This window comes from Antechinus flavipes, chromosome 3 (genome assembly GCF_016432865.1).
Source record: "Antechinus flavipes isolate AdamAnt ecotype Samford, QLD, Australia chromosome 3, AdamAnt_v2, whole genome shotgun sequence".
NCBI classification, from domain to species: Eukaryota; Metazoa; Chordata; class Mammalia; order Dasyuromorphia; family Dasyuridae; genus Antechinus; species Antechinus flavipes.
Window position 1 is genome coordinate 583,117,070 of NC_067400.1, and position 286,696 is coordinate 583,403,765.

Genomic DNA, 286,696 nt, shown 5'->3' on the forward strand with positions numbered 1-286,696 from the left:
ACTTTAGACCCAATCCCTTGCAGTTGCTGCTGCCTCCACCCCTCCCCCTTCCTCTCTTTTTTCTCTCCCCTTTTGATCTTACTGGGAATGGGAAAGAAGGGGACAGAAATGCAATTCAGGTGGAATGTGCCTGACCCCAGTGGAGAAGCCTGAGGCCCTGGATTGCCAGGTCCAGGACTGGAACAGGACAGGAAGATGAAGTTGATAAAGGGGGGGGGGGTACTCCCTCAACCTTGGGCTCCCAGGGTTTGCTGGGGAAGAGGACTCATATTCATAGAAATTATCCATGTCTTTGTGTTTGTGTGTGTTTGTGTGTGTATGTGTAAGGACACTGAGGTTTAGAGAACTTGGAATCAGCTTTGGACTTAGACCTGAATTGGAAACTGAGCCCTGACACTGAAGCTCTGTAACCAATGTGACAATGGGCAGATCGTTTAATTTCTTTAAACCGTAGTTCTATAATCTATCAAATACAAGAAAGACCATTCTTGTACTGCTGTTATAAGAAGCTAATAAAATCATCTATAAGAAAATAGTTCCTGGGACAGCTAGGTGGTGCAGTGGATAGAGCACCACCCCTAAAGTCAAGACACCTGAGTTCAAATCTGCCCTCAGACACTTAACACTTCCTGGGCAAATGACCTTAGGTAAGTCACATGACCCCAATCGCCTCAGCAAAAAAGAAAATAGTTCCACTCTTGAACACACTAGTCAGGGTGATTCTCATATTCATTCACTCTGTTTATTATATATATACATTTATTACCTTTATGCTCTGCATTTTATATATGTTTATTTTAACATATAATCATTAGATTAATGATAAATTTTGTATTTATAATTATTCGATTTTTTATATTTTCATACTTATATTTACTTGTTGATTCCCCCATTAGAATGTAAGCTCAGTTTGAATAGAAATTGTTTTATTCTTTTTTCTTGTCTCCCCAGGGCTTTGCATAGAGCCTAGTATGCAGTAAATGCTTAATAAATACTTGTTAAATAATATTTTCACTTTTTTGTTGTTGTTGTAGTTTGCTTTTTCTTTCTCATTTTTTTTTCCTTTTTTCATTTGACTTTTCTTGTGCAGCATGATAAATGGGGAAAGATAATTAGAAGAATCACATAAGTTTAACCTATAGTGGATTATTTGCTATCTAGGGAGAGCAGAAGTAGGAGGGGTGGGAGAAAATTTTGTAACACAAGGTTTTGCAGGGGTGAATGTTGAAAACTATCTTTGCATGGATTTTGAAAATAAAAATTTACTATTAAACATTAATGAAAAAAAAATTTGTTGATTGTTTGCCATTCTATATCCAAACACCTTGATAAGAGGGAAAGAGGTCGGCAGCTTTGGGGACAGTTACCTGGACATCTTTGTTATGTTCCTGGGAAAATCTCCTGCATGGGGTTGTGCTGTTAGGGAGGCCCTCCCCCTTAGCCAGAATGCCCCTGTTCGGCTCTATGGGAGGTGCCCTTGTCCGGCAGATCAGGTTGCTGGTCACCCTGTTAAACAGACGCCTGGATCCTTATTACTAAGAGATGTGTGTGGATGGATTGTTGTAGAGGGCACAGCCATGGCTAAGGAGCTAAGCGGGCTTCCTAGGAACTGAACCTCTGACCTTTGGCACTGGGTTGAGGCTCCACTCCCCTGACATTCCCGCCGGCAGCCTTGTGGCCGCCAGCCATGCCAAGGGTGTGGTTGAATTCAGAGCAAAGTGTAGATATTTGCCAAAGGAAGTCAGTGGGGGAGACTTGCAGAAGGAAGATGAGGTGTGAAGCTTCAGGACTAAGCCGTCCAGGAATGACCTCGTGAGTGACAGGATTTTGAATCCAAAGAAGCTTTGTTCAGTCCCGACCTCTGTGTGGGATTTTATCAGCAAACGTACTTGGAGTGGTTTTCCATTTCCTTTTCCCACCCATTTGACAGATGAGGAAACTGAGGCAAGCAGTGTTAAGAGATATTAGCAGGTTCACACAGCTAATACGTGTCTGAGGCTAGATTTGAACTCGTGAAGATGAATTTTCCTGACTTCAGGTCCCGCGCTCTATCAACCTGCTCAATTATGATGGCACACAGGAGCCTCCCCTGTCATAATAACATACTTACATAATAACAACAACATAATAACAACTTGCATTTCTGTAAGATACTGTAGCATTTCTGTTAACCCAACAACCCTGTGGGGGAAAGGAGCATTAGTATGACCATTTCACAGATAATAAGGCTCCAAGAGCCTGTTGGTGAGCCCAAGAGCACCTATAGTTAGTGTTTGATCTGGGGGGCTCTTCTGACTCCACATTTGGAGGGAAAATAGTGTCCTTTCTGTTGCAGAGACAGCTGTGTGTGTGTGTGTGTGTGTGTGTGTGTGTGTGTATGTGTGTGAGAGAGAGGGGAAGAGAGAGAGAGAGAGAGAGAGAGAGAGAGAGAGAGAGAGAGACAGAGAGACAGAGAGACACAGAGAGAGAGAGAAAGAGACAGAGACAGAGACAGAGACAGAGAGAGGGACAGAGAGACAGAGACAGAGAGAGACAGAGAGACAGAGACTGAGACAGAGAGACAGAGAGAGACAGAGAGACAGAGACTGAGACAGAGAGACAGAGAGAGAGAGACAGAGACAGAGAGAGAGAGACAGACAGAAAGAGGGACAGAGACAGAGACAGAGAGACAGAGACTGAGACAGAGAGAGACAGAGACAGAGACAGAGAAAGAGGGAGAGAGGGGAGAGAGAGAGAGACGGAGACAGAGAGAGACAGAGAGAGAGAAAGAGAGAGAGAGACAGAGAGAGACAGAGAGACAGAAAGAGAGAGACAGAGATAGAGAGACAGAGAGACTCTGTGTGTGTGTGTGTGTGTGTGTGTATGTGTGTGTTTGTGTGTGTGTATGAGAAAGGGGAGTATGTCACTTTAGAAAGGAACTCTCCAGGGTCTGTTTTCCTGGCACAGACCTCATAGGAAGTCCCCTACTCAGCCCCTGCAAGCGAAACACACACCCAGGGATAGCGGCATAAACAGGAAGGCACTGGAGGAATGATGGTGAACAATAGTCCAGGCATGTGGTCTGTTTGTATTTGTAGAAGAAAGCCAGGTGTCCGTCTAATCTGAGCTCTGGAAAAATCATGCAATCATAAAAGCTTCATAACTACATTACTGTATATTCAGGGATCTCCTTTATCCCCAGAAATCTAAAAGCCACCAAGAAAAGGGGACAAACATGAATGCTGGGATATCCTCCAGCAGGACCTCTAGAAAGTCAGCACTGTGCTCTTTACAGTGAAAACAAAACAATAAAATGAATAAATGAACGAATGAAACAATGATGAAGACAACAATAAACTAATAAATCAATCCAGGTAGAGGCTATATATTTCCCATCCTCCCCAACCCCTCTTCCCGGTCTCCCTATAATGGCCCTCTGAGGGGCTTTTGCTTGTCTTACCATGAGCCAGCCAAAGTCAAAGGCAGATGTCAAATGTAGAATTCATAGTGAGACCTGCCATCTAGGAGAGAGGGTGGGGGGAAGGTGGGGAAAATTGGAACAGAAGGTTTTGTCAGTGTTGAAAAACTACCCATGCATATATTTTGTCAATAAAAAGCTATGATAATATTTTATAGCCAGTTCCCATCAGCCTCTCTCCTTTTTTTGTTGGTTGATCAGACTGCGGGCACTTTGATCACCCCCTAAAGTGGGAGCCCAGCAGTTGAACTGTGGAAACAACACAGCTGTCAGTAACCAAAAGGTGGGACACGGTCCTCAGGTCATAGCTTTAGAGCTAAGAAAGAACTGAAGGTCACCTAAGTCCACCCTAAAATTTTTCTCTCTTTTTTTTTTTTGAGGCAATTGGGATCAATTGATTTGCCAAGGGTCACATAACTAGTAGTCTGAGCCCACATTTGAACTCAGGTCCTCCTAACTCCAAAGTTAATGCTCTGTGCACTGCACACCTTGCTGCCCCTCACCCTCATCATTTTATAGACAAGGAGCCTGAGGTTCAGAATGGCTAAGATCTCACAAGATTTGAATTCAGGTCTTCAGACTCCCAGTCCAGCATGCTTTGCACCATTACGCATTTTAAGCCAGGGAGAGAATAGGCTTTTGGCCGGTGTTCCCTAAACTAATCTTTATATGGCAGCAAAAAGTCCAATCAGTCCAAATGCTAGTGCGCTTTTTTCTGAACTACTTTGTATTCATCCACTTTGTTTACATGCATTAGCTTTTTGCTGTGCGTTATATATATTTTAACATATGATTATTAAATTAATAATGTAATAATTTTGTATTTATATTTATATTTTTACACTTACTCATTTATGTTAACTTGTTGCCTTCCCATTAGAATGTAAGCTCAGTTTGAATAGAGATTATTTTATTCTTTCTTCTATCCCCATTGCCTCACACAGAGCTTAGAATCCAGTAAATGCTCAATGAGTGTTTGCTGATGGTTTGCAGTTCTACATCTGAACACCTTGATAAGAGGGAAAGTAACAGAGTCAGGTAGGCAGTTTGGGGGAAATGAGTCACCTGGACATGCTTGTGTTATATCCCTGGGAAAATTCCAATGCGTGGGGCTTATGTTACAATGGAAGGCTGGACAGTAAATCCCCTGTGTCACAAGTTAGTTGTATATCTTCAATAATTCTTTTGAGTCCTTTCTTATTTATCATCTTGGATAATTCCTTGTCAAATTTCAGATATCCTCCCCTTTGTCCTGGCAAGGTCAGCTCCTGCTCAGCCCGTTTTCATATCCATTTCTAACCATTCAATTCCCCAGCATGTCCTCTAATGAAATATGGGATAATTCTGTATATAATTTTTCCCTATGCATTCTGGGCATCCCCAAAGTCCCCAAAGCAAAGCTCTGAAAGTTTAGAGGGGGCATCCTGTATATATTTCTTCCTTTCAGGGAGATTTCATTTTAGGGAAATGCCTGTTATTCAGAACATTATATATATGGAAATTTCAAGAATTTATCTGAGAAGATCATCTGTGACTTCCTGTTGCAAAGGGGAAATCAAGGCTTTGGCAGCAGCAGGATGTGAGAAACAAGGCCGTCCAGACTTCAGGTCTGGCCCTCTATCTACAGTCACCTCATCTCAATCCTTCTCCCCCCAAAACATGTGGATTGAAAACCCAGTCTGGCAGGGATTAAACATAATTCTAATTGGGATCTCAATAGCTTTTAGATATGCTAATATTACTCAGAGATCACTCTGCTGGGGGAGACAGGGTAGAGAAAAATTCCTGAGGCTGGATTTGGTGATTGAAAATTGGATTATGTGGGGAAACCCTTAGCTTAAAAATGTGCCAAGGTCTCCCATTGAATCCAGGCCCATGTCCAGTTGTCTTAATGTATATCTTTTTTATCTTTTATAATATTATTTTATTTTCCCAAATACATGTAAAGAGAGTTGTCAATATTTATTTTTGTAAAACTTGATGTTCCAAATTTTTCTCCCTCTCACCCTTACCGCCCCCTCCCCAAGACAGCAAGAAGTTTGGTATAGGTTAAATATGTGCAATTCCTTTAACCCTATCTCCTCATATGTCATGTTGTGCAAAAAAAATCAGACCAAAAGTGGGGGAAAGAGAACAAGAAAAAAAGCAAGCAAAAAAGTGAAAATCCAATGCTCCGTTAGAGCCATATTCAGTCTCCATAGTTCTCTCTCTGGAGATGACTAGAATTTTCCATCCCAAGTTTACTGGAATTGTCTTGAATCACCACATTGTTGAGAAGAGCCACGTGTGTCCGAAATTGATCATCATATAATCTTCTTGTTGCCATGTACAATGATCTCCTGGTTCTGCTCATTTCACTCAGCATCAGTTCATGTAAGTCTCTCCAGGCAGCTCTGAAATCATCCTGCTGGTCATTTCTTATAGAACAATAATATTCCATAGCATTCATATATCATAATTTATTCAATCATTCCCAAACTAATGGGCATCCACTCAGTTTCCAGTTCTTTGCCACTATATAAAAAAAGAGCTTCTAAAACATTTTTGCACATGTGGATATTTTTCTCTATTTTAAAAATTATCATTTGGCAATTGGGGTTAAGTGACTTGCCCAGGGTCACACAGCTAGGACGTGTTAAGTGTCTGAGATCACATTTGAACTCAAGTCCTCCTGAATTCAGGGCAGGTACTCTATCCACTGCACCAACTAGCTACCCCTTTTTTTCTCTTTTTTATTACCTGGTCTATATCTTGCCACTGGACCCAGATGGCTCTGGAGGAGGAAGTGAGGCTGGAAACTTTGCATACCTCTCCCTAACTCGAATCCAACTCACATCTCATGGTATCGCCTTCCTGATGCCATTGGTCCTCCTCTAGAACAAAGGAAGGGATGAAGGTGAAACAAGCAAATGATAATAGACAAAATGATGAGAATTTTCAAATCTATTTTTAATCTAGATTTTTTTAATTTTTAAATTTAAATGTTTAAATCTAGTTTTTTAAAACTATTTTTTTATTCTTATGAATACACTTGGCACACATGAAGAATAGCTGGTGTTCATATTGTCATTGCTGTTTATTAGTCCAGTTGTGTTGATTCTTCCTGACACCATTTAGGAAAGTTTTCTTGGCAAAGTGATTTACCATTTCCCTTCAGTTTACAGATGGAGAAACTGAGACAGATAATGACTCACCCAAGGTCACTTAGCTAGAAAGTGTCTAAGGCCAAATTTGAACTAAAATAGATGAATCTCCCTAACTTTAGGTCCAGGGCACTATCCAGTGCAATACTTAGCTGCCCAAGCATTTGTTAAGGATTTATCATGTGCCAAGCATTGTGCACAGTGCTTCACAAATGTCATCCCATTTGATCCTCACAGCAACCCCGGGAGAGTGGGTGCTTTTATTATCCCCATTTCACAGTTAAGGAAAGTGAGACAGGTAGAGGGAAAAAAAACTGAAACTGTAAGGAGGAGAGGGGGTCACAAAAGGGAGTTGGTTGCAGAATAGGAGACTCTCCCTTGAGCCTTATATGGGGACTATAAAATTGGAAGTGGACGGCAGCACAGCAAACCACGCAGAAGCTAAACGTTGGAGCCAATCCCAGGCCAGCCACATTAGGTAGGAGTATCGGGCTAGTTCCGTATTGGGCTCTGGCTGATACGACCATGTTTGGTGTACAGCCTGACATGGGGCCTCATCTCTCCCATCAAGGCAGGAACTTCTCAGGAACAACCGAACAATGAGGGGAACTCCAAGCCTTGTGAAGTGAGACGTTCCAAAGACTTGCTCCCCAGCATCCAAGGTCAATTACAGCATCTTGGATTTTTGACCCAGTCACCGGCTCCAGTTTTCCCTTTTGGGACTTGCTGATAACAATGAGGGTAATTCACTAAAAAAAGAAGTTTATACAAATTCTTCCAGGCCTTTAGTGGGACTTGGCTCGTCATCTCTCATTTTAAGGAGGTAGCCAAAATCATCTAGCCAGTTAGGTTTGGAACTGACATTCCATCCCACGGGTCTTAAGTCATGAAATTTAATTTAATATTCTGCTGGGATCCTGTTGTTCATCTCCTTTTCTTCCTCACTGTTGCTCAATACCCCTTAGGCCCAAGACCCAACCATGGACCCCAGCCCATGGGGCTTAGACAATATCATCCATTCTTTAAAAGAAAGAAGGGGCAGCTAGATGGTGCAGTGGATAGAGCATCAGCCTTGGAGTCAGGAGGACCTGAGTTCAAATTTGACCTCAGACACTTAACTACTTCCTAGCTGTGTGACCCTGGGCAAGTCATTTAACCTCTAAAAGAAAGGAAATATTTAGCATATGAAAAAATAATTATGCAAAACTACTATATTAAAGAAAATCAAAAGGAAAGGCCACTGGATTTGATGATTTTCTGGGATACGAATTTTTAAATTTTAGATTCTGATTAACAGGCACATCATTAAAATGAAATCTCTCTGAAGGGAAGAAAAAGTACATGCAGAAAATAAGATAAAGAAAATGTTTGTATAGCTAGATACTGAAAAATTATTGAGAAAATTACAACCTGTATATGTTTACATTAAGGAACTGAAATCTTAAGATGGATGGTTAGATAATTGAAGAGAGGAGTCTGGGAACCGCACAGATAGTTAAGTAGTCTAGTCAAGGTCGAAGGGAGAATAGCTAAAACCTGTCATCAAAGTCCCAGGACCCTGACAAAAATAATAGCTTACATTTACATAGTGCTTTTTTAGAATTTGCAAAGCACTTAAAAATATTACTTCATCTGATCCTCACAACTCTGAAAAGTAAGGTACTATTATTAACCCCTTTTACAAATGGGGAAACTGAGGCAGACAGCCATCAAGTGATTTGCCCACAGCCACACATCTAGTAAGCGCCTGAGGCCAAATCTGAACTCAGATCTTTTGGACTCTATTCACTTTGTCACCTATAAAGGGACACCAAAAAAAATACTTTTTTTTAACTTTTATATTACTCCTTTCAACAACCCTGAGGCAGGTTGTAAAGTATTTTTATGGCCATTTTACATATGAGGAAACTGCCGTTTTATGGTGAGGGACAGTGATTTTATACAAAGCCTTGAAAGGCATTGTGAAAAAAAAATTTTCATTTTAGGGACAGCTAGATGGCACAGTGGATAAAGCACTGACCCTGAACTCAGGAGAATTTCAAATCCAGCCTCAGACACTTAATACTTCCTAGCTCAGTGACACTGAGCAAGTCACTTAACCCCAACTGCCTCAGCCAAAAAAACCAATCACTTTAATTTCCACACAATCTTTGCTGCCCAGCCCTTTGTGATCCTGTATGCCCAAGAAAACTCTCCTGGTAGCTCTGCTTTTTTCATTTCTTCATCTTAGAGGCTCTAGATCCCTTCAACACTCACTTCAAGGACTATTTGTAAAAGAAGCCTGATTCCACTAGTTATTTATGCCCCCATGTCATTCACATCATAAAAATACATGTTTCTTCTATATTTTCTTATTTGTGAATGTATTGTTCATTTCTTCTACAGCCGGGTGGCACCGTGGATAGGGTACTGGGCCTGGAGTCAGGAAGACCAGAATTCAAGTCTGGTCTCAGATACGAGTGACTCTGGGCAAGCCACTTCATCCTGTTTGCCTCAGTTTCCCCATCTGTCAAATGAGCTGGAAAAGGAAACGGCAAACCACTCCAGTATCTTTACCACGAAAATCCCAAATGGGGTCACTGAAGAGCTGGACAGTTCTGAATAAATGAACAAGTACCAGTGTAAATTCATTAACAGCAGACTATTTCATTTTGTATTTCTATTTTTAAGCATGATAACCTAGTGCTTACTTATTGCTTCTAGATTCATTTGTGCATTAATTCATTCAACAACCATTTCTTACTAATAGTTTACAATTGTATACCACTTTAATACTTTTTTTTTACTTTTATATTACTCCTTTCAACAACCCTGAGGCAGGTTATAAAGTATTTTTATGGCCATTTTACATATGAGGAAACTGCCGTTTTATGGTGAGGGACAGTGATTTTATACAAAGCCTTGAAAGGCACTGTGAAAAAAAAATTTTCATTTTAGGGACAGCTAGATGGCACAGTGGATAAAGCACTGACCCTGAACTCAGGAGAATTTCAAATCCAGCCTCAGACACTTAATACTTCCTAGCTCAGTGACACTGAGCAAGTCACTTAACCCCAACTGCCTCAGCCAAAAAAAACAATCACTTTAATTTCCACACAATCTTTGCTGCCCAGCCCTTTGTGATCCTGTATATCCAAGAAAACTCTCCTGGTAGCTCTGCTTTTTTCATTTCTTCATCTTAGAGGCTCTAGATCCCTTCAACACTCACTTCAAGGACTATTTGTAAAAGAAGCCTGATTCCACTAGTTATTTATGCCCCCATGTCATTCACATCATAAAAATACATGTTTCTTCTATATTTTCTTATTTGTGAATGTATTGTTCATTTCTTCTACAGCCGGGTGGCACCGTGGATAGGGTACTGGGCCTGGAGTCAGGAAGACCAGAATTCAAGTCTGGTCTCAGATACGAGTGACTCTGGGCAAGCCACTTCATCCTGTTTGCCTCAGTTTCCCCATCTGTCAAATGAGCTGGAAAAGGAAACGGCAAACCACTCCAGTATCTTTACCACGAAAATCCCAAATGGGGTCATTGAAGAGCTGGACAGTTCTGAATAAATGAACAAGTACCAGTGTACTTGTAAATTCATTAACAGCAAACTATTTCATTTTGTATTTCTATTTTTAAGCATGATAACCTAGTGCTTACTTATTGCTTCTAGATTCATTTGTGCATTAATTCATTCAACAACCATTTCTTACTAATAGTTTACAATTGTATACCACTTTAATACTTTTTTTTACTTTTACATTACTCCTTTCAATAACCCTGAGATAGGTAGTAAAGTATTTTTATGGCCATTTTACAGATGAGGAAACATGTTTTATGTTGAGGGACAGTGATTTTATACAAGTTCACTCGGAGAATTAGTGGCAGAGCCTGGCGCCCTACCCTTGGATTTAGAGCTATTTCTACTATATAATGTTAAAATCACTAATTTTGGAGGAATACTAGGCACTTAGGAAGGAGATATGTATGGGATATTTGGGGCGGGGGTCCTTCCTGGGGGCTTCCAAAACTCTGAAAAAGCCCAGCAGCCAATCAAAAAGGACGACTTGGCATATCTCTTCTCCCAAGTCTCACTTTAGCTTCTTGCCCTGTGTGTGAAGAGATTCCCTTTGTCTTTTCTCCTCTTCCTCCCTCCCAGTGGTCCAGGAAGGCAGGAGCTTATCTCCACAGTTCTAGAGTGCATTAGGTCAGTGTTATTGCTACTCGACTTATCTGTATCAACTTGTGTCTACTTGTATCTGGGTCTCTTCCCCAGACTGTCCTGAATATCCCGTCAGAATGGACAATCAAGTCTTTTCTCCCTCCGATGGATGTTAATTTCCTCATCTATAAAATGAGGTGCTGAACAGGCAAATCTCTGATTCTTCCAGCCCTTAATCTCTTAGTCCATATTTTCTAAGGGCTGAGTTTATGTCTCCGTCCACAGATGGTGGTCTCCCTAAGAACGGGGCCTGTGACAACCCCCTCAGCCTAGTGACTCTTTAAGCACAGGCAGAGCTGTGGCCCCATCCCCACTTTAAGGCAGGAGTTCTCTTCCTTCTCAGGATTGGGGTTCCTAAAAGGCAAGACCCGGCCTCTCCTTCAGATTTCTGGCCTTCTAAAGGTAGGATCTGGCCTCTCCTTCAGATTGGAGACCTCCTAAAGGCAGGAGTTGTGTCTTCTCCACCTGAAGGGGAGTTCTCCTAGAGTATGAATCTAGACTTTTCCTCTATTTCCATGGAGTCCAGCGTTTGTTTCCCACTGGTGACTCTCCAAGCAAGGGCAGAGCTGTTGCCCCCATCCCCACTTTCCAGACCGGGTACAGGGCAGGAGTTCTCTTCCTTCTCGGGGTTGGGGTTCCTAAAGGGCAAGATCCGGCCTCTCCTTCAGATTTCTGTCCTCCTAACGGCAAGAGTTGTCTTCTCCACCTGAATGGGAGTTCTCCTGGAATATAAATCCAGGCTTTTCCTCTATTTGCATGGAGTCCAGCCAAGCTCCCCACTGAAATGATGTTTTTTAAATACCAATGTCTGAGGGGCTTGGGTATGAACGTTACTGCTAGGAGTCAAGGGGCTGGCTGTGGGCAGAGGGCAGAAACTGCTCTATTGCACAGCATTCAGAGTGGGGTAGGTTACTTGCTTATATGGGATTGAGATGCCCAAGTTTTCTCCCTTGACCCTGACCCTGACCTAAATGTCCCTTCTCTCTGGGTCTGAGTGTCCTTACTGGCCCTGGGGTGGGGAGTGTGAACCTTTTAAATGCTAAGAAGCCTGCTCCCTCTGTGCCTCTTGGGAAGCTAGGGTAGGAATAGAGAGGGCTTTCATTGCCAGCTGGGAAGCTGAAATGCCCTCAAGGGCTAAGAGGCAGTGGGGCATATAGTAGAGCATTGACTGGGGCTTAGAGGACATGGCTTCCAAACTCAGCTTTGTGACTTGGGATGCGTTACTTAATTTTGATTGACCTCAGTTTTCTTACCTGTAAAATTGGGAAGTGGATTAGATTGTCTCCAAAGTCCATCAAGGATCTTAGTTTGAGGTTGGGGTGAAGGAGAAGGAGGGAATAGAGCATTAATTACTTTTGGAGAAAGAGGTGAGTCCAAGATAGAGGAAAACCATTCCTAGTTGCAATGGTGTCATGTGGGGCTCCTCAGGAGGCTGGGAGATAGGAGTGGAGGCATTTCAGTACTGGACCTCACTGGGCACTCGGGCTGAGAGCCGGGCTTGGAATGCACTGGACCAAGTCACACCCAGATGGGCACTTCCCCTGGTTCACTATTCATCTTGCCTGCCCGCCAGTCTGGCCAGAGAGCCCAGCCGGAGTCTATGGAAACCTAGCAACTCTTTGTTGAAACAATGGAAAACTTCGTTTTTCTTTCCCCCCACCCCACCGTTTCATCACTCCAAAGGTTTCTCTCAAGGTTAAGGAAAAAAAAAAAAGCAAACCCCCACCCAAAAAAAAAAAAAAAAAAAAGTGTTTTCTTTCTGTCACTGAACCTGGTGCAGCCCTGGAAAATTTCAGGCGGAAAGGGGAATTTCAGCATGAGTCCAAACTGGAAAGAAGGGCTGTCTGTTTGAAGTCATACGCCTAAAAATTTCTTGGGAAATTCGCATGAACTTATGGACCAAGTGTGTTCTGTGTGTGAGTGTGTGTGTGTGAGAGAGAGAGAGAGAGATTTCTATGATTGGTGGATGTGTCTGGAATCATAAATTTGGAACCCCAAAAATCTAGAGATCATCTGGTATAATCTCATTTTTCAGAGAAGTTAAGTGATGGCAGAATCAGGGAAGACTTCCTGGAGGAGGTGGCATTTGAATTCAACAGAACTCTGATTTATGTGAATGAGTGGAGTGAACTGAGCTGTTCTTTCTCTCTAGGAGGATAGAGATAGGAACTCCTGCCTCAGACAGTTTTGCACGTCGATACAAGTTCATAGGAGCATAAGTTCTAGACCGGGAAAGAAGCCATCTGGTCTAAAGCCCTCGTTTTACAGAAGAGGGAACTGAGGCATAAAGCGTTTAAGTGAAGTGACGTCGGCCAGAAAGTAAACCATCCCAGCCGGCTCTTGGAGCCATGGGATTCCTGGGATTCCAAGTTCTTGGGGGTGGATATTGTCACAGTGTAGGAACCCCAACGTGTAAGGAGCCTTGATTCCTGTCTCTAACTTAGTGTATGAGTGGCCCGTGGGTTTGCGCCAGCGGGATGGGGAGACGGGACCTTAGAGCATTGCAAGTCCAGCCCCCTGCTTTCTCAGAGGGGGACTTAAGCGCCCCCCCCAGAAGTTCACTTGTCCAAGGTGACACAGCAGGGGATGGTCCAGTCGAACCCACAATCGGGCGCGCTTTCCTCTGGCGCTCGGAGCTTACCCTTTCCCCGGACCGGGCTGTGCTCCTGCCTTCTGGGCAGCTTTCTACAAACCCAGCCCTGATCCGGTCCCTTCCCGCAGCGGCTCGCTGGGTCGGTCCACCCTGTCCCCTTAAGGTCTCCCCGCGCCCCCGCGCCCCCGCCCCCTGGTCCCATCCCGGACTCCAGGCCGGGTTTGGCGGGGAGCCGGCCCTGGGCCGCTGCCCCGCTGGGGAGGCGGGGGGGATCGGGGGCCCAGACAAAGGGCCAAGTTGGCTGCGCGGCCCGGGCTCCAGCCGCCTGGGCCGGGCCGGAGGCGTGGCCGGGGCCGGAGGCGGGGCCGCGGCCGGTGGGAGGCGGGGGCTGGGAGTGGGGGGCAGAGAGCCGGGGCACCGCGCCGATCGCGAGCCCAGCCGAGCCGAGGCGAGCGGGCCGCAGACATGGGGCCGCGGGCTGTGCGGACCGGGCGGCGGCTACCGCCGCCGCTGTTGCTGTTGCTGCTGCTGCAGGGCCCCCTCCTCAGCGTGAGTGTGCTCCTGCCATCCCTCCCCTTCATTCCTTCCTTCCTCCCTCCTCCTCTCCTGCTTCGGCAACTTTGGAAACTTTGTGTGCCCGGAGGGCAAGTTGGCTCCCGGGGCCAGCGGGCTGGGGCTGCCCGGGGACTGGGAGGGAAGGACTGAGGAGGGCGAATCCGGGGCTCCCGCGGTTCCGGCGGCCGCGCTCCTAACTCGGCACCTTTGCCACGCGCCTCCTCCCCGGGGCAGATGTCCTCGCAGGCCCCACGAAGCCCCCCGGATCCCTGGGCCACCAGAGGGCTGGGCTGAGGGGAGAGGGCACTTGGGCTGCGGAGAGAGGGAGAGGCCGGAGCCCGCGCCCTCCAAGAACTCGGGAAACTTGGAGCGCCCGGAGAAAAGTTGGCTTCTCGGTCGATCGACCCCGGAGGCTGTGCCCCTGTCGGAGTCCATCAGGGCAGAGGGCAAGGCTGGGGGGCCCCGAGGAGAGTGCACCGCCCTCCCGCCCCAGAGGGCCAGATCCCTAGAGGGGAAGGGCGGTCCTGGGGAGCCGCTCAGGCCCGTGAATGAGAGGCCCAAGCCCCGGTCCCTGCCGTCCGGGAGATCCTAGGAATCTGGCTACGCCGGGGTGACCTGCCCATGCCACGCACGGAGCCGGTCTCAGGGGAGTGAGGAGGGGAGAACTTCGAGAGGGACTGGGCGGGGTCAGGCCCCGCGCGTGGAGCAGTGGGCGGGGTCGTCGCCTTTAGTGGGGAGAGTGGGTGGGGTCATCGTCTCGGGTGGGAGGCCTGACCGGCTACGGGGCCTCGTGGATGAAGTGGAGAGACATTAAGCATTTCCCTCCAAGTGGAACGAATAGACAGGTGGGGGGCTTTTATGAAGGGGGAGACGCAGAGATAATCCCTTCCCCGGGGTCAATCACATCACCTCTTATTGCCTCAGTTTACCCAATGATCGCCAAGGTATCAGGAAAATTGTCCTGAGGATCCCATATTCTCCTAACTTCTATTACTCAGAGACTGGGCCAGGATAACCCTCAGAATTCTTTTTTGGGGGGATAAGGTCTGTGGAAAGTCTTAAGGCTACTTTTTGGAGAGCACTGTCTAGAACTGGCTTTCCCAGACCTATCCTCATGGCATACCCTGAAGGGCGTTGGATTATAGATCTCTGTGGTCCCTTCTATCATGTGGTCCCCTTACGGTCTGTGACAACTCTGTTAAAAAGAGGAAAATAGAGATCTGGGACAGGGGGTGGGGTGGGGACTTGTCCACAGTAAGCTCTTCCATTCCTGGCCACTGCCTGCTGGGAATCTCAGCCCTGGGGAGGGCCCTGGGCAGCTACCCTCTGTGAAAGGCCCTAGAGAACAGCTGCTTTTCCAATAATGAGTATATATTTGACTCATCCAATCTGACCCTGCTCTTAACGACCTTATATCTCAGAACAAGATTTACCCCGTATAAGATCACACCACACACTAAGGGACTGATCCCAAGTAGTCACACTAGAAATGGACCTTAGAGACCAAACTGCCTCAATCCCTCATTGTATAGATGGGCAAATTGGGCAAATATAGGTCCAGAAAGATTAAAGTTAGAAAAGAAAATCCCTGTCCTGGGACGTGAAAGAAATGTTTAGGGGGGGAAATGTGTCCTGAAATCTCGGCAGATAACCAATAGCTCTAACAGATGTTTGTGTCCTGCTTGGAGGTTGCCTAGGTAATTTCCTCAAAACATTCCTTAAAGGTAGATTTCTGAGCATTCGTGAGATTATAGCCTTAATGCTGGAAGGTACCTTAGGTACTTTTTAAGCCCATCCTCCCTCGTTTTAACAGATGAGAAAACCAAGATGTGGCTTGCCCAGGTTCACACAGCTGGTTTCCGAGGCAGGAGGCAATCTGTATCTTCTTGGCTCTGTGCTTTAAACATTACACCATGCGGCCTTATCTTTGTGAAAATGATCGTACTGGCTTTGGAGTAGGAAACCCTAAAGTCTCTTTAGCCTCAGTTTCTTCATCTGTAAAATGAAGAAAAAGATGGGATGGTCTTAGAGCAGTCAAAGTAAACCCAAATAAGAAGAAATCCCTGCAGGTTGCAGATTGATCTAGAAAAGCACAATTTAACATTATCTGTGTTGCGCTGTAGTTTGATTTATTTTGTTAAACATTTTCCAGTTCCATTTTAATGCACTCATTTTAACACCTCTGGACTAGAAGAGCTGAAAGGTTCAGGTCTTTCCCCCCATCCCTCCACATAAGACCAGCTCTACTAAAACTCTGATTCCTCAACTGAGGAAGTGAACCTGGTTTCTAGAAGGTTATGGACAAGTTCTATCAAGAGAGACGATCCTAGAAAGGCAATGGGACCGTGAGTGTGGCTGTCAGTGGTGGTGGATCAGTCTAGCTGAACGTGTATAGAGAGGTTCCTTATCAGGTTGGCTCCTGCCTCCATGGATGGATCTTTAAATTACATTCTCTCTTAACCAAGCATTTTGAGAAGAACCTGCAATCTGGGTGGACCCAGGATTTTGATGGAAGATCATAGGATTTAAAGCTAAAGGGACCTTAGAGATCCATCTAGTCCAACAGATGAGGAAGCTGAGTCTTACCTTGGGAATAACTTGCCCAAAGTCACACAGATAGGAATTGGGCTTTGGGCGCAGGCTCTCTGGATGCAAACGTGCACTTTTAGCAGACCTAGTATCTTAAATTCTTCTTTCTCTGCCTGGGTAGCCTGAGAAGCTGCTGAGGGTGGGAGGATGAAAGCAGCTTCCCCAGCTCCTGGGCCCTAATTCCAGTTGCTTCTCTGGACACAGGAGCTATTGGTCCCATTCATAGGAAAATAGAAGGGAGTGTCTCTAATCCCGAAGCCTGGAAAGTAGTTGGTGGTAAGAGGCCTAGAGAGTTGGAATGAACTCCAGGGGAAGAGGGGAGGCTGGGGCGGGGTCAGTGGGCAGGGAGTTGGTGGCCCGAGGTTGGGTGGGCGGAATCTGGGGAGATGTGCCAGGCCTGTTCCAGTGAGCCGTGCATCCAGCCCTGTAGCTCTCCTGGCCAGAAGGGAGATTTTTCAAACCCAGCAGATGTTTACCTAGTGACTGATCTATCTCCCAATGACTTCATCTCCTCCCACCATTACTGGGCCTTAGTCATTCTGTAACTAGCCCCTTCCCCCGGCAGACCCCCTTATCCTGCTAGAGCTCATTGGATTGGCCAGATCCCTTTCTTCTTAATCATCTCCTCCCCCAATTCGGTTCCCTGGGCTGTAGACCTCCCTGGGTCGGAGAGCTGGGTTTGAACCAGATCTCCTCCTCTTACTAGTTGGATGACTCACCTCACTTCTCCAAGACTGTAAAATGGGAATGTGAAAATGCTCAGGCTGCCTTTTTTAATAATCCAATCTCTACCATAGACATGTGAATTACTATTATGTTGATGGAATGTCTCTGGCTGCCTCCCTACACCCCCTGTGCCTTTCATGCCCTGTGGACACCCTCTTCCCACAACACACCTACACTTAGCCCTTCTGGCTCCCCTCCAGCACCTTATTGGAATGGTTAAAAATAACTAGGTGAGGGCTGGGGGAGGAGTGAAATGTTTAGAAATGAAAGTGATGAAAAAAATGAGATGTCAATAAATTTACTCCCCCCAAAACATTAGATTTTGCATTCAAGAACCAGGGTTTGAAAGCCAAGAATTTTTGCTTCTTATTCCTTGTTTAATCTTGGTGAAGGCATTGAGCCTCAGTTTCCTAATCTGTAAATGAGGGGCTTTAGTCTCGATGGCTTCTGAAAGTCCCTTCTAGCTTGAGATTAATGGTCCTGAGTCCCTTTCAGCTTTGACATTGTATAGCCCAAGGTCCCTCCTACCTTTAAAGTCCTGGGTTCAACCAGGGTTTGAATGCCAAGAATTTTTGCCTCTTATTCCTTGTTTAGTCTTGGTTAAATCATTGAGTCTCAGTTTCCTCATCTGTAAATGAGAGGCTTCGGTCTCGATGGCATCTGAAAGTCCCTTCCAGTTGAGATTTAATGGTCCTGAGTCCCTTTCAGCTTTGACATTGTATAGCCCAAGATCCCTCCTACCTTTAAATTCCTGGGTTCAAAAGTTACTTCCTTCTCCATTATTCTGTATTCCCAGAGCTCTCCCAGCTTTGCCATTCTCTGTTCTATGATCAATCACCTTCCTCCTCTGGCTGGAAGTCCTAGCCTTTGAAATCTCTCTAGCCTCTGTACTATTATTTAGTTTCTTTTCGTTTCCCTCCCGTGAGCCTTCAGTGTGTTGAGGAACAAAAGCTTAAAGTTATATCTGGAGTGTGTGTATGAGGGAGGGATAGGAGTGGTACTTAAGGGAATTCCAAGTGGAAATGTCGAAGCAGAGGGGCTTAGTGAGAGTCCCCCAGATTTGGTCCTGAGTGGGAGTATCTAGATGTCACATGATCTCTGTGATCTTGGACAATTCCCATCGCTTTGCAGAATATCTGGGGCCTATAAAATGAGCCTGTTGGACTAAATGATCCCCAAATGTTTTTTCCAGCTTTCAGCCAGACTCACATCCCACCTGGAGTCTTTAGGTCACATCCTCTCCGCTCCAGTCACATCCTCTCCACTCCTTCCGACGACTTTTTATTACCACTATCCCCCCAACTTGACTGGGGTCTTATTTCCTCCCAGGAAGGAAAAGGGAGTGGGTGGGCTCCCTACTATGGCAAACTCTGTTCCTGAGAAGGCAGAGGAGGAGTTTTCCAAAGTGGAGGAGGGGAGCTGGTTCTCAGCCTTGGATCCTTCCTCTCTGGGAACCAAGTATTTAGGAGACAGTCATTGTTCTGGCAGTCTGAACACCTGACCAAGTCCTGACTTCAGCCTTTCTAGAATCCTAGGGTTTATGACTGAAAGGTCATTAAAAAGGTCAACCCCTTTATTTGACCAATGAGGAAACTGAAGTCCACTAAGAAGGAATAATTTGCCTTAAGGTCATCAATGTCATAGCTAGGGGAAAAAAAATAATTTCACTTTTCTGAGCCTCAGTGTCTACCTCTGTAAAGTGGGTATAATGTTGCATGTACCACCTACCTCACAGGGTTATTAGGAGACTAGAATATGATCTTTAAAAGTGCTACCTGTGAGTATCTCCTGCCTTACTCTGGTCCTTATTGTGCATCGTTTTTTCCTTTGTCACTTTTTATCTTGGTATATTCATTTCTGGATACCGAGTCACACACTGAAGGTTTAGAGTTTAGAGAAATGATTTGAATTTTTTTTTCAGCCTGTGAAAGTCCACCATGGGTCAGGTCCCTGAACCAGAAATAGAACGTTTCACAGGCTGTGAAGAGTAAGAGTAACTCAGATAGATGTGGTGGGAGTTGAGAGTGGGGAGAGAGATCCCGGTGGGCTTCTTGGAAGTGGCAGGATAAGAGTGAGAGATTGAGAGTTTGATGTGACTCACTGGGCTTTCCTTCCTGCCAAGGGGGAGCTTTCCTGAGCTTGTGGGTTTCTGGGCTGGGGTCTTGACCCCTCGATTCTTGTGGCCAGCCTGACCGGGAGATTGGTGGTAAGGAGATGTGATTGTAACATTTCCAAACATAAGGAGGGAAGTGGCTGAGATAGCCTATTTCCTGCTTTGGAGAGGGGGCCTCCTGTCTCCTTGTAGGTTGGACTGCTGGGAAGAAGTGGGCCTTCGACCTCCCTCTTCCCTCCCTGATATAGTTAGTGGTTAAACACTCCCTCTTCCATTTCGAGGAAAGACAGCTTGGTGTGGTGGAGAGTCCTGAGTTTTAAGTAAATCTGAGATTTAAGTTAAAACTCTGTCTCTCTTACCTTGGATGAATTATGGACTCAGCTTCTTCCTTGGTAAAAGGAGATTATTGAATTATTGAATCACAGAATTTGAGATTATAAAGGAACGTCAGTGACCTTCTAGGCTAATCTATCTCTAAATGGGAAGTCCATTTCTTCTAGCTCTGTCACCTCTGAACCATTGGAGCCACCATATTGTTTCTCTTCCTTTTGGATGTGGTTCAGAATATTTTCTGATTATGAGCAGTGAAATGGACTTATTGGTTTCCTAGTAAGACAACAGGAATAGGAGTCAGGGAAACTGGATTTCACCTGCCATTAAATATTAATTTTCTTGGCTGAGTCACCCTTTGGGGCCTCAGTTTTCTCATCTGTAGAGCTCCCAGATTTACAAAGTAATTAGAGAGGTATTGTAATAACAGTTGAAAAAGCATTGTCTCTACAGTCAAAAGACCTGGGTTTGAATCCTATCTCAGGCATTTATGAGACTGAGTCACTTAAGCTCTCTATGTCTCAGTTTCCTCCTCTGTAAAATGAGTAGGATGGACTAGATGATCTCTAAGGGCCTTTCCAGTCTTAGATCCAGCTTTCTCAGCTTCTTTCACAAAAGCCTTGGGTGATAAGTAATGGAAGTATTGTTTCCATTTTAGGGATGGGTATGGGGTCTAGATCTATCATTTTATTGATGTGAAGAATTTCCAGATGAAGAAACCCCTTTTACCAATGCAGGTCACGGCTTATAGATTTGGTGACTTGACCTGAGTTTCTCAGACAGAGTGTATTAAAGGCAGGCCTTGAACCCAAGTTTAGCCACTTTTCCACTCAGCCCCATTTCCTTTTTTTTTTTTTTAAGGAAAATTTCATTTATTTTTTAATGTACCGATTAGTTTTTCTCATTTTTTTAATTAAAGCTTTTTATTTACAAAACATATGCATGGGTAATTTTTCAACATTGACCCTTTCAAAAGTTTCTGTCCAAATTTTCCCCTCCCCTAGAAGGCAGATTGTCCAATACATGTTAAATATGTTAAAATATATGTTAAATCCAATATATGTATACATATTTATACAGTTATCTCTCAGCCCTATTTCCCAGAGGATATCAGGGAAATGCAGTCTAGTTCTCTCCCCAGTCTAGAGCTTTTCTCCATAGCCCCTAATCATGTGGTGCTATCTCCCTCTCAGGGATAGTAGAAGAATGGGGTTTTGCAAGCTGGGAAGGGCCACAGAAGCGTTGACTGATGGGGGTGCTTACTTATTATTTGGCCCCAGGGCCCCAGGTCCCTTAGATGCTACTTGGGCAGAACTGGCAGGAGGCAGAGAACCCATCACTTTACAGCAGGCAGAGACAGGACCATCCTCCCGCTTGTCCTTGGTGGCCCGCTCCCCTGAGCAAGGCTGGCTGTAGGTATTGGGGAGCTGCCTCCCCCCTGCCTGCCCTGGCCCGGGCTTGTTCTCTGCCTGTGCCCGAACAAGTTGGGATCGGAGCTCCCTGTGCAAGGACGGGCCCCTCGGGGGAGGAGGTTTAGAAGGAGGGACAAGGAGGCTGGGCTCGGGGTTGGGAAGCTGGAAAGGGGCAGTGTGTGGGGTTGAGGGAAGAGCCCTCTGGCTGAGAGTCACACAGCTGGCTTTTCATTCTAGCCTTTCCAGCTGTTGGGTGTGACTTGGAGAAGGTCATCAATCTGAGTCTTGGTTTCTTCATCTGGAAATGAAGGGCTTAGCCTAGGTGGCTATAGGAACGTGGATGTAGGCGTGGAGACCCTTAAGTCTGAAGCCAGAGAGGATGAGTTGTTCCGTCTCACCCAAATAAGAACCAGGAGAGCTGCATTTGAACCCAGATCATAGCTAGAAGTGACCTTAAAGATCATGGAGATCATTCATTTTACAGATGAGAAAACTGAGGCACAGAGAGCTTAAGGAATTGGTCACATCACCTTAATAAATGTCCAAGTAGGATTTGAAATCTAGGTCCTCTGATTTCAAAGCCAATGTTCTTTTCACTCTACACATTCTCCCTTTCTGGCTTCCTCCCAGGTCTGACATTCTGTTTTCTACAATCTCACCTAGCTCTAAATCCTCCGATTTTAGAGATAATCTCAGTCCTTTCAGTTTGTAAAAGAGGAAATGAAGTTTGAAGTGCCTTTGGCTGGACGGCATGATAGCGAGTCTCCTGTGTGCCGGGCCAGTGGTGTTTCTACTGTTCTTGGTTGCCTGAGGGTGAGCCCCCATCGGTGGGGTCACAGGAGGTGAGCGGCTATAGTCATTAGCTATTCCTAGAGACTGGTGGAAAGGGTCCAATAAGATGGGGATTGGAAGGGAGAGAAGCGTCAGGAGGCCCTGACAGAGATGTCTAAAGCTCCAACCCCATGGCATTCATTCATTCATTTGTTCATTCAATCAGTAAATATTGATTAAGCTCCAACTAAGTGCCAGGCTCTAGTCCAACCCAAATCAAAAAAAGGAAGGCTGATTTTCCCAGGTCTGACTCCTCTGAACCAATGGAGCCACCATATTGTTCCTCTTTGTTTTTAATGTGGCGCAGTGTTGTATTCTGGGTATAAGTCAGGAAGTGACCTGGTCTTTGTTGATTAAGAGAATGGGGTAAAAATGGAACACATTCCTATACTTAAGGAGGTTATCGTCTCTCTGGGAGAAAATGTATGGCCACAGATAAGGAAATGCAAAGATCATTCTGGGGGAAGCACATCAGCAGCTAGGAAGAAAGGCCTCCTGTAGCAACTGGCCCTTGGGCTTTGAAGGGAACTAGAGAATCAGAGCAGAGGTGAGGAGGGAGGGAGATCCGGGCCTAAGGGACGGCCTATGAAAAGGCACATTGACAAGATATAATGCCATGGATGTGGTACAGCAGATAGAAATAGGAAACATGTATGCAGTATAGCACGTAGGGCCCTTTGGCCAGAATGTGAGTGCCTGGAAGAGAGCAACGTGGAAAGGTAGTTTGGAGCCAGCCTGGGAAGGGCTTTGTACAGCCAACAGGAGGGCGTGGGATTTTAGCTTAAAGCAGTGGCTCGGCTCTGAACAGAGTGGGACATGGTCAGGTCTGCCCTTTGGGAACAGCCGAGTAGAGCACAAATTGGAGAAATGGGAGACACTGGATGGAAGAAGACCATTTGGGAGGCCATTGGTTATAGTAGACCAGGTGAGACATGATAAGGGCCTCAGCCTGGGGTGAAAACCTGGTGAGTGGAGAGAAAGGGATGAGCCTAAAAATCTGGTGAAGGTTGAATTGACCATCGTGTGGAAGAAGGATTGTGGTTAGGGATGAAGAGAAGGGAAAGATTATGAATTCTGTTTTGGACAAAGCAGGTACTTAGTTAATACGGATTCAATTAAGTTGAAAAGGAATTGTCTAATAACACTATCTTACTTATCTGTAGCCCTGGGACCCATTTTCCAGATGAGGAAAATGAGTTTTAAATGGCAGAGGACCAAGACAACTCATGACTTCCTTAGTCCTTTGGAAGGATAACCTTCCCATCTGTTATTTCACATGTCCTCCCAACATTTCATTTCTACTCCTGTTTCTTTTTCCAATATTTCTTTTTTTTTCCTTATTATAGACTTGATATTAACAGATATGAACATTTACTTTTACAAAGAACAGAAAGAGAGGATTGTATTTGACATCATGAATCTCTGTTCTGTGTCCAGCTTGGGTTGGATTTTTTTTTTTTTAGCATATATTAAATTTAACACAGTAGATTCAACACTGCCTTGTTTGTCTGTGTCCCTTTCTGAACTTGAGTTTCCTCTCTTCTGTGTATATTTTTCATTGACACCCCCTTCTTCTTCTTCTTCTTCTTTTTTTTTTTTTACTACGCACAAGGTTCTGTAGTTATTGCCAAGTCTACAAAGGTGAAAAATTATCTCTGCTCTCACAGCATGATATAAGACACATCCCACAGAAAGGAGTGATGCAAAAGATAGCGTAATGGGGAACGTCAACATTTGCTAAGAAAATGTAGAGAGAGAATTCTTTCAGCCGAGAAAATCAAGGAAGGCTTCATGGGGGAGACACACCAGGGGTGATGCAAAAGATAGCGTAATGGGGAGCACCAACATTTGCTAAGAAAATGTGGAAAGAGAATTCTTTCAGTTGAGGAATCAAGGAAGGCTTCATGGGGGAGACATCCCAGAGCTTGACCTTGAAGGAAGGGATGAAGGATGACCTCAGGAGAAGAGGAAAGTATGTTTGGGCACTGGGAAAAGAGACAGCTCAGCCTGGGCAAATGCTTGGAGGTGGTAGAAGGCAGGAGGAATGGCCAATAGTCCAATTTGGTTGGAACAAGACTATGGGAAGCAAGAGTGGAGTGGTAAGGCTAGGGAGGAAGGTAGGAGCCTTATTGCATGGATCCTTTGTTGCTCAGCTGTTTATGAAAAACATTCTAGGGGCAGTAGAGGGTCCTGGAGCTTGCAGATGTGGGGGGGGGGGGATGAGTGGGTGTGTGAATCAGGGTTAAGTGACTTGCCTAGGACCACACAGCTGCTAAGCTTCTGAAGTTGGATGAACTTCCTAACTCTAGGGCCTGTGCTCTATCCACCACCTAGCTGCCCCCTAGAAAGTTTTTGAGATAGGGCCTTTAGCTGCCTCAGAGTCATGGGGTCTGACTGTGGTTTCTGGATCCTACGGTCACTTGGATTTTAGGCTGAAAAAAACAAAACACTGGGAGAATGGAAGGAATTTCTAGAGCCAGGATTCTCCCTTCCCAGCCTAGCTCTGAGCTGTGAAAACTGCCGGGCAAAAAGTCAAATAATAACTCCTATCTCTAGGGCCCTTTAAAGCTTAACAAAGGATTCCTCCCCACCTCCCCAGGAAGGAGGTCGTGGAAGTACCGCTGTCGCCATTTTGCAGACTTACAAACTGAGATTCGGAGAGATGAATTTCCTCACCCGGGATCACACTTGGTAAACTCTTCACACTGGAGCTGACGCTCAGCTCTCCCGAACTCAGACAGAGCTGGTGCGTTTGCCTGTTCTTGTTTCTTGGGATAGGCTCAGGGCCACCCTGACCTCTTCCTCCTTTCTCTCATCGCCCTCGGGAGCAGAGATATGGGGGAGAGGGGGCTGGATTGGCGAGCGTAGTGGGTGGAAAGGGGTCAAAGCCATTTGCCGAGGGGCCATCCCAGGAATGCGCCGGGCAGCGGGCCGGCGAGCCGCAGGCCTCGTCCCTTTGGCCCTGACGCCATCTCTCTGGCTCTTGTCCCCCACTCTCATCCCCCCGAGGGGCACCCGCCTTGGAGCTGGGATCTTCTGGGGCCAGAGTGGAGCTGACAGAAACCCAGAAATATGTGTGGAACTCACAGGGCTGGGATCGGAGCTGCCGGCTCAACCTTTGTCAATAGCCGTGTTGAGAGGGGAGCAGGGAGCGGCCCATGGGCTGCTGGGGGCGGGATCCATAAAAGCAGTGGAAACAAGGAGATTCTTTCAGCTCCAAGCACGCCGGGCTTTTCAAGTCCCTCGGCCCCCGGCATCCCACTCCCGTTCCCCCACTCTTGACCGCCCGTCCAATGAAGAGCCTCTTCAGGAGTTCTAGGGCCGGGCCCTGGTAACTTCCTGTGGGGGGGGCAGTGGAATGTGGGGGAGAGCAGTCCAGGCTAGGAGACTGAGGTTCTGGGTCCTGGTCTCAGTGCTGCTCCCTTTTCTCATTAACCACATCACCTTGCCCTGCTTATCCTCCGCCACTGTGCCTCAGCCACCAAATAAGAGGGTTAGACCAAATGATTTCATACACATTCAACGTCCTAAATCAATAAAAGATTCAGCTCTGATATTTGGTGTTCTAAATTATTATTATTTTTACTGAGGCAGTTGGGATTAAATGACTTGCCCAAGGTCGCACAGCCAGGAAGTGTAACCTGAGGCTAGATTTGAACTGAGGTTCTCCTGATTTCAGGGCTGTCGCTCTCTCCACTGTACCACCCAGCTGCCCCTTGGTGTTCTAAATTCTAAGGCCCCTTTCAGTTCTACCATCCTGTGTTCTAAGGCAGCATTGACTTAGAAAGCCATAAATTATCTACGTTCTACTGTATTTCTATTTTGTTAAATATTACCCAATTACATTTTAATTTGGCTTGGGCCACTTGGGAGTGTTATGGACCTCACTTTATTCTAAGTCTCCTTTCAATCTGAACATTGTCTGTTCTAAAGGCCCTTCCAACTCTGAAGTTTGATGTCCAAAGATCCCTGCCAAATCTGATGATGTATGTCTTAAGACCCCTGCCCACTCACGTTCTGTGAGAACATGAGACTTTTAGCTCTTCATGATATCAGAGGAAAAACCAGTGAGGTCATTCTCAGGGACCCTCATTCTAAGGCAAGTGGGGCATAGCCTTAACTAAGGTTGGGTAGTAGGGGATTTGACTCAGGGCAACAAAATTTGACCACAGTGTAGCATGTACAGCTCTTCTCCGGTAACATTCGGTAATGAAACAAATGAACTTGAGTAGCTGCTGTTAATAACATCTATCCGTTGAGCCACTAGAGTAATTAATTACCCACTTCCACTCAACTGGATTGGGTCTCTATTACTTTTTGTATTAATTGCAATATTTATATTATTATATTCAATAGTTTTTCTTTTATTTGCATTGGTTTGAGGTACAAAGTTGATAGGAGGGTATGGGGTTCTCTTACATATCGAGGGGACTTCCTGATGCTTTCGTACACAGCCTTCCAAAAGGGAGGGGTCTAATAGTTGATCTCCATTTCCTGGCTTGCCAAGTGTGATCACGTGGGGAGTCTCAAAAGGGTCCTTGTTTATGATGGATGCTACCACAGGCCCAAGGATCAAGAAGCTGTTTGTGGTCTAAAGTGATTTAATAATAATACCAATAATAGCATTTCTGAAGCATTAGACGTTTAGAGCTGGATTTGATTCTCACAACAACTCTGGGGCTATTATTATCCTTATCTTATAGATGAGGAAACTGAGGCCAGGAGAGGATAAGTGTCCTGTGTAGGGTCACCTAGCTGGTAAGTACCTGAGGTGGGATTCAAATTAATCCAGGTCTCCCTGACTTCCAGTCTAGGAAACACTGTCAGCTGGATCACTTAGCTGTTTGTGGAAAACAGCTATGGACTTAAAGTCAGAATACAGCTGGTACCTGATATCAGCCTCAGACACTTAAAGCACTGAGTGATCCTGGCCAAGTCACTTTACATCATCTGTAAAACGGGGACAATCATAGCACTTTCCAGTGTTACTGTGAAGATCAAATGAGTTAACATATTGCAAAATGTTTTGTTAACTTTTAAATGCCAATCATCAGGGGATTGAGGATTGAGTCCTAAAGGACGTCACTTACTAAATAGGACTTGGGGAGTTACATTTGACCTTTAGAAGTCTCAGTTTCCCTATCTGTAAAGTGGGGATGTTGCTTGTACTACTATTCACAAAGGATCATTGGGAGGAAAATGCTCATAAAACCAGATATTAGTGATCGTAAAAGCTTTTTCAGTTTGATTTTTTTAACACTTATTAAGCACCTACTGCCTTCTAGACACTGCTAAAGACTTAAATAAGAAAAAGAAATACAGATCCTGACCTCAAGGAGTTTACAGTTTAACGGGGGAAAGATTATACCCAAAATGGTAATAGCTAGAATGTGCTTTGACTTTTACAGAGTGTATTACATGTAAGTTATCTTGTTTGAGGGTGTTAGGGCTCTTGGGGAGACAGTGGATATGCATATAGTACGGTCAGCTTTAGACTCAAAGGCAGAGACTTAGGAACCCAGCTGGACTCCTCATTAACTTTTGTGAACCGGGGCCAGATGCTTTAACCCTCAGTAAGCCTGTTTTCTCATCTGTAAAAGGGACGGTTCTGAATTAAATTTTGGCCTTGAAGCTCCCTTCTAACTTTCACTCTGAGATCCCATGATCCAAGGCTTCAAGTATTTTATGAAGGTCCCTTTATTTTTTATAGGAGTGCTAAGGTTGTGAAGCCCCACCCTAGGGCCCCTCCTTTGGAATCGGGTTAATGCAGGTGCCGCTCTGAACAGAGGGCCTTCTGGGATGAATTTCAGGCACTAATCAGACACAGTGATATTATTAGCTTTTGGCTCCCAGGGGGGCCAGATAGGTGGAAGAAAGTGACTAGTGTCCTCTGGGTACAGAAAAAAATAAGTGTCTCTTCTCCCCCCCACAAAAAAAGAGAGTTTATGAAATAAAAAGTACATTTAAACTTTCAGACTCCAAATAATTATTTGGAATAATACCTGTTTGGCGATTGTCAATGCTGTAAAATTACCCATGCATATAATGTAAATAAAAAGCTATTAAAATAAAAATAAAATTTTAAAAAAAAGAAAAAAAAAGGAATAATACCCTGGAGATGATAGGTTTATAGTATTCCTAGGTAGTATAGGATTCAGAATCATGTCATCTCTGATTGCCTCAGTTTCCTAAACTGTAAAATAGGGATAATAGTTGTACCTACCTCATAGAGTTGTCCAATGAGATATCTGTAAAGCATTTAGCACAGTGCTTGGCACATAGTAGGTGTTATATAAATGCTTATTTCCTTCCCTCCTTGTTCCCTTTTCTTCCTCCCATGGGGATTTATCGAATCCTAAAATTTGGAGATCCGATGGTCCTTAGAGGTCATAGACCTATAGTGTCACAAAACTTAGAGTTGAAGATCCTCTCCCATCATTTTAACGGTGGGGAATGTGAACCAAAGTTTTTAGAGCCTCTCCAGATGTCTGGATGGGCAGATGGTCTCAGAACCTGTGCTGGCTCCTTACTTCTTCTTACTTTGTTTCTCAGCCTGGATTTTCAAGCCAGGAGACAGGGTCATGTCAGGTAATAATGATGCAAAGCAGAGGTGTCAAAATCAAATATGAGATAGGGGAGGGGTCTCCATAAGGATCCATGCTGTGCTGCAAAGTGACTTAAAAAACCAGAGATTACTATTATCTCTGTTCTTTTGATTTTTTTATTTGCTTCATTAAATATTTCCCAATTATAGTAGATAGAGCACCAGCCCCGAAGTCAAGAGGATCTGAATTCAAATCTAGTCTCAGACACTTAATATGTCCTGGCTGTGTGACTCTGGGCAAGTCATTTAACCCCAATTCCTTTAGCAAAAAACTAAAATAAAATAAATTTCCCGATTATATCTGAATCCTGATAGGGGTTGAATATTGGCATTTGTGATATAGGGAAAGAGATGCTAGCTAAAATCCTATTTGCCTTAGTTTCCTCAGCTGTAATGCGAGAATACCAATAGTTGCAAATTGTTGCTTTTAGTCATTTAATCACGTCCAACTCTTCATGACCCTATTTGGTGTTTTCTTGGGCAGAGATACTGAAGTGGTTTGTCATTTCCTTCTCCAGCTCATTTTACAGATGGGGAAACCGAGGCAAACAGGGTCTAGCTAGTGAGCGTGTGAGCCTGGATTTGAACTGTGGTGCTCCTGGCTCCAGGCTTAGTGCTCTATCCACAGAGCCACCCCGCTGCATATTGCTCTCTAAAGGTTAGTATGAGAATCAAATGAGAAAAATGGATACTTTGCTAACTAAAGGGCCGTGCGTACATGGCTGGGAGGGCTGAGTATTTCCAGGCTCCCATGCCCTTTCCTCACCATGGCCTTATTAGAGATTCCGAGAATTAAAGGCGTTTGTCCACAGCCGCTCGGCTAATAAGCATCTGAGCTTCCAGCCCCCGTGCTCTTTGCCGCAGATGGGGCTGTTCTTCCTCTTATCAGCATCGTTGTCTGCCAAGGCCTGACCTCTCCAGCTGTTCCCCAGCAGGAGGACAGAGCTCCCCCTGATCTCTTCCTCCCCAGGGTCTGGAGGGGGAAAGGAGGCTGCCCCGGGGTGTGGTTTGAGAATGGCCTGAGCTTTGAGACTTAGGTCTTCTCCCAGCTGCACGCAGCTGGGAAGTTTGGGCCACACTCGGTAGAGCCAGCCAAGAGCATCCCTTGGGTGAGAAGAGGATGTTCCTCCCTCCAGGCGGGGGTGCTGCCCAGGATCCCCGCCCCACCCTTTCCAGACTCCCCCGATGATGGCGTTGGCCAGGACCGGGACCAGCCTCAGGGGGCAGCGCCCCATCCGCCTTCGAGCCCGCCGGAGGGGTTCACGGATGAGCGGAGGCAGAGCCTGGCACCCAGCCCTGGCTGCAACCCTGGGACAGAAATGTGGTGGGGTGGCAAGGGAACAGAGGAGAGGAAGCCACCGTGTCTTCCTTCTCACCCTCTTATCAGCCCCCCTGCCCTGCCCCGGGGCAAGGGGCAAGGATCGGTTGGACGCCCTCCCTTCTTTCCCCAGCAAGCTGCCCAGAGTGCCATGCAGCTGTTGCAGCTGCAGCCTCTGGCTCCCTGCCCATCTGCTTCCCGCCCCCGCCCCTGCCTTGTTCCAGTCTAGAGCAGGGGAGGAGGGTCAGGGTAGCCTGGGACAGAGGTGCTGAGAACTCTATGGGACTCTGGAGACCCAAGTTCCAATCCAGGCTTTACTATTTATTGGCTGTCATTTTGGATATGCATTTTCCCTCTTCCCCCTTCCCCCCACCAGGCCTCAATTTTCTCACTTGTGAAATGGGTGTAATAAAATCTGCATTCTCTAACTCAAAGGAAAGTAGTGAAACTCTGAAGAGATCATATGAATGAATGCACCCCCAGGTTCCCACTTGCCCTTCCAGACTCCTTTCTTGTTCTTTCCTATCTTGCCTTCTGTAGTCCACCATGTTTTCCTGAGCTGGACACTGCATGGTGAATCTGCCCTCTCCAAACTTTGCAGGGAAGGTGCTCCCTTTCCATCTCCATCTATTAGGATCCTGAGTTTTCTACAACGCTTAGAACTTCCAGCTCCTCTAAGGAAGCCTTCTTTGATTTCCCCTTCCTTTGGGGTTCTCTCTCCCTCCTCAAATTAATCTTCTGTTTATTTCTCTGAATACAAGGTGGATTCTCCCAGTAGACAGTAACAACTTTAAGGCTCAGGGGCATTATGCTTTTTATCTTTGCATCCTGGCCAGGTTTCTCCCCAAAAAGGGGACTACTCAGTGCCTTGCACATAATGGGTGCTTTATAGATATTTGTGGAATTCAATTCAATTCAATTCTGGGTCTAGGAAGTCCTGAAACAGCTGATGTAGCGGAAAGAACTCTGGTTCGAGTTGCTATGACTTTGGGTAAAAATAATTTTCTCTTTCTGAGTTGTATAACTTTGGATAAATCACTTTCCCTCCCTGATCTGTGTGACTCTGGATAAGACACTTTTTCCTTCCTGGTCCGTGTGACTTTGCATAGATCACTTTCTCTGGGCTGTATGACTTTGGGTAAACCACTTTCCCACTTCTAGGATATATGACCCTGGATAATTCTCTTTCCCTCTCTGGGTCTCCAATACAATTAGGACTGAATCAGTGGTTCTCAAACTTTTTGTTGCCTAAGGCACGGTATTATTTTTTGCTGTTAGGAATCAGTATATATGCCAGGGAGCATTAGAAAAGTGTCATGGGACTAGTCAAGTGAGAGTTCTGCAATTCTCAACACACTTCTTTGAGATACATTTCACTGGGACTCAGTTCCTATTGGAGAACCACTGGACTCAGTGATCGCCTGCTTGCTTCCCTTCAGCTGCACACCTCGGAACTGATAGAGAGCACATGGTCCCCTTTTGTCCTCCCATCAGAGCTAGGAGGAAACATTTTGTCCCTTCTACCATTTTATAGATTCAGAGAGGTCCCATAACTCTCCTGAGGTCACACAGTTCCTACATATGAAGGCGGACTGGAGAGGAGGTCTCTTGAGTCCTACACTGCCCACTAAGGCCAAGCTGGAGCTCGCCTCCCCCTCCCCTCCCTCCGCCCCGGTCCTCCATCCCTGACCTCCTGACTGGATGGGACCAATGAGGTCATCTCCCCAGGACCGGGGGCTTTCCCCGCTGCCAGCCTCTGCTGAGTCATTGCTCTCATTCTTTGGTATCTCCACTTTGCAAATAGTTGGGAAGTGGGCTCATGTCTCCACTTAGCCGCCGCCGAGCTGAGCTGGACGGATTTTGCATCTTTCCTCTTTTTTTCCCCAGTGACCCTGTGGCCTTTATCACTTTAACAGCTCTTCTCTGCCTCCTCCTTCTTTCCTTCCTCTGGTCCCCACATCTGGAAGGAATGTTTCCTTCTAGAAGAATGGGGAAAGAGACCCAGCCAGAATGTGACCAAAAAACCCCAACACCACTCAATTTGAAGTCAGAGAAGCTGGCTCCAGTGCTAGTTAGGAGAGATCCCCAGGGACAGTTCATTTGGCTAATGATTTTCTCATAAGTAGGGAGGACCACTTTTATTATTCCCATTTTATAGTTGGGAAATTGAATCTAGGGAAGGGAGGCTCCACGTAACTGGCCATAACCCCATAGCGAGTAGCTAGCAGAATTAGGCTCCCATTTCTGGCCTTCTCATACCCAAGTTCGATGTTCTTTGCCCAAATATTTATTAGACACCTTCTAGTCAATTCAACAAACATTCATTATATTCCAAGAACTCTGGAGGCAAAGACATCTCCAAAACTCCAGTCCCTGCTCACTAGAACTTTGCAGTGTGCCAGGGGATAACCAGCACATAGACAGATAAGCCAGTAGTAGCCAGGGGAAGGGAGCTCCAATAGCTGGCCTTCGGAGGTGGAATCAGGAAGACTGAATTGAGCCCTGAAGGAGGCTGGGAATCCAGACATGAGAATGCCCTGCCTCTTAGCAGTTTTCAGTGGGTTTTAAAAATATTCTCTTGATGCTTTGGGGTATTTTTATACCCCTGCCTCATCACAAAGAAAAACAGTTGTACTCAACTCAAGTTAAACCAACTATCGCTATTGCCCCAGCTGATAGCTTTTGTAACATTCTGCATTTGAGGGAAAGAAAATTAATTTTATCATCAGACTTCTGGGACTGAGATTGGTCTTTGCATGATTTTGATTTTGGATGCCTTGTGTTATGTCTTAAACTCCAGCAGAAGCAGTCATGTTAAAAACAGAAGGAAGGAGGGCCAGCCAGATGGTGTAATGAATAGAGTGCTGGCCCTGAAGTCAGGAGGACCTGATTTCAAAACCAGCCTCAGACACTTAATATTTCCTAGCTGTATGACCTTAGGCAAGTCATTTAATCCCAATTGCCTCAGCAAAAAAAAAAAAAAAAAGAAAAAGAAAAAGAAAAAAAAACAGAAGGAAGGATAGCATGAGATGGCCACTTAACTGGTATAGACTGTAAGATTGGTATAGACTGGCAGTGCAGTTAATCAACAAGCACTTATCAAGCACTTATATACCAGGCATTGTGCTAAGTGATGTCAATTCAAAAGCAAAAGGGCAAGGAGTTTATGTTCTTTGGGGCATTCACATATACTCTTTTTTTTTCAGTTAAATATATTTTTCTATTTTTTTTATTTTAGTTTTTTAGTTTTTATTTTTTTATTATAGCTTTTTATTTATAAGTTACATGCATGGGTAATTTTACAGCATTGACAATTGCCAAACCTTTTGTTCCAATTTTTCCCCTCCTTCCCCCCACCCCCTCCCCGCCAATGGCAGGTTGACCAATACATGTTAAATATGTTAAAGTATCACATATACTCTTATAAGTATATATAATATATGACATTTCGAGAACAGAGAATGAGTACCTGGAGAAATGAGTAAAGGCTTCATTTAAGGGTTGATATTTGAGCTGGGCCTTAAAGGAACCAGGGAATTTAAATCCCTTAATCTAAGATGGAAAAAGGCATGCAGGATACAGCCAGGACAAAAGCAAATAGTTGGGAGATGAAGCACCAAGAGAGTGTGTGTTTGTGTGTGTGTGTGTGTGTAAAAGAGAAAAAAGAAAAAGAAGAGAAAGTGAAAGAGAAGAGAAAAAGAAGACGGGAAAGAGAGAAAAGAGAAAGAAAGAGAGAAGAGGGGGAGGGAGAAAGAGAGAGAAGAAAAAGTGAAGAGAAAGAGGAAGGGAGATGTGAACAGAGAGAAGTCTGGCTTGGTTGGACTAAAGAGGGCAGAGTTGTGGATAATAAGACTGAATAGGTAGAGTGAGACCAGATTGTGAAGATTTTGAAATGCCAAACAAAGGCATAGCTATTCCATCCTTAGGGTGACAGTAGTCACTGGAGACTGACCACTTACTGTGTATGATGGAAGTGCTGGAGTTAGATCGCCAGTAATTTAGAAAAACCACTTTGGCAGCTGTAAGGAGGATGGATTGTAATGGTAAAGCTAAAGCACTGATCCCCTTCAGGAGGCCATTGTTTCCTGTGAGAGGTGGGAAGGGTCTGAAGCAGGAACTTGTCTGTCCACGGAGAGAAGGGGACCAATGTGCAGATGTTGTGGAGAAAAGACAAGACTTATGGCATGAGGGAGAGTGAGCAATCTGAGGAGAACTGGGCTTGAGATCCCCGGGGGCCTGGAAGGATGGTGGTACCCTTGACCAAATTGAGGAAGTCTGGAAGAGCATGGGATTTGAGGGGCCATAGGGGAGAATGGGTGTGAAGTTTGATTGTGGAGTGGAGATGCCTTCATGCAACAGGAATTCTGAAGAGAGGGAGCCTGGGGATTCTGGAGGAGACAGGACGTTAGCTGGGCCATAGAGCATGACTAGACCCTGAACAGGTGGAAGGAGGACCCTACTGGGAGAATGGCGTGCTAGAGGACCTGGTCCTCTCGACTGTCTGGGGGCTGCCTTAAATTGCATGTCTGGCCCCACTTTTTTCTGGCTATTCCTCTACCCTCTTGCCCCAATCCCAGCCTATCCCATCTCAGATTTCTCCTGCGGGATTTTGTTTCCCCTGGGTGATAAATTGTATTCCTTCTTGGGTTTAGTTACAAGCTTTCTTTAGGAGTTAAGAAGTATCAGCTTATTTTAAGTTCGATCTGTATTTAGTCAGCATTCTACTAGGTTAAATTCAGACACGTAAGCTCTTAAAGAATGTCCGAGCTGGAACGGACCCTAGGGCAGAAGATGTCAGAGCTGGGTGGGACCTTCAAATATGTATTTTAATTCAGAAGTCACTTTCTCTGTGGGTCTCAAGGAAAGTAAGTTCTTTATAAACTATAGTCTCAAATGGAATTGGAACCCAAGTCTCGACAATGCCAGACCAGAGCCATTTCTATTGTTCCAAGCTGTCTCATCAAAGGGGCCTTGAAGCTGAGTCAGGATCTGATGGGAGTACCACCCACGCCCATCCATCCATAAATGATGTGATCTTGGGCAAAATATTTGCACTTTGTGACCCTCAGTTTCCTCATCTGTAAAATCAGAAGGATGGACTCACTAATCTGTAAGGACATTACTAGGTCTAATTTCTCTGATTCTAAGTTAGTTTGAATAGATAGAGTAATGAGGAGTGTGTTCCTGGTGGGGAGGACCTTAGGGACATCCTCCATTGTCTGGGGCCTGGCTATAGGGAAGGGGTCGTTCCTTTCTATATTGTTGTCTTGTTTGTAAGCAGGAAGCCTTTAGGCCTGCTGCCGAAGTCATTAACGTCTGGGAAAGAATCAGAGGAAACTATCAGGCATCCACAGGTGCCGTCCCGTCCTGCTTAGTCCCAGGCTCTTTGTACCAAGCTCGGAGCTAGAGAACATAAACCAAGAGTGGACCAGTCCCTTCCCTCAATTCCACAAAGTTTGCAATATATGATCTCATTTTATTGCAATATCCAATCTCATTTCATCCTCACCACCCTCCTGGGGAAGAGATGTCATTATCATCTTCATTTTCCAGATAAGGAAACTTATCTGTTTCATTGATCATTGTTTTTAAGTCTTTCAGAATTGTTTTAGACAGCTTTTTCAAAGGATGTAGCTGAGATGGGAGAAGTATTGCAGAGTGATGGGATTTTGTTTGTTTTTACACATGGGGAGGCTTGTGTCTGTAGACAGTAGGAAAGGTACCATAAATAAACCAGGCAATTGTCACTTGTGCAGGGTAGGACTGATAGTGTCTGAGAGAGGATTCAAATTTGGGTCCTCCAGCCGTCAGATCACAACACCCACCTACTTTAGTAAAAGCCACAGGAACTGGCAGCTGATGAGATCCGAGGGGCAGAGTAGTAGGAAGAGGAAGGGATGAGACTACACTTATATTTTTCTTTTTCTTTTCAAAATATATGCACATGATAATTGTGGAATTATGTATGGAAGTGTTGCACGTGTTTAACACATATTGGATTAGTTGCCATCTAGAGGAGGGGATAGAGAAAAGGGAGGGAGGAAAAAAGTTGGAACACAAGATTTTACAAAGATGAATGTTTAAAATTATGTATATGTTTTGGGGGTTTTTGTTATTTTTGAATATGAAGGGAAAGATTTTGCAAGAGTGAATGCTGGAAATTATCTGTGTATATGTTTTGAAAATAAAAAGCTTTAGTAAAAATGATATCCCTTCATATTAAAAAAATACACAACATATATGCATACTTTTCTTTTTTTTAAATAACTTTTTATTGACAGGGGTAATTTTTTACAGCATTATCCCTTGCACTCACTTCTGTTCCGATTTTTCCCCTCCCTCCCTCCACCCCCTCCCCCAGATGGCAAGCAGTCCTTTACATGTTAAATAGGTTACAGTATATCTTAGATACAATATATGTGTGCAGAACTGAACAGTTCTCTTGTTGCACAGGGAGAATTGGATTCAGAAGGTATAAATAACCCGAGAAGAAAAACAGAAATGCAAGCAGTTTATATTCATTTCCCAGTGTTCTTTCTTTGGGTGTAGCTGCTTCTGTCCATCCTTGATCAATTGAAACTGAATTAGTTCTCTTTATCGAAGAGATCCACTTCCATCAGAATACATCCTCAAACAGTATCATTGTTGAGGTATATAATGATCTCCTGGTTCTGCTCATTTCACTTAGCATCAGTTCATGTAAGTCTCGCCAGTCCTCTCTGTATTCATCCTGTTGATCATTTCATATATGCATACTTTTCAACATTCACCCTTGCAAAATCTTGAGTTCCAATTTTTTTCTCCCTCTCTTCCCTCACCCCTTCATTTAGATAGCAAGTAATCCAATATATGTTAAATACATGCAATTCTTCTATACATATTTCCAAAATTATCATGCTGCCCAAGAAAAATCAGATTAAAAAGGAAAAAAATGAGAAAGAAAACAAAAATCAAGTAAATAACAAAAAATAAAGTGAAAATAGTACATTGTGATCCACATTCAGTCCCCATAGTCTTCTCCATTCCAAGTCTATTGGAAATGGCCTGAATCACCTTATTGTTGAAAAGACCCATGTCCATCAGAGTTGATCATCGCATAATCTTGTTGCTGTGTTGTTGTCCTGGTTCTAGAGACCTCACTTATAAACCTGAGTGACTGGAAGGAACATAGTGCCCCTAAGAGGAAAAAGAAAGTTTAGAAAAGGGAAAGAATCTGCTTTCTGTTTTAACAAAAGAATATGAATGGGCAGAAGTTTGGCTAGGAAGCTCTCTTAGCCACTAATCACCAGGATTTTTACCTTCATTTCTATTTCTACTTGCTCCATTGTGGTTCTTTCTTCCTAACATGTGATAGGTAGGTGAGTATGGTGAGTGGTTGGGGTTAGAATTAAAGTTAAGATTAGTAATTTCAAGATCTCAGGGAGAGAGGAAAGAATCAAACAAAATAAACATATTGGCCTTGTCTGAAAATGTCTCAGTATGTACCCTGACTATGTCCCGTCTCGGGCAGGAGGTGGAGTATGCTTTATCACAGGTCTTCTGAAGTCTTGCTGGTCTTTGTGTTGATCAGAATTCTTGTGTGTAAGTTGTCTAAACTTTGCTGTTCTTGTTCTATAAATGATCTTCCTGGTTCTTCTCAATTTCCTTTTGCATCAGTTCATATAAATTTTCTCCGGCTTCTGGGAAACCATCCTTTTTTTCATTTTGTGTGGCACAATAGTATTCCACTTACATTAACATATCCTAGGGGCAGCTAGATGATGCAGTGAATGGAGCAAGGCCCTGGAGTCAGGAAAATCTGAGTTTAAATCTGGTCTCAAGTAATTATTTGTTGCGTGATGCTAGGCAAGTCACAACCCCATTTGCCTCCTCCCCCCCTCAAAAATCACCACATTAATATACCCTGATATTATCCAGCTGACAAGAGCCCCTTTAGTTTCCAGTTCTTTGCTACTATAAAAAGAACTGCTATAAATATTTTTGTATATATGGGTCATTTTCCTTAAGGATTTTTTTTCAATGAACAAAAGTCTTTTTCACTCCTTCCCATTAAAAAAAAAAAAAAAAAAAAGGAAAATCCAAACTCTTTCGCAACCTATGCAGAGTCAAGCAGAATAAATTTCTCCATTGGCTGTGTCCAAAAAGTATATTTTTCATTCTGGCCCCTGAATTTGTCATCTTTCTCAAGAGGTAAATATCAGTTTTCATCACAGCTCTTCTGTTTGTTTCATTGATCATTGTTTTTAAGTCTTTCAGAATTGTTTTACACAGCTTTTTCAAAGGATGTAGCTGAAATGGGAGAAGTATTGCAGGGTGATGGGATTTTGTTTGTTTTTACACACGGGGAGGCTTGTGTCTGTAGATAGTAGGAAAGGAAAGACCTTAAATAAGAAGAGACTGGAGATGGGAGATAATGGGTGAGGATGATGGTAGGGGCAGTTTTCTTGAGAAGTGGAAAGGGAATTTGAAAAAGGTGACATACATGCAAAGGACTTTGTTTTGACAAAGCAGAAGGGCCGCCTCTCCATCCAATAGAAGAGAGGAGGACATAGTGGGGAGAGGATTCCCAGGGGTCTCCAGGTCACATTTCCACCTTGGGACTTTTTTCCAACACAGTCACATCTAAACTTCACACATTACTTCACTCTCACGTTCCTCCATCACTTTGCAAGTTCTTCATCTTCCCCCTTAAATAGGTTCCATCTGGGTACTGGTATCAACTAACCTTGATTCGAGAGTTCACCCAGCTGCTACTATTCAGGTGCTATTGGGGCATTCCCAAAACCCTTTCCCCTCTTCACTTCCCCATCCAGGATGTATACTCATCAAGGAAAAAAGAATTACAGATAGCGCTGTGGGATCTAAAAACGTGGACTTAGATCTGACTTAAAACCCAACTGCTACTGATCAGGTGCCATTGGGGCATTCCCAGAGCCCTTCCTTCTCCTCACTTCCCCATCCAGGATATATACCCATCAAAGGAAAAAAGAATTGCAGATAGCGCTGTGGGATCTAAAAGCGTGGACTTAGATCTGACTTAAAGCAGAGTCTTTCCCACATTAAATCTTGGATAAGCTACTTATTGGGCTCCTACAGTATGCAAGGCCCTTTATTAGGTACCCACTTTAAAAGTAAGAGATTCTATAAGCATCTTCAAGTACTTATGGAGCATCCAAGCAAATACTGGTGATGTGGATGGGCGGTCTGAGTTTCATAGAAGTGGAGGGGACTTTGAGTTCATGTCATTCATGCTGCCTCCCCCATTTTATAGATGATAAAATTAAGGTCCAGAGAAGGGAGACAGTTTACCCAAAATCACACAGATATCGTAGAGTGGCAAGTATCTAGGAGATGGTCTCCGAATCCTGGGACCCTTCACACTGGTTCCACTCAGCTTTTCTTTATTAAGATGGAGGGAATAATGTCAATCCCATCTCACCACAGAGTTATTGGGAGGATCCTATGACCTCATGGCTATGAAAAGGCTTGGAAATCCTCCTTTGGCTTTAGTAACAGTCAAGGCAAGGCCAGTATTTGGAGAATGTTGGCACCTGAAGGGTTAAGGAAGGGGTGGAGGGTGGGGGCATTGGAGGAAAGACTGTGATTAGCTTGAACTGACTTTTGGTGCCTTGTAATTACTCATTTCTCCTGTTCTCCCCTTTGTCCTGACTCACCCTATTTCCTCTTCCATCCCCTCTACTGAGGCTGCTGGAAGGTTAGAAAGGGTTAAGAGGGTCTCCCTTCCCCCTCCCCGGAGGAGGAGAGGTGAGGGAAGGAATGTTGATAAGATCAAAACCCCAAGCCTTGGATTCACCTCAGTGACTGAGGGGAATTTCTGCAGGGAGGGAAGGGAGGCCACAACCCCAGAGACCTCCCTCCCTGGGAATGGTTCAGGTGCAGCCTGGAGAAAGCACTGGGTGCCATATTTACCCCGGTCATGTTTCACTCCCTCACGGCTACACCCGGCCCCCCTATCTTCACCCAACTGATAGATTTCCCCCCTTAAAACTAGAATTTGGGGCCAGGAAAGTTAGTACATTAGTTCAGTGTGATGGGAAAAATGACAGGACTGAGTCGCTGGAAAAATCTGGCTCCAAATTATGCCCTAGACTCTTACTTTGTGACCCACTGAGCCTCTGTATCCTCATCTGTAAAATGGGGATGATCATGATACCTAACTCTCCCAAGTTGTAAGGATCGATTCACTAATGTACATAAAGTGCTTTCAGACCTTCAAGCTGCACTTCTTATTGTTAGATGATTTTTAAAAATTGGGATGGAGTGGGCCAGGGCTCTATGCTGGCGCTGAGCTGTGTGATCTGAACACTCCTATTCCGTCATGCTGGCGTGTTCGGGAACTCTGAGGCTTGACTTGTCTTTGGTGGGAGGGGAAGGGAAAGGTGTTGTCCATTCAGCCAGATATTGACAGTGTGAAGTTTGGGGCAGCCATGGTACAGTGGTGAGTGCCCCAGCTCTAGGTCTAGCCCTGGGCTCAAATCTCAGCTCTTCAGCTTGGTCAAGACTTTTTTTTTCAGTCTCAGTTTCTCCCACCTATAAAATAAGGGAGCAGACTCTGCTGGGTGACTCTAAATTCTTAGATCAGACTGCGTCGGACTTGGGGTCCCGCTCCCTGAAGAAGCCTGGGCCCAGGGCTCGGCCCGGGAGGGAGCGGTATTTCAGGCACGGCCAGGTGGAAGGATGGACAACACCCACTTCCTCTGCATCCCCTACTCACCTCTCTAGGCCAGGTGTCCGAGGGGCAGAGAGGCCCCCCGATGTGGGTGGGGGAAGGCCCTGTTGTGGGCTCTGCCCCGGGGTTAATGATTGCTGAGGTCACTGGGTGAGAAGGGGATACTGGAGGGATTCCAGCTCCCCTGGCTGGAGCGTGTGTGTGACATTCCTGTCCTGCTGACATTCCTGCGGCAGCTGAATGAGGGGGATGGGATGAGGTGGGAGGCAGGGCTGGGGAGGGGCCCACTCCGGCCCAGCAACTTTGGGTCCCAGGGATAGCCAGGTGGGAGGCCTCATGATTTTAGGTGAAGTATGAATAGCCCTACAGTCAAGAGCCTGTGTCCCTCCCCCCACATCCCAACTCCGCCAGACTCCAGACCTGGGAGAAGCTCGCAGTAAGCCGGCCCACAGCCCTTCTTCCTGCTCTGTGGGCCTGATCGCTCCATCAGTCTGAGAGTTTAAGGAACTCCCCTTTTAACGGGCTTTAGCTTCCTCCTCTGTAAAAAGAGGAGGTTGGAATAAAGTCCTCTGTGAAACGGTCACGGTTAACATTTATTTTACTCCTTAAGGTCCCCAAAGCACTTTCCATGTGTTATGTGATCTGCCATTGCAACTTTACGCCACAGGCCCCAAATCCTGGAATCCAGATCACTAAAGCCTCAGAGCTTTGGGTCACCTAAAGGGCAGTGAGAGAGAGAGAGAGAGAGAGAGAGAGAGAGAGAGAGAGAGAGAGAGAGAGAGAGAGAGAGAGAGAGAGAGAGACAGACACAGAGACAGAGAGAGAGAGAGAGAGAGAGAGACGGAGAGAGAGAGACAGAGAAAGAGACAGAGACAGAGAGAGACAGAGAGACAGAGAGAGACATAGAGAGAAAAAAGAGACAGAGAGAAAAGCGACAGACAGAGAGAGAGAGAGACAGACAGAGAGAGAGAGAGAGACAAAGAGAGAGAGAGACAGAGAGAGAAACAGAGAGAGGAAACAGAGAGACAGAGAGAGAGGAAGGAAGGAAACAGAGAGGGGGAGAGAGAGAGAGAGAGAGAGAGAGAGAGAGAGAGAGAGAGAGAGAGAGAGAGAGAAAGGAGAGAGAGAGAGAGAGAGAGAGAGAGAGAGAGAGAGAGAGAGAGACGAGACAGAGAGAGGAAACAGAGAGACAGAGAGAGAGATATGAAGGAAACAGAGAGGGAGAAAGAGAGGGAGAGAGGAGAAGAAGAAGAAGAAGAAGAAGAAAAGAAGAAGAAGAAGAAGAAGAAGAAGAAGAAGAAGAAGAGAAGAAGAGAAGAAGAAGAAGAAACAGAGACACAGAAAGAGAGAGAGAGAGAGAGAGAGAGAGAAACAGAGAGAGAGGAAACAGAGACAGAGAGAGAGCGAGAAAGGAAACAGAGAGATAGACAGAGACAGAGACTCAGAGACAGAGAGAGAGGAAGAGGGGGAGGGACAGAGAGGGAAGAAAGGGATGGAAGGTGTGAGCAGAATACGTGCAAATATTACCAGAAGATTGATAAGAGATGCCAAAGAGATGGATGACTGGTTAGGGAAATGGGCCTGTCATGTAGGAACAGCCCTGCCTGGATCATCCCAGTGGAGAATTTTCCAGAGGGACTCAGGTTTCAGGAGGAGCGACTGAGTTTCAGTGAGATCTCTGATTACTGAAGGATTAATGTGATCTTGGATGAGCTATTTGCTCTCACTGGGCCTCAGTTTCCTTAGAAGCAAAATGCAGGAGTTGAATTTGATGGTGTGTAAGGTTTCTCTTAGTTCTAATGTCCTGAGATTCCAATTCTCTGATGAATTAAATTCTGACATTCTCTGTGCTAAGATCCCTCTAAGCTCTCATAGGCAATGTCTTAAGGACTCTTCCAGCTCTGATTAATCAATGAACAAGGCAACAAACATTTATTAAGCGCTAAGTATATACCAGTACTGTGCTAAATGTCGGAATGACCAACCCAAGCAAAAAAAAAAGAAAGACAATCCCTGCTTTTGAATATCTTACCAGCTTATGAGCATAAAGTCAGTAAACATTTATTAATCTCCAACTATGTGCTAGTTACTGTGTTAAACCTTTGGTATACAGAAGAAAAGGGGCTTGTGGGGAATGGTGTGGAGACATAGAAGTGGGTACGGTCCGAAAGTCAGAAGGAAAGCCAGGAGGGAAAAAAGGTTAGTTGTTCTCCAAAGTGGAGGCCCTGGAAAGAGATGGAAAAGGGGGACCAGTATGCCAGTGGGAAGTTCCATGGTGAAGCTGATGCATGGTGGTGAAGTTTGGCAAGTCAGAAGCAGAGCCAGAAGGAAAGCAAGCATTTATTAAGCACCTGCCATACGTTAGGCATTGTGATAGGTGCCAGGAATACAAAGGAAAAAAACTATCCCTGTCTCCAATGAGCTCCTCTATCAGAGGAGACAATGATATACTCTTCTGACACACAAATGTGTAAGTGAAAGATAATTTTTAGGATCGAAGGGACTAGCAGTGGGCGGCGATCCTGCTTCCCGCCATGACACTCTGTGCTCTGAGGCAGGAATTCCGAACCTTTGTTATGTCATGGACTCACTCCTTTGGTGGTTTGGGGCCACTTAGGGACCCCTTCTCTGAGTAATGTTATCAGATGCGTATAATAAAAATTCGCAGGAGGATTGCAAAGAACATCAGTTGTATTCCAGTCAACGTGTCCTTTTTCTTCTCCATCCATGCTCATAGACTCCCTTGAAATCTATCCATGAGTACCCCTACTCCAGGACCCCCGTTTGGCTTTGACATTCTATATCCTAAGGATCCTCCTTAGAGCAAACAAGATAATATTTGAAAAGCATATAGCTCAGAGCCAGGTACATAGTAGGTGCTTAATAAATGCTTGTTCTTATGCCCAGAGGGCTATCAAACTGTATACTCTGATCCAGCCTGTATCCCAAAGAGATCACAAGAGAGGGAAAGGGACCCACATGGGCAAGAATGTTTGCAGCAGCCCTCTTTGTAGTGGCTAGAAACTGGAAACTGAGTGGATGCCCATCAGTTGGAGAATGGTTGGGTAAATTGTGATATATGAATGTGATGGAATAAGAAATGATCAGGACGATGATTTCAAAAAGGTCTGGAGAGACTTACATGAATTGATGCTAAGGAAGTGAGTAGAATTAAAAGAACAATGACATAGCAACAGCAAGATTATGTGATGATCAAATAATAATAATAATAATAAATGTTTTCCTATCCCTTCGTCTCCCGGCTCTGATATTTTGTGATTCTCTAGGACTGGCCTTGGCTGAAGAGTTAGTATCAAGGCTTGGGTGAAGGGCCATGTTTGTAGCGATCAGGATTAGATGGATTACCCCCCCCAGAAGATGGATGAGGCAAGTAGAAGGGAAGGAAGGCAGAGGAAGTTATGGAAAGGGGTCCTGAGCTGATGGAGCTCTCTGCTTACCAGGAATGGCGGCAGAAGAACGAGGAAAGATGTAGGAAACAGGACTTGAGTTTTCTTCTTGGTTCCCCTCAAATTAGGGCCCTGGGGCCTCCTCCCAAGCCAGGCCAGGCAGACTAAGGGCAGGCCAGGGAGTGGGGAGATTGTTTATTTTGATAACATTAGGGTATTTTCCCCCCTTGGCAGCTGCTATTTTGAGAGAGCCCAGGGCTCGGGGACCATGGTTAAATTAGGTAATGTTGATCTGGGAGGAATGTATTCAGCGGGGCAGGGTGAGGCAGAAGGGACTGAAGAGTGCCTTTGCTCTGTATAAAATTAAACTGTGCTAAGAGAAAAAAGCACCAGGGCAGCTGCTTTATAAGGAGATGGAAGGCCAAAAGCGGCCGAGCCCAGCAGGGAGGCTGTTGCCAGGCCGGTTTGGTGTGACTGTCAGAGCTTCCAGGACTGGCCCTGGGGAAGGGGGGGAATAATTCTTCATCCTACTCATCCCTTCCCAGTTGGGTCCCTCCCTTCCCTACCCCAGGAGATAAAGGAAAGAGGTCCTGAATACTCACTGACAGGAGGGGGGCCCTCAATCTCCCATTAAGGAAGGGATGTAGACTTCCAAATGATGATTAGTGTCCTGTAACCCTGTCCTGACAGGGAAGTGTGAGGTTGGATGACGAGGTCTGAGAGGGGCTTCTTCCTTGACCCCAAAAAAGACTCCTGGGAGTCCGGCAGGGGCAGAGGAAAGAATGAGGCGGGCTTGCCTTAGCCCAAGGCAGAATCCAGCCCTCTCCCCTTCCCTCCCCTCTTCCCTCCCCTCATAAATATCACAGAGTTGTCTGGGCTTTTGAGAAGTTGTTATTAGCCTGTGGTTACCCAGCCGGATCTATCTGATATTCACTTGACTCTGTCCACTAGATCACACTATCCCTTGTACTGTCCCAAACTGGAACAAGCTTGGTCAGTAGAGGATGGTTGCCACTTGGTGGTACTCCCTAGAACGATAGGGACAGATGGGACATAGCTCAGATTGAGCTGTGGCTCATAAGAAATGCCAAGGATACCCAAAAAGGATTTTGGTGGTTTGTTTTTTTAATTCTATTTTGGAGAAAAGAGGAAGATAAAGAAGAGATAAGACTTCCAGGGGTGGGAGGATGGGGTGGACTCTGGATGGGAGAGGGAGAATAAAAATGGCCATGAAGCAACTGGAAGCTAAAATAAATAGAGTGCAAGAGAGCGCCCAGCTGCCCTCAAGAAATTCAGGTCACAGACCCAAAAAACTATACTGAGAAAATTGGCAGGTATAGTGGAGCCGCTATCAGTGCCCTTTGAAAGACCTTGGAGAGTTGTCACGGGATGGAAGAAGGACAAATGCTGTCTTCAGTTTCAAAAAAGGCAAAGGAGCAGGCAGTGAGCTGGACTTTGATTCTTGACAAAATTCCAGAACAGACTATTAAAGGGACGGTTACTGAACATCTAGAAAAGGAAGCAGTGATAATAGAGTGTCAGCTTGGCTTTATTAAGCATGGGTCATGCCCAGATTAACCTCATTTCCTTTTTTGGCATAGTAGACTAGGATAATGGGGAGAGTGCCATTAACTGAGAGGAGTTATGCCATCTTTGTAGAAAAGATGGAGCCGTTTGAACCCAATACTGCACATCTCGAATTAGAACCCGATGGAGTGGGGAGGAAGTGATGGCAAGGGAGTTAAGAGTCATCATCCAAGGAGGCGTCTTCCTTGGCCAATTGTCATTTCACCTTTTGATCATGATTTGAATAAAGGTACAGATATTTCATTTGCAAATGGGAGACCCCATTTGGTTTTCTCAGCCAAGATACTGGAGTGATTTATTTATTACTTCTTTCTCTAGATCATTTTACGGATTAGGAAAGTAAGGCAAACATTTAAGTGAACAAAACAGAAAGGGAAGGTAATGCACTAGATGATTGATGGAACAGTAGATTTGAGTTGTTGTTTAGTCATTTTTCAACTTTCTGGGACCCCATTTGGTTTTCTTAGCCAAGATATTGGAGTGATTTATTTTTTCTTTCTCTAGATCATTTTATGGATTAAGAAAGTAAGGCAAACATTTAAGTGAACAAAACAGAAAGGGAAGGTAATGCACTAGATGATTGACAACAGGATGGAACAGTGGATTTTGGTTGTTGTTTAGTCATTTTTCAACTCTCTGGGACCTTATTTGGTTTTCTTAGCCAAGATATTGGAGTGATTTATCGTAGCTTTCTTTAGATCATTTTACAGATTAGGAAAGTAAGGCAAACAGAGTTAAGTGATTCTCCCAGGGTAGCACAGCTACTAAATGGCTGAGGCTGGATTTGAACTCAGGAAAATAAGTCTGAATGCAGGCCTGGCACTCTATCTTTCATGCTGCCAGACTAGTGGTAAATGACATGAATTGGAATTGGGAAGACCTGAGTGCAAATCTTACCTCAGATATACCCTTCACTGTGTGACTCTATACAAGTCACTTAAACTCAGCCTCAGTTTCTTCATCTGTAAAATGGGGATAATAGTAACACCTATTTCATAAAATTATTGTGAAGCTCAAATGAGATAACATATGTAAAGCCTCTTCAAATGTAGAGCACTACATAAATTTGAGATAATATTATAGTTATTAAAGTAGATTATTTTATTCTGATATCAGAAAGGTCTATTATTATAGAGTCAAATTAAAAATTTACTTGAAAATAAATTTTATTTATCAAATTTATTCATTGAAATAAAAAATTAAATTAAAAAAAATTTTAATTTAGAAAAAATTCTAAATGTTAGAATTTAAAGGGTTGACATTGTGCATGGCAAATTAAATTTATTTAGTCTTAAAGGATAGGCCTTGGGGCACTGAATAGTCAGGAAGACAAATTCAAATCCACTCTCTCAGAGTCGACTCAATTTGATATATGACTCTAGACAAGTCAATTAATCTCTGCCTCTAGATTTAGAGTTAGATTTGTTTCCAAATCTAAAAAATGGGGATAGTAATGGAAATAGGAACACCTGCTTTCAGAGTTGTGAGAATTAAATGAGAGAATGTGTTTGTAAAGAGCTTTGCAAATTTTGAAGTCTTTTCTAAATTCTGGCTGCTATGGTTGGTAGTAACTGTTATTATTTTGCAAAATAAGTTTGATATCACTAAATCCTTCCTAATAATTACAGCTACCCCAAAATGATAAGTCCTGGAAGGTCCTGGTTGCTGATTCCCGACTTTTGTTTTGTTTAGTTGTTTTTCAATCGTGTCTGGCTCTTTGTGACCCCGTTTAGGTTTTCTTGGCAGAGACAATGGAGTGATTTGCCATTTCCTTCTCCAGCTCATTTTACAGATGAGGAAACTGAGGCAGACAGGGCTAAGTGACCTGCTCAGGGTCCTACTGCTAGTAAGTAACTCAGGAAGAGGAGTTTTCCTGACTCCAGGCCCAGCACTCTGTGCACTTCCATACCTACACTCTGGAGGCCGTCAGATAAAGGCTGAATGACTGCTTTGGGGAGATGTGTAGGAGAATTTTCGGGTCAGGTCAGTAATGGACCAGCTGCCCTCCTCAGCCGTTCCCACTCTAAGACTGCTTCTGTCCCTTCCCTCTCTGGTGTTCTGAGGTACCACAGGCTAAGAACCTGCCCCGCTTTAACATGGAACGGGGTCCAGGGATTCTGCTTTGTTCTTCTCCCCCTAACAGCTGAAGCCGGGCGGCAGCTGGTGTGGAATTCCTTCCCCCACCTTCTCCCCTGCTTTGGCCATAGCTTTTCAAACCCTGTGACCGGCCACCCCCTAAGGCAGGCAGGCAGGCAGGCAGGCCTCTCCTGGAATTCGGAGCCATCCCCACCCAGCCAGCCAGCCCCTCCCCGGGCTCTGCTGCACCACAGCTGGGGTACGCAGGAATTCCCCCAACCTCCCACTCCCAGTTTCCTGGAAGGGGCTGGGGGCAAGGGAGGAGGCTTGCCCCATGAGGAGGCCCCATTCCCACAGCCCTCCCGAGCCCTAACATGACATGCCTTGGCCCTGGGCAGAGTGGAGATTAGGGATTGTTGTGACGGGGGTCAGTGGGCAGCCTGCCCGCCCCACAGCATTAGTATCTGGGCGCCAAGCAAGCTGTCTGCACTTGGCTCAAGTCCCCAGCCCTGGCACATCGCCCGTGTGAGCAGGCCCTGTCTGGAACCTCTGATAACAAAGGAGACGATGTTTCACCTCCACCACCTTGGACCATTCCCTTTCCCCCTCCCCTAGTCTTGGGCCTGAGATGCCTGGACATTGATGGGCCAGACCAGGGAAGAGGGGCCTTGGGCACTGCCCCTGAAACTCATGATGGGGCTACCTGTGCTCGGAGATCTTCCGGAGGAGGAGGGGGATGCTTCTAACCGGGACAAGATTAATCAATCTGCGCATATTAATCACTTAATGGATATTTTATCTTTTCATCTATGTTTAAAAGTTTGTATTGCTCTCTTTTATTTTTACATTACCGTCTTTTTCCAAATGTATTCTTCCTCCCTCCCTGCTTCCTACTGAGCCAATCCATGTAACAGATTGTCGTTTTTAAATGGGAAAAAATCAGTTCAAGAAAACTAACTCAACATGTATACAAAGTTCTACACCCATAATTCTCTACTTCTTCAGAGAAGGGAGGGAGGAGCATTTGCCCATCTCTTCTCTGGGGCCATGTTTGATCATTATAATTACATATCTTTCAGTTGCATGATTTTTTTTGTTCTTTCCATTTTTTAAAAACAGTGAGCGTAAAGCAGCTACCATATTCTAGGTGCTTGAAGATATGAATTTCATATGAATATGAAATTGAAACAGGATGCCCCCCCACAGCCTCCATTCTGCTGAGAAATAAATTACATCCATACAAGTATATGAAAATATGTAGCGTTAAGACCAGGTAAGGTGAAAGGAAGGCACAAGAGGAGGAGGGGGGATAAGGAGAGGCATCTGGCAGGAGGTGGCGCTTGAGATAAACTGTGAAGGAGGCTAGAGATTCCGAGAGGCAGATAAGGGGACTCCTCTCCGGAGGTTTTCTGAGGCACAGAGTGGCTAGGAGATGTTAGTGGGAGAAAGCAGAGCCCAGAGCTGGTGTGCTGGACTCGCAGGTAACCCTTCCCTCTCCTTTTTTTCTTCACAATCTAAACTGGTTCTATAACCTCAGTAACTAGTACTGAACCCAATGAATCATTTTTATTGTTTTATGATATATAAAATGATAGGATATAGAGCATACTATAGGTTTCCTAAGGCCCTCCCAGCTCTGACATCTTGTGTTCTAAAGGCCCTCCCAGCTCTGACATCCCAGGTTCTATGGGCCCTCCCAGCTCTGACATCCTGGGTTCTAAGGGCCCTCCCAGCTCTGGCTCTTGGGTTCTAAGGGTCCTCCCAGTTCTAACATCCTAGATTCTAAGGACTCTCCCAGCTCTGACATCCTGGGTCCTAAGGCCCTTCCCAGCTCTGACCTTCTGTGTTCTAAGGTCCCTTCCAGGACAATGAATGACTCTTTGGTTCATTAACTATTTCAGGACACTTCAGTCTACTGTAGATTGTCCCTGGGCAGGAGCCAGCCAGTGGCATCAGGTCCTTGGCAGGGCTTTGTCACCCTCCTCAATCAGATCAAGCTCCAACCTTTGTTTGCAAACTCCCCCTTACTCACTGGTCTCGGGAGCTTGGAATCAGACTCCTAGAGTTAGGTTGTGAGGGTCAGTGAGCTATCAGAACAGGATGTTCCTCCAGGGAGGGAGGCATTTCTAGTGGAAGTGACAGGGGGATTTGCTGTTTCCGGTAACCTGAATCCCTGAGCTTGAGTTTTCTCTCTCCAGACCCTCCTCTGCCCTCCCATGCCCAGGCTCCTGCTGGGCCTGTCTGTCTCTACTCTAAGGACAGGTGGGCACCAACCCAGGGCAAGAAGTTGGAAACTAGAAGTGCTGTGAGCCAAGGTGGTGTTTCCCAGACAGAAAGAGACACTGTGGGGCAGCCCATTGAGTCTAAGTCTCCCTTCTTCATGGCTCATGTTTTTTTAAAAATTTTCAGTGGAAAAAAAACCTATTTTCTTTCATTTCTTCTTTTGAAGAAGAAATATGGACATATGAAATATGGACAATAAAGCAAAAAATATTCCTTCATTTACTGCGTTCTGAACCCTGAGGCTGTTCTTTCTCTTAGGAGGTGAATTATTACTCATCTATCTTATGCTAAATAACACAGACCATGCAACTTATAAGTTAGAAAGAGAAAAAGAAAGGTCATTTGGGCCAACTTCCTTAATTTATAACCTCAGAGAGAGTAAGTTACTTGCCCATGGATCCCAGCTAAGCTAGGTTTTGAACCTTAATTACTTTGAAAGGCAATATATTATGATGGTTGAAGCACTCGCCTTGGAGTTATCAGGAAGATTCGGATTCAGCCTCAAGTTCTTATTGAGCCTAGGCAAATCATTTAATCACTCTGTGCCTCAGTTTCTCCCTCTCTAAAAAGAAAGGATTGGTGAGTGCAAAGGATAATGTTGTAAAAAATTACCCTGGCATGGGTTCTGTCAATAAAAAGTTATTTAAAAAAAAAAAAAGAAATGGCTTTTAAGGGCTCCCCCTCAGGTTCCTTTGAAGCTACGATTTGCTTATGATCAGGGCTCTTTCTATATATCAAATTGTAAATTGTAAACAGGAGGGACCCGTTCTTCTTTCTTCCCGGGATAATTCACTATGGTCTCAAATGTGGCTGCCATCATGATGTGGGGGAAAAGTTCTGGATTTGCAGTCAGAAGGCCTAGGTTGAAATTTCAGGTCTTCCTCTTCTTTCCTATGTGACTGTAGATAGGTCACCTATTTGCTCCAATCTACTTCTCTATAAAATGAGGGGATTGTATTAGAAAGCCTCTGAGATACCTTTTACACTTAAGATAAATCTATCATCCTATGATTGGCAAAGTCTTCTTGGAGAAGATAGGATGAGAGCCAAGCTTTGAAATGTGAACAGAATTAGGATCCAGGACAAGGAAACAGGAAACAATAGCTTGGGGTGGGGAGAGTGTACTGGATTCGAGGAAGTCTGGCTGAAGCACAGGATGAATTCTTGGAAGCTGGAAGTCAGTTAGGGTGACTAATAAACACAGCAATTCTATACCTTCAGTGTTATAAGGGGACCACAGCAGACTGACATGGTTCCTTGCTGGCAGCAGACTTAGAAAACTACACATCAACATTATCTATGTTGAATTGTATTTTTTTGTATTAAACAATTCCCAGTTACATTGTAGTTTTGCTGCTACTGTGAGTATGATACTATGTTTAAACAATCCTTGGAGTATTGAGAAAAGAGGAAGAAGGTACTGAAATATGGAGAAGAGACTTGAATCAGGAAGACCTGGATCAGGTGTTTTTAGCTATATTATTTAGGGCAAGTCTCTGACTTTTCTCAGCCTTAATTTCCTTCTCTGTAATAGTCTCTGCCTCAGTCTTATAATGCTCAATTGAAATATTATGTGTATAGCTCTTCACGTATCTTAAAAGACTACAGAAATGGGAGCTGTTATTGCTTATTATTTTTATTCACCTCAGTTTCCTCATCTGTAAAATGAGCTGGAGAAGAAAATGCAAACTGCTTCATTATTTTTGTCCCCCAAAGGGATCAGAAAGAGTCAGACATGACTAAAATGACTGAACAATCACAGATCTTATTGCTAATATACCTAGAATCTTCTCCCTTTTACTGTGTTGTGTATTCAGTGATCCTGGCTTTTCTCTGAAAACTAACAGAGCAGAACTTCTTCTTCCTCAAGATCTCACCAAAGCCACTTCAAGCAGGGATGGATCTCTCCTGAAATGTCCATCTCTACCAGTAAAGATAGTCCCTTACAAATGGATTTGGAATTATGGTTTAAATGACCATATGATGAATTAAGCATCTATTAAGTGCCTCCCATGTGCCTGGCAGGGTGCTAAACACCGGGGCTACAAAGAAAGTCAAAAAAAAAAAAATCCCCTCCCCTAATGAGGGAGACAATGTGTAAACAGCTATGTGCGAACAAGGTGTATACAGGAAAATATACGGGAGATAATCAACAGAGGGAAGGTACCAGCATTGCATGGGTCAGCAACGGCTTCCTGTAGAAGGTGAGACTTTGGCTGGGATTTGAAAGAAGCCGGTGGGCTGATGAGGGAGGGCATTCTAGTCAGAGACCATGCCCCAAGCTGAGAGATGAAGTGTCTTGCGCTCAAAGAAACACAGGGAATTTAGTGTGTTGGGACCGGGAGTCCTAGAAGGGAGAAATGTCAGAAGAGGGTGTCGTGTCTCATTTGAGCCTTAGAACAATGTTTTGAGACAAATAATGCAGATAGCTTTGATTCCTTTTTATAGGGAGACTCATGATCACTGTGAGGTCCAGAAATTCGGCCAGAGCACACAGCTACGTTGGTTCAGAAGCCAGAATTCATGTGTAACCAGGAAAAAAATAAAGGGAACAATAAAAAAAAAAAAGACTTCAGAATCTGAACTCATGTCTTTTAGAACATTTCTCTGTTCTGGAAAACTTGGAAGTTCAGAAACCTGGCCAGAGTACACAGCTACCTTGATTCAGAAGCCAGAATTCATGTGTAATTGGGAAAAAAAGAAAACAGTGGGAAAAGACCTCAGAATTCAACCTCATACTTTTTAGAACATCTCTATGTTCTGGAAAACTTGGAAGTCCAGAAACCTGGCCAGAGCACACAGCTACCTTGGTTCAGAAGCCAGAATTCATGTGTAATTGAGAAAAAAAAAAAAGAAAACAACAAAAGAAAAAGACCTCAGAATTCAAACCCATGTCTTTTAGCACATTTCCCTGTTATGGCACACTTGGAAGAGAAGCCAAGGCCAAAGATTGAGGACTTCTCAAGCCAGCTCCTAAGAAACCTCTTGTTCATCCCCTCCCTTCCTCCGCTTGTCGGCCTTCATGGCAGCTATTTTGGGCAGTGCAGGTCGTAAGCATGGCTCCTTGGGTTATTTTGGGGATGTCCAGGGTAGATCTGTTTCAGATGGAGCCCAGAACCCAGCCCCACCCTTCTCCTCTGTCCATCTTGTTCAAACTTCTCAGTGTCTCTCTGGGGTGCAGAGAACTGGATGAAGAGTGAACTGATAGGAGGAGGGGGCAGCTGCCAGCCAAGCCCTTCTATGGGCTCCCAAGGGCCCCAGCTACAGCCTAGTTTGGCAGCCTGCTGAGTGCGATGGCTCTGGCAGGCTCCTTACCTCCTCTAAAGGCCTGTCGGATAGAGGCTGTGTTTTCTAGGGTTGTGCTGCCACAGACAGTTGGGAGAAAAATAACATGGCAGGAAAAGAGCTGAAAACCCGGTGTTCTCCTCCTCCCTTTAGAACCCAGGAGGTCAGAGCTGGGAGGGCCCTTAGAACCCGGGAGGTCAGAGCTGGGAGGGCCCTTAGAACCCAGGAGGTCAGAGCTGGGAAGGCTCAAACTTTTTAAATAGGGGTCCAATTCACTGTCCCTCCATCTGTTGGAGGGCTGGACTATAGTAAAAACAAAAAGTTTGTTTTGTGGGCCTTTAAATAAAGAAACTTCATAGCCCTGGGTGAGGGGGATAAATGTCCTCAGCTGCCGCATCTGGCCCATGGCCACAGTTTGAGGACCCCTGCTTTAGAATAATGTCAGAGCTGGGAAGGCCCTTAGAACCCGGGAGTCAGAGGTGGGAGGGGACTTTAGAACAGAGAATGTTAGAGCTAGAAGGGGTCTTATAACATTGAGTTTTAGAACATGGCATGTTAAAACTAGAAGGGACCTTAAAGAACTCTTTCTTTCATTTTATGAATGAGGGAATTCATCTCAGAGTGAAAAATGTTTTGCGCAGGGTTTCCTAGTGACTTAGCATTGGGGTTTCTACTAAAATAGAGTTCACTTAACTCCAGACAGGGCCTTGCCCACTACTCAATTTTTAAAATACTTTCAGCACTAAGCACAAGGTGCTATTCAGAAAAATAAAGAAGAGCATCACACATAAGAAAAAATAACTCCAAACAAGCTGAGAGTAATTAAGCATGCAAAAGAGGATGAGGAGTATGGAAATATGCATTTTTAAGCACCTACTATGTGCTAGGTATGTTACAAATAGTATCTTATTTGATCCCCACAACAAGCTTAGGAATTAAGTGCTATTATTAGTCCCATTTTACAGTTGGGGAAATTGGGGTAAACAGATTAAGTGACTTGCCCAGTGTCACACATTAAGTGACTGGATTTAGATTTGAACTCAGGTTTTCCTGAGCCCTATCCACTCCCTCATCTAGTTCAATGAAGTTGGAAATATTGCATGATAAAGCTGGAGTCTTGTTTGTAAGATTTTTCAATGAAAAACAGAAGTTTTAATTTAATCTTAGAGGTAATAAAAACCCACTGGTGTTTGTTGAAGAGATGGACATGTCCCAGTTCCTCTTTATTCTGGTTCAGTAATACTCCCAGTTCTGACATCCCGGATTCTGAGGGCCCTCCTGGCTCTGACCTCCTGGGTTCTAAGGGCCCTCCCAGCTCTGACCTCCTGGGTTCTAAGGGCCTTCCCGGCTCTGACCTCCTGGGTTCTAAGGGCCCTCCCAGCTCTGACCTTCTGGGTTCTAAGGGCCCTCCCGGCTCTGACCTCCTGGTTTAAGGGCCTCCCAGCTCTGACATCCCAGGTTCTGAGGGCCCTCTCAGTTCTGATATCCCAGGTTCTGAGGGCCCTCCCAGCTCTGACATCCCGGGTTCTGAGGGCCCTCCCAGCTCTGACATCCCGGGTTCTGAGGGCCCTCCCAGCTCTGACATCCCAGGTTCTGAGGGCCCTCCCAGCTCTGACATCCCGGGTTCTGAGGGCCCTCCCAGCTCTGACATCCCGGGTTCTAAGGGCCCTCCCAGTTCTGACATCCTGGGTTCTGAGGGCCCTCCCAGCTCTGACATCCCGGGTTCTGAGGGCCCTCCCAGCTCTGACATCCTGGGTTCTGAGGGCCCTCCCAGCTCTGACATCCCAGGTTCTAACGGCCCTCCCAGCTCTGACAGTCTAGGTCCACCACCTCTTGTACTTTTCCCCCTCTGGTGCACCGTTTGCCCTGGCTGACCATCCTTTGCCAAGATCCTCCCCAGCTCTGCTTTGCTTTCTGTCCCATTCACTTCTTACACAGCTCTGTTGGAAGCTCAGCTCCGATGCCATCTTCTAGAAGAGGCCTTTCTTATTCTCTCTAGAACTTCCCCCACTACCTCCTATTTATTTTCCATATCCGTATCGGATATTCTTGTGTCAGTCCATGTTTTCACCCTTAAGAGAATGTCTGTTCCTTGAATTCAGGGGCTGTTTAATTTCTGTGCCTTCTCTCCTCCCCTGACACTATGCCTGGCATCTGATAGGTGTGTCAAATGTGCTTATTGATTGATTGATTGGCCCCCTTCTGACCCTGACTTTCTGTGTCACAAGGTCCTTTCTGGGTCAGAAGTTCTGTGCTCTGAGGCCCTTTCCTCTCTTTACCACCGTAGGATTCTAGGAACCAGTGACTGAGTTGGATGTATATGCTAAGCCTGGCAGCGTGCCCCCGGGGCTACCCTGAGGAGGGGAAGGGCACGGCTGGGCCAGGCTTAGAGTAGTGGGGAGCTGACAGATGTCTGGGAGAGTCAGAAGTGGGACGCAGCAGCATGGGGGCATCCTGGGCAGTGGGTGTGCCAGCAGGCATGAGGGTCCTGCCTCTGCCAAGGGCCAGTGGTCTTATCTAAACACTGCTCCGGGCTTGGGGGGGTTAGAGGGGGGTTAGAGTTGGGGGAGGATATGGATTGAAGCCTCATCAGTTCAGGTAGCAACAATGCCAGGAAGCTTTGTGCTGGGCCCAAGGCTGCCTGTTCCCCAAGGGACCAGACCTTGCCAGGACTTTAAATACACCCTCCCGGTCCTGTGTTCCCCAGAATAGCCTCCATTGTCCTAGCCTGCAGCTGGGGACTTGGGGATGCTGGGAGGGGCTGACCATAGAAGGGGAGTCCTGGGAGGGGATTGCCCCGTAGCGAAGGGGAGGGGACAGAACCCGGGACAAGCTGGCCCCAAAGACCTTTTCTGGACTTTTAAGTGACATGAACCTTTCACTGAGGCTGTTCTCATCGGGCCCAGCTCTGAAGTCAGGGAAATGGGAGTATTCAGTTTTAGGGAGGAGGTTCTGGAAAGGTAGTCTTAGAAGGGGGATTGTAGATAAGGTAGTCTTAGAACAGGGGCTTCTCAATAGGAGATACACTCTCAGGGGATATATGTTTGTCAAGGAGTTATTGAGACTATTTCATAATGACCATATTCTTTTTTTTCTTATCTTTTTTCTTTATTAAAGCTTTTTATTTAGGGTTAGGGGAACACATTTCTGTCAAGGAGTTATTGAAACTTTCATAATGACTATATTCTGTTTTTCTTATTTTTTCTTTATGAAAACTTTTTATTTTTCAAAACATATGCATGGATAATTCTTCAACATTAATCCTTACAAAACCTTGTGTTCCAATTTCCCCCCCTTCCCCCACCCCTCCCCTAGCTGGCAAGAAGTCCAATATACTATATTCTTTTGAAATTTATCTCTTTATTTATTGTTTTTGGTAAGGGCCTATGCGTGGTATATTCTAGAAATGATTCTAATTCACACTGGATAACAGTTTCCTGAAAACCAAGTGATACAGGGATGGGAAAAGTTGGGAAACACAGATTTATAAGGGAGGAATTCGTCTTGAATGGGAGGTTCTGAAAAGAACCAGGATTGGAGTGAGAGAACATTGGAAAGACTGATCCTTCTATGGGGGAGTCCCCGAAGGATTTGGAGTGGGGGTGCCTGGGGGGCCATCCTTGTAGGGAATCTGGACAGCTTTGGTGCTTGTGGGGGGTGGGCTTCTGGCCTCTGGCTGCAAGGGAGAGGGGTGTTCTGGAAGGGGCTGCTCTGAAGCTCTCCCCGAGGGGCGCTTTGGGAGGACTTTCCTTTGGCTGATGGGAAGGAAAGGCCGGCAGACAAAAACCCAAGGAGGGAGGGAGGATGAGGGGAACCTGCCGTCCGTGAGCAACGTGCTGGCCCTCAGAGAGCCGAGGCCCGGGGACAGACAGGGAGTGTTGGGAGGTGAAGGTGCCTCTGTGTGAGTGTGAGTGCTCCCTGTCCTCAGGTCAGCCCATGGGCGGGCCCCTGGCTCCAGGGCCACCCGCATCCCCATCCAGGACCTTCTCCCCTCCCAGCGCTCTAGTCAGGGAAGCTATTTTTGGATTCCCGGCTGTTTGGGGGAGGGGCAGAGGAAAGGTGGGGTAGGAGACCTTCAATTATAGACCGTCAGAGCCTGGGGAACCTGGGGGATGCCGTTAGAGCTGAAGTGGGGCTCAGAAAGTAGCACACGAGAGCCGGGGGTGCCCTTTGAGCAAAGAGGGTCACTAAAAGGGCCCTTAGAACCTAGAATGTTAAAAAAATAAAGTGATAGAGAATACAGATGAGATAAGGGTGGGGACCCTTCCTGAGCCCCAATGCAGAGAATGGACAGGAACCTGAATTCTAATGGTCACACAGAACAGAGAACAAGAGTGAGACAAACATTCAGTGGTACAGGTCTCCTAGTGCCCCAGCTCCCCTGGGAGCGTGTTCTCCAGATGTTTGTTTCCATGGGGTGGTGATGGAGTGGAGGGATTGAATGTTAGTCAAGAGAAGACTGGTGTCTGAAAGCCCACTTGGACCTAGAATGGCAAGGCTGAGGGGAACCTTTAAAAAGCCTTCCCTCCTCTCCCCCGAAATGAAATGAAATTAAAATTTTTTCTTTTATTATTATTATTAAAGTTTTTTATTTTCAAAATATATGCATAGATAATTTTCAACGTTTATTCTTGCAAAACCTTCTGTTCCAAATTTTTCTCCCTCCCTTTCCCTTCCCCCCCACCCTAGACAGTAAGTAATCCAATATGTTAAGCATGTGCATAAATTAAAATTTTTCATAAATAAATAAAAAACCTCCCCTCCTCCCCAAATAATTTAAAATGAATAAATAAAAAGCCTTTCCCTCAAAAGAATTTAAAATAAATTAAAGTCCCCCAAAATAAAATAAATTAAGAGAAATAAAAAGTCTCCCCTCCAAAAAATAAACTAATTTAAAATAAATAGCCTTCCCTCCCCTTCCAGACTTCTGTCATGCCCTCTACCAGAAGCCCCTGCTTTAGCCAGCCCCCTCATCTCTAAATATTCCTTGTACTGTCTCCCTCACAGATCGGGGCTTATTTCTACCCCATGTTATTCTCTGGGCCTGGAATGCCCACTGTCCTCTGCTCTTCTCTACCCCTCCCCATTTTCTTCTTATCAGACCTTTGCTTATTCATCCTTCAAATCTCCCCCAAAACCTTTCTTGCACACTTGTATGCGGGGACTCTGCTGCCGGAAGTGTTTTTGTTAAATCCCTCCCTGCAAAGAGCATGAAGCTGCCCTAGTTAGACCCCAGGAAGTGCTTGAATGAATGAGGGAGAGAGGGAAGGGATGAAGGATGTCTTTTCCAAGAAGAGAGAATCTTGGTATTGTGAAAAAAACAAAACAAAACGTGGAGCTTGGAGTCAGAGTAGCTGGCAAGAAAGGCACATTAGTCTCATTTGTTCAAGGGCTGGATTGGATGAGACCCTGAATCTCTAAGGTCCTTCCCAGATCCAACATCCTCAGCTCCAAGATTCTTTCCCTCTTTGACATCCCAGGTTCTAAGGGCCCTCCCGGCTCTGACCTCCTGGGTTCTAAGGGTCCTCCCAGCTCTGACATCCCGGGTTCTAAGGGCCCTCCCAGCTCTGACATCCCGGGTTCTAAGGGCCCTCCCAGCTCTGACATCCTGGGTTCTAAGGGCCCTCCCAGCTCTGACATCCTGTGTTCTAAGGGCCCTCCCAGCTCTGACCTCGTGGGTTCTAAGGGCCCTCCCAGCTCTGACATCCCGGGTTCTAAGGGCCCTCCCAGCTCTGACATCCCGGGTTCTAAGGGCCCTCCCAGCTCTGACATCCCAGGTTCTAAGGGCCCTCCCAGCTCTGACACTCTCTGTTCTAAGAAGTTACCACTTTCACATTCTGTTTCCTAAGTTTCCTCCCAGGTCTGTTACTCTCCTGTGCCCAGCTTCCCCCAGCTCTCCTTCTGCCCCCCACCTTGTCTTGCCCACTCCACCTCAAGTGGACCTTCAGCCTGGCTCAGGCTCCAGTTCAGCGCTACTCACAGGTGCCACCAGCTGAGGGTGCCCCTTGGTGCCCGGGGGCAGCAGACAGCCAAAGGGGCAGGAATCTGTCAGGGCAGCATTTTGCTGTGCAAACTGTCTGGGGGAGGGGCAGGTAGTGACAAAGGGAGTAGCTGGAGGCATGAAAGGCCCTTAATCCTCCCGGCTGCCCTACAGGGGAGTCCAGGCCGGAAAGGAGGTGACTGCTGGACTCTGGCAAGCCGGTGGCTGCCCGTGCCAGACTGGCACCGCGCCATCTTCCCACAGCCCAGCCCCCAAGGTGGCAGGAGAGTCCCAAGTCTACGCCTAGCACCTCCAGAGCCATGGGTTGGCCGGGCCTCCTGGCAGGGGCTCTTTGCCAACTTGGGCCAAGGAATGAGGTTAAGGAACTAAGGCTGGGGGCAGAGAAGAACTGCAGATGGCAGGTCTCCCAGGGGTCTGAGGATCCTCCAGATGAGCGGAACTAATCCCTAAACTCACAAAGCTTTACTCTCACCACTCCCGTTAATGCAGTGCATGCAAATGTTAGGCCCATTTCACAGATGAAAAAACCCAAGAATTTGAGAACCAAAAGTTACAAGAAGCTTCTGGGTTCATTGAACACTATGCTCCATTGCAAGCACTAAGATAGTGATTCTCCAAGTGTGGCCAAGGGACCTCTGGGAATCCCCAAGCCCTTTGGGGGGGTCTACAAGGTCAAATTCTAAGACATGAAACCAAATTAAGCAAGAACTCTTCAAGGAGTCCTCCATCCATTTTTTGAGGCTGAGGCAATTGGGGTTAAGTGACTTGCTAGGAAGTGTTAAGTGTCTGAGATTAGATTTGAACTCGGGTCCTCCTGACTTCAGGGCTGATGCTCAAACCACTTTGCCACTTAGCCGACCCTCCCCGATAATTTTTAAGGGTGTAAAGGGGTCCAAAGAACCAAGAGTTTGAGAACTGTGCACCCAAGGTAGGTGTGGGGTGGAAACTTTGGGCCTGGGGGTTTTGAACATAAGGCCAGTGTTCCGTCTGCTTCAATACCACCCTGGGCCGGGCTGGCACACAAAAGCTTGGGCTCTGTTACTAATTTCCTGAGATATTCAGGACTTTCTGGGCAGTGCAGTCTAATGGAGGGACCTGAAGCATCAGTCTTTCTAAGAGATGCTCTGTTCTGACTCCTTGTCTAAGACCTTTCCCATTACCCTCGGCTGCTTCTCTCAAAATCTCAGGTGAGAGTGAATGGGACCCCCTCAAGGGGCTGCCGCCACGTGGCTTAGCGCTGCCACAGTGCCAGGCAGATAAGCCCAGTGCTACCTGGCAGCTCTGCCCACCCCAGGGAATACGGGAAACTAAAAGCATGGGCCTCCAGACTGCTGGCAGACACCTGAGAGGCTGCAGAGACTCGTTGGCTTGGGAGCAACCCGAGGATAATGTCTGGTGATGGCTGGGCTGCTCCGGGTCTGCTGCTCTGGCTGATCCTGGTGGCAGGGACTGGCATAGGCCCTTGGGAAACATGGCTTCACTGCCGGGAGGGCTTAGAACCCAGGAGGTCAGAGCTGGGAGGGCCCTTAGAACCCAGGTCAGAGCTGGGAGGACCCTTAGAACCCGGGAGGTCAGAGCTGGGAGGACCCTTAGAACCCGGGAGGTCAGAGCTGGGAGGGCCCTTAGAACCCGGGAGGTCAGAGCTGGGAGGGCCTTTAGAACCCGGGAAGTCAGAGCAGGGAGGGCCCTTAGAACACAGGAGGTCAGAGCTAGAGGGCCCTTAGAACCCAGGAAGTCAGAGCAGGGAGGGCCTTTAGAACCCAGGAGGTCAGAGCAGGGAGGGCCTTTAGAACCCAGGAGGTCAGAGCAGGGAGGGCCTTTAGAACCCAGGAGGTCAGAGCAGGGAGGGCCCTTAGAACACAGGAGGTCAGAGATGGGAGGGGAGCATTTGGAGGCTGCCCTGATTTTGGAATCCGAGCGCTTGGGTCTTACCACAATGCCGCTGCTACCTGTATGCCCTCCCAGACTCAGTTTCCTCATGAGTAAAACAAGCCTTTGAACTAGATGACATCAAAGACTCTCCAGCTTTCACAGCTAGGACCCTGTGATCTTCTAAATAAAATAGGTCGGGCCTGGAAGTTCTCCTCCCCTGGGTTCCCACACCAGGAGGGCTCCTCATGCTGAGGCTTGTACCCAGGGCAGGTTGACAAGAGCCAGGGCAGGGTGATGGAGACAGTCTGAGATGAGTTTGGAGGGGCCCAGAGGCGGCCTGCGGGGGCTGACCCCTCTCCTCCGGGCATCCGGCCACGTTCCCTAGTTCCTTTCTCTGAAATTCCAAAGGATGAGCTCATGAAGGCCCAGATGCTGGGAACAGACTCTGACCCTTAGGGCTGTGGGGGCGTTCTGTGGGCCGTGTGGGTTGTGAGGAGGGGGGGTGAGATGATGAGGGTAGGACTTAGCCCCGCAGCCCAGCCTGGCCAGTGATGACAAAGACCTTTGGCTACCGGGGAGGCTGGCGTGCCCGCTTCAGAAGGCGTCTGAGGAATGTCAACGTGCCAGGGGCTGGGGGTGAACCAAAGCCCTGAGGCTGGGCAGCCACCGGGGCCGAGGACTTGAGCTTTGGCCCAGTGCCCCAGATAGCCTTGGAGTGCTGGAGGGGTTGAGCTCCTCCTCCAACTGCAGCCCGGGGTCCCGAGCTCAAGGGCCTGCTCCAGAGGGATGGCGGGTGACCTCAGCCCTGGAGAATGGAGCCCACCTCTCTGGTGCTTTATGCCTATGAAGCCCTTTTCTCACAACATCCTTTTCACGTTGTAAGCACAAAATTGGATTTATGGAGAGGGAAATTGAGGCTTCCAGTGGATGCTTAACTTTCCCAAATTCTCAGAAACTGCTAGAAATCAGAGCTGAGATTTGCATCTAAAATCTCCCAAAGCATTGAATTTGGCTTCAGAGGCCCAGGATTTGAATCCCTTTTCTACCTGTATCACCCACTCATTGGGAGCATTTTAATCTCTGAATTTTCCTTTTGTTCATCTGTAAAATGGGCTCGATGGCCTTCTGTGTGTCTTGCAGTTCTAAATCTATAATCCTGGGACGCTTTCCATCTGCTCACCCCTCACAGCTTCCTCTGCCCCAGCAGGCACTCGATCAAGGCCTTTATAGCTCTGTTACCTCATGGTGGCCGTGGCAGTGTGAGCCAGAAAACTGGGGCACGGCGTCTTGGAAAGATCCCTGGTTCTGCACTCTGAGGACCTGGGTCCAGAACTTGCTTCCGTTATTATTTATTTTTATTAAGTAACTTTCTTCCACTTGATTCCTAATGTTTCTTCCTCTGAAAAAGGAGGGAGTTTAATGAGATCCTCTATAAACTTCTTGCCTGAAGTAATGATCCCTTGGGGGAGGAGGGTGCAGGGAGAACCCCAGCAGGGTTAATCTCTTGCCTTTCTTCCTCCTCCTCTTGCCACCTAGGCCTAAAATCAAAGGGTCTAAACCAGGGGTCCTCAAACTACGGCCGCGGGTCAGATGCGGCCACTAAGGATGTTTATCCCCCTCATCCAGGGCTATGAAGTTTATTTAAAGGCCACAAAACAAAGTTTTTGCTTTTACTATAGTCCGGCCCTCCAACAGTCTGAGGGACAGGGAACTGGCCCCTAATTTAAAAGTTTGAGGACCCCTTGAACGCTTCTTCTCCAGTTAAACCCGAGAGGGAGGTCAGAGTCTCTGGTCCAGCCTCTCATGCATGTTGCCGGCAGGATGTCCGCTCATGCTCATTCCCAACACTCAGGTTGAGTCAGATGCCCCATTGCTCCCCCAGGAGCCCAAAGAATCCCCTACTCCCTCCCCTTTTCTTCCTTCCTGGTTTCCCCCAGCTCCTGGCGGCCGTCTGTCCCTTTCAGAGTCCCCCATTACTGCTCCATTCCCCCCCAGCTACCAAGGCAGCCAGCTGACCAACCATCGTTTCTAAGTAGCTAGTTCCTTTGGGAGGAAGCAGACGCCATTACCAGCTGGAGACAGGCCAGGAGTCAGGAAGCCGAGGTTCTATTTCTGCTTCTGACCTTGGAGCCAGTTCCTGGCCTTCTTGCACCTAGAACGTGACCCCGTAAGTCCAGGCTAAGCCGAGGTGGGAACTGGGGCTGGACCCCCCAGTGAAAGGGAAGGGCACTGTCTTAAGGCTCAAAGACCCGAGGGCCAGTCTGGCTTTTTTCCCTCCGTTTCTTCATCCGTACAATGGGGAAATTGAACTAGATCATCCTCAAGACCCTGTCCAACTCCAGATCTAGGGTTCAGTGACCGTCTCTAGGGATTTAGTAAAAAAGCCTCCCCTCCTTGGGTGACACTGGAAAAATCGCCTCTGAGTCTCAGTAGAAGTTTCTGTGGCCAAAAAGCTGGGTTGGGCGGTCCAGCTCTGGCCTGGGACACTGGCTGTGTTACTCTGGCCACGTCAATTAACCTTCCTGTTTCCTCGTCTCTTACCCGGGGATAACGGCGTTACCTCCCTCCCAGGTTGTTGCAATGGTAAAGTGCCGTGTGAACCTCTAACTGCTGGCGGCGGCTGCTTGTTTTTATTATCCCAGTTCCATCCAGAGAGATTCAGAAATCCCCGTCCCGGAGCCTCACCTCTCCTCTCTTTTCCCCATCCGCGGCCCTCTTCCCCCTCCCTTGGGTCTCTGGGCTCCCTCTGGCCCCACCTTCCAGCCTCGGACTCGCTTTTTCCTCCACCCTGCCCGCCCCCCAGATGTGCACCGCTTTGGTCTTTTGATCTTTTGCTTCTGAGCTCCTGGGCCAAATCTCCAGGACCGCCTGTTTGTGTTCCGGCTCGCAGCCTCCCCTGAGCTGACCCTGGATCTGGGGAGGGCATTCGGGTGGCTCCCCGCTCCGATCCAGTTCTCCTGGCTTTCTCCCCGCGTCCACCCTCGTAGCCTCTGCAAGACGGGCCCTCTGCCTCCCTCTTAGTCCCTCCCTCCCAGATGTGTGAATGTTGCTTTGCTATTTCCTGCCTTGTCCCCGTTCTCTCTCTGTCCCCCAATGCAATCCAAGTTAGGCTCCGAGCCAGGAAAGCAAAGGGTAACTAGGGATTTCCTCACCTGGGACAGAGCCCAAGAATTGTGTGAGCCTGTGGATCCGCTGCCAGCCTGATGTGGCGCAGAAGCAGCCGTGCTGACTAAGAAACCTGGACATTTGCACCCCGGTTTCCAAACCAGCTCGAAGTGACTGCCGGCCTTCGAGTTCCCCTCTGACTTTGCACTGACTTGGCCACCTCTGATGAGTTCGGTTACGTATTCCCCAGGAGCAGGTTCATCCATCCCCCCACCTCTTCCTCCTCCTGACTCCCACTCCTTCTTTCCCTAAAACAAGGACTCTCTCTTCTCCAGAAACTCCGAGATGGGGCCCTGCTAGGGTCTGGGCACCGAGACAGGGCTTCTACCTTCCTCTGGGTGCAGAGATGCAGGGTGTATCCATGCAAGCCGGGGCCTGAGTCCAGAAAAGGGGCCCATGCCCAAAGGTTTCCTCAGGGTACCCAGAAAAGCTGCCCGAGCCTCGGAGCCAAATCTGGCCCTCAGGTGACTCACGCAGCAGCTGGATTCACCCCCCTCCCCAAGCTGGGGTGGGGGCGGGCGCAGGGGGACTCACAGATGCTGTTGTCAGTATTTCTGTGAATTTTCAACTGATTCACTTAAGTGTCTGGAATGCGTTTCCCTTGGGCTCCTGATTTGGATGTACAATAATAACCAAAAAAAAAAAAAAAAAGCGATCAAGACAGATCCGCTTCTGTGAATGTCATCCACAGCTGGGAAACATTCTAGTCCTAGTGCTCCCATCCCAATCCCATTATCTTCTGATTCCTCCTATGATTCCCATTCCAGGTGCTGCTAGACGGCGCCATTGTGCACAGAGCCTTGGGCCTGGAGACAGGAAAACCTGAATTCAAATGTAGCTGCAGACATTTACTAGCTGGGCAAGTCATTTATCCCAGTTTGCCTCAGTTTCCTAATTTGTAAAATGGGAGACAGAATAGTGCCTCCCTCCAGGGCTGTTGTGAGGATCCAATGAGCAAATAATTCTAATTATAAAAGGGGTGGGTGGGGTGCTAAGGGAGGGGCTGAGCCCTCACTCACCTTTGGGGTCTCCCTTTCACTTAACTCTCCCCTGTGACTACAAGAAGCTATAGCTTGCTCAGGGGACATGCCCCAGTTTTGTTTGTCCCTCACTTGCAAAGAGGATCTTCACATCAGGGAGAGGATGCTATGACATGCAAGTGAATTGGCTTTAAATGAGGGAGAGCTGAGGAAGGTCACCTGCCTCACTTTCCCCTCCACAGCCATCGGGGTCCAATATAGGTCAGGATGACTAGAGATGGTCCTGTGGGAGACCTTTAATAGGTCTCGGTTTGACTGAGGCAAAGCCCATTCAGTATCTTTTTTTGTTCTCGGCAGAAGGGCTAACCCGGGTTGAGGGTAGCCAGGGGGGCTTCAACAACCCTTCACTGAGTCAGCAGGATTTTTTTCCAAGTATGTGGAGACTTCCCCCGGTAGAAAGGACTTATGAGAACAGTTTGCTCCAATGGCCATAAAAGCAGCCGAAGCGAGCGCTCTGGAGCACTCAGAGCTTGGTCGGACCTCAGAGACGCCACGGTCACCCTTTGCATGCTGGGGTATCAGCAGCCATCTTACTTTTGTCTTGCCACTGAACTTGGACGACTCTAGGAGAGAGAGACAGGCTGATGACTTTGCGCAACTCTTCCTCACTTAAAATCCAATTCACTTGAAAGTCAAGACATCCCTTGAGATGTCATGTGTCCTCTTCAATCATGAAAGATGAGCTTCAGGGCAGTGAACCTCTGAGGCCTCTTTAAAAATCTCTGTGGCTCTAAGACAGTCTCCCAGAAACCCAGGAAGCCAAACCAAAAAAAACTTCCTTTCACCCCTCACCAATTATAAACAACAATTATAAAGCTCTTGACACTGTGTCTGGCACAGGAAGTGTATATAAATCTTAGCTATTGATCTTATTCTGACTGGCACTGCCTGCCCATCCCTACCTTCACTGCCAAGTGGAACCAAGAAAATAAAATGGAAATGAAGTTTCCTGATTTCTTTCAGGACCCTGGGCAAGAATGCCCAGGTCAGAGATAAACTTATTCCATTGCCATTCATGGGGAAACCAAGGCAGGAATGAGGGTGGGGAATAGAAGGGCCTATGGAATAATACTGACCAAGTTACTTAAATTTGAGATCCATCCTTTCCAATTCAGTTCAACTAAGATTTGCTCTACACTCAATGCTGAAGGCTATTTCGGTGACTAATTGTGTGGCCGCGGGGAAGTGTCCAGTAACTTCTCTAAGGGTGAGTTTAGTCAGCTGTAAAATGAGGCTAATAATTGATGCCCCAAGCTCCATGTTGTGAGACGTTAATGAGATAACTGTTTGGAAAGGGACAGCTTGGTATGGTGGAAACAAGAGGGGCTCTGGAGTAGGAAGACCTGGATTCAAATTTTGTTAAATGAGAGGGTTGAATTAAATAGCTTCTGAAGTGTCTTCCAACCTTAGATCTATAGCCCTAAAAGGTTCTATAAGAATTTATAATAACAATTAGTATAATAATTATTAATATTACTTCTATGAAAGTTCTTGTACCAGAAGATGTAATAAGTCTTTTCCAATAGGATAATCAGGCATCAAACATTTATTAAGCACCTACTGTATGCCAGGCATTGTGCTTAGCACTTTACAGATACGATCTCATTTGATTCTCATAACCCTGGGAGATAGGTGCTATTGAAGAAACAAACAGCTGTTAAGTGGCTTGCCTAGTATCCCACAACTACTAAGTGTCTGAGACTGGATTTGAACTCAGATCTTTTTGACCCAGTGTTCTATCAGCCTAACTGATTCAAATTGAGGAATTATTTAATCAAGTAATTAATAAACCATCCGGCATTAATTAAGCCCTTAATATGTGCCAGTCATTGTGCTAGGTATTGGGAATTCTAAGACAATCCTTGCACTCAAGAAACTTATTAGAAAACACAACTAATATAAATATATAAAAGATTAATAGAAGTTAAATTTGGGGGGAGGGAATGCTGCAGTAAATGAGAAGGGAAATCAGGAAAGGCTTCATATAGAAAGTTATTTCTGAGTTAATTTTGACAGAAAATGAAGAATTCTAGGAGGCAAAAATAGGGCATAAATGTGTAGAGATAGGAAATGGAGACCTATATGAGAGGAGAACAGTGAGAGAAAGTCTGTTTGGCTGGATTGCAGTAGGGGGGAAGGGAATTACATGTTTAAAAAAAAAAAAGTCTGAAAGGGTAAACTGGGACCAGGCTGTATTTCACTATTATAAGGTCTTGTTGCCAGCAGGTTGGATCTTAGGTGATGGATTTTTCAGCTGCTGTGATAAGCACATGACTCTCTGTACTGTGTAGTCCCTTCCAATTCCACAGCGATGGTGGCAATGTGGCAAAGCAGAATGGGAAAAGGGATCAAATAATCTTGAGATATTCATTTAAGTAGAGAAATACTTGTCCAGTGACCAGTGAAATGAGACCAGTGGTACCCAGGTGGACATTCTAGCTATGAATGAAATCCAGTTGCTATAAATAAGCCCCATTTTAGTGTCTTGGAAAAACAAAGGGTAGAGTTGGCAGAGTTCGTTTCATTGTGTGCCTACGGGTCACCTCATTTCATTTCACTTATTTGGTCATCTTACCGTGCTCATTTGTTTATACAAACAGACCATAGTAACTTTAGCTAAGGGCACCAATGATAGGTGAAGAAATATAGGACTCAATTTAGCATTAGTGGATAGAACACTGGACCTGGAGTCGAGAAGAACAGAGTTCAGATTCATCTTAGACACTCTCATTATGTGACCCTGGACAAGCCTCTGTCCTCTGTCTGCCTCAGTTTCCTCATCTGTAAAATGGGGATAATAATAACCTCCCAGGGTTATTGTGAGGACCAAGTGAGATCAAAGTGTACAGTGTTTAGCAAAGTGCCTGGCACATACATATATATACATACACACACATATATGTGTGTACACATGCATTGTAGATATAATAGGTATTTTTTTTATTATTGTCTTCTACAATGTACATAATAACATAGATTTAGAGCAATAGGGGACCTAGTCTAGCTTTTAAAAAGGAAAAAACAAGCTTGGAAAAGAGTATTGGCCCTAGTTCAAATTCTGCTTCTGAGACCCACTCCTGTAAGACCTCAGAGAAATTACTTACCCTTAGTTGGCCTCAGTTTCCTATGAATTGAATAAATGGCCAATAGATTAAAAAAAAATCCCTTCAAGATCGAGGTCTGTGATTCTAATTCCAAATTACTTTCTCTGCAAAAATAAGGAAATGTTAGAGCTGAGGTTTGTACTCAGGTTCCCCGTGGCTAAAGCCTGTGCTCTCTTCCCCACGCCAGAGCAAGAACACAATGAGAGGCTTGAAGCCAGCTCATCACTTACGCTTCTAGACAGTGACTTCAGGGTGAACATGGGTCCAGGGGAGGATATTGAACACTTATGTTGGAAAATATGCTTGGAGATTCAGGAGTGAAAGGGACTGTAGGCTTGGAGACACTTCAGACACCTCACACCCCTGCACGATGAATACTTTCTTCCAGAAGAGAGTTGGAAGGAAATCCATGTGGCAAGGACTGAAAGAAAGACATCAGGAAAAAATGCATTTACTTTGCCTTAACCAATTGGAAATGCCCAGATGGAGGAGTCATTTCAGAATCATCTGTCAGTATGTGGTCAGTATATATGTAGTCAGTCTCGGTATGTAGCGAGATCATCAACAGATTAGAGAAAAGGTCAAAAATAAATACCCAATCATAAGAAAGGGACAGATTGTGATGACAGTTTGCTATGACAACAGTTCCATCTTCACCAGGGTAACCTATCAAGCTGTTGTTTCCAATGGATGGGAAATGGGAAAGAAGTAAAGGCTTTCAACTTTCGCCCCTTTGCTTAGAGGAATAAAACTGATGGCAAAATGATTGAAAAAGTCAAAAGAAACAACCCTCAGGTGGCAAATACTAAGTGCACAGACTGTAGGGCCTGGAGTCAGCCGGCCTCCTGAGTAAGTCACTGAAGCCTAAATTAAATCAAAGTTTGCCTCAGATTTGTCATCTGTGAAATGAGCTGGAGAAAGAACGGCAAACCATTTTTGGCCAACAAAATCCCAAATGGGGTCATGAAGAGTTGGACGTAACTGAATGACTGAACAACAACCAAAAAGACTCAAGAATTATTTACATGTATGTCTGCTTTCTCAACTCTATAAAATTGTTATGGAAATGTCTAGATATGTATCCTTGATGAAAATGTTAGAAAAGAAAGGCAAGTTACAGATAGTTTTTATTTTTACGGCCACAGAACTGCTTGAGGTACTTATTTTTTAAAAATAATTTCACTTTCAATTTAAAAATTAAAAAAAAACTTTAAACGATGCAATACAAGAAAATAAAGACTTAACATCTCTTCTCAAAAAAGGGCATAACACACAAAACAGTTAAACAAGACCATATGATATACATCATGGCAATTTGTTCAGTGCTCTGCTAAGTATTAGCATCAAGCAGTGTGCGAAACAAGGAGACATACATTCACCTAAAGTGTTCATCAGAATCATAGAAGATGTTCTGTACAAATCCCAAATAAAAGAACAGTTTCTCATGGATGGTGAGGTTCTCCAAATGCTTTTTTCCACCAATAATACCATACTAATTTTATAAAGCTCAAGAATACTACAAATTTTCCTTAGAGAAAAGAAAGCGAGTGAGAAAGAAACTGAACTAAATATCCATGTTGGAGAAACAAAGTGGATGAAAAATGCCTGTTGTCCCAACTGTAACATGCAACTAGATGGGGAGTTTGCTGAATTAGTCCGGAAATATGTTTATCTTGGATAGGAGCGTTCATTGATTCCCAAGCTGCTCATTACTCCGAAAGCCTGTCTTTTAAACTTCTATATTTCCCAGATGTTGCTTTGTGGTCTGATATCCTGAAATGCCATGATCTTGGAAGAATCCAAACTACAAGTGATCCAAGGACAATTGAAAGATGCACAATGGATATGAACATTAGTATTAAAAGAGTACAGAATGGTCACCTGGAAGGGGTTCTGAGACTTAGATTTCTTTGGGCCTTTGAATAAGTGTCAACACATCTCTGGTCCTATGTTTCCTCATCTGTAAAATGAGTTGGCAGAGACGAGCTAAAAAAAAAAAATCTTCCTTTCTCTCTTTGTAAGAAGAATATGTGAGAAATTTATTCAGAAATGAAGGTAATATGGCAATAAAATATGATTAACATAAAATAAAAGGGTTAGACTCACTGCTCTTAGATCCTTCCCAGCTGAAAGTTAGTAGGTCCTAAGTCACTCAATAGACTTCATTGAGGACACGTGAACAGAAATGCATCTGGACCAGCCAAAGGGGACAGAGAGACTATTACATGATACATTGGCAACATCTGCCTGAAGTATTCAAAGAACCACACCTGGAATGTGTTGGGGGGATCCTCCCTGAAGGATTTTTGGAAAGACACTGATGAGAATTCCCAAGACTAAAATTGATCCTGATGAGTTTAAAGAACTATCAGAATGTCCTTCTAATTTAAATTTGTAATTTCCCTATGATTTCACCAGTGTGAGTACTCCTCTCCTTCACCCCACCCCTACCCCATCCCAATGCCTCCATCAAGGCACACAACAATCCCACAAGGGCTTAATATATGATCTATATAAACGCCTAATGGTTCCTCCATATTCATTCCCTGGTGAGCCATCTTGTGGTGAGGAGGCTACCTGCAATTCATTAGATTGTAAATGAGGGCAGGGGTCTAGTTTTCACTTTTGTGTTTGCAGCCTCCATCACGCCTTGCACATAGTGGGGGGTTGATAAACGCTTGCTTAGTTGGATTATGGAATAATGAGTTTCATTGGTCCTGGGATGGCAAGTACCCGCTCTGCTGATTTCTAAAGCCTGCCCATCTTCGCGTGGGATCTCACAGAATCCAGGTGCTCGTGGTTTACTGCAGAGCTGACACTCTGATGAGGCATCCAGTGAAGAATTTGGCAGAGTATTCACCTACTATTATTTTCAGCCTTATTATCTAGAAAAAAAATCTCTTTGATATTTTGCAGTCTATTGTGCAAAGGTAGATAAAATAACTTTTTAGAATTGGGGGGAAGGGGGAAGTATTAAGGTATAAAGACAGCTAAGTGGTACAGTGGACAGAGCACCAGGCCTGGAGTCAGGAAAGACTTATCTTCCTGAATTCAGATCCATTCTCAGAAACTTGCTATGACCCTGGGCAAGTCACTTTACTGTCTCAGTTTCTTCATCTTTAAAATGGGGATAATAGAAGGACCTAACTCATAGGTTTATCATAATGATCAAATGAGTCAATATTTGTAAAAAGTGTCTTTGTGAGATGGCACAGTACATAGAGCACTGACCCTGAAATCAAGAGGATCTGAGTTTAAATTCAGTCTTAGATGCTTTCTAGCTGTGTGACCCTAGGTAAGTCACTTAGCCCCAGTTGTCTCTCCAAAAAAAAAAAAAATTTAGAAATGCAATCAGTGATGATATACTGTTCTCCTGTGATCTAGGTTTTTTTCTTCTATGGTTTGAAAGTTTTATGTTCCATGCCAACTAGTGATTCTGAGTGTGTGTTATGGTAACATGTATTAAAAATGTTCTTACTTTTTTGGATTAGTGTTATGTTGGGAAGACTGTGGGCTACAATTTGGCTCATAGCAATGCTTTGCTTCCAGCCTAATTTGTCGGTTGAATTCTCAAGGATGATTTGGAGGTCTGCTTTTGTGTCTTCTCAAACAGCAGCTCTCAAAGCCAGGTCAGGTCCAGCCTCTGATACAGTCTGGTTTTTTGACATCATGTCTTCATGGCAGATCTCAGTGCCCTGGGCCAGGAATATCAGACATTGGACTTGGGCATCACTCGGAGTACCCAAAACATTTAAAAAGTAATTGGGAAATATTTAACAAAATAAATAGAAATACAATAATAGGACATAGATCATGGTAATATATAGTTTTCAATAAGTCAGTCTACAGGACCTTCTATGTAGTTGTTTAATGGCTTCAGTTCTATTTGAGTTTGACGCCATTGCTCTAGGATTGTTGTGGTTTTATTTAGGGAAAGAGGGGGAGTGTCTGATTTTGTAATGCAAGAATTTCTTACTGTTTAATTCCTAAGAAATAACTACCCTCCTGTATATAATTATGGCTATTTGATTGTGATGGTGTAGGTATTCAGTCGGGGCAACATTTTTGCCCCCCATTGTGATATGTCAAACAGTTTCTGCCATTTTCTATACAATCTACAACTGACAAAGAGTTCCCGGGCCCCTTAAGTATCAATAACTTTTCTATAATTTTTAGTCCCAATGACCTGGTCTGGTATTTTCCTCATAAACCCATTCATTTATCAGTGTTATTATTAATAGGGTATGCTGTATGGTGGATAGGAAGTCAGTGTTAGAGTCAAGAAGTCTTCGATTTCGGGTTCTGTTCCTGACACATAATAATTGGCTGGATGACCCTGGGCAAAAACTGAACCTCTCCATGAACTAGATAGCTAAGACTATAAATCACAGTGGGGACGCCAGCCTGTGGTAGGAGGCATTTTTTCTCCAAGGTCCAGTCATTTTTATTGTTGTTATTTCTTCCCCTTTCTTTGCCCATGGTGCCCACGGGCATCCCGCCCTCCTCCAAAACTTACTCATATGGATCCCTTGGATGGATTTCAGTTGGGTCAGAGACATGAGGAAAAAGAGCCCCCACTCAGACTGTCTCTGGGTCCAGAAGGCGAAGCCCCAAGATTTACACTTTGGTATCCTACAGGTGGTCGACAGTCGGACCGCGTACGATGGATTATCACTACCTGAAGATGCAGAACGGGAGACGGCGGTGGTTCGGCCTCTGTGGAACTATTCTGACCTCTCTGATGATGAAGACCTCCTGGCTGATGAGGCCTCTGGAGGTGAGTGACTGGGGCCAGGAGGGAGGGGCTGGAGACAAGGGCTAAGAAGGTTTCCACTGAACCAGCCCTCCTAGAAGGCTGGGGAAGGGGGCAGTCAGCAAAGGTCCTCTCCACTCCAGGCTGTGGCTGGAGCTCAGACCTTAGTCCCCCTTCCTGTCCAAGTGTAGGGTCGGGTAGGGTAATGAGCACTGCGTTCAGAGTCAGAGGAAGCATGGATCAGATCCTGGCTCTGGGGGCATTTTGCTGCCTAGGTCACTTTAGAAAGATCAATGGCTTTTTTAGGGGCTCAGTGCTTATCTCAGTGAAATGAGGAGTTTGGACTAGATGAGCTTGAGCGATAATAACTAGTATTTATATGGTACTTTACAAATGTGACCTCCTTTGATCCTCAAAAGATAGGAGCTATTATTATTCCCATTTTACAGATAAGGATACTTAGGCAGGATTAGTTGCCGAGGATCACACAATTAGTTAGAGAAGCTCTGTTTGAACTCTGATCTTCCCAATATCAGGCCCAGTGCTCTCACCCTGTGTGATCTCAATCCCTCAGAACATTTATCCTCTCTGGACCTCAATTTCTTGTCTGATGATATTTTCCAGTCATGTATAAGTCTCTGTGAGCCCATTTGGGGTTTTCTTGGCAGAGATGCTGGAACAGTTTGCAGTTTCCTTCTCCACATCATTTTACCGATGAGAAAATGGAGGCAAAGAGAGTTAAGTGACTTGTCCAGAGTCACACATCTAGGAGGTCATCTGAGGCTGGCTTTGAATTCCAGACTTCAGACCCAGTGGCGATGGGCCTCCCGGCCATTCCTTGAACAAGAAACTCCAAGTATTTTCTCTCATAGTCTCCAATGCCTGGAATACTCTGACTTCCTTCAGGCCTCAGCTAAAATCCCAGCTTCACCAAGAACCCTTTTTAGTCCCTCTTAATTCTAATGCCTTCACTCTGTGGATTATCTCCGAATTTATTATGTCTACATCTTATTTGTACATAATTGTTTTCAACTTGGCTCCCCCTTAGACCAGGAGCTCCTTGAAAGGGGGGACTTTTACCTTTCTTTTTAACTCCAACTCTTGACATAGTGCCTGGCATCTAGTAGGCACTTAATAAATGCTTATAGGCTGATTGTATGACTTTGTAACCTATTAAGAATTTAAGCCTTTTCAAAAAATCTATTTTTTTTTCCATTTCTCTTTTTGGCCTGTGCTACCTCTTAAGGGTAACAAATCCCACTAAAGAAATGTCCCATTTGGTCAAGTTCTTCCTCAAATGTGGGATGCACATTTCCTCATGGTGAGAACTCCTTCCATCCATGTACAATGCAACCTGTCCCTGACTTATAAGTCCCAGGGAATTGCATGTATAAGTCACTTGTCCAGGGTCATTCAGCAGAGCCGGGATTTAAACCACTTCTTCCTTGGTGAGGTGTCTAGGACCTGGCCAAAGAATACCGGCCCCAATTCTGGTTATGGGGAAGTACCAGTCCCTTTTTAGCCTTGTCTTGCTCCATCCAGCTGAGGAAGGCCCAAATTCTTCTATCTAGTCCTTTATAACCACACCCCCTCCGCCATCATCCCGACCCCACTGGTTCAGTGATATCCCAGGCCTGTTTCCTGGAGGGCCAACCCTCAGCTCTGCACACGAGCTTCAGTCTGCCATCCTTTGCTCTTTATCCCTCCTCACCCCAGGCTGTCCTGGTTTTTTTTAAGTATTTAAAGACCTTCTGATTAGGGCTTTGAAGTTGACCTTTCAGGAAACTCCCAGGACCTCCTCCGAGGCTGTTTTCTGGTCCGTTAGATGTCTGTCCTGCCCCAACCCTGCTCTGCTCTGGAAGCCTCCCGGGTCTCGTCCCTTGGGCGTTTAGAGATATTTGTGAGATATCTTCTCAGAAGACCTCGGCCTTGCTGCCCTGCTTAGTGCTCTGGCAGGAACTATTTACCAAGCGCCAAGTAATAAATACTTGAATCGAGGAGAAAGTGTTAGATTTGGAGGAGATGTTCTGTTCACTTCTTTTTTCTGGTTTTTTTTTTCTCTTCCGTGGTTTTTCCCTTCTGCTCTGATTTTTCTCTTCCAACATGATTCTTAAAGCAATGTGTATTAAAAATATATATTTTTTTAAAAACCATTTGGAGGTGAGAAAGAAGGGCATTTGAATCCTGCCTCAGACTCTTACTTGTGAAATCACTTGCCTCTCTGAGACTCAGTTTCCCCAACTGTAAACTGGCGATATTAATACCCATCTCACAGGGTTGTTGTGTGGATGTCCCTGCCAATCTTCAAATGCCATAGAAAGGTAAATGCTGGACAGGTCCAAAGATAGAGGGGGATAGTGGAAAGAGAATCTGGGTTCAAATCCTGCTCTGATGCTTATGTAACAGGGGTTTGAGTACCGATTGACATCCTGGAATTTGAAGTCCAGAGGGATTCTCTCTCGGTGTTACTTACTGCCTTTGACTTGCCCAGGTTTAATTTCTCTAGAAATTTAAATTTAATTTAATTTCTTTAGATCTCCATTTTTTCATCAGTAGGATAAGAACCTCTGAGGTTCCTTCCAGCTCTGAAATGTAGGAAGCAGAGGCAGCTGGGAAGGAATGGATAAAGAGCTGACTTCAGGATCAAAGAAGATCTGGGTTCCAGGCCCACCTCTGACCTGGCTGGCGGCCCCTCCAGGCAGCTCTCTGAGACTGTAAGAAGCAAGAGCAGGTGCTGACTTGCATTTGTAGAGAGCTTTTCTTCACCTGGTATTCTTTATACCAGTGAAATTTAAAGATGTGGTTCAGAAATCTCCAGCAGAACAACAACGTGGCAAGATGCAGGGTTAGAGCCTTACACAGCTAAAAGGTGATCCATTTTACAAATCAGACAACTGAGGGCCAGACTTACCTCAGTGACTTCCCTGAGGGCTAAAAGGTAACTAGGATCTAAGGCTCCTCCCAACTCTATCTTCTGTGTTCTAAGGGCCCTTTCAGCTCTGACATGCCATGTTCTAAGGCAGGATTCGAATCAAGGTTTTCCTGATCTTACGGCTAACAACTTGAGGCTCTCTGTCCATTTAGGGTTTACAGAGCACTTTCCTTAAAACCGCCCTGGAGGAGGAGACTGCAGAAATCACCGCGGCTGTTTCACAGTTCTCAGGTTTTAAATCCATGTGCTCTCTGACTGGTGATTTGGAGTAATGAAATATTCATTCCTCCCCTTTTAAAGAGGGGCGAGGTCCCTGTGGCTGCGATGTTGCCTTCATCTCTTCCTAACTGATGCCATTTTTCGTTCTAGATGACCTTGGCAGTGGGGACCTGGGAAGTGGAAGTTTCCAGATGGGTAAGTCACCAAGAAAATAATTTAAGAGCTCACCTCCCCCAACCCAGGCCAGCCCATCCTTGCTTTCCCTTTTCTCCCTCCTTTTCTCCCAAGGGATGTCCAAGAGGCCAAAACTTATCTAGGTCACTCTAGCCCTTTTCTCCAGGTGGCTCTTGGAGTCAGGACCTTCCCCTGAGTCATAAGGAAGGATTGGCTTGAGATGGAACTGACTAGAAGGATGTTTTCCCCAAAAAGGGGCTGGTGAATGGGGCCTCACTTTAAGTTGGATCCAGGGAGGCTGAGCTTCTAACCCATGGCCTAGACCTTGAGATGAGATGGGAGCAATGGCTCAAGATGGCTCTCCCTGTCAAGCAGAGGACACAGGTCTGGTACTTTCCCACATGGGGAAATGTGGGAAATTTCAGGGTTGAGTACACAAAGTCAGGCTGCTCTTCTTTCCCCACTGGATTTAGGGGAGCAAGAGGCATGATAAATGAGACAAGAGTAGACTGCTTTCAATCTCTCCTTGCATAAGATTCCCTTTCCAGAGAACTGAAATAGATTCTGACGGCCCTCCTGGCTCTCACATTCCTGTGATCTAAGGGCCCCTCCAGCTCTGACATCCTGTGTTCTAAGGGCCCCCCAGCTCTGACCTCCTGGGTTCTAAGGGCCCCCCTCAGCTCTGACCTCCTGGGTTCTAAGGGCCCTCCCAGCTCTGACCTCCTGGGTTCTAAGGACCCTCCCAGCTCTGACATCCTGTGTTCTAAGGGCCCTCCCAGCTCTGACAGCCCGTGTTCTAAGGGCCCTCCCAGTTCTGACCTCCTGGGTTCTAAGGTCCCTCCCAGCTCTGACATCCTGTGTTCTAAGGGCCCTCCCAGCTCTGACATCCTGAATTCTAAGGGCCCTCCCAGCTCTGACCTCCTGTGTTCTAAGGTCCCTCCCAGCTCTGACCTCCTGGGTTCTAAGGGCCCTCCCAGCTCTGACAGCCCGTGTTCTAAGGGCCCCCCAGCTCTGACATCCTGGGTTCTAAGGGCCCTCCCAGCTCTGACATCCTGTGATCTAAGGGCCCTCCCAGCTCTGACCTCCTGGGTTCTAAGGGCCCCCCAGCTCTGACATCCTGGGTTCTAAGGGCCCTCCCAGCTCTGACATCCTGTGATCTAAGGGCCCTCCCAGCTCTGACCTCCTGGGTTCTAAGGGCCCTCCCAGCTCTGACATTCTGGGTTCTAAGGGCCCTCCCAGCTCTGACAACCTGTGATCTAAGGGCCCTCCCAGTTCTGACCTCCTGGGTTCTAAGGGCCCTCCCAGCTCTGACATCCCGGGTTCTAAGGGTCCTCCCAGCTCTGACCTCCTGGGTTCTAAGGACCCTCCCAGCTCTGACCTCCTGGGTTCTAAGGGCCCTCCCAGTTCTGACCTCCTGGGTTCTAAGGGCCCTTCCAGCTCTGACCTCCTGGGTTCTAAGGGCCCCCCCAGCTCTGACCTCCTGGGTTCTAAGGCCCCTCCCAGCTCTGACATTCAGTTTTCTTAGGCCCTTGCCAGTCTTAAATCCTAACATGCTAAAAAGTCTTGATGAGCAACCAGCTGCATTCAGCCTCTGGGCTTGGGTACAAAAGGGGGTGTATTTTTCTCAGCCCATCTTCCCTAGGGGAGATGGATACAGGCCAAGCCGTCCATCTGTCTGTTCCCCTCTCCCTGGCTCCACTCCCAAGGACTAAGCCTTGAATTCCAGGCAATCGGGACAACTAAGATCCTGGATTAGGACAGTAGAGGACAGGAAAAAGCCCAGCTGGGAGCTCTGGAGCACAGACCCTGTATCACTCGGGGTCTTCACCATATTCCTTTCCCCCAAACCAGTCCAGGGCTCCAGGTAGGGAACAACCCTGTGAACAAGACCCAAAGAGCCACAGACATTTCCTGCGAGTCCTGGGATGGGAGCTGTCTGACTGAAGGCTATCCTGTGGTCAGGGTGCTGGGCACCTAGGCACCCAGCCAGGCAGTGATGACAGAGTTGGGCCTGTTCACAGTGGAGGGAACTCCCTTGACGGGGTTAGGCTGGCTAGGAGCTCTGGACTCAGCCTCCTGGCTGTCCTGGGGCCCCGAAGCAGGCAAGGGACTTGGGGCTCCCCACTGGTCCCCTCCCAGCAGCACTGTCTCAGGCGAGGATTTGGGTGTAAAGGCTGACTCCCGGTGGGAGGACCGTGTTTCACAGATGTCAGAATAGTCAGAAAGGCCAGAATTCGGGCCTAGGACCTCGGAGGGCTGGGCCAGCTCCTTCAGGGCATCAGGGCCAAAGTCCTGGAGAGAGGAGACATGACAGAACCAGGAAGCCCCGTGACAGGATTCTCCAAGGGCTCTGGGGCAAAAGCGCCCTGGGGGAAGAGCAGGAGAGGAAAAGCTGGCCTTCCATAGTGTCCAGTCTGTTTGGTCTTTGTTCTCTGTGCTCTGAAACCTCTGCCACTTACCAAGAACCCAGGGAAGCATTCTTCCCAGGAAGGCTTCTTCCTCCCCCCCTCCCAGACCCGGCCCAACTCTCTCTCTCAGGCCTTCTTCCCTCTGCTTTAGTCTTTTCCTTGCTTTCCCCCCAGCAATCTTCCTGGGAAAACAGCTGCAAAGGGCAGGAGCCAGGCCAGGGGCGGAGGCGGTTTGGGGTGTGAGGGGAGGGGGTGGGAACCTCAGGTCCAGCTGGGGAGCAGCCAGGGGCTGGAGCCAGCCATTGTGGGTGATTGTTTATAGGAGGGAGTGATCCCTCTCCCCCCCACCCGCCATCTTCCACGCACCTGACAACTGCCGTTGAGTGGCAGCTCTCTTGGAGGTGGGCCTGCCTCCCCCCACCCCCAGCTGCTGCCCAGCTAGGGCCAAATAGTTGTTCCTTGCCTCTGCTGCCTCCACTTCCTTGTCTCTGCTGCATCTCAGGAGGATTACCCATCCTTCACCCCCACTCTGCACGTTCCCAGCCTCCCCTGGCAAGCTCTCCTGTCAGAGTCAGGATGTTCCCTCCATTTCTCTCAATAAGTATATTGGAGAAGCTCCTGGCTGTGTGGCCCAGTGGATACAGAAGTGGCCTTCAGGTCCCCGCCATGACCCACCCTGGCTGGGTGAACCCGGACAAGTTCAATTCTCTTGTCAGTAGAGAAAGTTTCCTCCCCACAATCTGCTTATTCCAGGTCCAGTTTCAAAGAAAAATTGTTCTCAGGAATGTCCTAGGCCCAACATCTGCTTTCTATTTGTCTTCTCCCTATCTCTCTTTTTGGTGAAGATAGTCCTTTCATTAGAGATCTCTAAGCCCCTGCTGCGGCTCTGGATTTGTTGAAAAGACAAACACAGACACAGAAAGAGAAGGGGGGGAAGAGAGACAAACTGGGAGAGAGGAAGAGAAAGAGAAACAAAGACAGAGAAAGGAGGGAGAGGGGGGGAAAGAGAGAGGGTGGGAGGGAGGGAGAGAGACAGAGAGAAAGAGAAACAGACAGAGAGAGACAGAGGGAGGAAGGGAGAGACAGAGAGAGAGAGAGATGAAGAGAGAGAGGAAGAGAGAAAGAGAGACGAAGAAAGAGAGGGAGAGAGAGAGAGAGAGAGAGAGAGAGAGAGAGAGAGAGAGAGAGAGAGAGAGAAGAGAGACAGAGGGGGAGAAAAGGGAGGAGAGGGAGAGACAGAGGCACAGAGGGAGACAGAAATAGAGACACAGAGAAACAAAGAGCAATATAAACAGACAGAGACAGAGACAAAGAGCAATACAGAGACAGAGACACTCCTTTGTTTTTCCCACCTCCCCCAGTTTCTCCCTTCTCTTTTCACTTCTCCCTGTTCTTTGAACTTTCTGAGCCTTGAAGATCCTGGGTAATGCAGACAATTGTTCCTGTCCCCTCCCATTTGTCCCTTGGGCAGATCCCAGTCCTGATTCCCCTATCCCACCTGAGGAATCCCTAGCCTGGGCAGTTGAGTCTAACACTGTCATTTGACGAAGGAGCCTGAGTTGAGAGGGGCTAAGATTAGGGACTTGAACCCCAGTCAGCCTCCCAGTCGGGTTGTTTCCATATCACCGCTTCCTCCTGTCCCAAGCCCAGGAGTCAGGGGAGTCCATTTCCACACTCCGTGCTCTCCTTCCCCAGCCTCCCACTCTCAGGACTGAGATCACCCAGCGGAGGGTCCAGCCTTCCGTGCCCAGCTGTCATCATCTGTCAGGCCTGGGACAAGGAGGTTGGCGGTTCCCCGGGCGCCTCGGCCATCAACTCCACCTGTTTGGGTGGGGTGGCTCTCCCCGGAGCCTGCCGGCCCCAGCCTGGATGTCACTGGATGTCCCTTCAGCCCATCCCTTTTTCAGCCCCACCCCAGGTGGCCTGGGTCACACTCTGCCGAAATCTCAGAGTAAGAAATAAGAGGGCCTCCTCTTCCCCATGATGATCAGTCACTTTTGCTGGCACTCCATGCCCCGGGCATCCCCACTGGTCCCCGGATGAAGGAGCAGGTCTTAGTGAGGGGAAGGAAAAGAGCACTTTGATGAGTGCTGAAGGGCACGGTGGCTACAACACCAGCCCTGGAGTCAGGAGGATGGCCTCAGACACTTAACACAACCCCAACTGCCAAAAAAAGATACAAAGACAGGAGAAAGGTGGTTCTGGGCAGCTTGGGGGTGCAGGGGATAGAACGCTAGGTCTGGGATTGGGAGGATTCATCTTTCTGAGTTCAGATCCTGCCTCTGTGGGACCCTGGGCAAGACACCTAATGCTGCCTCAGTTTCCCCTTCTGTAAAAAAAAAAAAGCTGGAAGTAGGAAATGTCAAACCTCTCCATTATCTTTGCCAAGGAGACCCTAAATGGGCCATGGACACAACTGAACAACAACCAGGCTCTGCCATTCAGCAATGGCAGCTCTTCCTGAGCCTCAGTTTCCCTCTTTATCAGAGGGTTGGACTGGCCTTAAATCTCCCTCCCTGCTTTAGATCCATGAGTCAGTGACTCCTAGGGAGCGGCCGTCCTTGTCCCAGAAGGGGAACTGATGAAGTAACCTCATCCTGGAGATTTTCCTTCCCCACCCCCTTGCCCACTGCCCTTCTCAGCCCATGGTAAGAAAGGGGCTTTGTGGGGCTTGGATCCTCCCCTCCTCCCTGGGGGAGTGGGCACATTCCTGGGCAGGCAGACCAGGCAGTTGTAGGGAGGGCCGGTTGGGCGGACGGGGGGAACGGCCAATGGCCTGAATGGGCCTTTGTGCAGCCCGACAAGGGGGCCTCTGTGGCCTGGGCCTGGGGGCGCTCTGCCCACCGTGGCCTCCCCAGTGGCCCAGTCCGGGCACGGGGGAGTCGGAACCCTAGCCACACTGGTTTGGAAGTCAGAGAAGCGAATACCGGCTGTGCTGCCCACTCACTGCATGATCTTGGACCAGTCACTCTCCCACGAGTCCCATTTCTGGTTCTGATGGGCCTTTCCTCAGCTCTCCCCCCACCCTCCACCCTGTCAGGCTTATCTCTGTCGGGGGTCCAGGAATAAGCCTCAGGCTTCCTTGACCCCCTCTTACTCACTCTATTTCCCTCTCTCTAGCCCAAAGGATCCTCAGCCCAGGGTCTGCACGTGGGTCTTTTTCCCCAAAAAAATTTTGAAAAATGTATCTCACTATGTCATTTCACTATGTGATCTCCATTCTATATATTTCCTTCATTTTAAAATGTTATTCTGAGCTTTCACCAGAACACCTAAAATGTTAAGAAGCCTTCATTGGTCTACACTGGCGCTAAGTCCCGGGCAGATGCAGGGGAGAGCCGCTGTGTCTCTGGCTGCCCCATCCCTTCCCCAGCAGCACTCTGAGGTTCCCTAAGGGAACTTGTTACCCTGGGGCTGAAGGCGGCGGCTCTGGTGCTTGGGGACCAAGGAGACGATATTAAATCCTCCTCCTCCTTATTATTACTGCATTTAGGTAGCTGACACTTTCCATTTTGTCTGGGCTTATGATGAATGTGCTTTAGAGCACATCTCATTTGAGCCTCAGGACAAGTTTGTGAGGATGTTACTATCCCCATTTTGCAAAAAAAAAGGAAACTGAGGCTAAGGGGTAAGTGATTTGCTTAAGGTCACACAGATATAGAAACAGGAGGGTTTTTTTGAGGCAATCTGGGTTAACTGACTTGCCCAGAGTCACACAGCTATTCGTCTGAAGCCAGATTTGAATTAAGGTCCTCCTGACTCTGGAGCTGGGGCTCTGTCCGCGGCAGCCCCCAGAGACAGGATTTGACCTCGGGTCCGTTGTTCTATCCATTGTGTCACCTAGTTACTTCCCATGGACTGCTACTTTGGGGTCCCCCGGCCTCTTCTATTCTGGGAGCCCTTTGCCCAGAGCACGCCTGGCTGGGAAAAGTGACCCCTTTCTGTCTGGTGAGAGATACTGAGTCTGCTTCCGGTCTCAGACCCGGCTCAGAGTTTGGACCTTCCCTTCCCCATCTGTCACTGGACCATCTCTAAGGACCGCTAGATCCAGGCTCCATCATTGCTCCATTCCTTTCCTCTCCCTAGTCTACTTCCGGGCCATGGTGAACTTCACGCGGTCCATCGACTACAGCTCCCAGCTGGAAGATGCCAGCTCTCAGGAGTTTCGGGATGTGTCTGAGGCCGTCGTGGATACGGTAAGGGCTTGGGGAGGCTGGGGGCGGAGGCTGGGGTCATAGGGATGGTCCTGGAGGCTGAGAGGAGGGCAGCGCAAGAAGGAAGGGGGACAGTCACCTGTGTCTTGATGCCCTTCCTGGCATCAGAGAGCTTTGGGTGGGAGTGCAGAGGATGATGTGAGGAGAGAGGGTCTCAAGCTGAGACCAATGGTTCTGTGTGTCTCACCAGCTGGAGTCTGAATACCTGAAGATCCCTGGAGACCAAGTTGTCAGCGTGGTGTTCATCAAGTGAGAAGGGTCACTCTGGGCATGGGTGGGCTATGGGAGGGCCCTTAGAAAATGGAATGTCAGAGCTGGGAGGGCCCTTAGAGCTGAGAGGGCCCTTAGAACCCAGGAGATCAGAGCTGGGAGGGTTCTTAGAACCGAGGAGATCAGAGCTGGGAGGGCCCTTAGAACCCAGGAGGTCAGAGCTGGGAGGATCCTTAGAACCCAGGAAGTCAGAGCTAGGAGGGCCCTTAGAACCCAGGAGGTCAGAGCTGGGAGGATTTCAAGTCCTAGGAGCCCCTTGGAGAAGGAAATTGTATTAACTTGCTTAGAAGCTAAGAAGGGAAGGAGATGAAGATCCTTTTTTCTGCCCAGGACCTTTGTCCCTTCTATTGCCTCTTGAGTTACCAGGTTATTCATCTCCAAGATAATGGGATCAGAAAGTCTTTTCCACCCTTGAGGACCTAAATCCTATAATCCTGGGAAATGAGGACTCCTGTTGCTCCCATGCTGTTACAGTGGAAAGAACGTGGACTCGAGTTCAGAGACTGCTTTGCCACATGTAGTTTCTGGGACATAGAGACTCAATGTCCTCATCTGTAAAATGGGGAGGTTAGACTAGATGACCCCTAAGAGTTCAGAAAGTTCTGGGCTTGCAATCAGGAAGTCCTGCCCCAGATTCTTTACAAACTGTGTGTAACTCTGGGCAAATAAATGATTGAATTTCTTCTAGTTTCTGTCTTTTCTCCTTTTAAAATGAAAGTTTTGGATCAGGTGACCTTTATGGGCCTTTGTAGCTCTGATTTTCTGATCCTTGTTAGCTCTAAAGCAATGCTGGTGGGTTAGCTGGGTGGTGCAGTCAATAGAGCACCAGCCCTGGAGCCAGGAGGACCTGAGTTCAAATTGTATAATCCTGAGCAAAATCTTTAGCCCTGATTGCCTCCAAGAAAAAAAAAAGTCAATGATCTTCTCACCCTCTAGAGCCCAGCTTGAAACCGGGGTCTTGTAGCTGAATGTGGTAGTTGTGAAACTAGGATTTATTATCAGTAAATGTTTGGTCTGTATACCTATTTTCAATACCTATGTGGCCAGGGTCACTTAAAAATCCCCCTGCTGTTGCAAATGGAAAGCTGAAGAAGCTCTGACCTAGAGGAAAACCCACACTGAAGCATGAGCCCCTGAGTGCACCTTTAGGGGCTTTTTGTATCCCCCATTTTCATTGTTAAAAGGCCAGGTTTCAGCTCACAAAGTGGAATTTCAGGCCCCGCTGAATGTGGATGAGGTCCCTCTCTCTGTTAGAGCTCCCCACATCTGGGGGGTGCTTGCTGCCCACCCTGGGGGGCTCATAGCTAGGCAGAACCCCCCAAGCTGGGGACAGAGAGCAGAGAAGGGCTCTCCTCACCTCCCACCCCTTCCCCAGGGAGGTAGAAGGCTGGGTGTTTGTGGAGCTCGATGTAGGCTCGGAGGGGAACTCGGATGCCAGCCAGATCCAAGACGTCCTCTACTCAGTCGTTTCCAGCGGCGCCATCGCTTCCTATGTCACCTCCACGGCTGGCTTCCAGTTCAGGCGGCTGGGAACAGGTACGAGGGTGGGTGCTGGGCACCACGGGCCCAGGTAACGGGGAGGAGGAGGCCTGGGTGGGGGGCAGCCCTCCGAGACATCCACTCTCCTCTGCTTGCTGGTATACTCCAGAGGAAGATGGGTGCCAGGGGTTAGGTCCCCGGATATCCCAGCAGGACTGCACAAGGAGGGCTCCTGGCGCCCTGCCGTGGGCTCTCAGCCCCACACGTGCCCGGGTGGGAGGAACACCCTCTGCCCCCCGAGGGCCAGTCACTGACCAACTCTTCCATTGCAGCAGAAACCCCGCCCCCTCCTGTTGCCATGGCATCACCAGGTGAGAGGGGCACCAGCTCCTATGGGCAGAGAGCAGGGGCCCCAGGGAGCTCACTTCTTCGGCCCGTCCACCCAGCTGGGCGTCAGAAGTGCATGACATCCCCCCTCTCTCTCCCTCCGTGTGGCCCCCAGGCTGTCGTTCTGTCCAGGGGGCTCTAGCCCTTGTTGCAGGGAACGGGGAGGGGGCTTGTGTGCCGTGTTTCGTGTCTATGTTGAGGGGTCTCGTGTGCTGTGTGGCGCATGGGCCTGGCATGGGCATTGCCGGGGAGTGGTGACAGGCTGGGGCATGTGCTCTCTGTGTGCCTTACGTGCCCTGTGTGTTGTGTGGGCTGCCATTGAGAGGTTCTCAGCCTCCCTGGGGCGTTTCTTTTGGAAACTCCCACTTTCAGTTGAGCTCAGCTGCATCATTAATCTCAAGAAGCTGTTCTGGACCATTCTGACACTACCATGGTGCCTCCCTGCTGGTTTGGACCAGAGAGGAGATTGGGAACTGGAGAATGTTGAAATCCTTCCCCCTGCTATCTCTTGGAGCCAAGATGTGCCCTGGCCCAGCGTTCATCCCTTTTATATTTATTATTTTTTAAATTTTTATATTTATGTAAACATTTTATATTTATATTTATATATCCTCCACCTTCCCTTCCTGTATCTCTCCCATCAAAACCATCTCCTCATGCAGTCTTTCAGCCCCTAAAACTTTATAGTCAAGTGTGCACTAAAAAGACAAGACTCACCCCAAGTTACTAAGTGGCATTTCAGATCCCAGCAGACAGAAGAGAGGTCTTTTTAAGTTGAAAAAGGGGAATACTCATGGCCAACAGTTAAGCTAAGAAAAGAGGGTACCTCATGGTCAATGGCTAAGCTAAGAGAGGAGGATACTTATGACCAACAGTTAAGCTAAGAAAGGAGGGTATCTCATGGGCAATGGTAAGCTGAGAGAGGGGGATACTCATGGCCAATGGCTAAGCTAAGAGAGAAGGATACCTCACGGCCAATGATTAAGCTAAGAGAGGGGGATACTCATGGCCAATGGCTAAGCTAAGAAAGAAGGGTACCTCATGGCCAATGGCTAAGCTAAGAAAGAAGGGTATCTCATGGCCAATGGCTAAGCTAAGAAAGAAGGGTATCTCATGGCCAATGGCTAAGCTAAGAGAGGAGGATACCTCATGGCCAATGGCTAAGCTAAGAGAGGGGGATACCTCATGGCCAATGGCTAAGCTAAGAGAGGGGGATACTTATGACCAACAGCTAAGCTAAGAAAGGAGGGTACCTCATGGGCAATGATTAAGCTAAGAGAGGGGATACTCATGGCCAATGGCTAAGCTAAGAGGATACTCATGGCCAATAGCTAAGCTAAGAGAGGAGGATACCTCATAGCCAATGATTGAGCTAAGCGAGGGGGATACTCATGGCCAATGGCTAAGCTAAGAGAGGGGGATACTGGCCAATGGCTAAGCTAAGAGAGGGGGATACCTCATGGCCAATGATTAAGCTAAGAGAGGGGGATACTCATGGCCAACAGCTAAGCTAAGAGAGAAGGATACCTCATGGCCAATGATTAAGCTAAGAGAGGGGGATACTCATGGCCAATGGCTAAGCTAAGAAAGAAGGGTACCTCATGGCCAATGGCTAAGCTAAGAAAGAAGGGTACCTCATGGCCAATGGCTAAGCTAAGAAAGAAGGGTATCTCATGGCCAATGGCTAAGCTAAGACAGGAGGATACCTCATGGTCAATGGCTAAGCTAGGAGAGGGGGAATACCTCATGGCCAATGGCTAAGCTAAGAGAGGGGGATACTTATGACCAACGGCTAAGCTAAGAAAGGAGGGTACCTCATGGGCAATGATTAAGCTAAGAGAGGGGATACTCATGGCCAATGGCTAAGCTAAGAGGATACTCATGGCCAATAGCTAAGCTAAGAGAGGAGGATACCTCATAGCCAATGATTGAGCTAAGCGAGGGGGATACTCATGGCCAATGGCTAAGCTAAGAGAGGGGGATACTGGCCAATGGCTAAGCTAAGAGAGGGGGATACCTCATGGCCAATGGCTAAGCTAAGAGAGGGGGATACTTATGACCAATGGCTAAGCTAAGAAAGGAGGATACCTCATGGGCAATGAGTAAGCTAAGAGAGGGGATACTCATGGCCAATGGCTAAGCTAAGAGGATACTCATGGCCAACAGCTAAGCTAAGAAAGGATACCTCACAGCCAATGATTAAGCTAAGCGAGGGGGATACTCATGGCCAATGGCTAAGCTAAGAGAGGGGGATACTGGCCAATGGCTAAGCTAAGAGAGGAGATACCTCATGGCCAATGGCTAAGCTAAGAGAGGGGGATACCTCACAGCCAATGGCTAAGCTAAGAGAGGAGATACCTCATGGCCAATGGCTAAGCTAAGAGAGGGGGATACTGGCCAATGGCTAAGCTAAGAGAGGAGATACTTCATGGCCAATGGCTAAGCTAAGAGAGGAGATACCTCATGGCCAATGGCAAAGCTAAGAGAGGAGGATACCTCATGGCCAATGGCTAAGCTAAAAGAGGGGGATACTCATGGCCAATGGCTAAGCTAAGAGAGGAGATACCTCATGGCCAATGGCTAAGCTGAGAGAGGAGGATACTTCATGGCCAATGGCTAAGCTAAGAGAGATAGGGATACCTCATGGCCAGCAGCTGTTCACCTAACGTGAGGAAGAAACAGAAACTGAAGGCATAGTATGGCAGAAAGAGAACTAGATTTAGCATCAAAGGTCATAAGTTCAGATCTCTGTCCTTCTGCTTTGTGACATTGGGCAAGCACCTTAAATTCAGTTTCCTCCGATCTTTTGCTGCTTTTATATTCTGTGCTCCAAGAGCCTGTTCATCTCTGACATTCCATATTTGAGTAGTCTTGTCTTCTCCAGAGTTCCTCCCTGCTCTAATCCTGCCATCCCATGGTCCTTGCTGTCTGTCCTCTCTGGGACCAGGGCCTGGCACTATAATGCCCAATGCAGCTTACCTGGCCAAGGGCAAGCCCAGTGCTTTGCCTTCACATTCATTTATTCCTTCATGAGGCTCCTTTATGCCTCATTATTCCCATGTGCCACATCAAGATAATCTTTCTCTTCCTTCTTCAAAATATTATAAACATGGAAGTTTTAATCATATTTTTGTTTTGCCCATGGGCTCAACTCTCTGGGATGGCATACGGGATGAATAAACCAGAGCTTCCATCCTTAAGGACCACCTAGTATTTCTTGAAAACACCTATTGTGTGGGATTTTTTGGAATCATCTTTGTCTGCAACAGGTTTCTATTTTACTATTGGGCCACTGATAAACAGAAGAATTTTTCCTAGAACTGTAAGAAACTCCCCTATTGGAGGGAGTGGAGGGAAGGAGGGGAAAAGTTGGAACAGAAGGCTTTGCAAGGGTCAATGGTGAAAAATTACCTATATGTATGTTTTGTCAATAAAAAGCTATTTTTTAAAAAAAAGAAAGAAACTCCCCTATTAAAGCACTGGGAACCTTCTCCACCACTTAAAATCTAGAAGGTTGACTGGGAGCATTGAGAGATTGGGACTTGCCTTGGGTCCCACAACTATGATAAGTCAGTGGTGGGATTTGAACTCAGGTTTTTCTGGCCCCAAGGCCAGCTTTCTCTTCATCTAGTATGCCATTATATATAACAAATACATAATTTTATTGTGAGGGCAATAACAATTGGAGGGATGAGAGAGATCTTGAAAGAGACACTAAAACTGAGCCTTAAAGGGAACTGGAAGGTTCAAGAGGCAGGGGTAAGGATGGGACAGGTATAGACTTAGGAGACAAGTCTATGCAAGGGCAAAAGGTGGAGTCTTACTTGGGCGCTGAAGTTGGAAGGAGTAATGTGTAACCATTGGGAAAGGGAAGCCAGAGCCAAATAGTGCCAGGCTTTAAATCCCAAGGGGAGAGATGTTGAGTTTGTCTTCAAGGCAATAGGGAGAAGTATATTGAGCAGAGAAGTGACGTGGTCAGATCTGAGATTTAAGATTTTCTGGCAGCTTGTGTGGAGCACAGGCTGAAGAGGAGAGACTTAGGCGGGCTGACCCACTGGCAGACTCCTGCAGTAGAGTGATGGGGGTTTCCATGGAGGAAGAGGAAAAGAGATATATGGGAGGGCCGTTGCATAGGGAAGATGGACAAGAATTGGCTATTGATTTCTATATGGAGGGAGGTTGAAGATGACTCTTAAGTTGGGTCAACTGGCAGGACTGAGGTGCCCTACAGCTAGGTTTAAGGGGGAATTTTAAACATGTTGGGTTTGAGATACCTACATGTCATCCAAAAGATGCTGGTGATTCAGCCTCAAGAGGGAAGTGAGAGTTGGGTGCCTATGAGACCCACTGAGATAGAGAAAATAGAGAGCAGCACTCAGGACAGAGCCATGGGGGCTTACCCACACATAGGATGGTTGTTCTGCAATGAGACTGAAAAAATGGGGTGAGACAGCAGGGGGAGAATCAGTGTTGTGACATGAAAACCCGAGAAGGATTACGCAGGAGGTGGTCAGCAGTGATCCTACCTTGACATCAGAGGGTGTTTGGACAAAAGCACAGATTGCTGCAGCCCAACCAGGCCACCCTGGTGCCCATAGACAAGGAAGTCTTGGTCTGTCCCCACGGGGCCAGGACTTCTCCCCAAGTCCTCCCCTTAACCAGGGCAGAGCACTGCCTCTGAGACCTCTCTGATCCCCAGTTTTCTCAGCTGCCTGACCCTGACTCTCCATCCCTCCTTCCCCAACCATCCTTGTCTTTCCGTAGTGACACCCCCCTCCCGGCTCTGCACGGACCGAGAATTTGCCTGCCGGACCTACAACGAGTGTATAGCCCTTGAGTATCGCTGCGATCGGCGGCCGGACTGCAGGGACATGTCTGATGAGCTTGATTGTGATGAGGATCGAGGAGGTAGTAGGCAGGGTAGGTCCGGAGCAGAGACAGGTGGGAATGAGATTGCGCCTGGAGAGCTCTTCAGGTGTGGAGCGCTCAAGGCAGCGGGCGTGAGGAATGGGCTGGAGGTGCCCAGGGATGAGGGCTAGGCTGGTGGAAATGAGAAATAGGGCAGGAAGGGTTGACTAGCCAGGGACCAGCAAATGGACATCAGGAGCAGGGACCCCTCTCTCTAGCCAACTCACTGATGTTTCTTCCCTTTATTATACTCTTACAGAGGAGTCCGTTCCCCCAGAACCCACAATACCACCTCCAAGGACCCCAGCCCCAACCGTGGCACAGATACCATGGACAGCAACTGCTCTGGCCCAGCTCCCAGCCGGCCTACCCCAGCTCTGTGGACAACATGAAGCCTCATGTACCAATGGGCAATGTATCCCCAAAAATTATTTCTGTGATGGGCAAGAGGATTGTAAAGATGGCAGCGATGAGGAGAACTGTGGTGAGTGAGACTGAGGGGCGAGGAGGAGAGGAGCAGGCAGCCCCAGGTCTGGCCCTCCTCGTCCTCCCAGTCCAAATAGAAAGCCTTTGGGGGTTGGGGAGATCACTGGCAGAAGCCCTCGGTTTTTGCCCTTCCAGAGCCCTCCTTGCCCTGTGAGCCCAACGAATTCCAGTGCAGGGATGGCCGCTGTGCCCTCAAGCTCTGGAGATGCGATGGAGACTTTGATTGTGAAGACCGGACCGACGAAGAGAATTGCCGTGAGTCTTCCACCGTCCATTTGTCTCCTTCCCCTCCCCTAAGCTGGGCCGGGAAGAGTCGTTACAAACCATCTCCTAAATTGGGGGAGGAAGAGAGCTCCCTCTTCGCCCCACTAAGTCTAATCCAACATCATCATTTACAATGCCCAAATGTTGTCTACTTAGCTAGTATTGCCTGGGCACAGGATTGTCAGGAGCCCCCACAGGACCTGGAGAGCTGGGAGTGGGGAGAGAAGGAAATGCGTTGGCCCCAGAGAGCTTCCCTGGGAATCCCCTCCCTGGCCAGAGGCCATAAGGGCCATGCCCCTTCTGTAGTGTAGCAAGGAGGAGATAAGGTCAGGGAGGCCCTGAATGGAGAATAAAACCAGAGTGTATCATCAGCTTTTTTCCTACTCCCCAACTTACCTAAAGGAGCTGCCTCTGTAGGATTTCTATATGTACCTCATTTATAGTATTTCTATATATTTTATAGGATTTCTATATAAATGCCCCAGGGGCATTTGTGGGGAGAACAATAGGTTGTGGGACATTGTCGTGCTTGTGTGTCTGACTGAGAGACAAACACAGAGACAGAAGAGAGACGGAGACAGAGACAGAGGGACACACAGAGAGACAGAGACAGAGGGACACACAGACAGAAACAGAGACAGAGGGAGATTCAGGGACACACAGACAGAGACAGAGGGACACACAGAGAGACAGAGACAGAGGGAGAGACAGGGACACACAGAGAGACAGAGACAGAGACAGAGGGACACACAGACAGAAACAGAGACAGGGACACACAGAGACAGAGGCAGAGACACACAGAGAGACAGAGGCAGAGACACATCCAGAGAGACAGAGGCAGAGACACACACCGAGAGACAGAAGGATACACGGACACACGGAGGCAGAGACTTGTGTCACAGATCCTTTTCACCCAGGTCAGATGGAGTGTCTGTGCTTCTTGTGTGAAACTGTGACTGTGTGTGTGCAGGAGACGTGTGCTGGGATGTGTGACCTCGTTGACATGAGACACGAGGTGATACGATGGGGAGGGGGGTGAGCCCGTGCCGGTGGACAGCTCCCGTGACCACGCTATTCCTTCTGGGCCATCATAGCCCCCAAGCTGCCTGAGGAAGTCTGCGGACCGACCGAATTCCGCTGCGTCTCCAACAACACCTGCATCCCCTCGAGCTTCCACTGCGACGACGAGAGTGACTGCCCAGACCGTTCGGACGAGTTTGGCTGCAGTGAGCATGGCAGGGAGGGAGGGCACAAGGGAGAGGGCCCCAACTGCTGGGCTGAGGGCGGATGTCAGGGTGCTTCCACTCGTGGCCCTTTTCTGGTTCCCATTCCTCCTCCTGGGCCGCATTTCTCCCCAGTTTGTAGTCCCCCTCCCCCTTTGCCACAGCATCCTCTCCCTCTGTGTCCACAGTGCACCCCCAGGTGGTGACCCCACCCCAAGAGTCTATTCAAGTGTCCCGAGGCCAGACCGTGACCTTCACCTGCGTGGCCATCGGCGTACCCACCCCCATCATTAACTGGAGACTCAACTGGGGTCACATCCCCTCCCACCCCAGGTACGGTGGGATATTCGCCAAGGGCAGGGGCTCTAGGGGCCGAGGGCTGGTGGGCAGCATGAAGAGGGTCTCAGAAGGCTCCAGGCTGAGCTCCACGCTCCTCTGTGCCTTGGTCCAGAGTGAAAGTGACCAGTGAAGGCGGCCGGGGCACCCTGACCATTCACGACGTGAAGGAGGCTGACCAAGGAGCTTACACCTGCGAGGCCATGAACTCCCGCGGCATGGTGTTTGGCATCCCAGATGGCGTACTGGAGCTCATCCCCCAGCGAGGTATGAGGCGGGCAGGGGCCGACTGGCTGATCAATGTCCAAGGGTTCCGGTGGCGGAGGGCCTCCGATAGTTCGTGTCCCTGAGGGAGGGGGCAGGGCTTGCCAGAGACCGCCGGGGCATCTGGGGACCACGAGCACCTCCCCAAGAACTGTTCAGGATGGAAGTTAGCAGAGGGCACGGAGAAGGCCTACAGCCCTGCTCTTGCAATTGAAAATGCCCTGGCAGGAAGGGGGGAATAATCTCACTGCTCAGAGCTCTTGTGAGGGAATAATCTTGTGGGGCCTCAGCTTTCTCATCTGTAAAATGGAAATCATCACGCCGTACTTGCATTAACTCCCTCCAACAGTTACTGAAGAAGGTGCTTTGCAAACCTTAATAGGCCATCAGACTGCCCCTCCCCAGACCAGAAAAATGTTCCTGAGAAAGAGGCCCTCAGATTTCCAGCATCCCATATAGAACCTCGATAGAATTCCCATTAGAAGCAACTGGTGGTACAGGGAATTCAAATCCCACCTCAGACATTTAGTTGTTATGTGATCCTGAGAAAGTTATATAACTTCTGTCTGCCTCAGTTTCCTCATCTGTAAAAAGGGGATAACAGCACTTACTTCCCAAGGCTGTTGAGGATCAGATAAGATAATATTTGTAAAATACTTAGCCTGCTATATAGCAGGGAATTCTTAAACTTTTTCTACTTGCAACCCCATTTAACCCGAGAAATTTTTATGTGACCCCTGGCATATAGGTGTACAAACCAGACATTTGCTGATAATAAATCTTAATTTCACGACCCCCACATTCAATTACAAGACTCCATATGGGATTACAATCCATAGTTTAAAAAGCTTTGGTATACAGTAGGTGATTAAATAAGTGCTTTTGTTTCCTCTTCTTCCTTCTGTTAGCGTTAACCATAACAGCAATTCATTTCCATTCCTATAAAGCTTTTTAAATTATAGAGTACTTCCTTTAGGGCTGCTCTGTGAGATTGGTAGTACAGTATTGCTTATTATCATTCCCATTTTACAGATGAGGAAGCTGAGGCTCAGAGAGGTCATAGGATCATACATAGGGACCTTACAGGCCTTCTAGTCCAACCCTCTCCTTTTTGTAAATAAGGGAAGTAAAGAAGCCCAGTAGGATCCCAAGCTCCTTGATTCAAAAGCCAGTGTTCTTTCCACAGCCTTGCTCTGTTCCTACCAGAAAGGTCTCCCTACCGTTCCTATCATGCCGAGTTTGCTCATGCTGGGACCCCCACAGATGGGGAAACTGAGGCAAGCATCCTCTCCACCCGGCTAATTCTCAAAATCCTTCCCTTTCTTTAAGGCCTGTCGTGGAATGGTGCACCATAGACCCCCCAGCTAGTAGTGATAGCAAACATTTTACATAAATCTTCTTTAAGATTTATAAAGTACTTTCTATATATACATATGTGTGTGTGTGTGTGTGTGTGTATCATTTGACAGTTCAGAGATGGAACTTTTGATCAGTCTCTGCCTCTTTCTCAGGATTGGGGAAAGGGGCTGTTCTTTACTGCCTACCTGGCAAAAATAGGTCATAACGAAAAGAAACCGGGCTCTGGAGGTGTTGGATTTGAACCCTAATCTTGCCCCTTCCTCCCTTGGTGCCCTGGCACTGGTCCCATTCATTTCTCTCCCCCAGGGATGAGGCTGGCCCAGAACGAGGGGTCAGACATTAAGGCTTCCGGCCCGCAGGTCTGCCCTGACACGGGTGCCCTCTGTCCACAGGTCCCTGCCCTGACGGGCACTTCTACCAGGAGGACAGCGCCGTATGCCTGCCGTGCTTTTGCTTCGGCATCACCAGCCTGTGCCAGAGCAGCAGCCGCTACCGAGATGTGATCCAGCTGCGGTTTGACAGACCCAATGACTTCAAAGGTAGCTGGAGGGTGGGCCTGGGGCCGCACAGGAGCCTGAGCTCTCAGAACCCCAGCCAAGACCGCCTCAGGGTGGGAGCCGGAGGGGGGGAAATAAGGGAGGGAGAAGGGGGGGAGGGAGATGGGAAGAGACATCATCTGTTCCACAGGCATAAAGTGGATCCAGAGGCTGGTGAGCAGCCGTGGGGAGGGTACGGGCTAGGAGGAGCAGGGGACGTGCTGTGCTCTATCACTGCTCTCAGTGAACTGAGAGTCTGGCAGCTACGCCAGCCAGCACTGGGTCTGGAGTCAGAAAGTCTCCCCTTTGTGAGCCGCAGATACTTACTAGCTGTGTGACCCTGGGCAAGTCACTTCACTCTGTTTGCCTCCATTTCCTTATTTGTAAAATGAGCTGGAGAAGGAAATGGCAAACCTTCTAGCTGTGTGATTCTGGCAAGTCACTTCACTCTGTTTGCCTCAGTTTCCCCATCTGTAAAATGAGCTGGAGAAGGAAATGGCAGACCAGGCTAGTATCTCTGTCAAGAAAATCCCCACTGGGGTCACGAAGAATCAGACATGACTGAAAAGGTCCTTTCCAGCTCTAAACCCAGGATTTTATGATCCATAGCTATATGTCTTTAGAATTCTTTATGGGTCTGAGATCACTTGGCTAAACTCCTAATGCTCTAAAATTGGAGGGACCTCAGAGACTGTCTGGTCTATCCCCGCTCAAAGAAGGGATCGTTCCCCCAAATGGACGTCTAGCCTTGCCTCAAGAACACCAGAGACAGAACCCTTGAGCCACAGAACCACGGCAGCTTGGGGTCGTTGGCCTTCTGCCTCTTCCTGGACCACAGCTTGCTTCCTGGGCATTCCCTTTATCCTCGCTGCTCCTCGTTCAGGCCTCTGTGGCCAAGCAGGGGAAAAAATGTAATCTTGCTTCCATATGGCAGCTTTTTATATAATTGAAAACAGAATCCCTGTGTTCCCCCAAGTCTGCAAAGACTAGACATGTTTAGCTTAGTCGCTCTCAAAATTACTGTTTAGAAATAGAAAAACTGGAAATATTAAGGAGGGGGGAAATTTCCTCCCATTTTTTAATGATGGAGGTGGAGAAATTCTACCTCCGAGAATGAGTTTTTGTCTTGGTTATTCTGCCCTTGGGCCATTGCTTCTTTGGGTATAGATTTCAGGCCCCAGCTAGAATCCTGGTCTGAGAGCTAGAGAGACAGCAACAGTTAGCAATTATTTATTAAGTGCTTGCTGTATACTGAATCCTGAGTTGAGAATTCAAGAAAGACAAAAGCAAGGTCTCTGTCTTTATGAAGCTTTCCTTCTAATGGTCAAGACAGCAGCTAAACAGCTACATACAATGGAGATATGGACAGGATAAATGGGAACTAATCTCAGAAAGGGAAACAGAAGTTATAAGGAAGGAGACGGGACACCTGGAAAGGCTTTCTGCGGAATAGGATTGAGCTTAAAGGAAGCTGAGGCAGAAAAGGGGGAGACAGAGAGAGAGAAAAAAAAAAAGAGATAGAGAAAGACATTGAGAGATAGAGACAGAAAGAAAGAGACAGAGAGAAAGAGAGAAACAGAGACAGATAGAAAGGCAGAGAGGTAAGGGGGACAGCTGAGACAAGGTCCAGCATTGGCTAGTGTGGGTAGGTCCCATAGTGTGTGGGGGGGAGCCTAATATAAGAAGGTGGGGTGTTGTAAGGAGTTTTAAAGGCCAGAGGATCTTTTATTTGATCTGAGAGGAAATGAGGTGCCTGGAGATTGAGTAGGGGAATGCTATGGGCAGACCAAAGCTGGGGGACATCCCTTTGGCATGCCATGTGGCTTTCTGGCCTCAGCCAGCCAAGGGCCTGAGCATCCAGAGGAGGAGGCCTTGGAGCCCAGCGCCCTCAGTGCATCTCCTCTCCTTACCAGGTGTGAACGTGACGATGCCCTCCCAGCCTGGCATGCCACCCCTGTCCTCCACCCAGCTCCAAGTAGACCCCCAGCAGCAGGAGTTTCAGCTGGTCGATCTGTCCCGCCGATTCCTCATCCTCGACTCCTTCTGGGCACTGCCCCAGCAGTTCCTGGGGAACAAGGTGAGGGGGCCAGGCTCCGGGGAGAGGGCAAAGAATCTATGCCCCTTAATCAGCTTGCCCGTTAAGTGCAGCCTCCATGTACCCTTACAACTAGGGAGGAATAGGGTGGTCCCAGGGCTGAACGAATTGGCTCTGGCCAATTAGAGGAATATGAAATAGTGGGACTGGATTTCGGAGTTAGAAGGCTTGGATTCGAGTGTGACTGATTCATATTGTGACTTTTGCAATGGTCCCTTTCTTTTGTACAATAAAGGGGCTCAGCAGAGAGGAACTCCCCCTTTCCTTAATAGAGTGCGGGGCCCCAAGGTTTGGAATAGTGTGTGTACTGTTAAGACATAATGGATAAATGGTTGGCTTTGGTAAAGCAAAACCTCTCCCCTTCCCCACTTCTTTCCTTTTAAATTTTGCTTTATTTGTTGGGCAGGGGGAGATGTATTTGGAAAAGAAAGTCACAGAAACAAAAGATATCAACAAAAATAAGATGAAGTTGAACCTGTATCAGATTGCATGCTGTCTTGGGGAAGGGAGAAGTAAAGGAGGGAGGGAGAAAAATTTAGAACACTAAAGTTTTACAAAAATGAATGTTGAAAATTATATTTATATTTGGAAAATAAAATACTATTGAAAAAGATAAATAAAACTAAAGGGAGGAAGGAAAATAAAACGAATAACAGCAAAAAATATCTTCCAGTTCACATTGAATTCTATAAGCATTTATTAAGTGCCTGCTGTGTGCCAGGCACTTGTGTGATTCAAAGACAAAAGTATAAACAGCCTCAGTCCTCAAGGAGCTTACATTCTGTTAAATGAATGCAATTCTGCTGTCCTCTCCATTGTGCTCACAATGGGATGTAGCGTATGGCTGTCCAATGCCCATAGGTCTCTGAAGACAAAGCATGGATGGGTAAATCCTGGGGCTCAGCAGGAGAGCTGGGTAGAGCCTCAGGGTCGGGGTGAAGAGGCACAGGAAGGTGAGACTGGGCACTGCCCCAGAGGCACACTTTGGAGGGATGAGAAGTTGGTACTCCTAAGAGCCCTATTGCAGTGTGGTCCAGAATACTGTGGACAAGGACCTGGTCATGGGAAAGAGAGCAAGACCCATGGCCAATTCTGTTTCTTATGTGGGGTAGGTGGACTCCTACGGAGGCTCCCTCCGCTACAAAATTCGCTATGAAGTGTCCCGAGGGTTCCTGGAGCCTGTGCAGAAAGCTGACGTGGTGCTGGTGGGAGGTGGACATCGCCTCTTCTCAAGGGGCCACACACCCACCCATCCTGGTGTTCTGAACCAGCGCCAGATCCGGTTCACTGAGGTGAGTGATGGCTTGGGGGGTTCGTGGGCGATCTAGAGTTTAAGAGCTGATAGATAAGAACATTGTACACAGCAACAACAAGATTATGCGAAGATCAGCTCTAATGGCTCTTTTCAATGAGAGGATTCAGTCCAGTTCCAGTGTCTTGTGATGGAGAGAGCCATCTGTATCCAGGGAGAGCAGACTGAATGTGGATCACACCATAGTATTTTCATCTTTTTTGGTGTGTGTTTTTTTCCTTTTTTTCCATTTGAGCTGATTTTTCTTGCACAACATGATAATTGTGGAAATATATATATAGAAGAATTACACGTGTTTAACATATATCGGATTATTTGCGATCTAAGGGAGGGAAGGGGGAAGGCAGAAAAAACTTTGGAACACAGGTTCTGCAAGGGCAAATGTTACAAACTATCTTTACATTTATTTTGAAAAATGAAAAGCTATTATTAAGAAGAAAAAAAAAGAACTGAAAAAGAGAGCACAAGCTTTGGAGTCTGAGAAGGAGTTCTTGGTTCTAGTCCTGACTGTATCAGTAAGGAGTTCGGTAACCTGAGCTTCAGGCTCCCTGTCTATAAAATATGGATAATAAGACACACACTGAAATGTCAGATGGAAGTGAACAAATCCTTAAGTTCCTGCAATGAGCAAGCCTTCACATTCCACACCATCCTATGGGGAGGACAAACACAAAAATAGTTGTTACTGGGGAGGAGGGAACCACTGTCCAGGAAGGCTTCCCAGAAGAGGTGGGCTCCTGTCATGGGCCTCGAAGGAAAGAAAGAATCTGGGAGGGAATCTAGTTCAGGCCCAAAGGAAAAGATAAGCAAGGGCAGGAGGGGAAGAGGAAACAGAGAGGAGTCTAGATTGATGGGAGCGAAAGTAGTATAAGTTGAGTAAAACAAGCAAAACAAGGAATACATTGTACACAGTAGCAGCAAAACGAGGGATACATTGTACACAATAACAGCAAGAATGTGCAATGCTCAACGGCAAAAGACTTGGTTCTTCTCAGTGTTCATTGGTCCAAGGCAATCCCCATAAACTTTGGACGAAAAACGCCATCTGCATCCAGAAAAAGGAAAAAAAGGGGGGGAGAGTAACATGAGATGAGTGAAACAAGCAAAACGAGGGATACATTGTGCACAATAACAGAAAGAACATGCACTGCTCAATGGCAAAAGACTTGGTGGTTCTCAGTGGTTCAGTGATCATGACAATCCCCATGAACTTTGGATGGAAAACGCCATCTGCATCAAGAAAAAGGAATAAAAGGGGGGAAGCAACATCACATGAGTGAAACAAGCAGAACCAGATATACATCCTATACAGTAACAGCAAAATGAGAAATACATTGTACACAATAGGAAGAACATGCAATGCTCAGTGGCAAAAGACTTGGTTCTTCTCAGTGTTCATTGGTCCAAGGCAATCTCCACAAACTTTGGATGGAAAACACCATCTGCATCCAGAAAAGAAAAAAATAGGGGGGAGAGTAAGATCAGATGAGTGAAACAAGCAAAACGAGGGATACATTGTACACAATAACAGCAAGAACGTGCAATGCTCAACGGCAAAAGACTTGGTTCTTCTTAGTGGTTCAGTTCTCAAGACAATCCCCATGAACTTTGGATGGAAAATGCCATCTGCATCGAGAAAAAGGAATAAAGCAGGGAAAGTAACATCAGATGAGTGAAACAAGCAGAACCAGGAATACATTGTATACAATAACAGCAAAACGAGGAATACACTGTACACAATAACAAGAAGAACATGCAATGCTCAATGGCAAAAGAATTGGTTCTCAGTGTTCAGTGGTCCAAGGCAATCCCCATGAGCTTTGGATGGAAAATGCCATCTGCATCGAGAAAAAGGGAAAAAGGGGGGAAAGTAACATCACATGAGTGAAACAAGCAGAACCAGGAATACATCGTATACAGTAACAGCAAAATGAGAACTACATTGTACACAATAGAAAGAACTTGCAATGTTCAATGGCAAAAGACTTGGTTCTTCTTAGTGTTCATTGGTCCAAGGCATCCCCATAAACTTTGGATGGAAAACGCCATCTGCATCCAGAAAAAGGAAAAAGGTGGGGGAGGAGAGTAAGATCAGATGAGTGAAACAAGCAAAACGAGGGATACATTGTACACAATAACAGCAAGAACGTGCAATGCTCAACGGCAAAAGACTTGGTTCTTCTTAGTGGTTCAGTTCTCAAGACAATCCCCATGAACTTTGGATGGAAAATGCCATCTGCATCGAGAAAAAGGAATAAAGCGGGGAAAGTAACATCAGATGAGTGAAACAAGCAGAACCAGGAATACATTGTATACAATAACAGCAAAAACGAGGAATACACTGTACACAATAACAAGAAGAACATGCAATGCTCAATGGCAAAAGAATTGGTTCTCAGTGTTCAGTGGTCCAAGGCAATCCCCATGAGCTTTGGATGGAAAATGCCATCTGCATCGAGAAAAAGGGAAAAAGGGGGGAAAGTAACATCACATGAGTGAAACAAGCAGAACCAGGAATACATCGTATACAGTAACAGCAAAATGAGAACTACATTGTACACAATAGGAAGAACGTGCAATGTTCAATGGCAAAAGACTTGGTTCTTCTCAGTGTTCATTGGTCCAAGGCATCCCCATAAACTTTGGATGGAAAACGCCATCTGCATCCAGAAAAAGGAAAAAGGTGGGGGAGGAGAGTAACATGAGATGAGTGAAATAAGCAAAACGAGGGATACATTGTACACAATAACAGAAAGAACACGCACTGCTCAATGGCAAAAGACTTGGTTCTTCTCCGTGGTTCGGTGGTCAAGACAATACCTATGAACTTTGGATGGAAAACACCATCTGCATCGAGAAAAAGAAAAAAGGGAAAGTAGCAACAATCGATCCATCGGCAGATGGACTAAGGTCCTGTGATGTGCCACCAACTGCCAGCCCCAGAGATGCAAAGACAAACAGGACAATTCCTGCCCTTGGATAGTTTGCATCCTAATGGGGGGACAAGCAGAGAGGCAGCCCCAATTTCTTCTTTTGTGAGAGGAGCGGGCTGGGCCTGTTGGCCTCAGGTCCCTTCCAGCTCCTAAATCTAAACGTATGTGAGTATTTATGCAAACTACTTATAAGGAGATCAGAGCCAGACTGTGAGGAGAGCCTTGAGTGTCAGGATCAGACGCTCCTTGTTTATACTATAGGCAGCTTGTTTCAAACAGGAGGAATCCCCAACTACTCTCACTTAGACATGGGCAAGGCCCTTGGAGAGGGTGGAAGGAGGAAAAGCATGGGGGAGAGGGGAGAGAAGGGTTCCTGAGGGAGCTGACCGGTCTTCCCCCTGCCATCCCCGTTCTGCAGGAGCACTGGGTCCATGAGTCGAGTCAGCCAGTATCAAGGGCCGAGTTGCTGCAAACCCTGCAGAGCCTGGAAGGCCTACTCATCCAGACCGTGTACAATAACAAGATGGCCAGCGTGGGGCTGAGTGACATCTCCATGGACACCACAGCCATCGGCCCCACTTCCCACGGGCGAGTCCACAGTGTTGAGGAGTGCAGGTGACACTCTCGGACGGGGTGGCGGAGGGCACTGGGAGCCTCCATGGGCAGGGAATTTGTGCGGCTTCCCTGAATTTAGATTGAGGAGGTCTTCGTATCTAGATTTCAAAGTTCTTTTAGTTGCAAATCCTACAATTGTACTTCATGGGGCTCTTGTGAGAAATGTGCTTTTTGTACATTGAGTAATTACAGAGGGGAAGCTAGAAGGCAGTGGAGATAAAGCACTGGCCATGGAGGCAGGAGGACCTGTATTCAGATCCAGCCCTGTGATCCTCCACTTCCTAGCTCTGTGATTCTGGGCAAGTCACTTAACCCCAATAGGCTCCCAAGGAAAGTTATAGAAATATGAATTGATATGACTGTACCATGGGAAGGGCCTGAGATTTCTTTTATGTCAGGAAGTCTTGGTGTGGGAACTCTCCTCCAGCATACAGATCTCAGCCTTCCCTGTCTGTGATTTAATAAGTCATTGGCCCAGGCTCATGCAGCTGGAATTATCAGAGGGGATTCGAAGCCAGGTCTTCCTAACTTGAAGCCGTCATGCCATGCTGTCTTGGGTCCTTCAATGGGCTGAAGAGATCGGATGAGATCTCCAAGTGGATGATTCTTTGTTTTGTCCCTCACCCCCAGGTGTCCCATTGGCTACTCAGGCCTGTCCTGCGAGAGCTGTGATGCCCACTTCACCCGGGTGCCCAACGGGCCTTACCTGGGTACCTGCTCCGGCTGCAACTGCCATGGCCACGCCAGCTCCTGCGATCCTGTGTACGGCCACTGTCTGGTGAGTGGTTGCAGAGACTGTTGCCCCATGGGGATGGGACTGGGGGCAAAGGTCTGGCCCTGTCCTGCTGTGGTGAGCTTGGTTCAGCTTGGATGCCATGTTTTAGGAAAGCTTGAGGGACAGAGGAAGGAAACTAGATCCATGTAGCTCCAGTGGGAAGCTAGCGCTAGAGCTCACAGAACTTATCTCCCAAGAGCGAGAGATTCTGACTCAGGACCCAGAATTCCATGGCAACAGCAATAGCTGTTCCATAATAATTAGGCAGTAATAAGCTCCCCATCCCTGGAAGTTCCTGAGCAGGTTCAGGATGGCCTTGTACAGTAGGAAGTGGTTGGACTGGCTCCTTTCCAGCCTGGGGAGTCTGTTTGGGGGCCTGAATCCTGAGCCTCTCTCTCCACTGCCCTCTCAGAACTGCCAGCACAACACAGAGGGACCACAGTGTAACAAGTGCAAACCGGGTTTCTTTGGCGATGCTACGCGTGGCACCCCTACTGCCTGCCGGCCTTGCCCCTGTCCCTACATCGACGCCTCTCGAAGGTCAGTGTCCCGGGGATGGTGAGTGTGTCTGTCCCAGTCAATGCTTGCATCAGCACCTTCTGGAGCTGGATCCATTGTCGTGTAGCTCTGCCACACTGTGCCAGTGCCCAGTGCCCGCCACACTCCCACATCTGCCCACCCTTAACACTTCCCAGTATACTTAGTACCCAGTATACTTAGTACTAACTCCCTCTGGTTGGTTCTGACAGATTCTCAGACACTTGTTTCCTGGACACGGATGGTCAAGCCACATGTGATGCCTGTGCCCCTGGCTATACCGGGCGCCGCTGTGAGAGGTGAGGGCAGGGGACAGCTGGTAGGGGCCAAGTGGGGGTCATTCAGCACCCCAAGAATGGCATGAGGGGCTCAGAGTGCTGCTGACACCAGCTTCTCTCTCCTCAGCTGTGCCCCTGGCTACGAAGGCAACCCCATCCAACCTAATGGCAAATGCAAGCCAATCACCAGTGAGTAATGCCAGCCTGGGATTCTCCCCCACCTCCTTTTTCTGATCCTCACATCATGGATCCTGTGAGGGCTGCTGAACACCCTCACGGGGCAGCCCCTGGTGTCTCTCAAGCTCAGCTTTCCACTGTGCCCCTCCTTATTTTGTCTTCTAATAAAAACCCTTGGGCTTTTTGTCCATGTCTGCCCCCCATACCCACCACTCCTAACTGCCCTGTGATCTTCCAAGTGCAGCTGACACCCTGCCCACAGGGATCCTTCTTACTCCTTTACTGTATACACTGTCCCTGCCCGGGTCCTACCAACATGTTTTCCTCCCCATACCTTATTCCCCAGACCAGGCAATTGTGCGCTGTGATGAGCGGGGGAGCACTGGCACCTCTGGAGAATCCTGCCGCTGCAAGGTACGTCAGCACCAGGCAGGGCTCGAGGCTCTACCTGCTGCTAGGTGGGCATTGCCCAAGATATCCCTGCCAGGGGCATTTAAAATGTTACCAAGTGTTTTTTCCACAACCAGTGCGAGAAAACAGCAGTGTATTATCCCCACTTGATAGATTATGAAACTGAGGCTTCAAAATGAGAAGGAACTTCTTACACATACAGATAATTGGCCTTGAAGTCCGGATTTGACTCTTGACTGCCAAATTTAGTGTTTCTTCTAGTTGTAACCCCTTTCTGTTAAAAAAAAAAATGGGGGGGGGCAGTTAGATGGCACAGTGGATAAAACACCAGCAAAGTCAGGAGGGCCTGAGTTCAAATCCTGCCTCAGACAGTTAATACTTCTTAGCTTTGTAACTGTGGGCAAATCACTTAATCCCAATAGCCTTGTCCAAAAAAGAGGTCTTTTTAATTGTTGCTAGATCTGATATTCATCAGTCTATTGATCAACAAACATTTAATAAGTGCTTATTGTATGCTAAAAGCTATGGCTACAAAGAAAGACAAGAGCAGTAGCCCTCCAGAAGCACAACCTCACCAAAAAATAATAATAATAAAATTGTTGCTAGAGCTGATATTCATCATTGACCAGTCAACAAACATTTATTAAGTGCTTACTGTATGCTATGTGGGATAGATACAAAGGCAAGAGCAATCCTGGCCCTCTAAGAACAAACATTGTAATGAAGGAAATAGCACATGAATTATTCAGTATATACGTGACAGAGAAGAGATGAAAGATCATCTATCTGAAAGGGGAAGATGTTTATAGAATTCATACTGCTATTAACTTTGGGCAAGCCTCCCTTTTCTTGGTCTCAGTTTCTCCATATGTAAAACAAGCCTTAAGATTCCTTCAGGCTCTGAATCCCATCCCCCATGAGCCTCAGAATTCCTTTCCCCTCCTTACCCTTCCTCCCACCACCCAGCTCTAGGTCCCCCTAGAACTAAAAAAGTCAAGAACCAGCCTCCTTTCCAAGAGGATGGTACTTGTCACTTGTGTGCCCTCTGGAGGCCTCAGTGGAGCTGAGGGCCCTCCTGAACTGACACTATGCTCCCTTCTTTGTAGTCAAACGTGGTGGGCCGCCTATGCAATGAGTGCTCAGATGGCACCTTCCACCTGAGCTCCGAGAATCCAGACGGCTGCCTCAAGTGCTTCTGCATGGGCGTGAGCCGCTACTGCACCAGCTCCTCCTGGAGCCGGGACCAGGTACTAGAAAGCAGGATGTGGGAGAGGCAGGGGCAGGGAAGGGGTGGGACAGAGTGGACCAGAAGGACAGAGGATGGACACTCGTTCACAGGAAGTACCAACCCTTGTGGGCATTCACTTACCAGAATAAACCTTGCTCCCTGGGAGAATCCAGGCTTCTGGCAAAATCTGACAGCTTATCATGGCACCCAGGGCCTCCTAAATCAGCAAACACCAGCTGACAACTAGCAGTCCTAGGACTACCCAACTGAGGGCTAGCAGGCCCTAGCAGGACTTAGCAGGACTACCCAACTGAGGGCTAGCAGGCCCTAAAAGTTATTATCCCGCTGAGGGTTAGCAGGCCCTAGTAGGACTTCCCAGCTGGGAACTAGCAGGCCCTAGTAGGACTTCCCAGCTGGGAACTAGCAGGCCCTAGCAGGACTTCCCAGCTGGGAACTAGCAGGCCCTAGTAGGACTTCCCAGCTGGGAACTAGCAGGCCCTAGTAGGACTTCCCAGCTGGGAACTAGCAGGCCCTAGTAGGACTTCCCAGATGGGAACTAGAAGGCCCTAGCAGGATTTCCCAGCTGGGAACTAGCAGGCCCTAGCAGGACCTAGCAGGACTTCCCAGATGGGAACTAGAAGGCCCTAGCAGGATTTCCCAGCTGGGAACTAGAAGGCCCTAGCAGGATTTCCCAGCTAAGAGTTAGCAGGCCTTAGCAGGACTTCCCACTGAGAAAACCTGAGGCCTGGAGACACTCCATTTGTGTGCTGTTTGAGGATCATGTGAGACACGGTCCAATAGAAGGAGAACTGGGTTCAAATTGTGACTGTTACCTTGGACAAGTCCCTAGGCTGGGCTTCTGTGCCCCCATCTGCCGGAGGAATGGCTTGTCCTAAATTGCCTCCTGGGTCCGCTCCAGCTCCAGAGCTCGTCTCCTATTACTTGGCTCACCCAGTACCAGGAGGCTGTCGCCAGAAGGTTGCCTGTCAGGGGATGGATTTTTTCCAGTATCAGGAGGACATTTGCAGTCAGGCAGCCTGCGTCTGGAATCTGGCATTGCCACAAAATTAAGCTCTGTGGGACCCTTCGGCAAACCCATACCCTGTGCCTCAGTTTCCTATTATGTTGAGTCAGGGGACTTGTAAATCTCGTAAGTGTAAACTATAAAATCGATTGTGTTTTAACAACCTCTGAGGCCATTTCCATCTCACATTCGTGACTCCCTGACCAGCCTTGCTAAGGGCCAGGAGGCTCATTAAGGTGGTCCCTGGGGGAATGGTTTGTTTTCAGCTCCAGCAGATCTGAGCCCACCAGCCAAAGCATAGAGGGGTAGATGGTTATATTGTTAAAATCCAGGTCCCCTGAAGTTAGGTGCCTCTGTGGCAGCCAGATGGCACAGTGGATAATCAGAAAGATCTGAGTTCAGATAGCCGTGTGATCTTGGGCAAGTCACCAGATTTCTATCTGCCTTAGTTTCCTCATCTGTAAAATGGGAGTGCTAGCAAAACCTCCTTCCCAGGGTTATTATAAAATCAAATGAGAATATTTTTAAAACAGCACATAGTAGGTGCTGTTTTGTTTTTTGTTTTTTATTTTTTAATGTTATTCTTATTGGAAAAATATGTGCTTGATTCTTCCTTTTGGCCTGGAGATGACTCTGGGCTCTAAAAACTCTGGCATGTTTTATCCTGCTGGAAAAGCTGCAAGTACGGATCTGGTGACAGATTGTATAAACTGATGACCAATGTAGCTAAGTCCCCAAGGGAAACTCCGAAGGATAAATAGATTTATTTTTCAGTCTCTGTGATTCATAAGGCAACAAGAAGATTATGGGGTAGCCTCCCTTCACAGATGGATCTTGGGAAGATCTCGGTACAAATTAGGCAATGATGCCTTTTTGTGTTTTGGAAGTGATTATGGGCTCTGGGCTAGTGCAAGCTTTGGGGGTCCTCCTGAGGTTTCTGGGATGGGCAAGGTGGCTGGGATGGACAGAGGGCCTCCTGCTCCATTACCCCGGACTCAAGCTCCTTCTTTCCCTGCTTTCACAGGTGCATGGGGCTTCTCAGGCTGGTGATCACACCCAGTTCAGCCTGTCCAACGCGGCGGGCACTCACAGCACAAGCGAGGGCATCTCTTCCCCTGCGCCCGGGGAGCTGGCTTTCTCTGACTTCCACAACCTGCTCCCTGGCCCTTACTTCTGGAACCTCCCCTCAAGATTTCAGGGAGACAAGGTGAGCAGACAAAGGACCACGAGGGAGAAAATCACTTTCTTTTATTGGAGACAAATGAAATGAACCAAATGTCATCTCTGTATGGATTGGTTTTTTGTTGTTTTCCTAAATAAGCAGAAGAGGTGTATTCAGAAATGATTGTGATATAAGTCAGCAAACATCAATAAAAATTCAAAACAAAAAGTTCAATTTAAAATCTAGGAAGAGAAAAGGGGATGAGTGGAAATTCAGCAGTTAGAAAAAAAAAAAAAAAAAGGATGGAAAGTATTCAAGGAATAGGCAAGAGATTAAGCCACAGCATGAAGGTCAGACTCAGGCATGTTCGGGGAGCTGTTTTGGCTGAGACCTGAAATTTGTGGAATAAAAGCAGGAAGGAAAGATAGAATGGAAGCAGATTGGGAAGAGATCCTAGTACCATGGAGGGAAGGCTGAACTTTACCCAGCAGGCAGCGGGGGAGAATTTGGAGCAGAAAAGGGACAGAACCAGATCTCTGTAGGAGGAAGATGTTTACAGAGGAGAATAAAGGATGCACTTGGAGGGGGCAGAGAATGGACAGAGGAAAACTCCATAGGAAGCTGCTGTGAAGGTTTTGAGGGAAGACACACAGGGAGTGTCATAATGGGAGGAGGAGATTTGAGGGACATTGTGGAGATAGAACTCACAACCTAGGAGCATCTTCTCTATAGCTCTGCCCTAACAAGCAGCACCTGATCAGGGTCTGTTGTATTTGAGCAAGGAAAAAGGACCCAATGTAACTAAGTAAACTAAAGTTGGACACGGAGAGAATGAGAGCTGGTGGGAGCTTTGGAAATCAGTATAGGAGTCAGGAAGGCTCTTAGAATCCAGGAGGTCAGAGCTGAGAGGGCCCTTAGAACACAGGATATTAGAGCTGGGAGGGCCCTTAGAACCCAGGAGGTCAGAACTGAGAGGGCCCTTAGAACACAGGATATTAGAGCTGAGAGGGCCTTTAGAACCCAGGAGGTCAGAGGTGGGAGGGCCCTTAGAACCCAGGAGGTCAGAGGTGGGAGGGCCTTTAGAACTAGAACAAGACTTTGAGAATATAAAGCATGGTCTTGGAGTCAGTGGGCACCTAATCTAGCACCTTCTCCCATTCCCCAGGTGACCTCCTACGGAGGAGAACTGCACTTCACGATAACCCAGCGGCCGCAGCCAGGCACACCACCCCTGCACGGCCAGCCCCTGGTCCTGCTTCAAGGCAATGGCATCTCCCTAGAGCATCACGCCCAGCGGGAGCCCATACCTGGCCAGCCCAGCACCTTCTCTGTGCTCTTCCGAGAGGTGAGCCCCCGCTCGGTCTCTAGAAAAGGCTCTGGAAGGGAGGGACCAATGTCCGTGTCCTTGTGTCCTTCTCAGACCCCTGGGCCCTGCTGTCTCGCCCCTCACCTGGTCTCTGTTCAGCAGGAGCCCCCTTTGAAGGGAGGAGTGCGGGTTAGTCCTGTGTACTAGGAGACCAGCAGAGTTTGTGCTTTCTCATTGACAGCACGCCTGGCGCAGGGCGGACGGACAGCCAGCCACCCGCGAGCACCTGCTCATGGCCCTCGCGGGCATCGATGTGATCATGATACGAGCGTCCTTTGCTGAGAACCAGGCAGAGAGCAGGTACCTGGCCAGTGGCAGGTGCTCAGGGAAAGATTGGCAGTCAAAAGGCCTGGGTTCCAAACCTGCCTCCCACACATCTGAGTAACCCTGGGCACATACAGCTGAGCAGATTGGACTTTTGAGGGCCCTTAGGCCTCTGAAATCTCTGATTCTGAAACCTGGAAGGAGGTGGAATGGAGCCGGTGGGAGGGTCTCTGCCATTCAGGACGTAGGGGAAAAGCTTGTATTTGGGCTCAGGGTCCAGCTCTTTGCTCTGCTTTGTTCTCGGCTGTTTAAGCTTGCGCGTAAGTCTCCAGATCTATAAAGAGATGAGGGAGGTGGATCCTGTGGGCCCTGACGCCCATGACTCCAGACCCCTCTCCTCTGGTCAGGCTGTCCGGGCTGCACATGGATGTGGCAGTGCCCCAGGTCACGGGGCTGGAGCAGGCTGTGGAAGTGGAGCAGTGTGTCTGCCCCCCTGGCTACCGAGGGCCATCCTGCCAGGTGAGCCCCGGCTTCCTTGTACATATCCCCTCTGTCCCACACCAGCCTGACCCTGCACTTCCCTCATCCTGGAGAGAGCTGGCTTACAATCCCAGCTTTACTACTCACTGTTACGCTGGGTCTCAGTTCCCCGCTCTGTAAAATAAGGAGATAAGTCCTGATTTAAGTTCTCCTCAGGCCTAAGTCCCTTACTCCCAAGAGCTCTCCTGGGCCACCGTGGCTCTTTGGGTTTTGTTCCTTGCCCCCCAGGGAACTTAATCCCCTTCCCCAACTTGTGGCTCCTGGGGATGAGCTATCCTGCCCACAGCTTAGCCCAGGGAAGTGGTTGTGACCCGGGTTGGGGGTGGTCTTTTGCTAACCCCCCATACCTGTCCCCATTCCCCCCGACCTGCCTTCTCCCCTCAGCACTGTGATGTGGGATACACTCGCACTTCCAGCGGCCTCTACCTGGGCACTTGTGAACTCTGTAGCTGCAATGGACACTCAGTGATATGTGACCCAGAGACTGGGGCTTGCCAGGTGAGACTCATGCCCCTGACCCGGTGCCCACCCAGTCGTGGCCCTGCCAGGATCTTCAGTGTGCCAGGAAACCTCATGGCACATCCGTGGGATGGCGAGGACAGAGTGGGGGAAATGGGACAACTGGCCGGCCTTCCCCACTGACCCAGAGGAACCCAAGGTTTTGACCGTCTCCTTTCCAGGGCTGCCAGCACAACACGGAGGGCGACAAGTGTGAACGCTGCCAGGCCGGCTACTACGGCGATGCCCAGAGAGGCTCTGCTGAAGACTGCCAGCCGTGCCCCTGCCACGGGCTACCCTCTAACAACCAGTACGTCTGGCTTTCCCTCTGGGCCCTTCCCCATGGCACCTCCCACCTCCTGGGCCTGGTTCTCTGTCTTTGTTTTATTACCCTAGCTTTTCTTCCCCCCATCCCCTCCTCCTGTTGTAGCGTGGTATAGAAATGGAGCCAGATCCGGCTTTGAATTTCTGTCTGGGATTTGGGTCCAGTTCTCCCTCTCCAGTCCTCCATTTCTTCAGTAAAATGAGGGGATTGGACTAGATCACAGGTGTCGCACCTGTAGCTTTCCCCTAACACCCTTGGCTTGGGTAACCCTGGGCTCCTTTCCTGCTCCTACCTTCCACCAGTCCGTAGTGACCATTTGCGGCAGCCCACGCTCACAGACTCCTGTAGTGATTCACATTCTAGATCCTAGCATTCTTTCCAGCACTAACCCTTAGGCTTCCCAGCCCAGACCCCTCTCCCCAAACTACAGGGGGATCCATACTTGTTTCCTGGACACTGACGGCAGCCCCACCTGCGACGCCTGCTCCCCAGCGCACAGTGGCCGCCACTGTGAAAGGTATGTGCCCAGGAGGGCATTGGGGGGGCATCTCCCAGCAGGGCACGGGGGCAGAGACCTAGAAGGGGGCAGGACCCACCTCAGAGGCCATGGGGCCTTTCCAGATGAAGAAACTGACATTTAGGGCAATTTGTCACAGCCTAGAGATCAGCCTTGGAGGCCTTTCCCCCCACTGCCAGGACTGTCTGCCCGGGACCACGCTGCCGCCCCATGGGGAGTGAGTGGGGCTGCTTCAGAGGGCAGGCTTCCATTACTGTTTAGCCTGGATCTTGGACCTGGTCCTGCCGTTTTTTAAGCATTTGATCTTGAAGCTTTAAGTTTTTCACTTATAAAATGAGGAGAGTAGATTTAAATGTTTTTTTTCCTTAAAGAATATTCTTTTTTTGTTTTTTCTCTATTACATGTAAAAACCATTTTAAACATGCTTTTTAAAAATAATTTATTATTTTATTAAAAATGATAGTTGGTGTAATGGATAGAGCACCGGACTTGAGTTCAAATCTGGCCTCAGACACTTAACACTTCCTGGCTGTATGACCCTGGACAAGTCACTTAACCCCAATTGCCTCAGGAAAAAAATAAATAAATAGAGCATTTTCCAATTTATGAGGTATAAAATGCTCATATTAATAATTGGCTCTTTGAGTTGATTTGAGTGACTTGTGATTTCAGCACATCCCTGACCCCATGAAATCATAGGTGGAGAAAGTGCTTTATAGAGAGACCAGAAGCATTCTGAAGCTTGGCCCTAATTTCATGGTTAATAAATCAGTTGTCTCCCCCAGGTGTGCTCCTGGTTACCATGGCAACCCCAGCCTGGGCCAGCCCTGCCGAAGTAAGTGGGGTTTGTGGGACCAGAAAGGCAGAAGATGTGGGAGGCGGAGATGGGGTGGGATTTGGCCACCGGGCGCCCTGGCATTCTGTCCCCAGTGTGGGGAGCAGCTGTGGGGCTGGCTGGAGCATGGTGGGGAAGCTATAATTTTCCCCTCCTTCTCTTCCTGCAGGTGACGTCCCCGGCCCCCACCCTGGCCCCCACCCCGGCCCCTACCCCGGCCCCTACTTCGATCCTGATGACTGCAGGTGTGACCCAGAAGGCAGCATCAGCACCCGGTGTGAAGCCACGGGGGAGTGTCGTTGCAAGGTAAGTAGGGAAGAGGGGGTAGAAAAAGAGCGGGGGGCTTGATTTAAATTGTAACAGGGCGGGGGAGATTTGGAGACTGGTGACAACAATGCACAGAAAAGTTAGAAAGAAGCATCGGTAAAACATTTCGAATATGTAGAAGAAAACAGAAAGCTCGGTGGGGCCCAGAGTGCCTTCGACAACTCGTTTGAGCTCTCTAGGTCTCAGTTTTCTCCTCTGTAAGAGGGGGGTGCTGCCTTCTTCCCCTAAGTGGGGAGAGGACTCTTGAGTCTCTCTTTGCTGTAAGTCTAGCAGCTCACGCCGCTCTGGGGACACCAAACCTCCCTGAGGGAGGCCGGCTGGCTCTGAGACCTGCAGCCACCGCCTACCTGGGGCCTTCACTTGGGCCTGGAGCGGGGGCTCGGCACTCCCTGGGGGGAGGAAGCTCAGGGGCTGCTGGGGTGGGAGGCTGAACCACAAAGGACCACTGACCTCCGTGTGGGTCTGTGCTCACCCTCTCCCCCCAGGCCAAAGTGGAGGGTCCCACCTGCAGCTCTTGCCGACCTCACCACTTCTACCTGAGCGCTTCCAACCCCGAAGGCTGCCTGCCCTGTTTCTGTATGGGCGTCACTCAGCAGTGTACGAGCACCTCCTACACCCGCCGCCTGGTACGGACTCCTGAGCGTGGCCCCCGGCCCTCCGCGGCCTGTGCCCTGCCCTCCACGGCCCGTGCCCTGCCCTCAGTCCCCTCCTTCTGGACTTCTTGAGCCCTCTTCTTCCTGGGGGACCTCACCCTCATCTCCACTGCCCCAGAACTCTTCTTGGGTTTGCCCCAGCCTTAGCCCTGCTCAGTGCCCACCAGCACCCCTTCCCTTGGCCGCCTTTGTGCCCACCCCAGTGCCAATCCTACCCTCTCCTTTTAGTGCCCACCCCAAGACCCCAAATGACAGCTTCTGCTCGCTCTTGCCAGATCTCAAGCCCCTTTGCTCCTGGCGACTTCCAAGGTTTCGCACTGGTGAATCGGCAGCGAAGCAGCCGGGTGGCTGGGGGGTTCATCGTGGAGCCAGTGCCCGAGGGCAGCCAGCTCTCCTTCAGCAACTTTGCCCAGTTGGGCCATGAGTCATTCTACTGGGAGCTCTCCAAGCTCTACCAGGGAGACAAGGTAAGGGTGCCAGGGCACCACGGCGGGCAAGGACGGCCCAGTCCCTGCTCTCAGAAGGGCTTGCGCTCACCGTGCTGAGGGCAGTGCTGCTGCCAGGGACAGTGATGGAGATGGAGAAGGAGGCAGGTGATGTAGTGGAAGGGCCTTTGAGCTGCGACGTTAGGGTGGCCTGGGTCCAAGTGGCTGCCAACCGGGCTGGGTTAGGGGAATGCCCACCTAGCTGTGCCCGTTGCCAGGATAGGCACTGGAAGCAACAAAGAAGGGGTAGGTCCTGGTTCTTGGAGGTCCGAGACCACAATGGGATTCTCCCCTTCTACCTCCCGAGGGCTGGCCACAGTCATGTCTCCTGTCCAGACAAGGAGCCTATCTCTTCGTTGCCCCCTTTATTTGCCCCTGTAACTCTCGTCTCCCTCCATTTCTCTGACTCTGTCCCTGCTGTCATCTTCATCCTGCATCTCTCTTCCCTTGTCCCTTGGTGCCCTTCATGTCTCTGGTCTCTCCTGTTGCTCTCTTTCTGCTGGTGCCCTGTGCTGCCAGAGGGAAGCCCTCTTTGCCCGGCTGCGGCGGGCCCATCAGGTAGGAGCCGCAGGGCGCGGTAGGGCATGCTCCTGGTGTGCGTTTGGGGTGTCTGCTCTTCCCCCAGCCAGCGTGCAGTGCCGATCCAAGGGGCGTGTGCTCTGTGGGGGCCCGGGATGGTGCCCGTGGGGGCTTGCCCGTTACAGGCTGGGGCCCCATAGGCCGAGCCACGAAGCTTCCTGCAGTTACTCTATGGTTTGGGCTCCTGTACCAAGCGTGGGTTGGCAGGAAGAGGCGATCTCAGTGTGACCCCACGTTACCGGGTCACTGGCTGACTCTTGAGTCACCTGGAGCTCACTTTCCACGTGCCAAGCTCAGAGATGAGAAACTGGGACTCCTGATACGGATGGGGACTTCCGCTGGCAGACACCCAGGGAGGGGGTTCTGGTGCCAGGGTACTGACCCACCATCCATCCTATTAGAACCGCACATCCTTCTCAGAGGAGCAGCTGCGTGAGGCTGTGGCAACTGGGAAGATCCTGGGGCCCCCTGTGGGCAGGGGCCGGGCAGCCCGGGCACCCCAGGTAACCATGTGCCTGCAGTGTCAGGGCCCTGATGAGAACATCAAAGACCAGAAGCAAATGCTTCTGGAAACGAGGACACAGACCCAGGCGTGCCCACTTTCCCCCATTCTGGCATTGGCCTGTGCCATCATTGGCCGACTACTCACGCCACCCCTTGGAATATCTCCCAGAGTGAGAAGGCCGTGGGCACCAGGGTGGTGCCCTCCCATATCCCCGAGTGCCCCCTGTGCCCATGCCCAGTCCCTTTGGAAGGCTTCCCCCTCCTTTGCCCATCTGGTTCCCCTTTTCTGCCCATTAGGCCACTAAGCATGTCTTTCTTGGACGGTCCCGATCCCTCCTCCCAGTTAGCAGCCCCAGGGGGTGAGCAATAGGTTAATCCCACCCTGGTGAGCCTTTGTGTAACCTCGAGGCTTGGCACTGGAGGGTGGTACCAGAAAGGCAGATCCAGACTGGGGAGGGAGTGGAAAAGGAGCTTCTAGGTCTTCCTGATTTTTACAAACTTCTGTTTCTTCTGTTTTCTTCTTTCCTTCCTTCCTCTCTCCCTTCCTTCTTCCTTTCCTCCCTTCCTCTTTTCCTTCTTTTCTTCCTTCCTTCCTTCTTTCTTTGCCTCCTTCCTTCCCTTTTTCTCCCTCACTCCCTCCTTTCCTTCCTTTTTTCTTTCTTTCTTGTCTTCCCTCCCTCTTTCCTTCCCTTCCTTCCTTTCCCATCTCCCTCCTTCCTCATCATTTTTCCATCCCTTCTCTCCTTCCCTTCCACCTGCTTTTCCAGGTGGATGAGGCTCAAAGGCGGATGGATGCAGAGATCTGGCAACTCCTCTCCAGCTTTGCTGCTCCTCCCTCTCCCCATGGCCCAGGCCACACAGGCCCTCAGTCTGCGGCCTCCCTAAGGGCAGCTCCTCCCTCTTCTTCTTCCTTTTCCTCTTCTTCCTCCTCTCAAGTGGCTTCCCTCTCTTCCCCTGCAACCCCTGGTTCTGGCACCCCTGCCAGGCAGGCTGGCTCTCAGGTAAGTGGCCGGGTATTAGAGCCGAGCTGGGTCCTCAGGGACTCTGCCCAACCTTGCTCCTCCCCTCTTCCCCACCCCTCCCCCACCATTGCCTGTTTAGTTCCAAGCCTCCAGGCTGGATCACCCCCTCCCAGTACGCTGGCTCTGCCCCATCCCACCTCCTGCCTGGGCTGAGATGGTCACTTAGAGACCAGGCCCTCTCCCAGACACTCAGGGATACCCTGACACCTCTCACTGTCCCTTGGAGTCTCAGAGGTGTTTGCCACTAACCCTGTCCAGTCTTTGTCCCGGGGATCTGAGCCTTGGGAGCTATGGTGATAATAACTCCCTCTGCCTGTAGTTTGGGCTTCTGACTTTCTCTGAATCCAGTAATGGTCCCGTCCCATCCTTCTCCCTTCCTTCCTGCTTTTCCAGGTCTCACTGCTCTTTCCCCCTTCTATCCTAGTTTTCTCTCGCCTACAAAGCCCCCTCTCAACTTCCTGAAAGAGCCTATTATTGGCAGCTGCCTAGAATCTTCCTTGGGGACAAGGTAATGGGAGCTGGGGGCAGGAAGATGGACAGAGGCTAAGCTGTGCATGATGGAAGGGCCCAGGACCCTGGGAGGGCAATGCAACTAGGCAGCCTGTGGAAGAGCCTGGCTTTCATACCCCCTGGTTTTCTCTCTGCTTATTCTATCATCCTTTGCTGGCTACTCCCAGAGATCTCAGATATGGCTTCTTCAGTCTGGGCCCAGCCTGGCTCCAACACCCAAATTCGCCATTCAGTCAAAGTTGGTTTTCTAAAAGGGGGCTCTGCCCCCATGAGAACCAGGGCCTTGAGACCCTAGGCTCCTAAAAGGGGCTCTGCCCCCATGAGAACCAGGGCCTTGAGACCCTAGGCTCCTAAAAGGGGCTCTGCCCCCATGAGAACCAGGGCCTTGAGACCCTAGACTCCTAAAAGGGGCTCTGCCCCCATGAGAACCAGGGCCTTGAGATCCTAGACTCCTAAAAGGGGCTCTGCCCCCATGAGAACCAGGGCCTTGAGACCCTAGGCTCCTAAAAGGGGCTCTGCCTCCATGAGAACCAGGGCCTTGAGACCCTAGGCTCCTAAAAGGGGCTCTGCCCCCATGAGAACCAGGGCCTTGAGATCCTAGACTCCTAAAAGGGGCTCTGCCCCCATGAGAACCAGGACCTTGAGACCCTAGGCTCCTAAAAGGGGCTCTGCCCCCATGAGAACCAGGGCCTTGAGACCCTAGGCTCCTAAAAGGGGCTCTGCCCCCATGAGAACCAGGGCCTTGAGATCCTAGACTCCTAAAAGGGGCTCTGCCCCCATGAGAACCAGGGCCTTGAGACCCTAGGCTCCTAAAAGGGGCTCTGCCCCCATGAGAACCAGGCCTTGAGATCCTAGGCTCCTAAAAGGGGCTCTGCCCCCATGAGAACCAGGGCCTTGAGATCCTAGGCTCCTAAAAGGGGCTCTGCCCCCATGAGAACCAGGGCCTTGAGATCCTAGGCTCCTAAAAGGGGCTCTGCCTCCATGAGAACCAGGGCCTTGAGATCCTAGGCAAACCCCAACAAAGAAGCCACTGGCCTCCCCTTTGGGAACAGAGGGCTGGCCCCCCAGGGAGTGGGGAGTGAGGACCCCGCCAGTGTCGGTGGGCCCAGCGAGCACCTCTTTCCTTCTCCAGCAGCACCCAGATCTCACATCTAGCGACTGTAGACTGTAACATCAGTGCCGGGGGCCTGAGGGCTGAGGGAGCCCAGTTGGGCTTGGTTGCCTGGGGTCTCTGGGCCCTGACAGCCGGGGAAACAGGACATCATGGGACCCAATGACAGGTGGCAGCAGGGATGGGGAGGAAGGGGAGACTTGCCGGGGCCAGAGCACCCTCAGAAAGCCCAGCAAACCCCCTCATCACATCAAGCACATCTTTCTTGAGTCCCTGCTACGTGCAGGGCTTGGTAACATGAGTTTGACAGGGATAAGTAAGACATGGTCACTGCGCTCAGAGAGCTTCCTGTCAAACAGAGGGCCGCGGATTTGTCCTTTGGGATTCTGCGTGTCCTCCTGTGAGTGAGACTTCCAAAAGGACGGGGGCCTGGCTTATACAGACTGCCCTTTATCCCACAACAGGCCCCCCTAGTCCCCCCTGTTCCTAACCTGCTGCACACCAGCCCCGGCTCTCTGCACCCGGCCAACTTAACGAGTCCTTCCTCAGTCGCAGGGAGGAGGGGAGATCTAGAGCTGGGAAGGGATCTTGGGAGATCGTCCAATCCAGCCCCTACACACTGGACCGAATGGAGCCAACAGCCCCAGCCCATGTGGGCTTAGAGAGCAGGGAGCAGGACAGACAGGCTTGTAGGAGCCCCTTAGAACAGGGAAAGATCCTCCTCAGCTGGGGAGCTCCGGGAGGCTCCTCGGAGGAAGTGGTGGAAGGAAAGACTGGGAGGATTTAGACAAGGAAATGTAGACTGGGGTGAGTCCAAGAGCCATCCATTTTTTCGGAAGCCATTCATGAGAAACCTGCGAGTAGAGGGATGGCTTCAGAGTTAGGAAGCTCCTCTCTGCACATCCTGGCTAAGAGACCTGGCCCGGGTCAGGGATGCAGACTTGCCCTGGTGAGAGGATATTCCTTAGGAGCAGGCTCCTACAATCGGTGACGTCACACGTTCATATTTTTTAAAAATGTGAACCCAGTAGTGGGTTCTGAGAGAGAGACAGAATTAATTAAGACAGGATGCTGACTGAAGGGAGTTACATTGAGCAGAGGGGAGACTACATACCCACAAGTAGCACACACTAAATGGGCTCGATTTTAAAAATGTACAATTTAATGATGACAAATAGTCTGTGTCTCCCAGCTGGAGTAGGTAAGGTTGGTAAAGTTATGAAGCAAGATTAGTTGATGTGAATGTGAATTATTCAGAGTATGTGTTTTCATTTGGCCGGAGTGGAGAGCATCCTTTCTGACTGGGAGGATCATGGGAGGCTTTGAGGAAGGTCTTAAGATGGACAAGATTAATTAATAGTAATGAGAGTTTATTTGCTGTCTAGAGAAAGTGGAGGAGACAAAATTTAGAACACAAGACTTGCAAAGGTGAATGTTGAAAATTATCTTTGCAAGTATTTTGAAAATAAAATGTTATTATCAAAAAGAAATACACGCAAAGATAGTTTAACATTCCCCCTTGCGAAACCTTGTGTTCCAAATTTTGTCTCCTTCCCTTCTCTTCCACCCCCTCCCCTAGACAGCAAATAATTCAATATGGGTTAAACATGTGCAATTCTTCTGTACATATTTCCACATTTATTATGCTTTTGCATGTGTTTTGAAAATAAAATGCTGTATTTAACATGTATTGGTCAACCTGCCATCTAGAGGAGGGGATGGGGGGAAGGTAGGGAAAAGTTGGAACAAAAGGTTATGCAACTGTCAATGCTGAAAAATTATCCATGCGTATAACTTGTAAATAAAAAGCTATAATAATAAGAAAAGAAAAGAAAATGCTATTATTAAGAATTTCACAATTTAAAAATTGTAATTGGAGTTATAGATGGGGGAGGGTTGACCATGACCCTAAAGTTAACTTGGACTGATCCCAACAACTGGATTTCTTGCTAAGGGGAGAGCCATCCCGTGTCCTCTGGCACTGGCCCTCAGGATTCAGGCTCACCGGGGAACAGCAGTGTGGCCCTTGTCCCCAACGCTCCGTGTGTCCTTATCCACTTCTCCCTGCCTGAGGAATCAGAGCTGGGGAGGGGGCCAGAGCAGAGCTGGTGATGACCCCAGACTTGGTTCCTTACAGGTGGATGCCTACGGTGGGAAGCTCCGATACATTCTGTCCTACACAGCTGGAGCGCAGGGCAGCCCCCTCTCTGATCCCGATGTGCAGATCACGGTGAGCTCTCTCTGAGGGAGCCCTTGGGGGAAAGGGAGGCAAGCCTGGTAGGGATCGGGGGAGGGGGAGTGGGGGTCTACAAGGAAAGGACTTGTTTCTACGCAAGTCTCTTCCCCAGCACTCCTGCTCCGGGATCCCTGATCCTGCTGTGACTGGAGAATGGGGGTCTGGGCCACGCTACGGGCTAGGGGCAGAAATTCCTTCTGTGGGGGCAGGGAGGGCTGGTGAGCAAGGATTGTCGTTCCTGGCCGGCATCGTGAGAGCCTCCTGCTCTGGGAGTCCCAAGCTCCCCATTCTGCCATTTTGCTCCCTGGATGATCTTGGCAAAATCACTCCAGTTTTCTGTGCCTCCGTCTTTTCATTTGCAAACTAAGGAGTCGCACTTGCCCGGCTGCCTTGTGGGAGCCAGGAGAGATAGAGCAAAGTGCCCAGTATGTAGTCCGTGAAGGATGGTTTTTCTTGACAGGGGAACGACATCACTCTAGTAGCCACCCAACCGGAGCTGCAAGGCCGGGAAAGGAAGAGCTTCGAAATAATGTTCAGAGAGGTACTGTGGGCCGGCTGACCTTGTCTGGGGGGCCCGAGCCCCGGCTCTGGCCCCTCACCCCGACTCCAACCACGATGTCAGCCCGATCCACGACCACGTCCCCAGTTCGGAGAGTGGCCTGGTGCCCACCTTGGGCCCTGCTTCTGACCCAGCAGGAAGCCTGACTGACCCCCAGGCTGAACCAAACCCTGGGCAGTCCCACCTCTGACCCCCGCCTAATTGTGGCTCAGGCCCAGTGCCATCCTGACCCAGCATCTGGGGCTGCCCGGGCTTGGCCAAGGGGTACAAGGGCCAGATCGGGGGGAGGGGAGAACCATCCCCTTTGCTCACAGCCCTTCTTCCCCCAAACCAGCAATTCTGGAGGAGGCTGGACGGGCAGCCGGCCACGCGAGAGCACTTGCTGATGGTGCTGGCCGACCTGGATGAGATCCTGGTCCGGGCCACCTTCTCCTCGGTCCCTCTGGCGGCCAGCATCGGTGCTGTCAGCATGGAGAGAGCCCTGCCGGCCCTGCGGTCGGGCCCCGGGCCCTGGAGGTGGAGGAATGCCGCTGTCCCCCCGGCTACCGGGGCCTCTCCTGCCAGGTGAGAGCAGAAGCAGCGCTGGGAGGCAGAGACACGGCACGGGGTCCTGCCTTATATACCATCAGAGGCGCCTTCCTCTGTGCATCCTCAGGAGGGGGGGATCGGAGAAGGGTCAGGAGGGGATCAAGGGCAAGCTCAGCAGGTGAGGGCAGGTTAAGGGCCCTCCTGGGTCTGGCAACCTGGGTCTAAGGGCCCCCGTAGCCCTGACATCCTGGGTTCTAAGGGCCCTCCCAGCTCTGATCTCCTGGGTTCTAAGGGCCCTCCCAGCCCTGACCTCCTGGGTTCTAAGGTCCCCTCCCCCCAGCTCTGGCCTCCCGTGTCCTAAGGGCCCTCCCAGCTCTGATCTCCCGGGTTCTAAGGGCCCTCCCAGCTCTGACCTCCGGGGTTCTAAGGGCCCTCCCAGCTCTGACCTCCTGGGTTCTAAGGGCCCTCCCAGCTCTGACCTCCTGGGTTCTAAGGGCCCTCCCAGCTCTGACCTCCTGAGTTCTAAGGGCCCTCCCAGCTCTGACCTCCCGGGTTCTAAGGTTCCCCTCCCCCCAGCTCTGGCAACCTGTGACTTTTATAATTCTCTTTTTAAAAAATAGCCACCAATTTGGGGTGAGAAGAGAGAAATTCCTTTGACTACACATGTTGACTTTGAAATTCCCACATGAGATCCAAGTAAAGATGGCAGTGTGTCTGGGCTGGAGACCTCTGATTGCTCCCTACCCAGAGCCTCCTGGTGGGGCCCACCTTGACTTCCTATCTCCTTTCCCAGGACTGTGCCTCGGGCTACACCCGAACAGGGAGCGGCCTCTACCTGGGCCATTGTGAGCTTTGCGAATGCAACGGGCACTCAGAGACCTGCCACCCAGAGACAGGGGCCTGCTCGGTGAGGGATGGGAGCCGGACACAGGGGTGGGAGGGAGGCTGTGGTGTATGGGGGGGGCGGGGCGGGGGCAGTGCTCCCTGGGGAGGGGGAGCAGTTAATTGAATGTGTCAATGACTGGTGAGTAGTTGGTAAGGTGGAGTCCGTGTGGAGGAACTTCCCTGTAGGAGCCTTATGAGCTCTATGTAGGAGTACAAGGGGAGTGGCCATCCATGGGGAGGGGTTCACTGTGAGGGAGGATCCACAAAGGGTTAAGGTTCTGACATGGGTGAGCAGAGGGATTGGTGCTTATGCGTTATTGAGGGATTCTGGTTAGCAGGTGAGAGGAGGACTTTGTTAGGAATCAGTGAGATGAGAGACATCAGTGAGGGGAGCACTGACTGAGAGGAGGACATCAGTGAGGGGAGCACTGATCAAGGGGAGGACATCAGTGAGGGGAGCACTGATCAAGGGGAGGACATCAGTGAGGGGAGCATTGATCGAGGGGAGGACATCAGTGAGGGGAGCACTGATCGAGGGGAGGACATCAGTGAGGGGAGCATTGATCGAGGAGAGGACATCAGTGAGGGGAGCACTGATCAAGGGGAGGACATCAGTGAGGGGAGCACTGATCGAGGGGAGGACATCAGTGAGGGGAGCACTGACTGAGAGGAGGACATCAATGAGGGGAGCAAGGATCGAGGGGAGGACATCAGTGAGGAGCAGGGGGCAACTGCGGAGATCAGTGAATGGGGGTTAAGCATGGAGAGTCGAATGGGGCAGGGATCATGGAGGAGTGCATTGGATAGCTTTGGGATGCACGAGAAGCCCCTTAGTGCCCAATCAGTGGGGCCCAGTGGGGTACAGGACACGAGGGGCAGTTGAGCCAGAGCGTGACACCCCTGAATCCTCAGCAATGTCTGCACCACACGGCTGGCGAATTCTGTGAACTCTGTGCGCCGGGTTACTATGGCGATGCTACCGCGGGGACCCCTGAGGACTGCCAGCCCTGTGCCTGCCCGCTGACCAACCCTGAGAACATGTAGGTTGGCCTTGCCTAGTGCCAAGGGATATGGGAAATCACCAGTCAGCTCTCGGGCGGTCAGCTCCCCCAGGCCGGACTGACCAGGAGTTCCCTCTGACAAGTGGCTACTCCAGGGGCTGGGCGAGGTCTGGCTGACCGGGAGAAGGGAGGGGGGAGGGGGACTGGCCCCGGGGGAGGGGACATTCAGAAAAGGGGAAATGAGAGGAGTCCCCAGGAGGATAAGGGAGGCACTCAGTGTGAGTCCCCTGGCCTGCAGGTTCTCCCGGACATGTGAGAGCCTCGGCTCTGGGGGATACCGCTGCACGGCCTGTGAGCCCGGCTACGCCGGCCAGTACTGTGAACAGTAAGTCTGCTTACGGCTCGGGGTCCTTGGGGAGAGAGTCCGGGAATGGCCTGAAGGAGAGTGGGAAGGGGGAAGGACATGAGAAGCTGCAGGGGGTTTTAGGAAGGTCCTCCAGGAGTGGAAACAAGCCTGGTCATCCCAGCCACTTCTGCTCTCTGGCCTGAGGCGTCCTTTTCCCTAAAGAGGCCCTTGTGACCCCAGCCCAGTCCTGGGCAGGAGGCTGAAAACCCCTGCTCCTCCCCCTTCCCCCCATCCCAGGGGCTAAGGCAGCCCTGAGGGGGACGGCCTGATGAAGGTAGCATGTCTCCTGCAGGTGTGCCCCGGGCTACGTGGGCAACCCCAGTGTTCCTGGAGGCCGCTGCCAGCCTCAAGGTAAGTGGAGAACTGAAGATGGGGACACATGAAAAACAGAGAGAGGGAAAGGCTGCTGGGAAGAGTGATTAGGGCCTTGGTATTGGGAATCCTGGGATCAGGGGAGAATGAAGAAGGAGAGACTTTACTTGTGGGTAGGACTCCAGCTCCGACTTCCTGGGTTCTAAGGGTCCTTGGTCCCACAAACTTTGTGTTTAGAGACAGAAGTGAAAGCAGTGTTGTGGGGGAGAGAGTCACCAAGTTTGGTTGCCCCCCTGAACTTCCTTCTTTTCAGCAAACCAGGCCCTGCTGGCAGTTCAGGTCCACCCGGCCCGGAGCACGGTGCCCCAGGGGGGCTCCCACTCCCTTCGATGCCAGGTCACCGGGAGTCCCCCATTCTACTACTACTGGACCCGAGAAGATGGACGGTCCATTCCTAGCACCACCCAGCAGCGCCAGCAAGGTACTGACTGGATCTCACAGTTCCCTAGCAGCCAGTGAGCAGGAATAGGAGCCCAGTTTCCCAATCCCCTGGAAACCCTCCCTACTCAGGGCCTTGTCCCCCGTGGAAGGAACTGAGAAGAAGAGGGTAGGAATGTGGGGCATGGGTCTTGTCAGAGACATTCTGAGTGTCCCCACCGTCCCGCCCCCAGGCTCTGAGCTCCACTTCCCCAGCGTCCAGCCTTCCGACGCGGGCGTTTACATCTGTACTTGCCGCAACCTGTATCATGCCAACACCAGCAGGGCCGAGCTTCTAGTCACCGGTGAGCCCCCTTTCCTCCCTCCCCTCCTTCCTCTCGCCCTGTGGCTGGTGGCTGACATTTCTGTAGCTCTCCACACTTTCCCTCTCACCCAGGCTGCCCCCTCCCCCCCCCCCCCCCCCCCGCTTCTCTCTCCAAGGTTAGAGTTAGGGTCCAGCTTTTGGTTGAGTCGGGGACTGAAATTAGGATCAGTTGGTATTTGGATCAAGGAAAGGGATGGGAATAGGTTTGGCCCTGGAACTGGAACCGGGCCAGGGATAAGGTTTGGTATAGGGATAGGGCTTGGACCTGGGCCTGGGAGTGGGGCTCTAATTAGAACTGGAGCTGGTATATAGGATGTGATTGGGATATAGGGAGCGGTCTGGGACTGGGACTGTGGTTTGGGGCTAGGATTGACCCGAGTTGGGGCTGGCATTGGGCCCTGGGGCTAGGGCCGGGGCTGGGGATGGGGCCAGGGCTGGGGATGGGGCCAGGGCTGAGTTAGGCTGGCATTGGGTTCTGGGGCTGAGGCTGGGGCCGGGGCTGGGGCACTAAGGCTGAGTTGGGACCAGGGCTGAGTTAGGCTGGCATTGGGGACTAGGGCTGAGTTGGGACCAGGGCTGAGTTAGACTGGCATTGGGCCCCGGGGCTGAGGATGGGGCCAGGGCTGAGTTAGGCTGGCATTGGGGACTAGGGCTGAGTTGGGACCAGGGCTGAGTTAGGCTGGCATTGGGTTCTGGGGCTGAGGCTGGGGCGGGGCTGGGGCACTAGGGCTGAGTTGGGACCAGGGCTGAGTTAGGCTGGCATTGGGCCCCGGGGCTGAGGATGGGGCCAGGGCTGAGTTAGGCTGGCATTGGGTTCTGGGGTTGGGGCCAGGGGAAAGGTCAGGACCGAGGTTGGAGCCAGGACTGGGGCAGGAACAGGAGCTGGCATTGGGTGTTGGGGCCAGAGCCTGACAGAGCTGGGAGCAGCCTCAAGGCCTGGGATTGGTATATGGGACGTGGTTAGGGTCTGGGTCTGGGCCTGGATCTAGGACTGAGATTTGGGGCTAGGAATAGACCTGGGATGGGATGGGCCGGGCAGTCCCTGCAGCTCTCTGCCTCTTCGCACAGAGGCACCCACCAAGGCTATCACAGTGACCGTGGAAGAGCAGAAGAGCCAAAGCGTTCGAGTGGGAGCCGATGTCACCTTCATCTGCACAGCCAAGAGCAAGGTGAGGGGGGTGCAGGTTGCGAGCACAGATAAAGCACGAGAGATCCATGTCAAGGATCCCATTTGTCCTTTTCTGCCTCTCCCAGTCTCCAGCCTACACACTGGTGTGGACGCGCCTCCGTAATGGCAAGCTGCCCCCACGAGCCATGGACTTCAATGGCATCCTGACCATCCGCGGTGTCCAGCCCGACGACGCGGGCACCTATGTGTGCACTGGCTCCAACATGTTCGCCATGGACCAGGGCACTGCCATGCTGCATGTCCAGGGTACAGCCCACCCCACCACCACCACTCTCAGGCCCTCCTCTCTCCCTGCCCACCCCTTAAAAGCCCCTTTACCCCCAGCCTAAGTCCAGTCCCTATCTCTTCATACTCTTCATTCTTAGCCTTTTGATGTAATCTTGTCCAAAGACCTGGGTTCAAATCTCAAAATACATTTTACCAATGGGTAAAATAAGGGGGTTGGGCTAGGTAACCTCTGAAATAATTTATAAGGGCAGCTAGGTAGTACAATGGATAGAGCACCAGCCCTGGAATCAGAAAAACCTGAGTTCTAGTTCAGCCTCCGAACCTTACTTGGGCAAGTCACTGAACCCCAATTCCAGAGAGAGAGAAGAGAGAGAGACAGACAGAACTTTTAGATCCACAATCCTATGATACTAAAATAGCTAGTGGATAAAAAGTACTATGGATTTCAATCATTGTTATTAATATTCTTTCTACTCTTCTTGCAACTTCTGGGGAGCTCTTACCACTTCCTCCCCTAGAGTCTATGCCCATGCATATGTAATACTATGTGGATTATTATTATTATTATTATTAGTAGTAGTAGTAGTAGTAGTAGTAGTAGTAATAGTAGTAGTAGTAGTAGTGATAGTAGTAGTAGTAGTAGTAGTAGTAGTAGTAATAGTAGCAGCAGCAGCAGCAGCAGTAGTAGTAGTAGTAGTAGTAGTAATAGTAATAGCAGCAGCAGCAGCAGTAGTAGTAGTAGTAGTAATAGTAGCAGTAGTAGTAGTAATAGTAGTAGTAGTAGTAGTAGTATTCCCAACCCTTCTTATTCAATCAGGGTTTTCACTTCTGTATCTCCTTTTTCCCTTTAGCCCATCCCCATCCATAGCAGTTTTTCCCATTTCCTTCTTCTGGTCTTTCTGCCATCGACTCCTTGTTATGACTGCATTTCTCTCTTTACTCTTGTTCCCGGCCCACTGTCCTGACTGTGCCCGTCTGTCCCTTCTCCATTCACAGTGTCGGGGAGCCTGTCACCGCCCGTGGTTTCTATCCACCCACCACAGCTCACAGTGCAGGCTGGCCAGCTGGCCGAGTTCCGCTGTAGTGCCACCGGGAGCCCAGCACCCAGCCTGGAGTGGTCAGGTGGGAATACTTTTGAAAGTTTTTTGTGCTGGGCACTGCCTGGCATTGTTAGTAGTTACATAGCTGTGGCTTAGTACAACGGAAAGTACACTAAATTGAGGGTCAGATTACCTGCGTGCAGATCCCTTCTCTGTCATTTACTACTTGTGTAACTCTTGGGGAAGACATTTAACCTCAGTTCTCTCATCTATAAAAAAATGCAAGAATTGGACCAGACGACCTCTGGGGTTCCTTCCAAGTCTACATCTTGGATCTTCGAGCCTTGGCAAAGCTAGGGCTTAGTCAGAATGCTCTTAAGATGAGGAAAAGGAAGTGGGAAACTTTGAAGGTTTTTTGTACAATTTATTTAAACCATTTTTATTGATCTCTTTTGTTTTTATATTATCTTTATTTTTTATTTAAAACTTAAATAGAAAACAATAATCTTTACTTTTAAATATTTTCTTCCCTACTCAAATCCCTAATTACAATTACAATTAATTACAAATAATTAATGAAAAAAGTAAAATGATTTACACTGAAAACTATGTTTATATGTATTTGGAAAAATAAGATACTACTGAGAAAAAACCATAATCAAAAGGAAAAAAAGATAAAAAAGAAAAAAGGAAAATAAGTTAAAACTAATCAATATAGAAACCCAGTCCAATAATATATATATAAAATAATATAATATTACGTGATACATATTATATATACATATATATGCTGTTATTATGTTAATTATATATAATATGTAATTATATATCATATAATATTAATAGTATATAATATGTAATAGTATATTAGATGAAGAATTTTGCAATACATCTCCTTCCTTTTATGGGTAAAACACGTGTCTTAAAGATGAAGACTTGGACCAGACTCTATTAATGACTTAGTGCTCCCTTCTTTTGGTCCCAGGTGGTCCTGGGGGTCAGATTCCCAGGAAGGCCTGGATACATGGGGGTATCCTACGCCTCCCAGCCACTGAGCTCTCTGACCAAGCCCAGTACCTGTGCAGAGCTTCAAATACTGCTGGACAACATGTAGCCAGAGCCATACTTCATGTGCATGGTAAGAGAAAAAAGAACATAAGGAAGGGGAAGAGGTCAAGGATGTGAGCAGGGCCTGCCTTGATGTTGCAAGCAGGGGATAGGCTGGGTGAACTTAGGAAAATGATGGGGATAGGAGGGAGTAACCTAAAGTTCCAGAGAACGAGCAGCATTAAAGTATGGGGGTAAGAAGTAGCTTGGGTCCAAGAAAAGGAAACCCCAGCTGGAACTCACTCTGCCTCTTCCGGGCAGGGAGTCAAACATCCAATGCCCAGCCACGTCCTGAGCAGACCCAAGTACAGGAAGGCCACATTGTAAGGCTGAATTGTCAGGTGACTGGAAACCCACCACACAGGATCGTCTGGACTAAGGAGGGGGGAACCTTGCCAGCCAAGGTGAGAACTTTAGAAGCAGTTCTTAAATCCTGCTTTGTCTAGCCCAATGTAGTCCAGTCAGTTCATATGGTGTAGCCATCCACTGTCCTCAGTGCCCTTTATTCTTTCTTTTTTCCTCTTTCCTACTTCTCTCTATCCTTCCCCTCCTTTTTGCCTCCTTTCTTCTCTCTTTTCTCTTTTCCCTGCTTTTCTCCTACCTTCTTCTCCTTTATCTCCTCCCTCCCATTCTCCCTCTTCTTTCCTTTGTCCTTTTTCATCTCTTTTCTTTTTTCTTCCTTCCCTTACTCCCTTTTCATATATTCTACCTTCTCCTCCCTCTTTTCTATATTCCCAAAATTATTGCAGTCTTCCCTTCTGCTTTCATCGGTCCACTTCTCCCTCTCCTCTGCCCGGACCCCAGACACCACACTTTGTTCTGTAGAGTCTCATTCTGTTCCTCTCTGATTCCATTGCTTGGACCTTGCAGGCACGTGTCGAACACACTATGCTATTCATCCCAGATGCAACAGCTGCTGATGCTGGCATCTACGTGTGCAGTTCTAACACCCTCACAGGAAGTGCCCAGGCCCGCATGGAAGTGGTGATTGTGCCAGGTATGGGGTGGGGCAGAGATGACTGCCCAGGGAGCAGCAGCCAAAGTTGAGGCCTGATCGGTTAGTGGCAGGGCTAAGGGGCTTTTTGGAGATCTGGCCTGGGCATAGATTCAGGGGGACAGAGAAGCAGGGGCTTCTCTAAAGGGGCCACACCAAGGACATGACCACTTAGCATTTCTCTAGTTCTCTCCATCCCCCTTTCCCAAGTGAACATCACTGTGGGCCAACAGCAAGAGCTGTGGATTTGTAGTTAGAACATGACCTCACATCTTGGCTCTTGCCACATGTAACTCCTTTGTACTTATTCCTTTATATTCTCTATACACTTACATATGTAGCTGTGGTTGCCCCCAATAGGATATAAGCTTCTTGAGAATAAAAACTATTACATTTTTCCCTCTATAGCCCCAGCACCTAGCATGGTGTTTTGTACAGAGTAGGTACTTAATAAATGCTTGTTTATTTACTGATCTGATATTTGACAGCTTCTTGAGGACAGAGACAATTATATTTTTACCTTTATATCCCCAGAACCCAGCATGGTGCCTTGCACATAGTAGGTGCTTAATAAATGCTTGTTGATTTATTTATTGATTTGACACTTGCCTCCCTTTTTTTCATCTTCAAAAACTCCTAATACATTTATATAGTGATTGCTCTTTTATATAGAGCTTGCTCTTTTATCTCATTTTATCCACACAATCACCTTGTGAGGTAGATGCCCATTTTTCAGTTGTGGAAGCTAAGGTTAGCAAGTATCCAAGACAAGAATTGAATTCAGGTCTTCCTATGTCTGGTAATCTCTACTATACTTTGCTGCCCCTTAAACTGGGGGATAGATAAACTAATTGACTTTTGATGCCCCCAGTGCTTTGCATAAGTGTCTACGTAGTAGACACTTAATAATTGTTGGTTGGTTGATTTAACAATCTTCACATTCATTCTGAACCTCCAGACTCAGGCACTGTTCCCTCCATGAGAATCGAGTCTTCTTCCCCATCAGTGACTGAAGGACAAACTGTAGATCTGAACTGTGTGATCACGGGTCATGCTCACGCCCAGGTCACATGGTACAGGCGTGGTGGGAGCCTCCCTACTCAGCATCAGGTACTTCTGGAAATCCCTCTTAGGGAAGTCACATGGAAATGGGACTGGAAGATGGAGCCTTGATTGGAAGATTGGTGAAAGGACATAATGGAATGTAGAAAGGGGCCCGGAGCTAACACTTTGAGATACTGGGGAGCAAAGAGCATGGGAAAACCTTCTCCCCCTCCTCTTCCACATTATCTTTTAATTCCCTCTCCTCAGACTCATGGCACCCGGCTGCGGCTATACCAATTGACTCCAGCAGACTCAGGCACATACGTGTGCCGGTTTGAGGGCACTGCAGGCCACCAGGAAGCCTCCATTGATATCTCTGTCTCCCATCATGGCAGTCCTGGCCATTCACAAGGTGAGGGACCATGATGGTGGACCAAGCTAGGGACAGACCCGAAGCTGCAGGATACATGGGTTCTCTGGGTTGGAAGTTTACTGAGCTCTGAAAGATGTTCCCTGATCTGTAAATCCAGGGATTTTTTGGAGAGGTCCATAATTCTTCCAACCTTAGGAGAAGGAGAATGGACCAAAAAAATCAGGAAGGATGGAGAGTTTGGTCTAGCTTAGGAGGAAATAAAGTGAAGTTGCTTGGCTCTTTGAGCTGATCTGTCAGAGACCTTAGCCATTGCCCCACATTGTCTTTGATTCATTCACAAATTTTTATTAAGTGACTTCTCACATCAGGCCCTTTGCTCTGCACAGAGTCGATGCTCAAATAGCCATCACTCTGAAAAGACAAATAACTGGGTAAGGGATTCAGATGATAGAGGTGTTCCAGAAAAACAAGTAGAATTTTAGGGGAAAAACTCCAAGAAAAGATCTGGAGTCAAAAAAAGCTTCATACAAGAGGGAGCTTCTACTCCAGTTCTAGAAGCAAAGGGAGGACTTCAGTGGATCGTTGTCACAGTGGGGATGGAAGTCTATTGCAGGCTTAGGGGAATAGTATGAGTAAAGTAAGAGAGACAATTGAGGGTGAGGAAACAGGTTGTCCATGTTGAATGGATTCTAGAATCCAGGAAAAGTAGCCTTGTGAAATAATCTTTGAAAAGTAAAGGGCACCAGATTCAAAAGGAGCTCAGATGCCAGAACCATTATTTTGTTTGCTGAGCCCTTTATTAGGAAGTTTCTAAATGTCTTGGGATGGAAGATTTGTATGATCTAAGTAGGAAGATTACTCTGTGTGGAAAACTGTTGGCAATGAGGCATTTCTGAGAAAAGGGACTGAAAAGGAGGTTCTGAGTTGAGATGGAACATGGGAGGGAAACTTCCTCTGACCAGGTCCCGAGGGGCAGCCGGGCTGCCTGGGCCCAACCCTCCTCAGGCCAGTTTCAGCCAACACGGCCAGCCAGCTGCCCCATTCTGGCATATCCTGGGGACCCACGCCCTCGGGCACTACCAGCCTGGAGACAGGAGCCTGGTGCAGGGACAGGGAGCTCTCTGACCCACTTGTCTGTCCTCAGGCTCTGACGTCAGCTTCCCCATGAGGATCGAGGCCTCCTCTACAGAAATAACTGAAGGACAAACTGTGGATCTGAACTGCGTGGTCACCGGACAGGCCCACGGCCAGGTCACGTGGTACAAGCGTGGCGGCAGTCTCCCTGCCCGACGCCAGGTAGGGGAGAAGCACGTCAGAGAGCAGACCCTTAGGATTTGAGCTGAAACAGAATTTAGAATTTTGGTCAGATCTATTCATTTTACAGATGAAGAAATTAAGACTCTGGACTTGGAGAACAGGAAGACCCAAGCTCAAATGCCTGCTACGGGCACTAACTAGCTGCATGATGGGACAAATTATTTAATCAGTTTTCTCATCTGTAAAATGGGAATAATAATAGCTTCCATATCCCAAAGTTCTTATGTAGATCAAATGAGATAATATTTGTAAAATCCTATGTAAATTCTATCACATTGTATTAAGTAGGGCTTTGAGTACAAGTCCAGAATGACTACTCCAAATCCCATGCTCCTTCCAATGAGGCATTGGCTTCCCCAGTGAGTAAAGCCATCCAGCCCATAGTTCCCCATCAGTTTGACCATGGGAGGAGCACAACCACCCATAGGGCCTCACTTAACTGGGAGCCTTGACAAAGGCACCTACCATTTCTGTAATATTTAAGTTTTTTTTTAATTTTATTTTATTCAAATAGAGTTTAGACTGGGATACAATTTTAACATGCAGGTTATAGGGTAAATAATAAATAGGGTAACATCTGTATACAGGCCATTAATACTCTTGGGATACCCTATACTTTTATTCATAAAATAATTGGTCATTTTCATATTTATGAAAGATGCATGATTTGTGACAAAGTTTCTTGAAATGTGTTGTTTTCACAATTATTTTCAACTACAATTGAGACAGCTATTTTTTTTGCCTTTATTCCTGCTACCTCAATTTGCACAAAATATTTAAGTTTTATGAAGTTCACAACCAGCTCCAGGAGACAGGGATTACAAGGATGAACCACTTCTCATTTCCCATGAGGAAATGGAACCTCGGGGAAGGGCATTGTCAGTGACAGAGCTCAGATAGGGACCACGGACTTCTATAGTCTCTGGGAGCCTCATGGATGGTCCAGAGGGGATTTCATTTCCCTCCCGTCCTACATTTCCCTCCCTCCTTCCTCCCCCTGTGCAGGACCATGGCACCTGGCTACGACTGTACCAGGTAACCCCGGCTGACTCAGGAGAGTATGTGTGCCGTGTGGTCCAAGGCTCCCGTCCCCATGAAGCCTCCCTCGTCATCACCGTCCAACCTTCCCGCTCCAACGATGGCTCCATCCCAGGTGAAGAGATTGGGGGCAAAGGGACTGGGTCCCTCCTGCCATCCCAGGGATCCAGCTTCCCTCCACCTTCTGATTCATTGCTTCATTTATTGCCCTTGGCTGCCTCTTTCCCGAACGCTCTCCATTCTCAAATTCCCCTTTCTAGTCTCTTGCTTATGTCTCTCTAGCCTCCTCATTTTCCCATCCTTGTCTCTGCTTCCCTGCCTACCTTTGCTTCTGGGACTGATGTTCTTCCACGATCCATGTCCACAGCCCCAGCCACCCCGGCACCTGTCCGGATTGAGTCCTCATCCCCATCCGTGGCCGAGGGGCAGACGGTCGACCTGAGTTGTGTGGTTGCTGGGCAGGCCCATGCCCAGGTCACTTGGTACAAGCGAGGAGGCAGCCTCCCTGCCCGGCACCAGGTATGGGATCCCTCTGCAAAAAAAGACCCTCATAGTGGCCAGAGGGCCTGGGGAGCGGGGAAGAGGCTCTTCTTGGCCTCTGTGGGGCCAAGCCCAGTGTCTGGCCCATGTGAAGTGCTTCTTTAAGGATGGTTGACTGAAAGATGGGAGCCTGAGAGGGGAAGCTCCTGGACTCTCTGCCTTGCCTCCTCACGGCTGCCTCTGCAGGTCCGTGGTTCCCGGCTGTACATCTTCCACGCCACGCCGGCCGACGCTGGCGAGTACGTGTGCCGTGCGGCCAACGGCATGGAGGCCTCCCTGACGGTCACAGTCACAGGAGCCCAGGGCGCCAGCTTCTCCTACCGTGAGTCAAGGCAAAGGGGTCTGGCTCACGGGGGCACCGGTGGGCACTGGGCTGGTCCGGGCTAACTGGAGCCCTGCCACAGCTGGTAACCAGCCCTCTGTGTGTCCCCTTGCCAGCCCCGGGTGCCACTCCCCCCATCAAGATCGAATCCTCCTCTTCTACCGTCGCCGAGGGTCAGACCCTGGTTCTGAACTGCGTCGTGGCTGGGCAGGCCCCCGCCCAAGTCACTTGGTACAAGCGAGGAGGGAACCTTCCAGCCAGACACCAGGTATGACCTCGGGAAAGGTGGACACAGGAACTCTCCATTGCCCTGGATTCTCCTGCCATCCCTATAGCATCACCTAGGAGAGTAGTGTGCAATCTCACTAACCTGTGTCCCTGAAGACAGCTTAGTGCCTTCTGGGCAGGTTGGACTGAGCTCACGCAGGGACACCAGGCCATAAGGTGGACACCATAAGGACGTGGAAGGGTTGACAGTCGTAGCCAGGTCCAAGGCTATTAACCAACAGGTGGCATTCGGAAGGCCAGAGGGCAGGGAGTCAGGCTTTAGCTTTCATGGGTCATCGTTCTGTCCTGCTGCCTTTCAGTCCACTCACTCCTCCATACTGCATCTCCTGAGTGGATCTCCTCTCCGCCCACCTGGCTGCCACCCCCATCAGACTATACCTCTGCCCAGATGCCCGCAGTAGCCCCCTGAAAGATCCCCCTGCTTCTCCCCTCTCCCTTCTCTAATCCATCCTTCATACAATTCCCAAAAAGATGCTTCTGAAGTCTCATGACATCACTCGTGGGCTCAGGAAGTTTAAATGGCTCCTTATTGCTTCTAGTACCATGTACAAATCCCGTTAAATCCTTTCACTGCAGCCCGCATTGGTGCCCTTCCCTTACTCCACACACACTGGAGCCACATTGGCCAACTTACTCTTCCCCATGTCACCTCCCACCTCCAGATGTTTGCCCTGGCTATTCCCCTGAACTTTCTAGCTTCAAAACTCAACTCAAGGGCCAGCTCTTCCTTTTGTTTTCTTTTTCTCAATAGTATTTTTTGGGGGAAACACAAGGTTTTGCAAGGGTGAATGTTGAAAATTATCTGTACATGTTTTGAAAATAAAAACCTTTAATAAAAATATTTCATTTTTCCAAATCCATGTAAAGATACTTTTCAACATTCACTTCGGTAAGACTTTGTATTTCAAATTTTTCTCCTTCCTTCTCTTCCTTTCCCTTCCCTTCCCCAAGACAGCAAGTAATCTGATACAGGTTAAATATGTGCTATAATGGACATCTCTTTCAAGAGGCCTTTCTGAGTCTTCCAATTATTAGTGCTCACCAATCCCCCAAGTTACTGTTTTTATTTTTTGTGCGTGTGTGTGTGTGTGTGTGTGTATTTGGGGAGATTAGATCCTGTTCTCCCTCACCTAAGAGAACGCAGAGCAGGAACCCCTTTGATTTTGTGTCTCTGGTCCTTAGCACAGCGCCTAGCACTTTCTGGATCTTCATAAAAACTTGTTGAATCTAGTTGAGTTGAGTTGTCTCCCAATCAGGTCCATGGCTCCCGGCTGCAACTTCACCAAGTGTCTCCAGCTGACTCAGGAGAATATGTGTGCCGGGTAGTCAGCGGCTCTGGCCCCCAGGAAGCCTCGGTCCTGGTCACCATCGAGCCTGAGGGCTCTTTGCATGGCCCTGCTCAAGGTAAGTGGCCAAGGGTCAGGGAGATCTCAGCACCTTGGCCAGCGCCAGTGAAATCCTTCCTGGGAATCCTCACTCCATCCTTTCCCACCTCGAGGGTGGTCCTTGGGGCTGCCCTGAAGCATCAGGGAGACCCCGTTTCCATGGTTCTATCCTGGGCCCCCTCCCCCATCTCTCTGCTGGAAAAAGCTGTGCTTGATTCCTCAGCCTTTTCTTATGTCCCCAGGCCAGGACGGCACACCCCCAATCAGGATTGAGTCATCTTCCTCAACTGTGGCCGAAGGCCAGACCCTGGATCTGAGCTGCATCATCACAGGGCAAGCGCATGCCCAGGTCACCTGGTACAAGCGTGGCGGCGCCCTCCCTGCCCGGCACCAGGTAAGGATCTCTCCGAGGCAAGTTGGGAGAGGCAGGTATGGGGGGGGGGTTGGGAGTGGGCACTCTCTGCACCCACCCAGGGTTCCCCAATTCCTCCTTGTTGTTTACATCTTTTTTAGAGTGAATAAAATGCCATATTTTTCTTTCTCCTACCTCCCTTCCCGCATTGAATAAAAAAAGATAAAACAAAACCCTTATAGCAAATCAAACAAAACAAATTCCTACATGGGCTGTTCTAAATGTGTGTATGTACACACACACATAGCTGTACATGCCTGGTACATATGTATGTGATCATGAATTGTGTATGTGTGTGCACCTGTGTGTACTATGCGAATACATGTGTGTATATATGATGTGTGTGTGCACAAAACAAGTTCCTACATGGGCTATCCAAATGTATATATTGAATGTGTGTATGTGTGTGTGTACCCACATATGTATGTGCACACACAGCTGTACACCCATGGTATATATGAATGTAATTGTGTATTGTATGTGTGTATACATGTGCCCCCTGTGTATATGTGTGTATATGTATGATGTGTGTGTACACAAAACAAGTTCCTACATGGACAAATGTGTACATTGTCTTAAACATGCATATGTTTATACACACATGTGTGTGCACATGCATATAGCTGCACATGTGTGGTACATATATATATAGTATTGTAGGGGTGTGTGTGTACAAGTGTATATACTGTGTGTATATAGATGGAGTGTGTGCACGTGTGTGTATGTTCATCAACAGTGTGTCTCAGTCTCCGCCGAGTCCCTCCGCAGCCATTCCCTGCTCAGGAGGGAGCTTCCTATCCCCAGAGCTTGGGGCCTTTGCCTGGAGAACTCCAGTCATTCCTCTTTCACGTCCTGCTGCCCAGGTCCACGGCTCCCGGCTGCGACTGCATCAGGTGTCCCCAGCTGATTCTGGAGAGTACGTCTGCAGGGTGGTGGGCGGCTCCAGCACTCAGGAAGCCTCGGTCCTGGTCACCATCGAGCCTGAAGGCTCCAGCCCTGGTGAGGGTCCCAGCATCCTCCGGTCTGTGCTGGGGAAGTTCTCCCCTTCCCACTCCCGCCAGGGCTGATATATTTCTGAGTCGGTCTCCGGCCCTCAGACATTGTAAGGAAAAAGTGTGAAACCGAAAAAGACCTCGTCTTCTCGTTTTAGAGATGATGGCTGAGCCCTAGAAGGTGGCTGTCTTCCCCCTGGAGGCCAGTCCTGCCCACTCCGCGCGCAGATTGTGCCCCACTTTGCTAAACCATGCTGTTTCTAGTTTCCATCTCCCCGCTAGGACACGGAGGTCCGGTGGGTCCCATTGCCCTGTCCCGCCCTGCCCAGAGAGGTTCTGCCCTGGGCCCAACCAGATCTCTGTGTCCCCAGCCCAGGGCGTCACGCCTCCAATCAGGATCGAGTCGTCCTCCTCCTCTGTGGCCGAAGGACAGACCCTGGATCTGAACTGCATTGTGGCCGGCCAGGCCCACGCCCAGGTCTCCTGGTACAAGCGAGGGGGCAGCCTACCGGCCAAGCACCAGGTAAGGGCAGCTCAGGGACAATGAGAGGAAGGCGCACGAATGGTGGAATCCAGAGACACTGGCTCTGGACTCAGAGGACCTGAGTTCAAATTCTCCTCTTCAATTAATATCTGAGTGGTCTTGGGCAATGCTCTGAGTAACTCTCTGGGTCAAATTCTTTTCTATGTAAAATGAAAGGACTGGATTTGAGATACTCAGTCCAGCTCCAAATGCTGTGGCTGGGCTTGCTCTCCTGCCTAGGACCTCCTGTCCCATAGAGATTACCCTTCTAAAGCTCAGACCTTCAGATTGAGGGTATCCTCCAGATAGAACAGATTTTCAGTCACTCATAATTTGTTGCTTTATGAATTCCTTTTGTTTTTACATCATAGCATTCTCTTGCAACAAAAAAAAATAAGTTTAAAAAAACCCACAAATTTAATGACAATGTATATAACATATTCCTTAACCATAGTTCCCCACCTTGATGGAAAAGGGAAATGTAGTTTCATCTTATGTCCTAGAGAACCTTCCAATGAAACAGAACTCATCTATCTTTTAGCGTTGGTTTCATTTAAATTATTTGATTCATTGTGCATATTTTTCTTCTGATTTCATCCTGAGTTAATCTCTACAAATCTTTCCATGATTCTCTAAACTCCTTGCATTTGCTTCCTCCTATAGCATAATCATATTCCATTATATTCATATAACACAATTTGTTGTGAGCACCCTCTTTGTTTTCAGTTTATTGCTACCACCAAGCCTGTGAAGAATTTAATATGCATCTCTGTCTTTGCCATTCTTAATAAGATTTGTGCCCTCATTCATTCATTCTTTCAACAAATATTATTAAGCACCAGCTGTGTACAGAACACTGTGCTAGACCCAAGGGAAGGTGCAAAGATAGAGACAATTTGATTCCTACCCTCATTGAACTTACAGTATTTGTGCCTTCATTCATTCTTTCAAAAACAAACACTTATTAAGATAAATAGATAACAAACACTTGAACTTAGTCAAATAGGAAAGAAAAGACAATTTCACAAATAATAGAAACATTATAGAACGGTCCCGAGACAAGTGTTACATGGGTTGTAAGGAAAACATTATTATGGAGCAAAGGAATAAGAGGAAGATCATTTTCTAAAGGAGATGACATTCAAATTCTCTTTAGAGGGCAGTCAATAAATCAATTAATTAATCAACAAGTAGTTAATATTTAATCAATTTAAGTGCCTTTGTTTGCTGGCCTGCCTTCAAGGGGCTTATATTCCAGTGAGGGAGACAACCAGTAAATTAATAGGTATATGCAAGATATTTACAGATTAGATAGAAGGAAAGGTACTGGCAGGACTAGGAAGGGCCTCTGGCACAAGGTGCAGGCTAAACTGAGTTCTGAAGGAAGCCTGGACAAGTAAGAAGCAATGAGGAAGAAGGATAGCATGAGGTACAGCCCAGACAAAAGCACTGCAATGGGAGATGCAGTGTCATGTTCACATAAAAGCAAGTTGGTCTAGATGACTCAAAGCATTCTGGAGGAGAGGAGGACTCAAAGGATAAGTTAGAGCCAGGTCAGGAAGAGTCTTAAATGCTAATATTTAATCCATCCATCAGAGAATTTTATGTTTAATTTTAGAGGTACTAGGGAGCCACTGAAATTTTTTGAATGAAGCAGATGTGGTCAGATTCTTGCTTTAGGAAAATCATTTTGGCAACTGAGTGGAGGATGGATTTGGAGAGAGGGACTTAACCTTATTAAAGAGACCTAATTAGGAGATTCTCCTAATAGCCCAGGAAGAAGTAATCACAGCTAGAGCTGGGATGGGGGTTTTGTGAGTGATTTGTAGGTAGAAATGGCATGATATGGCAACAGATTGTTAAGTGGCGTCCCTGAGAGCGAAGAGTTGAGGAAGTTGAGGCTGTGAGCTTGGGTGACTAGGAGAAAAGTCTGAGAGGGAATGGTATGGGGACAAGATAATGAGTTCTGTTTTAGACTGTTACTTTTGAGATGCCTGTAGGACAGCTGCAGCTGGGTGTTGTCATAATGCATAGAGCACAGGACTTGGAGTCAAGAAGACTGAGATATTTAATTAACTGTGTGACCCTGGGTAACCCCGTTTGCCTCGGTTTCCTCATTTGTAAAATGAACCAGAGAAAGAAATGGCAACCTACTCCAGTATCTTTGCTAAGAAAACACCCATGGGATCATAAAAAGAAACACAATTGAGAAATAATTGAAAAACAATAACATAAGACATCTAGCTTCAGCTGTTGAAGTGGTGGTTGGAAATGTGTGCTTATAGCTCAGTAGAGAGACTAGGACTGGATATCCAGATCTAAGGAATATCTGAATAGAGATAATTGAGCTCATGGAAGCTGATGGATCCCTAGGATGAGAGACTTAGCTACTCTGATGAATTCAGTGATCCATGATAATTTTAAAGGATCCATAAGGAAAAATGCTCTCCACTTTCTGAGGGAGAACTGATAGATTCTAAATGCAGATGAAAGCAGACTTTTTTACTTTCTTTATTTTTATTGCTTCTCTCCCCAACATGACTGACATGGAAGTATCCTTTGCATTACTTTATATAAATAGATAAATAAATTAATGAATAAAAAAAATGAATGAAGGAATAAATAAATAAAAGTACATAAATATATAGATGTATATATATAATAGGTACTCTATTGCTTGCTTTCTCAATGGGTAAGGAAAGATTGGAGAAAGAGAAAGAATTGAGAACTGAAAAATTTTTTTAATTAATGTTAAAATTTTAAGAAAACATAAAAGATGAAACGGTATAGAAGAAGGGGGCCAAAACAGAGACCTGGGTCAATGAGCAAGACTGGATGAAGATTTAGTAAAGGAGAATGAAAAGAAGTGGTCAAGTAAGAAAAGGAGCAGAGAAAGCAATGTCATAGGAGGCTAGGGAGAAGAGAATATATAGAGAGGAAGATGATCTACAACATCAGCTGTTGCCACAGAGTCAAGAAGGAAAAGGAATGAGAAAAAATCATCAGCCTTAGCAATTAGGAAATCATTTGTAGCTTTGAGGAGAAGGGGGTCTTAGTGGGATGATGAAGTCAGAAGCAAGATTATGGAGAATTAAGAAGAGAGTGAGAAGTAAGGTTTTCTATAGACCAAGAGAAGAGAAAGGGAGCATGAGGGAAGATACAGAGATGGGAAAATACCAGGCGCTTTTGGAGACAGAGGGACAAAAAATTTGGCTATGAATGAAGGTGAGTGAGAAGAAATAAGGCTGAAAAGATAGGTAGGGTACTGCCATATTGTGGAACTCTGGGATGACTGGCAGATGAGTGTGCAGTTATATTTGGCAGGAAGTCATTGAATATTTTTAGTCTAATCTCAAAAGTAGATATGGACAGCAAGAATGTTAAGAGAGCCAGAGGTCAAGATGGGCTAGAAGCATCAGCGGGAGTCATAGCACTTAGAAAGATAGACAGCACTCAGGAAGCGAGAGGTGTGAATTGTTTCTCATCAGTCCCACTATCCAGCTTCTGCATTTATCTCTACATCACCCTTCTGTCCTAAACCTTTCTTAATCCTCTCTTCCTTCATCCTTGATAACAGGTGCACGGTTCCCGGCTAAAGCTGTACCAGGTGTCTCCAGCTGACTCCGGAGAGTACGTGTGCCGAGTGGTCGGCAGCTCCAGCCACCAGGAAGCCTCTGTCCTGGTCACCATCCAGGCCCAAGGGTCCAACCATGGCTCCATTCCTGGTAAGGGTCCTGGGTCAAGGAAGGACTCTCCCAGATCTCATGGGTTGCCTTGCTCCTTCCCTGGCCCATGCTTGGGGAATTTACCTACCCCATGGTAGTGGAGTTAAGGGACTGGTGAAGCTCAGGACCAGGCAGCCTTCTAGCCTGACTTGGGTCATCACCAGTCACAATGCTTCAGTATCTGGTAGATCATGAGTTCATTAACACTCATCTTCTCACTATTGGTTCAAATATCGACTTGCTCATCTTGTATTATTCTTGTCTGGATCTTTACATTAGTTCCCCCAGAGTAGATCCACAGCGTGGATCCCACATCCCCTGTTTCTGGAGTTTGTGTTTTTCAGATTTAATAGAATATAAGCTCTTTAAGATGAAGTCTTCAATTTTGGGCTGTCTATCTCCACTTAGCACCGTACCTGAAATGTAGTAGGTGCTTGATAAATGCTTGATGAATTGATTGGTAGAATCTGCCATAGCTTATTTCCCATTACTACATACCTACAGAGGGTCCCTTGATGCCATGGCAAAATCTCCCCGGCCACTTTTGTGACATTTGACAAATCACTTCCCCAATTCCCCCAGAATGAGCCTAGATGGGCTTTCTCTAATTAATTGTGTGTAAAAGAAGGTTAGATGGCAAAGGAGGCCAAATGGCCTCTCTCTAATCAGCTGTATATAAAAGGAAGTTAGACAGCTTCTCTCTACTCAGTTCTATGTAAAAGGAGGCTAAATGGCCTCTCTCTAATCAATTGTATGTAAAAAGAAGCTAGATGACTTCTCTCTAATTAGTTGTCTGTAAAGTGAGGCTAGTTGGACTCTCTCATTTGTCTATAAAGTGAGGCTCAGTGACCTCTCTCTACTCAGTATATAAAAGAAAGTTAGATGGCCTCTCTCTAATCATTTGTCTATAAAGTGAGGCTAGATGACCTTTCTCTAATCAGTATCTGTAAAGGGAGGCTAGGTGGCCTCAAAAGTTCCCTTCTGGGTTTTGTAGAGGGTCAATGTTGGAAAATGACCCATGCATATGTTTTGTAAATAAAAAGTTTTAATTAAAAAAATTTATATCACAGGAAAAAAAAATGAAGTTCCTTTCTGATGCTAAATCTAAGCTTTCTTCTGTAGAAAAGAATATGGTGGAATAGCTAGATCACTGAATTTGGAGTCCAGAAGATCTGAGTTTAGATCCTGCCTCACTCATTTCCTAATTATGTGACCCTGAGCAAGTCACTTCACTTGTCTGTTCCTCAGTTTCTCATCTGAAAAATGAAAAGTTGAACTCGGTACACTCAGAATCCCTTTCAGCTCCAAGTCTATGATCCCCTAGCCTGGTCCTTCAAGAACCCAGGACCGCCTTTGTGTAGGGAGTCTCCAGACTCCATTTCTCTAGCACTCTTGGTCTACAAAATATTCTCCCTCACTATCAACATGTTGGTCATGCCAGGGAATATGACCATCTTTTTATCAGTGGGGAAACCAAGACTTTAAAGGGTGTATAGTTAAATACATAAGTGTCAAAGCCAGGTTTCCTATACTGTGAAACTGAAAAGAATAGTGCTGAATTTGGGGTCTGAATCCATTTCTGCTGGGATTATCAATCAGTCAATAAGCATGTATTTAATTTTATTGATTTATTAATTTATTATTTCTATATATTACTTATTATTTATTAAACACCCACTAAGGGCCAAGCATTATGCTAAGTCTGGAATACAAACACACAAGGAAGGCAGCCCTGCCCTTTCAAAGCTTACCTTCTAATAGGTGACACAATATGGCTGGGGGAGTAGCGTAGTGGGGAGAAGGCAGCCGCAGAGATGGCGAATAGTGCCACAGGATGGTTATTACCCCTATGAGTTTGGGGGGCAAGTGATTTTACTGATGTGAGCCTCCATTTCTTCTTCCACAAGATGGAGTTCAAAGAGATGACCTGTAAATCTATCCTCGCTCATTCTATGATTCTGTAACTCCCAAGTCTAGGAAGCTTTCCACCACACAATCTTATAAGCATTTCAGTAGTGCAGGGGTAAGAGCTTGGCTTAGAGTCAAAAAAGACACAAATTTGAATCCAACTTCAGAAATGTATTAACTTTTAGCTACCCTGAGACAAATAATCACTTATTCTCACGTTTCAAGGGACAAGTGTCTAAGTCTTAGTCTCTCATCTGTAAAACGGGGACCTTTCCAGGTCAAATAAGATTCAAAAAAGATAATATATGTAAAGCACTTTTCAAACCTTAGAAAGCTAAAGAACTGTTAGTGCTTATTGTTCTCACTTCCCACTTAGGAGCTCCCATTGTCCTCACAGACTCAACTCCTGCTTACCATTGTCTCTGGCTGCAAATTCTGATTTAATTCCTTTGTTCTCCAGGCCTGGGAGTCACTCCCGCAGTGAGGATCGAGTCTTCCTCTTCCTCTATCACGGAAGGACAGACTTTTGACCTGAACTGTCTGGTCTTTGGACAGGCCCATGCCCAGGTTACCTGGTACAAGCGCGGTGGCAGCCTCCCCAGCAAGCATCAGGTAAGAAAGGATGAGGTCAGATGTGGCTGCTCAGCCCCATGTTTGTCAGGAAGAGAGGGAGCTCTTAGGGCAGGTACCAGAGACCCAAATATATGGCAGGATTAGGGGCAAAAGGAGGCTCTCTTGTTTGGGGAGATGGACACAAGCTAATCTGGGCCTTATTCCAGCTGCTGGGCCAGTGAGTTGCTCTGAGCTCCAAGGTTGGAGGCCCAAGAGTCCCTGTACTGATGCCTGGGGGAGGAATCTCGGAAGCCAGTCTGAGTAGCTGCCTGGTACCCAAAGGGCCCTGATTGTGTCCCTGGCCCTTGTTAAATTCTGTTTAATAGAAATGTTTCAATGCCTGCCGTAACCACTGTCCTCAGCACTGATTATACAAGATGGAAGTTAGGCCCCCTTTCTTCAGGGAACTTGCATTCTGCTATCGATCCACAAACTATTTTGTGCCAGGCACTGGGATTACAAATGCAGAAAGAAAAAGGAACAATCCCTGCCCTCAAGAAATTTATATTCTATTGGAGGAAACAACATGATGTGTATAGAGGATGTCCCAAAAGGCTTAGTGCAGAAAAACGGGGCAGGTCAAAGCCTTTATGCTGATTAATAGCAGGATTGCACCTGTGAGAGGTTGCTTTATGTCTATCCTGGGGACCATAAGGAGAACTAGAATTTTAAAAAATATGAGAGGCAAAGAAGAGATCCATGACTTTAAAATTTGAGGAGGGGGGGATTATTTCCCAAAAGAACTTTTAGGGAAAGGATGCCTAACCAACACAATTCTACAGCTGAAGTCTGGATCTGCATCCAGAACACATGGTTTGGAATACCAGGTCTAACATTCCCTGCTTGTGTGTGTTGGGATTGAATGGAATTGAACTTCAGCAGGCTTCAGCTCCTCATGAGAAGGAGCAGAGGAGAAGAGGAGGCTAATTGTGAGCACTTCTGTCTCCCGCTTGCTTCCCAACCTCTCCTCATCCCTGACTCAGGTCCACGGCACCAGATTGAGGCTGTTGCAGGTGACCCCAGCTGACTCAGGCGAGTATGTGTGCAGGGTAATTGGCAGCTCCGGCCCCCAGGAGGCCTCGGTCCTCATCACCATCCAACAGCAGCGTCCAGGCCCCTTCCACCGTGAGTCTACTTGGGTAGATGGGGCCCCTTGGGGTGCAAGGTGGGGGAGGAGTTAGTCAGGCCCTCCATCATCTCATAGGCAAGAATTTGGTCTCTACTTGGCAGCTAGGGCACATAGTGGATAGAGTTCTGGCTGTGGAGTCAAGAAGATCTGAATTCAAATCCTACTTTATTACTAGCTGGGTGACACTGCACAAACTCTCTCTCAGCCTCAGTTTTCTTATCTGCAAAATGGGAATGATAATGGCCCCTTCCTCACAGGATTATTGTGAAGATAATATAAGTAAAATATTGTGCAAATCTTTAAATGTCATATAAATATTAGCCATTATTATTAGGAATAAACTCTGGATGAGAAGGCAGGATTCAAATCCTGCTGCTATTTGCTACCCCTTTGGTCTTGATCAAGTCACTTAGATGTAGGCTTTCTTGTCTATAAATTAAAGTGATCAGAATAGATGTTGGTGTAGGAGACATAGCAATATCCTTGGAGTCAGGAAAACCTGGCTTCATATTTTACTTTACTACTTATTGCCTCTTAGTAGCTATGTGACCCTAGGCAAGACACTTAATACCTTTGGGCGTCAGTTTCCTCATATGAAAAGTAATGATGTTGGACTTGATGGCCTTGAAGTTCCTTCCAACTCTGCACCTATGATCTCATGCTTCTTCCAGGTCCGTTTCCCATGCTCCACTCAGCTTGAGTCTCTCTTTCATTCTTACCCTTCCATTCCCCTTTCTCCCCCCAGCCCAGGGTGTTGTGTATCCTGTCCGAATTGAGTCCTCCTCTTCCTCCCTGGCCAACGGACAGATGCTGGACCTCAACTGCCTGGTGACTAGTCAAGCACCACATACCATCACATGGTACAAGCGTGGAGGCACTCTTCCAGCTCGACATCGGGTACGAGGGTCTCAGGGGAACAGAGAAAGGAAACTCTGGATAGAGGGAAGAGGGGACAGGGAACACAGGGTTGCAAGTGAGCCACATTCTGAATCCCACATGTGGTGCATTATTAGTAAGGGCAGCAGGCCAGAAGTCAAGAGACTGGAGAATCCATCAGCACTACGAGAAATCAGGACCTTGGACAAGGGCATTGTGTTTCTTGACACTCATCAGTCAAAACAGGGTTTTGGACTAGCCCAGAGATTCTCAAACTTGATTTATTAATCTTTTCATGACTGTATTTTTAACATGCTCTGTTTTCTTTTAATCCTGGTCTTTTATTTTATTAATTTAACATGATTCAGAAAAAGGGTCTAGAGACTTTCCTAGCCTGCCCAAAGAGCCCAGGACACCAAAAAGACTCAGAACTCCCAGACTAAACTGTCTCTAAGATCCTAAAGTCTGTGATATACAAAATAGGAATAATGATCTCACTCAATAGAACAGGGCTGAATAAAAAATTTATATGAGCCTGCTTTCATGGGATCATTCTACATTCTACTCAAAGGACTCTGAACTGAGCTCCAATAAATGCATAGCCAAAAAAAAAAAAAAAAGTTTTTGAAAGCAACTCATAGTATTTATTAAAACTTACCATTTAAGTTACTAATTGGGACAGCTAGGTGGTGTAGTGAATAATGCACTGACCCTGGAGTCAGGACCTGAGTTCAAATCAAGCCTCAGACACTTACTAACTGTGTGACCCTGAGCTTGTCACTTAATCCTGATTGCCTCAAAAAAAAAAAAAAAAAAAGGAAGAGAGGGAAGAAGGAAGAATGGAAGGAGGGATAAAGGAAGAAAGGGAGGGAGGGAGGAAGAAAGAAAGAAAGAAAGAAAGAAAGAAAGAAAGAAAGAGAGAGAAAGAAAGAAAGAAAGAGAAAGAAAGAAAGAAAGAAAGAAAGAAAGAAAAAAAGAAAGAAAAATTCTTTTGAATTACTAGTCCACAAGACAAAATATGCTGATCTCTGATCCCTTATCTATCTGGAGCATGGTACCACCTGTACTTGGCCCCTGGGAAGTTACATTATTGCTAGTTTCTTCTGTCTCTGCTTCCCCCAGATTGTGGGCTCCAGATTACGGATCCCCCAGGTCACCCCTGCCGACTCTGGAGAGTACGTATGCCATGTCAGCAATGGGGCCGGCTCCCAGGAATCTTCGCTCATCGTCACCATCCAGGGTGGTGGCTCCTCCCACTGTAAGCCCCCTTCTCCTTCTTACCTATTCTACATTGGGCTGGGATTAGGGGCTGACTAATGGTCTCAGCTGGGTTGTGGAAAAGCTGATCTAAGGATGGCAAACAAGCACTGGGAAAACTCAGCACCCTCAGAGCTGCCATTAGCAGCCTTGCCTTTGGTTCTCTATTTGCAGCCTCGGGCATCACCCCTCCCATCAGGATTGAATCTTCCTCTCCAGTGGTGACTGAAGGGCAGACCCTGGATCTCAACTGTGTAGTCCCCGAGCAGAGCCAAGCCACAGTGACGTGGTATAAGAGAGGGGGCAGCCTCCCTGCCCGCCATCAGGTACAGGGTGGGCAAGGGACAGTCTCATTATAGGAAGGACCCTTAGTCAGACCATAGGGCCTAGAAAGGGAGAAGGAAAAATGGGAAGAAGGGCAGAGGAAAACAGAGGCAGATCTGGAGAGAATAAGATTTAAGATTCAAGATGTGCAATGAGCAGAGCACTAAGCTTGGAATCAGAAAGATCAGGTTCAAACCCCTCTTTAGTCGCTTACATGGTTGACTCGGCCTAAGTTCTTCATCTGTAAAATATGGGTGTTGAACTCAATGGCTTCCAAGACTTCTTCCAATTTTAAATCTGTGACCCTATTATCAGGAGACTCATGAATCTGTTTTCTGCTATAATCTGTCCCCTAGAACTGGGGCGCCTCATTAGTTGGAAACTTCCAGCCACAAATAGTTTGAGGGTGAGAATTCTGGACTTGAAATCAGGACATCAGGAGCCTGGATCCAAGGCTCACTTGCTGTGTGACCTCAGGGCAGTTCTTCTGTCCAGGTCGCAGTTTTCTCACCTGTAAAACCAAGGATCAGCTAGGTAGTTGCTAACTGATCAAAGCTGGGTGTGGAAGCAAGTGAGGCAAGGATTGGTAAAGCAGGGTGGGGAGAATAGGAATGGATCAGACAACAAGGAATGAGGTAGAGAAAAGGTTTAGTGTGTGAGAGCAAATCTTACCCTTCAAAATCCCATTTTATACTTGAAGCCTTCCCTGATTGTTTTAGTCATCAAAAAAAGGGAAAAAGAAATTAAGAGATTGGACTGGATGCTCTCTAAAGGTTCTTGTTCTGATAATCTGTGAATCTTGGTGATTTGGGTTATTAATGGCTAACAGAGTGTGAAAGGGGAGGCAAGGAGGAAGCTCCACCTTTGACATCCCTCCATCAGCCTTCTCTTCTGCCCCCTGCTCTCCTCCATCTCAGGTTCACGGCTCCCGCCTCCGACTGAACCAGGTATCATCAGCTGATTCGGGAGAGTACGTGTGCCGGGCTAACAACAACATAGAAGCTCAGGAAACATCCATAGTGATATCCATCCCCTCCAGCAACCCCAACAATCCTTCTTGTGAGTCTCACCCTAAGTCTGTCCATTCACTAGTTCCACCATTCCCCTAACAAGGGTTTGCTTTATGTTGGTCGTTTTTAGAGGGACTGGGAAGACAAAGGCAAAAATGAATGAGTCCCTGCCCTAAAGGGGCTTATGTTCCACTGCTAGAAGCTAATCAAGCCCTGGACAATCTGGGTGTTCATCCTGCTTGTCTTTGTCTCACCCGAGTCTCATTTTCCCGCATCTGTAAAGTGAGAGCAAAGAGTCCTAGATTTAGATTCTCCTCCATAACTTTGAACAAAGTCACTTGCCTTTAGTTTCCTCATCTGTAAAATGTCAGGGTTGGTCTAAGAAGCCCTAGAAGGATCTAAAAGTCCTGTCCAGTGCTAAATCTGTGATTTCTGTCCTACCTTCTTCCCGATATTGATATTTGAAAATATCCACTGTAAAACAATGTGAAGCTTCCTTCTCAGGACCGATAAGAGAGTGATTTGAAAATATCATTTGTAAAACAATATAAGGCCTTGGTCTGGTTATTTTTAGGACACTTGTTTGGGGGAAAATGCCTTGACTCACCCTTCTTGCAGCTCTCCAGAGCTACTGCTCCAGGGTCCCAGAAAAGCAACATTCTAGTTTCAATTGGCAGCATTGGCCTGGGACACCCAAAGTGAGCCATGCCCTTGACTCGTGTTATTGTAGAGTTAGGAAGATTTGAATTCCAACCCTTGCCCAGACCAGGCAAATCACTTAATCTCCCAGACTTGGTTTACTTTTCTGAAAATAAGGGAATTTAAGCCTGATGGCCTCTAAAGTCCCTTCTTAGCTCTCAGTCTATGGTCCAGTGACCTCCCCTTTCTGCCCTCAGCTCCAGGACTTACATCTCCTATCAGGATCGAATCCTCTTCTTCCTCTGTGGCCGAAGGACAGACCCTGGACCTGAACTGTCTGGTTTCTGGACAGGCCCACGCACAGGTCAAATGGTACAAGCGCGGGGACAGCCTCCCGGCACAGCACCAGGTATGGGGCACATTTGGCTTGAAGGGTAGACATGGGTTTGAAGTTTCCTTCAGCCAGGAAGGACTCTTACCCAGGCTCTCATCTGTAAACATGGAGGGATTGCGATTCAAGGAAGACTTGGTCCAGAGGTTTCAACAACTTGTTCATGTTCTGATTCCTCTTACTCCTGGCTCAGGTCCATGGCTCCCAGCTGAGGCTTTATCAGGTATCTCCAGCCGACTCAGGCGAGTACGTGTGCCGGGTGATCAGTGGTTCCAGTGTCCAAGAAGCCTCTGTCCTTGTCACCATTGAGCCTGCTCATCCAAACTCTGGTCCTATACCAGGTGAGGGGTCCTATACCAGCTGCCTTCTGAACCAAAACAGAAGCTCAGAGAGCTTCTAATCCAATTCATTCTGGGGCAGGAGCCCCCTTTACAATGTCTCATCCAGCCTCTGCTTCTAATCCTTCAGTGACAAGGAATTCATCACTCCCTAAAGCGGTCCAGTTTACTTTGGGGCAACAATTATTACCAAATCTGTCCTTCCATATCACCTTTTAGTGAATATACCCCTTTCTAAAAGTTACTTGTGATGCACCCAGAAAGAGGACTGTGGGAACCTAATGTGGATCACAATATAGTATTTTCACCTTTTTTTGTTATTGTTTGCTTGCTTTTTGTTTTCTTTGTCCTTTTTTCCCTTTTTGACCTGATTTTTCTTGTGCAGCAAGATAAATGTGGAAATATGTGTAGAAGAAGTGCACATGTTTAATCTATATTGGATTATTTGCTGTCTAAGGGAGAGAATTGGGGGGAAAAGAGGGAGAAGAATTTAGAACACAAGATTTTGCAAGGGTGAATGTTGAAATTTATCTTTGCATATATTTTGGAAATAAAAAGCCAATATTTAATTACTAAATAAAAGTTACTCTAGACTAGCTAAATTTAGGACACAAAGTTTTACAAGAGTGAATGTTGAAAACTGTCTTTGCATATATTTTGGAAATAAAAAGCCAATATTTAATTAATAAATAAATGTTACTCTAGACTAGCTAAATTTAGGACACAAGATTTTGCAAGGGTAAATGTTGAAATTTATCTTTGCATATATTTTGGAAATAAAAAGCCAATATTTAATTAAGAAATAAAAGTTACTCTAGACTAGCTAGATTTAGGACACAAAGTTTTACAAGAGTGAATGTTGAAAACTATCTGCATATATTTTGAAAATTAAAAGCCACTGTTTAATTAATAAATGAGTTATTTTAGCTAAATTTAGAACACAAGATTTTACAAGGTGAATGTTGAAAACTCTTTGCATATATTTTGAAAATAAAAAGCCACTATTTAATTAATAAAATAAAAGTTACTCTAGACTAGCTAAATTTAGAACACAAGGTTTTACAAGATGAATGTTGAAAACCATCTTTGCATATATATTTTGAAAATAAAAAGCCTCTATTTAATTAATAAATAAAAGTTACTCAAGACTAGCTAATGAAAATTATTCTCAGCTCATACTATGTAGGGGTAGAGCCTTAGGGGGGGTAGAGGGAGGGGGGCTCAGACCACTCCCATTAAAGCATCACCTCTGTCCTCAAGCAAACTCTAAAAAGCGATGTTAAGTAGCCTTGCTCTGGAGACTCCTGTGTGAGAGGGAGCTGGGGCTAAGGCTCCTCAGAGTTTCTATGAGCTACACTTTATCCTTTTCCAGTTGCTCCAAGTTCTCTCTCAGGCCGAGCAGAATATGTCCAACCCCACTCCCTCCTGCGCCCTCCACGCCCACTGCCTCCCCCCCCCATTAAAACATAGGGCCACAGGCAGGTGTGCATTCTGCGAGAGCCCGGGCTGCTCCGAGGGGAACGGGGGGCTGGAGCTGGGACCCGAGGGGAGGATTTCTGGGTGCTCATCCTCTCTCTGTGCCCCGTCCCAGGCGTCATCCCGCCGGTCAGGATTGAGTCGTCTTCTTCATCGGTGGCCGAAGGACAGACTGTGGATCTCAACTGCGTGGTGGCGGGACAGCCCCACGTCCGGGTCTCGTGGCACAGGCGCGGGGGGAGCCTCCCTGTCAAGCACCAGGTGGGGGGTTGGAGAGACGGAGAAACCTGGGAGAGGGAGGAATCCAAGGGAAAGCCCCCACCGGTGGGTCTGCTCCGGTCCTGCTGGGAGAAGTGGTCTGAGGCCCGCAGAGCAGGGGGTCACTGAGTGAGCACTGATGGAAGGGACAGGGCCTGCAGGGCGCAGGGAGTCAGGGTTACAGGTGGACCCAAGGGCGCTGGAGAGATGGTCCAGGGTCACCCGCCTGTCAAAGGACCCGAGAAGTTCAGAGTCACCCTCCGCTCTCTCCGAGCTTCCTGACCTTCCTACCTGCTCGCTCCCTGCCCAGATCCACGGCTCCCGCCTACGGCTGTACCAGGCGTCTCCGGCCGACTCTGGCGAGTACGTGTGCCGCGTGCTCGGGGGCGCCAGCCCCCAGGAGGCTTCTATCGTAGTCACCATCAAAGGCCTGGGCTCTGCCGTCCCCAGTGAGTACCTCCGGGGGGCTGTGGCCGGAAGAACCGGGGGCGGGGCTGCTGCTGACTCTGGGGCTTGGGGTGCGGGGACCTTGGGGAACAAGCTGGACGCGCTGAGTAAGAGATCCCTAGGCAGCCGTCTCTAGGTTTCCCCCAGGTACCATTCGGCTTTGCCTTTGTATCTCCCCATCTAGGGTGAGTTGGTTTGGTATGGGAACTCCCCGTGTGGAAAAGCACCCCCCGATACAGCTCAGCCATCCACCTGCAGTTTCTAATCTTACACTCAGAGATTAAGCGAATTGCGATGCTCACACAATGCGCTTATTGTCATGACCTCCTCTGGAGTTTTCTTGGCAAAGATACTGGAGGGGTTTGAATTTCCATCTCCAGTCATTTTACAGATAGGCAAACTGAGGCAGGCAGGGTCAAGTGACTTGCCCAGAGTCACCCAACTAGTAAGTGTCGGAGGTCCGATTTGAACTCAGGAAGGTCTTGTCCATTATTCGGAAGAGTCCATGCGCCGTACGGCCCAGCTACCCCAACACAGCTAGCAGGCTCGCGTGTATCAGAACCAGGACTCGGACGCAGGAGGCCGGTCTTACCCGGTACACACCGCGTCTCCCTTTGATAGATGCTTGTTTAGCCGAATGGCAGTAGAGAGGGCTGGATTTGGAAGTGAGAAGACTCAACTAAGCCAGTCAGTCAGCACCCATTCATTAAAGTGCCCACTGTGTGATATAAAGAGGGAAAATACAGTCCCTACAAACAGCCAAGGGCCTCCGAGGCGCAAGCCAGGGGAAATGGAGGGTCCTCTCCGAGGGAAGAAGGCAGGAGGATCTTGGAACAAGTCGTTCACTTCCCCCACGCTGGTTCTGGCCTTTGTCCCAAGAGGAGAGAGGATTTAATGGCCGCTAAGTTTCCCTCCAGCTTTAACTCTAAGTGAATGGGATAGATGGACTTGGGCCGGACTGTCGGAGAGGGGTCTCCTGCTGCCCTAACCCTGTGTGTGCCCGCAGCCGCCGCCACCTTCATTCCCATCCGAATTGAGTCCTCGACCCCATCAGTGACCGAAGGGCACACGGTGGATCTGAACTGCGTGGTCACTGGGCAGCCTCATTCCCACGTCACGTGGTATAAGAGAGGGGGGACCCTCCCCACCAGGCACCAGGTATGGCTTCCCTGCCCCAGCCCAAACCCTTCCCGAGGCTTCGTGGGAACCTTTCCCTCGTTCCCCAAGCCCCGCTGGAGTGTCCCAGAGAAACCGGGGGGGCAGGACGGGCTAGAGCGAGGGGGCAAGTTCATTGTTGTCTCGGGCCCCTGCCCCCCAGATCCATGGCTCCCACCTGAGGCTGTACCAGGTGTCTCAGACTGACGCCGGCGAGTACGTGTGTCGGGTGGTCGGCGGCTCTGGCCCCCCCCAGGAGTCTTCCTTCACCATTGCCGTGCTGCCCTCCGCCTCTACTGCCGAGTCCTACCGTGAGTGGGGACCCCCAAACTGGGCAGGCCTGATGCAACGCTGAATGAGGCGCCCTCCCCCACCTCGCTGGGACTCCCCCTCCCCCCAACCCAGGATCGTGCCCCTCTGCCCCCCCAGCCCGGGATCGTGCCCCTCTGCCCCCCCAGCCCGGGATCGTGCCCCTCTGCCCCCCCAGCCCGGGATCGTGCCCCTCTGCCCCCCCAGCCCGGGATCGTGCCCCTCTGCCCCCCCAGCCCGGGATCGTGCCCCTCTGCCCCCCCAGCCCAGGATCGTGCCCCTCTGCCCCCCCAGCCCAGGATCGTGCCCCTCTGCCCCCCCCCAGCCGGGATCGTGCCCCTCTGCCCTCCCCAGCCCAGGATCGTGCCCCTCTGCCCCCCCAGCCGGGATCGTGCCCCTCTGCCCTCCCCAGCCCGGGATCGTGCCCCTCTGCCCCCCCAGCCGGGATCGTGCCCCTCTGCCCCCCCAGCCCGGGATCGTGCCCCTCTGCCCCCCCAGCCCGGATCGTGCCCCTCTGCCCCCCAGCCGGGATCGTGCCCCTCTGCCCCCCCAGCCCGGGATCGTGCCCCTCTGCCCCCCCAGCCCGGGATCGTGCCCCTCTGCCCCCCCAGCCGGGATCGTGCCCCTCTGCCCCCCCAGCCCGGGATCGTGCCCCTCTGCCCCCCAGCCCGGGATCGTGCCCCTCTGCCCCCCCAGCCGGGATCGTGCCCCTCTGCCCCCCCAGCCCGGGATCGTGCCCCTCTGCCCCCCCCCCTAAGCCTGCCTTTTCTCCAGGCCTCCAGAGCCCCGTCATCTCCATTGACCCCCCCAGTGCCACGGTACAGCAGGGCCAGGACGCCACCTTCAAGTGCCTGATCCACGACGGGGCGGCCCCCATCAGCGTGGAGTGGAAGATGGCCCGAAACCAGGATCTGGAAGGTGAGCGGGCCGGGGCCGGCGGGGCCGGGGCCTCCTCGGTCAGACGGGGCCCCGGGAGAGTGGGAGGGGGGCGGGCTGGAGGCAAGAGCTTATCCCGCCGAAAGCCAAAGGTCAGAGACCCCGGGGATGGCCCCGGCTCCCAGGGAAGGCCTCCAGTGGGGCACGGGGACGGTCCCTGTGCTTCTGGGGCCGGCCTCCGTGTGGGCACTAGGGGGCGCACGGAGCTCAGCTTTCTCTATCAGGCCCTCTACAGGCACCCATGACCAGCTGCCCTCGGACACAGGGGACTGGTCGTTCATCTCAAGGACGCTAGGGGGCGCCATAGTGCACAGCGCGCTGGACCTGCAGCCCTGAGTCCAAATCTGGCTCCAGACACTTCCTAGCCGGCTCACGGGGGCCAGTCGCGTGACTGTATTTGCCCATCTGTAAAATGGGCTGCTCACTTTGCCCCTCTGGTTACCACCTATTCACTTGGCCCAAGGGACCAAAAGCAGGAGCCACAGAGAGAAAGTGAAGTGAAATAGACTTTGCTTAGAGGTAGTGAATTTCTCATCACTAGATGTCCTCAAATGGGGACCAGGGGCTCCTGTGCGACTGGGGGAGATTCTTCTGCAAAATGCCCAGGAAGGTCCGAGTAGTGAGAGTCCATTATCACTGGAGCTCTTCACACGGGGTCCACTTGGTAAAGATATCTTCCCAAGGATCCCAGCTCCGACATCCCGGGTTCTAAGGGCCCTCCCAGCTCTGACCTCCTGGGTTCTAAGGGCCCCCCCGGCTCCGACATCCTGGGTTCTAAGGGCCCTCCCAGCTCTGACCTCCCGGGTTCTAAGTAAGGGCCCTCTCAGCTCTGACCTCCTGGGTTCTAAGGGCCCCCCCAGCTCTGACTTCCCGGGTTCTAAGGGCCCCCCCAGCTCTGACCTCCTGGGTTCTAAGGGCCCCCCCAGCTCTGACCTCCCGGGTTCTAAGTAAGGGCCCTCTCAGCTCTGACATCCTGGGTTCTAAGGGCTCTCCCAGCTCTGACCTCCCGGGCTCTAAGGGCCCTCCCAGCTCTGACCTCCTGGGTTCTAAGGGCCCTCTCAACTCTGACCTCCTGGGTTCTAAGGGCCCTCCCAGCTCTGACCTCCTGGGTTCTAAGCTTCCTCTCACTTCTGAAATTCTGTTCTAAGGGCCCTCCCAGCTGTGACATCCCGGGTTCTAAGGGCCCTCTCAGCTCTGACATCCCGGGTTCTAAGGGCCCTCCCAGCTCCGACATCCTGGGCTCTAACAGGTCCCCCACTTAGACATTCTCAGTTCTGTTCCTCAGAAGGACACTCAGAGACCAGGAGAGCCCCGGGCAGAGGCAGTGGGGACCCTGAGAGCCAGGAGCAGCCCTCAGCCTCTCCCGTGCTCCTTCTCCTCTCTCTTGCAGACAACGTGCACCTCAGCCCCAACGGCTCCATCATCACCATCATGGGGGCCCGGGCCAGCAACCACGGCACCTACCGCTGCGTGGCCTCCAACCCCTATGGCGTGGCCCACAGTGTCGTCAGTCTCAGCGTGCAGGGTGAGTGGGGGGGCGCGGCCCCGGGGCCGGGGGCTCCCGACATTCCCAGGGGCCGAGCCGGCCCAGTAAGCGCCTGTTCCTGCTCCGCAGGACCCCCCACGGTGTCCGTGCTCCCTAAGGGCCCCGTCCGGGTGAAGCTGGGCAAAGCTGTGTCTCTGGAGTGTGTCAGTGCTGGGGAGCCCCGCCCTTCCGTCCGCTGGATGCGCATCGGGACGCCCCTCAAGGTGGATCACCACCGCACTTTGGGGCCCATGGACAGCCACGCCATGCTGCAGGTGAGCCCCGGGGGCTGGGCCAGGAAGGGGCAGGAGAGGGACCAGGGGGCTCCAGAGCAGGGAGGAGCAACCTGGACGCTGCATAACGTATGGGTGCCCAAGTTACATGGAGATCCCCCGATTCCCAGGGCGCGCTGCCACCCAGAGCCGCTCCCAGGAGCGCGTCCCAGCAGGTTCTCCCCCTCTGTAAGGGCTCGGGGGGGCAGCCCCGCCTGCTGTTGCCCGATGGGAGGCTTTCTAGGCCCGCTTCCCAACTGCCGGGAGGAGGCCGTGCTAAGCCCCTCTCTCCGCTCCAGATCACGGAAGCCCAGCCCGAGGACGCGGGCACCTACGTCTGCTTGGCCCAGAATGCTCTGGGCTCCGCTCAGGCGCGGGTGGAGGTGAGTGTGGAGACGGGGGCCGCGCCCCTGGGCGCCCCCGAGGTGCGAGTGGAAGAGGCAGAAATGACCGTGGAAGCTGGGAAGACGGCCACCCTGCGCTGCTCGGCCACAGGTAGGGGGGAGGACCATCCTGGGAATGAATGCGTACGTGGTCATTAAAGTAGGCAGCTAGGGCTAAAGTAGGACAGAGCACTGGTCCCGAATTCAAATCCAACCTCAGACATTTATTTAGCTGTGTGACTCTGGGCAAATCCATTAATCTGTTTGCCCAAGTTTCTTCATCTGTAAAATGGGCACAGGACTGTCAATAAAAAGTTATTTAAAAAAAATAATAATACAATAAAATAAAATGGGCCCAGGAGCAACCCCTACCTCCCACAATTGTTGTGAGGATCAGATAATATAATATTTATAAATTGATAATTTATTATATTATACATAATGTCTGGCACATAGTAGGTGCGATAGAAATGTTAGCTTTTATTATTAAATACCATCACTCTGATGGCCAATGGTTTAGAGAGAGCGGACACAAGCCGCGCTGTGAGCAGCTCTGGGATATAGCTTGTGTGTCACTCTGAGCTCCAGATCTTCTCCTAGAGCCCTCTGGGCCGCTCTGCTCTTTGTGACCTCTCACTTAGGAGAGCTGGCTAGCAAGGGCTTCTGGGAACTTAGTGGAAAAGAGCAGGAGATAATTAAAGACCTGGGTTCCGCAATCTGCCATTTTGTCACATTTGACCGCAGTTTCTTCATCTGCAAAATGGAACAATACAATATTTTTGGTCCCATACCAAAATAAGCAAATAAGAGCTCTCTGGACACCCAAGGTCATAGAGGTCAGTCCCAAAGGACTTGAAAGTGATTTTAGGATCTCTTCCTAATTAACCTTTCTGTCAGCAATGCCTAACGGAGCAATTCATTCATTCATTAAAAAGCCTAATAATCAGCAGAGTGCCAGCCATTGTGCTGAGGGCTGGAAATAATTTTTTTTGAATCAGTCCCTGTCTTCAAGGAGTTCCCAAGCAGTAGTAAACCTCAGATAAACAGGTGTGGGGGCTAAGGGAGGGAGTATCTAGGGAGTTAAGGGGTGGGGGGAAGGGGCACTAGAAGCCTCACCTGGCTCGCCCTTTCTAGGAACAAAGGTGGCATTTATTTGATTACTTAGCTGGGGCAAGAAAGGGGTGGAGGACCCCCTAGACCAGTGGTTCAGAAACTTTTGCTTTCAGTGTCTTTATCCTATTAAAAATTATTGAGGATCTCTCCAAAGAGTTTTTGTTTATCTGGGTTATATTTATAGACATTTCCATATTGGAAATAAAAACTCTTTTTGAATTTGTAGACCCTCTAAAAGAGTTTCAGAGATCCCAGGATTCTCTGGACTATACTTTGAGAACCACTGCCCTAGACCATTACTAGGTGGGATGAACTGGGTGGGGAGCTTCTTGGTGGGGAAATTTAATCCCGCTATCTGGGGTGGAGCGGCCTAGGGGTGTCCCCTTTCTAATGGGCTAATTGAATCACTCTTCCCTCTGGGGAACTGGGTCTCTGGGTCTGAATTCCAAAATTAATTGGATTAACAAACAGCCTTTTGATTGGGGGAGTAGGAAAGGGAAGGAGATTTCTGAGGACTTGGAGATAATCTGAGAGTTGAATGGAATGAGAATGATTTCAGGTGAGTTGACAGGATTGTTTCTCAGGTTCTTTCTGCCTCTTAATCTCCTTATCCTTAGAGAAAGGTCTAGGTCAGGTGTCCTCAAACTTTTTAAATAGAGGGCCAGTTCACTGTCCCTCAGACTGTTGGAGGGCCGGACTATAGTAAAAACAAACACTTTGTTTTGTGGGCCTTTAAATAAAGAAACTTCATTAGCCCTGGGTGAGGGGGATAAACATCCTCAGCTGCCGCATCTGGGCCAGGGGCCGTAGTTTGAGGACCCCTGGTCTAGGTTGTCCTAGTGTTGAGGTTTAAAAGGAGACCCCAAAAGGGTTGGAGTCATGGACTAGTATTGTGAGGTGTCTCAAGAGAATTTTCAGGCTTGAACCCATCTCCAAGTCAAGGGGCAAAGTTTATGGCGATTGTAACACAATTGAAGCAGGCTAAGTTCCAAAAGGATTGAGCAAAGAGCCAGGAGAAAAAAGAGAAATGTATAGGACGACATTAAAGAGGCCAGAGCTTCATTACTTATTTGCTAATTTTATGGCTCACAAGGAGATCTGAGGGTGCTCTATTCCCTATTATCTCAGGAACTTTGGTATCACTGACCGCCAGGTTATCTGACACTGTAATGTTTGTGGGACTATCCTAAGACCAGAAGACTTTTGAATCATTGACAGATTGTTAGAACACTAGCACTGTAAGGTCAGAGGACCTCAAGATCGCTGCTCTATCTTCCCTTAAAATCTGGGGGAAGAAATATCATAGTTCCCAAGACTTAGAATCATGGACAGATTGTTAGCACAAAGCACTGTAAGGTCAGTGACCTTGAGACCCCTGCCGTTTCCCTAGCGGCTGTTCCTCCTCCCCACTCCTCCTGCCTCCTTCCACCTCTAGGTAGCCCCCCTCCCAGCGTGCACTGGTCCAAACTCCGGGCCCCTCTGCCCTGGAAGCATCAGCTGTCTGGAAGCACCCTCATCCTCCCCGAGGTGGCTCAGCAGGACTCCGGCCAGTACATCTGCAATGCTTCCAACTCCGCCGGCCACGCCGAGGCCACTGTCATCCTGCACGTGGAGAGTAAGGGCCTCGTCCCCTGGGCTGGACGCCCCATAACCCCTGTTACCTCAGGGTGCCCCATTCTGAAGGTAGCCGGGGCGCCTCTCCCCTGTTCCTGTTGCCCCCATCCCTCCCTTTGTCCCCCAACTTAGCTGGTTTGGGGCTAAGCAGGTTCTGCTCTTGCCCTCCCTCCTCCCCACCCAACCTCTCCACTCGCCTCCCTCACCCCTTTCGTACCCACCTCCCGCAGGTCCTCCCTACGCCACGACAATCCCTGAAGAGGCGCTGGTAGGAGTGGGAGAAATGGTACAGTTTCAGTGCTTGGCCCACGGGACGCCCCCGCTCACCTTCCGCTGGAGTCGGGTGAACGGCAGCCTCCCCAGAGGGGCAACCGTCCGGGGGGACCTGCTGCGCCTCCACCCCGCGGCCCCCGAGGATGCTGGCCAGTACCAGTGCCTGGTCACCAACAAGGTGGGCTCTGCCCGGGCCGTCGCTCACCTCAGAATCCAGGGTGAGAGCCGCGGGGAAGCAGAAGGGAAGGAGAAAGGGAAGGGCCTTCTCGGACACTGCTAGTGCCTGGGGCTACCGACCCCCCTCCGCGAGCTCTCACTGCCACTGCCCACGGAAAGACTCGCGCCTTAATAACGTTCGCAACTGTCCACTGTGGACAGGGGCCTGGGCTCTGGGATAGCAATACAGAACAGTTCGGGACGGCGATACTGACTTGTGAGGGGTTATAACATGTCATCAAAAACATGGTACAAAATGAGGCGGCTCATGACCTGAATTCAGAGCCAGTCTAGTCACTTTACTCTAAGTTTGCCTCAGTTTCCTCATCTGTAAAAGGTGAATAACAAAGCACTACCTCCCAGGATTGTTGAGAGGATTAAATGAGATATAATTTGCAAAGTACCTAGTGCATAGTAAATGTTAACTATTATTATAATAATAGATTATTCCTTATCAGTAATTAATATATATTATGTGATTCTATATAATTAACATATGGTTATAATCACATGACTAATATATTTATTATTATATGCTATATTTATATATGATTAGCAAAGTACCTAGTGGGATAATAAGCACTATATAAAAGTTAACTACTGTTATTTGTTAAGTAATACATATAATTAATATATTTTTATTATATATTATATTTATATATATTTTATATTATTATCATCATCATTATTGGATAGAGAGTGTTGAAAAGCAAAAGGGACCTCCAGTCAAAGTGATTTAGGGATATTTGAGAAATCCTCCACTTCGGTGTTGGTTTTAGGGAAAAAGTGGGCCCAGAAGAAAGGTCACCGAAGGCAGGGAAGGCTTCTGAAAAGTGAAGAGGAGGAGGACAAAAACCTTACAGGAAGTGGATATTCCACCCATACTAAGTGGGGTCTGCAGCCCCGGCCGGCCTCCTGGCTCTCACCTGCAGGACCTAATCTCTGAGTTTTCTCATGAATAAAATGAGAGGTTGGGCTGCATGACCCATGGTCCAGCTCTTGACTTATCAGTGTAATACTCTGTAATAATAATAATTAGCATTTACATGGGGATTTACGTTTACAGAGCCTTTTGTTTACAGCTGGCAAGGTATTTGTGAAATCAATGTTATTGTTATCTCCAGGGCCCAAACTACCCAAAACTAGTTTGAAGGAAGATTTGATCTTGGGTTTTCATGACTGCAAGACCAGGGAGGTCCACCTACATGTGATTTCTTTTTCTGTCAAATGTAAAAGTTAGAGGAAACAATCTCTAAAGCATAGGACCCAATTTCAACACCATTCGATTCAACAAACATTTATTAAGCACCTACTATGTACGAGGCAATGTCCTAGAAGTTGGAGGTATAAAGACCAAAAGGAAAGGAGAGAACCTCAAGGAGCTTACATTCTATCACTTTTACCACTTTGGTGGTCCTGTCACTGACTACTGGTTGGCCCTGGGCAGCTCACTTCCCTGGGTTTCTGACACCATCTGAGAAATGGGCCTTGGATCATTGGACTGGATGTTGGGGGATGCTGGCTGAAAGTCCTTTCCAGCTCTAAAAGCCTGTGGGTTGGAGTGGGGTTTGGGGGACAAGTAAGGAGGCATGGAGGGGAACTTTGGGAGTGAGGGGGGAGGCTCTTTAAAATCAGGCACTTCCTCACCCTTTGGGAGAGGAGCTGGAGGGAAGGAGAAATTTTGAACTGAAATTTTTAAAAAGCTAAAAATATTTTAAATATCTAAAGTCAGGAACTATATTTATTTCTCTGTCATGTGTACATAGTCTGAGTCTAATTTCTAAAGCAGATGAAATATTAAGGAGCATAAGTCAGAATTCACCACTTTTTATGCTTTCTCTGCTTCTCCACGGGTTTTCAAGTACAAGGGCCAGGGAGCGAGGGTGCCCAGGAAGGTACCCCTTTTCCCGTGAGGACCCATGAGCAGCAGAGCTGTGACCTTTAGCTTTGTTTCAGCAGGTGCCCACCCTGCAGGCCCCTTCCCTGCAGCCTCAGCCCCAGCCATCCACATCACACCTCAGCAGGAGACAAAGGGCATCGGGGGCAGCGTCGAATTCCACTGCGCCGTGCCCAGCGATGCAGGAGCCCAGATCCAGTGGATCAAAGAAGGCGGGCAGCTGCCACAGGGTCACACCGTGCAAGATGGGGTGCTTCGGTGAGGAGGGGAACAGACATGGGTGGGGGGCCGTCCTTTCCTGGGGTCCCTGTCAGAGTCTCTGGTAGAAACTCATGTCTCATGTGTTCTGGCTACTAACATCATGCTAACGCTAACTCCTATTACAGCAATGCTAATGTCTACAAGGTAATCTCACTAAAACTCTGGAACATCACTTAGCTAGTCAATCAAAAACCATTAAAGACTTACTGTGTTCCTGACACGGGTCAAAAGGCTGAGAATTCAGATACCAGCAGAAAAAAAGCATTCCCTGCCTTCAAGGAGTTTATCTTCTTCTTTTTTAATAGCATTTTATTTTTCTAAATTCATGCAAAAATACATACATATACATTTCAACATACATATTCGCAAAACTTCATATTCCAAATTTTTCTCCTTTCCCCAACTCTGCTCTCCCAAGACAGCAAACAATCCAATAGAGGTTGAACGTGTGCAGTTTTTCTAAACATATTTCCATATTTGACAACCTGAACAAAAAAATTGGATCAAAAAGGAAAAAATAACCACAAGAAAGAAAAACGAACAAATAAAAAGGTGAAAATACTAGGTTTTGATCCATTCAGTCTCCATAGTTTTCTCTCTGGATGCAGATAGCTCTCTCCATCACTTGAATCATTGTTGAAAAGAGTCAAGAAAGAGCTTACCTTCTAATAGGGATAGAAAACATATAAAAGGGAAGGATGTATATCAGATTATTTGCTCTCTTGGGGAGAGGGATGGTAAGGGGAAAAAGGGAGGAAAAATTTGAAACACAAAGTCTTACAAATATGAATATTAAAAACTATCTTTGTATGTATTTGGGGAAAGAAAATTCTATTGAGAAAAATAAAAATGAAAGGGGAAAATGGAATGAAGTTGAGTCATTGTAGAGAAAGTACTGAAGAGAACCTAAAGGGTAGTCTCCAGAAGAGCAAAGATATGTTCTTCTCAGATGACCACCTTAAAATGAAAGGTCTGAAAAAAGTCATCAAGTCAGAGGGAGAGATTGAGGGGGCAGAGGGTATTTTAAGTGTGTGAATTCCAGGGCTAGAAGGAGGTTTCAGGAAGAAGTTGAGGGGGAAGTACAGAAGAAAGTCCTGGATTCAGATGTGCAACCCAGAGAGGTGCCATCCCTACTTTATAAATGAGGAAACAGAGTCGCAAATAAATCGATTTGTCCTTTCAGATGAAAAATGCTGCTCAATGGTTATCGTTAACTACTCTGATTCTTATTATCATCATTGTTGTTTACCTGGCCTTTATTGGAACCATTAATATTGGACTTTGATTTCTTTACAGGATCCAGAATTTGGACCAGAGTTGCCAGGGGACATATATTTGCCGTGCACATGGGCCATGGGGCCAGGTCCAGGATAGTGCACAGTTAGTTGTTCATGGTGAGTGGACACTTTTTTTTTTTTAATGCAATCAGGATTAAGTGATTTTGCTAGTAAGTGTCAGAAGTATGATTTGAAGTCGGATTCTTCTGATTCCAGAGCCAGTGCACTATCCGTCGGGGCACCTAGCTGTACCATGAGTGAAAGTCTTGGTCTGGTCTCTTGGAGTCAAAAAGCCTCAAACCCCTACAGACTAGTGGGGAAGAACTAGGAACAAAAAGGGTCTGAAGGACCTTAGACAGCGTTGCCCTTCCAACCCTGAGATAATCCTACATCCCCCATATTTATGGGATGTTAGACACAGACTAGAGTGAGAGACGAGGGATCCCGTGGGTGTCACCTGAAGTAATCCTGCCAGACTCTATTTTAAGACGTCAGGCAGTTAACAGCCCAGCCCAGTACACAAGACTTCACACAGGGACACATGTAAGAAAGGGGAGCACTGGTAAAGGCAAAGTCAACCTGGTGACTGGACTCTCCATTCTTCTTTGCCACAAAGATCCCAGTGGATCATCTCTTCTTCCTGTCAATACATTCAACGTTTCACTATAAGCCAGATTAGGAGATAGAAATCTGGGCTTTCTAAATTTTTATTAATTGCCAAGAGCCAGCACTGGAGTGGGAGAAGATGGGTGCCATCTTGGAGGCTATTTGTATCCCTTGTTGTCCTGCTGCCTGTTCTGCTTCCTTGACTGTGACAGGCAATCCCTTCTTAACTCTCCATCCTCTGGGCCAGCGAGCTGGGACTTGTGTCTCTGAATCCCCATCCCTCGCTCCCTTCTCTCCAGCTCTTCCTTCTGTGCTCATTAACATCCGGACATCAGTGCAGACTGTAGTCGTCGGTCACGCGGTCGAGTTTGAGTGCCTGGCCCTGGGTGACCCCAAACCTCATGTCACCTGGAGCAAGGTGGGGGGCCAGCTGCGCTCGGGCATCGTGCAGACTGGAGGCACCATTCGGATTGCCCACGTGGAGCAGGCTGATGCTGGGCAGTATCGCTGCACTGCCACCAATGCCGCGGGTACCACCCAGTCTCATGTGCTGCTGCTCGTGCAAGGTAAAAGCCTGCCTAGGTCCCCGTGGGATCCTCCACCCCTCTTTGTGCCCGTCATTTCCACAATCACCGCATCCATCCACGGGCGGGTGTCCCTAAACTTCGAATGCCCCCCTTTTATCCCACTTCATGCCAGTCCTGCCCACCACTTCTCTTAAATCCAACCCTGCCTTTAATCTTCTCCATCACAGACCTCTCTGTATCTCATAATGTGTACCTCCTACCCCTGCAGCTTTGCCCCAGATCTCAGCCCCTCCTGAGGTCCGAGTGCCCGCTGGGTCTACGGCTGTCTTCCCTTGCATAGTGTCCGGCTTCCCAACCCCTGACATCACCTGGAGTAAGGTAGGAACCCCTGTGGGAGAAGAAAAAAATGTGCCTTGGAGGGAGAGAGGCTGAAGGTGGGGTCAAACCCCAGGATAAGGGGAATCCCAGGGACATAAAAGAACCTATTTGAACAAAGTGCTGAGATATGGTTGAAAAACATGGGTTCAAAATGCCTCAGACATTTACTCACTAAGGGACCATGGAGAAGACATTTACTGTCTCAAGGTCTCAGTTTCCTGTAAAATGAGGAGCGTTGGACTAAAATGATGTAAAGTCGTTTCCATTATTTTCCCTAATTCAGAGCTGACTTCCTAGGCTTGGACTCATTTGGCACTCAAATCCTTAGCCCCAGATTGTGACCAGTGCTAGAGGTTAAGGGACCCAGAGTCCTCCTCTGAGATCCAGAGGGAAACCCTAGGAGTGATCTTCTCCTCTAAATCCCTCCTTTTAAAGAAGGGGAAACTGAGGCTTTAAGAGGGACAAGGAACATGGTCCCAGCCAAGGAATATCAGAGCCCAGGCTGTATTTCCTAACTCAAATTCAGCTCCCACCACAGAACTCAGGGGTAAATGGAAGGACTTGTCAGAAAGAATAACTGTGGCAAAAGGTCAGAGACCCAAGTGTACGGGACCTGGCCTTGGAGCCAGGTACAGGCAGGTGATAAAGCCGAGTGCGCGCTGCTTGTTTCGTTCCAGCTGGAGGGAGCCCTTCCCTTAGGGAGTCATATGGAGAACAATGTGCTGACGGTGCCCTCCGTCAAGCCTCAAGACGCCGGCACCTACATCTGTACGGCTACCAATCGCCAGGGCAAAGTGAAAGCTTTTGCCCGCCTCCAGGTACCAGGTGAGATTGCCCCGATGCCGACCCCCCACTCTCCCCTGCCATGTCTAATGGGTCCTAGCCTCTGACCACCGTGCTTTGTCCACAGAGAGGGTGGTCCCTTACTTCACCCAGACCCCTCACTCCTTCCTGCCTCTGCCCACCATCAAGGATGCCTACAGGAAGTTTGAAATCCGCATTAATTTCAGGCCTGATGCTGCTGATGGTAAGAGGGTGAATGGTCCCAGGTTGGGTGGATCCCTCACGGGGATGGAGAGCTAATTTGTGGTAGAGCCACTCCCTCCCTGGTTACGTTATCCCCTCTGGGTCCCCTCTCCTCTGTCTCAGAGAATACCCACCAGCTGGCCCCTTGTCTTTCTCTCTCTCTCTCTCACTATCTCACCATCTCATTCGTCTTCCTCTCTCCCTCTCTTTTCCCCATGGGATTCTCCAACACGATCTGTTCTGCGTTCTTCTCTGTCCTGCTCATCTGCTCCGGCCCCTCTTCTTCCTGATGGCTCCCCTTCTCCCTATTTCTCCCCCTCCCAACCCCGACCCATGCCCCCTGCCTCTCCACTTCCCCCTCTTTCTACCTCTCCAGCCCTCCTCCTTTATTCTGGTAAGTCCTCTGCCTTCCGACACCCCCTTGGGGGCTTTCTGCCTTTGCCGATCGCTGTGTGGGGGTAGCCCTGGTTCTTGTTCTCCTCTCTCTATCACCTTTTAGCAGGTACCCTCTCATCTGGAGGTTCCCCAGGGAGAAGGGGGATACGAAGCCTGGGATGGGGTGGAGAGGCTGGGGAGGGTCAGAACCAGCTTGGTTCTACCACAGCATGGGGGGAGAGGGACAAAGGAGGCAGACAGTGGCCGGGAAGCTCCTGACTTGGTTGTTCACCACAGGGATGCTGATTTACAGTGGGCAGAAGACGGCCCCGGGGTCTGGGAGCCCGGTCAATCTGGCGGCCAGGCAGCCCGACTTCATCTCCTTTGGGCTGGTGGGCGGCAGGCCGGAGTTCCGGTGAGATGCCCACTTTCTCTCAGAAGGGTTTGAGGGAGGGCCGAGGGTGGCAAGTCCTGCTCTTGAGGAGATCCCCGTCTTATGGGGGAGACACAGCCCCAGCCCTTGCCAGGTCCCCAATGTTTGGAAGGAGCGGGGAGGAGAACAAAGGCAAACTTCTGCAGTTGTAGGACTTCAAAGAAATGAGCTGGGGAGAGAGATTGATTGATGAGGTGATTATGGGTCTTTAGCCTGGAAGGCTTCCCAGAGCCAGCTGTTTGTGTCCAGATTTAATGAGAAGGGCAGCCCCGGCCTGGGGAGAAGGATCTGGGATGGCTGTCAGTGTATCTGGGACTTAGGAGAGATGGACCTGCCTCGGAGGGATGGACTGGGCCTGGAGCAGGACCAGGAACTCCTCCAGTCTCCCTGTAGCTTCTAGGGTCTCGTGGCAGAAATTAGGAGGGTCTTCCAAGTCTCATCCCATTCCCCACAGTTCCTGATCTTTCTCTCCCTCATCACTAACCCCTTTACCTGAGCAGGTTTGATGCTGGCTCTGGCATGGCCACCATCCGCCATCCCACCCCCTTGGCACTGGGTCAGTTCCATACGGTGACCCTGCTTCGAAACCTGACACAGGGTACCCTGATTGTGGGCAACCTGCCCCCCGTCAATGGCACCTCCCAGGTGAGACACAGTGCATTTCTCCCTTAACACCTTCCTTTTCTCTGTCAAGTCTCAAAACCACATCTCTTTGGGGGAGGCACAGCGTGTGCCCACAGGGAGCTGCCAGGATGGGAAGGGAGGCACAGCGTGTGCCCACAGGAAACTGCCAGGATGGGAAGAGAGACACAGTGTGTGCCCTCAGGGAATTCCCAGTATGGAAATGGAGGCACAGTGCCCTCACTGAGAGCTGCCAGTATGGGAAGGGAGGCACAGTGTGTGCCCACAGGAAACTGCCAGGATGGGAAGAGAGACACAGTGTGTGCCCTCAGGGAATTCCCAGTATGGAAATGGAGGCACAGTGCCCTCACTGAGAGCTGCCAGTATGGAAATGGAGGCACAGTGCCCTCACTGAGAGCTGCCAGTATGGGAAGGGAGGCACAGTGTGTACCCTTACAGGGAGCTGCCAGGATGGGAAGTGGCACAGCGTGTGCCCACAGGGAGCAAAGATCCAGACACTGCCCCCAGTATCCTTCAGCTCATCACATGCCCTCCAAGGCTTTTGCCAGACCTGCCCTAATTTGGGATTGGGACAAAGTTCCTTCACTTTCTTGCTCCTGGGGCACGTCTTAGCATTAAAGGGGGGAACCGTGCGCAAGGGGCCCAGCTTGTTTCCTGTTGCGGGTGAGGACCCAGACCCGCGCGGGACCAGGGGCAGCCGGAGAAGGACTTCAGGGTGTCCTCAGAGATCAGCTTTCCCACCCCCCCCTTCAGCCCCTCGGTCCCTTCATTTATCCTCCAGGGCAAATTCCAAGGTCTGGATCTGAATGAGGAGCTCTACCTGGGTGGCTACCCGGACTACGGCGCCATCCCCAAGGCTGGCCTAAGCAGCGGCTTTGTAGGTACGGCTCCCTGCCCTGCCCCTGCTGGGGGCTGCCTCCCAGACCGCGGATGTTCCCCGGGAGCTCCCAGGAGGCAGGGCGTGGGTGGCTGTGGCTCTGTGGGCGGGAGGGCGTCCTCCCGGGGTTGGGCAGAGGCAGGTGCCCTGCCCAGGCCCCTCATCCCCTGCCCCTGCAGGCTGCGTGCGGGAGCTTCGCATCCAGGACGAGGAAGTGATCTTCCACGATCTCAACCTCACGGCCCATGGCATCTCCCACTGCCCCACTTGCAAGGACATGCCCTGCCAGGTGATCTCACCCTCCTTTCCTTCTCCCGCCCTCAGCCCCCAGCAGCCCCTCTACGAGCCCCCTCAGCTGCCTCTGTCCCCTGTCCCCATCCCCCCCGCCCTTCTCCCTGCCCTGCCTTCTGCCCCCGATGAGCCCGGAGATGGCAGCCAGCATCTGGGACCCCCTTCTGTGGAGGCCTCCGGGGCCGGGGGCTCCGGAGGCCTGACCTGTGGGGACTGCCTTGCAGAACGGGGGATTCTGCCAGGATTCTGAGAGCAGCAGCTACGTGTGCACCTGTCCCTCTGGCTTCACCGGGAGCCGCTGTGAACACTCCCAAGCCCTGCATTGCCACCCAGGTACGGGCACCCATTGGTAGTCTGGGCAGGGCTGGCAGCCTGTGCAGTGGCAAGGGCAAGGGGTTGAACAAGAAAAATAATTGCCAGCATCCGTTTGGCACCTCAGCCTTTGCAAAGCTACAAATCATCTCATTTTATCCTTTCCTCTACTCTGAAATAAGAGTTGGATTTGACAGCCACCTCTAAAGGCCTCTACCCAAGAGTGTGCTGGAGCCAGCTCAAACCAGCTCCTGAGAGCCGGATGTTAAATTTTCCATTGGAGCATTTACTCATCGGCAAAGGCTTCAAATCGGGACTTGATTTATTGTTCTGTTGATTGTCTAGACTTCAGAAATTTATAGAGAAAAGGTTAACAATAGAAATTAAACTTAAATGTGTATCATGTGTACTTTGTTTCCCTCTAGAGCCAGGCATTAATTCTAATTCCAAATCTCTGGGATTCAACAAATGTTTAATAAGAATCTGTCCCCCAATCCCCTCTCCTCGATACCTTCCAACGTAACTTCCAGTTCCTACCACCACTACGTCCTTGGTCCCCGCTTCTACGGCAGGGACCGAATGAATGGAGGTTTTCTTGGCCCAGATGGGCCCAGGTATTTGCTCCCTCCCACTCCCCATTGTTCCCCTCACCCGCCCTCTCCTTTCTGCCTCCCCAGAGGCCTGTGGACCTGACGCCACCTGTGTGAACCGCCCCGATGGCCGGGGCTACTCCTGCCGCTGTCACCTGGGCCGCTTTGGGGAGAAGTGCATGGAAGGTACGTGATACCAGCCCTCCTCACAAAATGGGTCTGGGGGCCATGAGCTGGGACACAGGGAAAAGGGGCAGGGGCAGGGAGAAAGGAAGAAAGCAAGAGAACATATGCTGCTTTTTTAAAGCACAGAGACTTTTTAACATTTTATTTTTGTTTCAATTCCAATTTATCTTCTCCTTTTTCCACACATTGAAAAAGCAAGGGGAAAAAATTTTACAAATACATATAATCATGTAAAACAAATTCTCATATTAGCCGTGTCCAAAAATGAGCAAAGAAGAAATCTGCTTCAATCTGCACCGAGTCCATCAGTTCTTTATCTGGAAGTGGATTGCATTTTATATCATGAGTGCTTTGGAATTGTGGTTGGTCATTGAATTGATCATAATTACTAAATCTTTCAAAATTAATTATCTTTACAGTATTGTCGTTATTATATAAATTGTTCTTCTGATTCTACTCACTTCACTCTGCATCAGTTCATACAAATCTTTCCAGGTTTCTCTGAAACCATCCCTGTTTCTTATACCATAGTAGTATGCTATTGCATTCATATACCACAACTTGTTCAGCCATTCCCCAATTGATGAGTTTCCGATCTTTGCCACCACAAAAGAACTATAATTATTTTTGTTAATAGACTCATCTTCCTTTTTCTGGGGCCAGACAGCTTGAGACACTGCCCTCTCCATTTTTTTTTTTTTTGTTTTGTTTTGTTTTGTTTTTTTGGCTGAGGCAATTGGGGTTAAGTGATTTGCCCAGGGTCACACAACTAGGAAGTGTTAAGTGTCTGAGACCAGATTTCAACTCAGGTTCTCCTGACTTCAGGGCTGGTGTTGTATCCACTGCACCACCTTGCTTCCCTTTCATCTTCCTTTTTCTTTTATTTCTTTGGAATATAAACCAATTACTGATATAGACAGTATAACTATTTTCCCACATCTGCTCTAGCATTTATCAATTTTTTTTTTTTTTTGGTCATCTTAGCCAGTTTGGTGGGTATGAAATGATACCTGAGAGTTTCAATTTGTATTTCTCTAATAATCAGTGATTGAAAAAATTTTTTCATCTGGTAATTGAAAACTTGGATTTCTTCTTTTGAAAACTGCTTAGTTCATATCCTTTGACCATTTATTAATTGGGAAATTGTTTATTCTTATATATTTGACTCAGTTCCTCATATATTTTAGAATATATCAGAGAAATTTCCGACAACATTTTCCCATTTTCTTATTTTTCTTTTTATTTTAGTTGCATTGATTTTATTTATGCAAAAGCTTTCAAATTTTTTGTAATCAAAATTATCAATTTGATTGTCTGTGATCCTCTCTATCTTTTGTTTAGGTGTGAACTATTCTTTTCTCCATAGATCTGACTGAAGATTTCTTCCCTTTTCCACTAATTTATTTATGATATCAATCTTAATTTTTAAATCATCCATCCATTTTGAGTTCCTCTTGGTATATGTTATGACATATATTGGATTACTTGCCATCAAGGGGAAGGGATAGGAAAAAGGAGGGGAAAATCTGAAACACAAGGCTATGCAAGGGTCAATGTTGAAAAATTATCTGTGCATATGTTTTGAAAATAAAAAGCTTTAAAAAGAAAAAAGGGGGGGGGAAAGCTAATGCTATTTAAAGAAAGAAAAAGTATATTTTATGAATTATTGCTCTGTGCCTATTTTTCAACAGAATGCTTTCCAGTTTTCCTGATAATTTTTGTTGAATTGAACTAAGTTTTTGCCCCCAGACCTCAGATATTTGAGTTTATCTAACACTAGGTTATTGTGCTCATTTACTTCGGTATCTGGTGTTGCTATTTCACTGCCAATCTCCCTATTTATCTATGACCAAATTGCTTTAATAATTATAGCTTTATGGAATATTTTGAAATTTGGTACTGCTATGTCCCCTTTCTTCTTGTATTGGTTTTTTTCCTCCATTGATTCCCTTTTGTTCCTTCAGATGAATTTTGTTATGTTCTTCTAGCTCTAAAAAGTAGTTTGCTTTTGATATGTTTGTAGCACTTCACTATGGCACAGAATACGTAAATTGATTTTGGGAGTATTGTCATTTTATGATGTTGGCTCAGTCTATCCATGAGCAATTAACATTTTTCCAATTATTTAGATCTATTTTTACTTTTGCGAAGGATATTTTGTAATTGTGTTCCTACAGTTCCTGTATGTGTTTTGTTCTTATTTTATACTGTCTGGTTGTTTTAAATGGAATTTCTCTTTCTTCCTGCCAAGTTTTGTTGGTAAAAAGCGGAAATGCAGATGATGCGCGTGGTTGGTTTTTGTCCTGCCTGTATTCTAAGGTTGTTCATCGTTGCTCCAGGTGTGACAGTGACCACACCGGCTCTGTCAGGTGCCAGGTCGTACCTAGCATTACCTGCCCTCACCAACACCCACCACGAACTGCGCCTGGACCTTGAGTTCAAGCCCCTGGCTCCCGAAGGACTCCTGCTCTTCAGCGGTGGGAAGGGCGCCCCTGTGGAAGACTTTGTGTCCCTGGCCATGAGTGGCGGGCACCTGGAATTCCGCTATGAGCTGGGCTCAGGTGCGTGCCATGTTGGCATGGGGGGGGCGCGTTAACCAGGCACTCACCTTGGGCCCTGAGAGGGAGTTGGGCATCTAGGGCCCTGCCACCTGTGGTAGGTGATCGCATCTGGGCGCTGCTCTTGGTTACCTAAGCCGAGCTAATGAACGGGCATATACCGCCGTCCCAGTATCCTCCCTATGCCAAACTGAGCGATTCTGACGTGCCAGGGAACTCAGACTGGGGTCTTAGTAGCCCCTCCTGCAAGAATTAGGCCGAACTAAGCCTGCTTTTTCCTGGGCGCGTTACAGGGACAGCGGTGCTCCGGAGCGCCCAGCCCTTGGCCCTTGGCCGCTGGCACCGTGTGTCTGCCGAACGGTTCAATAAGGACGGCAGCCTCCGAGTGAATGGTGGGCCCCCAGTGCAGCGCTCTTCCCCCGGCAAAAGCCAAGGCCTCAACCTGCACACCCTGCTCTACCTGGGCGGCGTGGAGCCTTCGGTGACCCCGCCCCCCGCTGCCAACGTCAGCGCTCACTTCCACGGCTGCATCGGCGAGGTGAGCCTGCCAGCTCCCAGCCCCGGGCCCCACTTTCTGCCACCCTAGAGCCCCGATACGCTGTGCCCCTCCGCCCCCCTGTGCAACTGCAGGCAAGCCGCCTCCTCTTTCCCTGTAAGGTAGAAACAATTACTCTTAGACCACCGCTTCTCTCAGTTACTGCCATTCTCAAACGAGACCATCTATTTACATTGCCTTGCAAACTTTCGAGCATCGCTTCAATGGCGGCTGTTTGAGTCGCATTATTATTCCATCTGAAGGTCTTGGGTCCTCAGCAACTAACTTTTAAACTCCAGCCATGGGGGAGTCCCTCAGCTTTCTAAGAGTCAGTTTTCTCATCTGTGAAATGGAGCACCTCTCTAACAATAATAGCTGCAGCATCTCTGTAGCATCGTACGTTTAGCAGGAGCTATGATTTTTCCCATTTCACAGATGAGGAAACTAAGGCAGAAGGAGATTTAATTAATTTGGCCAGGGTCAAATAGCAAGTAGGTATCTGAAGTGAGATTTGAACTGAGGTTTTTCTTTCTCCCACGTCCAGCACTATTAGACTGTGACCTGTTGTAGAATATGTGACTTTATTATTTTACAGGGTCCAAGCCTTAGTTTTCTCATCTGTCAAATGGGGGTGACAATCATAACACTATCTCTTTCACTGGCCTGTTGTCATGAAAGATATTTGTTTACTTTGATGCACAATGAAAATGGGAGTCACTATTATTGCTAAGCAGAGAATAAGTCTTTATTAAGTACCTACTATGTGCTAGAGCTGGTGGTAGAAAGACAAGAAAATCAAAAATAGTCCTTCTTTAAGGAGCGTATATACACATACAACACATCTACATAATATGTACACATAAAGGAGCATATATACTTATAAATACACAGTTGGAGGGAGGACACGTGGATAAATCTCGGCACATACAAATTTACTGCAAGGTGATTAGGGAGGGTGAGCCTTAGCAGCTGGAGAGCAGAGAGGGCTTCATGGAGGAGGTGGCACTTGAGCTGAGTCTCAAAGGAAGCATGGGATTTCAAGGTGAGGAGGGGACAGCTGGAGCAAAAGCTTAGAGATGGGAAATGTGAGAAACAGCAGCAAGAAGGCCCGTGGGGACAGACTGTGGAAGGGGAGGAGGATGAATAAAGTTGAGGATATGGGTTGGGGCCAAATGGAAGGAAGTATATATTTGTAAATAAAAGCAATAGGGAGGGGGCAGCGAGGGGGCGCAGTGGATAGAGCACGAGCCCTGACGTCAGGAGGACCCGAGTTCAAATCTGGTCTCAGACACTGAACACTTTCAGGTGAGACCCTGGGCAAGTCACTTAACTCCAACTGCCTCAGCAAATAAATAAATAAAAGCAATAGGGAGCCTTTGCAGTTTATTGAGCAGGAGAATAAAATGGTCGGATCAGTGTTTTAGAAAACTCATTGCAGCTGTGGCGGATGGATGAGTAGGGAGAGTGTTGAGGCAGCGGTGGGACCCACCAGCTAAGAAGGGAGGAAATCCGGAACTCGGACCCCACGAGGGGGGGATTCCTGGGTGGGCGTCAGACAGCTCTGTCCCCTCCGAGGCAGGACTGCCTCCTCCTGGCTGATCCCCTGACCTGCCAAGAAGCCCCGCCTCGAGCCTTTCAGGATTCTGGGCGAAAGTGGGGATATGGGCACAGGAGAGCCTGCGGCCGGCTTTCTGGCTGCCAGGACTCGGAGTCAGCGAGCCCTTCTCTGGCCTTCGGGGCCTCCGGCTCTTGCCCTCGTCTCCCTAAGCCAAGCCATTCCTTGTGCTTCCCTGGGCCCAGGTGTCGGTGAACGGGAAGCGGCTGGACATGACCTACAGCTTCCTGGGCAGCCACGGCGTCGGCCAGTGCTACGACAGCTCCCCCTGTGAGCGCCAGCCCTGCCAGAACGGCGCCACCTGCATGCCCGCGGGCGAGTACGAGTTCCAGTGCCTGTGCCGCGACGGCTTCAAGGGTGCGTGAGCGCCCCCGAGGGTCACCTTGTGGGGGGAGGAAGGGGAGGCGGGACAGGGATCACCTTGCGGGGGGAGAGGAAGGGGAGGCGGGACAGGGATCACCTTGCGGGGGGAGAGGAAGGGGAGGCGGGACAGGGATCACCTTGCGGGGGGAGAGGAAGGGGAGGTGGGACAGGGATCACCTTGCAGGGGGAGAGGAAGGGGAGGCGGGGCAGGGATCATCTTGTGGGGGGAGAGGAAGGGGAGGCGGGACAGGGATCACCTTGCGGGGGGAGAGGAAGGGGAGGCGGGGCAGGGATCATCTTGCAGGGCGAGGAAGGGGAGGTGGGGCATTCCCTGCAGAGGGTCCCCACTGCATCCAGGGCCGCCATCCTGGTCTGTGTCTTCCCTGGCCCCGGAGGGCCCTGGAGGAGAGAGTGAGCTGGGGGCCGGCCCCAGCCTCTCTGAGCCTCCCCGTCTGAAACAGTCGCACTGCCGCTCCAGAGCACATGGCACCTGCTGCCAATCTCTGCCCCTTTCCCCTCAGGAGACCACTGCGAACATGCTGAGCACCCTTGCCTACTGCCAGAGCCCTGCCTTCACGGGGGCACCTGCCAGGGTGCCCGCTGCATCTGCCCCCCTGGATTCACTGGGCCTCGATGTCAGAAAAGTAAGCCCCCCTTCCGTTCCCTTGCCCCCCGCCCAGACTCACTAATTTAGGCTGCCCCAGCAGAAAGAATACTGCATCTGGCTTAGAGAAGTGGCCCCTCGGGGGGTCTTGCTAAGTCACCCACCCCTGGGCTTTCATGTCTAAGAATGAGGGAGCTGGACTAGACACTGTCTAAAGTCTGTTCTAGCTCCAGAGACTTGTTGGTTTTGTCCCCGAGTCTAGACTTCTTAGCTTTGGTCTCCAAGTCTAGACTCAGCGGGACAAATGCTGAGCGGGTGACTCACACCTGGGCCCTCTTTCCTCCAGGCCGAGGTCCTCCCGAAGCTGACTGGCACCTGGAGGGCAGTGGAGGAAACGGTAAGTGTTCCCACAGGACAAGCATCTGGGGATGCCCAGGCCAACGGAGAGGAGGAGGAGATGGTCCCTCTGTGCGCTCTGTGCGGGGCTTCTCCATCCCTTTCATCCCGAGCTCTCTCTGGCCTCAGGACCCCTCTCCCTCACACCCGCCCCACGAATAGCCGCTTGAGTAGGCAGCTGTGATCGGGCACAGAAGAGGCTGTTAAGGGGGCGCATCTCTTGGCACATGACCAGACACTGGGCCAAGCCCTTGGGTGCAGAGGCCTGTGGACTCTTGGGTAGAGGGTTGGGGGTGGCAAAGGGATGAAGGCTTATGAAGTTTAGAAGCAAACTGTCCCAAGTGGAGGGGCCCGCGTGCGCATGGAGGCCAGGGCGGGCCTGAGGGCCTGAGGCAGAAGTTGTAGGCAAACCTCTTCCCCTAACAGGGGCCCAGAGCCCTTGAAAGTGAGACTGGGAGTCTAGAGAAATAAAGGTGCCATAGGATGACGCTTGGATCCTATATTTTTTCATTCCATCCACCCATGTCTCCTTTCCCTCCCAAGATGCCCCTGGACAGTACGGAGCCTATTTCCATGATGGCGGCTACCTGTCATTCCCATACCGGGTGTTCCCTCGGAGGTAAGGCTTCTGTGCCCTTCCCACGCCCACGGGCAGGTTACTGATTTGTCAAGTTTTGTGAAAGGGGCTGTTCTCGTTTTCTTATTCTCTGCTCTGGCGTCTCTGGGAGGACAACTACCCTACATCTGAGAAGAGGAGAAAAGGAGTTAAAGGGGCACAGGGCATGAGGGAGTCTCGTGGGCCAGTCAGGTGTAGTTCAGGGCTATCAAGCTCAGCTAGAAACAAGGATCACTTAAATGATGAACAGAAGCAGCTACACCCAAAGAAAGAACACTGGGAGATGAATATAAACTGCTTGCATTTTTGTTTTTCTTCCCGAGTTATTTTTACCTTCTGAATCCAATTCTCCCTGTGCAACAAGAGAACTGTTCAGTTCTGCAAACATATATTGTATCCAGGATATACTGTAACCTATTCAACATGTAAAGGACTGCTTGCCATCTGGGGGAGAGGGTGGAGGGAGGGAGGGGAAAAATTGGAACAGAAGTGAGTGCAAGGGATAATGCTGTAAAAAATTACCTGGCATGGGTTCTGTCAATAAAAAGTTATTATAAAATAAAAGAAAATATATAATAAAAAAGGAAAAAAAAAAAACAAGGATCACTAAGTATCCGTGAGCCTCCCCGTAGGTGCATAATGACTTCAGAAACCCCATATGGGACTTTAGCTATCTTCTGTTACATTTGGTTTTATTAAATATTTTCCAACTGCATTTTAATCTGGTCCAGGTAGTGACCGGACTTTGAGTCTGAAAACTGAGGCTCAGCTTTATTTCCTCCTCTATAAAACAACCAGATTGGACGGGAGGGTCTCTAGGGGGTCTTTTAGCTCTCAAGCCAATGAGCTTCTCTCCTCCCTGTCCAGCCTCCCCCATATTCCAGAGACCATCGAGTTGGAGGTTCGGACCCACACTCCCAACGGCCTCCTGCTCTGGCAGGGCGTGGTGAGCAGGCTGGGGGGCTCAGGGCTGAGGGCGGCAGCTGGGGGGAGCAGAAGAATAACCTCTTCTCATAAGGTTGTCAATTCCTATGAAACTTTTGGCTATTCAGTTCAGCAAAGCAAGTATTAAGCCTTTGTTGTATACAGAGCACCGAGCACCAGGCCAGGTTTCGAGAGGAAAGTCCTGTGTGCATTGGACTTGGATCTGAGAATCTAGTAGGGGATATGACAATCCAGTTGATTCCAAAGCCTTTATTAAGCACTTTTGGTGTACAAGACAGAAGGCTTGGGTAGGGGAGTGGGATGGGGCTGTTCGGGTACCTCATCTGTAGGGGCGGGGCTGGCTGATCTGGCTTCTGAGGTCCCTGCAGGTCTAAAACTGATCCTGTGAAAGCACGGGGGACTGGGAGGGCTTCCTGGAGGAGGTGGTGTTTGAACTGGGCCAGAAAGGAGGGGGAGGAGGACTCCCGCTGGCTAAGCAGGGCTTGGAGGGCAGTACAGCCTGGGAGGGTCTTCCAGCCTCCAGAGCAGCTCTGGTTTCCCTGGCAGGAGGCCAGAGAGCAAGGATGGGGCAAGGACTTCATCAGCCTGGGGCTACAAGACGGGCACCTGGTCTTCAGGTGAGTTCCCCGTGCCCGAATGTCATCCCTCGTCCACACGTGGTCCAGTTTCTTCCCCTGGGCCCCTCCGCCAATCCCTCCCAAAGAAAGGTCGGGGTCTCCCGGGGCGGCAGCAGAAGGCTCTCGCTTCCGGCTGACCCTCATGCCCTTGTGTGCAGTTACCAGCTGGGCAGCGGCGAGGCTCACATCGTCTCTGAGGACCCCATCAATGACGGCGAATGGCACAAAGTGACGGCCCTGAGGTAGGTGCCGGGGGAGGGGGAGGAGAGGGGGGGGCAGCCCGGCGTCCGCCCGGGCCCCCAAGCTCTGCTCCCCCTCCCCGGGGCACCGGTGCTGGGAGGGCTGGTCCTGGGGGAGTGGGCAGCGAGGAGGATGGGATGGGGCTGACTGACCCCTCGTCCCTGCAGAGAGGGCAGGAGTGGATCCATCCAGGTAGATGGAGAGGAGCTGGTGAGTGGCCAGTCTCCCGGACCCAACGTGGCAGTCAACACCAAGGGCAGCATCTACATTGGTAAGCCGCGCCCTTCTCCCTGTCCCGGGGGGCAAGGGGAGTCATTCAGCAAATGTGAGAGTCAGGCCACGGAGGGAGCGTTCTGTCTGAGAGTGGGGGCCCGAGGGGGGAGGCCGCAGTTTGGGGGACAGCGCACAGGAAAGAGCCCAGACTGAGGTCCTAGTGTCAGGGCAGCAGCGTTCAGATCCCCGGGGCCTTGGGTGGCTCTGGGATCTCGGCCTGTTTGTTCCTGAGTGGAATGAGGGGGGTCCCTGCAGCTCTAAGGCTCTTCCTCACGGGCGGGGGCCGTGGGGTGCTGGGGGAGCAGGCGGCTGGGTCCCTCCTGCTGATGAGCCTTCCTCCCTGACAGGTGGGGCCCCCGACGCAGCGACGCTCACGGGAGGCAGGTTTGAGGCGGGCATCACGGGCTGCATCAAGAACCTGGTGCTGCACTGCGCCACTCCGGGCGGTCCTCCCCCTCAGCCCCTGGACCTGCAGCACCACGTCCAAGCCGGGGCCAACACCCGCCCCTGCCCCTCCTAGACACCTATGCAGACTCCTGGGCCACGCGCCCCTGGATAGGACGTTATTGATGATTATATTATTATTATTATTATTATTTTGTAAGAAACAAAGGCAACCATCATGCTTTGCTGCTACCCGCCTTGGGGCTGGGCTGACCCTGCCCCTTGGGTTGTCGGGGGGACAAAGCCACAGGGTGAGGTGGGAGAGGGATGGGCACTGAGGGATGCCGTGTGCACCCCGAAAGCTAGCAGAATCCTTGCAATTTCAGGCTGGGCGCAGGAGGACCCCCACTAGCTAGATCCTCTGCAAAGGCAGAACCAGGGGGCCGTAAGATGCCCAGGCCAGGTCTGGCCCCAGGACCCCGCTCCTGTCTGCCCTGCGCCGCCTCTGGGGTACAATCTCCCGCTGGGCGTACAGGAGAATGCTCAGTACGCCCTTCTGCCTCAGCTTTCCTTCCCTGCCACATACCCGCCCCGCAGCTGAAGGTTCCCTCTCGTCCTTGGCCGGCTTGGAGACTCCTCATTTCTCCTCTCTGGGCAGGAAATCCCCTTTCCACCAACTCTCTGGCCAAAGCTGACTCCTCTTCCTAGCCTGGCAGATTCTCAGGCCCTCTCCCCCAGCGCCAGCCCACCACGTTCCCCATTGCTCTGCCATGCCTCTTTCCCCCCAATGCAAAACATTTACGAAGCACCTACTATGTGCAAGGCCCTGCGCTCGAGGCTCAGGGTCTCTGCCCTCCAGGAATTTAGTCTAGGGGATGAGGAGGACGCTGAGGGGAGGGCGCCGGCCCACCACAGGCCCTCTCTGGCCCTGCATTCTGGTCTCACTGAGTCAGTCTGTTCGCCCGTGTGCCCCCAACCCACGAGCCCCCACGGCTGAGAGCTAGCCCACCACTTTCTCTCGGCACCAGCTGGATGACAGCCGTCTACCCAACAGCTCAAAAAGGGTTTGTCCGAGGCAAAGCCCGGGCCGCGACTCCGGCACCCCCGAGGCCGGCTGAGAGCTGGCTGGGCTCCCCGGGAAGCGGTCTGGCTGGGTTGGGGGGGAAGGTCAACCATCTGTTGTTGCTGTGGCGGGGGAGTACACAGGAATTGGGAGACATGGGGGCACTAGCTGGGGGTGGGGGGGACGCCAGGAGCTTGAAACCGGCAGGAAGGAGACGAGAGCTCCGGACATCCAATCTAAGGGGGTGTAGGAGGCCCAGGGTGGGAAAAATATCTCCTCCTGCCCCAGTTTGGATGGAAGCGAGGTCATGTCTCTTCCAGTCTGCCCTCTACCTCTGGGGCCTGGCACCCTGCAAGTCCCCCTGGGGGCCTTCCGAGGGGCGAACAAACCAGGCCCCTGCCTGCTGTGAGGGGATGGGAAGGGGCTCCTCCTGTGGTCTTTGTCTTCAATAAAAGGTGCTACCCCCAGTCGGGTGCCTGCCATTGTGTCTGGGCCGTGGCCTTCCATCCAGAGGGATGAGCTGGGAGTTCGCGGGAAATCACCCACGTAAAGCACTCTGCAGACCCAAAAACCTCTCTAAATGTTGGCAAGATGGTGAAGGGAGTGCTAAAAGTGACATCAGAGGGTCTGGGGGAGGGAATCTGGGGGCTTCAGGTCAGCCCCCTGCTCCCGAGGCCGGAGCTAGAGGGAGAGCCCCCCCTGCCCCCCAGCTGCCCCCCCAGGGGTGACCCGGCCTGAGCCGAGGCAGGCCGGCAGGCCCAGGGAGCAGCGGGCGGTCCCCGGAAGCAGTTTGGCTGCCCTGGTCCTGGCAGGGGTCCGGCCTGGGGGGCAGCAGCAGCAGCACCAGAGGAGGCCCCCCAGGGCTCCCACAGAGCCCAGCAGCACCAAGGATGCCAGCAGAGTCCTCGGAGACCCTAGGATGGGAGAGACACCTCAGGCCGGGCTGAAGCCCGTCTTCCTCCTGGGCCAACTGGGCCCTGGGACCTGCGGGGAAATGGGGCAGGTGTGGATAGGAGGGGCCCTGGTTCCCCGCCCCCGGGCGGCGTAGAAGGGGGCCGAGGGCCAGGGAGCTTCTGTCTACCTGTGGCTGATCCCTCCTGGGGGGCAGGCCCCCTCCTCTGGGGCTCACTGCTGCCGGGGTCCGGGGGCCCTCCAGTTGTCCTTGGGGCGGCCTCGGTCACAGCTGGAAACACAGCATCTCGGAGCTGGAGAGGATACCGCGGGGAGGCGGGGGCCCAGGGGCTGGGGAAGCCGAAAAGGGCTTCGGACTGGGACTCGTCAGCAGACTCGGGTGTGAATCCTAAATGAACGAATGGATGGGGGAGAGGGGGGCTTTTACGTGCTTACTGTATACCAGGTCCTGTGCTAGACATTGGGCCCTCAAGGTTATAGTCTAATAATGGAAGACGATATATAGAGGGTCTACACATAGACAGGGATGGCTGGGCAGCGAACTGCCTCGCATCTTTCCATTTACTGAGTAACCAGGGACTTTACCTTTGTCATTTAACTCTCTGAGCCTCAGTTTTCTCCTCTGGAAAATGGGGATGATAGTTCCTCCTGTGGCGAGGAAAGCTTTTAGTAAACAAAGTGTTAAAATATCATTTAAGACCGCTGAAGGGGAAAGCCCAGAGACTCTTCAGGCTGACCTCTCACATATCAAAGCAGGGGCTCTTTGTGATTCTGATCTAGAGAAACACACCCCCTTCCCCCCCAAGGTCCCGGGGCCACTCTTGGAGAACTGTGAGCTAGTCCACCCCTCATTTCAGAAACAATAAGACCCTCAGGGTAGGTCCCAGATTCAACTTTGTGTCCCAGCTCCAAGTCCATCCCCCTTTCCTGGGCGTCCGTGTTTCTTCCATCTCTGGGGACCTGCGCTGCTTCCTCTGTCTCCATCAGAGAGCAGTCAGAGAAAAGTGTTTCCTAAAACTTAGAGTGCTGTAGGAGTGGGGGCTGCTTAGGCCCGGCGGGCCCTGCCCGCAGCCAAGGGAGGCCCATGCCCGCCACTGACCTCTGCAGCTGGCAGGGGGGGAGGACGTCTGGTCACTGCCATCCCCGCAGTTGTCGATGCCCCAGGGGTCACACACCAAGCTCGGGGGGATGCACTTCTTGTTGCGGCAGAGGAAGTAGAAGCCGGGGTTACAGGGAGGGATGCTGGAGCCTGGGATGGGGACAGCTGGGGCAGAACCCCGGCCCTTGGTAAGACCCTCCGAGCTGACAAGGACTTTATTCTAGCCTACACTCTTTACATTTGGCAGAGGGGGAAACTGAGGCCCACAGCCTAGAACAAGGTCACGCAGGGAGCAGGGGAGGTTCTGTCCACACAGACTCCCTCCCTCATTCCTGTAACCCTTCTTTGTCCCTTAAGGGAGAATTTCGGCCATAGGCCTTCTTATTCTAGCCAGCACTCCTTTCACATTCATCTATCAGCAAGTGCCTACTATTTGCATCTGATAGACTCTTGAATTGCCCACCTTTCTGCTCCAGGGAGAGGAGGGGAAATAGGGGCAGGTAGGAGATAAGCATTTATTAAGCACCGACTTTGGGTCGGCTATTTCAATGAAGTGCTTTACAAATATCTCTTTTGTTACTAGGAAATCTGCTCCTTGAGATTAGCTCTGAATGACAATGACCCAGTTACTTTGACCTTCCTAACAAGGAAGTCAATTTTGGCCACATTTGCAGGAAAACCAGATTATTTTTTTTTAAATCTGAGAAAAGACAAGCCCCCCATCCCATAGCTAGGGGGAAGGAAGGAAGCCCTGGAGAGAGGGTCTACAAATTTACAAAATTATAAATCATGTTTCTGAGGAGTATTTTAGTTCTTACACTATAACCTTGGGAGGAAGGAATTAACATTTCCAGATGAGCCAGAGGAAGGCCAGAGTTCAAGTTATCCAGCAGGGCTGGAAGTTGAAGACTATTCTGGCCTTTTTAATATTTTTCTACTCACAACCTCTTTTCACAGAGAAATTTTTATATGACATTGGGTATATAGCTATATAAAATAGCTATACAAGTCAAACATTTAGTGATAGTAAATCAGCATTTGGTGACCCCCACATTCAACAGTTTTAAGAAACCCGGATGCTTTTGGGGGGGGGTTCAGAAGATTCAGATCTGCCCCCCCCCTGGGATGATAGCATAAAAGGTATGTATGAAAATGTGGGAGAAGGCAATTAAGAATGCAGGTTGAAGCTAATTTTATGGGGATGATACAACTCCTCTTAATTATATTGGTTTGTGTTCTTTGAAAGAATTCAGGCTGATATTGTCCAACCCAAGCATTTATTTGGACATCCCCCTAGTACTATAAGCCCAGAAGAATCAGACTGACAAAATCCTCCCTTTAGCCACTCATCTGCACATGGTTTCCCATAAGGAGAGGAGATGCAGGATTCTCAAAGTGAGCATCACTACCACTCAAGGTCACTGTTCTTGGAGCTGAGAAAAAGAAAATTCAAAGAATTTGTCCCACCCTGTTGAGGGATTATCATATGCATATCTCAGAGCTCTATGGATAGCTCTAGAGACTTCAGAGGTTATTTTACAGAAAAGGAAAGTGAGACAGAGAAGTTAAGGGACTTGCCCAAGGTCACTTTGGGCAGGTAGTAAGCCCAATTAAATGTTTACTTTGGGGTTTGGGAAGGGGGAAAGTATTAACTTGGAAATCATATAACAAGAGCTCTAGAGATTGGTGTAATGGGAAGAATGCTGGGTTTGCAATCAACGTGACAAGAGGAGCCACAAAACTCTCAGCATTCTCCCTCAAAGTCAGAGAGTGTTTCGGGGCTCCCCCTGTCAAAAGGACTTGACTTTGGATCCTATTTCTGTGACTTCTGATCCCTACAAACCTGTTCATTTTTCAGTCTACAACCTCCTGATCATCTGGTACAATTGTCATTATATAAATAAATTGCATGCTTGAGAGCTTAGGGAACTTGCCTAAAGCAGAAACCTTAGGAGCTAGAGCTACCGCCAGTTCTGTGATCCAATCGGTACACTTTCTGCTGCCTCCTCCTGAGCTCCCCCCATCCTACCCCACTTTCTCTCTTACCAGGCCCAACCCCACCCCTGTCACCCCAACAATATACCTAATCGGAATGAAGTGAAGTCCCCAATAAAATCCACCCTGGGCTGCCGGCCCCTTGTCACTAGGCGCAGGCTCAGGAATCTGCCTGTGGACAGGACGGGGCCCGGGATGGTCAGTCCACATAGCGGGCCCCCAAGGGGGGGACCCTCCTTGGCTGGCCCATCGTAGAACTGCAAGGAGGAGCCAGTAGTGCAGGGAGCCTCTCTCAGCTGGCTGGGCCCAGTGGGGTTTGGCCAGGGTAGCTCGGACGGAGGAGGCTGGGTGAGGCTGTATACCAGAAAGAAGCGGAACTGGAACAGGACTCTGTCCTGGGGGGATGCAGCCTGCACTGTGAGCCAGCAATCTGTCTCAGCAGCCACAAAGTAGAATTTCTGGGAATCTGGATGGGAGCGGACAATCATCCCATCGCCGTGCAGTGTCTGGTCACAGAAATCCACCAGACTGACTAGAGAAGAGAAAATACAGGGGAAGAGAATGGGCTTTCTTAAGATTCAGGGTTACTAGGGCTGAGGATCCCAAACACCTCGGATGTTGGGAAGACGGGAGCAGAATAGGAATCGGAGAGAGCACTAGGGACCAACTTTACAGCATTGTGCATCCAGCTAGTCTCTAGGTGGGAGGAGAGAGTGGGGAGACTACTATACTTCTGTCAGGAGACTCGGAGTTCTGCAAGAGCCCATCATCTTTGCAGAAAGGCCTTAACCAAGGAAGAACTCCCGCTCCCACACAGAGGAAGAGCAATCTCCAAGGCCCCGATGGAAGGGTCTCCATAACACCCAACACAACTTTATCTCAATCTCCTTTTTGGGCCAGCTCAAGCTAGAGTCTCAAGGGAAGGTGTGGGGATGGGCTCTGAGAGTTAGCTTCACTAGTTACCCACCTGCTTCCATGGCTGATGCTATCAGGATGAGAGCCCCCAGCAAGAGAAGACTCAAGGGAAGACCCAGGAAAGGAGCCCTTGGTCTGAGGCAGGCCATCTTGCGTTTGTTCCCAGACTGCTTTTGTCCCCAGGTCAGTTGGCCAGTGCCCAATCCCCTGAGACACGGCCAAGCTGGAAGCTTCAGGTAAAGAGAAGCTCCTTTCTGCTCTGTCCAGTCCCAAAGTGAAGCCGGTGAAAGAAAGGGTGAGGAGGGGGAAGCAAGTCCCTGTCCCTAGCCTGGAATCCCCAATGGTCTCTTCTTGCTTCCTTGAGCTTCTCTTTCCTTAGGGTCAGGATTGTGTCTTAGAGTTGCCATGGAGATTTGGGGCAGATTGAATGGGAGCGCTGGTGGGAAGGATGAGCTTTTACCCCACCACCCCCACAGGGAGTCAGGGAACTCAGATCCTGTTTGGCACAAGTTTCTGGGAAGGGGACTCCTCCTCCACAGTCCTGCTGCTGCCTTGGAAACTTGAGCAAGAAGAATGGACTGTCCAGGGAGGTCCTGGCACAAGGCTCCCAAGCCTCACTTTATTAGACTGAGTCTGGAGAGACAGCATCAAGTGCTATTGAGAGCATTTGGGAATTTACTCCAAAGAAGTCAATGACAACAAGAAATACCCAGAAATTTCATAGCAACGCTTGCAGACTTGTAGAGACAGAAACAAAGCGGGTGCCCATCTACTGGGACTAACTAAGCAAGGTTATGGTATATGATGCTGTGGGAAACAATGGATATGATGGAAGTAGAGATTTACCTGGCTTGATGCAAAGTGAAGTCGGCAGGACCAAAGGAGAACATATGCATCAACTATAACCGAAAATGGAAAAAGCTGCAATAATGAGCAAATGGAATGCTGGGAAATGATGATGACCAAGCTTTGTCCCAAAGAAGAAATGAGACAGCTCCTCTCTGTTTCTTGAGACAGATAGCACCCAACTTGGAGACAGGAAGATCCAGCCTGACACTTACTAACAAAAGGTCATTTTTGACCCTTTAATCTGTCTACCTCAGTTTCACCATCTGTAAAATAAGAATAATAATAATGGCACTTTCCTCCCAGGGTGGTTGTGAGAATCAAAGGAGATAATATTTGTAAAGCATTTTGCAAACCTATATTGAATATGCAAAGCACTATTATATAAAAGTTAACTTTTATTATTATTCTTTGTAGAGGTCGAATCTATGGGTGTGAAACAATATGTAAAATGTAAAACTTTTTTAACAGGTTGACTAGTTTCATTAAGCTGAATTCTCACTCTCTTTTCATTCTTTGTCATAAGATAAACGATGCTCTCGGGACAAAGAGGGACATGATAGAAAATATAGATAATAAAAAATAAGAATATCAATGAAAAAAATTTTTCTTAAAGAAAAAGAAAGAGAGAAAAGATGCAGAGGAAGGGAGGGTGGGAAAGAGAAAGAGAAACATACTTTGGTCCCAATCCTGGCTCTGCAGTAGTTTCTTAGAAGATTAAGAGCCAAAAGAAGCCATTAGAGATCAAGTGGTCCAGTTCTCCCATTTGGCAGATGTGAAAACTAAGACCTAAAAGTCAGGAAGTGAATGGCTCAATTTTTTTCTTTCTTTTTTTTTTTTTATTTAATGATTACTTTATAATGACAACATTATTCCTTGCACTCGTTTCTTTTCCTATTTTTTTCCCCCTCCCTCCCTCCACCCCCTCCCCTAGATGGCAAGCAGTCCTTTATATGTTGGATATGTTGCAGTATATCCTAGATACAATATATGTTTGCAGAACCGAACAGTTCTCTTGTTGCATAGGGAGAATTGGATTCAGAAGGTATAAATAACCCGGGAAGAAAAACTAAAATGCAGATAGTTCACATTTGTTACCCAGTGTTCGTTCTTTGGGTGTAGCTGCTTCTGTCCATCATTTATCAATTGAAACTTAGTTAGGTCTCTTTGTCAAAGAAATCCACTTCCATCAAAATATGTCCTCATACAATATCGTTGTCGAAGTGTATAATGATCTCCTGGTTCTGCTCATTTCACTTAGCATCAGTTCATGTAAGTCTCTCCAGTCCTCTCTGTATTCATCCTGCTGGTCATTTCTTACAGAACAATAATATTCCATAACATTCATATACCACAATTTACCCAGCCATTCTCCAATTGATGGGCATCCAGTGAATGGCTCAATTTCACAGGAATAGTGAGAAGCAGAAGTGATATAGATGACTCTAGAGGGAAAGTGAGGCAGATGACCTTGCATAGCCCTCCCTCACTTCAATCCAATTCACTTGCATGTCATGGCATTCCCCTCCCTGGGCTCCTCCCTGATTGTCATTATCCTCTTCTAAAACAAAGGACAAAAAAACAATCTTGTTCTCACTACTGAGTATCACCCCTCCTGACCAGCATTAAGAGGCAGTGCCCTCCTACTAGTTAATCCATTCAGTCCTAGAATTCCACCCAGGTTACATTGTCCTGAAGGATAAGAAAAAGAATGAGAATTCACCTAACTAATTGGTCCCAGGCTCCATTTTCTATCCTATGTAGCTATGCAGGAGAGTTTTATCCTGTGGCTCTTGGTTACTCCCAGCAGCTCACTTTCTACCTCTTGTTCTTTGGCAAATAATCTCCAAATCAATAATTGAAATCATTATTATTGGAAAGAAAATTTAAATTATCTACCCTGTGGCTCCACTCACAAATCCTGGGACTGACTCCAAATCCCCCTGGTACTGAGGTCCTGGGTAACTAGGTACCATTAGGAAAGAAAGTCTGAAACACTGGACAGTCCTTTGCCAATGTCTTCCATGTCATGCAATCAATTCCAAAGTTCTTTAGAGACCTTGAGAATGTCCTTGTATCACTTGTAATGTCCGTAAGAGCCAGCCTTGTGTGAGTTCTCTATAAAAAGTCTTTTAGAAAAATATACTTTTGGTATATGAACGTTACGGAATATTATTGTTCTGTAAGAAATAACCAGCAGGATGAATACAGAGAGGACTGGCGAGACTTACATGAACTGATGCTAAGAGAAATGAGCAGAACCAGGAGCTCATTATATACCTCAATAACGCTATTGTATGAAGATGTATTCTGATGGAAGTGGATTTCTTTGACAAAGAGACCTAACTCAGTTTCAGTTGATAAATGGACAGAAGCAGCTACATCCAAAGAAAGAACACTGGGAAATGAATATAAACTGCTTGCATTTTTGTTTTTCTTCCCGGGTTATTTATACCTTCTGAATCCAATTCTCCCTGTGCAACAAGAGAACTGTTCGGTTGTGCAAACATATATTGTATCTAGTGTAATGCCAGAGAAACTGAGGCAGGAGAGATTAGAGGGTTTTATGGGAGAGTAAGATTGACTGGACAGAACTCTCGTCTCAGATTATCCAGTCAGAGATAAGTATACTGGGACCAAGGAATCCTCAGAGATAAGTATACTGGGACCAAGGAATCCATATTGGTCCCAGGACTGGAGGATCCAAAGAATCCAGGGTCCAGGATACAGCTGTCACACGCCATTCTCCAGCCATGAATGGAGGAACCCCAACTTCTTAAATACCTTTTTGGAGACAAAGAAGAGAAAGGGAGGGAAAGTTTTTATCAGGGAGGGGAAGCCATAAAACCCTAAAAAATCCAGAGACAAAGAAGTAAAGATATTGTGGGTTATCTTGGAATATTCTAAAGGAATATTGTAAATCCTTGAGGAGACAAAACAGTCAGGAATCTACTCTTTTAACTTGCTAATTTATAAGAGATTGAGACAGAACAGTTAAGGAAACTGAGACAGGGAAACTGAGTCAGGACAGTTAAAGAGAACTGTGGCATAACACTAGGATATACTGTAACTTATTTAACATGTAAAGGACTGCTTGCCATCTGGGGGAGGGGGTGGAGGGAGGGAGGGGAAAAATCGGAACAGAAGTGAGTGCAAGGGATAATGCTGTAAAAAATTACCCTGGCATGGGTTCTGTCAATAAAAAGTTATATACAAAAAAGATTAGAAGGGAAGCAACAAACTGGGAAAACATCTTCACAGTTAAAGGTTTTGATAAAGGCCTCATTTCCAAAATATATAGAGAACTGACTCAAATTTATAAGAAATCAAGCCATTCTCCAATTGATAAATGGTCAAAGGATATGTACAGACAATTTTCAGAGGATGAAATTGAAACTATTACCACTCATATGAAAGAGTGTTCCAAATCATTATTGATCAGAGAAATGCAAATTAAGACAACTCTGAGATACCACTACACACCTGTCAGATTGGCTAAGATGATAGGAAAAAATAATGATGAATGTTGGAGGGGATGCGGGAAAACGGGGACACTAATGCATTGTTGGTGGAGTTGTGAACGAATCCAACCATTCTGGAGAGCAATCTGGAATTATGCCCAAAAAATTATCAAACTGTGCATACCCTTTGATCCAGCAGTGTTACTACTGGGCTTATACCCCAAAGAAATACTAAAGAAGGGAAAGGGACCTGTATGTGCCAAAATGTTTGTAGCAGCCCTGTTTGTAGTGGCTAGAAACTGGAAAATGAATGGATGCCCATCAATTGGAGAATGGCTGGGTAAATTGTGGTATATGAATGTTATGGAATATTATTGTTCTGTAAGAAATGACCAGCAGGATGAATACAGAGAGGACTGGAGAGACTTACATGAACTGATGCTAAGTGAAATGAGCAGAACCAGGAGATCATTATACACTTCGACAACGATATTGTATGAGGACATATTTTGATGGAAGTGGATTTCTTTGACAAAGAGACCTAACTGAGTTTCAAGTGATAAATGATGGACAGAAGCAGCTACACCCAAAGAAAGAACACTGGGAAACGAATGTGAACTATCTGCATTTTTGTTTTTCTTCCCGAGTTATTTTTACCTTCTGAATCCAATTCTCCCTATGCAACAAGAGAACTGTTCGGTTCTGCAAACATATATTGTATCTAGGATATACTGCAACATATCCAACATATAAAGGACTGCTTGCCATCTAGGGGAGGGGGTGGAGGGAGGGAGGGGAAAAAAAAATCGGAACAGAAACGAGTGCAAGGGATAATGTTGTAAAAAAAAAAAAAAATTACCCTGGCATGGATTCTGTCAATATAAAGTAATTATTAAATAAAAATTAAAAAAAGAGAGAGAAAAATATACTTTTGACATTTCAAATAACATGGCCATCCCATTGAAATAGCTTTCTGCAGTAGAGATTAATTGCTCAGCAGTTCAGCTCAAGAGAGGACCTCGATGTCTGGTATCTTTTCTTGTCACATGAGCTTCTGAATCTTCCTAAGACAAGAATCAATGGACTTCCTGAAAGCCATGGACAAAAAGAAAAAAAGAATTGTCTAGATATTTTGTTTCAAGAGGTAAGGTAAATAGGAAAATGAAAGAATCCACTAGTCACCTCCTGAAAGAAACTCTAAAAGTTCCCACCAATATTATAGGCAAAACCCAGTGTTCCCAGGTCAAGAAGATAATAATACAACCAGAAGAAAAATCAGGATTACACAAGATTTAGCAGGTACTACCATAAAAGAAGTGAAGGTCTTAAAATATAATATTCCAGAAGAAAAAAGATTTAGGATTACAACCAAGAATAACCTATCCAGCATAATACCACGGGGAAAAAATGGATATTTGCTGAAATTGAGAACTTTCAAGTATTCCTGATGAAAAGACAAGAGCTGAATAGAAAAACCACATTTAAACACAAAACTCAAGTGAAATATAGAAAGATAAATGTGAATAAGAAATCACACGGGACTACACAAGATTAAACTGTTGATATTCTTATATGAGATGAGGATACATGTAACTCTTCAGAACTTTTATCATCAACAAGAGTCTTAGAAGGAAACTAATTAGATAGCAGGCTCAGATATGACTTTATTATGCTGGGATAATCTCAACAACAACCAAAAAAAATGGAAGAGTAGGGAAGACTGTTTTTGCTTTAAGTTAGTGGATCATTGGGCATGTGAATTTGCTAGCAAAGACAGGGGAAGGAGAGAGGGAAGCAGGAAGGGGCCCATGTGAAGCGGAGGGAGGGGGCCAGCACAGGGTTCAAGGACATGTGTGGGCCAGACAGAGAACTCAGGGCAGAAGTAGGAAGAAGGGGAGAGAAGGATAAGACCAGTTTTGTGGGAGCCTAGCCTGATCAACAGGAAGAAGGGGGGCATGAGGGTGGTAAGGGACACATGGATGCCAGACATTGACAGAAAGGAAGAGGAGGGATGACTTCAGTGGACAAATAAGGACTTTTTCTTGTTTCTGGAGGTCTCAATTCTTCCTGAAGACTTTAATTCTGCTTTCACTTGGAGACTTTTTTTACATTTTTGTTTTTTGTTTTGGGATTTTTTTTTTGGGGGGGGGAAGGGGGTCTGCCCCACATAGCACCAAGCCAAGGGGCCAGAGAGGAGAGAACACAGTAATAATGATGAGGTCCTAGGCAACTAGGTGAGGCTGGTAGAGAAAGCCTGAAGTACTAATGAGTCCCTGAGACAAGCAGGAGGGAGATCAATTCAATCTTAAGCTCCCACCCTCTGTGGAGATCTTGGGCAGCCCCACTTTGCTGTTCCCCATCAGAAACCCAAGTTACGTCAAACACCTGAGGTTGAAGTTCCCCTATAAATCTGCCCACATCATCTTTACTGAATCTCTTTTGGGTTAGCCCCGCTATGGTCCTCTGCCTCCAGTGTCTTTCCTTTCATTCCCTCCACCATGTCTCATTGCGTCTTTCTCCTTGTTATAGCTAATTCTTATAGGACACTAAATTCCTCTTAGGATCTAGCTCTTGTGAGAAGGGGATGGGAGGATGCCCACCCCAAGTACAGAATCAGGAGTAAGTTTTATATTGTTAGTTTGCTTCCTTACCTCTCCCTTCAAGGTTAGGATTGGTCAGACTTACATTCATAGTTAGTTACAATTGGTTGGCTTTATAATCCAAATTACAATTAGGTCATATTCACAATTAGAGTTATAATTGGTCCATTTAATATACTCTTTATTCAGAGGAAAAAGGACCTACTTGTGCAAAAATATTTGTAGCAGCTCTTTTTGTGATTGTAAAGAAGTGGATATCCATCAATTGAGAAATGACTGACCAAGTTGCAGCACCTGAAGGTAATGGAATATTATTGGTCTATAACAAAATGAACAAGCTGATTTTAGAAAGACCTGGAAAGATTTGCATGAATTGATGAAGCAAAACAAGCAGAATCAGGAATATATTATATACAATAACAGCAAGAATGTATAATGGTCAACTACGAAAGACTTGGTTCTTCTCAGCAGTTCAGTGATCCAAAGCAATCCCAATAAACTTTGAACAGAAAATGCCATCTGTATCCAGAAAAAGATCTAAGGAAATTGAAAGTAAATCAACAGATGCTATGGTCACTTCTTTTTTCTGTCTTATCTCTCTCATGGTTTTTCCCTTTTGCTCTTTTTTTTTTCCTCCCAACATAATTCATAAAACATGTATATGAAAATAATCTAAAACACACACACACACACACACACACACACACACACACACACACACACAAATACTCTTTATTCACTCATTCCATATGTCAAAAGGCTTGTGTCCTATCATTGACCTTAGCCTGTTTGGATTGGTTTAAGCCTGGGCCCTTTTGTCTGGTATTTTGTTATTCAGCCAGTTCATTGACTCACCTGGTGATTAGTTGGAGATATCTAAACAAGATACTTCACCCTTTCCTTCATCCTGTCTTGACTATATCTATGAAAATCTAATTCTTCATAATTCTCACATTCATCAGTCAATTACATATTCCCATCCCTTTCTCTTGGTTAATCATGAGTTCTATTAGGGAACATATCATGTTTTTTCCATTGTCAATTGCTATATATTCTCTGAAATCTGTTTCACTTTTACCATTCCTGGGATCTATTGTATCCCTTCATTTTGTTTGCAACCTCTCCTCATAAATAAACCTACCTTTTGCTAAAGAGAATTGCCCTTCATCACATGGCTGAACCCCAATATTTGGTGCCTACATCAATTTGGTGTTGAACCTCAAACATGTCAATATACATTAAAGGTGTTTTCTTGGAATGCAGATTTCTTTTAGAATTACATACGTAAAATCAATTTCGTGAGAACTGTTTGTATTGGGAAAGAGGGAAGGGAAAGGAAAAATGGGGGAAATTATCTCACATAAATAGGACACACAGGAGGAAGAATTAATACAATGGAGTGAGAGTGGAGGAGCAGGAAACACTTCAACCCCACTCTTATCTGAACTGGTTCTAAAGAAAGAATATATATACACAGTTAAGATACAGAAATTCATTTTACCCAACAGGTAGAAGGGAAAAAGGGACAGTGTAGATTCGAAGGAAGTTAAATTAAAGATTGGTCAGAAGTAAAAGAGACTGTTAATGAGGGGATAAGGTAAAAAGGAAGATAACTATAAGAGAACAGGATAGAGGGAAATATGTGATTAGTAGTAAATAGACCATCCCTCAAACCTACCTGTAAGCCATAAAATTATGAAATAAGTAACATGAAGCTCTGTTATCTCTAACTTTGTCCTATAAATTTATCTACTTTCTCCTGGTTCTTTGCTAAATCCTTTTGGAACTTAGCCTACTTCAGTGGGCATTACAGTTATAATAAATTGCCCCTTACCTTGGAGATGGGTTCAAGCCTGCGTATTCTTTTGAGACACCTTGCAATACCTGTCTGCAACTCCAACTTTTTGGGGGTCTCTTTTTGAACCTCAACATTATTACCACAGTTAAGGCTAGATTGCCTTGATTAGAATCTTTAAGATACTTATGATGGGAACCCAGACTTTCCCAGATTGCCTTTATTATATTATCTTCCAGGCAGTCTCAACATCTCAGTATACATCTTTATTGTAAAGAAATCTGTCAGGAAGTAGGCATAGACCAATGTCATACAGTACACCAAGATAAGTTCAAAACAAGAAAACATGATTTAGATATAAAAGATGATATCATAAGCACATTAGTGGATGCAGAAAATTATTTTTAGGAAGCGTTCTTCATCAAATGAAGGATAAAGAATTTTTCAAGGAGTAAAATCAATAATTTTAATTAAAAAGTATTCAAATTTTTTTCATAAACAAAAGCAATGCATCTAAAAGATGGGGTGGTGGGGAGAAAGAAGGGGAAAAAAGGAGAAAAATAGCTCTTACCAATTCTTGTTAAGTAGGACACACAACAATCAATTTCCAAATCAAAGTATTCCAAAAAGCTTTGAGACTTGGGTTACATATGCAAATTTAACTCTAGGGGTAAAAAAAAGGAAGAATTTTTGTTATTGAGTATATACCAGGGCTTCATAACCTGTGGTCAAATGAACTTGTTTAAAAAATAATTTGATAATTACATTTCAATATAATTGGTTTCCTTTGTAGTCCTGTGTATTTTATATTATGCATTTAAAAAATATGATTTAACTTGATTGCCATAGAGAGCCATGACAGAAAAAACATTAAGAAGAACCTGTAGTTGATATGGTACACGTGGGTCCAATTGATTATTTATATTCAGCACCTGTCACCAAATACATTTTACATTTGGATCCCTTCTGGATAATTTATATGTATTTAACTCCCTATTAAATCTACCAGTTTACTAGTAGACTTAAATTAAAATTAATTAAATTACATTCAGACTTAAATGTCCAGTTTTTTACAAGGGCACTTTTATTAAACCCCATATAGACAGAGCAAATAGGAGAATTTTGTGATGGGAGGGGGCATCAACAGCTAGAAGATTAGAAAAGAAAGCTCTCTCCATATGGGTTGAAGATAGTATGTGAGTTAAAGTTTGAAGGGAACCAGGCATTCTGGGTGGTGGACATAAGAAAAGGAGCATTCCAGATTTGGGAAACAGTGAGCACAATAGGAGATGGAATGCAGTGTTTAGACTACTAGCTAGTGGTTCTCAAAGTCTGGTCCAGAGCATCCTCGGAATCTCTGAAATCCTTTCAGAGAGTCTACAAATTCATAATTGGTTTTTATTTTTAATGTGATCAATATCTATAACCATAACCCACATAAACAAAAACTCTTTGGACAGATCCTCAATCATTTTTAATAGGATAAAGATATTGAGAACAAAAGTTTGAGGACCACTGTCTCATTGAGACTGGTATTTTGAGTGTGAGAAGAATATTGTTACTACCTGAAAAGAGAAAGAGGAGCCATATAGTGAAAGGCATCAAAAGCCAAACATAAAAGTTAGTACTTTATCCTAGAGGCTGGAGCAGGCTAAAGTCTCAGTGGCTTTTTAGGGATATCAATTTGAAAGGAGGATTGGATAGAAAAGGAAGAAACGGGAATGGAGACCTATTAAGAGACAATTATAGGCTATAGTCCCAGTGAAGGGATGAGAGCTTTCCTTCTAGGACAGGCCTAGTGAGTGGAAAGTAATAATAATCATCATCATAATAATAAAAATAATACTTGTGAGATTTGTATTGCAAAGGGCTTTAGAAAGTGAATCAATAAGCATTTATTTAGCACCTATTTTGGGCCAGGCTTTGTGTTAAAGTAGAGGAGATGCAAAGGAAGGTCAAGGAAAATCCCTTCTATCCTAAAGTTCCCATTCTAAAGATTGAAACATGCAAAAATTCATGAATAAACAAGATAGATACAGGATAAATTGGAGGAAATGAAAGTTAATTGCAGAGAATTAAAATAAAAAATTAATGCATTTGCATCATGTGCATTAAAAGACATCAATACTTGCAGAAGTTGAAATTTTAGATGAGATTTGGTGGAAGCCTAGAAGCTGAGATGCAGAAGTGCATTCCGGGTACAGAGATAGCCTGAGAAAATGCTCTGAGCTATGAGGTGGAATGCCTTGCTTGGGTAATAGCAAAAAAAAAAATAAATAAATAAAAATAGCAGTATCATTTGATTAAGAGTAAAGTATGGATACATTGGTGAGGGACAATGTTAAAAACGGCTTTGAACATCAAACAGGGGATTTAATTTTTGATCCTGGAAGTAATAGGGAGCCATTGGGATTTGAGGAGTGGGGGGACATGGTCAGACTTGTACTTGCACTTTAGGAAATTGCCTTTGATAAATAAATTGAAAGGTGGATTGGAATGGGGAAAGACTTGTGGCTAGGTGATCATCTTATAGGCATGAAGTACTGAGGGCCTGAATCAGGATGGTAGCAGTATCAGAGAAGAGAATGGGGCCTGAGTGAATATGACAAGTTGTGGCAACAGATAATGTTAGGCCTTTCTTGATCTAATTGTATCTGAACTGAGACAGGCTAAGTGACTTGCCCAGAATCATATAGCTAAGGTTTGAGGAAGGATTTGAACTTGGGTCTTCTTGACCCAACTGCTAGGGTTCTGGGGCTTGATACAATCAGCCATCTGCAAATAGGAGCACCTGGACAGTTTCCCTATCGATGAGGAACCCCTTTTCCATTTACCTTGGCCAAGGACTTTGATCAATAATGATAGCAGTGAATGATACTGACCAGCATATCTATGTCTCAGTATTCATAGCTGGAGAATCAGGGAGAAAAGTTCTCTTGTGATTGTGTGAGATTTGGATGGGGGTTTAGTTTCCACAGTTACAAAATTAAAATGAGAGAAGTTCAGAGAAATGAAATTTAAAAAATAAAATTGAAACTTAAGAAGTGGAGGCTAGGACATGGAAGAAGGAAACAAAGCTAATCAAAGGAAAATGTAATCAGGGGTGGGGAACTCAGACAAGCAAATGAATGTAATCAAGGGTGGGGATTTAAGAGGGGAAGCAAAGGAAGGCCAAGGAAAATCCCTTCTATTTTAAAGTTCCCATTCTAAAGACTGAAATATGCAAAAATTCATGAATAAACAAGATAGGTACAGATAAATTAATTGCAGAGAATTAAAATAAAAAATTTAGAATAAGAAACACAATGTAAAATATAATAAAAAGTAGCTATTTCTTTTTTTCTTTTTGTGGCCAGGTAACTAGCCCAGGGTCACACAACTAGGCAGTGCAAGTGTCTTAGGCTGCATTTGAATTGGAGTCCTCTTGATTCCAGGGCCTGGACTCTACCCAAGAGTTGGGGATTTAGAAAGAAGGTGCAGTAAACTCACTAGGGGGAATTAGGAGAAAGACTGAACTCCATCCAAATCAGGTGACCAGCAAGGGAAGTGTGATGACATAATCAGGGGTGGACATTCACACTCACTTTGGGGGATTTTGAGCTCTAGATAGGTTGTGACCTCTGGTGATCAATGGGATATCAGAGAACTTGTGTTTTGAGTATTAAAAAAAGACAAGCATTCCTTCCAAGCCTTCCTGTTCTACAGGATATCCATCTCTGCTGTTGGGTAAAGACTTTAAGTTCATCCCTCCTAAATCCAATTAACTGTAGCAAGCAATGATTCTAGGAGTGACCCAAGAGACATTTTGTTGGAGGAGTTTTAAACTCTTTTATCCACTCAACCTAAATGCTGTACTATTATTAATGGTAAACAAAAAAAACCTATGATAGTCTATATACATAGCAGCTAAATGTGGGTCTTGAAAATGTAATCTGTGGTAGTCATGTTCAAAAGTCTCCCTGTTTCTTTCACCCTGAGATCTGATTTCTGGGCTTAGAACTCAAGGGAGTTGAATTCAGAAAAGTCCCATATTTACAATTTTCAGTGCCACACTTTCTGTGATAGTGAAACAAAACAAAACAAACTGATAACTGGGATTTCCATTCATTGAGCATGTGCTAAACCAAGTGTGCCATATGAATGGAATGGAATATTCTTGTGCTCTAAGAAACATAGGATAGGAATATTTCTGAGAAGCAAGGGAAGATTCCTATGAACAGAAGAAAAATTTGAAACATAATACATAATAATTGATGAATGAAAGAACTTTTGACAGGGATACAATAACAAAAGGAAAGTGTTTCTGTCTTCGAGGGGATGACATTTTATTAGAAGAATAACACAAAATAATGGTAGTCAGGGAAGGATATTTTGGCTTAGAAAATCACCCAAATTGGTGAATGGAATTATAAAATTAAGGTATTGCTTCTGGGAGTAAGGACAGTATTGAGCTGATTATATAGACCTGAAAAGGGAAGGCTAGGGTGAGAAAGGAATAAAGTATGTTTGGGGGCCTATCTGAAATAGCCAGTAATAAGAAGATAGAGGGGGTAAACTAGGTAGATATTGTGAAGAGATAAATCCATGGAGGTGTGGTTTCTGGTTCTGGCTATTAGTAAAATGGCCCACGTATAAGAATACAAAGAATATAATAATGTAAGCAAACAAACTCTCAAATACAAAAACCAAATACAAATAAGACAAAAACCATGTTTGACCTAGAGGACACTAAAAAATACACTTGGAGAGATGGGGAATTGGGGAATATGAGTACAGAATTTTGCATACATTTTCCTACATAGCTACTGTAGTATTTCTGTTCTTAAAGAGTTTTTGTTACAAGATTCATGAGGGGGTGGAGGAAAACAGGATTAAATGAGGTGATATATGCCCAAGTGACTGATAGATTTTAAAATTATCAATAAAACGTTATTTAAAAAAAAATGGCCTTTTCAAAGTATGCCAGGGGTGTGTGGGTGTGTGTGTGTGTGAAAGAGAGAGAGAGACAGACAGACAGAGACAGACAGAGACAGACATTATTTTCAAAAATATTTTATATCAAACAATAAGCATCTGGGTCCGATTCTGTGCCAACTGTAAATACAATTCCAATATGGAAATACAAAGGGAAAAGCATAAGTTTGGGTCTTCAAGCAGTTTATATTCTAATCCAGGAGACAATTCATATAAATGAAAAGATACAAGGTAACCTATAATAGTTGGAAGGCTACTTGCAGTTGGGGGAGGGGGGCGGGGAATCCGGAAACGTTTCATGTGTAAGGAAGTTTTTGAGCTGTTGAAGGAAACCTAGGATAACAGAGACTGAGAGGGATAGTGTTTAAGGCACGGAGGACGGCCAGTACAAAGCCACGGAGATAAGAAATATTATATTGTTTGTGAGGGTCAGCCAAGAGTCCATGCTGTTCAAGGAGAGGAGTGATTTATAATCCCTGGAAAGGGAGAATGGTGGCAAGGTGTGAAGAGCTTTAGATGCCAAACAGGATTTTGCATTTCAGCCTAGATATAACAGGGAAGTACTGGAGTTTATTGAGGAGCATGGCAGACTTTCACTTTGGGGAAATTGGCCATTATGTAGATTATGGAATAGGGTTCGGGGAGAGTGGAGGCAAGCAGACGACTTTAGAGGTTAAAGCTGGAGTCCCGAAAGAATAAATTTCCTTCTAGGCAGAGAGAAGCTCTAGATGGATGTGAGCAAGTTGTAAATCTATTATGAATGGGGAATTACAAAAGTAATAAGAAGTCAGTTTGGAAATGAGATTAAAAAGAAAAGAAAAAGGGCCCGGAGCTTTTTTGCTCATTATCTAAGGTTCCAAGAAAGCAAGAAAGGTCCTTTGCAGTAGTGTGGTGCCTTGGGGTGAACCCGTGCTTGAGGATCACGCCAAAAGGGCCGAACTTGATTGGTCATTATGAGCCTGCCCACACGTTGCTCAGGCCCTATTTCCTTTTGATTATAGATGAATCACTACCATGATGGGAAATGTCTGCTAAGGCTGAGTGGGCAGTGATTTTTGGAGAGGCCCGAGTAGCCTTCATAAATTAGGCGAGCCCCTCTGAACCTCAGTTTCCTTATTTGTAAAATAAGCAATTGGATGAATGAGCTTTCTTAGAGACCTTCCTCGAAGGGCAGGGGGTGAAGGACAACGCTAAAAGAAGCAGTTTATAGGAAGGATAAGAGAGAATCAAGATTTGGAGTGGTTTGAGGTGCAATAAAGTGCCATCCACATGGCCTTGGGGACAAGTGGTGGATTTCATTCTGTCAATTTCTATGACTCAACCACCAAGAGAAAGGGCACGGAATAGGCAGGCGGTGGGCCAAAAAAAAAAAAAAAAAAACCATTCAGAGACTACATCTCCCAGCAAACACTATGCCATCGGCTGGGGCTGGCGGAGAGGGAGTGCTAGATCCTGCCGCAAACAACTCTGGGAACTGTGGTCCAGCCCGTAAAGCCAGTGGTCCACATTTACCCCCCAGGTGAGGCGAATCCTTTCAAAGGTGGCGGGGTGAAGGATTTCTAAGGCCAGACTGCTGAGTTATGGCTCCAAGTTAATGGGAGGTTCCTCCTCTCACGCTCTCCACCCCCAATCTCCAGCGAGTGCACACCTAGTAGACTTCACTGCCTTAAAAAAATATGGGGGAGGGGAAAGGGTCAAAGACAAAACAGCCACCCACTCAGACAAACGCCAGCAGGGGGAGGTTGGGAGTAAACTTTTCCTGGTCTTATCTCCTCTAGACTGACTTAGGTTAACGGGTCTCCGTTGCCTTAACAGGCTAGTCCAGTCATTTATCCCGAGGAGGATTTGGGGAGGGCAGTGATAGGTATGCGCAGGCGCGCGAGGGACGCGTAGGACGCTTCGGGAGCGCGCACGCGCCGCGACGGGGAGTAAACGTCCAACGTCCGGGCGCGGGGGGTATTGGTCGCGTCGCGTCGCGTCGTGGTGGGCGCAGGGCTGGGCTGGGCCCGGGCTTTGCGGGCGGCGGCAGGAGCAATAGCAGCAGCAGCAGCAGCAGCAGCAGTAGCAGTAGTAGCAGCAGCAGCAGCAGCAGCAGCAGCAGTAGCAGCAACAGTAGCAGTAGCAGCAGCAGCAGCAGCAGCAGCGGTGACTGAGGGGCCGTGCCGAGTGCGTGCGGGCGGGAGCGGACTGAAGCAGCGGCCTGTCCCTCCTCGCTAGCGGGCGGCGACGACAGCGGGACGCCATGGCCCCGCGGCTGCAGCTAGAGAAGGCCGCTTGGCGATGGGCGGAGACGGTGCGGCCCGAGGAGGTGTCGCAGGAGCACATAGAAGCGGCCTACCGCATCTGGCTGGAGCCCTGCATCCGGGGCGTGTGCAGGTGAGGCCCGCCCCCAGGCCCGGGGAGGGGCACCCGGACGGCGGGGACGCTGGGGGCGCGGGGAGAGGGGGGCTCGCTGCTGGGGGCCGCCGCCGCCCAAACTGCGACCCTGCAGCCGCGGGCTCCGAGCCTGGCGCGCACCTTTCGAATTCCCCCAGGAGCACCCCGGGCAACAAGCGCTAGTTAAATGCCTGCTGGGAGCCCGGCCTTCAGGGAGCCCTAAGAGCACCCGGCGCAGCCGACTTTGCCAGAGCTTGCCCCCAGCATGGAGCTGCCCCTGCCAGCTGCGTCCCCTCGTTCAGACTGGGAAACTGACGCCGGCACTTTTGCCCCTGGTTTGGCTCCGTCCCTTACCCCAAGCCCTCATGAATGCTGGCTCTCTGGCTTAGATCGCCTCTTATGCCGGGTGGGCTCGGGGCGCCGACGGGCAGCCTCTGTAATCTAGGCCTAGAGACCTCGAAACGCCTTGCGCGAGCTCCCAGGGGTAGGACTTGAATCCAGATCCTTTACTCGTGAGCGTATTCTTTACACTGGGCTCTGTAGCGTCTGGCGCCTCGCGGAAGAGGTGTCGCCATCTCCTCTGCTCATTTGACAGATGAGGAAACAGACGCACAGCCGGTTTTCGGGCTTGTCCCGGGAGTCGCAGCTGGTAACTGGGAGGCCGCATTTGAGCTCCAGGCTCGGTTCTCCCCAGTCGCCGTCTGCATTGATCTTATAGCCAGCTTTGTGTTCGATTGCTGGCGTCGTAAACCTCTGGAGGCCAGCGCTTAGCGCTGTGTCTGGCACTTAGTAGGCCCTTCCTAAATGTTTAATAAAATTGAGTGAAAACCAGAGAAGTGAGGCGACAGGACGATAGGGAGTTGGACCCAGAGATTCCCAGTTCCTGTTGTGAAGCGGGATGGTGGAATTCGTGCTCTCGGATGGTAGACAGGGACTTCTTACAAACGTATCTTCAAGATATCCTTGGTCCCTTCCCAGAGTTTTGCATTTGTAGGAACTTAGTGAATACTTGCTAAGTGGGGTTAGCAGCTTTAGACAAGGAAAAGGCCTCAAAGGTCACGGCCCAACTCCCTTCGGATTAACCGAGGAGGAAACGGGATCAGAAATGGAGGAGGGAAAAGGGAATAAAAATTGTCCGCTGTGTGCCAGGTACTGTGCTAATCGCTTTGCCAATATTCTCTCTCTGAAATGATTTGACCAGGACCATAATGAAAACTCGTGTCCATTGACTTCTGGTTATGTTGGGGGTGGGGGTAGAAGGGAAATACAGCTTTCCCCTTCCCTAAAATGTCAACTCCGGGACCGAAGTGTTTTGTATTCCCCTGCACAGCCTTTTCCCAAATTCATGTTAGAGCTAGAATAGAACAGAGATGAACCAGTTCTCGTTTTGTGAGCTCTGGAAAAGTGGGGTTGTAGGAGAACTGGGAGTTTGGAAGTCATTTCAGCCCCATTTAACGGGTTGAGAAAGGACTTGTCCAAGGTCACACAGCAAAAAAAAAAAAGCTTTTAAATGAGACCAGGCTTCCTTTCTCTCCCTCCCCCCTCCCCCCCTCTTAATGCTTTTCATCTGGTCCAAGGCTTACCTTTTCCCTGGAATTTATTATTATGTTTATAATTGGCATTTTATTTTTTCTCATTTACCAATGCAAATTTTCAACATTTACTTTCTTAAGATTTTAGTTTTCCAATTTTTTCCTTCCTTCCCTCTTAAGATGGCCAGCAATCTGATAGGTTATGCATACCCAGTTATGAAAACATTTCTTTCTACTTTAGCGATGTTATGAAAGAAGAAATGAGAAGGCACCAAAAAAAAAAAAAAAACTCCAACAAAAATGAAAATAATATACTTGAATCTGTTCAGACTCCATAATTCTTTCTTTGGGTGTAGTTAGCATTTTCTTTGGAATTGTATTGGGAATTCCTGCGCCTGAGAAAAGCTCAGTATTAATAATTGATCATCCAATGATGTCGCTGTTACTGTATATACAGTGGTTTACTGGTTTTCACATCCCAGGTTTTTCTAAAAATCCACCTGTTTATGTGTTAAAGAACAATAATAATCCATCATATTAATATTCCACAACTTGTTCTGCCATTCCCTAATGAATGGCATCCCCTCAACGGCCAATTCTTTGCTATATAGAAAGAGCTACTACATTTTTCTATGTGTGGGTCCTTTTCTATTTGTTTATGATCTCTGGAATATAGTCACAGTTGTGATATTGTTGAATCAATGGGAATGCACAGTTGCCCTTTGGGGATGGTTCTGGAATTTATTTTTCAGATATAATCAGATGTAAAATTAAGAGTTTTGATAGAGCTAGTACTTTTTTTTTTTTTTTTGGCTGAGGGAATTGGGGTTAAGTGACTTTACCTCCAGGGGCACATAGGAAGTGTTAAGTGTCTGAGGTCACATTTGAACTCGGGTCCTCCTGATTTCCGGGATGGTTCCACTGCACCACCTAGCTGCCCCCAAAGTACTTTTTAGAGTATTTAGAACCTCCTTCACTGACATTTCACATTCAAACATTCATTAATCGCCTGCTTTGTTAAACCACGAAGTTGTTAAAGAGAAAGATATAACCTTCTCCTTGACCAGGACTAGGTATCGCATTGAAAATGTCTAAATGTAGGGCGAAAGAGTGTTGGGTTTGTGGTCTGGTTTAAAGACTCTTTACATGTTGGGAAAGTTGGGAGTGGAGGTTGTGGATTCTGAGAGTGCATCCCATCTTTTTCTTTGTTGCTTTGGGCAAATAAATCTCTTGTGGGACTCTTTTCTCCTCAGTAAATTGGGGATAGTTAATCCTGGATGTCTTATAATTATAAAAATAATAGTTATAGGATTTAGAGCTAATAGGAACTTTTGAAATTATCTGGTCCAACTTCAATTTACAAATGAGGAAACTCTGAAGTTATGTGTCCATGGTTGACAGGTGATGGTGATTGTCTGGGAAGCCCTTTGTAATTGGGAATGGTGTAGGAAGGGGAAATAATTCTCCAAGTGTGGGGATCTAATAGGATATGAAGAAAGCAAAAGTCCCTTCCCGCCTTGAAGGAATTCAGTCTTACTGGAATACTAGGTGTGAGCAGCTGTGTACATATCAGAGGACAGGATAAATTGGACTAAATCTCAGGGAAGGAACTAGTATGAAAGGAAATGGGGAAGATTTAGTTGCCCAAAGTAAGAGTTTTACTAAAAAAGGGCCTCTATATTTAAGGAAACTATAATGTAGAACTAGGTCAGTGTCAGGTTCCAAAAGAGTTGTCTTTCTACCATACTTATGGAGGGCTGAGATACTGGGAGAAAAGTGCAGAAAGGCAACAGAGAACTAGAAATATCCTTCACTACTTGGAGAGGAGAGTAGACATGAAATAGGGAAGGAAGATATTTTTTTACAGGACTTGGAGAGGTCTTTTGTCTGCTGGGGCAAGCTATAGACAGCACATCTATTCCACAAGTTGCTATGGCAAAAACAATCCACTCCCTAGTGGCCACTCTTCTCTTAATAAACTGTTTCAGATTGGTTAGTGATCCCTAGATGATACAGCAAGTCCCTCATTAGACCCTTTCTACTTTTGTAGGATCTGAAAGTTTGTTTTGTTAAGCATAATCTTTAAAAATCCAGGTAACTTCTCACCTTCACCTTACATGAGGTATTAGAGGGGAGTATTCATCAGAAATGCTTGAATAGTTATAGTTAACTTTGTATAGTACTTTAATGTTTACATTGTTTTGTAAACATTTTGTAACATTTAAAAATCATAGGCAAACCTGTAAAACAGATAAATTTAGACTGCTTCTTTGCATTAAGATTTTTTTTCCCCCTTCTGTTTGGTTTTTAAAAATTTTAAGAACCTGTCCCTAACCCACCCTTTCCAAACTTATTATACATCATTCTCCTTTCCTGGACTCTGGCTTGGCCAAGCTGACTTTTTTATTTTGAATTTTGAATTTAAAACGGCAAAATAAGATTTTCACATACTTGATAAAATACTAGAAAGATAAAATACAAAAAGACAATTAAATAAGACTCATTTCAAAAGATAGTGAGCAGATGGCAAGTGAGTAATAAGAAGAGGAGGAAAAAGGTAATCATTGAGAAACTTAAAATATTAAGCATCTCATCTGAGAGGGTCACATCAGAGGAGGAACTCTTTGGAAGTTTGAAAAGGACTTTGGAATTCCCTTTGTAAAGAGTGGGGTTTTACAACATTTTCTAATACTTACTCCTGGATCTAATTTCGCAGGAATCTAGTTTTATGGTAAAAGCTTCTAGGTCTCCTGTGATCCTGACTAGGTCCTTAATAACTTTGATAACAAACAGGTTTGCATGTTTGGGAACATTGAACCTCTAAGTCCTTGGGCTTTTCTTCAGGAAGTCATTGATGGAGTCTTCCTATTTTCTTTTCAATCTCTTGTTCTAAAAGTTATTTTAAGTCCATAAAAAGTTTTAAAATCTTTTTTTTTTTAACAGGTTATGTGTTAAAACTCAAAACTTTGTTTTAATATTTCTTTTTCAGGGTCACTCATTTCTGTCTGATCTCTTGTTTCAAAGGAGTCTATTAAGTAATAATTGGTAAAACATTTACCAGTTTCTTTTCTAAGAGAATTTTCTAATTTTTGCCTCAACTTTTTTTTAATCTTGCTTCATTTAATGCAATTAATTTGTGAAAAGTGCAAAATGAATTTATTTTTCCCCTTAAACTCTTCTACCCTTTCCTGTTATTGTAGATTAAAAAACAATCCCATACTTCTATTGTCTCAGGTTTACAACATAGGAGTCTTCCTAGACCATGACTTATATCCAAACTATTGTTTTATGGCTTGTCGATTACCTCCTCTCAAGATCTCTGGAGTTTTTCCCTTTCTCTGCTCTGTCACTTCTATCAGTCTACTGCACCTGGATTGTTTTGATGGCCTGCTGATGTTTGCCTTCAAATCTCTTCCCAGTTCAGTTCCATTCAGCCACCCAGAGTAATTGTCCTAAAAGCAGAGTTCCAATCATGTCATTCCTCACTCGGTAAAACTCCAGTGCCCTTTATCTTGAAGATGGTTTCCGAGCTCTTTGTAGTCCTCCTGACCTCAAGGCCAATGTTCTCATGTTTTTAAAAGACAAATCAGATCAAAGAGGGGGAAAATAGGAGAGAAGGAAAAACATTACCACCATCACCCCCCCCCCCCCAAAAAAAAAAAAAGATGAAAATACTGTGTTTTGATCCACATGCAGATTTCCTCTGGATATGAATGGCATTTTCCATCCCAACTCTATTGGAATTGTCTTACATTACTGCTTTATTGAAGAATCAAGTTCCATCCTAATTCATTCTCAGATAAAAATTTTTAAAATTTTATTTTTTTTAATAGCTTTATTTTTCAAATACATGCAAAGATAGTTTTCAACTATTCACTTTGCAAAACTTTGTTAATTTTTTTTTCTCCCTCCTATTCTAGACAGAAAGCAATCCACTATAGGTTAAACATGTACCATTTTTTATTGTGCTGCACAAGAAAAATATCAAGCATCTACCACCACCAAAAAATTATGAAAATACTTCTATGCTTTGATCCACATTGTCTCCATAGTTGATGGTTCTATCACAAGTCTATTAGAATTGCCTTGAATCACCCTATTGTTGAAAAGAGCCAAGTCCATCCCAGTTTGATCATCACGCCATCTTTTTGTTGCTGTGTATAATGTTCTTTTGGTTCTATTCATTTAGCATCAGTTCATGTTCAGTCTCTCCAGACTTTTTCTGAAATCATTCTGCTCAGTTCTTATAGAACAATAATGTCACATTATATTAACATCATAACTTCAAAGAAGCTAGGTAAGTGAGGATTCAGATGAGGAGAAGAGGATTCTAGGGATAGAGAACCAAAAAAAAAAAACCCACTCTTTAATTCCTTATCAGGAGATATGTCTTCTAAGGAACAGTTAGAAGACCAGTGTCATTGGATTGAGTGGGGAGGTGTAGGTATTGGAGGTAAAGGAGTTTGAAAAAGATAGGTTATCTTGAACTGCCTTTACTGGTAAATCGTTTTGCCTCTTGTCTTCTGACTGACCCTGTTGACCAAGAAATCTCTTAAGCATAGTTTCTTGTTGAATTTCTTGATCCATTATTTCTCCTGGGGAAAACATCTGGAATGGGAGCTAAGCTTGCTGTCCCTTCTTCATTTGTTATTACATAGGAATCTATGCCTCTCATTTGGAATTGATTGTCCCCCATGCCTGGAATGTTCTTCCTTACCTTTACTTTCTAGAATCCACTTATCCTTTAAAAACAAAACAAACCAAAAAAACCCCCAAGACCATCATCCTTTGATCCCTTGAGCTCCTAATGTTCTTTAAGCAAAAGCTGGTTCTTTCTAGGATTTTTAATTAACTCCATCATTGTGATAAGTGAGAAAGCAAGATCCATAATCTTTGCATAATAAAAAATTAAATTATGTTTAGTAGGCTTTGACTATGGCAGTAGCCTGATTTAATGGGTAAAAAATGCTGGTTTCAACATTAGAAATAGTTGGATTCAAGTCTTGTATCTGATATGTATTGTCTGAATGACTCTAGACAAGTCATTTGAATACTAAGCAACATTTTAAGTAAACAGAAGAGAAATATTCCTTGCCTTCAAAGAACTTAAATTTTTCTAGAGTTGACAACATGGCTATATACAAATCAAATTCAAGGTAATATGGCAAGGGACAGCCCTAACAGTAAGCATCAGCAGGGGGCATCCCTGAGAAATTAACAACTTTTAATTGTTTTCTTTATTTTTCTGGTTGTATATACATATACATTAATTTTTTCTGTTTTGTTATGTTTTGGAAAGGCAATTAAGGGACTCGCCCAGAATCACATAGCTAGTAAGTGTTAAATGTTTTCAGATTTGAACTCGTTTTTCCTGACTTTAGGGCTAGTGCTCTATCCATTGTACCATCTAGCTGTCCCATATTTCTTTAAATACACATTTCTTTATGAATCATATTGGGAGAGAAATCGAAACAAAAGGGAAAAGCCACAAGTGGGGGGAAAAAACAGAAGGAAAAGAAAAATATGGACATAGCATGTGTTGTTTACATTCATTTTCCATAATTTTCTTCGAATGTAAATGGTGTTTTCTTTTAATCAATAATCAACTTTATTTTTTCTAATTAAACATGTATATTAATTTTAAAAAATACATTTCTTTGCGAATCATGTTGAGGAAAAAAATCACAACAAAAGAGAAATCACAGAAGGAAAAAAAAAAGGGAAAAATGAACATAGCATAATGTGTGTGTTTACATTCATTTTCTATAGTTCTCTTTGGATGTAAATGGCATTTTCTATCCAAAGTTTATTAGGATTGTTTAGGATCATTGAACTGCTGAGAGAGAACAAATCTTTCATAGTTGGTCATGGCACAATCTTGCTATTACTGTGTACAATGTATTCCTGGTTCTACTTGTTTTGTTCAGCATCAGTTCTTGTAAATCTTTCCAGGTCTTTCTAAAATGCTTGTTTATAGAACATTAAATCTCTAAACTGCTTGTTTATGGAACATTAAATCTCCGTTATTTTCATATAACTTATTCAGCCATTTCCCCAATCTACTCACTTTCCAGTTCTTTTCTACCACAGAAAGAGCTGCTATAAAAATTTTTGTACATGTGGGTCCTTTTCCCTCCTTTATGATTTCCTTGAGATACAGACCCAGTAGAGACACTGCTGGGTCAAAGGATATAGCCCTTGGGGCATAGTTCTAGATTGCTTTCCAGAATGGCTGGATCATCTCATAACTGACCCAAGAAGTTTTAAAGGAAGGCAGTGATTTGGGGGGAGAGGGGACATTAAAGTTATGGAGAATATCCTGGGAACTGCCAACGTCCAGAAATGGAAGCTGGAGTATTCTGTGAAGAACAGCATGTAGGTCCATAAGTAAAGCTAAACCACAAAGAGCCCAGAGGGGAGATTGACTGTGTATAGACTGGAAATGTAGATGTCAAGTGAGTAGCTTTAAATGTCAAATGGCATAATTTTTATTCTAGAAATAATTTGTAACTGGAGTTTATAGAATAGGCTATTGTTTTGACTAGACTTGTGGTCTAAGAAAATTTCTGACAGCTATGTGAAAGATATTTTGGAATTGATTATGGTTTGTAAAGATACGAAAATGAAAACTAAGAATTTAAGAATTAAAGACAGGAGTCAGATCACTAAACGCAGTACTTTATTGCTAAATAATGCTAACCATCATCTCAGTCTTCACTGAATCATAATCTTTTTTGCTGGTAGAGGATCTTCCCTTGCTTGATGGCTGCTGACTGATAAAGTGGTGTATGCTCAAGTTTGGGGTTACTGTGGCAATTTCTTAAAATGGGACAACAGTGAAGTTTGCAATTCTTCCTTTCACTTGTTCACTTAGAGGACATTTATATGATTATTAATTGGCCCAGTTTTAATATTGTTGTATCTCAGGGAATAGAAAAACCCACAGAAAAGAAGAGACAGAAAACGGTCAGTGGAAAGATCAGAGCACATAGCACTTAATTTCCTTGTCTTACATGGGTGTGGTTTGTGGCACCCCAGAATAAGTGCAATAGAAACATCAGAGATTGCTGATCAAGCAAAGCAGATGTAATAATGAAAAAAGTTTGAACTATTTCAAGAACTAGAGAAACATGATGTGAACATATGCACTTTGGGGAGATAATTGCTGATTTGCTTGATGCTAGATTGCCACAAAACCTTTTAAATTATTTGTAACAAAATAAGCTGGTAAGTACAGTAAAGTGAGTGAGGCACACAATACAATGAAATATGCTAGTTGGTCTTCCTGACTAGTGCAGTCAACTTTCACTCAACTGTTAGTCATTTTTCTAAAACAGTTGGTTCATAACTTTACTCAGTCGGCTATAGTCATTCTCTTCATCTCTAAGATCAACTATATAATATTCTTTTCTAAATACATTTAAAGGTAGCTTTCAATATTTTTTTTTGAAGAGGGGCTGAAGCTATTGGGGGTTAAGTGACTTGCCCAGCATCACACAGCTAGGAAGTGTTAAGTGTCTTAACAGATTTGAACTCAGGTCCTCCTGACTTCAGGGCTGATGCTCTGTGTACTGTGCCCCCTAGCTGCCCCTTAATATTTAATTTTATAGCTTTTTATTTTTTCAAATACAGGCAAAGATAGTTTTCAACATTCACCTTTGCAAAACTTTGTTCCAAATTTTTCTTGCCTCTTCCCAAGACAGCAAGTAATTCAACAGATTAAACATTTGCAGTTCTTCTAAACATTTCTATATTTGTCATGCTGCACAAGAGAAATCAGATTAAAAAGTGAAAGAAAAACAAACAAGCAAACAACAAAAGTGAAAACACTATGCTTTGATCCACATTCAGTATCTATAGTTCTTTCTGGATGGAGATGGCTTTTTTCATCACAAGTATATTGGAAGTGCCTTGAATTACCTCACTGTTGAGGAAGAGCCAAGTCCATCATCACATAATCTTGTTACTGTGTACAATGTTCTCTTGGTTCTGCTTACTTTACTCAGCATCATTAATGATGCAAACTTTTCTAAAGTTAGTTCTTATAGAACTATAATATTCATTACATTCAGATACTCATTAACTTATTCAGCCATTCCCCAACTGATAGGGATCCACTCAGTATCCAGTTCCTTGCCATTATAAAAATGGCTGCTACAAATATTTTTGCACATGTGGATCCTTTTTTTTTCTTTTATGATCTCTCTGGGGTATAGACACTATTGGATCAAAGAATATGCACAGTTTGATAGCCCTTTAAGCATAGTTCTCGATTGTCAGAACCATTAGAATGGTTGAATCACATTACAATTCCACCAGCAATGTATTAGTGTCTGTTTTCCCACATCCTCCAATATTTATCTTTTTTTCCTGTCATCTTAGTATGACAGTATAAAGTATAAAGTGGTACATACCTCAAAATTGTTTTAAGTTGCATTTCTCTAATCTGTAGTGATTTAGAGCTTTTTTATCTAATCAGAAATGGCTGTAATTTCATCTAAAAATTGTTCATATTCTTTGACTATATCAGTTGGGGAATAACTTAGATATTTGAGTCAGCTTTCTATTTTAGAAATGAGACCTTTATCAGAAACAGACTGTGCAAATTGTTTCCCTGCTTTCTGCTTCCCTTCTAATTTTGGTTGCATTGATTTTGTTTGTGCAAAAATTTAATTAAAATTCTTTTTTTTGGCCTCAAAGGCACATAAACTAATTCCTTCTTAGCTTCCTAATCTTCCTAGACTTCACTCCAGTTATTTTGCAATCCACTTCTTGCTATTTCTTATACACCATGTCAGTTTTTTTAAACCATTTACAAAGATTTCCCATCAGCAATAAAAAGTAGGAAAATAGGCTTTCCTTTTGAGGCTGCTATGGGTAACCTGGATGAATCATACTATTAGGATGTATTTCTTAATTGGGAATGGTTGCAGTTTGTCTCCATTACATATGATGCTTACTGATGGTTTTAAATAGATGCTACTGATAAAATAATTTAAGGAAAAGTCCATTTATTCCTATACTCTCGAGTGTTTTTTAGTAGGAATGGATGTTGGGGTTATATCAAATGCTTTTTCTGCATCTATTGGTTTTTGTTAATTTGGTTATTAACATGGCCAATTATACTGATAGTTTTCCTAATATTGAACCATCATTGCATTCCTGGTATAAATCCTACTTGATTATGGTGTATTATAGGATGTATTTTTTAACATCTGGGGATGATCAACTGAAGGATTTTTCGCTACCAGGTTTCTAACCTAAGCAAAAGTACCAGAAAGAATTATTTGAAAATTATGTTGGAAAGTTCATGTTAATTGATTAAATCTTTCTTTGTCAAGTCAGCACAATCAGTAAGCATAATATTGTAGTAATCCATATTAGGCAAAGCCTGTATGTGATTAAAGATCTTTACTGGAAACATGTAAGAAAACTGACAGATTGTTTGGCTTGTCTACTGTAAAAGGAAGCCCTGAAAGACAGGAAACTGGGGGGGGAAAGGGGGAGTAAGTGGACATGAAGAGAAAAGGCAATAGCAGCATCTGTTTTGAATGACCTCTTGATGATTTAGAGATTGCATTATGTTGTTTTTTTTTTTTGTTTTCAGTTCAGTTCATAGAAATTCCCAACTATATGATGAGTATATAAGGTACTATAATCTAACTTGATATATATAAATTTGTTTATAGGGCCATGGGATTTAATTATACATTTTACCACCTTTTGGACAGTGGCTAAAATAAAGAAGCAGAATATTACAGATTATCTCTTTGGGGCAATTATTTTTATTCACATTATGCATACACTTCAATCTATGCATGAAATAGCCAACATTTTCCCAGCCTTTATTTTTTACATGACCTTAATGCAAGATCAGTCAACAAATCTGACAGTATTGAGGCCCATTTCTTCCTGACAAAGAAGTAACTGGTATAACTGGGCTTTGATCTATTCCTCATTCCTTATGATGTAACACTATTCATTAAATTCATGTGCATATGTTAGACCTGAAAAATAAAATGTTACCACTTTGAGGCCATTTGTTTAGAAGGTAATCTGAAGATTTGGAATTTCGGGGAAGACACATTTGTCTCATTAAGATTTTATCTGTTTCTCTTTATCTTAAATTTATCAAGGTTAGGGGTGGTCTTTTGTTTACCCGATGAGCACAGTATGTCTACTGAATTAGTTCATGGGGGAACCCTTTGTCTTATTAGTAATTCAAATTCCATTCATTTTATTTTCTACAAAAAATTGTTTGGACTTGTTACTTTAAGTCTAATGTTTATTTGTTGACTTTGCTTTGTAGAAGAAATTGCAAAGGGAATCCGAATTGCTTGGTTGGCATCGGAGAACACGTCTGGCTAGGGGAAATTGATGAAAACAGCTTTCACAACATTGATGATCCCAACTCTGAAAGGAGGAAAAAGGTAAAGGTGCACTAGTAAGGAGTAAATATGGATTATTCTTCACACTGCAGCTTTCATTTGGATTGTCTGAACTAAGTGATGGGAGGAGAGGCTTTCACAATAGCAGATTCCTTCCCCTGCCTGTGAAACTTGTCGCCCTGTACAACAGATTCAATAAGTTTGCAGAAATATTTTGCATTTCTGAAGAGGAAATGCAATTTCAGAAATGGATTGAATTATCTTGGTGTTAAACTGGAGAACAAAAAGGCACTTTTTCTTAAGTGGCTGGCTAGTGGGTTGTTGGAGAAAAGCAAGTGCCAGTATAAACTGGATTCTGTTTAAACAGCAGTGGAGTGACTAGCTTGCTTATGCTTTGGAACCTTGGTATTGTACATTATATTGCTGTTAGGATTAACCCCACTAGATGGCATCAGGAGTGCATTTTTTTTTTTTAAATAACTTTTTATTGATAGAACTCATGCCAGGGCAATTTTTTAAAACATTATCCCTTGCATTCACTTCTGTTCCGATTTTCCCCCTCCCCCAGATGCCGAGCAATCCTTTACATGTTGAATAGGTTACAGTATATCCTGGATACAATATGTGTGCAGAATTGAACAGTTTTCTTGTTGCACAGGGAGAATTGAATTTAGAAGGTATAAATAGCCCAGGAAGAAAAACAAAAATGCAGGAGTGCATTTTTGACAGGAACTTGATATAATAGAAAGGGCAACGGATTCAGAATTGGACAATCTGAATACAAGTTCTGATTATGAAACTGTTTAGCTAGCTGTGTCACCCAGGCAGGTCACTTAACCTTCCTGAGACTGTGTCCCATTCAAATTTTTAAAAATTGTGAAGTTTTTGAATCTGAAAGATAAAATAAAAATGGAGCTTTGACATGAACTTAGAATATACTGATTTGTCTACTATACGCTATACTATATGCTATTATGCTAGGACTTATCACTGTGATTAATTTGCTATAAATGTGAGCCCCCAGATATCTCAAATGCCCTTTGTGGCTTTCAGATTTGATTTAATGATGGTCTCTTCCTGTTGACTCATCTCATTTATTAATCTTTAAAGCAAGTAATTTCTTTTTAAACAATTTTGTGCTTCACCTTTTGAGAGTTGTCCTAAACCATTATAACATTCTTCCTAAATTTGGGGGATGAGGGGAATGTGAGATTGTCCTTAAACTTTTTCCTAAACATGAAGGGGATTAGTTACACAATTCTACCTAGGCTCCCAATGGTTTTTATTTTTTTTTTTTTTAGTTAGCTGTTTATCTTTTTAATTTTTTTTTCTGCTTACATGTATATTAACTTTTAAAATACACATTTGTTTATGAATCATGTTGGGAAAGAAAAAGCAGAGAAAAGGGAAAACTATAGAAGGAAAATAAAACAACAACAAATTAATATATTAACATATGTTTCACATTGAATCTCCATGGTTCTCTTTCTGGATGCAAATGTTACTTTTCTATCCAAAAGTTTATTGGATCACTGAACTGCTGAAAACAACCAAGATTTTCATAATTGATCATTGCATAGTCTGCTAGTGTGTATGATATATTGTTGATTCTGCTTGTTTCACTTCATATCATCAACTCATGTACGTCTTTTAAAGACTTTCTAAAATCATATTTTTTAATAGAACAATAATGTTCCATTACTTTCATATACTGTGACTTATTCAACCATTCCCTAATTGCTGGGCATCTATTCATTTTCCAATTTTTTGTTACCACAAAAAACTGTTGTAAACTTGTTTGCACATGTGCGTCTCTTCTTTTTTTAATGATCTCTTTGGGATACAGATGCAGTAGATACACTACTGGTTCCAAGAGTATGCACAGTTTGATAGGCCTTTCCCTATTCCCCTTTGGGAATAGTTTTAAATTACTCTCCATAATAGTTGGATCATTTCACAATTCCAATAATGCATTAGTGTTCCAATTTTCCCACATTCCCTCAAACATTTATCTTTATCTTTTCCTGTCATCTTAGCCAACCTGAGAAGTGTGAGGTGGTACCTCAGTCGTTTTAATTAGCATTTCTCTATAGTGATTTGGAGCATTTCTTCATATGACTATAGATCGCTTTAATTTCATCATTTGAAAATTGTTCAGTATATTTTAACATATTTAACATGTATTAGATTACCTGCCATCTAGGGGCAGGGTTGAAGGGGGGAAAGAGGGGAAATTTTGGAATACAAGGTTTGCAAAGGTCAGTGTTGAAAAATTACCCACACATATATTTTGTAAACAAAATGCTTTAAAAAAAAATAAAAAGGAAAAGGGAAACTTCATATCCTTGCATCATTTATCAATTGGGGAATGACTTATATTATACATTCTTCTAAATTTGACACAATTCTTTATATTTTAGAAATGAGGCCTTTACAACTGGCTATAAAATTTTCTCCCAAGCGTTGTATTTCTTAATTAATCCTTTTACATTGGGTTTTGTTTATGCAAAAACCTTTTAATTTAATGTAATTAAAGTTGTTGATTTTGCATTTCATAATGTTCGCTATTTCTTCTTTGGTCTTTAATTCATCTCTTCTCCTAAGATCTAAGAATATTTTGGTATGGGGTGTGAAATGTAGATTTATTTGGTTTCTGACATTATTTTCCAGTTTCTCCAGCAAATTTTGTGAGTGAGTTCTTATCCCAGAAGCTGGGGTTTGAGGGTTTACCAAATACTAGATTACTATTGTCGTTGATTATTGTGTCGTGTATATCTAACCTATTCCACCAATCCACCACTCTTATTTTTTAGCTAGTACCAAATTGTTTTGATAACTGCTGCTTTTTCCCATTAATTTTCTTGATATTCTTGCACTGGGTCCCAACTTCTGATAGCAAGGATATCATATTTGAATCCCCAAAACAATACTTTTATGAACATGGGAGTCTCACTTGTTACCTACTTTTGGCTTAAGTTGCCTCATGTATAAAATAAGGGGAATGGATTAGATCAATGTGAGAAATAACTTAGGAGGCATAAAGTGTTTGTCTTAATTACACCACTACAGAAGTGGGTATCCTATAAAATAGGAACACTTATAATCAATAGACAAAGTCCTTCCCCAATTCCCCATTTACTGAGTACCACAGAGGTCACAACCTATCTGGAGTGCCTAATCATTTGTGAATGTGAATTTCCACCATTAATTACAGCATTACTTCTCCCTCCACCCCTCTCATTTGAGTTTAAGACCTTCCCTTCCACTTACAGGTAATTCTTTACCTTGGATTATGTTTTACCATGTATTCTAAATTTCTACCTTTGCTTACATTTTAAAAATTAAAGTTTGAAAATTTAAACAATATTAATAGATACCTTTTGTTTTTATATCATATAGATTAGCATTTTCTTAAAAAGTGAGATAAGAAAAATTTAGTTTAAAAAAATCAAATGAATTAAAAATAATCTATCTGTAGTGTTCCATACCTGGAGCCCAGACTTCTGTAAAGATTCATAAGTGATTAAAAAGTCTTTCAGTTAGAGATCCCAGTGGTAAGCAAATGCTCCAGGGAGAAGCCATACCTCATTTTTTATGTTAGCAAAAGCTGGGAACAAAGCTGAATAAATGGGGTCTTCTACATTGTTCCTAGTTCATTGCTATTTCAAAAGAGGACTGCATTTTATTTTGCAAGGTCCTTTGTCTTTTTTACTAACCTCTTTGGGATTTATATTTAATTAGTGTCTGAACATTTAGATTTTTTTGTTCCTCTAAATCTGAAATCCTATTGACCATGACCAAGAAAAATAATTCACAATCTAGAAGTCCTGGAATCCTGCTTTGTAGTTAGTATTTAGAGTTATTAATGTTCAGAACTCTGAATACTCTTTCTAAAGATATTTCTAAAGCATGAATCATGATGAATTAGAGTAAAGCATTATGGTTGGTTTGTTTTTTTTTAAACTAGTAAAGAAGAAATGAATTTTTAAAGAATTATTTGTCAATTAGAAAAGAATTTTTTGAAGACTTAAAGATATTTGCCATTTCAATTGAAGTATTAGACTATTGAAAATTGTATTTGAATATTATCTTTTATGCTATAAAACTTTGTCAAAATTTCAGATTTTTAAAATTAAGCTTTGATTTGAGCAAAGTCACTTTTGCAGCTAATGTTTTTGTTTTTTCAATTGTAGAACTCATTTGTGGGTCTAACAAACCTTGGAGCAACGTGCTATGTGAATACTTTTCTTCAGGTTTGGTTTCTTAACCTGGAGCTTAGACAGGCTCTGTATTTATGTCCAAGTACCTGTGGTGACCACATGATGGGAGATGGCATACAGGAAGAGAAAGGTTGGTGAAAGGACTATCTGTGATTATTTGTTTTTTTGTGTGTCTATCCGGGCTTACACATTCTCATCTGTTTGCTCTACAGATGCTAAGAACATAAAGCTCTTGCTTATTAAGTAGTTTATGTTGCTCCCATTTTTTTCTGAAATACATTTTTATTCTTGTAGATTGTAGTTAAGATTAAGTTGATTTTTAAAGATTAAGTTGATTTTTAAAAGGAGGTTATAAACGCAATATTTAAACTTACTATCCTTAGCCATAATATAACAATGAGTCTTGAGCTTGTGTTGGAAGGGATACCATATATAACAAAGTTTTTTCTTAATGGACCATTTAGTTTTAAAATATTTTAAAAGGCTTGTTTTTGTGATAGGTGTTTGTCTTTTTCCCAAGGGCTTTTATGGCTTATATGCATATATAAGCTTATATGAAACTTTCTTAGGAAACTTATCCTCATAAGAAGATATCTGTGTCTTTCTTTGCCTAATTGCTTGTACAATACAGCTGCTTACAGCAGAGAGATTCTAAAATTTGGCTAATTTTCTTATTTAACAGGATGTTTAGTAAGTACAAGTGCTTTGTTTTGTTCCTGATATAAATGCTAGTTTTTCTTAGATAATTCTTTTATTTGCTTTCATTTTGGTATCAAGCACATTAATTTTAACTAGTTTTAAAAAATAGTAAATCTTTTAAAGCATTTGAGTCCATTGATGTTTTTTTCCTCAAACATACTTAGTATGTTACAGAATATTATAAATAGAACCTTTAATATTTGATAAAAATGATATTGATTGACATGCAGAGGAAATGTCCTAACATTTTAATTTATGGTGAAACTTTTCTATAGATTATGAACCTCAGACCATTTGTGAACATCTTCAGTACCTTTTTGCTTTGCTGCAGAACAGTAACAGACGGTACATTGATCCATCGGGATTTGTTAAAGCTTTAGGCTTGGACACAGGACAACAGCAGGTAATGCTAGTCTCAGATGAAAATTAGAAACATTATTGACAGAAGGTAAAAGACTCGTTACAGAGAATATTTTGTAATTATTGAAAAACAGTTTCAAAGTAGGCCAGAAAGTCATTGTAAAATACAAGTAAGTAGTGGTGCATTAAAGGATGTTCTGCATACTTTATATCACTTAAGTTTCTCAGGACCTCCCCCTTATTAACCCGTACCAGAAAGCCAATGCATAATATAACAGTATTTTCTAATACTAATTTTTTTAATTGCATATGAAGATAGTTTTCAACATTTGTTTTCTATGAGATTTTGAGTTCTACCAGGAGAATATCAAGATGATGTTACACAGCATCAACAACAAATGATTGTCCATTTTAATAGACTTAGCTCTTCACAGCAATGCAGTAGTCTAAGATAGTTCCAAAAGACTCATGATGGAAAATGTCATTTACAGAGAAAGAGTTAGGGACTCAGGATGCAGATCAAAGCATATGGTTTTTCCCTTTCTGCTTCTTTCACAGCATGACTAAATGTAGAAATGTGTAATATGCTTATATATGTATCACATATCAGATTGCCATTGGCGGGGGAGGTAAGAGAGGGAGAACTTTTGGAATTCAAAGTCTTAATAAAAGTGAATGTAGAAAATTATCTTGTATGTTTTTTTCTTATTACATGTAAAGATAATTAAGAAGAATAAACATTTCTAGAAAATTATTTTTCTTTTGAGTTCCAAATTTTTCTTTCCTTCCCTTGCCCCAAGGCAAGCAATCTGTTGTATATGTGCTGTATTGTTAAATGAATTTTCACATTAGTCATCACTTAACAGTGTATTTAAGATGAAAAAAAGGAAGAGAAAAAACAAAGCCAATTAATATATGGCAAAGTCTGAAAACATAAGCAAGGCTCCATATTTGTGTCATCTTTATTTTTTCATTGTTTTTTTCATAGTTGCCAATTCACAACATTCCCTTCTGATGGTTTTATGTTCTGTAAGACATAATGATTGCAGTCATTTTTCTTGTGGTTTTTCTGATTCTACTTACTTCACTTTGTATCAGTTCATGTGATTAACATGCTTTCCTGTATTCAAATCATTCATAATTTCTTAACAGCATAGTAATATTGCATTCATGTACCATAATTTGTTTATCCATTCTCCAGTCTTTGGATTTGTTTCTAGTTCTTTGCTGTCACAAAAACGGCTGGTATAGCTATTTTACGTATGGAAACTTTTGAGTTGATCTTACTGGAATATATGCCTAGTAGTGGAATATTTGCGTCTGTGAGGATTAAAATTGTCTTACCTACATCAAGAGAGTGAGGCAGAGCTCTGAGCCAAAGGCACATCATTAAAGAATTCATTATTCTCTTAACCTAAGTGGATCTCAAATTTTCCTCACAATCTGAGACCCCCCTTTTTTCTATGATATAGATATTTATAGGGCTAGATATATAGATAATCAAGAGCAGCTGTAGCAAATATCACAAACTCTAAGGAAAATACTGTGAGATGGGTCTCCACTTAGACTGAAGTGTAAGGAATATCTCCTTAGGTTGCCCAACCTAAGATATTATAAGCCACCAGAGGTTAGATGAAGCATGGGGCATCTGATTAAATGCCCACAGGATGGTCGCAGGCTACCTTTGGAGAAGAGAGAAAATAGTCTGGAAAAACAGTCTATTGGGAAATTTGCCTGTAGTTGAGTCAGGTGACATGACAAAAGAAAAACAAGGGCTGAGGAACTCCCAGATAACTTCCTATTATTAAGCAAATGAACTTAGAATATGCAACTAGCAGTTCTTGGGCCTAAAATCAAAAGCATTGCTACCATACAAACAAATTGATTAATTGATATTGATTAGAACAGAGTTGTGGGTCCAGATGAGTTATTTCTCACATGACTGAATGGCTGGACATTTTAACTCCTGTAATTGTAAGTTTCTTTGTATGATGGTTTTTAGATTCACATTTCCATTAACTGTATAACTACTAATAAGGAAAAAATGAAACAACCATGACATTTCACTCCATACCCAGCAAAGTGGCAAAAATAATTAGGAGAGTTAAATGTTGGAATAGTTTTTGAGAGTTACCTATTTTCAGTGGAGCTGAAAGTGAGATATATTTTCAAAAATGTAGATGCCTTTTGCTTTGCGATCATTTCTGGAGTGTCTTCCTATTGAAACTCCAAATCAACAACAACATAATAAAAAACCCAAATACAACTAAATGACTCTACTGATAGCATATGTGAAGAGATCTGCATTTCTACTTAGGAGGAAAGTGTGTTTTATCATCTATGTACTGGGGCCAGCATTAACCAATTACACTTAATAGGAATCCTGTATTTGTATACATATATACCTACATACATACACACATACAGACTCACAATTATTGTATATTATTTTGGTCCTATGAAATTTTAAATTCAAGTGTAGTTTTCTAATTGGCTAAATGTCTATTTAGAATAGGTTTGTTTTATGTCTTTTAAATTTGTTATGCTTTCATGTAATTTCAAAGTTTTTCAATTTTTGGAAGGTTATGAATACTTAAGAATCCAAATCTGTAATACCTGCATGCAAATAACCATCTTGAAATGTAACTGGGAATATTATCAGGACAAATTAGTCTTAGGGATTGCCTGAAGCAATAAACTGGTTATAAATGGGAGTTGGTGATCTGTCTGGTGGAGGAATTCCAACACTATTTAAATAATAGGGGTTGCACAGTCATTGACAACAGAAGTATCAAGAGAGGACTCTTGTTTGTTTCACTCAACTCTGAAGGGATCTGCAGTACTTTTTGCTGGCTGAAAAATGATTTAAAATAATAAAGTTTGACTACAGAAATTCAGGAAGACACTTTTTAAATGCATTTTTTTCCATTTCAATGGAATTCTCTATGAATGCCATCCTGGCATTTGTATACTACAAATTTTCAGTAACTTATTGGTGAATGCAGGCATTGAGGATTTTTTTCCCTACATATATTTTAAGAAATTTTTAATAGAATTTTGTTTTTGCAAATACATGTAAAAATTTCTGTATTTTTGTAAGATTGTCTTGCAAATTTTTTCTTCTCCTTTCCTTCTCCCTTCTCTGAGACAACAAGCAAACTAATAGAGCTCAAATATATACAGTTCTTTTAAACATTTTTCCAGCTTTGTCATGCTGAGCAAGAAAAATCGGACCAAAAGGGGAAAATTATAAGAAAAGAAAAAGGTGAAAATTCTGTTTCAGTCCACATTTAGTTTCCATAGTTCTCTCTCTGGATGTTAATGGCACTGTGCATCCCAAGACTATTGTAATAGGCTTGAACCTCATTATTGAGGAAGAGCCCAGTCCATCACAGTTGATCATCACATTGTCTTGTTACTGTATACAATGTTCTGGGTTTTACTCACTTTGCTCGGGTTCAGTAGATGTAAGTCTTTGCAGGTTTTTCTTTCTTTTTTCTTTTTTTAAATGTTTGTTAAGGCAATTGGGGTTACTTGGCCACAGTCACACAGTCCAGGTGTTTCTGAAGTTAGTCTGGTCACCATTTCTTTTTTTTCCACCTGAGGCAGTTGGGGTTAAGTGACTTGCCCACAGTCACACAGCTAGGACATGTTAAGTCTCTGAGACCCAGATTGACTTCAGGGGTAGTGCTCTATCCAGTATGCCACCTAGCTGCCTTATGCTCATCATTTCTTAAAGAACAGTAATATTCCATTAAATTCACATATCATAGCTTATTCAGCTATTCCCCAATTGATGGGCATCCATTCGTTTTCAAATTCCTTGCCAATACAAAAAGGGTTGCTACAAACATTTTTGCACATGTGCAAAATTTCCCTGTTATCCTCATTGGCATAGATACTCAACAGAGCCACTGCTGGATCCAATGGTATGCATTGTTTTGTAGCCCTTTTTGCATAGTTCACAAATGTCTTTAGTATGATATCTTTAGTATGGTTGGATTGTTTTACAACTCCACTAACAATATATCACCATTCCAGTTTCCCCATCTCCTCTGCAATATTATCTTTTCCTTTCATCTTAGCTAATCTGAGAGAGATGAAGTGTTGCCTTCTCTTAATTTGGCATTTCCTAGTCAATAATGTTTAATCTTTATCTTTGACACTAACATGTAGATCAGTGAAGTCATTGCTCTTAAAATATTGAAGTATATGAAATACATGGTGTTAGCAGCATTGTTTTACTCTGATTGAAAAAGACTAGGCTTAGGCCTAGAAATGATCATTATTTATTGCTGTATAAATGTACAAACAGCTGTCTCAAAAAAATTTATGCCATTCATAAGTACTCATACACCAAATTTTTATCTAGAAATCATTCTTGCATTCAGAGTATATGCAGTTCTTATTTTTTGTAGAGAAATTGACAGGGTAAGAGTTTATTTTTCTTTTAAATAAATTTTTTATAGGATGCACAAGAATTTTCAAAGCTGTTTATGTCTTTACTGGAGGATACTTTGTCTAAGCAGAAGAATCCAGATGTAAGGAATATTGTCCAACAGCAATTTTGTGGAGAATATGCATATGTGACTGTGTAAGTTTTATGGATTATTTTTGTCTTTTAGAAATGAGATTTCTTTAGTAGATAATTAATGTTTTTGGAAGGACTCTTGCTGTGTGGAATAGAGAAATACCAGTTCTTTGGTATTTGAGACTTTTTATATTTAATTTGACAATTTTCCACAACTTATAAAGTTAATAAAAGCTACTTGCAGAATGTAATCTGATTTATAAAAGCAGTCCTTGAAGGTGTAACTATTGACTAGTGAGTGTATTGGACATAAGAATAACTTTCTGTCCCATCCCTTCTAATAAGTACTGCTCTTCAGTGCTTCAACGGTACATGGTGCTCATAGAACTTGGCTTTATGACTTAAACCAGCCTGTTTATGAGAACTAGTTCAAATCCTAATTAATACACTAGTCTGTAGACATGTCTATAAACTTTGTAGCCTTAACCAATAGCCGACTGTTGGAGAGCGTTCTCTCATCAGTGAAATCACAGAATCTGCTATGTTGAAATGGGATTTAATATGCTGGAATAGCCTTTGAAAACATACAATAAATATATGTCATTGGGCAATTGTTATAGCTAAGGTTTGTTTTAATTTAAAAGTGCCATTTTCCTTGTAATTGTACAGTGTTTTGTGCATTTATAAATAGATCGGTGTATCTATCTAGATAAACTATTAAGTTTCCCCTATTTCCAAGGTACTTGCATTAAGTTAAACTTTTTTTTGAATTGCAAATTCCCTCTAGCCTTTTCCCCACTCATTGAGAAGGCAACTAATATAGTACCTATTATACATATAATACATATTGTATTTCTGGTTGTTAGCAATCATGATATATTTTGGCATTTCTTAAGAAATCTCTTGGGATTTTTTGTGTTCCTGATAAATATGGGAAGATATATATAATACATATTGTATTTCTGGTTGTTAGCAATCATATGATATATGTTGGCATTAAGAAATCTCTTGGGATTTTTTGTGTTCCTGATAAATATGGGAAGTTCTAGTAGGCTTTAATTATTAGTTTGTTCTCTAACATTATTTATATTTTCTTTAAATATTTTAGCTGTAACCAGTGTGGCCGTGAATCTAAGCTTTTATCAAAATTTTATGAACTGGAGTTAAATATCCAAGGGCACAAGCAGCTAACAGATTGTATCACCGAATTTCTCAAGGTAGTGAAAACCAAACAGATCATGCAGCTTGCTGTTTTAAAAACAAATCTCACAGATGCTATTTCCAACATTTAATTATCTTCAGTGGTGTGAGCTAATCAATTTCTATTTTTCCCCCTCAGTGAAATGTATGAGGGTAATGTTTTTTGTTTTGTTAATGACTGTTTTATGACTTCAAAAAATAAGAGGATTTTCCAAAATGGCTGTTCTGAATAGATTATGTAGTTGAAAATAACTATTGAATGATTAGGGATATATAGGTTGGAGTTTCAGAGTTTAAACTTTGTTACATATCTATTTGATATTTGAAAATAATGAAAGATATTTACATAATGGCTAAGTAGTAATGTTGAATGGGAAAAAAATTGACAAAAAGACCACAGGATTAGTTTTGAGGCACACAGAACAGACTATTCAGATGAACTAATAAATATCTTCACATTACATTACTAACTTGGGTTGTTTGTTGATTGACATTGAACAGATTATTTCTCTGAAAGATAAGAGAATTGAACTGAAGAGGTTCCAGATTCCCCCCATGCCTTCCCTACTCTTAATTTCATTCTGTGTCACCTAGGGTTTGGTGGCATCATAAGGGAAATTTCATTGTGATTGAGGACTGATGTGGTTACAAAAAGACACTGTCAGAGAACTAAAAAGTACTTTTTAAAAAGTGAAAATACAGTAAAGTAGTGGAACTGTTCTGTGAAAATGTGATGAATCAGACCTAGCCATTTCAATTCTTGTGCTTGTTACTATTAGGCAGAAAAGATAAGCTTGAGGTCGAACAACTTTATAGAATGTATGTAAAAAACATTTTTACATCTTGTAAACATCTTTAAGGAATATTTTCCTGGCATTCCCCTGAGTTTTCATATATGTGCAGCTGCAGATGTGATACATGTTTAATCTCATTGCTTTCTTAAAATCCACAGCTTATTGTTGAATTTTAATGCTTTTGTCTGAGTTTTTCTCAGTTGTATCTGTCAAAGTATTTGGTAATAGCTTAAATGAAAATATTATTTATTTAAGAAGAAATTGTATTAAGCATATCTGTACTGTGTTTACATTATTTGATTCTTTTTTTTTTTTCTTTTGGAATCGTTTTTGTTAATATTTTTTATATTCTGGTCAGGAAGAAAAATTAGAAGGAGACAATCGATACTTTTGTGAAAACTGTCAGAGTAAACAGAATGCAACAAGAAAGATCCGACTGCTCAGTCTTCCTTGCACACTTAATTTACAGCTAATGCGTTTTGTATTTGACAGGTTAGTAAGTATATATACACATATACCATTTATGAACTAGATAGGTAGATTTTTAATTGATGGCATCAAAATGTGGAGGATATGACAACTTAAATTCTTGAATGTGAAGAATGTTCATACACTATACCAGCACTTTGATAAATTATGCTTGGACATCCCAGGATTAATAATCTACTGAGTCTGAAACATCACATAGATTTCTTTTCAAATAGGGAGGTGAGGCTCTGGCAGAAGAGACAAATAAGATGCAGTAATAGAGAAAAGATAAGTGAGATCGGTAAAAGAAAGTGTTAGAAAACAAAAAATGGTAAAACTAGCACCATTTACAGGCATTAGATACAATGCATTTCATGCAGGGGTAACACCTAATTATACATGCATGACACCTATTTCTCCCTTTCCTCCAAATTGGGGACAGTAGCATTTGAAAGTTTACACATAATCATCTTGCCTATACTATACCTCTATTCCATGATGCAAGAGATAATAGTATACATTTTTGACCTTCTGACTGGAGCACATTTTGGTATATCAGTATTTTGAGGAGAATATGGTATATAGTGTTTTCCTCCATACAATTTGACCTGACCATTCATCATGTCCAGTTTTTGTTAAATAGTATTTTCACATTAGGAGGGAGATTTCATCTTTCTGTAAGGAACTACATCTGAAAAGATCATCTGCCTAAAACAGAATGAAGAGTTGCCCATCAGGAGAAATCTTTGTGTTTGGTTAAATAGTCTGGAATGCCAATTGCTATTGAGAATGGAGGGCAGATTCCTTTTTGTGTGTGGTTTATTATAGTTAGTTGACCCAAAGATATTGGAATGTCAGATGTTTCTCATTTTTTGCCCAGAAAAGAATCTGGCATAGCATAGGAAAATAATGAAGTATAAAAAATTGTTTCTCATTTTAATTAAAAATATCATTGACTTTGTTTTTGAATAGACAAACAGGACATAAGAAAAAGCTGAATACCTACATTGGCTTCTCAGAACTTTTGAATATGGAACCTTACATGGAGCATAAAGGTAAATTTCACATTGACTCTAATTAGAGCAAGAATTTTCTCTGCTGCCACAGATTAAATGTTCTACAGACAAATACTGCACTCCAGGAGTCAAAAAGATAGGTTGACATAGTTTGCCCTTAGAGGAAGGATGACCTGCATCATAGTCCCCACTTGAACATATTATTTACCATCCTCTCAATACCCTAAAAATTGTAGAACAAGTATCTGCATTTATTGAGAGAATTTTCTTCCCTCAGAAATTGGGATGAACCCATTGACTGGATTTTCACTGCAATTACTGCTTTTTTCATATGTTTGAATACATGATGTCACCCTCACTTTCTTGCTCTAATTTTAGTAGTAATGTGCCTATTTTATAATGTGTAAATTTCCATTCATAGAAGAATAAAAATTGGCTTGGGTAAGACAGCAAATTAAACAAATATTTTAACTTAATCATTTATAGTGAAGTCTATGGTCTCCTGGAGTATTTAGAGTTCTTGTCCATGTATGCGATTCTTTGAATTTTTCAGAATCTTAGGGAAGTTCTTGTTCAGATATTCTCTTTGGGATTATGATTATGTAATGAGAACTGAATATTTCTTCAATTTACTTCCCCTTAGTTATATATAAGGTGAAACATAACAGATATCGTTATATGTTTAAACATTTCCATCTATGCTAATATGTTACTAACTCCCTTTCGTAAAATTTTTTCATAACTTTCTCTTGGCATAAAATACTCATATTGGTAATATTCTCTCTGTTCTACTGATCCCATCTATTCTCTGATTTAAAAGTTAACTGGAAACCTACCCTGAATTACTAAACCCAATTAATATAATTGTTTTTTCAATGTTTTATATTTTATATTTTTTCAATGATTTTGCAACATTTTTGTAGTCAGCTTTTACTTTATTTACTGTGTAGAATATTTGTTGAAACCAACATATTATATTGCCATACTAAAGTATCATTTGCCATTTATGTCCAAAAGAATTCTTTGTATAGCCTAGTTTGTGAGCTTTCTTAAATCTCAATCTAATTAAAATTTTAAACAACTTGTGGAGAATTGGGAACATATCTGTACAGATGATTATAGAGAGGGATGTAGGAGTATGTGTATACATATAGTTGATTGAATATCCAAAAGTTCAAATTTGAAAAAGATTGCCAAAAAAAGAGGAGAAATTTGAAATTTATTTTCTGTTTATTTTTAGAAGGAATCTATGTTTATGAACTCAGTGCTGTCCTCATACACCGAGGTGTAAGTGCATATTCTGGTCACTACATTGCTCACGTGAAGGATCCTCAGACTGGAGAGTGGTATAAATTCAATGATGAAGACATAGAAAAGATGGAGGGAAAGAAATTACAACTAGGGATTGAGGAAGATCTAGGTAAAACCTTTAAGTTGTGAGTGCCCTTTTAAAATACACCTTTTCTTCCCTGAAATGTTTGTAATAAGTATTAACTTAAACCAACATTAATAGTTGTGTGTTCTTAGTAAGTGTAATTGGCCCATTTTTATGTGACTCAAATTATATTAGGTGTATCAGCCTTGTTTTTTGCTTTTTGGATGTTTTCAATATAAGTGCAGTATTGTGGCTCATGGGTAAAACTCTGTAGTGTGAATGATGGTTAATGTTTAACTGTCTTGTGCCCTTGATTTGGTCCCCTGTAGCAGTGTTTTACCCAAGAGAGGATGTTTGGCTCCCTCACCAGCCCTCTCTCTGTCTGCCTACTAGTTTTAGGTAGGCTAGATAGCTAGGGCAAAGAGATGATACATTGGTGTGCAAGTGGGCTGTGACAACAATATTGGCCTTGTCATTGAGAAAAGTTTTAAGAAATGACTTGATCTCTTCAGGTTTCTGAGTAGGTGTTTTCCATTTTTATATAGTATAGTAGTTTCTTTTTCTTCTGTTGGTCAACAAACATTAATATTAATACAGCCTAAATACTAAAGATGAAAAGAAAGGCAAAGCCACAGATCTTGGCCCAATAAGTGGATAACATGAAAATAAGTTTTATATACATACTGCCTACATTTTTACCTGTACTCTTTCACCCCCCAAACCAAATCATTATCTTTTTAAAAAATATTTGTTTTAAGGGAATAAAAAGAAAAATCAATATACAGTGTTACACACCCATGGATCTTCCACCTCTGCAAAGAAATGGGGGAGGAATTACTTCATGCCTCCTCATTATTACTTTCCAATACTCACTTTCAATTTTGTGGTGAATGTTCTTTTCATTTACATTGTTGATGTCTTTGTATATAATGTTTGCTTGGTTCTGCTTTACTTTGTATCAGTTCACATCCTGGCTTTCTATTTATATTCATAGGTTTTTACAGCTCAATAGTAATGCATTAATCATTACTACAATTTATTTAGAAGTTTCCCAGTACATGGACATTGTTTCCATTTTCATTTTTGCCATGATAATTGCTGCAATAAATATTGGTGTTTATAGAGTTCAGAAGGGCATTCCTATCATAGACGTGACCAGATCTTATTGAAATAGACCAGAATAAGCCACTGGTACTTCTAAACCTTGTTTTCTTCTGATTCCCCGGTTGTCTATTGTGTCATCCTTATATGTAGTGTACTGGATACTTACCTCTTGTCCTGTCTTACAAGTTCCAATTCCAGGTTTCTCCCATGATGTATCTGCTTTCTTTGCTGCTCATGCCTCTGGGAGAAAAACATAAATGCTTCTTTGGCACTTAATCTTCCTCAACCTGCCTTCTGGCTCATTTTCCAGACAGGTTCCTTGTTTCTTTCCACAAAAATGTTAAAATAAAATCCTGACCGTAGCAATTCATCCAAGAAATCATCATGACAAAAGTTGCTTCAAAATTGAACATTGATCGTCAGATGCAGAAAAATTCTTGGACAAAATATAACATCTAATCTACAAATTCTAAAATAAAAGAATAGATGAATTTTAAAAAATACCACAAAGTATCTAAAATCAAACAAACATCATATGTAGTGAACCTCCACTTAAAGCTTACCTAATATATCTCTTATTTTTTGGTAGTTTTTAAAATATCAGACAAGTAAAAAAACAAGGCTATAAAACCTTTATCCTATAGGTTCCACACTTTTGGATTATTTGCAGTTATTCTCCTACACTTAGGTTTTCATGTTTCTGCTTATTTTCCTTTATTTTCATGCATGCTTCATATTTGTTTCTAGCAAAATTAACAATTCATTGCATTCAAGTACTCCAACTTTTTTTTATTTCTTTTTGTGCTGAGGCAATTGGGATTAAATGACTTGCTCAGGGCCACACAGCAAGGAAGTGTTAAGTGTCTGAGGTCAGATTTGAACTCGGCTCCTCGGGCTCTTTGTGACTTCAAGCCAGATGCATTAATGCATTGTGTCACCTCGCTGCCCAAGTACCCCAATTTTAAAAAATACTTTCTTTAATGTTTCCAATTCTTTGTCACAGAAAACAGCATAAATATTATGGTCTATATACATCTTATGCAGAATGGTCTGCTAATAAATTCTGCTTGTCATGTCTTCAGAATCTTTGCTATGGCTGATATCATCTGAAGACATGTCTTTTTCCACTGTTACCTCCATCAAGATGTACTTTCAGGCACCCTTCTCCCTCTGGGAATCCTTTCATTATCCATTATTTTTGGGTCCTTGAATTTTTTTTCTTTTCCTTCCCCAGATAAGCTTGTATTTCCATAGTTTATCCTATAATAGAAAGGAAACATAGGAACAGGGACTCTTTTTGGGTCTTGGTATTCCTAGCACAAACTATAATGCATTTAATAGATTATCTTTCTTGTTTGTTGAATGAGCCTGTTATTCTTTTCAATTGCAAATTTAATCCTAAAAATTCTAAGTTCTAAAAATTGAATTTAAATAATTGGGTATTTTGCATTTAAATTTTCTTAGGATTAATTTGAAGTTAGCTTTTTTCAAGTTTTCTGTTTCAGCGAGTGCTTTTGCCTTATGCTTAAGTTTTACATTGCAGAAAATGAAACCGTTTAAAATACTTGAACAAGAAAATTATATTGTTTAGCTTGCATGTTATTGAAGCCAATGAGGTGGGTAGGAGTGTTGATAACTTATATCCCCATTAGTGTCCTATCTTTCTTCAAAAGCATAGATGTTTCAATTTAATCTTTTTGTTGTTGTTATTTATGCACCTCAGCAGAGCCTTCTAAGTCACAGACTCGTAAACCTAAGTGTGGGAAAGGAACTCACTGCTCTAGAAATGCCTACATGTTGGTGTATAGATTACAGACCCAAGAGAAATCTTCTCTGACAGTTCAAGTACCAGGTAAGCAACTCATCAAACACTCAGCAGGGGAAGCTTCAAGAATATTGTTAAATAGAATTGAAGTAATTATTTGCTTTAATGTGTGGCCATTGTCTGTGAAGCAAAGTCTCAACAGACCTGGATGTTGTCATGGGAAGCATTCTTCTGAGCTTCAGTTCCCTTGTGCATGGTCATTGGGGCATTTTGATGAGAACCTTCTCAAATCTTTCCCTACATTGGAATAGGAATTTTTGTTTTTATTGTTCATTTAAAACATACCCATTAGTTTGTATCAGGAAAAAAAAAATTGGAATAATAGTGCCTTGAATGGCAAAAGAGGTTTAAAGATGAGGAAAGTGAGATTAAATGAAGGCAACTGACACCTGTTGGATATTTTTATGTCCGCCTTCAGAAAACAGGTGTGACAGGGATAGAGAGATCAATTGTTACTTGTTTTAGTCTAGGCAGCTGTATGGCATGGCAGATGATGTTGTAACCTCGAGTTAGGGAGACATTGGTCAAGTCATTTAATTTTTTTGAGCTTCAGCTTTATATTCTGTAAAATGGGAATAATAGCCTTAGGATTGATATATCTGAACCAATTTGTAGTCCTTTGATCCCTCAATAATGTCTTTATTGTTCCAAATATATATATATAATCTACACACACACATACACACAAGTTTCAAAGTCTATTTTTGTAAAACTTTGCATTCAAAATTTTTCTCTGTCCTACCCGAGACAGAGTGCAATCTGATATATGTTAAATGTCTGCAAATCTTTTAAACCTTTTAATATTTGTCATGTCATGTGAGAAAAATCGGATCAAAAGTGAAAAAACAATGAGTTTTCCCACTCAGTTGTAAAGATACATATTCAAGGGTGTGTTTCCAGAATAGTAATTCCATTTTTCGATTGATTGTTGAATTTAACATGTTTTTGACTGAGTATGAATAAGGACAAGATGAAGAAAAAAGTGAACATATTTGCTCTTCTAGAAGTTTACTAGGTGTTTACCTTTGTGAAAGGTGAGACCCTTTGTGAAAAGACAGTCTGTTAGTGACTTTAGGAGTCTTTTTGGTTGCTGGATAAAAGAGCTTATACTAGGGAGAATTCTCTTGTTGCTCCTCTTATCCTTGGTTGTTATGGTTGGAGATGAAAGAAATCCTGTAAGGGGGACAGTATCTAGACCACATAATTAAAGGTGAGAAGACACAATAGGAAGATTAGCTACGAATACAAAGCAGTTGATACAAAGTAGCAATTTGGGTATCATTTTGCCTTTTATTTTGAATAGCTTTTCTTCAAGAGCTGGTAGATCGGGATAACTCCAAGTTTGAGGAGTGGTGCGTGGAAATGGCCGAAATGCGTAAACAAAGTGTGGACAAAGGCAAAGCCAAACACGAAGAGGTGAAGGAACTCTACCAAAGGTTACCTGCTGGAGCTGGTCTGTAAGATCTTCTGGTAGTGCCCTGTAGTCATTCATTGCTGTGTTAACAATCAAAACTGCTTTCTGTTACATGTGCCCTTGATCACAATCTGCTATAGGAGTAAAGCTAGAGGTGTTTTTGAAGTGTCTAGTTGTGACCTACTTGGAGGCATATTCATGATTCAAATTTTGTTAGTCCTGCTTGCTAAATTAGCTTTCTCCAAAAGACTCCCAGATCTCATTTCAAGATCTGTTAAGTTTTGATACTATTAGCAAATTCTTCAAACAGTATATACAATTATTTCATTAGAGTAAACCCACAGAGGTTTTTCATTACACATTAATAAATACTTAAATTGTTCAAATGAAACTTTCAATTTCATTTCAGATCTTACATTTTCCCAGGTGTTTAAAGTTGTGATCTTAACATCATATAGCTTGGCTTCACCCAAGCTTCTAGAAAAAGAGTTGGTTGTGTGTAAAGTTGAACTGAGTCTTTGTAATTTAACACAACTTAGTGATTTAGAAATTATTATCAGTACAATGGGGCTCAAATTATCTTTTCATAATTTAGAAAATGGAATTAAATTTAAAAGATAGCATCTATTATGTAGTAACTCCTTGAAGAATATAATTTTTATTTCAGCAATACAAATCCCAACCAATACAATTTCTGGCAATTTTTGAAGCAAATTATTTTTATAATCCAACTTTAACAACTCTGATCCCAACCTGTGTTCTGCACAGGTTAATTTTGTCAGTACCTGCCAGAATTTTGTGCTTAATGGGCCTAGAAGACTCACACATCTTTAATTTATTTCTGTGTGTCTTTAATCATTCCATGTGCTGTCTTTCATTGATGATAAACAGGGATTGTTGTCTCCCTTTGTGGGAGCAGTTCAAAAGATCTCTGAGGGTCTGATAGGGCAGTGCATTCAGTTCTCTACTGCTGTTTAGATTGGGATAGATTGGACGCCAATTAAAAAGCACTTGGTGATCTCAATGATTGCTATTTAGGGTTCCCCAGTGATTATTCTGCATGTTTTTGTGAGAGAGGGAAACCGAGGCTAGATAGATGCTTATAGACTTTAAAGATCTTTCTGAGATCTTTCTTGTCCCAGCTATGGGTCCAAATCCAGGTTCTTTGGTACTGTATTTTCCCTCCCCACATACATTTATTTGTTTTGTGGCTGGGAAATGTTGTATTTGGTGTCCCAAGGATTTATGTTCTAATCCTGACTTATTTCCTTGGAGAGCTGTGGCAGTCATGTTACCTATCCCTGTCTGTTTCTTCATTTGTAAAATGTACCCCAATGAAATTAAACTACCATCTCTCTTCCATTTCTAACTATGATGTGGTGATGGAGCTGATCCCTAATGCCTCAAGTATATGGAATTGTTTTAGCCAATAGTGATATAATCTGTACTTTAATTGGAAAAAGAAGTTTGTCAAGTATTTCCAGTTTCAATTTTGTTTGTAATTCCTTTAATGGCTAATTTTGAACATTGATTTTTATTTCTGCATCTTAAAATAAATACTTTATAGTGAGTATCTTGATTTACCAAAATTCTATAAATTAAGTGAATAATGTGATTTTTTTTTTTTGGGGGGTCAAGTAACAGAAATGTATCACTATGGCATATTTTTTTTTGGCCCTTGCATCCTCATGGATTGTCTGGTAATTTGAAGGAAATTCAACTTCTTTTTGAACTTTTAACTTTTGTGTTAAATGGCATAAAGCAGAAATAATTTGGAATCAAAATATGCCAGTTATTTGTTTTTCCTAACTCCTGAACATTGACTTGTTCAGAGTTAAATTTCTGTAATGCTGATTTAATCTTGTTTACCATCTACCAACAGATGTCCCTGAGAACTATTAATAGTTAAGAAGTAGTTTTTCTGAATCTGCCAGCCATTCCTCCTTGGCAGTTTGTGTGTTTCTATATGTTTGTGTGCAGGGGCCATTGGCATAATACTTCATTGTTAGAACCAAATCTTGTTTGCTTTCTTTGCTACAATTGCTAAGGGCTTTAGTGGTGCAGGATGTAACCTTTGAGCCAGAAGTAGATTTGGGGGGGGGGGCGGGGGAGGGAAGAAGAGAAACGGGAACATGTAGACCAATTAGTGACCCTGGAACAACTACACATTGTTTACCTTCCCAAATAAAGTTCCTCCTGAATATTAATTTATTAAGTGCTTCAGATCCTAGAGTTTATGATAATTCTCCAGCCTGCAAAATTAGTGGGTTGATGCCACAAAACAGATGATTTTATTGCCTGATTCTTCTTACCTTCCTTTGCCTATTGCCTCATTCAAGGGTTCATACTTGTAGATTTCTTTACGAGAACCAGAAAAGTCATTATGTCACAACCGTCAGTACAAGGGATTTTATGATTGGAGATTTAATTTAATATTTAATGTATTGAATTCAATGTCAGTGTATTTAATTGGAATATTTTGTCCTTTTTTTGGGAGGGCCATTCTCCATATTTGGATTGTGGTGATTGTGGGAACTTCTCCCAATATTATGCAGGCTTAGAGGTAGCTCCTGATACTATGTAGTACTATGTACTATATATCCTGTCTTAAGATATTCCATAAAGCTAGGTTTCTCTCATCTTTCCCTCATCAAATACGTGAATGTGATGATCTTAAGGAACTTGGGCTCTTGTTTCTCTTTTGCTTTATTCCTAAGAGAGAATATGCCTGTCTCTATCTTCCCTCCTGGAACATGGGGAGAGACAAGAGCCACTTATAGCCTCTTTGACATTGCTGTCTTCATCCCACACTTACACATTTGCAACAAGCTGGGTAATAAACAACCAAAACTTTTCACATTCAAATCAGATTGGATTTTTTTTTTAAGACTGCATTGGTGATACCCATGTTGCATCTTGAGATCTCCTTTATATATTTTATAGAATATGTAAATGCTAACTTTTCTATATGTTTCAAAAAAAGCTCAAAATGCTTCTCATTTCTTAGCTCTTATACTCGGCAGCAGCCCTGTGAACTAGGTTGTGGGCAGGTATTATTACCTTCATTTGATAAGAGTAACCTTAACCACCTCAAGCTGAAGTGACTTGCTCATCAAGGTCACGGCTTGGCCATGCTAGCTGGGCTTAGACCTCTGTATTCTAGAAACTCGCAGTGCAGTGCTCCTCCCTGCTGCCCTAGTGCTTACTAATCTTAGTCAATTTTAGGAAACATTCCCCAGGAACAGAATACCTTATACTTAACACATTAAAACTTACTATACATTATTTATGTATGCCATTAACATGTCTTAGAAGTTAGTGTGGAATGTGATTATAAAGATGCATTCATGCAGAACGGCCTTGAGATGACAAAACTCAGTTCTCAGTAGTTATATACCAATTTTCTTTTCACTTATCACACTAGGACTTACTCTTAAGTGTTTATAATCATTTGTTCTGTCATTTGAATGCCATAAATTGCCCATATTAGTTACCTTCATATAATTTTTACTATATTTTTTTAATCTCGTATTTGAAATACTTGTGCTAGAAACATGTTTGGTCCATATTTATGTCTGATTGTCTAATGCTTCCAACACTTGGGTTTCTTTGATGAATAATAAATTAGCCAAATCTAATTTACTTGTTTTGCTAGCTCCCTAAATTAAGTGTAGGAAAAACAATCCTTTGTTCACTTTTTTGGAAAATTGGCTTCACATAGTCTCCAGTAGGGAAAAAGGTTACGTGAGTGGGAAAAAAAGAGTGGGTAAAGAAGAGTACTGGCTGTTTAAATTGAAAAGCCACTCCCAGTTCTTGCTTTGTTGTATCACTTGACAAAACATTCTAGACTTAAGGTAGATGGAGTTTGAGACTGGAGAAGTTACCAGTTCTTTATGATGTGAGCACTCTGCTTGGAGCTTAATCCAAACTCTGCCATGCTAATAACAATAGCAAGAAACTTCTCTGATGGTGAGGTTAATAATACCAGCCTCTATCCTTATGCTGCAAGGGTTTTGTTACAAAATGCATTGAGCTCTCTCAACTAAAGTTGTGTTAGATCTGATGGCTCCTGTAATGGGAACTTTGTCATTTGAAAATTTTATCTGAATGCAGTGCTTGATATGGGAGTAGTAAAATACATAGGCTGTTTCTTGTGTCCTTTTTCCTCAGAGCCGTATGAATTTGTCTCACTTGAGTGGCTGCAGAAATGGTTAGATGAATCTACCCCAACAAAGCCCATTGATAATCATGCCTGCTTGTGTGCCCATGACAAACTGCATCCTGACAAAATCTCCATCATGAAGAGAATTTCTGAATATGCAGCAGATATTTTCTACAGTCGCTATGGAGGGGGACCCCGGCTTAATGGTAATCTGAAACCTGTGTCCCTGTGTATTCTCCATCTGAAAGGCTTGGGGACAGCAAAGCCTCACTAATGCAGCCTCTGTTCATTTTTTCATTTGTGATCATTAGAATTGATGTGGGCCTGCCTGAAATTTTCCATTGCACCATCTATGAGAAAAGAGCTTGCCAAGCAAATTACTGATAGAAGATTAGGGTGGCAAGAGGAGAGAGGAGTTTTATTCATGTAAGAAGACAGTTATTTTTAAGGGCATGAAGCTCAGTAACTGTCTATATGCAGATATTGTATTTGTATTTTTTTTCCCTAGGAAATACATTGTTAGGTACTGGAGATCTTCAAAGCAGAAAAACTGAATTTCTTTGTCAATGTTTTGTAATTCAGACATAGCTTTCATTCTGAAAAACAGTCGTGTTTTTTCCCAGTCTCTGAACTTGGAATCTTGTTGCATTTCAAAGAATTCTGGGCATTCTCCTGGGCTTTGTGTGCTTTATTCTGCGGTCTAGATTTTTTGCCTTGTGGTTTGTTTACAACTGCAAATAATCTGAATAACTAATACCATTATTCTTAGTGGAAGTTAAATTTATAGCTGGTCTCAATTTTAACTTATATACAAATGTATTTTATATAGAACTAGTTACAGATGTTACTTTCTTAGATCATGCTCTGTTCTGTTTGTACTGAAATAGATTCCCTTTGGGAAATAAATGCTCTTTCATTTCAAGTACCTGTGATTTTAATGGTGTATCATTTCTTCTTTGTTGCTAGTTTTTGTTCCTACTATAGTGTTGTAGAAAATCCTCTTGTTCTTTTGGCCCCTGTAATCCCTATTTTTCCTCCTGTGGTCAATTATTCAATAATAAACTTCTCTACCCTTATAAATAGGCGAGCCTTAAAGTCTTTCTGGCTTGCTGTGAACTTCCATGAACAGAAAATGTGATAAAGTAGGGTTATCTATATGAAACTTGAGATATCAGAAGTAAGTTTACCTTAAAACAAAAACTAGGCATGTTTAGATATCACTGATGGCATAATGTACTTTCAGTTTCCCCTGGGTTTTCTTCATTCTGGGTCTTGTATTTTTTTGAAATGTTTCACAAAGTCATACTTTCCTTCTGTTCCCTTTTTCTTGGAGATTTTAGATCTTAGATCTTAGAGATAAAATTCTTAGAGAATTTTAAATATATCAACTAAAATGCAGAGCATTACATAGGAAACAATTACATTAAAATAAAGAAAAAAATTTTTTTATTCAGGTCCACGAATCCCTTGAAATCTATTGGTTTAAGAACTGATCCAGTCTGTTTTTTTTTTTTTTTTAAAAAGTATATCACAGAATGTATTGATCAGCTATTATTATTTGTTTTTGACTTATCTTCTTTTCCCTCTCCTTTGAACCCATAGTTAAAGCTCTTTGCAAAGAATGTGTGGTAGAGCGCTGTCGTGTATTGCGGTTGAAGAACCAACTAAATGAAGATTATAAAATAGTTACAAATTTGTTGAAAACCACAGTGAAGGGGTATGTAATTGTTCTTCCCAAATCAAGACATTTGAAATACTAAAGAATTTTCTCTTCTGAATTATTAATTTATTCATGGACATCCAAAGATGTCTACAGTAGGATAGAGAAAAGTGAGCTAGATTGTTTTTTTTTTTTTATTGTTTTTTGTTATTGCTAATTTTTTGGTTGAATTATTTCTCTTACTATGGATAATGAAAGAGGCATACTTTTAAATTGGATAGAATTTTATTTGTAGTCAACAAGTTTTAAGGTCAAAATGCTTCCATTTCTACTTGAATTTTAATAGATGAGATGCCAACAGGACCCATCTCACAGGAGTGCTGTTAAAGATTCTCTTTTAATCACCATATATTGGGAATTCAAGCTTTAGATAAATGTGAGCTGCTGTTACATATGATTTAAGGTTACCAAGTGTTGACCTGGTCTAGTCTCTTGGATTTAAAACTTTTATTAGTCAAAAAAGTAACCAAAAAGAAATAATTGATACCTTGGCCAAAAGGTGTCTGTCCATTGCATTAGCTTTTAGAAATTGAAATAGAAAATATAATGTGTATATTCAGGGACATGTCTTCCTGCTTTTTAGAAGTACTTTAGAAGATTTTTAGAAGTATTTATGCTTTTCACCAATTATATTAAGCATCTGTTTTGGCATTATGAATTACATGAATAAAAATATTTCTATTGTAACTGGTACTTGTCACAATCGTGCCTTGGGCAATGTCACACAGATGACAATAATAATTAGAAATAGTAAAAAATATTCTAGTAGTAGAATAGTAATTGATATAAGACCTTTCATAGAATCTCTGGTGCAAGAGATCCCAAACTATCTAGTCAAATATATACAATATATTAATAGTAAAATGAAATTGTATTGGGAGAAAGCAAATAGCTTACTCTTGCTTTTATACCTATCAGCTATAAGCTTCCGTTGTTCTAAACCACTGAGTAAAAACGAAAGGATGTTTTGTTGCATTCTACATCACAAATCTGTGAATCATCCTTTGTATTGTTCTGGAATATTTTCCCTTTCTTCTTAGTTTGGAGAAAACTCGTTTAAACTATTAATGGGAACAGACACAGTGACCCTAGGCTATTCATAAAGTAGCATCACAAACCCAGTCTTAAAAATTTTTACAGTTTTAAAAGTTTCTGTCAACAAGAGTCCTGAAGCTCTCAAAAGAGCTAGTCTTTAAGCTGAGCTTTGATAGATGGATAGGCTGGGCTATAGAAATGGGGAGGGAGTGGGGCAGGAAAAATCAAAATTAATCAAAGTCAAATTTTTCCTCCCATTTATCAGTATTCGTGTCATTTTGCTTAGAACTGAAGTCATTGAGAATAATAGCATGTTTTGTTTTAGTTTTTCCAAGAATTATCTAGCTACTTCACGTAAGCATTGTGATTGAGTTTATAAGTTCCAGCCCAAAGAAAGTTTATGCTAAGATGGGAGGATGCAAGATGAACACAAGAAACTAAATCAAGTTAAACATACAATATACATCAAAGGATTGTTGTGATATTAAGTGAGATGTTAAAAGTGCTTTGCATAGTACCTTAGAAATAGTATAAATTTATATTCTTTTTCTTTGCCCTTCAACAACCAACTATTTTTATTATCATATAACCTCTGATTCAGGAGACACAGCCTACATGAAATTTCTTAGAGCACCAGGCAGCTCCACAACCTTTGCATTTTTCTCCCTATTTAACTTCAAGGCAAACAAACATTGTTAGCTAATGTCTGAAGGTGGATTGAGTAGGGATTCTAGTGTAAAAAGGGATATGATAGTAGTCAGGAACAAGGAGAGAGGTCAATGGCAAACACAAAACTGTGGGGAACAAAAGCAGCTCATGGAAGCGCCCACAAAAGAGAATAAACAGTTCTAGCAATCATGATGGTGATGTACAGCAGAGCAGATAGTGCAAGAGGGAAATTTCACAAACCAAGAAAATTTGACTACTTGAATGGGATGGGGAGTAGAGGAAGTTCAGAAAAATTAGGTAGTAAAGGAGAGAGCATATGCTTTGTGACATTAACTTGTTTGTTTTTATTTGTTTCACAGTAATGAAGGCTTCTGGGTAGGGAAGTCTTCCTTACGAAGTTGGCGACAGCTAGCCCTAGAGCAGTTAGATGAGCAAGATATTGATACAGACCAAAGTAATGGGAAAATGAATGGTGACACCTTAAATAAAGGTAATGATACTCTCGGCTTGTATTTGTTATATTTTTAAACATCATAAATTATTTTGTTATTATAAACTAAAGCTCATTAGTTGTTTGATAACTCAAAACTGAGTAACAAAAAGCCAGAAATCTTAACAATCTCACACTTATTTAGTGGCTTCATTCATAAACATGAATAATTTATAATACATTCTTAAATTTTGAGCATTTTCAGAGAAAAAGCATGGCCTCAGTCATTTGTCTTTTCAGCAACTATTCCAGACATACTTTTATATTCAGAAGAATATTACAAGAGTAATCCCTTTAATGCTTAAGAATAGATGATTGTCAGTGTCTTTTACTAAATTGTCTGCAATTGGCACTATACTACTAACAAGTATCCTTACATGAGAAATCCTTCTGTTATTCTCTATTATTGTTGAGGGTTAATACCATCCTTAGCAACCATAGGTGTCACCTCTGATTCTTCACTGTCACCTTCCTTCTGTGTCCAATTGGGTTCTAAGTTGTTTTTTTATTTTTTTTTCTCCTTTGCCTCATCTTTAATGTACCCCTTTCTCTCATCTGATATTGCCACCACTCTGGTGCAGGTGCTTATCACCCCATGTTTGAGCTGCTGTTGAGTCTCTGCCTCTCTTCTCTCCCCACTTGAGTCCATCCTGTATTGGGTATCATCATTGACCTTCCCAATCATTTCATTCCCTCTTACGTGGTTATCACCTCAATATTGATAGTCCTCTTGTTTAGCATTTAAGAGCCCTTCTTAACCTACCCTCTCCCTTTCTTCCATAAATAAATAAAAAATCTCTTTCTAGACTTTTTTTTCTCTGTCCTTTAAGTTGCTGCTCCTCATTATATGCTCCATCAACCTGACCTTGGGCATTTTACTGCTTGTCCTTTATGACATTATCCTTATTTCTCTCTTGTCTTGGGCTTTTCAGCTTCATCTTCAGTCTTCCACAAGAAGACCTTTTCTGTTCCTTCTTAATGTTTTAATGTAATTTTTTCTCTCTCTTAATTACCTGTCTCTCTCTACCTATGGGCTTTTTGTTGGGGGGATGGAGGGGCTTGTTTGATTTTGATTTTTTTTGGGGGGGGGGCAGGGAATGGACTCCATGTCCAGTACAGGGCCCAGCACATGGTACTTTATATATGTTTTGACTTCCTTTCATACTCTGTAGTATAGATGTATTCACATACTGGAGAAAGTGTAATTTGATTTAGTTGTCAATGCTTCAACCATGACTCAAAAGAAAATATAATTATACAAGTTATTGGTTTGTCTGAAGGTATGAGCCAAGCATTTGGTAATTTGGTATATTCATTAGACTATACTAGATAATTATCTGTAATACAATTGAGTTTAGTTTGGATATATTTTTTTTTAATGTTATAACCCTTGTTGATTCACGTCTTGTTTTGTGGAGATGAACAAGCTTCATAGAATAGAATTCCTAGTTTATGGAGGATAAAAAGATTTGGAAGTCTCTTCATGTAGGAGTAGTCACCATTACATGTTGAACAATCCACATGTAAAATAGATGTTCCACTTTGGATTCTCCTGAAATTGTGTTGGGCTCTTTCTTCCTTTTTTTTTTTTTTTTTAAAACAGTCTTTGTTCAGTTTTTCATAATACCTACTCCAACACCCTCAAAGTCACTAAAAGCTCTTGATTCAAAAAGAAACTTTCCACCCCCTGAATCGTGCACTTGGGAGCCCTTTATCCTACATTACAAAACATTCTTGGCACGTTTTTCTCCTGCCTGTCAACTAGATTGAGCTGTCTTCACCATTGTTCATTGCATGTTCTCTTTTTAAGTCTGTGTCTTTAGCAACCAATGTAAGTCTGTGTCTTTAGCAACCAATGTGGAACACAGGAGCTACTTTGAATATTCACAGTCCCAGTCCCTTTTATGGAGCTGATGTTCACTTTATGTGAAGCACCTCTACTTTTACTAGAGGCTTTAAGCCTTTTCCTTTATCCATTTTCCTAAAAGTGATTTCAAGAATATATTTCTTTAAATGGTGAAAGTTTGAGGATCTTACAAACCCCAGTCAGTATTGTAAATGAGCTTGGCTTTGGAACATCCTTTCATTCTGTGCACTTACTTAATTATTCTGCTGGCTCTGTGTTTGAATCTTTTTTGCACAATGTGTGGAAGACAAAAGATACCTGAAATGACCAGGAGAGCCCTCTTAGAGCCATGTAGGTAGGGTGCAGTAGACAGGAGTGTAGGATGGCACCACTTGGGCAGAGTTTAAGTGTGAATCTAAACTGTTTGCCAACTTTAATGTCCCACCTGCTTCTCTTCTGATCAGATGATTCCAAGGATGAGAAAAAAGACGAGGAAGAGGAGTTAAATTTTAATGAAGACATCCTGTGCCCGCACGGTGAGCTTAGTGTTTGCCTTCTTGGCTAATTATTATAACCTTAATCTTCTCAGGGTCCAGATATTTTCTCTCTTGCATTATGGGGCAACAGGAAGGGTAATTTTTAAATCTCTTCTGGAAAAGAGAGACAATCTCAGCCACAGAATAACTCTACTGAGTCTGATGTGTTACCCACTTGATTTCCCAGTTCATGCTGATGCCTTCCTTCTTTTTGCCATGCCTTCATTATACCTCCAATGTTTGCCTTTTTGTTTGTTTGGCGTAAATTTAAGAAAGATAGTAAATTTAATAGTAGCAAATTACTTGGCCAGTTTTTTAATTGGATTTCTTCTTGAGAAGGGTCCCTTATTCTGTTCAAATATGCATGAAAATGCCATCTCAAAAGTGCTTAACAAGCACTTAGAAATTTTTTAGATGAATTAAGTGAGAAAGTCAGAGAGTCAGCCTGTGGTGGCAAAGTTACTTAAGGAACAGATCCAGTTCGCAGCCCCTCCTCCTCACCCCAGAGACATACAATGGCCCCCATCACAGCAGCACCTTGAGTGACATCAACTCTATGCTTCTCCCTTTTGTGTTTGAAAATCTCCATTACCGTTACAGTTTTTCATTCAGGTCACAGTTGTATCTTGCCTATCCTTATGGCTAAATTGTAATTTAAATTTTAGTGTTATTGATTGAATTAGATGTCAAGATTAGTGTTTGTAGGATGTTGTGCTATGTGAAAACAGTATTTACATCCTTTTTACTCTCCTTTTGCTATTTATATCTAGCTTTGCAGTTTGTAGTTTACTCTGAGCTAAGTTGCAGTCATCGTAGCTTTTCCAATAGACAGCACCAAAATCATGATCTCCTCTCCCTGATGTGCTAACATCCTGTGACATTTAGAATGTTCATTGGTCCAGTAGTCAAAAGAGAGCTGGTATTTCATTGGCTTGTTCTAAAGTAACATTTGGTACTTTCTCTTGGCTGTTGCTAGGGGGAAAATTCTGTACTGTTTTGAAATAGATTAGGGAAGATGGAAATAACCAAATTGGGTTGTCTTGTTAGTGTATGTTAAAAACAAATTCAGCCATTAAAATAACTCTTAGCCATTCTCAATTTAAGGAAATAAGAATGTAATTGGGGTTAAATGAAACTATCTAAAAATGAATCTGCATTCTGTGTTTCTCACCTCACTGTGAACAAAATAATCCATTATCACTGGTGTCAGAGGGATGGTGGGGCAAGAAAGGGGTATTATTTAGAAAAATGGATGAAGGAAAAAGTCATGGAATAGGAGAGATAGCAGACACAGTTTTGTCTCAATAAATTGATTTATGTTTGTAGGGTTTTATGCTTATATGCTTTTTTCCCTGTTTGATCACCTGTGATAATAGCATCTAGTTTTTTTTTTTACACAGTAATATTCTGATTTTAACATCAAATAAACTGAGTTAATTTGAAAGATGGTGACTTCTATCATAATAAAACTGGTAGAATGACAGTCTCCCAGCTTCCCAGTTTCTAAGTCATCACCTCTAATGCTGGAATTTGTCTTCCATACCTGACTATACATGTCTTCAATGGGGTTAGTTTTTCTTGCTTTCCCAATGGGTAGGTATGAGGTGAGAATTTGAAACTGAACCTAAGATTGGATTTTTTACAAAACAATATGTAACAATTGAGATGCTTGTTGAAGAATTTATGGCCAACTCTGTGCCTGAACTTAAGGTCATGCTAGTGCCATCTTCTTGTCAACATAGTTTTGATGGTGTGGCTGACCTGTCTCTGGGGTATTTTGCCATTTCTTGTTTATATGGGCAAATCTTATCAGCATAATATATGGGGAAGCATTACAGGACAACTTTCAATTATGAAAAACATTCCATGCCTGTCAAACTTCCTGGGTGCCATTGTGTAAAACTTGGGCAAGTCACCTCTCTATTGATAATAAGGTTGTTGATATGAAATTCTAATCCTCTGGCTCTGTCTCTAGAAGATTGTTTTTGATGCATAAAATAAAATACATTGAATCTCAAAGAAAACCAAGGATTTTATTTTGGTGGTTAAGAAATCCTGGTCTTTCAAGAACTGTGGGTAATTGTATACAATCTAGTGTAAGGAGACTGTTTTTCCATGATAATATTAAGTAGCAGAATACTAAAATCGCAAAATGGAAAAACCCAAAAGTCATAGATCCCAAATTAAGAACCTGTGTTAAAGGCCTTATTTCTTCATATGTGGTTTCAGTCCCATGTTAGGGTTTAGCTTTCATCTTTTCATATAAAAGGTCTCATTAGAACACTAGGCAATACTATATTATATTTATTCCCTCTCTTACTGAAAGCTGTTGATTATTCCCTCATATCTAGGAAATCTCTTAAAATGGTTGTTAAAATTGAATTAAGGAATTGATGCTTTGCAGGAAAATTATGCTTTCTGAAGATGAAAAATTTCAAAGTGCTATTAATTAGAGGACCAAATAATATATCATTGGTCATTGTGGTTTATAAAGACCAGCAATGCTATATTGAGACATATTTTAAGGGATAGCGCAAAAGACTAGGGGTGCTTGTCATTTTAGATTTGATTTCTGTATTTTCATATTTCTTAAATGTACTTAAAATGATTGCAGAACATTCTTAGAGCATAAAATACTTTACATAAATATTAATTTCACCTTTATATAATCTATATTAGGCTAAGATTGAGTTTCAGTATTCTATGGTTAGTTGCTATTCCAGTTAACTTTTAATAAGTATATTCCATTGACAAAATTAATTCATAAAGAATGTTGTCTATTTTATTTGACGTTATGGAAATTTTAAGTAGAAAACAAATTGCCTTCCATATTTCTTCTCTATCTAATGTCAGGTAAAGGAGAAGAGGTGTAAGAATAGAAATAAATAATGGTAGGTACTCTGTATATGTTTTGTATAAATTGAAGAACTGATTATCAGGCAGGATTTTACTACTGCCTTCACTTGCTCTTCAATTATAATTCACACAGATTTATAACAATCAGAAAGATTTCAAAATAGAGGAGTTTGGTTTTGGCTCAAATGAGCAAACACTATCAAGCTTCAGGATTGTATGGACTCTTAGGAAGACTAACAGATTTAAAAGTTTCACTCCAATATAGTTATTAACAGACAAGTTCGTAACAAGCTATTGGCATACAGAATTTTTCCAGTAAACTTAATAACACAACTAAGATATAAGTCTTTCAGCTAATCTTATGGTTCTCACATATCCTCAACTTTGTAGGAATGTGATTTTTCAAACTGGAAACTTTTGAATAGCAGTTCCTGGTGGATAATCTGTAAGGCATTAAATTCCTGCTGTTGTACAGAAATGGAAACAGTGGTGAACTAGATGTATGACTGTCTGGCAGGGAATCATGGAATTCAGTGTGCATTTTCAAAGGCATGCTTAGAAAATAGAAAGTCATACCTTTTAATAGGTATCCAGGTGGGAGGGAATTGTGGCACTTGCAAAGTGAAAAGAAAAGTTACGATTTCTTTAGAAAGTGAGAGCAAAAATTCTCTTCCAGTAAACCACCAAGGAACAAGGAGAGTTGCTTTGTGATTTGGGATTTTTATCTCCATATGCTAGAAGGGCTACTGTATTTTGTGCTTTTTCTTTTTCAAAACCAAGCAAGATGGTTTTTTACAGGTAATTTATGTATAACAGAAAATGAGAGACGGCTTGTTTCTAAAGAGGCTTGGGGAAAACTGCTGCAATACTTTCCAAAAGCTCCAGAATTTCCAAGTTACAAAGAATGCTGTTCTCAATGCAAGGTATGTTATGTTGGTATGCTTTGTTATTTGAGATCGCTTGGGCTAACTCCGCTATATATTGTAATAGTTGTTTAGGAGGGAAGATGAATGAATTGATGTATTTTCTTCTCATGCAGATTCTGGAAAGAGAAGGAGAAGAAAATGAAGCCTTACATAAGATGATTGCAAATGAGCAGAAAACTTCTCTCCCGAATTTGTTCCAAGACAAAAGCAGACCCTGTCTTAGTAATTGGCCTCAGGTATGCAGGATTGAAGAGACCAACAGGATAACCTTTTTAACAAGCTACTGCTACAGGGCCTAATGACCCATGTCAGTCTGATTAAATGGATTTTCTCTTTGACCTGTATTTATTGGTAATGAGTTAAGAAGGCCTTGTTAAATGCTATTATACAATTGTAAAATTAGCCATTTAGTGGCAAGAAATGAAAAATGGATCTATAAAAATTGTTATAAAACACATGTGGTCATTTTGTTTTGTGATTCAATGCTGTTAGTGATTTTCCTAAAACTTTCTTCTTAAATGTTAATTTAAAATTTTGTTATATGAAGTATGTATGATTTTTGGTAATAAACGGGATTTTTTTTCCCCATGTGAAATGCTCTTTTCAGGAGACGGATGTGCTTTACATTGTATCTCAATTTTTTGTAGAAGAATGGCGGAAATTTGTGAGGTATTTTAAACTTTTTTTTCTTATTTCATCATTTTTTGGACTCTATTTAACCCCACCCATTTAAATTTTCCCTTCCTCCCATTCTGCGAAGTGGCATCTCCTCTTCCCTAGCCTTGGTAGAAACTTTCTCTTTCTAAATTTTGTTCGGCAATTTTTTTTTAATAGCACTGAATTTACATTATTATATCCTGAAGGTTTCAGTATCTGGAATGAAGAGTAGACTTACAATAAATGATCTTATAGATCATAGAAGTGTAGCATTGTTTTGAGTTGAAATAATAATTTTTGGCAGAAATAATACAGAATCACTTAATATGTGATAGCTTAAGCCCTCATAATTCTGCAAAAAGTCCCCATATATATACCGTTATCTTGTTTAGCAAAATCTACCCAAATGAAAAGCTTACCCCCTGTATCTTTGATTTAGAAGAATATGCTGCTTATATTGGCACAAAATTTGTATTTTTTTTCCATTCATGCATTCAAATCAGAATTGTTTTCCTTTTTATTATCCTTTTGATATAGGCGGCCTACCAGATGTAGTCCTGTATCATCAGTAGGAAACAGTGCTCTTCTCTGTCCTCATGGTGGACTTATGTTTACTTTTGCTTCCATGACCAAAGAAGATTCTAAACTGTGAGTTTCTATTGTTCATGTGTATTTGCTCTCTGTTGAAGTGATACAAAATTTGTCTCATCATTTAAGTCTTTTTTAGAAACATATTTGCAAATGCATCTTGGCTTTGGTTATAATTTTATTCTTTTTTTTTTCCCCTTGGAAAGCCATGTCTTTTCCTCATGGACTTATCATTAACAAAGGAAAAGTTATAGTCAGCAGTCAAGTGATTCTTCCTATTTATTTGTTGGTACCTCCTGAAATGTCTTAATTTTTCTTTGAATACACTGTTCATTTAACTCGGAGAGATATGTCATCCCTGGAGTGCCCTGCTCTGTACCTTTCTCTGCACTTGGGGTTTCGAAAGCTTAGATCAACTCTATTGTCCCAATACATAGCCTTTTTATAGTTATCATTTCCAAATTTTGGGGTTAGGCATGTGGCGTGAAAATTCAAGCAAAATTTTTTGGCCCTCCCTTTGAATATAAGAGAAGTTTGGATTTTGTTTTTAATGTAGTGTTTGAATCACTTTATTGAAATTTTGAGTTACTATTATGATATACATGTTTTATGCATTTGTTTTTCTAATCTTTACCTCTTGACCTTCCACATAATTTCTTGTATATATTCATAATACATTGAAATGGCAATGGAGAAAGTGATGTGGAAAGGAAAAATTGCATTCAGGTTAGCCTTGTGGAGTATTTATTATGTGCCTCTTCTACCTCTGCTTCCCCCCAACCCCCTTTTTTAAAAATTTATTTTCCACATTTACTTTTCTAATGATGAATAGTTTTTTTCCCCCTTCCCTCCCTCCCCCCCAAGATGGTAATCAAATGATATAGTTTATACATGAGCAATCATTTCTGCTTTAGTCATGTTGTGCAAGAAGAATCAGACCAAAAGGGAACAATTATAAGAATGGAAAAAAAAAAATGCTTTGATTTTCATTCAGTTCTTTGGGTCTGATAGCATTTTTTAAGCATTTTCTATTATTTTCTATATTTCTATTATTGCAGAAAAGAATATTTTCCCTTTTAACAAAATTAACAAAGGCTCATTATGGAATATAGGCATTAAAGAAGCTAAGGGGGTAGGAGATAGAATTTTAACTGGGACTTTGAACAAGTCAAGAGTTGGAATGAATTCCTGACATATTAGGGTTAGCTCATAAGTAGAGCAGTGTCAATGATTTATAGAAAAATAAAAGTCCCAGGGGTATGGAAGGCTTGGAATGCCAAACAGATTTGTTATTGCTGGATCATGTTGGTTAGATTGCATGACAGATAAATTTGAGTTTAATAATGTAGGAATAGACTTAAAACTATTTTCAGTTGCCCACATGTGAGGTGAAGAAAGTCTTTATCAATGTGTTCTTGCTGTCAGTGGTGAAGGGGAAGTATTTCAGAGAGATGTTAGAAAGCAAGAGAAATTGGAGAAAATGGAGAGGAGTTATAGCAACTAGATTAACGAACATAGGTGACAAGAAAGAAAGTGGTTTTGGGGAATTTCAAAATAGCATCATATGCGAAGGTCTGTAATTTTAACTAGTTGCAAAGATATTTCTTTTCTTTTTTTGCAAAGATACTTCTTAAGAATTCCTTCCCCAGTTCAGAATTGTAATAGACTGGATAACTTTGTTCTTTTGATGGGACAGGTAGATGTGCACTGTCAGAGACTTACTTTAAAGTTGAAAGCAAAAGAGAGGGACCCAGTGAGAACTTTGTCTTAATTACTTCATCACTTATTGTCCTAAGTGGGACTCAAGGGTCTATCATCCAGCTCCATTCCAGGCTGTCACTTAGTGATCAGTTGAGTCTATTTGAGAAGGATCAACACTTGAATAGCTTTTATTTTTCTATTATTTTGTAAATAAGTTAAAAGTTACCATTTCATCATTTTAAGCTACTTTAAAAATCATTGGAAAATATTCTGATTTTCATGGCATTCCTCTGAATGATTAAGTATTACTAGGACTCCACGTACCCTAAAGAAATCCATTTAGGTTTGATGTTAGCAATATAACAATCGGAACTATTTAGAAAGCTCAATCAGGATGTTGTTAAGTGAAACTAAATGAAAGATGTAATGACCATTCATCAGATATCATAAAGGGAAGGAACTACTTTTCAGGTATAGGTTTGAATTTTAGCTGCTTAGACTTGAACCAACCTTGAAATTCTTTCATGTTGAGTAATTACTCAAAATTTAATGATGCTAGAAAATACCTTAAGCTTTTCTAGGTACACTGTTCTTCCTGTTAAATGACCTGGAACTTCTTCTGTTAGAATATTTATCTTAGCTAAGATGTTGGTGTGTGACTTCACGATGTCATAAGGTATGGTGTTTCTTTGCACAGTATAGCTCTTATATGGCCCAACGAGTGGGAGATGATACAAAAGCTATTTGTCGTGGATCATGTAATTAAAATTATCAAAGCTGAAACGGATGATGCAAACCCTTCGCAGATGTTATATACGTCAGAACCCAGTAAGTGAGCTTGTTCTTACATTGTTTTAGGTGGGCATGGGGTATAGAGAAAGTATAGCACATGTCAAATTGGGCTAATTAAATTTAATAGTGTAATGGCCCAACAGGCTGCTAGCTCCAGTGAAATACTTATGCATATTCTTTGGCAGGCCCAAATGTAGAGCACTTTCATGACAAATTTGGATAATATTTTTACATGAGTGCCTGCTTTGCTCAGACTCTGCCTCTCATTTAAATCTCAGAGCTCCTTTCTCTTACCTGAAACTAGCCACAGAAAGAATTTGCTGTATATCCTTACCCTGTCTGTGATCCTTCAGTCTTTTCATAATCGGGACTTGTAGATAGACTTTTCCTTCATAGGTACTGTATAAAGAGAGCCCAGTGTAACTTGTAAATTGCTGGGGACATGTGAATTGCTCCATTTTATTCCCTGCTTGTAATTTCTTTTGTCACTATATTTCTCAAACCTATTCCCATTTTTTAAAACATTTTAGGTCTTTGTCCAGAATGCAGGGAAGGGTTATTATGTCAACAGCAGCGGGATCTTCGGGAGTACACCCAAGCCACTATATATGTACATAAAGTTGTGGACAATAAAAAGGTATTTATTTCTTTTTCTGGATGTGGTTCATTGATATTCATATTTTGAACTTTTTTTTCCCCCTCTGTAGAGATGTTAATACTTGGGTCTTTTGGGGGCAGTAGAGGGATCATTTCTGTACATAATATAAAACTATTGAGGACTTGTATTTCTGCCTCAGAAACTTGATTGAATTGTAAATTCACTTTTAGTCCTAACCTCCTCCTGAAGCCATCTGAGCTCTCTATTTGGATTTGGATTTTAGTGAACAACCATTATTTCATCCATACATAATTGCAATTCCAGAATTGGCTATACATCATCAGAATCCTGTGTAACAGATTTCTTTAGAACCTTTTTTTAAAAAAAATTGTCCACAATTGTATATTTGTTATGTTCATTCACTACAGGATCTGAACTTTTTTACTGTCCTTGATTTTAATAAACGTTGCTCAGTCTTCTAGACTTAAATTGCCTAATATCTTGGGAATTTGTCTTTTGAAAAGCTGTTAGATGTTTATGTTGCTCAGTGGTGCACACCTCTTCCCAGCTATTGATTCTGATTCTCTTACTATACTGTAGGTAATGAAGGATGCCGCTCCAGAGTTGAATGTTAGTAGCTCAGAAACTGAAGAGGACAGGGAAGAAACAAGGCCCGAAGGGGAAAAAGACCCAGACTTTAATCAGGTAAATATCAAATCAATTTTCATAGCATTTATGCATAGTTTGGATTCAGAGAATTTCTACTGAAAATTAAATTTAGGATTAATAAAGATAATAAAGATAAATAGGATTTAGGATTAATAAAGATAAAATAATCACTTTTAAGAATGTGGTTTGTAGTTCAGGTATAATTAAGCTACTTTTAAAAGCAGGTGGTGTGTAGCTAAGTATATAGATTTCTTTGTATTTAGGGATGTATTGTGCCAATCCACAAAATTTTGCCGTACTACTGCAAAAGACAGTAGAAAAATCAACTAAAGCTCTTTCATTCTTCAGTTGTTCTCTAACTTCACTGATCTTGTCATGATCATCACAGCTCTGAATCCTATGTATCTCCCTTTCCATGTCCCTGTTTCTTTTTCCTCTTTGTCTTGTGCATTCCTGGTACTCCACTGTCTGGTTGTCAACTAAGAAATGCTTTTTGGGAAAGGGAGAGGACAGTGAAGTCCAATGTCTGTAACATTCCCACAATAGCTGCCTTCTGCACTGACTGTACAAGTCTTAATTCAATTGCATGGCTAAGACCTTTTCCAAAGTTTAGCTAGATATTTTCTGGATTGGGACTTTGTTCTGGGACCAGCTTCTGCCTTTTATATATTCTCTTTGTCTGAACTGGCCCTTCTAATTCTTTTCCCTCTGTGCATTCGAATGTCTAGAATTCAATCTACGTTCTTCCCTTTCTGTCTTCTTTCAGAATTCCCAAGTGGAGATTGGTTTTGTTCATCTTCCTTTCCTGCCTTATAATGGTCCCGTGTCTTTTTAGTTCTCTATGTTCATGGGCCTGTGAAAACTTCCCCCTGTCCTCCAATTAAATTCCTGTTTTCTTTGCCCAGCATGCTCACATACACTTCACATAGCACTTGACACTTCTGAATTGCCCTTGTGTTTTTGTCCCATATCCCAAATTTAAATAGCATTGGAGGATCCTTCCCTGTTAGTTGGGTGGGAAAAGTAATGAATAACTGGGTAACATCACCCTTAAAAAATCAAGACTCCCAACTTTTTCGCACTTCTACATTGCCTTGTGGCCCTAATGAATTGGATTTTGTCATCTTTCCATTTCATTGTGTTCTTTTTTTGTGTTACTTTTATACCCCAATATGATGCATAAATAAAAAGTGATTTATTTCTCATAGAGAGGTTGGACCCCTGTAGGCTCCACTGTACCTTTAGATTGTTTGTGTGACCTGTTTTGCTCTCTGTAATTTAGTTTGGATGGTTTTTCCTAGGCCAATGGTGGAACAAAGCGGCAAAAAATTTCTCATCAGAATTACATTGTTTATCAGAAGCAAGTCATTCGACGAAGCATGCGGCACCGTAAAGTTCGGGGAGAAAAGGCACTACTTGTTTCAGCTAATCAAACATTAAAAGAACTAAAAATCCAGGTGAGAAAAGGGAGTAAACAAATTCTTGCCCTACGTTACGTACTACAAGTTAAGTAAGAAAGGACATTTGTCTTTTACAGGGACTCAGGAGTTCTCAGAGTGTGTTGACCTGTAAAATTGACAGGGCATTCTCCATATTTGTGAACAATTGATTTATACTGAAACACAAAAAAAGACAGGGTATCAGTTTGAATAACTATTGTTAAAATTTTTTGAGGAGCAATTGTGTTGCATAGAAAAAGCAATCTTATCTGATTTAGGTCTATATATAGTTCATGCTTGACCTTATGATTATACATTGGGGGGGTGGTGATACTTCCCAGCAAATTGTAAAGAAAACATTTTGTCAATGTTGAAAAAAGTTGTGCTAAGTTCCTGCTCCTGCTACTATTGTCATTGTGTAAATATTTCTAACTAACACCTTAAATTTATTAAGTATAACAAAAATAAAGGGTATGTGTTGGTTTTTCCAGGATAACATTTTTGTAAGTCATCAGTATTTAAAATCTGAAATGACTGACAGTTTTGCTCTTTCTTTGCATCACAAATAAAATTCTAATGATATTGAGGCATACTAAGAGGACTTGCAAAAGTCTAGTCTTTTTTTATTTGTGAGAAGAGTATTCCAAAGTTACAGGTGTTCCTCACTGAGGGCAGTGGTCATTATTCTCTTGTATTATCTTCCCATGTAAAGTGGGTACAATATAAAGTATCATCAATTATCTATACAGAATAATTTATAAGTGAATACCCATTTGGGTCTGGTAATGGCTTTAACAGTGTTATTCATATTCTGCCTTCACACTTAGATTTTCAGTGATGAGAAGCTATTCTGATTCTCAAATTGTCAGAAATTGGTTGAACAAAAGTTTTTTTCTTCTTTTAGACCTCTTTTGAACCATATTTTATTCTTTTGAGGATGACAAGGCTGCCCCTCATTGTGTGAGAAAATTAGTATTCTCTGTGAAAAGTTCACTTATTATAACCTTATCACTTCTCTTATAATGAAAAATCCTGGTTGTTGAAGTCCAGCAGAAGATCTTTTCCTATGGTCCTTTAAGTGTTGAGTTTGTTTTTTTATATTTGAAATTTGTGATCAACAGTCCTCTATTAAAGGCATATGATATTGTGTGACACACAAGTAGTTAATTGAACACTTCCCCTAATTGCCACATCTACATCCCAGCATCACCAGTACAGTGGCCAGCCTACTTTCCTCAGCTCAGTGACTATGGAAGTGGGAATCATTCTATAGTACAATCCTCCCAGCAATGGCATTCTGCCCCTGTGGATGAACAATTTTTTATTGTTTTCACTTTGTAGATTTTCCTTTTTCAAGAAGAAGAAACTGAAATTAACTCTCCCTCTGTTGCACTGTCAGCCATTTGAAATTGCTGCTGAAAGACAGCAAGCAACAGCTGTTGGGATGAACTCCCCCTGACAATTCTTGTTCAGTTTTCTTCTTTCATCTCCCATTCTTCTTTTCAGAATCCCAGGGAGCCAAGCAGCAGCCAAATAAAGGACAATGAGCCCGTTTTGCAGCCCTGCTGCTCAATAGCATTGTGAATCAGATTGAAATTTGTGTTCCTTGTAGGATCTTTTATTATTGTGCATAAGTGATAGTGAAGCTATAAGAGATTTAATGTGGATCCTTTCCTTTCGCTATTGGAGGCAATATTAGATTATCTTCCATTGCCATTTGAGAGGAAATTCTTTCTGATTTCTGATGCTTGGTGTAGAAGATCACAGCTGATCTCATCATAAAGAATTTTGGTGCAACAGTGAGAAATTTTCATTTGGCCATTTGATCGATTACATTTAGATATAAGGAAATAATAAGGAAAATAAGGAAGGCTTCTACACTCACAGGCTGACTCTTCCACTTGTCCCTCTGTGTCTTCCTTCCTCACACATCAAGCTACTTGTGAGCTCTATCCTTTGTTTAGAACTGAAGATAGGCAACATAAGAACCATGAACTTTTCATAAACTAAATTGTTAAACAATAGCTCTTAAATTTAATTCTTCCATCACTTCCTGCCCACCATGTACCCTAAGTATGTTCCTCGATATATTAGGATATGGGTCTCAATAAAAATTCAACAAATGGGTTGACTTTAAACCCTCCCCAGGCTTTTGTGGAACTGTCACTTTTCTTTTTTGATTGTCAGCAATTGGGTGTTAGTATCAATGTAAGCGGAGAATGTTTTTTCCTTTGTATAAACAATCACATTTTGTTTTGTGTTTGCCCAGATCATGCACGCCTTCTCAGTAGCTCCTTTTGACCAGAACCTTTCGATAGATGGGAAAATCCTAAATGATGACACTGCAACCCTTGGTACTCTTGGTGTCATTCCTGAATCCGTTATTTTGTTAAAGGTAATAAAAAGCTACTTGAATGAGATTTTCTTTTACCCATGTTTAAAACATCTTGTGCTTTTTATTATATATGAATATTGTATATGAAATGATCTATATATACATCTATATATCTATATATATACAATTTATATATATTCATATATAACATTACATATTCATATACAATAAATTTACATATTTTTGTATTTGCATATATTATATGTTATATATGAATATTCTATATGAAGTAATACATGTGAAATTTTGTGTTGCAGAAGGGTAAAAGTTCTTAGTAGTGCTGAGTGGTCTTCTATGACTGTGCTAGGAGAGTTTCATTCTGTTGTTTTTGACCTTATAAGTTTATAAGCTGCTGTGCACTTGAGTACCATTTTGACACCTGTCTTTTTGTTCTTGTTCCTAAATCTACATTTTCACCCTAGTGCCATTAGTCCTGAGCCCCCTGAGCCAGGTGTGCATGCTAGCTCTTGTTTATATAGTCCTTGGACATGTCATTTGGGTCTTAGCCTCTTTTTCTAATTGAGAGGTTTGGGAGATTTCTTTTAGCTCCGAATATTTTGTTCCTCTGCTTCCTTTTAACTCAGGACATAAAGTTAGGGATGTCTTTGCCTTTTGTACATTTCTGTTATTCCCTTAAGACATTTAACCCTAAACTTCTTTAATGTATTTAATACTTCCATGTCCCCCAGATTTTTAAGTTACATGGGTTGTAATAATGGTTAGGAATTAGCAGACCAGATTTCTTTATCCCTTTTTGAGACAAATATAGAATCTCCTGCTTCTATGACTCTGAATGCAGCATTACTGATCCTGAACTTAGGTGCCTGAAACCCAATGAATCATAAAATATCCCATTTATGTTGGAGGGAAATAATTATTTAGGTAATTTTTTCTTAAATCTGTCCAAATAACTATTGATACTTATGCCTGTGGGCTCAAGTTTGATCAGCCAATTCTTTGCATTCTTCTATGATTATCATCATAGGAGGAGGAGGTCTAAATGGGTCCCTTTTTGGGCTACACTCTTTCTGTTTGTGTCCTTGAATGATTTTAACATGACCCAGAAGGCTTCTCTGTGAACTCTGGCCTCCTTTCTGACTCCATCTTTGACCTGTATGTCAAGGTCCATTATGTCAAAGACCTGTTTTCATTGCTTATTATTGCCTTGCGACCGCATGGCCATGGTTTGTGGAAGCCTCTCCCTTTGCAATAGGCACTGTAGGGAGCTTAGTTCTTCTGCAGAACCTATCCCATTCATTTCTTCAAAGCTTGAACCCAACTCTTCATAGACATATTTGTTAGCTGACACAATCACACTCAGGGAAGAGTAGAAAGTGTAGTACTTGTATAGGAAGAATCATCTGAAAAATGGCATCTACGGGATATTTCACTTGCCAGAGCTTTCCCATACATTCATTGTTCTCTCACTGACCACCAACCCCCATAATCCTCCAATCCCCAAAGGCAATAGTAACAAGAGCATAACAGATTAGTGAAGTACAAGACTGCTTAAGTGAGGAATCTTAAGAGAAGAGCAGTGGGCACAACTAGACTTCTGATTCTTTGGGGTCACCACTTGGAATTTGGAAAACGTTCCTTTTAACTTGTTACCATGAGAACATACATTCTCACATGAGCCATTGAGGTGTTAATTTTACATCAATCTCATTGCTTCTAATTCAGAACTCCATTTCAGGGATTATGTTTTCTGTCTTTTGAGTTTTGATTTTCCCCCCCACAGGCAGATGAACCAATAGCAGATTATGCAGCAATGGATGATGTTATGCAAGGTAAGACAACTTTTTTCCCCCCAACCCAGGGGTTGAATGCTACACATTTTGGGAAATTGTTTTTTTAAAAAAGTGCAGTGCTTATGTTTTTTTTTTTTTTATATTAAAGACAAAAAGTAGAGGGAAAATAAATAATATAACATAATAACAGCATAACTAATCAATTTATTTTTAAAACTTTGATGCACTATAAATCACCTGTCATTCCCACCTTAAGTCACAAGATGAATAGGGCAGCATGTTCTGTCAAGTCTTACACTATGCTGCGATGCTTGTTATTAATTTTTTGTTCTTGTTTTTGCCTTAATATGCTTTTTGGGAGTGCTCTGTATACAATTTCTTTTCATTGTGAATCTTGTTTTTAGTTCTGCTTTCTTCCTCCTGCATCTATTAGTTCATTATTAAGGAAACAATTTTAAGTTATCAAGTTTACCAAAGACAAAAGTTTGAACACTATGTAGTCATTAAACATCTTATCGTTTGCTTCTCTGACAAGTTTTTCTATTTTACATTCTTTTTTAGTGTGTATGCCTGAAGAAGGATTTAAAGGTAAGAACTATCTGTCATTATTTTCCCCCCTGAATGTCAAGGACCAGCTATAATTTTCTGAGTGTAAAACTTAAAAAGTGAAATTTGATTATTTAAAGTTAAATTGCAGTAAGAATCTATACCTGTAATTCATGTTAGCCACAAGTTGTTTTTCAAAAATATCAGTTTCACCCTGGTTTTGAAACACTACAGATAGACTGTCTTTGGGAGTAACCCTAGTCTGCCAGTTAGCAGAGCTGTCTCTGTTATTCCAGAGAGTATTTGGCTAGTATTTAGTATTTAGCTAAAAACATGGGCAGGCTAAATGGGCCAGTTTCTTCCCCCTGTAATTCCCACTTCACAATTGAGCCTTTTTCTAGTTTCTCCTAAATTATTTCAGGTTTAAACAAGGCTGCTTATTTGTAATTGACAGAAGACTGTGGATGCTCAGGTTGTAGGTTTTTGTTCCTCCATTTTCCAACAGTAAGCTTTCTTATTAAATGTTAAACCCTGAAAACAAAGACTTCTTTAGATTTCTCCCCTTTCATTTAGATAGACTTTTTACCAAGACTTTCTTGCACATTCACCAACTCCTATATTGCAATCTCTGCTTTATCCTTGAAAAAGCGCCCCCCCCCCCTTTTCAGCCTATATCCTTGATATCTGGTACCCTCCTCTCCCTTCCACATTGTCTCCATATATTATCAGTCCTCTTGCCGTAACTTAAGCTCTCCCTTCTTAAGATCCCAAATGTCCTCCAACATTTAAAAAGCCTCACTAGTTCAATTCCCTTAAGCTTTAGTGTCTCACAGCTCTCCTTTCCCACTTGGTAATAATCTGAGTTTAGAGGGAGGAGGGCTTGGGAGTACTTGCATCCATAGGTCACCTCTCTGACCTCTAGTCAGTTGAAGAGTGAAAACTCGCAGCAGTTGTTGACCAACCGGGACACAGTCTTTGAATGGCTTGTAATTTGCTTGTTCTCATAGAAATCATTGTTGTTGGGTGGGTTTGGTTTTTTTTTAATTCTTTATTTTTTTTCTCCCTTTCTAGGGACTGGTCTCCTTGGACATTAATAATATGAAAAATTGCTGACTGCTTAAAGTGACCATAAGGGAAGGAGGAGCTTGACATTTTAGGGCATTATTGCAAAAGTGAATTTAAGAATAAATGGTTGCTTGACTCTTCCAGAAGGCAGGAATCCATTCAAAAGTGACTGTCCCAAATGCCTTATGTCAAATAAAGCAGATTGCACTGAAGGACATCAGACTTCAAGGAAATGTTTCCCATTTTATATTTAAGGGGGGAGGGGAGTTTGGGATAAAGGGTGGGGCTCGGATTAAGGCTGAACAAGTTTAGTAGCAGTAACAATATATCATGTTTACATACAGAAATTTATATAGGGAAGGAAATGAAATCCAGTTGTATTTCCTTGCTCAAATTTCATACCAGAGGCATTTGTTCATAAGGATTTGTATTGCAGTAGATGAACAAAATTCTGTCTTTCAGAGGTAATTCTTTATAGACCTGCTTACAAATACCTGTCTTAAATCTAATGTTATACTTTCAATAAAGCATGAAAGTAAACAACTTGTTAATTGTGGGAAAAAAATGTCTACCTTTTTCCAGAGGTATCTGTACCAACATGTTGATTGTAGCCTCTCCATCAAAGCTATCTAGTGATTTGTTTCCAGGGTTAGTGAAATCGGCCATTTTGGAGTATTGATTTTAAATGGAAATCTTCAGCCTCGGGGGTCCTTTGCTTGAGAGCATTTAGGAATGATGGGAAATTGTAACCACTTGAGGATGCCACTGCCCAGAAAGAGAGCCATACCCAGCACATCCTGCCTACTTATAAGGTTGGAAGCACCAACCTGACCGTGTCTAAAATGTGACGTCCATTTCAGGAAGATTGATGGACCTGAAAGTGAATTTGGACAGTATGTGGCTCTCCCAACAACAGAATCTTCTCTCTTCCCCCTCCCTCTCCACACTCCAATCCCTTTTGGTCCATTGTTTCCATGAATTCATTTGTGTTCTGGAATGCCCAGGAAGTATGTTGTCCTTTTATAACTAATTAAATGATGTTGTTTTTCTCTGTGTAAAATATATAATGGCTACAATATTTTATACAACTTGCTGAGAAGCAGTCAGATTGTCAGGAGCCCCCGGAAAGCCAAAAGGTTTTCTTGAGGATCCTGAAGATGTAATTTCAGACTGGTGTGCTGCCCCTCTTTCATAAATGATCTTTCCTCCATTGAGTGTTTCTAAGCTTGCTTATGGCAGTGATGCTGAGGAAGGCTGGGGTGCTGGCACTCAGTTTTTGCTGTGATTCTGTTTTAAGGCTTGTGTTTGTGTTTTGTTTTTTAAGAAACATTGCTAAAAATTAAACTCGGGAAAATAGATTTAATGAAGAAAAGCTTTGCGTCAGAGGAGAGATGTTTAATCTTGATGGTGTCCCTTTGCAACTCATTTTTTTAATCAATAATTATGGCTGTACTGTAAAATTATCACTCCTTGTTTGTTTTTTTTCTGTCTGTGTTTGTAATATATTCAATCTGTGCTCCATGAGGAGGTGGGGGAATATTTAATTAGCATGTGTGGGATAGTGAGAGTAGCACAAAGGATTGACAAAAACCATCCTATGAAAAGCAGCTGGAGAGCTCTTGATGTTGGCTTTGAAATGAGCACAGGAAAGGGACTGAAAAACTGAGACTACAGCAAGCCCATGTTGATGTTGGCTTCCAACCTCTTATTTTGTGCCAGGAAAAGGGGACTGGGTCTTGTCATGATCCCTCGAGCATCTTCTTCTTTCCCAAGGTAAAGACTTCAGCAAACATTCATTCTGCTCCTCTTTTGTGCTTGATGAAACGGCTGCCTTCCTTCTCCTGCAGACAGTTCTGGGCTGCAGCAAGAGCCTTGGTCTCAGGATCGACACCCTCACTCCTGTACATAGCCCCCAGAAAGTTGATATATTTTTCTCAATTTGCTGTTGATAGCATTTTTTTTAACTAGGGGTCTTTTCCTTGCGAACACAGCCTCTGAATTATGTAGGCCAAGTACTGTAAACTGGGATGTATAAGCAGATAGAAATTTGCAAAAAACAAACAAACCTATGGTTGTATTCAATGCCCTTGACCTTGTGTATAAGGAAAACAGGTACAAGATGGGATTTTGAAGTCCATTGATTGTTCTGTCTGTATTTGCAAATATGTTGGACTAAATTGTTATCTGAATTGTGGATACCTTATTAAAGTACACAGCATTGTCTATTTTTTCCTCATGTTCTTCATATGCATTGTATGTGTGTAGGGTTTATATTGGATTGTAGAAAGATGATTTTCCAGTGGTTTTCTTTCTTCTCAGCTCCATTAGTTTGTTCTACATCTGACATGTAAACACTTGAGAAAATCTAAAAATATAAGACTGGCAGGGTCTGTGCAGTTTCATCTCTTTTCTAGAATAATTTTCTGCCAAATTAAGCTTGTGTAACATGAGAGGTGCCATGTGAATAATAGTGACTATTTTTGCCCCCCAGTGTCTCCTACTGGGTGCCTCAGGCACTTGAATGTTTTGGAGCCCTCGGCCACATGGAGGGCCCTTTTGGCAGATTCCCTCATTTTTGTTTGAGACAGAAGTGCCGGCCTATTGGAAAAAGTAGGCCCCCCGAAGTATATATTGGCCTGTGACTCGAGTGGGTGAGGCAGATCCCTGGGGAGGAAACTACCACAGTTGAAAAGTAGCTTTGTACTTATTCTTGCATGAGTACTTTTGTTCTTTGCAACAACCCTAAAGAAATTAGTGCTATTATAAGTTAGCTTTCTTAACCTGAGAAAAGGTTAAAAGTTTTGCTAAATTCTACGACAATCTGTGCTAGAAGCGTTTGAGAGTTTGAACTCTCAATTCTGAAATCTAACCCAATCTTCTTAGCCGAAGTGATTAGATCATATTAAATATTCTCTCAAAAATTTTGTTCCTGTTTATCAAATTCTTATCAAATGTTTTCTTAAGTTTAAGGTCAAATCAAAACTATAAGACTAAATTTATAAAATGAAATGCAGAATAGTTTGGTTGACAGAGAATTGGGCTCTAAATCCCTCTGCTTGTGTAGACAGCATGACCCAGTGCAAAGGACAGTGGTCCTGGAGGAAAGTACTTCAGCTCTGTCCTCAGATGCTTAGGACCCTTGGCATCTCTGGCCCAGAGCTTGTTCACTTGTGCAATGGGTATATTAAAAGCTGCTTCTCCCGTGGTTTTGAGGATCAAAAAATTGGGTAGTTATCCCTTCCCTATATATATGTGGGCCCACTCCCTAATCCCTGGCCAAAAGATGAACAAAAGCAAAAAAAGTGACATTGATCCTTTAGTTCTTATGTACCAAATGATTGCCTCTCTCCTTCCACACCCCCCACCCCCCATGACCTTGCTTCTCTAGTGAGAACTCCAAAGCAGGTCTGACAACAGGTATCCCAGGTGCAGTTAAAAGGGCACCTGGGTTTGGAGTGGTAAACCTGCCCTCCATTATTTGATATATTCCTGTCTTGTACATAAATGTGATGCTCCTGGGTGGCAGTCATAACTGATGTCTAGTATGTCGTGTTCAGAAAGAGATCCCAGTGAACAGTTACTTTCACGTTTGCCCGAATTTTACATCTTGACAAGTTAGAACTGAAAATGGGGCGTCTCTAGCCAGGAGAGAAAATTTTTCCACCTAGGGAAAAGTGACCTACCAGTCAAACCAATAGGACCCATTTGAGGACCCTGTGATCTGCAGGCCACACTGCCAAGCTCAGAGCTTCAGTCTCCTTGGGGTCTATTTAAAGACAGTCAACCTTTGAATTGAGAATTAAAAAATCTCACCAGATGAGGTCTCGGGAGGATCGGGGGAGGACCGTCCCAGTTTGCAACTCCAAAGTCCCACGGACCCCATGCTGGTCTAGGGTTTGGTGGGCTCTAGCGGGAACTTTTGTTTGAACCGCATTCGTTGTTCCTAAAAGTATGGTCCTAACTTCCTTACTACCCAGTTCTGGAACAATAGGGAGGCACTTAGAAGGGCACTCTATCCCGTAGCTGTGGCTTCAGTCAATTTAAAGGACTTTTCCCCCTAAAGGAATTGTATAAGAGTTGGTCCCCAAATGAGTTCTTTCATGGATTTTCTGTGAAAAGCTATATAGTTGCCAATAATGTTTTTTTAAAAACTGACCATAGTAATCTCATGATGACTCCCAATTGGGACTCTTTTGAGATTATTTCATCACAATGCATCCTAATCTTTGCATTACCTGCCCTTTGAATCCTAGAAAAAGCTAATATTTCTTAACATAGAAGTATAAGTTGCTCATCATGAAATGTTTAGGACCCTAGAATAGGTCCTAAGAAACAAATTATTTGGAAATGTTTCTATATCTGACTACATCAGTTCAGGGTCGATGGCATTTGTCTCTTCCATTTGTCCACTTAAGTCAAATTGAAAGTTTCTTTCCCATTCTGCTTTATGTATATTAAAGCCCAGATGGGGGTCAGAGCATTCACATTTGCTGGTTTGAATTCCAAGAACTACATGGTACACTCCAGGTACCCTCGGTCTGAATGTCCCTTTTCCCAGCATGGCACTGCACAATGGGGATTTTCAAAGGGCTAGATTTCCATTCAGTCTAGCTTTTCATCGCCCATGTCCAGCAGAGTCAGAACAAAGACTCTGCAACATAGGAAAAACGGATTACCACCCTAGAAGGCTGCATCTTCTGAGATGTTTACCCTCCTCAAACTGCACCTCCCTTCCTGCTACTTACAAAAGAGCCCTCCTGCCTTCTTCCTGACCACTTGTTCTTAGAAATGAGCGCTAAGTGCTTGTCCAGCATAATTATGGTATTGATCTCGAATAAAGAGCAAGGTCTAATTTCCCCAGGAGGGGAAAAAAGCCCCCAGCTTTCGATTCATTCAGGCAAGTCTGTGCCAATGCATTTGAAATGCAACTGCTCCCTGGTGAAGGGCTTAAAGCAGGGCAGCCGGGTGAATTCTAGAGCAGAATTGGAGCAAGTTCTGCCATTTGAATCCATGAATCCAAACATGAATCCTGAGAGCGAGTCCAAAGGAGGAAAGGAAGCGGGAGCTGAAGGCTGGGCAGCCGTGTGAAGAGTGACTGGATGGGAGCCCAGGGGACGCTGCCTCTCAGTAAGTTCCGTTCTGCTCTTTTGCCCTACTGTTTCCTTCTCTGTGGGCATGGCGAGGTCCCAGGGGAAGACCGCCTGCCAGCTCTGGAGTCAGAGGACCTGGCTTCAGCTCTTGGCTTTGTTCCTCTGTGAAGGTGTCCCTTTCAGCTTTAAATTGGTGACTAAATGATCCTGATCTTCCTAGGAAAGTTACTTCTCTGTGTTCCCTTATTTGTAAAATGAGTTTAGACTTGGTGACCTTGGAAGATAACACTCAATTCTATGCAAATCTGACTTTCCTAATTGTGCTGAATTTGTAATGCTATCATATATATATATATATATATATATATATATATATATATATATATCTGGCCTTGGCTTTCTTTGCACATGTGTTTCCATCTACATTTCCTTTTTAATGCTTTCTGATTCTTAGTTCCATAATCAAATCCATTGCTTCTGCTATTGCTACTAGAAAGTTGTCAATGTGCTTTTTCTTTGTCTCTCCCCAATCCCCAATACTTTCTAGCCAAAATGACCCTCCATGGCCACCAACTCCTAATGTATTTTTCCTGTTATAGTATAAGCAGGCAGGGGTGGTTTTCCCTTGTACTTGTGTCTTCAGCTATTGGCCTTTAGTAACTGCTTGATAAATGCTTTTTAATTAATTGATTCATTTGTAATAATGCTTTCCTTTTTGTGGCATGCTTTACAATTCATGAATTGCAGTCTTATTTAGCTGAACAGCCTCAATCATGGGAGAATGGTCTTTTTCAGATGAAGTACTTTCTAGTTGTAACTTGTCCATCTTGCATTTGTGATTTTTAAAAATCTAAGTATTCTGGATGAGGAAGGGAAAGATGAATTGAGATTCTATTTAATCTCAGGATTTAAGCAGGTACAGATCTTGGATGCTAACTTCTCCTTGAACATGAAACTCCTTTATAATCCTCCTAAAATAACATCTAGCTTCCAAAAATGAGTTGTATGAGCCTAAGCAAATCACTTAAACTATGTCTGCTTCGGCTTTTTCATCTGTATAGTAAGATGATAGTACTTCTAGTGTTTTTGTGGGGAATCAAATGAAATATTTGTACAATGCTTTGTAAACCTTAAAGCATTATATGAATTCTATCATTCTCCAACAAATGATTAAGAAACCTATGACTTCCCAAAGCTGCTTTTCCTAATTACAGGGAGCAAGTAGCTCAGTGCTAGGAAGGAAAGTACCAAAAGTCGAGGCTATCAGGAAAGGCTCCATGTGACAGTACTTGAGCTGCATCTTGAAAAAACAAGGATTTTAGAAGTTAGAAGAGTGTGTTCCTGGGACAATCATTACCATGGTCTCTAGATTGGAGATTGAGCATTGTGTGTAACAGAAGGCTTTTTTTGATTGCAGAATATAGGAGACAGAGCTATGTCCAGTGAAACTAGAAATATAAATTGGTGCCAAGATGTAAAGCATTGTAAACCTTATTAAAGAGATTTTCTCTTGGAGCCAATAGAAAGCACCTGGAATTGAGTAGAGGAGTGACATAGATCTGCATTTTGGGGAAATACATTTAGCTGCAGTGTCAAGGAGAGAATGAAATAAGGGGCGATAAGGTATTAATAATCCATGCAAGGAGTGGTGAACCTTGAAATAAACCTGTGGTTGTGAGAACCGAGGAAAGCATTTGGGACCTAAGAGGCATTGTATGGGAAGTATGTTTCCCTCCAGGTTTCCTCAGATCTTGTTTACTTGAATTTATTATCAAGGGCCTCTCTGGTATTCTCATCTAGCAGAAATGGTAAAGGTGAAGAAAAATGAATCAGTAATGTTGATGCTGAGATTACAAAGCTAGGCAATGATAAGGTTGGTGGGTGCCTTCACTAGAAACAAGAAGGTTTGGGGGAAGATAATGGGTTCAGTTTGAGATTTCTCTAGAATCCCAATTTGCAATGTCCAATAGGTCATGTGGGACTGAAGTCCTAGGATTATGTATCTAGGTTTAGGAGTTGTTTGCATAGGTGAGCTAATTAAACCCAAGGAAGCTAATGAGACCATCAAAAGAATAAAAAGGGAGAAGAGGGCCTAGAATCAAATCTTGATGAATTTCTGTGGTTAGCAGGTGTGATGTGGATGATGATTTGGATAAAAAGAGCCAGAAGAGGAATATTAAGAAAAACTCCAGAAGAGAGAGGATTCAGGAGGAAGAGGGTAATTGTCACTTGTAGTGGCCAAGAAGAATGAGATCTGGGAAAAGATCATCTGATTTGGGTACTTAGGAACCATCGATAATATTGGGAAGAGGAGTTTCAATGGCTGATGAGATCAGAAGTTAGATTGCAAAAGACTGAGAAGTAAAAGATGAAGGCATTTGGAAGTGATAATAGACAGCTTTTTCTAGGAGTTTGACTAAGAAAGAAAAGAGAAATACAGGGTGAAAGCTTAAAGCAATAGTAGGATCTACAGTTTAGGTTTTTAAAACTTTTTAAAAATAATTATATGAGAAACAGAAAGCCAATTAGGGCTTTACCTGGTAAAGCTTGAGAGATTGAGAGATAATAGACAATGAACCTGGAAACCTTAGGTTGGGGCTGGTTTATGGGGGTTAAATTTGAAGTCAATAGATAGGAAGAGCTTCCATGCTCCTCTGTTTTTGTGGAAAATCAGGACATTTGCCCTTCTGTCATTCTCATAATCTTTTAAAGATCACTGATCTAATGGCTTAGTAACATCTGTCAGTTTAGCTCACCCCCAAAACTCCCCACCATACCCTCCGATGTAGTTCATCTGGGCCTAGTGGTTGATCTCATCAGGGGCTGCTAGTTATTATCTCAGGAAGCAGCATTCTGGTAGCCACTTGTGCTCTGTCCTATAGTTCATAATTCAATCTCTTCTTGATGGAGAAAAGGGAAACAATAAAGAATAAGCAGTTCTGGCTTCTTTACTTTTTAGCATTCACAGTCCCATCTACCTTAAGCAGCTGCTAACATATTTCTTCTTTTATTTATTTTCCCAGTATAGCTTTAAAACACACAAATGCAAACACACACACACACACACACACACACACACACACACACACACACACACACCCCTTTTGCTGTCCTTAGCTTTCCTTGCCTGCTTCAGTTTATTGTGAGATTGATCATTCTTGACATTGTCCTTACAAGACTGCCACGCTTTTGCATTCATCCCGTCGTCTGCCCTTGCTTTCATCTTCTGTACATGTCTTTTAAAAAACTGTTTGCTGGTGAATTCCCTATAAATCCACATTGCTTTCTTTCAATTAGTCCCTCCTTTCCTTCTCTTTGTGTCTTCAGAATTTCATTTTTGAGTGGCCCAACCCTCCTGAACTGAATTCTGTAGATTTTATTAGAGGAATCCTTTAAGATCTTTTCCCCCTAAGTCTAGACTGCGTGGCAGGTCACTCCCAGATTTTCTCTCTTTTATCAAAATTGGTGGTGATTTTTTTGACCAAAGTTAATGTTTCCACACTCAACCAGTCTTTCCTTTTTGATACAAATAAGATCTAGAACAGAATTTTCTTTTTTGTGGTTGGCAGGTTGAATCATGGGGTGTCCTGCTTTTTGAAGAAGGAGTTCTAGTAAATGTCTGGAAAGTTGCATTCCTCCACATATCATTCCTATTTCCTGCTTATGAATTTTTTCCTATTTATTCTTTCTATCCAGGTATCTTTAGACTAGACACTATTGTCAGGATTTACGTCTGTCTCTTTCTCTGTTGATGTTCACCCAAATGTTTTCTCTCTATTTCTTATTCCTAGATTTTCTCACAGGAGTACCTTTGATATAGCATAGGCAATGCTGTTCTGCTCCTTGCCTCTCTCCCTCACCCTAAAATATATTTTTATTTCTGTTGAAGAAGGGAGACCTTTCATAAAATGTGATCATTTTGAGTCTCATCCTACCAAGTTTTCCTTTTTCTTATTTTGAGGCAAATTTTAAGTGACTTGCTCAGGTTCACACACCTAGGAAGTGTTTAGTGTCTGAAGTCAGGTCCTCCTAACTATCTGCGATGCCATCTAGCTATTCCCTTACCAAGATTTAATGCTACCTTGGGGGTCTTACCCGTCCTCTCCTGCAAACCTTCTCTGTGTCCCTGTTGAAAGAACTAATTTCCTGAAGTCATTTCATCATGGGATTATCCAGTACAAACTTCCTTCCCTTCTTTCTTTTTTACAGATAAGGAAACTGAGTCTCTGATACAAAATGACTTGCCTAGGTTCATATAACAAGACAGAGGCAATTCAGACTCTTGCTTTGCTCTCCAGGGCTCTGATTCCTGAAAACTGCTGTTAACCAATGCATCCTTTCAGACGATGGTTTCATTGCAAACCCCAGCAGGTCTTTTTGCATTGGTTTGTTTCCTCTCTCATATGTGGTTCTTATTCCTTTCATGCCTAGATTTCTGTATCCTTTTGCCCCATCCCCAGATTTTAACTTTAACAGGTTTCTTCCCATGTTTTTCTGACTTCCCCTCAGAAGAAGCGTGGCCTTGGACATACGGGAACTCTCTACCTACCCAGAAAAAAAGAGCAATTTTCAGACTGGACAGGACAGAATGAGAATTGTTTAATGGGGGAGTTATAGCACATGTTGCCCTTAGGGAGTTCAAGCTAGCAAGCCCAGATGGAATAAATGAATAAATGGAAAAGATTTTAATTAATCCTTTAAAAATATTTTTAAAAATATTAATCTTAACCCTACTGTGTGCCAAATACTTGGCAAAATGCTAGGGATACAAGTAGAAAAAGATAAACTCTTCTTTACAGCGCTTCATGCTATAAATATTTTGATTTTCTTTTTATTTTTTATTCTATTTGGATTTTCAAAAAAGGAAGTAGAGTGGATATCACAGTCCAATGAACTTGACTTTGACCTATAGTAAAATTATCAAAGACTTCATTAGAGAAACGGTTGGTGAGCATTTAGAAAGTGAGGTGAGATTCCACAGAGCTGATACAGCTGCATTAAAAAGAGGTCAGGCCAAAGTCATTTCATTTCCTTCTTTGACAGGCTTCTTAGGCTGGCAAATCAGGCAGATGCTGGAGAGGTTCCAAGCATGCCTAGATTCCAGTAAAGCCCTGGACAAAATCTTTCTCTTAATGGACAAGAGGGAGAGACTAAGATGGAGCATGGTACATTTGGGGGCACATTCTCTGTGCCAGGCTCAGTGCTTAGTGTTGGGGTTTCAGAGTAAGTTCAAAGACCACCCCTTTAAAAAAAGACCATCCTGCTCTTAATGTTGAAGGGTTGAACCCCAAGAAAATTCCTTAATGGACTAATGTTAACCTAGCAAAAGAAGCCAAGGATCTGTCCTTGGTCCTGTCTTAACGCTTACATCCCAAATTGACTGGGAAGCTTATCAAGTTTGCAGGGGACACAAAGTGGCGATGGGTCTTGGCAGAGAGGTATTCCTGCTCAAGTGCCAGTTGGAATAGGTGAGCTCAGAGATCCTGTCCCATTGTAACATTTTGAAGAGCTTGCCCTTTGACTGTCTTTTGTATTTTTATACCTAGGGCAAACTTGACAGGTTCTCTGGAAATAGAATCAGAAGGTGGTACTCATAGTCTTAAGTTTTAGCCCCACAGGAGAGGGTCCCTGCTCTGTTTTCTTACTGGATTGTCTATTCGGACTCTTTTTTGTAGGTTCTTAACTTCTCTTACCCCCCCCCCCCCTTCTTTCCTTTTCCTCTTCCTTTCCTCCTTTCTTCCCTTCCTTCCCTCCTTTCCTTCTTTCCCTTTCTCCCTCTCTTTCCTTCCTCCTTCCATCCCTCCACTATTTCCTTCCTTCCTCCCTCTCTCCCTCCCTTCGTTCCTTTCTCCCTTCCCTTTCTCTCTCTTTCTTTCCCTTCCTCCCTCCCTCCTTCTCTCCCTCTCTCCTTCTTTTTGTCAATGAACTGTGAGAGAGCCCTAGAACAAGCCTCTTGAAGGAAGAGAGAATGGTGGAATGTATTCATCTTTCTGTGGATCTAGGCAAGTAGATCCCAGGATTGGATTGGTTATAGCTAAGGGAGCTGACTGATGATCACATAGCATCAGAGGATGTAGTGTTAGGCAGAATTTTAGAGAACATCTTGACCTACTTTTTATAGGTAATGAAACTGGGACCTAGAAAAAGGAAGTGGCTTGTTTAAGCTCACTCAGCTGCTCAGGAAAAGAATTGGGACCTCTCTGCAAAATCAGTAATTTCTACTATGCATACTTACTCTCATGGAGGGTCTAGCCAAAAAAAGCACATCTTTCTAATGACCTGAAATTTTCCTATATTACTCCATTTTTCAAAAAAAAAAAAAAAAAAACTGCCAAGGCACCTAAGTGGAGAGGGGAAGGGGAACACTATGTACCAGGAATTATGCTACATGTTTTATAAACATCTCACTTTATCCTTACAGTCTTGTGAGGTATTATTGTTCTCACTTTAAACTCAAGACAACAGATAGATAAAGGTGAAATGACTTGCTTAGGATCACTCAGCTAGTAAGTGTCTGAGACTGGATTTAAATTTCATTCTTCTTTCTCTGGGGCCCAGCACACTCTCCACTGTGGCAAACTAACATCTTAGTATGAATTAGTTGATTAGAAACTTAGGTGACATGCCATCTACATCCAGAAAGAGAACTATGGAAAATTAATGTAAACCAACAATGCTATAGATTCACTTTTTTTGTTTTTTGTTTTTTTCCTCTTGTGGTTTTTCCTTTTTGTTCTGACAAGCTGAACAAAACACTTTTTCTCTTTCAATATGATTCATAAAGAAATGTATATTTAAAAATTAATGTACATTTATAACCGGGAAAAAAAGTAAAAAGAAATATGAAGTGTTTGCAAATCTTTAAAAACTTGTGACACAATATGACTAATATGAAAGCATGTTTTACATAATTACACATATATAACCTATGTCAAGTTACTAACTCTTTTAAAAAAATGTTAAAAATGGGATTTACATATAATTGGAAAAAGGAAAATTATTGAAAAGGGAAGAAAAGAGACTTGGGTGATGAAGAACATGAGAGCATGCTAAGTCCCTGGGCACTGTGAAGGGAACATAGAAAATGGGATGCAAAGCCAAGATTCTGATTTTGTTCTTTTCACTCCTTTTACTTAGGATATTTATTTTCTGGGTCTCTTAAAATGGAGATACAGGGGAGGATTGAATCTCACTAAAGTCCTTTCTGTCTCTAAATCTATTATCCTGTGATTCTTTAATCGGTAGATAACATGCTAGAGATTGGGGATATAAAGAGAAAAAGTCCCTGCCTTCAAGGATATTACATTCTTGTGTTTTTTTTTTTTAATTTTAATAGTATTTTATTTTCCCAAATACATGGAAAGATACCTTTGCAAAACATTATGGTCCAAATTTTTCTCTCCCCTATTCCCCTCCCCAAGATGGCAAGCAATCCAATATATATCAAATATGTATAATTCTTCTAATATTTATAGTTTCATCATGCTGCTCAAGAAAAATCAGACTAAAAGAGAAAAAGTCAAAGAAAGAAAAAAAAAAGCAAATAAAGGTCAACAAATTGTGAAAATACTATGCTTTGATCCACATTCAGTCTCCATAGTTTTCACTCTAGATGTAGATGACACTCTTTATTCCAAGTCTATTGGAATTGCCTTGAATCACCACCTTATTGAAAAGAGCCAAGTTCATCACAGTTGATCATCACATAATCTTGTTATGTACAGGGCTCTCTTAGGTCTGCTCATTTCACTCAGCATCAGTTCATGTAAGTCTCTCCAAATCTCTCTGAAATCCTCTTGCTGATCATTTCTTATAAAACAATAATATTCTATAACACTCACATATCATAACTTAGCCATTCTCCAACTGATTTCCAGTTTTTTCCCATTACAAAAAGGGCTGCTCCAGTATTGTTGCACATATGGGTCCTTTTCCTTCTTTTATGATCTCTTTGGGATACAGATCCAATAGTGATACTGCTGGATTCAAAGGTATGCAGAGTTTTATACCCCTTTGGGCATAGTTCCCAATTGCTCTCCAGAATGGTTAGATCATTTCACAACTCCATCAACAATTAATTATCCCAGTTTTCCCACATCTCCAACATTTATCATTATTTTTTCCTGGCATCTTAGCCAGTCTTAGAGGGATGAAGTAGTTTTACAAAGTTGAGGGAACTTACATTCTGTCAGAGAACATGAACATATACACTTCCAAAAGTCCTCACATTCAGTTACATAACCCTATATGGAGTTGAGAACTACAGTTTAAGAAGCTTTCCTATAGTATGTGAAGGGAAGTTTCAAAATAAAATGAATTCATTTAAAAATGGATATTAAATATTGTTTTTACAGGTAATTGGGGGCAAAAGTAAAATTTTAAAAATAGGTTAGAAAGGCATTATGGATCAGGTTGACTATACTTCAAAAGACTTATATTTGATCTTGGAGGTAGTAGGGAGTCACTGGAATTTACTAAGTGGGGGTGGAAGGAAATAACTAGAATTTCACGTTACAGAAATTCCTTTTTCAGCTGAATTGGGGGTTGGTTTGACTGGGGAGGGAGTTGACACAGAAATCAATTAGAAGCTATTGCATTAGTCTAGGAGGCAAATTGATGGATAGAAGCCTGAGCTAAGGAGGTGTCTGTGTGACATCTCACATGGAGAGCACGTGAGAGATGTCATAGAGTTAGAAATGACAAGATTGGACAACTGATGGGGAAGCGTGAGCTGAGAGAGAGGGAGGAGCCAAGGATGACATCAGAGTTATGAGCCTAGGGGAGTATAAGGATGGTTGTGCTCTTGAGAAAAATAGAGGTCATAGATAATGAATCTGCTTTGGCTGTGTTGAGTTTGAATGTTTAGGGCTAGCCAGTTCAAAATGCTTACTAGAAGTGGTTTAGAGCCAGATCTTAGAGAAAATGGGTATTGTTTGCACAGAGATGCTAAGTAAGTTCATGGGAGGCGATAAAGTCATAGAAAAAAGAAGACATGGAGAAAAGATAGAATGGATGGGGATGATCCAGTACTGAAGACAGACAAAAGTGATCAGATAGGAGGAGAGCCAAGAGAATCAATGTCACAAAGATCCTGAAGAGTATCCAAGAGCAGATGGTGACTGGTCTACAGCATTAGATAATGCAAAGAGAGACCAAGGAGAAGGAGAAGTGGGGCAAGAATATTAGATGTGCAATTAAGAGATTAGTGTAACTTCTGAGAGAGTAGCTCCGTTTAGGGATGACATCAGAAGTCAGATTGCATGCAAAAAGTTGAGAAATGATAGAATGATGTTTTGTTTTGGTTTTTTCTAGGAGTTTGCCTGAGAAAAGGAGAAACACGATAGCTTGAGGGATTGGTTCTCAGAGATTTGAATGTATTTATAGGCAGTAGGGAAGATACCAATAGATAAGAAAAAAGTGGAGATTGGAGATATGGGAATGAGTGTGGGGGCTGTCTGATGGAGAAGATAGGAGGGATTGCATCATGACCACTTGTTGGTCTTGATAAGAAAGGCTCCCTTAAGATTAGGCTCTAATGAAGAAGGAATCATGGGTTTGAAATATTGCTTAGAAAACTCTTGGAATAGTACCTTGATTTTTCCAATAAAGTATAAACTCAGAAAAGGGGAGGATACCGAGTGCTTTCAGCAGAAAGAAACAATGAAAGGGAATCAAGTTGCATCCTGACTCCCCATCCTGGACCGATGAATGGGAACAGGGGATTCAGAGGGAAGATTCAAGCATTGCTGGATAGGAAGGCCAGGGATGGCGTGCGATCCCAAAGGTGGAGGATCTCTCCAATGCTAGAAGGTGAGAGGATTAGGAGAGAAAGAAGTCTAAATGAAGGAAGTGTCTTCAAAGTGAACATTCCAAAGAACACAGTGGAAAGGGCAAACAACTAACATTGGAGAGTAGGGTTCAGGAGGAAGGACTGAGAGAACAGGAAAAGAAGAATTGGGCAAGGGTGCTGGCTTCTATTCAAGCAGCTGGGATTTACCAAGGCTGAATTGGGAGAGTAAGGGGGTAGGAGATAGGCAGATGGCAATAGGTAGCTGAGGACCTCAGGAAGTTTCCCCTGCTCCCCTCCACCTTTCATTTTCATTTTTCTTTGTTCTGACTGAGAACCCAAGGCTCTACTAACTCCCTGCCACACCTGGATGTCCCTAACAAGTCTTTTCTTCTAGCTTCTACATCAGCCTTCTTGTTCCCAAGGTCTCAGTAGTGGTTCATGGGCTGTTGCTCAGAATCTTTCCATCTCAGTGGTTCATGGGCCAACCTTTAAGAACTACTACCTTGAGTCTTTGGTCCAACGACCCTCTTCTGCTGTAGCCTTCTGATATTTGAATTCCCTTTACAAGGGAGTTTATTATTATTAAGTGACTCATGAACAAACAAATAAATAGACAATGTTTGTGGAAGAGTGGAATAGAGAGCTGGCTCAGAGTCAGACTAATCTGAGACACATGTTGGTTGTTTGACCCTGGGCATATCATTTAACAAGCATTTATTAACTACTGTGTGCCGGGTAATGTACTCAGTGCTGAGAGACACAAAGGGAAATAATGTTCATCTTCCATGAACAAGAACTTAGGATAATAGCTGTAGCTTAGGTTTTGGTCACAATTTAACATTTACAAAGCATTTTCCTCACAAGGCCTGTGTGATGGAGGCTGTACAGAGGTTGTTATGACCAAATGAGACAATGCATTTCACATGCTTTAAGGTATTTTGGTAAATGCTAGGTTAATGGTGCCCATCTCAAAAGAGGAAGCAGATTCAGGGAAGTCAAGTCACCTAGTAGGTAATTGGAATGAGGAATCCCCCCTCCCCCAGATTATCTGACCCTTTGTCCAATATTTTCCCCCACCATGAGATACATGCTCCCTTCCTCTCCTCTGATAGGATTGAAAATGACCAAAGTGGCAGTGTCTAAGCTATTAATTCCTCATCCTGTAGAATTTTTTATATCCTATCCCTTCACCCTCCCTAAAAATAAATCATAGGATTATCAGATTTGGAACTGAAAGAGATTTTTTTTGGAAATTACTTTTCCTCCAATTACATATAAAAAGCAATTTTTAACATGAGTATGGATGAGATTTTAGAAATCATCTAATTGCCTCTTCTTATTTATAAGGGAAAACATTGAAATCTAGATGGGGCAAAGGACTTGCCCAAAGTCATATTGTAAATAACAAATCTGGGCTCTGGGATATTGTCAGAGAAATACTAGGATCATGGATTTAGAAGTGCAGGGAGATCAGGCGATGAAGCTATTTCAGGCCTTCATTTGATAGATTAGGGACATTTAGGAAAATTAATTTACCAATTTGAACCCGGGTCCTTAATTTTTTCTAGTCCCTCGTGGATCCTATGGGAGTATTTCCTTTTCTTCCCTACCAGGTGTCTATCTGCTCCCATCATGGTGTATACCCCTACAATGTTTGGACACCATCAGCATGAGTTAATCATCCTCCTTGCTGTACATGGATTTATGAAAGTGATTTGGATTTTCTAGGGAGAAATCTGAGCAGCAGCCACGATGAATTAAATATTTTTGAGAGGAAGGCGAGGAAGGAAAGGCCTTTCCTTTTCCAGAGGCAGCTGAATTTGAGTAGTCAGTTACTAAGTGGTTTGGATGGAAATAGGGCAGGGTAAGCAAGGCCTCCGGGGCCCTTGTCCCTGTCTTCCCCTTAGAAGCTCACACTGAACTAACAGACATGTCTGTGTCCAGCTTGGTCAGCCTTGTCCTTGGGGCTGCTCCATCCTACACATGCAGCCTCCTGTGTGGCTGTGGAACCAAGGGAGTTTTCCTTCAAGGGAGAGAGAGAAATGAGTGGAAAATGTCTTGGAACAGAATATTTATTCTGGCCCTGGGAGGAGACAACAATGGCAGGTGTCCCCACAGCTCCGAGTCATTGTCTAGAGGAGTGTCTTGTTCAAGGACAATTCATGATAAGCACCTGGTGAGTCCTCAGGAGCCCTCTGACATGGGTGCTTTTGTCTGACTGCTGGGAGGGTCTAGATTCCCAGAATGTCGGAGCTCACAAGCTAAGCTATCATAGGAGGGACCTTAGAGCACCTTCGAGCGGCTGTGGCTGCAGCCCCAGCAGAAGTAGCTCCCAGAGGCCACCCCACTGGCTTTCTCTCCCAGGACGATGCTGAAGATGCTGGGCTAGAAGCAGTGATGTGGCCAAAGACATCCGATGCAGGGTCCGGGCTGTGTCTCGGGGCCTGGAGAGAAATGACGGTCATGGTGGGGATAATCTGACCTGGCAGGAGCATTCCACCTCCATCCCTCACCGCTTCAGCTCATGGGGAATGGCAGAGGGTGGGAGTGAATGGGCCTTTCTCCCCGTCCCCAGATGATGCTGTGAAGGCTGGACTAGAAGCAGGTGCTGTCATTTCCAAGGCTCTTGGGTCTACATCCCTGTTAGTGACAGTTGATCAGCAGTTATTGCTGATGGGGATGAGGAAGGTGGGCCGTTCTTTCCCCCAATATAAATGGCTTCAGGACCTGCTCTGTTGGTGTGGGGGATACTCTTCTCAAGGGTCTTGGGCTCAGGGTTCATCTGAGGGCTGATGATAACTGGTGGTGATTTGCTTTATTTGACACATGCTGCCTCCTGTCTCTCCCTCGGGGCATCCTGAACCCAGACTCTGGAATATGCAAAATGGAAGGGGACCTTGGAACCAGAATGTCAGGGCTGGAGGCGATCTTGGCATTAGCATGTATATACTTAATCGTCTGCCCACCCATCCATCCATCCAACAAACTAAGATACATGATTATTGATAACCAATAGCTTGGGGAGATTCAGAGATCTCCCTTTTTCTAAATTCTTTAATCTAGGAATTTAATCTAGGGTGGGAAAGCCCACAGTGTTCTACTCAAGCTTGAGTGGAGACAAAGCTCTTTGTCTAGATAGCGCAAGACTGCATGTGGTCTGTAATTTCTCTGTCCAAGGGTAACATGATAGCATTAGCAGCCCCTCATTGCTTCAAACGGTATATAAACCATGAGCCTGCTTCCATAATTGTCTTTGGTCTAAAAGAGATGTCAAATGACTGTTCTTTCATTAACAACCTGCTGGTATTATTAATAATTAAATTACTCAAAATATATTTCTGGAACACTTTTTTAAAAAGCTTTATATTTTCAAAACATATACATAGATAATTTTTAACATTCACCCTTGCAAAACCTTGAATCCCAAAGTTTCTTCTCCTTCCCTTCCCCCCAACCCCTTCCCTAGACAGCAAATAATCCAATATGGGTTAAACATGTGCAGTTCTTCTATACATATTTCCTCAATGATCATTCTGCACAAGAAAAATCAGATCAAAAAGGAAAAAAAATGAGAAAGAAAACAAAAAGCAAATAACAAAATTATGAAATGCTGTGAGCCACACTCAGTTCCCACAATCCTCTCCCTGAATGTAGATGGCTCTCTCCATCACAAGATCATTGGAACTGGCCTGAATCACCTCACTGTTGAAAAGAGCCACATCCATCACAGTTTTTTTTTTTTTTTTTAATTTTGAAGCAAAAGACATTTATTTGCTGACAGGTAAAGACCAGTACATTTTCAAGAAGTGCAAAATGCACCAGGACCCCTCCCCCCATACAAAAACTGGTATTGGTACACATGTTTAAGCAATGCTACACTTGTTTTTTGGCAAAGTGCTATATTGTATTATTCATTCTGTTTTGTTAAACCAACCATTCCTCTGTGAACCAATCGATATCAAATTTTCTACAAAAACAAACTAGACAGTGAGTGGCTCAAGAAATAAGCTGCCATTTATGCATAGATTGCACATCCATCACAGTTGATCATCATATAATTTTGTTGTTGCCATGTACAATGTTCTCTTGGCTCTGTTCACTTCACTCAGCATCAGTTCATGTAAATCTCTCCAGGCCTCTCTGAAACCATCCTTTTAATCATTTCTTATAGAACAATAATATTCCATAACATTCATATACCATAACTTGTTCAGCCATTCTCTAACTGATGGACATCCATTCAGTTTCCTCTTCCTTGTTCTGGAACACGTAAGTGTCACAAAGCATTTATTTATCATCTACCATAGTTAAGAAACTAGGTTTCATAAAAATGAAAACCAATAAACAGGGTCATCAATGAACAAATAAGAATAAAATAGAGTTCTTCAATCATAGAATTTAGAATTGGGAAAGATCTTAAATATTCCAACCCCTTCACTTTTAGGAGAATAAGTAGGTTTCTAAATAATGCTGATTGGATTGGGTGAGAAAAATGAGACACACAGAGAGTAGTAGAAATAACATGGGGTAACATTGGGGCTTGAATTCATGTCCCAGTGTTTCTTTTTTTTAATAGTCCCAGAGAAATCATTTATTAATCTAGTTTTTTTGCCCATGTGAACATTTTACTTTAAATTTATTTTTAGTTGTACTTGATATGAATTTGATATCTTTTATAATACAATATACAGCTCCCAACTGTGATATCTGGTGTTCTAAAGTTTACATAATCTATAAATAAATGCAAAATTCTACATGTATGTACCCCTTACCTTGCAGAGGGGTCCTCCTCATCTTTTTCACATCCCTCCTTTAAGACCAACATGGTTCTTTGTATTTTCTGCAACATTCATTTCTGACTGTTTCGTGGTGATTCTTCCCATTTATATTGTTGCAGTTATTTGTCTATTGTTTTCTTGGCTCTGCTGATTTTCCTTTCCATTATTCTGTTCATTTCTCATCTTGTATAGTCAGTAACCTTCCATTCCATGCCCACAGCACCATTTGGTTAACCTTCCCCAATCGATGCATCTCCATATTTCCAATTCCCATCGGCTTACATGAGATCATACTGCTTTCTCATACTGCTTTCTCTCCTTCCAATCCTGGTTGATTTTTATAGTCTTAAAGAAGTTCCTTTGGCTGAAAAATTGCGTGACTCCCTGAGAGCAGGGAGTGATAGGAACAAATGATAAGAGGGCTTGGAAAACACCTTGAGAATAGACTAGGTTTTGGAGGGATAGGGCATGGGAAGAGATGAAAGATGGGAGGTTATGATCTGAAACTCCAGAGATCTTGATCAGGGAAGTTGAGCATTGATGAGTGATGAGCTCTTGGAAGCCTGATGCAAAAAAAAAAAAAAAATAGAAAAGAAGCATCCCCTCTCTCCCTACAGACCTTCCTCTAGCCACTAATGCATTTCCTCCTTCCTAATGGCCACCTCTTGCCCCCATACCACTGTTGCCTTCTCCTTAACAAGCCGGATGCAGTGGGTAGACATGGGGCCTCTGCTAAGAGACAGCAGACACTTAAGGGCTGGCTGTTCTTCTCTCTGTCTCTGTGGTTCGGTTCTGCCTCTGGTTGGTGTTGGAAACCTGCCTGGAAGTGGGCAGGAGAGCCCCAGTCCCTGGCAGCCTCCTGAGTCAACTGGCATTGACCCAAAAGCTGAGTAGGTAGTGCCTTGGAGGAATGATCCCAATTATTTCTCAAAGCCTTACCTCTGAGGCTTGAAAGAAGACCATTCAGGGTTCATGCCTTTGTGCTGAACATCGGTAGCCCTTGCCAACCCACCGCCTCCCTTCTGGTGAGAGACAAAGCCGCCAAAGGGGGTGACTTGTAAAATCTCTAATCTTTTCATTTCCCAGGTCTCTTGGAGAAGGTGTAGGCTTCAGAGAAGCTTTCCTTCAGAGGAGGGAAGCGAGCATTAAAGAGAGGGGAGGAGCCCAGAAAGGGGAAACAAGGACCCCATAGAGTCATAGTTTTTAGAACAGAGAAAGATAATGCCAGAAAAAGCCTTGAAGAAGTTAGAACTCAGAAGGAGCTTAGAATGTAGAAAGTTGGACCTGGAAGTTACCTTAGAATACAGAATGTCAGCTGGACAAGGCCCTAGAGAGTCAGGTATTAGAGTGAAGGGGGACCTTTCCTACAAAGAATGTCAGAGAGGAAAAAGGCCTTAGAACCCAGGATGTCAGAGCTGGGAGGGCCCTTAGAACATGGAATGTTAGTGCTAGGAGGGCCCTTAGAACCCAGGAGGTCAGAGCTGGGAGGACCCTTAGAACCCAGGATGTCAGAGCTGGGAGGGCCTTTAGAACCTAGGATGTCAGATCTGGGAAGACCCTTAGAACAGAGGATGTCAGAGCTGGGAGGGCCCTTAGAACCCAGGATGTCAGAGCTGGAAGGGCCCCTAGAACCCAGGAGGTCAGAGCTGGGAGGACCCTTAGAACCCAGGATGTCAGAGCTGGGAGGGCCCTTAAAACCCAGGAAGTTAGTGCTAGGAGGGCCCTTAGAACCCAGGAGGTCAGAGCTGGGAGAGCCCTTAGAATTGAGGATGTCAGAGTTGGGAGGGCCCCTAGAACCCAGGAGGTCAGAGCTGGGAGGACCCTTAGAACCCAGGATGTCAGAGCTGGGAGGGCCCTTAAAACCCAGGAGGTCAGAGCTAGGAGGGCCCTTAGAACCCAGGAGGTCAGAGCTGGGAGGACCCTTAGAACCCAGGATGTCAGAGCTGGAAGGGCCCCTAGAACCCAGGAGGTCAGAGCTGGGAGGACCCTTAGAACCCAGGATGTCAGAGCTGGGAGGGCCCTTAAAACCAGGAGGTCAGAGCTGGGAGGGCCCTTAGAACCCAGGAGGTCGGAGCTGGGAGGACCCTTAGAACCCAGGATGTCGGAGCTGGGAGGGCCCTTAGAACCCAGGAGGTCGGAGCTGGGAGGACCCTTAGAACCCAGGAGGTCAGAGCTGGGAGGGCCTTAGAACCCAGGAGGTCAGAACTGGGAGGGCCTTAGAACCCAGGAGGTCGGAGTGGGAGGACCCTTAGAACCCAGGATGTCAGAGCTGGGAGGGCCCTTAGAACCCAGGATGTCAGAGCTGGGAGGGCCCCTAGAACCCAGGAGGTCAGAGCTGGGAGGACCCTTAGAACCCAGGATGTCAGAGCTGGGAGGGCCCTTAAAACCCAGGAGGTCAGAGCTAGGAGGGCCCTTAGAACCCAGGAGGTCAGAGCTGGGAGGACCCTTAGAACCCAGGATGTCAGAGCTGGAAGGGCCCCTAGAACCCAGGAGGTCAGAGCTGGGAGGACCCTTAGAACCCAGGATGTCAGAGCTGGGAGGGCCCTTAGAACATGAAATGTTAGTGCTAGGAGGGCCCTTAGAACCCAGGAGGTCAGAGCTGGGAGAGCCCTTAGAATTGAGGATGTCAGAGTTGGGAGGGCCCTTAAAACCCAGGAGGTCAGAGCTGGGAGGACCCTTAGAACCCAGGATGTCAGAGCTGGGAGGGCCCTTAAAACCCAGGAGGTCAGAGCTGGGAGGGCCCTTAGAACCCAGGAGGTCGGAGCTGGGAGGACCCTTAGAACCCAGGATGTCGGAGCTGGGAGGGCCCTTAGAACCCAGGAGGTCGGAGCTGGGAGGACCCTTAGAACCCAGGAGGTCAGAGCTGGGAGGGCCTTAGAACCCAGGAGGTCAGAACTGGGAGGGCCTTAGAACCCAGGAGGTCGGAGCTGGGAGGACCCTTAGAACCCAGGATGTCAGAGCTGGGAGGACCCTTAGAACCCAAGAGGTCGGAGCTGGGAGGGCCCTTAGAACCCAGGAGGTCGGAGCTGGGAGGACCCTTAGAACCCAGGAGCTCGGAGCTGGGAGGACCCTTAGAACCCAGGATGGTCAGACTTGGGAAGACTTTTAGAACAGAGGATGTAAGAGCTGGGAGAGCCCTTAGAACTCAGGATGTCAGAGCTGGGAGAGCCCTTAGAACTCAGGATGTCAGAGCTGGGAGGGCCTTTAGAACCTAGGATGTCAGATCTGGGAAGACCTTTAGAACAGAGGATGTCAGAGCTGGGAGGACCCTTAGAATATGGAATGTTAGTGCTGGGAGTGCCCTTAGAACCCAGGAGGTCAGAGCTGGGAGGACCCTTAGAACCCAGGATGTCAGAGCTGGAAGGGCCCCTAGAACCCAGGAGGTCGGAGCTGGGAGGACCCTTAGAACTCAGGATGGTCAGACTTGGGAAGACCTTTAGAACAGAGGATGTAAGAGCTGGGAGAGCCCTTAGAACTCAGGATGTCAGAGCTGGGAGGGCCTTTAGAACCTAGGATGTCAGAGCTGGGAAGACCCTTAGAACAGAGGATGTCAGAGCTGGGAGGGCCCTTGGAATATGGAATGTTAGTGCTAGGAGGGCCCTTAGAACCCAGGAAGTCAGAGCTAGGAGGGCCCTTAGAACCCAGGAGGTCAGAGCTGGGAGGACCCTTAGAACCCAGGATGTCAGAGCTGGAAGGGCCCCTAGAACCCAGGAGGTCGGAGTGGGAGGACCCTTAGAACCCAGGAGGTCAGAGCTGGGAGGGCCTTAGAACCCAGGAGGTCAGAACTGGGAGGGCCTTAGAACCCAGGAGGTCGGAGCTGGGAGGACCCTTAGAACCCAGGAGGTCGGAGCTGGGAGGACCCTTAGAACCCAGGATGTCGGAGCTGGAAGGGCCCTTAGAACCCAGGAGGTCGGAGCTGGGAGGACCCTTAGAACCCAGGATGTCGGAGCTGGGAGGGCCCTTAGAACCCAGGAGGTCGGAGCTGGGAGGACCCTTAGAACCCAGGAGGTCAGAGCTGGGAGGGCCTTAGAACCCAGGAGGTCGGAGCTGGGAGGGCCCTTAGAACCCAGGAGGTCAGAGCTGGGAGGGGTCTTAAAACAAAGAATGTTAGGACAGTGTTAAAAGGGTAAAATGGGAAGGCATTTTTCAACTGTATTTTGCAGATGATGAAGATGAGGCTCAGAGAGAACACTTGACTTGTCTCAGAATGCAAACCTAGGGTTCTAACTCAAGTCCTTGGATTCCAGAGGTCTTTCCCCTACTGCATATTTCCTTCAATATGTGACTAGACTAAGGTCATGCAGAGTTTCTGGAGGTAGTATGGGAACTCAGAATCTGGGTCACTTTAGTCCTTAACCTTCATGACCCTCTCATCTGAGAGATGAACAAGGCAGGCATAGGTACTCAATGTCATGGGAAAAATGCTGGACCTGGAATCAAGAGTCCCAACCCAAGACTTGGATTTCAATCTTCATTTTCCTTGCCATTTAACGACTTTTTCAGCCATGATAACTTATTTGGGCTCTATGAGTCTCAATTTTCTTGCCTGTTAAATGGAAATAATAATGAGTATATTTCCTCATGAGGTGCTTGGGAAAATTATAAATTTCATGATTATAAGTGACTTGCTCATTTGCCACTATGTCCAAAGGGCCATCAAGATTGTGCATCCTTAGAACCAGTAATACCACTGCTCAGTCTGTATCCCAAAGAGAGAAAAAAGGGGGGGAATCTATCTGCAAAAATATTTATAGCAGTTCATTTTGTGCTGACAAAGAATTGGAAATTGAGGGGATGCCCATCAGCTGGGGAATGACTGCATTGGAATACTACTGAGCTGTAAGAAATGTCTAACAGGGTGATTTCAGAAAAACCTGGCAAGACTTACATGAACTGATATGGAGCGAAGTGAGCAGAACCAGGAGATCATTGTACACAGCAATAGCAGCAGTGTATGATGAACAACTGTGAATTATTCTTAGCAATATAATGATCCAAGATAATCCGAATAGATTCATGATGAAAAGTGCTATTTGCCTTCAGAGAAACAAATGATGGAATTCAAATAAAGATGGAAGCATACTTTTTTCCTCTCTTTTTTTCTCTTTGCCTCTCTCCTTCCTTCCTTCCTTCTGTTCTTTCTTTCATTCTTTTGTTCTTTTGTTTTTTCCTTTTTTTTTTTTTTTTGAAAGACAAGAACAGAGGATGTCAGAGCCAGGACTTATCAAGAACCTATTATGGTGGACTTAGGGTCAAGAGAACCTGAATTCAAATCCTGCCTTAGATATTTACTGACTTGGTAATTCTGGACCACCAAAAAAAAAAAAAAGAAGAAGAAACAAGTTTCTTTCATTTTGGCAACTAAATGATACAGTTGATGCAGTACTGGCTCTGGAGTGAAAAGAACCTGACTTCAAATCCAACCTCAGACACTTACTGGCTGTGTTACCCTGAGCAAGTCACTTAACCCTGTTTGCCTTATTTAGGATCATGGAGGATCTTTGCCTAGAAAAACCCAAGTAGATCACAGAGTCAGAAACAACTGGAAAACCTGGACAACAAACTTAACTGAGTCTCAGAGATACCTGCCCTTTTATTGATTACAACACACGATTGCCTTGATTTTGAGCATTGAACTGGGATCAGGAGACTTGGGTTCAATTTCCCCCTTTATCATTTCCTAGTTATGTGATGCTGGGCAAGTCTCTCTCCTCTCTCCAAACTTCAGAAATGCCAGTTCCTTGACTCCAGGATAATATTTAAAATCAACACAACTGTGTGTTGTGCCTGATAAAAAGGGGCGATGCTGCAATAAGGGGCTAACTCGGGAAGAAGGATGTGACTGGGATGGGGGAACAAACACATTCCTGGACTTGGGCCTAGAAGGATTTCTACACTTTCTTCTGGTCATCTCTAAAGTCTTTGGCCATGCTGACATTCTGTGTTCTAAAGCTTTTCCGAGCTTTGACGTCCTAATAATTTGTGTTCTCAAGGTCCTTCTCTCACAGGGATTGTTGATGGCTTAAGCTTAGAAGCAGAAGGATCTGATTTCAAATCCAACTTCAGATACTTACTAGCTGAGTGGCCCTGGATTTGTCCCTTAACTTCTGTTTGCCTCAGTTTTCTCAAATTGCTTCAATTTCTCAATCCCCTAAAATAGAAATGATAACAGTACCTACCTCGAAGGGTTGTTGTGAGGATCAAATGAGATCGTATTTGTTAAATGTATGTTTAACCTATATTGAATTACTTGCTGAGTAGGGGAAGGAGTGTGGGGAGGGGAAGGAGAAAAATTTGGAACACAAGGTTTTGCCAGGTGAATATGCTAGATCTTTGCATATATTTTGAAAAATGAAAAGCTATTATTGAAAAGAAAAAAATTTAAAATTTAAAAAATGCTTAGTACAGTGTCTGGTTTATAGGAGGCATTATATAAAAAATGCTTATTCCTTCCCTTCTGTAATTTTCTATGTCTTAAAGTTGCTTCTGGCTCAGATATTCTAATTTATTTCATTTAAACTAAGACTTATCAAGAACCTATTATGGTGGACTTAGGGTCAAGAGAACCTGAATTCAAATTCTGCCTTAGATATTTACTGACTTGGTAATCCTGGACCACAAAAAAAAAAAAAAAAAAAAAGAACCTACTATGTGAATTGCAAGGTTTGGGGTGTGTGTGTGTGTGTGTGTGTGTGTGTGTGTGTTGAATGACAAGTTGGTTAATATAATGCACTTAGAATCAGGAGATCCCAGTTTGAATCCTGCTATTTTCCTCTGCTACATGTGTGATTTTCTTGGACCTCCTCTCCATAAAACAAAGGGACAGGATTAGAGGGTTTATAAGGTTGCTTTCAACTCTGAGATCTTCAGCCTGTTAGAGAGAATCAATCCTTCCAGTGTGGACCCCCAGCCCCGGTTTATTGTGGGTAATGCCCCCCCCCAATAAAAATGAGCTCCTGTTATAACTTCAATATAAATTAAAATGTGATAAGCACCATTGGAGAGGCACAAAGGAAGCGTTATGAGAATTTAGGGCAGGGAAAGAGTGAGTTAAAAGTAATCTTGGGAGGATTTCCTGAGTCTCCTTAAGTCACTGGAGACTTACAGGGATGTCTGAGCCCAGGAGGCAAAGAGCAGTGGAGGTGGGGGAGGGACAAGGAAGGTCAAGGTGAATAACAGAGGAAGAGCCCAGGGAGAGGGGACTCATGGGAGAGATTCCTCTCTCCCCTACCCCTCCTTCTAATACTGTGTGCTGAGATGCTCCCCTGGGAAAGCAGGGTGGAGGCAAGCCTGTAGTCCCTTCTGCAAGATTCTCTTCTTTCCTTCTCTGGGTCTCAACTGTTTCCACACCCTTCTGGGCTCCTAGCCTAGAACTCCCCAGATTAACAGGTTCCCCAGAGCTCAGCTCTTTTGTTGTGAAAAGATCCTTATTGTTGTTTGTCCTTCCTTCTCAAAGAACATAAGGGAGGTGACTCCATCACTCGTAAGTCAATTGGATTTAAGTGAGGGAGGACTGTGCAAAGTCAGCAGCCTCAATTTATCCTCCTGAGTAATCTGGGTCCAGAGGACAGATATAGATCAGGATGGCTAGAGATGGCCCTGGATGTGAAAAGATATTGAAAACCAAGATGAGGAATAACTGGAAAGGCAGGAGACAGAGGTTGGAGTCCCTTGCTACTTGTGAGATTTAGAAATGAATCATATTCCCCTCCAGACCTCAGTTTTCTCATCTGTAACATAAGGGGTTTGGACTAGATGTTTAGCTCTCACATCACAACGGTTCTAGATCAGATCTTCTTCATTAGATCAAAGCTAGACTATTGCCAGAGTCAGCTCTCAACCAGAATATTGCAGTAGCCTCCTAACTGATTCCTTACCTCCATTCTCACCTCTCCCTAACCTATCTTTTCCACTTTTGCTAAATCAATATACCTAAAACACAGAGCTGAAAAAGTCACTCCTGTCCTCACTCAAAAAATTTTCAATGGCTTCTTATTGCCTGTAGGAAAAAATCCAAAGCCCTCAGTCTGGATTGAAGTCCCCTCCCCACACCCTTTCTCTTTCTCTTACTTTTTCTTCGCTTTCTATTCTAGCCCAGCACACCTGGTAGATAGAATTTGATCTCCCGCTTTGCCCACTTGGTGTCCTGCTTGGAATGCACTCACCTAGAATCCCTTCAAAACACAGCTCAGAACACTTTTCTATTTTTTTAAATAGCTTTTTGTTGACAGAACCCATGCCAGGGTAATTTTTTACAACATTATCTCTTGCACTCACTTCTGTTCCGATTTTTCCCCTCCTTCCCTCCACCCCCTCCCCCACATGGCAAGCAGTCCCTTACATGTTAAATAGGTTACAGTATATCCTAGATACAATATATGTGTGCAGAACCGAACAGTTCTCTTGTTGCACAGGGAGAATTGGATTCAGAAGATAGAAATAACCCGGGAAGAAAAACAAAAATGCAAGCAGTTTATATTCATTTCCCAGTGTTCTTTCTTTGGGTGTAGCTGCTTCTGTCCATCTTTGATCAATTAAGGCTCTCTTTATCGAAGAGATCCACTTCCATCAGAATACATCCTCAAACAGTATCATTGTTGAGGTATAAATGATCTCCTGGTTCTGCTCATTTCACTTAGCATCAGTTCATGTAAGTCTCGCCAGTCCTCTCTGTATTCATCCCGCTGGTCATTCCTTACAGAACAATAATATTCCATAACATTCATATACCACAATTTACCCAGCCATTCTCCAATTGATGGATATCCTTTCATTTTCCAGCTTCTAGCCACTACAAATAGGGCTGCCACAAACATTTTGGCACATACAGGTCCCTTTCCCTTCTTTAGTATCTCTTTGGGGTATAAGCCTAGTAGAGACACTGCTGGATCAAAGGGTATGCACAGTTTGATAACTTTTTGAGCATAGTTCCAAATTGCTCTCCAGAATGGCTGGATGTGTTCACAATTCCACCAACAATGTATCAGTGTCCCTCTCTTCCCACATCCCCTCCAACATTCCCCATTATCTTTCCCTGTCACTCTAGCCAATCTGACAGGTGTGTAGTGGTATCTCAGAGTCCAACACTTTTCTAATGCCTCTAGTTCTCATTCCTCCCTCTTGAAATTATAGGAGGAATAGGGTAGCCAGCTCTGACCACTAATCTATAAGCACCCCCCCCCTTAAAAATCCAGGCTCAGCCGCGATATCACCTATTTCCTTGATTAGTTTGATCAGAATTAGAATTCATGAGGGAAGCTAACTGGTGCCATAGGGCCAGAAGTCAGGAAAATTCATCTTCCTAAATTCAGACATTTATTAGCTGTGAGAACTTGGGCAAGTCACTGTACCCTGTTTGCTTCTGTCTCCTCATCTGTAAAATGAGCCAAAGAAGGAAATGGCAAATCCCTCCAGGGTCTATGCCAAGAAAACCCCAACTGTGGACAAGACTGAACAATAATAACAGCAATGAGTCCATGAGGGAAATGATGGAGAGAAGTGGGTTGGGGAGGGGAGGGGGAGGAAAGTGGGACCCAACATTCAATGTCTGGGGAAGGAGAAAGGGTCAGAGCAAGGCTGGATCTCCCTGATTCCAATTTCCAGTTTTGGAGCTAGTCATTTCTCTACAATCCTAGCACCCTAGAACCATGGAATATTAGAGGTAAAAGGGACCTGCTGGTATAGTGACCCTGAAAAAGTCTTAGAACAGAGAGTGCTAGAGCTGGGAGGGCCCTCAAAGATCATTTAATCCAATCCCCTTCTTCAATGCCTGAGTCAGCTGGGGCCTAGAGAAGGAAAGTAACTCTTTGAAAGTTACAGTAAATAGAATCTGGGTCTTCTGATTCTCTAGCCTGTCTTAGAATTATAGATTTTCCTCATTTATCAGATGAGCAGATAATTTCCACATCTTCTAGTTTGTTTTAAATTCAACAATTCTGTAAGGACAGAGTGAGCTTGGAGGGCATTTGTTCATCTTGGAGCTGGTCAGGAATCCCTACTATGGCTTCCTCCTTCTGGCCTCTCCTCCAAGACCTCCCATGATGAAGCCCTGTTTCTTTCAAGGCTTCCTGTTCCACTTTTGGAGAGCCTCTACCTTACAGGAAGGCTTTCCTTACCCCAGCAGAGATTTTCGATTTCTTCCCGTTGTTCGGAGATCTCCCTCCTGGGACAAAGCAGGAGAAGTGCCATCCTTGATGACCAACACCTGCACTGGGCAGACAATACCCACACATACACGGGCACACATACTGCTGCTAACGACCGTTTCTCTATCTCCCACTTAAAATATCCGATGCCCGATGAGATAAATAGATAAAACACTTATTAGGGGTTTATTCATTAGATATGGTATTTTACAAAAGCCTCATACTTTCCAGAGAAGACTGAAAAGGACCCTACTGTGGGACCTGATGCCCAGT

At 44.8% G+C, this 286,696-nt stretch overlaps 3 protein-coding genes and 2 long non-coding RNA genes across 8 annotated transcripts; 2 read left to right on the forward strand and 3 right to left on the reverse strand.

The window, feature by feature from the left end:
* The first annotated feature begins 13,843 nt into the window (after positions 1–13,843).
* Positions 13,844–178,747, forward strand: HSPG2 (heparan sulfate proteoglycan 2). The gene is given in 102 exon segments (XM_051988303.1): positions 13,844–13,952; positions 73,030–73,168; positions 76,446–76,490; positions 82,964–83,073; positions 83,282–83,340; positions 84,737–84,897; positions 89,992–90,147; positions 90,395–90,619; positions 90,757–90,876; positions 91,980–92,111; positions 92,297–92,441; positions 92,560–92,711; positions 94,460–94,606; positions 96,517–96,680; positions 97,811–97,990; positions 101,362–101,558; positions 102,189–102,336; positions 102,746–102,873; positions 103,083–103,169; positions 103,276–103,337; positions 103,672–103,739; positions 104,843–104,983; positions 107,013–107,195; positions 108,316–108,495; positions 108,698–108,816; positions 109,188–109,299; positions 109,705–109,818; positions 110,001–110,128; positions 110,574–110,660; positions 111,446–111,495; positions 111,665–111,801; positions 112,308–112,448; positions 112,751–112,942; positions 118,824–118,916; positions 119,383–119,463; positions 119,816–119,960; positions 119,963–120,045; positions 120,803–120,916; positions 121,807–121,934; positions 122,194–122,280; positions 122,594–122,652; positions 122,927–123,094; positions 123,285–123,395; positions 124,484–124,584; positions 124,670–124,850; positions 125,829–125,954; positions 126,858–127,010; positions 127,241–127,383; positions 127,850–127,976; positions 128,932–129,083; positions 129,285–129,429; positions 130,535–130,686; positions 131,713–131,860; positions 132,113–132,264; positions 132,472–132,607; positions 132,724–132,875; positions 134,152–134,299; positions 134,523–134,674; positions 135,556–135,691; positions 136,056–136,207; positions 139,785–139,932; positions 142,301–142,452; positions 143,436–143,577; positions 144,327–144,478; positions 145,580–145,715; positions 145,889–146,040; positions 146,956–147,097; positions 147,945–148,096; positions 148,272–148,419; positions 150,008–150,153; positions 150,461–150,599; positions 151,604–151,755; positions 151,916–152,063; positions 152,836–152,979; positions 154,388–154,522; positions 154,613–154,797; positions 155,094–155,289; positions 157,726–157,905; positions 158,135–158,395; positions 160,353–160,548; positions 161,848–161,945; positions 162,734–163,000; positions 163,230–163,339; positions 164,017–164,164; positions 164,250–164,366; positions 165,038–165,155; positions 165,674–165,818; positions 166,597–166,696; positions 166,872–166,981; positions 167,208–167,316; positions 167,973–168,071; positions 170,411–170,632; positions 170,923–171,167; positions 172,965–173,136; positions 173,664–173,786; positions 174,093–174,143; positions 174,686–174,761; positions 175,626–175,704; positions 176,250–176,320; positions 176,479–176,562; positions 176,728–176,831; positions 177,181–178,747. Coding segments are annotated over 102 exon segments (13,845 nt in total). The 5' UTR covers positions 13,844–13,868; the 3' UTR covers positions 177,354–178,747.
* Positions 32,960–46,544, reverse strand: LOC127555747 (uncharacterized). Its single transcript, XR_007952277.1, has 2 exons — positions 44,030–46,544; positions 32,960–37,057 (listed from the first exon to the last, which is right to left on the reverse strand). It is a non-coding gene; the product is annotated as an uncharacterized LOC127555747 (long non-coding RNA).
* On the reverse strand, positions 86,335–89,982 carry LOC127555746 (uncharacterized). 2 transcript variants are annotated; one of them, XR_007952275.1, is made up of 3 exons: positions 87,586–89,982; positions 87,413–87,482; positions 86,335–86,373 (listed from the first exon to the last, which is right to left on the reverse strand). It is a non-coding gene; the product is annotated as an uncharacterized LOC127555746 (long non-coding RNA). The 2 variants fall into 2 exon arrangements; XR_007952276.1 differs by lacking the exon at positions 87,586–89,982 and adding an exon at positions 87,515–87,554.
* Positions 178,748–180,175: 1,428 nt separating the features above from the next.
* On the reverse strand, positions 180,176–183,350 carry LDLRAD2 (low density lipoprotein receptor class A domain containing 2). Its single transcript, XM_051990832.1, has 3 exons — positions 183,254–183,350; positions 182,375–182,818; positions 180,176–180,456 (listed from the first exon to the last, which is right to left on the reverse strand). The coding sequence occupies exons 1-3, from the start codon at positions 183,348–183,350 to the stop codon at positions 180,176–180,178; spliced, it is 822 nt and encodes a 273-aa protein (XP_051846792.1).
* A 13,612-nt stretch (positions 183,351–196,962) lies between these two features.
* Positions 196,963–258,843, forward strand: USP48 (ubiquitin specific peptidase 48). Of its 3 annotated transcripts, none has more exons than XM_051988305.1 (27): positions 198,954–199,253; positions 211,095–211,215; positions 215,367–215,523; positions 216,368–216,495; positions 220,922–221,046; positions 222,092–222,200; positions 223,336–223,469; positions 224,418–224,500; positions 225,702–225,881; positions 228,664–228,792; positions 230,069–230,218; positions 234,350–234,547; positions 235,944–236,058; positions 238,125–238,255; positions 240,566–240,637; positions 244,292–244,416; positions 244,533–244,655; positions 245,027–245,088; positions 245,614–245,724; positions 248,063–248,193; positions 248,688–248,794; positions 249,356–249,460; positions 250,726–250,881; positions 253,133–253,258; positions 255,000–255,048; positions 255,571–255,597; positions 256,627–258,843. In XM_051988305.1, exons 1-27 carry the CDS (start codon positions 199,120–199,122, stop codon positions 256,647–256,649), a joined length of 3,111 nt encoding a protein of 1,036 aa, XP_051844265.1. In that variant the 5' UTR covers positions 198,954–199,119; the 3' UTR covers positions 256,650–258,843. The 3 variants fall into 3 exon arrangements, with proteins under 3 accessions (XP_051844267.1, XP_051844265.1, XP_051844266.1); XM_051988306.1 differs by having other exon boundaries at positions 228,667–228,792; XM_051988307.1 differs by lacking the exons at positions 235,944–236,058; positions 238,125–238,255; positions 240,566–240,637; ... (10 more) ...; positions 255,571–255,597; positions 256,627–258,843 and having other exon boundaries at positions 196,963–199,253; positions 230,069–230,235; positions 234,350–234,447.
* Positions 258,844–286,696: the final 27,853 nt, after the last annotated feature.

Excerpts from the sequence above, each read along its gene's own strand:
- USP48 (XM_051988305.1), top strand. The coding sequence starts at position 199,120 with ATGGCCCCGCGGCTGCAGCTAGAGAAGGCCGCTTGGCGATGGGCGGAG. Across the intron at positions 230,219-234,349 it reads AAGGTTACCTGCTGGAGCTG|AGCCGTATGAATTTGTCTCA; the intron begins GTCTGTAAGATC and ends CTTTTTCCTCAG. Across the intron at positions 248,795-249,355 it reads AAGTTGTGGACAATAAAAAG|GTAATGAAGGATGCCGCTCC; the intron begins GTATTTATTTCT and ends ACTATACTGTAG.
- LDLRAD2 (XM_051990832.1), bottom strand. The coding sequence starts at position 183,350 with ATGGCCTGCCTCAGACCAAGGGCTCCTTTCCTGGGTCTTCCCTTGAGT. Across the intron at positions 182,819-183,253 it reads AGCATCAGCCATGGAAGCAG|TCAGTCTGGTGGATTTCTGT; the intron begins GTGGGTAACTAG and ends TCTCTTCTCTAG. Across the intron at positions 180,457-182,374 it reads CTTCACTTCATTCCGATTAG|CTGTCCCCATCCCAGGCTCC; the intron begins GTATATTGTTGG and ends GTTCTGCCCCAG.